This window comes from Danio aesculapii, chromosome 12, assembly GCF_903798145.1.
Source record: "Danio aesculapii chromosome 12, fDanAes4.1, whole genome shotgun sequence".
Classification (NCBI taxonomy): Eukaryota; Metazoa; Chordata; class Actinopteri; order Cypriniformes; family Danionidae; genus Danio; species Danio aesculapii.
Genome location: NC_079446.1, coordinates 29,143,634 through 29,431,991, shown reverse-complemented (window position 1 = coordinate 29,431,991; position 288,358 = coordinate 29,143,634). Strand labels below are relative to the sequence as shown.

Below are 288,358 nucleotides of genomic sequence, written 5' to 3'. Positions count from 1 at the left end.
ATAAACTTCAACCACTGACTCTTTACAGCCTCATCTTTGGGTAGGGAAAATAACACTAACTTTCCCTCACACTTCAGAGCACAGCGTCTTCACGACTTGATTCAATTGGATCTGCTACAGTGTTTGTCTTCCTTTTTCTTTCTACAGTGTTTGTGGGCAGGGGTTTCAATTTTCCTGGGTCTGCGCGTGCAACAAATGGGCAGGTTTTAGTTCCATGTTCATGTCATGCCAACATGGCTAAAGTTTTATTTACCGCGGAAATTTATTCAAACCACTATGAGTTGATTCTTTTATAGATGGATCAATCGTTTCAAACAAGGTGCACTTTCAGATTTAAGCCTCAGCTGGATATTTTACTTCACTTAAAGCTGGGTTACACACTGCATGGAAGGTCATTTAAAAAACCCATAATAAGGGCTCTTTAATAAACATTGTACAAAAACATTACCAATAACAACAGCACTGAAAAGAGTCATATACAAGCTTTTAGTTTGATTAATGATAAATATTCAAAAATTCCTCCAGAAGACACCTTTTTAAACAATTCCCCTAAGATATTTCCTAAATAAAAACGTTCTCTAATTTCATTTAAAGATACACATTCTATTGAAATCAAAATTGTCAAAATATTCCTACACCTGTCAGTTTTTCTTCTGCTTTCAATAAAAAAATTAGTGTGTAAGTCTTGAGTGACCGATTCTACATCTCGTATGTACAACCAGATCATGTGTATTTTTAAAATGGTATATTTATTTCGTTAACAAAAGGTTTGAAACTGATGTCTGTATGCATTTTGAAACTGAATTGCGTATAAACCTGATTGTTTGAGCAAGTGCTCATAAAATCAACTGGATCAAATATGGTGGTAAACATCACTCTGGGGTTCACACTTGAGACATCGAAATAAACTGAACAAATCCTAACATCTCCATCCGTGCTCGAATGTTTCCTTTTCCTTTAGCATCTACACCAGAAGTCTTATTCAACAGGAAAGAAACAGACTAAATAAACCTGAAATGTATCCTTTAATCCAAGGAATGGAATGGTGTATATGTGAAGCGCGGGCTATTCGTTGCCTTTGTTAAACATTAAACAGCAAAGTTCACATGTTAACAACACTATTAACTGTGGCTCTCAGATCTGCAATGACGAAAAAGTAATTCCAGCAAACAGATGGAATCGGAACCATCTGGTTGACATGGAGCTTAATTTCAGAGTCGCTCCTCTCACCACAAACAGTGATGGTAGGAGTGGGTGGTCCTTTGGAGTGAAGAGGGCCCGTGTCTGCTCGGGAGTCCTTTTACAGCATTTATATCACCCTGTTTGCATCTCTGTGAATCCAAGACCCTCGCTTTGCCCTAAACGATCATAAATAGCCCAGCCAATCTCCTGGAGTGTCATAACCCGTCATTTCCTGAATACATGTTAGCCATGTATTTATAAATAAAACTTGACAAGTAGTTGGCCTTTTTTTTTTCTTTTGCACCATCTTCTGGCTCCAATTGACTGCTGTGTGCACATGTAGGAGTACAAATAAACAACTGCATTTTGAAATGAATGACAATGTGTCGTGAGGTAATCTCCTATGTCAAACAATATCCCTTTAATCTGATCAATAATCATTTTCCTGGTATTTAACCCCTTCAAGGATTGAAGATTTTTGGAGGAAACAGTTTTTTAAGTTTTGTGAAGACTCAAGAACTTTCCGAAAATCTTAAGGGAGATGAATTCTTAGCAAAATGTAGCGAGTTTTCAGCACTTTAATATTCCCTGACTTTTTTTTTAGCTGTTTGAAGGCATGAATGCATCTAAAAACCTCTAATCCTCATTTCCTTTTCATCTCACTCAAGCACATTCACAGAGCGACCGTATTAAAAGCTCGTTTTAATGAATAGAAAATGCATGTAAACACAGTGTGACTGGCCATGGCAGCACCGTTGGGTTTGACAGTATGTTTACACTCTGGAGAACTTGGTCTCTTTTCATTTTTCGGGTTGTTAGGAGATCCAGTTTCTATGGTAATTGTAGCTCTTGCATCTCCTCCTGTTATTGAGGTGGTTTTGGTGGTTTTGTTGTAGTTATGCACGCATACTAAAAATGATTAAAAAAAACTTACTACGCAAAATAATAGATCAATAAAAAATAATTGAGATAATCTAATGATTTACTATAATATATTACACTAACAACTGATAAAACACACTGCAAGTAAAAGTAAAAAAAATGCTTAAAAACAGATTAACTCTTACTTTTGCTTTATATATCCGGTTCTGGTTTAGGCAACCCAGGTTCATTCTGATTACATACCACTATATACATTTCTGGGGAGAACAAAATATGTCCCAAGAGGTACTTTACTTTTTTATATTTATAAAAAAAAGTTGCAGTTTTTGTTTTGGCGAATACACTAGAGACCGATGTGTCCGCTTTTTGAGATTTCAAATTTCTCTTGCGATTGCCATTTGTGCCTGCTGTTCTCGCGTAAATCCACCAGAGGCTGCTGTTAACAGACTGACTGACTGACTGATCAATCGACTGGACCACCCTCCTCCTTCCCTAAATCTAAGCATCCGGCACCTCTGAAATCTGATCCGACACCTAATTTTATCGATCCCCCTCCTCACATGCACCACCCCCCGCCCGCTCTTCACATCTTTCTGCGACTCCCCAACCTTTTTCACTTTCATCTGTGACACCCCCCGCTCTTCACTTTCTTGCGCAACAACAAACACCAACGCCCCCTCATAGCAACCTGATTTTCTACCATGTTTTCAGATTTTACCACATTCTCACCCTGTTATTTACTTGTTTATTTTATTTTTTGGCATTTGTTTTTGTCTTTCTTGAACCTTTCTATACCGGACTCAAACCCCGTTATCATGGTCAACTGCTCTCTGCGTCTCAAGTCCACCAACGTACATGGCGAGCTACTGGACAAACTGGTAACAGTGGGAAAACTGTCCATATGGAGGTAAGCGGTCAGCTGGTGAGAAAGGAACGGCATTATACCTCCACACACCATTTTTTTAAAGACAAAATGGAGCCATCTGTTCCTCTGGATACATAATTCACATTCTCCAGAAATGTACATAGGGGTATGTTTTCAGAATGAGTCTATGTTGGGTTTAGGCTATCAACACAACAAAAAAAAAAGCATTTAAAACAATTATTATAAAACGGATAATTGTTAGATTGTAGTTATAAAAAATAAATCAGTTTCACACAAAAATACCTGATGTGACTTTGCATTGCTGCACAGGTAACTATATTGTAAAATTTAGAATTTTGGAAGTAAAAAGTATGATTTACAGGACCCTAATATTTATACTTTTAATCTAATTAACAACTTACATGAAAATGTGTTACCATTAAAACCTTATCTTGTTAAAGCCCCCAAGAGATTTTTTTTTTCTACTACTTTAGGTTTCTTGGCACAGTTGCACAAACTAATATTTCATTCCATAGTTAACTTTTTTATTTAAAATGTCATATTTTAAAACAACCTAATAAAAAGATGAACCAAAATCAAAATAGGCACATTCCGAAAACGAATCTAGACATTTCTGGAGATCACGAATTATCTGGCCAGAGCTACGTACAGTATCACTGCATTTAGTCTTCAAAACAAATGCTACTGGGGGATATGACACAATTTCTCGCTTACCTGACCGCTTACCTCCAATATGGACGGCTTTTCCACTGTTACCAGTTTGTCCGTTAGCTTAACATGTACGTTGGCGGACTTCAGAAGCCTAGTGAAGATTGCCGTGGGGTTCGAGTCTGGTGAAGAACAGTTCCAGAAAGCAGGTCAGACAAAAACAAAAGCTAAAAAATAAAATAAACAAGTAAATGTGAGAATGAGGTAAAATCTGAAAACGTGGTATAAATTCAGAGGGCTTTTCTTTTTCTGGATTACTTTTTAAACACTGTCGGTTAGGTTTAAGGAAGTGGGTTGGTGGGTAAGTTGGTGCTTTTTAAAACACTATTTGTTGTGTTTAGGGAAGGGGGAGGGTCGGGAGGGAAATCGGTCAGTTGGTCAGTCAGTAAATCAGTCAGTCGACAGCGATCTCTGGTGGATTTACGTGAGAACAGCAGGCACGAATGGCACTCACGAGAGAAACTTGAGATCTGAAGAAGTGTACACAGCGACCTCTGGTGGATTCGCAAAAACAAAAACTGCAAAGAAACGTACCTCCTGGAAAATATTTTGCTCTCTCCAGAAATGTATATAGGGTATGAAATCAGAATGAGCCTGGGTTGATCAAAATACTGGGCAAAAACCAAAACTGAAAATTCTGAATTAACTTAACACTGCAAACTATAATAATATTAATAATAATAATAATAAATAAATAAATAAATAAATAAATACATTCATTCATTCATTCATTCATTCGGCTTAGTCCCTTTATTAATTTGCAATAATTATTTATCATTTAAATAAAAGTTATTTTGAAATAATTTTCAGATTTAACCCAACTTAAACTATACTAATAAAAAACACACACATGCCAGTAAAATAACCCATTTAAAATATTTAATATTAAAATATTATTGACAGTGCATATTTTAGGAGAGGAGGTGATTGTAACAGCATTGCTATGATGGCACATGTTGCGCAGCACAGTCTAATTTTGGCTGCTTTTCTCTTTTGGCTGAAAAACAAATAAAATAATCTAAAGTCTCTAAAAATTCATTGAATCCTTACTAATAAATGTGCTTCACTAACTTTCATATGAATAACCAAAGGTGCTGAAATTGCTGCAAGCACAAAAGCAGCCAAAAAACAGCTGGAATGCACTTAGACCCTTTATACATTCATAGAACCTGACAATAACTCCGCTGACGGCCACCATAATCTAGCACTATCCTTAAAAGGGAACCACTGCGATCCAGGCTGCCAGAAAACCCTAAAGAGGCTAATGAGGAGAAAGCCACAGGAGATGGAGATGGAAGGAAAGAGAAAACAGACTGAAAGAAGACCAGCCAAGGCAATATGCACAAAACATGCAATCTGGCACAACAATCCTGCGAGATTCAGGGCACCAGCGTGGAGTGGGCGAGGGGCGAGAACTCAGCATACACTTCTTTCTGTGATTAGAACATGAAAAGACAAGATTCACCCAGGTGCGCTGAAAGAAGCAGCAACATGAATATAGAGAGATGAGATGAAGAGCCAGAAAGTCAGAAGACTTCACTTGACCAAAGTATAAGGCTTTACTTTTAGCATAGCTTCAAAGTTCAACAGTAAACAAACAATCAAAGAACTCTAATAGATTCAGTCCATGTGAATTTACCTGTTCAAAGCTAATTATGTCAGGTTTCCGGGTTCAAAAACAACTTGCATATAAAGTTAAACATGCTAGCTTTAGCCAACTACAGCATAAGGCTGTATAAATCAACCTTAAAGCATCAAGCGCACACGTATGCTACGGCGCAGCCTACGTGCACCTCTAAAAAAGTTTAACTACACGTCGCAACGACGCATAGCCCAAGCTCTGTGATTGGTCGGCTTGGTAGCGCTGACGAGTGTGGGCGGAGGTGAGAGCCACGCGAGACCGATGGAGCAAGTGTTTACAAGAGTGGAGTCCCATAAAGGAGCTCTAGATGGAAACTGTTGTTTTGTGTTTACCTTATGATTAAAGTTGCTGCACGTCCACCGATTCCCGCCTCAAAATGAGCGAGTTTGAGCCACTTGTACATTAAGGTAGCATTCAGAAAAAACAAAACCCTAGCGAAGAAACTCGACACAGAGGAACATAAACACCTTACTGCCAGCTAGCGCTTCTGAAGTGTTAATGCAGAGCAACACATAGCGCGCATAAGTATAAATACACGGCTACACGGATTGCATGCGCCGTGGGTCACGCCAATCACTCGACGCAGAAGTATAAATTAGGCTTTATCTAGCCCCCTGTAGCCCCAATTTGGTAAGATCCACACAGGGTAAAATAAGTATTGAACATGTCATGTTTTTTTCTTCTTTTTTTTCTGGAAAATATATTTTTAAAGCAGTTGTGACATGAAATCAACCCAGATTTTGATAAAACCCAAACAATATAAACATAAAAAGTCTAATAAAATGCCTGAGTGATTTCAGCTGCTGTCTGGGCTTTCCATGCCTTTTTACACCTTCCTCTCTTCATGCGTTCAGTGCTTTTTCTCTGTGCCATTTCATTTTACTACATGACTTAACTTCTAAACTAAAGAGATTTGCTTTCTTTGTATGTACATGCAAGTTTTCTGAGCAAAATGATGATTTATTCAATATTTTTTTACCTGCTGTACATTTAATTAGCTTATGGTGACCTTATCACGTTATTTGAAGAATTTACACATTTACTAAAGTTTTGCAAGCTAATAAGAGCTAAATGTAACTTTCCCAACACTGATATAAGAGCACAAAACGAAAACAATTAAGGAAGGAGAGTTACATCCTGTAGAAAGGGATTTAATCATTGGTGGTCTATCCAGACAGCACATGTACTTTTAAATTAAGTTAATTAGCAAGCAAAGCTAAAGCAATTGCTAAATCCCTATGATGAGCCGCTCAACCGTGTCTCCACTCTGCAGACACCCAGTCAGGTTTGCTCCATCATTTTGTGTTTCTGATGAATTTATGGGAGGGTGTTTAACAAAACACAACAACCAAACAAACACTATGGACAGTTGTGAATAACAACCAATTAACTGTGAGGTAGGGAATGCATATCTCATGCATGATTTGAATAAACAGGGCTGTGCTTGGTATTCATATCAATAACAAAGAAATCATTTATGACAGAATGAGAATAATGAATGCCCTGCTTATTTTACAGAAAATATTTTCTCCCCAGGAAGAAGTCTGCAGGCATTTTCTCCCCTGGAGGCCTTTGCTCACCTGAATGATCGCAAATTACAGCATTTCAGAACAGCATTTTCAAATAAAAATATTTTAAGTCATTACTGTTGCAATTTATTAATGTAACATGTCCTTGCTGAATAATAAAAAAAACAATTTCCACTGACCACAAATATTAAACAAAACATGACAAATAAATAACTAAATAAAGAAATAAAATAGTACAATATGACCACAGCAGCAGTTCTTAATACATTCAAAGAGGCAACTCACTTGCAATATGTGATACGCGCACATGAAGAGTTTGCACTTTCTATTGTCAAGAAAATGTTGGCAGCAGCTAAACTGAATGTGGACGTTTGCCACACGACACATATATTCTGTGAAGATGCTGAAAGCCCATGGGTTTGCAACACATTTTTATTTATATGATAGCCAGGGTGTGATCAATGCCAACCTTATTCAAGCATCTTGTATAAATGTCAAATGAAACCCCGTGGAAGGGCTGCACTGTTTCTATCAACATAATCATGAAACCACTGAAGATAAACACACATGTAGGCATGCACATAAACACATATGTTGTGCACAATCATGAATGCATGTGCAGTTGCACACACATGGACCAGGCTTCAAATACACAGATGTACGACTATAAACATAGTCGCCAGCATACAATTTACATAAATCAGATTTTCTGACATAGTGAGGTCTCAAGACGGTGTGTCCGGATATATGTTAATTCTTTTTCACAAGTGACACTATATATTTACCTTTGCCTTTATGGAAAACTGACTCTAAATACAGCGTAGCATCAAACATGTTGAGAATCAATAATCAAATCATAATTATTCCAAGGTTTTTCACGTCCATGTTTTCTGTTGCAATAGCACCGTTGGTCAGATATGGATTTCATTAGAGAAACAGACACAAGCGTGACAGGCTCTTTTCACTGTATGGTATCCATCTGTGATACAAAGCAGTGGATACCCTTCCTAAAGTTGCATATTTTTCACTCATGAAGCATTTGTACTGTTGTTTATATTTTATATTCTTTAAGACTGTATTATTAAAATTTATGAATCTAAATATATTTTAATATTATTTTATACAACAGTTTAGTCTGGTTCTTGAATCTGATTGGCTGCTAGCCGTGTAATATTCTGCAAATAACAGCACTCATACAGTCTCTTCACCCTTCACCCTTGTGTATTACTCCGCCCACATACAGCAACAAGCAGAGGACACTCTAGAGTTTGACAAATGTTGCTGCTGTTAGACAATATAATGTACTTCTGAGGCCTTTTTAGTCAAGAATGTAGTTGTTGAGATTGCAACTATGCAGTTTATTTATTAGGATAGTGCCTATTTAAATTTTTTTATCATTTCTCAGCATCGGCCGCCATCAGCCCAAGCAGACCAAAGAAAGTGATGGTTGACCTTGCGACACAAGATGGCAACAGTATCCACATAATAAGTCGTTGGGGAGAAAAATAGCATTTTCTCAGCGTAAGTTTCAAAATACGACTAAACAAATCGTTATAAATCAGTGACATTCTGAGTCCATCTCTCACTTTTGTATTTTGTAGTGCTGTATTTATACCACAGAAACTGTGTGGAAAAGTGTTTCCTTTTAGGTTTTTCGGAGTTAATTTCATGTCGTTCAGTCTTATAATCTTAAAATGTAAGCAAAAATCACCTGTTTGGCCATCACTTTAGACATTACGCTAGAGAATCATTCAAGTATTAGCTCTAAAGTGACGTTGGTGAAGTAGCAACCGTTTCTGCTGGTCTGACGTCAGCTGCCGATGTGAATGAATGGCAGAAGAAAGTAGTTCCTCGTACAAAAGGATTTTTGAGACTCTCCATGGTTGATTTACTTTTTTATACACACAGTTATGCCATTAAATTGTTGTATAAATGCAATATCACACTAGTAGCAGTGTGATATGTCTGTATATCATCACTGGTGGGACACTAAGGCACCACCAGTGCCTTCATACAGCCATATTGCACTGTTACCTGTGTGATATTGCTCATATATTTAGATTATGCAACTTTTTATATTGTTAAAAAAATGTGCATTTTATTTAATGCACAATAAAAATTATAATTCAGACAGTAACCAGAAGTGAAAAGGATAATTTGCAACTTTAGTTCATGTGAGCAAAACAATAAAATAGTTTCAGTAATAAGGGCAAACATTAAAATTAAGCATCATTTTATGGACTCCCTAGCATCCCCTTGTGGCTCTCTAAGGGTCCATGGACAAGTTTGAAAACCCCTGACAAATAACAAACTGTCAGGTTAAAAAGAAAAAGGAAAAATGCTGAGCTTCTGCTGACAGAACCAGCAATCAATTCCCATGCATTTGGTCCAGTCTTCTTATTAGGCCCTAGTATCTGACCTGTCTCAACCGGGATGTTGTTTTTTTATCCTCTTTAAGAATCCAGCAGCTTAATCCCTCTTTCACTTGCTCTTGGACCATTTCCAATAGAAGCAGGCAAACACCAGTCACAGACAAGAGGGAAAACACAACCCTTAGAAGACAGAAATATCGACTGCAGATATGCCATTCAATTTTAGAGCATCCAATACTCAACCACAGGACAAAAGTGACCCTTTTAACACCGACAAAAGACTTTGCCAATAATATACATTTTTATAAGCTTAAATAATGGCTATATGTCAGTCAATGTAGGTTTTGCCTAGTTTAGGAACTCAAAAAAAAGTCACAGTCAGGAACACTTATCTTCACAGTTTTCGGTCTTTGCCCCAACATTGCCCTTTTAAAGGCAGATAAAAGCATCCACCCCCTGGGAGCCGAGAATACAATATTGCTGCAAACTGCCCCGAGAGATCACACGTAACATAGCAAGCCTTTCTGTGGTCAATATTTACAGAAAGCCTCGAATTCCGGTCAACATCTTGAAGAACATCTGCTCACAACTGACAAGTGATATGAGAAATTATGTGATGCTATTAGCTTCTTTTGGAACAACCATGTTTGTCCCTATCTGAAAACATTTTACTACATACACATTGTGTGATCATTGAGATTTTAGTGGTGCGAGATAAACTGCAAATTCTAATTTGTGCTACAGACATGAAGGTAAGGCTAAAGTCAGGAAAGTAAGAAAAAATGCATTAGCAAAAAAGTACAGACCAGACTCAAATTCCAAACAGTCACCAAAATCATTAGCTACATGCTAAAAATACAAAAAACACACTAGCAACATGCTAATACCACTCATTAATAATATGCTAAACCATCCAGCAAATATGCTAAAACAATGCTAAAAACACTAACGTGTGTTAGAAACGTTTTAATTTGTCAATAGGGAATCCATCTGAATAAAACAAAAACAATTATCAGTCAAACACTAACAGCTAATGAACTCTTACTAGCAGTTTATTTTTTAAAAAAGATTTCACAAAAAATAAGCTGGTCTGTGCATTTCCTCTTTTCCAAAAACCATTATTTTACAGTTACAATATCATTATCACTATCTCCAGCCAATTTTAAAAGGTGTCACAACACATTTTAACAGCATGAAACATACAGAGCTAAACACTCTCACCAAGTAAGCAAATTAATTTTTAAAAATTAGTACGTGTTCTTGAAGGTGGCAATAAAGTTCTGAAACAATGTACATTGTAACATAGCACACTAAAGAAAATAAAGCAAGCGCAAAAGACTCAAGAATCCCTTTTCAAAGTGAAACCTCCCTCGCTAAGAAGACCATGAGCCTTCAAGGCATTTAAGATAACATATCTCCCAAGATGCCAATCCACATCCTCATTACAGACTTGAACATCACAGAACTTTCTCTGCACGTGGCCAAAACGCTAATCATCATCTCCGACATGCTCCATTATCTGTGATGACACTGCAAACCCACCCCACAGCAGCTTTTTTAGACTATTTTCAGACATTACATACAAAGACCCACTTTAAGATTTTGAACTTAGAGTAATGGTGACAGAATAAGTGGTTTCTTCTTTAATATTCTCTCATTTGTGTTTTCTTGTGGCTTTAATCTGATAATAGAAGCTCAAACCCAGGCTTATCTAACAGCCATCAGCTTGAGCAGACAGCAGGCATCACAACATGAAGATTTCAGACTTGTGTCCATCGGTCATTCTGGAAGAATTGTAGCTCCTTCAAATAATAGTTCTTTATATCATGAATATTTATATTTATATATATATATATATATATATATATATATATATATATATATATATATATATATATATATACATATAGAGCGATGTTTGGTTTTACAAAAAGTGCTGTAGACAAAAACTCTAGATGTATGAAAACCTGTTACATTATATGCAAGAGTTATAAATGTTGAACACACTCTGATTTAAAAGGGATCCATGACAGATCTGCAGTGCAAACATGTGCAGTATCTCAAAACACCTGTGTTTGCTCTATTTGTGAATAATTCATCATTATCATCATAAGAGGTTGCGATGACATGATTAAACAGAGCCTCAAACAGTATTGTCGAGCAAATCATAGGATAATTAGTCCTCACCATCCCAGCGTAACAGACCCCAGAGCTACTTAAGTTTTAAAGCAGTGACTGTAGACAGAGAGCCCCAGGCAAAGAATAACACAGTGCATAAACAATTTCAGATAATATGAGAGCACTAACGTATTTCAATAGAGGTGATCCCAGTATTTCTCATCAGTAACTGGAGAAATCCATCATCTCAGGGCTCCAGGGTAAATCTTGGCAAGGTAAACCAATGAATGTATAAACAGACTGAAGTTGAAATACAGGGAATGTATGTTTGAGATATGGCTGATCAATTCTCTTTAGCAAATGCACATTGTGTTAAACATTATACACTCACACGTCAAGGCAAACGGCAACAATGAACAATATATGTTCTAAAACCTGACATTGCTAGCATCTACATTGGCACCTGTATTTCAAAACAACACATTAAATGGATAGTTCACCAAAAACACTTGGGGAGGTACTGTGGCGCATGGACAGTAAAGTCTATTGAGGGTACATCTGTACACCTAGCCACTATGACAGCTGCTAAACACACCAAATATAATAAGTAATAATAAAAAAAATTATCGTTTATTTTATTTATTTGTTAAATAAAATATTAAATATTTATTTGTTAAATAAAATTAAACTGAGGTGCTGCATTTGAAGGAGCTTTCAGAGCCTTTACTAGTTTGCAATCATCTGTCAAAAAGAACCTTCAAAGTACGCAGCTTCTGAATTTGGAAGCAGCTCATAGATGCTCATTGACTACGTTTACATTGACATCAGTAATCAAATTATTTTCCTTAATCTAATTAAGACAATAATAAGATTAAGGCGTTTACATGAGTGGCTTTTTGAATGTTCCTTTCATGATCCTGTTTTACATGTTATAGCACATAAATCAATTAATGTCATCGCGTCACCACGCTATCCGTATTCCATTGTTTTATTTTTAATTTGTCGACTTTAACTGCAGTTTGGCACTTTCACTTTCATTCGGGAACATTTCATGTTTCAATGTAGGAAAAAAATCTCCGCATTTCACGATGCAGGTGTCTGTGACTCGGTAAATGCAGAGAGTGTCAAACAGCCGTGTGTGTGTGTGTGTGTGTGTGTGTGTGCGTGTGTGTGTGTGTGTGTGTGTGTGTGTGTGTGTGTGTGTGGACTATCCTGTCGCAAAAAAAGTCTTACTGACTGTAATAGTTCAATTAAGGTGTTTACATGTCTGTACTGCACTTCAATAATGCGACTAAAATCGGCATACTCCATATGTCTTAATTCATTTTTTTCTTTAGTTCAATTATGACCTTAATCTGATTAAATTAATCTAAAAATCCCTGTTTACATGGTAGACTCTTAATCATAGTATTGTTTTAATCGCATTAAAATCTAATTATTGGTGTCCATGTAAACATTCTCACTGATTCATTTATTACGCTCACCTGTGCCTCTTATGGTTACTTACTGTCTTCTGTTTATACTGTATGTGTTCAGTCTGTTGTTTAGCTGTACAAACTTTTCTATTCCTTGCACATTTGTAAAGCTTTTATGGTATCATGCTCCTACATTCCAACCTGAATATTTGAAAATATAATAAACAAATTTGTACGTTTTCTCAATAGTGGTTTATTTCTATATTTGCCATTAAATTGTTTAGCTGAAGGTTTTCTTATTTTCTCGTAAAGCCTGTACTCATAATATTCCCTTTCTTCTCTCCCTGAATTTAGTATAATACTCAGTGGCTTGGCACAAACCAGAAAGATGCTGTACTAAATGCACATTCAGCAACACAATGTTGCTATTGTGCATCTTTTCGTCATGGTGTTCCCAGAAAATCCGTTAACAAGACATCTAGTGGCATAGCATTGGTTGAAGAGTTTTGATTACAGAGCACTATCATTCTTACACAATATCTGGCACAAAGACACAGCAATTTTTAAAGCATTACAAATCAAAGCTTTTCACATATTGCACCTTTAAACAACTCAAAACTGAAGACATGAAACGAGGTATGCTAACAAAGAAGACATCTTATCTTATCTTACAGTAGATGTCAAATATGATCCTCTTGACTAAATAGAAAACTGTAATTAGCCAGAACGAGATGCTTATCTGAGTGTTGCTCATTAAAGGGCTTATCGCCACATCTTTGGCTGGCTTTGAGAGAGGCTGAATGTCTGATTAAAGCTCGGGATGCTTAAGACATTGCCTTGATTAATATTTCAAGCACGGTGCGGTTTTAAAAGAATGCAGACTCTAGAAAGATCCACTTTTCCTTAACTCGATGCTTGGTCCTTCCCGAGACCAGAGCGTCATTAACACAGCACACGCTGGCTTCATCTGGTTTGCGTTACTTTAAATCAACAGGGAAGTACAGGGGCGCTCTACGCTTATTGGCTGAAAGAAAACAGCACCTCCCTCTGAATGGGCTCCCAATAATAGACCCCCCTCAGGCAGTGAGAGTACATTCTGGAACAATGGAGCGACAGCCAAACTTTCAAAGTTCAGCTAATTGGAGGGACGTTTTCGCCTTGTTCCTTTCACAAACAAACTTCACTTTCCTCAACGTGAGATTCTCTGCAATTAACAGAGTTATTAATACCCCCAGGTCCAGGAAAAAAAGCATTCTGTTTGTGAACTCTCAGTTTTCCGCAGCCCAAGGAAGGGAGAGTGTGTTTAAGTATTTGAGGGGTTACCATGAGTCAGTCCCACACACACACATACACAAGCCACCTCGAACCGTCCCAGTATTCCAGCTGGAGCCCACGTGCAGACGGACTCCTGCTGTTCTGAGGTCAGGTGGAACCCGCCACAGTCTCTGAACTCAAAGGCTTGCTGGAATAGGGTAGTCCCATGTGTTTGCTCTATATACACTCAAAAAGTGGTTTCTCAAGCAAAACTTGAGTACAAACTGATCATCAGCAGCATTTTTGTATAGAAAATGAATAGCTCCAACTTTATGACTACTGAATTCTCGATTTCCCCCTATTTCAGAACCCCACATTACACAACATTATATGGCTGAAAATATGTTTTTCTCATTTACTCAGTTTTAGACAGTGACTGAAGCCAAATAAATATTCCAGACGTGCCGTCTAGACCACTACTAAACTATTTCACCACTTTCAGATGAATTGATAGCCTAATGCTAGTGAGAAGCTTGGCCTAGGCTTCAGGAGCTAAATGGGCCTGAGACAGAAATGGAGACAGTCTGGCTGGGCAGAACCAGCTGTTCATTGATATACCCATCTGCATTCAACCGCAATATAAGTCTATCAAATTACAAGGTCTGCAATCTCCCGCATTTGAAAACATCAAGTCATTATCTTAAGGGTTCAAAATGATACTATTCAAGGCTAAGAGATAAATGAGAGCTCCTTATATTATTGTTTACAAAATTGTATAAAGTGGATGTGCTCAAAGTCTATTCAACCATGACAAGTTTGTAGTTGGATGACAATTCAAAACCAGCTAGGCCAAATGAAAAATCCAACCACTTAACCCGCCTGGTCGTGTTCACCTCCTGCCCCTTATTTTTGACCGGTGGTTTTAACTGCTATTAAATTAGCACAAAAGCAATTTTCAAAACCAAAAATTTATTAAACATTTTAGCTGTGAACAATGTCTCAAAGTGGTGTATAACATGAATTTATAGAACTAGACATAAAATAACTGCAGTGAAAATACAAATAGTAAGTGAGTTGGAGTAGTGTACAGTAAATGGGCATGTTTTCTGTCTGTCGGGATACCCATTCATTTCCTATGGTGGTCACTTTTGACCGCGAACACCACAGGTGTAACAAAGTTGACTAAAACACTCAAATTTCATCGAAAGAGGTGGTCATCACTTTTATATGTTCAATTGCATAGTGTGGATGATATCATAAGGCCTTGAGGCAATCAGAAAACACAATGTTTAAGAGTGTTTGTATGTTGTGTAAATCGGTCAAATTTGACTGGAACACGAAGGGAAGGTTAATAGAAAATTTGAGTTGGAGAGGTCTGAAAATGTTTTACATGTGTTCTGTAGATTGTGTAGTTTTATTTATATATATATTTTTTACATTTGCATTTAGTCATTTAGCAGATGCTTTTTTCCAAAGTGACTTACAACTGAGGAGATTGTGGTCGTAAATATTTTAATTCAATATTTTAAATAATTAGCAGTTATTTTATGTTCAGTTTTCATTTGAAAGTTTTTGTAGTTACATCACTTTTTCAATATGTTTAGCTCTTTATTAAAGTAAGTTTAGTTTTAGTGATTTTAGTACCTCAATTTAAAATGATTAAGCACTAATCTCTTAAATAATTACTCAAAGATAGATTTTTTTCATCATTCTGCTTAAATTTAAGATTTGATTTTAATTGGTGACAAAAATGAATATTTTTGCCATTAAATCAACTAAGAAAAAAATATTTTTGTTGCTTTTTGCTGAACAAGAAAATTTAATTCTTATTTAGGAAATTAAATCAGTTTTGTAAGGACAAACAGCTTTGAATTTACCATGGTACAGTGCTCAGCATAATTGAGTACACCCCATTTTGAAAATTAATATTTGTTTCCATTTCTCAGTGAATATGGCAATGTATTTTGACGCATTTAAACAAAACTAATTTATTAAACATATATATTTATTCAAATTATATTCCAGTCACCAAACATATTTAGTAATTGAAAGATAAGACATTTAAAGTCAAGCTACAGTAAATATTGCAACCAAAAAAAAGTATTCAAGTTAATTTTTCATATTTTTTGATTCTCTCGATTTTTGCTATTTTTTTTTTTTATTGTATTTAATATTTTTAACATTTAAATATTATTTTTAACATATACATTTGGGCGTACTAGTTTTTGGACCATAAGAGCATAAGTTATCTTGTCAGATAAGCTCCAGATTTAGCTTCAGTACTGACTAATCTAATGTATATGCACAAATACAATATTGTATAGCTTCCTATTAAAAATATGAATTTAAAAGAGAGATTTGTGAGGGGTGTACTTATGCTGAGCACTGTATATGCAATTCCTTGCAAGACCCAAGAGCATAATAATATCCATTTAGTAGTACTGAGGTTCAAATATAAACACTGAAATACGTGTCAGCTCACCTAAGAATGAGCAGTGGGCCTGTATGCATGTGTGTGTGTGTTAGTTATGTCTTTGAAGTGTTAGCTGAGGAAGAGCATGGAACTGCCTGGTATTCTCTAATGAGGCTGAAGAAAACACAGACTGATGCAAACTAGGCTGACAGCAGTGTTTTGGTGGCGTTTGACTCACCATAAAGTTCAATAAGCCTCAGGCCCTCGTAATGAGGCTACAAAAGACTGACCCAGCTATGGCAAATATCAACACAGACTGCAAATATATATAACACCAAAACCAGATATTATCAAAATATTTTCAAAATAACACAAACTGGTAAACATTAAGCAAACATTTAATATTAAAAATGTATATATTTTAGATAGTTATATTTTATCATTAAATTCAGCTTGTGATTGTATTCACCACAGTATATAATATTTACCAATGCCTTAATATGGACATACTGTAGTTTAAGAAAACATACTGATAATACACAAGAAGCATACTCCACTTTAATGCAAAAAAATGTACACATATGTATAAAACACAAAGTGCATAAATGTATATTGCTATAGACAGTGGAAATGTGGCTAATCAGTCTCTTCAACCCATTTAACAGCTCTCTTCTCATTTACTCACTTTATCAAAAGGTATATAATCAAAGGTGTCTCTCATGAGCACTTTGTCAGTAAATCCAGTTCTGTCATTAGTTGTAAACTTTCTTTTCAATTATGTTTTCATAAATGTAACCTTTAATAGAAAGGAACACGATTCAGGGCGACACGGTGGCTCAGTCATTAGCACTGTCGCCTTACAGCAAGAAGGTTGCTGGTTTGAGTCCCTGCTGGACCAGTTGGTATTTCTGAGCGGAATTTGTATGTTCTCCTTGTGTTGACAAGGGTTTCCTCTGGGTGCTCTGGTTTCCCCCACAGTCCAAAGACATGTGCTATAGGTCAATTGAATAAACTAAATTGGTCATAGTGTAAGTGCATGGGAAATTGTATGGGTGTTTCCCAGTACTCGGTTGCAGCTGGAAGGGCATCCACTGTGTAAGACATATGCTGGATAATTTAGGGGTTTATTCTGCTGAGGCGATCCCTGATAAATAAAGGGACTAAGCCAAAGGAAAATAAAAGAAACATGATTCATGTGCTCACACAAATAGGTTTGATTGGTCAGTAGCAGCTTGCCTGCTCACTGTGCATATTATTTAACGGCGTATAACAGTATATGGTGTATTTATACCACCTAATGGGAAGCAGTGTGAAGCTCAGGTGGAAAGGACGAAATTAAAAACCACAACAGACTTTTAGTTTTCCCATCAGATCTGTTTCTCACCATCACACACACACACACACACGCATACATATATATATACATATATATATACATATATATATATATATATATATATATACATATATATATATATATACATATATATACATATATATATATATATACATATATATATATATATACATATATATACATATATATATATATATACATATATATATATATATATATATATATATATATATATATATATATATATATACATATATTAGTGGTGGGCCGTTATCGGCGTTAACGTACTGCGTTAACGCGAGACTCTTATCGTGCGATAAAAAATATATATAAAAAAATATATAAATAATAACGCTGTTAATCTCTTCCCTAAGTTGGGTTGGGAGCTGGGTCTATTCTACACAAGCTATGATGATCTTCACCTTGATATTTTAGCGCGAATGTATACCTGACTGGTGGGCCATCTGACAAACAAGTGCCCTTCTGAATCAAATCAGCAGGATGTCTGACTTTAATTGCAGCTCGGTAGTTTCACTTTAACTGCAGTTCGAGGTATTAGACGCAAATAAGGAGTAAGGACTGCTGAGAGTGTTACGGAATTTACTAACGCACGCAGATGGATAGAAAAAACTTCCACATTTCGCGATATGTGTGCGTGCGTGCGTGTGTGTGTGTGTACATGTGTGCGTGCGTGCGTGTGTGTGTGTGTGTGTGTGTTCCTTTACTGACAGCCATTTGTGTGGATCTTGTTGGAAAATATGGCAAAAAGTCCTACATGACGGCAATAGTTTGATTGCGGTGTTTACTTCAATAATGCCACTAATATCTGCATATTCCACACGTCTTAATTCCATTTCTGTTTAGTTCAGTTATGACTTTAGTCATATATATATATATATGTGTGTTTATTTCTGTTTTTACACAGATGCAGTGAGGGCACAAACACAACTTGAGTTCAACTCAATCGATTCATAGCTCTGATTTAACATTGAGATTCGCTGACAATTGCTGACTAAAATTTCTGATAATTTCTTCAGAAAATGTTGACCATCCGATTGCTGATCAGAAATGGTGAATTGCTGCACAGCACGACAAACAATGGATGACAATGTTAAAATTAAGCCCAATAAAAAAATATCTCAAAAGTCAGACTCAAATCACAGTGTATGTCTGGCTGATGAAGGCTCCATAGATGAAATGGCTCTATAGATAAAACAGCTGGTTCGTGGTGGTGGAAAAGTTGTATGAGAGACTACTGCAGTTAAATACTGTACTCCCTCTCCTTTCCTATCACCCAGTCACAGCAAGGCTCTAATGGGCTACATGCACAGCCATTAATAAGCTTCAGATGAAAGTTTAATGCAACTTATTTCATAAGGTTTCATTTACAGCATTGATAATGTAATTTAATCAAAATAGTATCAGTTAAGTAGACTTAAGCATTTATTTAGTTGTGTGTAAAAGGAAATGAATGGCCATCTAAATGCAAGTGCAGTCAGTACTTTTTAAAGAAACCTGATCTTAAAGTGCAAACGAAATCAAAACTAACTATATGATTTTGGTAGCTCACATTGCTAGTTTTGAGGTGAACAATTCATCTGTACATGTCATTAAGAAAAAAAAAGTTTGCCCTTGTTATCTAAAATGAAAATATGAAAATTCACTTCCTGTTTGTTTTCAGTTTTATTCTAAGAATTACATGATTTTGAGGTAATGGGCGTGGCTAACATACTTAACCACGCCCCTCCAACTGTCACTTTTGACAACAAACAGAAATTATTAGAAGGTGTCTGTTAGGTTGTAATAACTCTTCCCAAACCTATTTGCTGATTTTTCTGAATAAACCACTTTACTACAACCAATCAGGTCGCAGCAGAAAAAACAAGCCACGCCCACCATTTTTTCATTTAATTTTCTCATTTAATATTTAACATTATATTCTCTAGGAACTGCACCACAATATAAAACAAAAAGAAAAAAAAAAACGGTTGCAGCTTCCGCTTCATGTGGAATTTAAAATGTGGCAATTTTGTAATGGAATGACCATTACAAATGAGTTCACCGGAAGCAGTTGAGATAGCTAACTGAAAATGAAAAGTCTCTGTGCATATACCCTATTGACAGTGTCAGGTGGATACACTTTCTGCATGGAGAGAGAAACACATACAAAATAAGGAAACGCAAAGCATATTGCAGCCCGACAAAAAAATCTAAAGTAACAATGGCTAACTGACAGAAATAAGCAGCATAATGATGCATGATGGTATTTTTCATTAACTCTTGGGACTGACAGAGGTCACTGCATTAATCATCTCAGCAGCCGGTAAGAAGTTGCTGATGGGAGATTGTTTCTCTCCTCATGCAAGTCTCAACTCCATCAGACCGCAATTAGCATGGTGATTTACCAATCAGCAAGGCAGACTGCACAAAACACTCTCTGCCATCTATTTTTACTCTTAAACTTATGACCACACATTATTCAATTAATTATTGAATCGTTTAAATCTTCGTCCAGAATGGTTTTAATAAAATATTAATCCAGGATCATAGCCACAATAGATTTTGAACATGAGACTATTCTGTAGATGCAGTCCAACAGATTGACCAAAATTAAGATAAATGGACCTATTGGAGTCCTAATGGAGCTATTATGTTTTTCACATAGAAAAAAATATATATATTTATCACACAAAAATAAAATACAATACATTTTGGGAGTGATGAATATGTATGTAGAAAATGTAGCAATGTAAATGTAGAATATGCACAAAATGAATATTGCTATTACAATCATTAAAACTAACTATTGAAATATTTTTATCACTTGAAATAAAACCTGAAAAATGATATAGATGTCAATATTAGAAGTGATGAGGATCAAGTAAAAAAAAAAAAAAAAAAAAAAAAAAAAATGTTGTCCTAAGACAAGAACGTGTATACATTTTGCTTTTAGGATGTTTAGGAGGTTTTGACCCACTTTAAATGTTGCCTGTCACAAAAAAATCAATCGACTTATCACACTACACATGGAAATGACCAAAATCATTTTTGGTGATGCAATATATAATCACCCATACATAAAAAAAAAAAAAAACTATTCTAGCAACATTTTAGCTGATTGAGAGTCAGTATGGTTAAAAAAACACAATAGTATTTACCTGTGGTGTAAAGTAACAAATTACAAATACTCAAACTTCTGTAGTTTTCAAAATGTGTACTTTGACTTTTCCTTGAGTACATTTTTAGTGCTGTATTGGTTTCTCCACTACTTTCCTTCAACCTGCAGTCACTACTCAATTTTTTATTGTCTATGTGGATTTGAAAAATCAGTCCTGTGATTCCTCTCCTATCAAATCGCACATAGAAAGTAAATTGCATCATAATGAACTACCAAAAGACATGTAGGAAACTGTTTGGAAGCATTAAAAGTGTCCAAGAAGATGTCCAAAATCTTTACAAGCAATGAAAATGCACTACAGAATATTAAGTTTACACACACACATGCACAAATTACATGTAAACACATCAGCCGTTCACAGCGTAATACTCACTACTCACTAATCTTGAGTACTTTTAAAAGGACTACTTTTTACTCATACTTTGAGTAATATTTACTTAAATGCACTACATTTTTAGGCAAGTAATGGTACTTTTTTTTAGATTAGATTAGATTAGATTAGATTAAACTTTATTGTAATTTCACATGTACAAGTACAAGGCAACGAAACTGTCTGTACTTTTTCCACCACTGGTATTTACTATAAATTACTTTAGTATATTTTCATGTGGGTGCCTGACAACTGAACATAGATCTGGTAGCAGATATCGCAGCCTCCGTTACTTTTTACCTTGCACTTTTGTTAATATTTATTTGTTTAGGATATATAGATGTTTTTACATTCTGATTCCAATGCCTAATTATTAAAATGACTATAATTTAATGAGATATTCTTAAGAATAAAATATTATGTGTTCTTTGGAAGAGTTTACTTTAATTTAGATGCTATTATGTTGTCGTTCTGGCATTATATAATGAGTGGCATAAAATGGTCTTAAAATGACAATAATATCCTTCAATGCAATATGTTTGGTGGAATATCTCATACAACAATAAATAAATAGATATCATAACAGGCCATAGTTTAATAGTGTACAATTGTTAGATGAACATTTTCTAAATTAACTTAAGTTTAAATTGAAGTACTATAACTAGTAATAGTAAAATTAAATATAAAATATTGTTAAATCTAATAAGGGAAATTACAAAACAAAAACAACAATGAAGCCAATGCATCAATTTGAATGGTACAAGTTAAATTAGGCATCATAACATACATTGTTCTTAACATGCTAAATTAATGTCACTAATATAGTACATGTAATCATCTGAAATCATTTAGAAATGGTTTATTTGTATCCAGTATTAATACTGTCGAACTGGAATGCCTAAAATATAACACATCATCCATCCCTACTTTTTCAATTAAAACTTTTTACATGCAATCCTTGAATAATCCTTGAAACAACCATGTCAGAATGATCCGATCTAAAATTCAGAAGAAAAAAAGATGGAAAAGCAGAGAAGGATCACAGCCAATGCAATCAAAATTGTAAATGAGCATTTCCTTATTCTGTTGTGTGAAAGTGTGTGAAGAAGACTGTAGAAATAACACCATTGGCAGCTTGAGTGGCTCTTCTGGGAACACAAACACACATAGAGTTTCATTTCAGCTTGCGGAAGCCACCAGTAAATGTATCAAAATCCTTTATTTCTCATAAATCTAAAGGCCCTCAGATTTGCTCCCCCGGTAGGTTTCCAATGGTTACCAGAGTAATTGAGGGTTTGCGACTAGGCTTGTGAAATTACCAGATTGCCAACATTGAAGAATTGATTAAAATACATCCTGTTGCATATACAGTACACGCAAAAGCAGTTTTTTTTTTTTTTTGCTCCCAGACTTCCGTACGTAAATGTTTCCAGACCCACAGTCATTTACACAGCACATAACATAACTATAAACGCTCCATTCTGCCATACAAGACGTGAGAGACATCGGTCACTAGGGAAAAGGACAAGTATAAATACTATCTGGAGAAAATATACACAAGACGAGCATCTCAGACTACTTGAGAGAAGATTCAGCCAAATTTACATAGCATCAATGCCTTCGCTTAAAGAAAACACAGTGCTCGGGACATTTTCTGGCATTATACCTACTCAACAAAATGGTGCTGTATTTGTTTCCACAACAACAAAAGTCTGTGATGCTTTTATTTTGGGCCCACCAACAGATTTATATGAAATGAAAGGAATGGTTCACCCAAAAACAATAATAATACAAAAAAAATCTGACATTGTGTCATTCTAATGCTGCATGACTTGATTCCTTCTAACACAAGGTGCTTTTTTTTTGAAGAAACTGCTTTTGTTCATACAAAGTCAGTGTGGGACTGGTGGTAAAAAATAATCAATACTTTTTTAATGGCAATATAAAAAAAACCAAAGAAACACCTACTAACAAGCTATAAGGCTGTTAAACATTTCTGTTTTTCTTTTTATTGAAGCCCATTTGTATTAGTTATATTAACATATGTATTTTTAACCATCATGCAACACATATACAGTAAAAGAGTTCACTGGGAACCCATAAAGCACCACAAATGGTTTATTAAGTCAAAATACTTTAGATATTAGGGTATGGAGCCAGATCAGTCTCAAAAATAATACATTTGCATTCATAAAATTCATAAATGCACAGCACAATTCATAAATCCACAACTCCAAAGTTGTTTTGCAAATGTTTTGCTTTTGTGAATTGTAGTTGTTTAGTTATGAATTGCGTTTTGAATTTATGGAGTTGTGGATTTATGAATTGTGCTGTGCATTTATGAATTGGAGTTGTGGATTTATGAATTGTGCTGTGCATTTATGAATTGGAGTTGTGGATTTATGAATTGTGCTGTGCATTTATGAATTGGAGTTGTGGATTTATGAATTGTGCTGTGCATTTATGAATTGGAGTTGTGGATTTATGAATTGTGCTGTGCATTTATAATTTTTATGAATGCAAATGTATTAATTTTGAGACTGATCTGGCTCCATATTAGGGACATTCTACCAGAAACGTACATTTTCAAAAAATGTGACAGGACCTAACTTACGCTTGTAATCCTCAAAAAAAAATCATACAAAACAAGCATAAAATCATACAATTCAATGCTGGAATGCGTCCTTGATCACTGTCAGCTTCTCTGTCAAATGATGTCCCTTCTGAGTCATAGCCTTAAACGTCTAATGCATGCATTTTATGTTAAATTTAATGCAAATGTGACAGGACTGACAGAAACACGGGGAGAATTGTAAATTTATTTTTTATTATATATTTGTAGTATTTATTTGTAGAATTTATTTATACTTTTATTTTTTTATTTAATTGAAGTGGATGATAACAACTTAAATTAGCTATTTCTGAAGTATTTTTTTCTAAATAACTGTTTTTAGCATCACAAAACTAATAAAGCTGTAGGTTCAATTGGGCTGAGGACAAGGACGGGCTTTGTACATTTGTAAAGTGTTTTTAATAAAAAATAAAAATCTGAAAACCAAATAAATGACAAATTCCCTTAAAGAACAACTCAAAGAAGTCAACCATCAGTCCATTTGAAAGAGTTTTGGGATGAAATACTTTTTATTCACTGTATTTATGTTTGTTTTCAATTTTTTTATTTCAGGGACAGATAATGTACGTTTCAAAATCAGAATCAGAATCAGAATCGGTTTTATTGCCAGGTGTGCTTTTCACACACTAGGAATTTGTTTTGGCTACAGAAGCTTCCAGTGTACATAAAGTGGCAAGTGACAACACGAAAATAAATATGAGAAAAGATGACAAACAATAGACAGAGATGCAATTGGACAAAAGAGCTCTGGATGAAGAATTGTGTGTACAGATTTGTTATATATACACAAGTTATAAGGTGCTGTGTACAAATGCGTAATTTCTGGTAGAATGTTACACTATTTGTATATAATTAGCAATAAAACTAATCTTGGAAGAAAATGGACCACATAATTACTAGAAAATTATTTGCATGCAAGGTAGTAATCCCTCTAACTTCATGCATCTCAAGTGTCCAAAGCAGTGCGTCTACTAATACTGAAAGTTGAACTCCAATAAAGCCAAATTTGCTTAACACCTTTTCTTAAAAAAGCCAAATCTTTACACCTTGTACTGAGAAAATGCCACAAATATTTTCAGTTGTGAATCTGTTTTATTTATACAGTCATTGAGAAGTGCTGACATTTTCTTTTTTTTCCCTCAAATGATTGTGCATGAGCACGTGTTTGTCTTAGTATGTGTTTGGATTGATAAAAACATAATTAAGTGATACAAATAGTTCGATTTTTATTTATTGTGTAGTACATTTATTTCCTCCTGATCAGTGTTTTGGTTGACTTTGGATTGTTATTGTAGGTTTTAAGTACCTTTGAAATAACAAAAATTTGTTAAAGTGATATAACAGAACTCTAATGCAGACAAATCCTGCATCAACTTTACCTATGCACGTCCCTGATAATAACTGCATACCTTGGTACATTCATCAGCCAATCAGAATCAAGATTTCAACAGCTTCATAGTACAAAGAAAATCACCAATAAAATAAATTATACATTTATATTATACCTTTTTCACTTATTTTAATTATTATACCTTGTTATACCTAATTATTATTTGTTTGTCATTTATGATGCTTTATGTCCTAAAACCAGTATTGAACAACACCAGTTCTTGTCTTTGATAAACATTTTCGATCTACTTCAAAACGTTAAACAAAGTAAATGATCAGCCAATAATTTATGGATCATCTGTGCTGGCTGATCCACTTCAGATGCATGCTGCTGGCCATAAGTGTTTTGCTGTACACAGCAGACACACACTTTAGAAAAGTTTATTCTAGAGGGAAGACAAGATGTCGCCAGTGTGGGAGTATTTCATCATGAAAAGGAGAGGACGTAAATAGTTACGCTTAAAATAAAGATTAAGAAGCTTCCTGGCCTTTTGCTTGTTTTTATAGTCCGTCTCCAAAAAATAAAATAAAATAATAATAATAACACAAATAAAAAAAATGATTTGTTAGCCCACATATTGGTTAGGCAGAGATGACCAAACTAGGGCTAGGGCCTGCGGGCCAAAGTTGGCCTATGGTCACCTTGATTTGGCCCACCATGCCTTCTGCAAATAGTTTACAGATTGTCATTTCAAATGTAATGTAACATTATATTTGTTTGATTTATTGTTAAGCTACAAAAAGCTATTTGAAATTTAAAGTTTCAATGTAAATGATCTAAATTAACCAGATTTAGTTTAAAATGTACATACGACTGAGAGAGGACAATGCAGAGACTTTGGTGAGCCAATCAAGGCAAAAGCAGATTCTGCTTGACTAGTGTATTCAGTATTGAACTGAATTTTGAACAATATTGAACTGAATTATACTGCGTTAGTTAATACGATTCAAAGTAATGATCTGCATTTACTTTTTAATATTATGAAATGAATTAGGAAATTACCCATGACGATTTTAATGTAAAATAGTTTGGTAACTTTGGCACACGGCTATCAATGGTTTTTGGCCCTTTGTACAAAAAGGTTTGGGCACCTCTGGTTTAAGGGCTTCACAATATATAAATTCAGCATCAATATTGCAATATGCAAAGCTGCAGTAATCACATCAGGATGTGCTAAACTGAGATTATATTTGACCAAGAGCCACAATTTATAAATCATGAGATTTTGGTGCGACTGGAGTCACTAGAGTTGAACCATAATGCAGGAAAAGTTTACAATTTGCATGTGTTTTTAAGGCGGGTGTCTGTGTGAGCATTTGAAATGAGGTTAAACCATTTGCAACTTCAATTAAAAAATAATAATTTTATTGAATTTCTTACAAAATGAAGGCTATACAGTGTTATTTTACATTTAATTATTCAATTTTAGTATGTGAATACCAATTGATTTTTACTTTATTTAATCTGTGCTGTCTTGCTTATTGGACCCAAAAACCTCACACGTAAAAATCTAGAACACTGTCTAACCCTTGATGGATTCTTAGTTCAGTCCTCATCTTCAGTCAAAAATTTGGGCGTGATTTTTGATAGCAACCTGTCGTTTGAAGGCCATATTTCAAGCATCTGTAAAACTGCATTTTTTCATCTTAAAAATGTTGCCAAACTTCAACATAATCTACCAATGTCTGATGCGGAAAAGCTTATTCATGCTTTCATGACCTCTCGGTTAGACTATTGTAATGTGTTACGAGGCGGTTGCCCTGCTGGCCTAATTAACAAACTCCAGCTAGGTCAAAATGCAGCTGCTAGAGTGCTTTCTAGCAGTGATTTCATCATTGCATTGTCTCTCTATTAAATATTGTATACATTTTTTTATTTTTTTGACTACCTAAAAAGCCCTGAACAGCTTAGCTCCCCAGTATTTGAGGGAGCTCCTGGTGTATGATAGCCCCTCACATGCACTTCGCTCAATTAATTCTGGACAATTGATTATTCCCAGAATATGAAAATCAACTGTAGGTGGTAGATCTTTCTCATATCTGGCACCTAAACTCTGGAACAGCCTTCCTAGCACAAATCGGGAAGCAGACACACTCTGTCCGTTTAAAACTACATTAAAGACACATCTCTTTGCATTAGCATACACATAAAACACAAACGCTTTTGAAATCCAAATCCTCTAAAGGATTGTTATTCTGTATTATTTTGGGCAACTGGAGCCGGTAACAGTTCCCAAAAACCATTATAATTTGAACGGGATCTGCGCTTATGTTAGTCTGTTTTTATTATTCTCGACGTTTCCATAATCCTGGACCAGGCTGTATCCTGAGCAGCTGCTGTGGTGGTTATGGAGGAGTGGAGAGCATGAGACTGCTGAAGGTCGCAAATGACAGACGAATCTTCGCATTGATCCTGAAGGGCCAGCCTGTACACCAGCCAGTGACCTCTACTCCTGCAGCAGATGGTTGTCCAGCTTTCTCCAGCCTCCAGTACTTAGACTGCATCTCTGCACAAGAAGTCTTGCTATAGGAGAAATGGTCATGCCCAACTGAGCCTGATTTCTCTCTAGGTTTTTTTTTGACTTTCGTCAATTGGGGAAGTTTGTTCCTTGCTGCTGTCGCCACTGGCTTGCATGGTTCGGGACTTGTGGAGCTGTGCATCGACGGATTTGCTCTTCAGTGTTTGAATTTTCAGCAGTGAAAATGAAACCACACCGAACTGAACTAAACTGAACTTTGAAAACTGGACTGAGACTAGCCCCTTTCACACATACAGACCTTTCTGGAAAATTACCGGCAATTTTGCGGAAAGGTCTGTATGTGTGAACAGGCCCTTTTTAAAAATACTGGTAAATTTGTTCTGGCTATTTTCCGGAAAGAGAAGTTGTAACATTACCGGTAATTCGCCGGAAAGCTGCGCTGTGTAAACGCAGAAGGAAGATTGCGAAAGAACGGGTTCACATCTAGAATGTGCTGACGTGAGACGTCTACTATAGCCAATCAGAACACTCAGACACATCATTATGAGACTAAAAGCCTGTAAATATGTTTCCAGACACATTTAGCTGCTAGATGTTAGTCAGATAACATTTATATGTTCCATCTTAATGCCAACTGTGGAAAAAATATCTATAAAATGCTTATGATAAACCACTGTTTGTTTACCTTCAAGCTCTGACGCGTGTGCACGTAAAGCAGCCAGTGAGCGCTAGCACACACACATATTATGAACATCTCGACAAGCAATAGTGTTTCTCTATCTGTTTTCATCGAAGTTGTTCACAATACTGATCCACCCACAGAACTTGTAATGTAGTCAACTGTTTACAAATACAAGCGCATGCATTTAGAAGTCATTTCTGGTTAATGACATCAGAGTTTACCGGTATTTTGGAATGGATGTGAGAATGCTCTTTTCCGAAAAAATTACAGAACGTCTGTGCCTGTGTGAACAGCGTTTTTATGAATTTACCGGTAAAGTCGTTCCGGAAATTTTCTGGATATTTACTAGTAACCTTGTGTGAAATTCTTCTATGTTAAGCTGCTTTTTTTGTAAAAGCGCTATAGAAATAAAGATGAATTGAATTTGTATTGTATTTATTTATTGCATATTATCTATTTATTGAATTTATTCAATTCACCTTTATTTGTATAGCGCTTTTACAATGTAGATTGTGTCAAAGCAGCTTCACATAAAAGATCATAGTAAATTGAAACAGTGTAGTTCATTTTCCGAAGTTTAAGTTCAGTTTAGCTCAGTTCAGTATGGTTTAATAATCACTACTGAGAGTTCAAACACTGAAGGGCAATCCATCGATGCACAGCTCCACAGATCCCAAACCATGCAAGCTTGTGGCGACAGCGGCGAGGAAAAAAACTTCATCAATTGGCGAAGGTGAAGAAAAAAACCTCAAGAAAACCAGGCTCAGATGGGCACGACCATTTCACCACTGGCCAAACGTTTTGTGCAGAGATGTAGTCCAATTTATGTACTTGTACCTAGTTAATTACACACAAAAAAATATTTGTACTGCTTGTTCAAACTACTTATTTAAAATGAGCTGAAATAACACAATTCTACAGCATTTTGTGGACAATTTAATTGTTTTTTGTTCAAACCACTTAAATTTGTTAATTTCACTCAATCGATTTGTGTTGGGACAACATGAATAATTTGTTGAACCCAGCATTTTTTACAGTGTAGACTTCACTCGTGCTTCACTCCCTAGAATCATCCTCAGTCCATCTAAATTAATGAATATTTTCCAAAATAGAGCTATTGAAGCCATCTGGTGAAATCGTATTCAAATTGCAATATATTTAGTTGAAAAACAAAATATCGCAATGTCAGATTTGTCCAATATCTCACATCTTCTGAAAGAGAAAGAAACATGAAGGCGAGTAAATACTAGAATATTCATTTCCGGAACCATTCCATTCAACATCAAAATGCAGCTCCAGCTGGAAGATGTCTGCTGCCATTCTCATTTGCACAACTCCATCAAAAAACATCACAATATTCGTCACAATCTAAATGTGGTGTAGTCATGTGAGAGGTGCGGATTTGACTGAGAGGGCCACAGTGCTCATTTCTGCCTGGCTGGGGTCTGTCTACAGTAATAGCAGCAGCAGCAGATGTGTGGAGTGTTAAAATCCTTGCACTCCTCTAATAAGCACCTCTTCTCCCTCTATCATCATTTTGGGCTGCTCTGCCTCGCTCCTCTCTGCCCTACTTTCCGCCTCCGTTCCATTCTTCTTCTTCTTCACCACCGCCTCGTCTCCTCTTTCTTCTCCCAAGTTTTTCGACTTTTGTACAATATTTATGAGGCGAGGTCTAGGGACATGCGGCAGCCGCTTCAAACCGCAGTGTGCTTTTCTCTGAATGAAATAAGCTATTTGCAGCGGCTGTGAATGCATCTTGAGGTTGTTTCCTGACCTTTAAGCACTGACCACTTAAGATGAGTATGAGCCGAAAAGATCAAGTGAAGAGAAGAGAGAGTCCCTTTAATAGTTCATAATCCTAAAGGTGATACAAATGGCCCTGCAACTATTGACTTCTCAGTTTCGGACTCACAAAGCATTAGGCATCAATGTGCTTAAGTTAATACCAGTGTGCTTAAAACACATGCTAAAAAGCCAGCGATTATTTCTCAGAGGTACCAAAAGATTTATTTGACTACACTAATGAGAGCAGACAGGAACATACAGTACAAAAATCAAATGATAACAGCTTTGGTGAGATTGCAAATATGATTAATGCCACGTGTGTTGCAAATGAAATCAAAGGCAGTTTCAAGCATATTCTGTCAATCAGCAGATTAAAAGCAGACTAACTCATATTCTGCATTCTAAAATCATAATGTGAGTCATCCACTGTGGGCTTGGGGACTGTTTGTTCTTTTGGAATACTATTCACATTTAGCATCAATCATCTTGCAAACCACCTACAACTTCGATTGTTTGGCTGTTTATCCTCCCTATCACTATAGGTACCATTACTGGAATGGCAACATGTGGCAAGAAATACAGTAATATTTGATGGTGTTTTTGCTAAGATTCATTTATTTTTGTTACAATTTTGCAATTTTACCTAAAACTAAACAAGAATAGATGTATGTTATGAGTTCTTAGAAGTACTGTTTGTATTTTGGTTTTTGTGGTGTAATTTTTGTACATTTTTCGAAATATTTACATTGACTGGGATTAAATATTATGTTATTAATTAAAAAATTGGTGAGAGCGTGTTACACAGTGATTTTTTTTACTAAATTGCGCAACACTGTCCATTTTTTAACATTAAAATATCTAATATTATGAATTAAATTATGTAAATAGCAATTACAAAACATAACTTTCATTGTTTTGCTAGCCTGATCTAAGGAAAGTAACTATTGCACATTTTGTCAGTTTAGTAGCTAATTCATATGAATTTGTAAGAGTTCAGTCATATGAAAATGTTCGATTTTTGAAGGAGGTGTGGCACCAAACTCCACCCTTTAACCCACCCATCATTAGGGCATTAGCAAATTATACTAAATTGTACAAATGAGATTGTACAAATTCATACGAATTAGTGACTAAATCAAAAAGTTACGATTTGTTGTGAGATTTTGCTGCTTTTAATTTTCTAAATTAAATGAAATCTTTTTATTCAACAATTATATTACTTTAGAACATGAAATGACCATATTGATATTGTTTTTTCAACCCAGGCTCATTCTGAAAACATACCGCTATATACATTGCTGGAGAGTGCGAAATACATCCCAGGAGCTACGTTTTTTTTTTTTCAGTTTTTGTTTTCGCAAATCCACCAGAGAGTGCTATGTACGCTTTTTAAGATCTCAAATTTTGATCGCGAGTGCCATTCGTACCTGCTCTTCTTGCGTAAATCCACCAGAGGCCGCTGTCAACTGACTGACTGATCGACTGACTCCACCCTCCTTTCCTAAACCAAATCAAAAGTGTTTTCAAAAGCACTGATTGACCCAGCCACCCACTTTCCTAAACCCAAGTTTAAAAAAGCAATCCAGAAAAAGAAAAGCCCCAACTTGATTTTCACCACGTTTTCAGATTTTACTATATTCTCACCCTGTTATTTATGTGCTTATTTTATTTTTTGTCTTCTGTTTTTGTCTTACTTGCTTTCCGGAACCGCTCTTCGCCAGACTCAAATCATGTCATCCTGGTCAACTCCGCTCTGCGTCTCAAGTCCACCAACATACATGGCGAGCTACTGGACAAACTGGTAACAGCGGAAAAGCAGTCCACACAGAGGTAAGTGCTCATCTGGTAAGCACAAAAAGGAATGGCGTCGTACCATAGTTTGTTTAAAGACAAAATGCAGCCATATGTAGCTCTGGCTACTTAATTCTCGATGGATTCTCTACATAATTTTTGATAAATCATGTGACACTGGAAAAAAAATGGAGCAAAGGCAATTGAAGCAATTTAAATTTGTTTTCTGCATTAAGTTAACTGCATATTAGGAAACTCCCAATCACCAAACTTTTGAACATTAGTATATACTTATAAATCTGCCAAACAAAGGAACGAAGGGCAGAAATTCTGTTGGCCAAGCCCCATCCACCCACCGCCACACCCCAACAGTCTCCCAGTATTCAGAGATCCACTCCACCAGCACCTCAGCCAAAGATGTTTGATGGAAGAATGCAGAACAGCCTCAAAAGAGAAGGAAAGTACTGGAATGTTCGCCCAGAGCGTCCGCTTTACACTCTGATGTAAGAAAGGAATGGGATGTGAGCGATACGCGATAAACAACTCACAGCTCTATTTCTCATCTGCCCAAACCACTTAGCCTCTAAATCACACCAAAACAAATAGTGACATGTCACTGGTCTAAACACTACGAGAAACACTCTGACTTTGGCAAAGCTTTAGCTACATCTGTGCAACTTAGGTGGTTAGAGACGAGAGGTCGACGCCAGACTTATTACATCCCTCACATTAAAAACACCACTGGGGGCTTTTTATGCCAGACGTCTTAATATTAGCTCAATCACGTTCTGCTGAATGCTGGATCTCGGTAGAAGAGACTGTCATCTCGTCATCGCTGGTCAGTTCATTGGCAAAGGTTTGTTCATTTCTGCAGCAAACCCCATCAGCGGTTTCCACATGTTTTAAGCATGACTCGGAGGACGTTTAGGGTGAATCCTGCGAGAAAATGAGGTAACATCTCCAAGAATTCCTTTCTAGACTTTGTGGCTCCGAGTGAAATGATCCTGACAAACAAAGAGTGCTTTGGTGCAAGAAATAACATCCAGTGGCTTTGCTTTTCTGGCAGACAATCTCTTCAGCTTTTTAGCAACACTAATTCACTCAGCATGCCCGAATTAACCTTTTCATCCAACAGGATTCGCAAAAAAAGAAAGATAAAATTCCTATAGTTTCTGATTCCACTCTGCGATATGTAAGGTCGCTCTCTCTCCAACATCCTCTGATGCAGTGAAAGGTACTAATCAAGTTGTCCATGTGTGATTTTAAACACTTCCTCACCCACACATCCTCTACACTTCAGCTTCCTCCATCTACCTACCTAAAAGGAAGAGACTCTTCTGTCAAAGTCGTGAGATGCCGCCTTAAAATACCCCCAACCATCTAGCACTGTGGCAGCCTATTCATAAAATATACCATACGCATATATGATTTATCATTTGACCCTAAAATCAAGGAACCAGGCATGTAACCATTACTCAAATGCCAGATAAGCACATGATGACAGCTTTTCAGCTTTCTGCATGCATTTCGAATCAAACAGACAAGAAAGGTTATTGTAGCTGACAGTTGAAAATTATTGCGCTAGTATTGAACTAGTTGGCTGAATTTGTCAGAATTTGTTATTTTGCTGTGTGTGTGTGTGTGTGTGTGTGTGTGTGTTTGTTTTTTTTTTTCGCTGCAAGGATGGAGGCGGTATAAACGTACTGAGAAATCCAATATCAGTTTTTCAGTGGAACCTCGTTGCCTTCCAGCAAATTAGTACACATCTCACTTAGGGGAGCCTGTAATACACAGCACAGAAACTGCTCTGCTGTAAACTTGGTTATGTTCCATAAGAAACACACGAGGGGATTTGTTTAAACTCTGGATTACTTCTCTGATGCAGGGTGAGCAATTAAAAAGAAGAACCACATCATAAAGTGCTGGAAATAAAGTTTAAATTAAAAAAATAAAATAAAATAAAAATATAGGAAAGACTTAGCGGTCCATGTGGCATGGTGTGGGGGAACAAAATGCTTTTTAATTAAATTAAATTGAATATAGGATGAGTTAGTTTAAACACTCCAGATTTTTTATTTTTTTTCTTTAAGATGCAAGAAGAAAGGCGACAAAAGCAATTAGATAAGTTTTGCAGTGTCAAAATTATGAAGAAAAGCAGCTAATTTTAAAGGTGCTGTATGTAAGTTTTTGACTCTTCTAAAGCATAAAAATACCATAATATGTTTGCAGATATTTAAGAAACATGCTAAGTGAACATTTTGTTTATCTGGAAAACATTGCTGAACATTGCTGCTTTGAAAATGTGTTTTCCGCGCTGGAACACTGTCTTCGTTTTGGTCATTTTAAGCTGCCCAATGCCAGTTTAGCCAATTATATTTCAGCAGCACAGATTGCCTTGGTGAAAAAACGCATATTTCATTCACTCATTGACCGAAATGCGACCTCCGGTGAACAGTAGCAGCTTCCGAAATGAAACCCAGATTCAGTTCAACATTAAATAGCAGATGATATAAATATTACGAACGTAAATATTAAGTGAGCAGATTACATTGTAACCGTGTGTCCTAACAACACGCTTCGTGATGAGAAATGCAGTGATAAGAAATTTGGCTGTTTGCACCAGACACCAGAAACACGACAGAAATTTAAATAGAGGCATTCAGAAGCTCAGAATATGCACTCAGTCACAAAATGATAAGGTTTATAATCTATATAATGCATATTAACCCTCTTTAACATTATTAAAGGTACACGCTGAATCACTAATATGTGTTTCTAAAGGTTAATTTCAAATGGTTTATTTTATTTTCAAGATCTGAGGTAAACTATCTGCCGCTGCTTTCAGTTGTATGGCAACAAATAACAAAATGGCATTCAAACTCACATTGTTAGCATTAAACACTGAATAAAGCACATGAGGTTTACCTGAGGTGATCATTGTCGGTTTTTTTGTTGTTCACCTGTGAGAAATAGAAGCTGTTTCTAATATGTCAATTTGAGGTGTTGGTAAGGATAAAAACTCCTTTTATTATAGAAAATATTCCTTCTATCGGGTGCCGTTGCTTTTATTTAGATCACGGTTTAAATCACTCGCTCCTGTCCTCAAACTGGCAACCTGAGCTTGCATTTGTTTTGATCCAGGAGTGCAATACCTAGTTTAACCACTGGGTGTCAAACTTACATACATCACATTTAAATATATTTGTTTTTTTTAAAACACAACATTGTGCCATTCCCAACATATACTGTATGATTTTCATTCATTCAAAGAACAGACAAGGGGATATTAAGACTGATGTTAATGTTTTCCTCATACAATGAAAGTGAGCAACATATTAGAACATTAACCTTACCCCAGTGACCTTCTTGCTGTGAGGTGACAGTGCTAACCACTGTGCAACAGTGCTGCCCTTTATAATGTATATATTAAAAAATAATAATAAAATAAAGATAGAAATAAAACGTTTCCACTCAGTAAAAAAATTTACATTTTGTATGTCAAGTCATACCAGGTGAGCAACATGGTAGCGCTGCATGTGTGAATACAAGAGTAGGTTGTACTAGGTTGCGGCTGGAAGGGCATCCGCTGCATAAAACATATGCTGGATAAGTTGGTAGTTCATTCCGCTGTGGCGACCCATGATTAATGGACTTTAAGGGAATTAAGGAACTAAGCCGAAAAGAAAATGAATGAATGAAGGAATGAAAGTCATACCAAGTCATGTAATGTGTATAATGATTATGTGTCATGCCAGGTCTGATGTCAAAATGCCACTTGCCATTTGCTTAATTAATCAACTGTCACGTTTAAGATATTTTCTGTCATTGTTTATTCTTAAGAACCCCTAGTCACCATAAACTGTGAGGTAAAGAACAATCTAAACATTTAACAAAATCCCCTTTAATAATTTACTAAGTCATACAGGTGAGTAATTGCTAAGATGTTAACTATTAGTTATAAGTAGGTTCTCACACAGAATCTGCACGCGCAGAAATCTGCAGATTTCCACAGATTTTTAGTCCATTTATTTTATGTGCTTACTTGCGTAAATGTGTGTAAATTTATATTTATTCAGTTTTTAAATTAATTTCACTAATATTATTGTGATATAATAAACAGAATATTAAAACGTTCATATGATTAATTTACAATTCAGCTTGTAAAGTAATATTTTCTGTCTTTTAGTAGATATATTATATGAGAGACTTGCTTTGTTTACCAAATAAGTGGATCTAATTGGATTTGCATTGTAAACATTAAATAAAAGTTATTAAAGGTATTCTTTTTCATTTCATATTATATATATATATATATATATATATATATATATATATATATATATATATATGTACACACACACACACATACATATACATACATACACACGTTTTGAGCTACGATACTCCTAAAATCATTCTGCATAAATCCACAGATTTTTTATAATATTCTCTGCAGAAATAGCAAAAAATGTCCACAGATTTTGTCTGGGCCTAGTTATTAGTTAACTATCACTTAAAAAAAAAAAAAAAAACTTGCAGGAAATAATCAGAAAAACACAAATATTGTTGAATATGACACCAACAACACAGGTGCTCAGAGGACATCTGAGTCTAGGAAATACTTGCAAAATTACATTTTAACGGTCAAAAATGACTAAACCTGGCAAAAAAACTAAATAAATGAAAAAAAGGTAATTATTTTTTAAATAGTCTAACCCTGTATGGCGGTCTGCTATTCCCTCAACTTTCACTGAGATAGCATGTATTGGCAGAAACTCATTACCGCAGTGAAAGGGGAATCTATGAAGGTTGAAATAAAAAAAAACAACAACAACAACAACAAAAACTAATCAATGTACCTCAGGTAACCTTGGCCGAAGAACAAGATGAACAGAAATATGGTCACCGGTGCTTTATGGAAAACATCCACAAGCATGTACAAGCTACAGTCTTATAATGAGCTACCTGCACCTGGGTTTTCTCTGAAGAAGAGGAAACCACGGCAACCGTTTTACGAAATAAAAAAAATCTATAAAAATAGGACAACATGTAAACGAGGGCTGGGAGCAGCTCAAACCAGAGACCATTCAAAGACAAAGCACATATTATCAGTCTGTAATGAGACACGAGCAAAGCTACACTGAGCTACTCATTAGCTATTCAAAACACAGCCAAATTAGCCCACACTGATTTATATTTATTTTGATTTGTAAGCCTTCGACAAAAGAAAAAACAGCCACTATAAACTGATGGACTACCACCGGTTAAATTCAATACCAGATCTGTTTTCCAAGATATTCCCTCTGCAAAAAGCCAAGTTGCTCGGTATAGCAGCTTTTGGTGTGCGTGGACAAACTGTGGCAATTAAGCAGGTTCATGACTCATACAAATACACATACACACACAAACGCGCACACACACACACACACACACACACACATGTTAGCAAACAGACAGACTTCCTCCTGCCCCCTTTAAAATAATCATGATCATTGCAAATAGAACAAGCAGAATTTTAAAATGTCACTGTTGTCTTACTTAATCGCTTTGAAACAAATACATTTAGTGGTCAACAAACAATTTCTACAGTCATAAATGGAGCCTTAATCCAGCTTGTAATTGATATGTCGCTTAGCAAGAAAAAAATAATAAGTATGTGGTGTGGCCATGGCTCAATTATGATATTACATGATAATAATGAAATGGTACTTTGAAATGTAGCATGACAGCAAAAAATAAATAAACGGAGGTTGCAAAGGTAACCGTACTGTTAATAGACTGCATAATGAGATAGACACATAACGTCATATTTAATAGGAGTCAAAGGGTTACAATCCTTTCCATAACAGTTACCCAGGGCGATAAACCCTTGAAAAATAAAAGGTGAGCTGAAATATGAGCAAACCTCAAAGTAATATTAGTATTATTATTAATCGTATTCCACAGTTTTCACCTTTATATGGCACTAATCTATTTTAGCTGTCAGCGATAAGTGTATCAAAGCAAAAAAAAAAAAAAAAAAAAAAGTTGAACACCATAATTATCTGATGTTTTCATGCTAAATCCTTCATATGCTGTCACAATTTCATTACATAAATGAACTCAAACCACTACTTGCAAGTTCTCCATAACTTTTTTTTTCTTCTTTTGAACAATATGATGAGTAATATTCTGTGAAGGATTGCATAAAAATGGAAAACATTATATAGTTTCAAGTATTATCCAATTAACATCAGTGTTTTGAATCTGGAAAAAGTGTTATAACAAAGTTCCTTTAAGGCAAGTCATACACTCGGTGGCTATCTTTGAAATGCCTCTCAGGCTGTACGTTTGGGCATTCTGTCTGAATGTGGAAACATCAAATTCTCCAAAACTGTTTGACAAGCTTACGAATACCAATAAAATTAAACAACAACTGTCTCATAAGTTTAGTTTCTAAACGTTCAAATCAAACAAAATATGTTTTTTTGTTGTCCATGCTAATGTGCATGCGCACTCGAAAATAACAAGATCATGACAGCAACCTCATTTATTACAAAACCAAAAAACTTTTGATTTCAATTGCTCTTGGTTCAAAAGTACAGATGTCAAGCTTTATTTGGATTTATTTCTAATGTCTGTGAAGCAAGTATTCGCTGAGATTCCAGTGTGTTTGTTGACCACCAAACTGTCGTAAAAGCACACGTGTGGTTTGACCTTCTCCCCCAGAGAAACGCCAGTTTAAATCAAATCAATGATCGGCTCCAATACCAGTAGGCGGGGCTTTATTCTCCATATTGACTGGTAAAGATTTCCCCATTCAAAACTATATGAGTGACATGTCTTGTGTATTCTATAGTCAGATCCCCTAGTTTTTCGCGATTCCATGATTGCTGAATCCAATGCGAAAAAAAAAAACAGAGGGGGGAGGGGGGATTGTTTTGCAGCCTGTGCAGTAAGCAGATGCGGATAAAGTTTTACAAGTAAACTCAATGCAGAGATGCGATTACACATCCTGTGGCACAAACCGAGTGAATAAGATGGCACAAATTGGGCATTTTGTGTGTTTGAAGCATGTCAGACTGCAAAAGAAGGAATCTAACAAACGGAGCAATGGAACAGACAGAAAAAGATGACGGCCGCTAGACGTGACCGAATTCAAGGATGTTATTTTTGCTTTACACATATGGCTGGTATTATGATTTGCATCAAATCCATAAATGATTTCGCTTAACTCTTTCTCTGTCATTGACGAGAGAAAATGCTTCCCTGCCAAAAATCTGTTTTAGGTGTATTATGGTAATAATCATTATATATATATATATATATATATATATATATATATATATATATATATATATATATATATATATATATACATATATATACATATATATACATACATACATACATACATACACACATACATACATACATACACACACACAAATTTCTCGAAATAACCACCACAAAATCAGTCATTTTTAATCCCAGAAAAATCACAAAATAAATCATGAAAAACTAAGAGGTCTGTATAGTCTTTGTTTATACCAATGAATTTAAAGGCACAGTGTTAAAAATGTTACCACTAGAGGGCACGTATTCAAAGCAAACAAAGGCATAGTTTGATGAAACCATGAGTGGAGTGTGGAATCATGGGAGTTGTCATCTTTGTTACTTCCTATGGGACTGCTGTAGAAATTGTGTTCACTGATGAGTTTTCAGTTATGATAATTTTCAGTTATGATCATGCGAGGAAGAAGCTGTACTGTTTTATCACTGTTATAATTATGTTCTATGTAGTCTTATAAAACACACATCATTAATCCATTCTAGCTAACACTGTTCTAGTGGTTTATGGAAATTTTAAAGCATATTTTGCCCTTAATGCATTTCATAGTACATCTCTAAAAACACTACGGTAATACCACAGTATGGTTCTCTCCCCGTAACCCTTTTTTATAGATCAGTTCAGTCAGCAGATGGGTTTCCTTAGTTTTACAAGCAGACCTGGCCAACAGACAGACAGACAGACAGAGAAAAGATCAGACTTATAACTAGGCATAAGACCCTACAGCTCCACATTAATCAACATGTAGACAACTCATCCATTCATCATTCAAGTGATAAAACATCCACTGAACAAAATCAACCGAGACTGCGGTCAGAAGCACTGAGACACTAGAAGACAATGGTTCGTGCCAAAACAGGGACGGCTCAGGAAGCACCATCTTTGCACTATTAAGTTTTACTACTGCACTTCATATAGTCATAGAGACTGTGATGTAACTAGACACCCTATAAAATAAACTACCTTACAGAGATCCTGTCAGATTCTTCTCTCAGGACAACCTTGAATGTTTAGGAATTAAAATTAAAAACTGTAAAAAAAAATAAAAAATAAAAAAAAAAACACTCAAAATGATTATAGATCCTGAGATTTTCAAAGCAATTAAAAGTTATGGCCTAAGCTGTATAACTGGCTAAAAACTAAAAACTACAGACTATATAACTGCAGATTCGCAATAGTTAAGAATCTTTCTAGTGTACACTTTGCCATAAAGGCATTTTCATACCAAGAGTGGTAACTATGTAGATAACTACTACCGTTAACTATATTAGTATTCACACCCATGCATTATGAAATTCTAGGCCCAGCTTTATGGAAGCACTTACGCTGAGAAATCCCTTAGTTATAAGGTTAAAGAAACCCTCAGTAAAAGTTGCATTGCACCAAAAAAAAAAAAACTAAGGGTCAACTAAAAGTGCACCTATGATGAAAATCATCTTTTGAAAGCTGTTTGGACAGAACGACAATCCGTCTCTTATTTCCTGATGTTAAAATAGGACCCAAATCCCTCCCATTCTGAAGCCCACCGCAACGTGATGTAGGAGTGCCGTTTCCCCGCTCACCGACTTGATTGACAGCCACGTATTAACATGTCTCTGTAGTAAAGCGTATAATCATATCAACAAGACAGGACGTGTGCAAAGCAACTGGGATTAAAAGATCTGTTCAGCTCGCTGTGATCATTAATCAGCATCAAATGTGATCAAGAATGAGTTTTACAAGTTTAAAACAGTTTTAAAACAGTGCATGTGTGTAATGAATTAAAGCGATTTTACCATCTTTATCACCACAGCCGCGTATCAGTAAAATTATAAAAGAAGACACTTTAATCCCGGTTTGTGGACGTTAAATAAGGTTTATTTGTACATTAACATAATGGATATCCATACAGCAGTGGATATTAACATGTATCCTGTCATATTTGCAGAGAGGGATCTGGATGCAGACCTGGTGCAGTGCAATCTGAGCTGCATCCAATGCTTTTTAATGCGCTCACCTAACCCCACCCCTAACCCTACCCATCACAGTGACATCACTCACTCCATTGAGTGAATTGTGTCTGACATTGCGTCGCTGAGTGATGCAATTTCAGCTTGCATCATAAAGGTTGCATCCAGATACTATTGATATTTGCCGTACAAAAACAGTGCAAAGTTAAACGCACGTGCTGTCTGTGTGGGTGTGTCTGTGTGTGTCTCTGTGTGTGTGCATGAACTTTGTAATGGCATTGTGTGTGACTCATAATAGCAGAAAGGCATGAATTAACTCCACAACAAATACATCAAATAATTATTGGAAAATTTCTTAGTGTAGTATTTCTCACAACTTAAAGGTCAACTTAAACTCAGAATATATACAATTAAAATCATATATTATAAATCAATTATTAGTTATTCCAAGTGGGTGACACGGTGGCTCAGTGATTAGCACTGTCGCCTCCTAGCAAGAAGATTGCTGGTTCGAGTCCTGGCTGGGTCAATTGGCATTTCTGTATGGAGTTTGCATGTTGTCCCCGTGTTCATGTAGGTTTCCTCCGGCTGCTCCAGTTTACCCCACAGTCCAAAAACATGCAGAATAGGTGAGTTGAATAAACTAAATTGGCCATAGTGTATGTGTATGCAGTTCTGGGTTGCAGCTGGAAGGGCATCCACTGTGTAAAACATATGATGGATAAGTTGGCGGTTCATTCCACTGTGGTGACCTCTGTGATTGAAGGGTTATGGCAACTTGAGTATTTTCTTTTTTCAATTCAATTTGCATATTCATCTAAAATAATTGCCTTACATTCTACTGTATGTTCAACTTGTTTTATTTAATTTTTTTTGTTTTTCTGTGATGTTTGTAGCTGGACATAATAATACTGTGGTTTTAGCAAAGGTTTGCTTTGAGGTCCGTTATGTTCTGTTTACTGTGAGACACAGTAACCATAGCAACCGCAGTGCTCATTGCCATATGCTGTCAGAAACTACAGTGAAATGCTTAGTAAAGTCACTTGGGTAAGTGTGATGATAAGATGTTTGTTGCACAGCTCCCAACGAAATCCCTTGCCTCAGGGACAGTGTCCCCCTCAGGGATACCCCTAAGTCAAATTACTTAAGGACTTTCATGCAACTGCGCTCTGTTTGTTACATTTGCATGTGCAGTTTTTGTGGTCTGCTGCTTTAAATGCTTGTCCATTAAACGGAGAATGGCTTCTAATCAGCCTTCAATGTTTCATTGTTCAACAACATGTCATTATTGACTATTTGCTGAAACGGAGAATTTAAGCTTATAATGCTATAAATGTTCCGTTTCTTTCTTAGACATATAATTTACTTCATGATACCTCAATGCATCATGGGATTTAATTCTTGTTTTGCCTGTACATGTTTTTTACTTTCAAAGTGACTTGCATTTTAGGAACCACCAAGGACCCTAGTTTCACCTGAAAATCTTTTTTGATGCTCTACTGAAGAAGGATTTTTTTAACTATCCCTTTAATGGTCTACCACAGAGTGTGCACCAATTCAGACTTTGCAAAAGGGCACATGAATGGACAAATTCAAAAGAAAAAGAAAACTTAAAATGATAAATGGAACACCCTACAATTTCACAAATGTCACAGGCCACTGCAAAAGAACAGAACAGAACTAGAAGTCCACACCAAGTGCTCTATTTTAGAAATTGCATTTATGTGAGATTTCAAGTGAGCACTGCAGCGAATGATTCCTTATCACAGAACGTCAGTGGCTGGTCCTGTATCTGAGGAGGAGCAGCTTGTGTTCTCAGTAGCCCTTTTTTCACATCCTCCAACATTTGAGGAGAAAAGAAGCACTGACTCGAGGGAGGCAAACAGAGGAACGAGTGGAGAGAAAGAACAAGGCGAAATGAAAGTGAGAGAGCAGAGGGGAAGAGTGCCAGAACAGACTAACTTCTTTTGATCTGCAACTGGGAGATCTCAGAGCTCCGGCTCTAAATGCAGGGAGTCGGGCTTTAATTTCTCTGATTATTTCAGAGGTCCATTTTGGTTCTGATAAGATGGTGGCAGACAACATGATGTAAGTGCTGGAAAGATATAAAGAAATAATTAAATAACACCCGCTGATGATATAAATGTTAAATTAGTATTTGCTATGATGGTATCTTTTGCTAAATTATAAAAAAAAATAGTTTCTTAAAAGGTCTCAAAGCAACAGGAGGGCATCATTCCCTCCTTATGTTGTCACACACGGCTCACATTTTCACACTTAATACAACTTTTATAACCTGAACAGAATTAAAAAGCATGTAATAAAACAGCTTTTAAAGATTTGAATATTTAAATGTGAATTACAAATAAGGATCTCTAAGCAGATTTAACAGGAATCATTTCTAGACCATCGTTTAGAAATACTTTTTTAAATGATGAAAAACTTTATATTTTTATCATCACCACCACCACTTATTTTATAGATGGATAAGTATTGTGAACAACTTCGATGAAAACATATGGAGGAATACTTCCACATGTCAAGATGTACATAATATGTGTGTGCTGGCGCTTACCGGTTGCTTCATAAGCACATGCGTCAAGCAACTGAAGCAGAGCTTGAAGATAAACAAACAGCGGTTTATCATAAGCATTTTATCGATATTGTTTTTACACAGTTGGCATTAAGAAGGAACATAGAAACATTATCTGACTAACACCTAGCAGCTAAATATGTCTGGAAAAAGGCTTTTATTTTCATAAACAACCACAGATGTGAATGCGTCTGATTGGCTGGAGTAGACGTCTTACATCAGCGCATTCTAAGAAGTGTCCTTCTGCGCTCACACAGAACAGAATTCCGTCAAATTACCGGTAATGTTACAGCTTCTCTTTCCTAAAAATCAAATTGCAATGTGACACTATAGTCCCTTTTACACATACAGACCTTTCTGGAAAATTACTGGCAATTTTCCAGAAAGGTCTGTATGTGTGAAAGGGGCTACAGTGTCGCATTGCAATAAGATTTTATTTTACATGACTTTTCAGGGCTTAACAATAAGGATTCACCAAATCTTTCTGTAACCACACCAAGAAAATAATAAATTAAAAATAACAATAACAATATTATTTAGCCCAAAATAACTGTAAACAACAAAAGCAGGTGAAATACATACCATGTGCGATAATGAAAGGATGATCATGTGAAAGGTTAAAGCGAAAGCAACATCAAGCTTACAAAAAGACCTTTAAAAAAAATCTGGAGCTCTTGAAAGTAGCGGGACTGTGGATGCACGAGGGTCGCGCGTGATCATACTCTCATTCGTTATTCACCTGCTTTCTTTTGCTCACTCTAACACAGTTATTGTCATCTCTCACGCGGGCCCCTCATTGGGCAATCCTTATTGTTGACATTTCAAAAGGTCAATTTAAAAATCATCTACAACCAGACAGTGGTTAGTGGAAGTGACTGTATAACCCGGCACAGCTGAAATCTACCCACATTTGGGGGGTTTGCGGGTGTTAATGTCAAGCCTATGTATTTACAATTGCTGTTGTAAACTTGATGCAGCTACCAAAATGGGTTGTCTCATTTTAGACCCATTACTTTGACCCATTACCATTTTACCATTTAAACAATCTGTGACCAAGTATTTCACATATTATAAAACTATGACATCAGCTACCAATAACACAAAAGCTCTGTAAAAGCTAATGGCAATAACATTCATACAGAATAAAGGAGACTTTAGACTTTAGAATGTCTATAAATCTTAAGGAATTACATCATCTTAGCCACAAAATTGCTAATGCCGATGGTCCTGTGTACTGAAGGCCATTAGCATATCTGTGATCCAAATTCAGAAGAAGCAGACCACAGAATTACAAAAGAATCAGTTAAAACGTTCACAGTCAGACAGGTTTCCTTAAGATATCTCCTCTGAATGCTATTTAAAAACAACTCACTTTGATTAGATCAGAAAGTATTAACAACTACACAGCTTACAAAGTCTTTACACACTTTATGCGTGTCGCTGCCAATGAAAGAACTCAGGAAACATTTACGTCACTCCCTAAACTCGAAGTGTTTGATAAAGATCTGAGCGTTGCTGCAGTCATAGCATGTGAAGGCCAATACCATCATTATGACTGTAATATGTAGACAAGCTTAACCTAACTGAGGTTTAAATGTCACCTTAAATTGTAGATACCATTACATCACCGACTGCATATGTGGTAAATGTATATAATGTGTATCGTTCACAGAAACGTAAGTGCTCAGTCCATGCGTATAACTACAGCTTACAGAAACAGATGTCTCACTTGGAGATAACACTCCATCATATTGTCTACCTCACACAGGAGTTCCCTTCGATATTCAGGGTGTCCGGAGTGTTTACATTAATGCGGAGTTATTTATAATTAGTCTGTGTCCTCTGTCATATGCAGGAACAGCGTTCACATTGGATAATGTAGGACTGTAGGCTGTTATTTTCATATATTGTGGCAACTTCTGCCTACATTTTTGTGAAACCACAAAACAACGTACATCAACATAGACATTTTGCTGCAGTTTCTAGGTATAATTAATGTTACAGGGCAGTATGACTACAACAAGTTTTCTTCCTTTACACACTGATGATATTTACAAGGACAATAAAAGATTATTTTCATGCAGTTCTGTGAACAAAACCAAATAAATCCTAAAAAAAGAACTTGTCTATGATTTGTAATGGAATATGTTTGCCTCGCCTTTATACTGTATCTCCATATTGACAATTTGTTAGGGTGGTCAGTTTACTCTGTAACTCAGTTTATACGTTGTTGTACTTGCGACGCAGATTGCTTGTGTTGGAGTCCGGTGAAGCACAGTTCAACATAAAAAGATTTTTAAAAAAGTAAAATTAAGGTAAAACTATGTGGCCATGTTGCAATTTTATTTTACTTTTGAAAACACTTTTGGTTGGGTTTAGGGAAGGATTTAGGTCAGCAGTTTGCTGGTCTAGGATAGTCTGACAGCACCTTTATGGAGTCAGTCTAGGGCCATATATAATTGCAAAATAAAAAAATTTTGCAAACAAAAAATAAAGTATTGAGCAAAAATAATTCATTTTTGAGAAATAAAAAATTATTTTGCTAATAAAAAAACTGCAAAGGGAAAATTCATTTTTGAGAAATAAAAATAAAATTTGCAGACAAAAAAGAAATGAAAAAAAAAATCAAGTAGTTTGCAAAAAAAATAAATAAATAAAAATAAAATAAATATATAAATACATTTTTTGTTTTATCATTTACTGATAAATGTTCTGTGTATATTCTTAATGTAATTCTTACAAGAAAAAAGATTAAATCCATTATAATGTTCAGTTAAATAAATGAATCAACTAGATTTTTTTCAACATTGTAATTGTGTGTTAACATGTTTAACAACAGCAACTTTGACAGCCCAATAAAGTACTTCTGAAAAAGGGGACTTCAATGTCATGCATTATTGGAAGGGGCTCAGTGTACAGGGGGTTTAGTGGCGTCTCAGGTTTACTCCAGACACAAACATCAGGAGACCACCTGGAACTGAGACCACTAGCGTTCCACTTCATTAATTCATAATGATGGGGTCACCTTAACCCAATCAATGGATTCCCCATTCTATCGATATAGAGTGCTGGGCTTAGCAAGTTTCATGAAACTTAAAGAGGCTACCGTATACTGTAAGTAAAAATCCGTAACCCCTGTTATTGGTGACACCGGTGGATATTAAGTAAATCGAAGCCAGTAACCTGCTTATTCTTGGACTCATGCAAACAAAATTTAAAGATAATTAACATGATTCAATGCCTGAATAGACTTAATAAATAAAAAATAATACAAATAATTAACAAATAATAACATTATTAATATTATTAATAATAATAATAATAATAATAATAATAATAATAATAATAATAATAATAAAAATAATAAACTAATAATAACATAAGAATAATATAATAATAACATTATAATAATAAAGTAATAGTAATAATCAATAACAACATTAATAATAATAATAATAATAATAATATAAAAAATAAAGTTACAACAATAACAATAATAACAATAATAATAATAATAATAATAATAACAATAATAATAATAATAATAATAATAATAATAATAATAATAATAATAATAATAATAATAATAATAATGGAAAATGTATTATTATTATTATTATTATTATTAATATTATTATTATTATTATAAGTAAACAGTTACGAAAGCATGTGAACATATCAATATGGACATGATTACACAATCTCTGTAATTTACCAACATCATGAGATAACATACAGTAAATCACAAGTAGTTATATTTTAAAGCATATGTAAGAATATAGACATCATTTTGAAATCTCATTACAAGCGGTTTACATATTAGCAATTAAAATGTGCAGTGTTGCATACAGCTTCTTTTAAATGTTGGGCCAAGCTTTAACTTACAGTATAACAACTTGTTGTTGAGTATTATATCAAAATATTAAAGGACACACAAATTACATAAACTACAAGTGGTTTAAATGTAAATATGAAGAGTTTAGATGCAAAAACATCTAAATGCCATCTGATCATTTTTATCTGGCTCCTGTGTGTAGGTTCCGCAATTTTACTTTTATGACAAAGAATAAGCCCTTTACATGGTCTTCAAAGTGAAATAACTCAACATAGAAAATGAGCATTATTCTCAGCCTCCTTTGTTTATGGAAATTTCAGATGGCACTTAGAGGTTTTTGCATCTGAACTCTTCATATATTAATTCAAGTTATTCTAAAGGGAAAACAAGTTTCCTGTTGAAAATAACAGCTTAAATCATAAGTCTAATCCAAGGCTGTTGCTTAATGGTTTTTGTCGATTAGCTACTTGGTTTCCCGGCCTGACCAGCTTATAAGCACACAAACCCAACATAAATCCAAAACTGAGACCCTTCTCTACCAAACAAATATTTTCTTCCTCCTCATATTCTTCCTTCCATCTCCACTGTAGGTCTGCAAGAAATATTAAACTCCTCAGCTTCTATACTGTGCTATAAAGCCAAAACTTCAGACAGACTCCTAAACCAGAGCATATGTAGTGTGTTTGTGGTATGCTGTCAGACTGCTTCAAGCAATTAAAAGTCATCCCCTGTGGCACGCATTACCCAATCATCTCTCTTGGCTTTGATGCTGTCATATGATCTGACAAATCCCAAGGCCATATTCAATGCTGTAATCACATTCCAGCGGCCACAATATCACCCAGAAAGAATGCCTTGAAATTACCATATCATAACCATCTACAGTATACTGGCCTCAACCCTCCGTTCCCTTTCCTGTTGACTTCAATGTAATGCACATTTGCTGGCCTATTCGTTTCGTTTTTGATTTATGCTGTTGAACTGTAGTGGTGAGCATGAAATAAGTTATTCAAAGCCCATGGCTACTGTAGGCTGCTGTTTGGCCCTCCCCGGCAAACTCCTTAAGGCTTTCTTTGCATCTTGTTTACAACTTCCGCCTGGTAGTTATGCATCAAATCATCATTGCAGTCCAAATCTTGAAGTCAAGCAATTTTTTACAGAACATAATGACTAACATAATGACATAATGACACTTACATGGACATCAGTAATCAAATTATTTGCCTTAATCTGAATAAGATAATATTATGATTAAGGTGTTTAGATGAGTTGCTCATTGAATTTCCTTTCATGATCCCATATTACATAGATTAATTAACGTTTCGAATGTTTTATTTTTAATTTTTCAACTTGAACTGCAGTTTGGCAGGTTCACTTTCATTTCATGCATGCCCCTGAGACAAACTGAGATACTGGATGAGAGTATAAAGTTGGGAGCGGTGTTTTAATAGAATTTGATACCGCACGCCGAATGGAAAAAAAGAAAAGCCTCTGCATTTCGTGATGTGTGTGTCTGTGGTCCCTTACTGATTCCGTAGGTGCAGAGAATAGTGTCAAACAGTCATGTGTGTGTATGGATTATCCTGTCGCAAAACTCAACAAAAGTTCTACCTGTCGGTAATATTTTGATTGCAGTGTTTACTATGTCTGTACTGCACTTCAATGATGCGACTAAAATAGTTGTACTCCACATGTCTTAATTCAATTTCTGCTTAGTTCGATTATGACTTTAGTCGGATTAAGGTCATCAAAAAAATAAATAAATTCGCTGTTTACATCGTAGACTCTTAATCAGAGTACTGTCTTAATCGTATTAAAATCCGATTATTGCTATCCATGTGAATGTACTCAATGATATCACAATGTGCATATCTGCAATAGTCACATCGCAAGACATGCAATGTTGAGTCGCAACGGTATATACAGAGCTAGTGTTTCTCCCCATACCGATAAACCTCCGTGAGCGGTTAATGTAACTGTTTAACATTTTTACGATTCCTTTTACAGCATCGATGTTGTAATGTAATTAAAATACAATCAGTTACATAGACTTCAGCATTCATTTAGTTGTTCAAGCACAAAATAAAATAAAACGCCGTTTACATGCACGCACTGTCAGGATCAGCAGGCTAGCGCAGAAACACCATTGAACATATTGGTATTAAATAAATGCTCATATTTTAAAGACATGACGCAGGAAAAATTGAATTTATGCAGTGCTTCTTGTACAATCTGAAACCCACTTTATATTGAATATCAATCAGGCATTAGAGATCATTGATTTTTAAAGAAAACAGACTATAAACACGCTGATTTTTAAAAGTCCTTCTGCATATACCCTATCATGGCTGACTAGGAGTCACAGAACATGTGATTTGTAGAGTCACTGCTAAGTTTAACTACAATAGAGTGAAAGTTTTTCATTTGGATGTGATTTTAAGCCCCGTGACTGTAAGCATTTCAAGAGAAATTTGATGATGTTTGGAGGTGTAACAAAGAATATTTGTATTTAATTATTTATGCAAAAACAATGTTTTTCTTGCTTAAAGTTTTTGTTCAAAGCAAAAATTTGATTATTTTACTTCCTCAATGTCTGATAATTTTGCTTGTTTTAAGGAAAAACAAGGCGAAAAATTCTGAAGGTGAAAACAAATAAATATTTGTACTAGATCTATGAAATTTTATATTTATTTATTTTTATATATATGGACTAGAAACAAAACAATGTAAGAAAAGCATTTTTGGCATTGTGAATATTCCATTTCTGTACCTGAATACTGTTAGACTACCGAAGAAAACTATCAAATAAAGCTATTCAAACAAACTTGTGAAACTGCATTCATATTGCAATATTTATTGCAGAAAAATAAAATATCACAATATCAGATATTTACTATATTGTGCAGCCCTAATATTAACCAAAATAATTGGGAAAACAATTGGCAAGTCGCAAAAACAAAATGGAAACTGATATGTTCAGGGAACAACAAAAACAAAAAATTAATTATGCGCTATTTATGGCATTATGCACCAGGTCACTAGTAGGCTGAAGGATATATATGAAGGTCAGTGACATTCAGAACTTACAGTAGCAGATTTCAAACTACAGCTCAACTGAACATTATATTTCTCACACTGACAGACCTCAACCTGAGACCCTTTGAGCGCCAAGGTTACTGTGTGAGACCCTGTGCCTCTAAAAACATCAAGACGCAGACACCAACTGAACCATTTAGCCCAGGCCGCCTGTTGTCTGACAAACTGACATCCAGTGCCAACTAAGGGCTGAGGAAGCAGAAAGAGATTTGACATTAACCCTGCTTAGCTCTAACTCTTCACTCTGATACCCCTCTCACTACATAGTAATCCGGTGGTGGCTTGGAATGTGCTGATTATGCTAAAAAACAACATGCTGATGTCTCCCTCAATGCAGAGACCATTTTCAGACTGGAAAATGAGTTTTGATTAAGTGGTTTCACTTCATTCAGAAGCATTTAGTGACTGCAAAATACTGTAGGTTACAGACATAACACATAACACTGTCCAGAAAATATTGGGGGAAAAAAAATGGAAAACAAATATACTTACATCAAAATAATTTCAGACATCCACTTGAACTTTTTTTTCTTTTAACTGACTGTAAGCTTGGATTCCTATCATTCAATCCACAATGACAGTAAGAACTGATTACATAGAAACATCCAGAATCTGTCACTACACCTCTGTCCCTTTGAAATATCTTCATACATGGTTGACTTGGTGATTTTCAAAAGTGAAATAAATTGTATTAAGCTATTAGAACTACCATGTTTTTCCCATAACCCACAGAAGATAAAAATAGTAGTTACCAGTTACATAAAAAGCAACAACATGCAAATAAGAAGCCATCAGCTTTTAATTTTTTTCTTAAGATTGTGTATTTATGTTAGATTAACAACACAGCAATAGTGTCAGCTGCACAGATTGATTTTATATCATCAGGTTAAACTTTCTGACACCTTTATAGCAATCAAATACATTAAAAATAAATACGGGCCAGAACTAAACATTGAGAGTGATTTCTGATTAGCGGTCTCCAAATTGAAACCAAGAATAGACTTGTGCTAAAAACATTGTGACCACCAGTCTCATTAGGTAAGGCTAATATTAAATTAAACTAATTAATAAATGACTATAAATTATAATCTATGGTTGTTGGAGTGTTACACATTTTTTTGTGTTGTCAATACGCTCGTGTTTTATACTGTAGGTCTATTGTTGTGTGTGCAACATTTGTATATATTTATAACCACTTTCGAGGAATGTGGGGGTCACAAGTAACTGGCATTGTTATTTTGGGGGTCGCAGGCTGAAAAGTTTGGAAACCCTTGGTGTAGCAAAACATGAAGGCAGGTTTTAAGGAAGTTGCGGGAAAACTGATGTCACACATCCACTAAAATCAGCTGGTTTCAAATAGATGCAAACGACTGAGAAAAGTGATGCTAGTTTATGTATGCTAACCATACATAACCAAACCTTGCATGTATATAACTGATGTATATTCCTCCATCTAAAATATTTTTAGCATTTACAGGTCAGCGATTGTGTCATCATCTGAATTACAAAACATTTTTTGTGATAAACAGCTTTTACACTGTATTTCTCACAAATAACTGTTTTTAAATCAATGTATTAACCTCTTTTACATGCCATAGGGCTTTTATTTGAAAATTAACTTAGTATTTGCTTAAGGGGATGTTTGAGCTAATTTTTGAAGTTAACTATAGGCACACACACACACACACACTGATAACATTCATGACTCACCATAGCCATGCCAATGTAAACAAGCTGTAAACAAGCTATAAACAAGAAACACGGATGCCAAAAGTTAAACCCAACTGGCGTTAGCTGTTTTTGACCAAAGTAATATTACTATTTCAAGTATGCATATGGTTTATTTTGATCATTATAATCAAGTAGTACAAACACAGCTGTCATTCTTACAAATAACCAATCTGTTAATCAAAGAGAAGCAACGCAAATGTTCTAATGCAGACATTACTGACAATCACTGTGAAAATAAATCGAATGGTCTAAAGATAAACCTATGTGACAAACACAAATAATGAGGGAGGGAAGAGAGCAAATGAGAGGGCAAATTAGGCGGTGAAGGGCAGATGAGGATGAGGGTTTGATTGAGTGATTCTGGGACAGTGAACCATCTCTGCTGTTTGGGTGGTTGCTGAGGCCCTGACTTATATGGAAAAGTCTTGGATATACTGAGAATCCTCTTGAGAGCAGTTAAACAGCAACCTCCGACCTTACAAAGATGTTACATTACCAGACGAAAGGGTTTTAGCAGCGGTGACGTCAGCTTGAGTGTGTTTTTTCAGCTGAGCACTGTGGGCAAAATGATGCAGGCTCTCTCAAACACTCTTAAAGGGAAAGTTCAGTAATTGCTCTTTCAGTGTTCACTAATAGCTGAAAATTCTGTCATTTACTCACTATTGTGTTGTTCCTATTACTTATTTCTAGGGTGATAATGGTCTTTTATGGAAAAAGTTGCAATTAATGTGAATCGTGACCCTCTTTAGGCTGCTATGCACAAACCATCCTCCATGTTGAAAAAGTCAAAGCAAGTCTGTGAACACTTAAGTTGTAATATTTAAAAAGCATCATATTGTCACATGTAAAAGATTATCCCATTTCATTGGGAATTAAATTTGAGTTTTTATGGGATCTTTTAAGACTGTATCTTAAAAAAAATCCGATTTTTATTGCGACCAATGATACATTAGCTATTGGCAGACAATTTGGCATGTATGAAGTGCTCAAATGTGGTATCTACATGCAGGTATACAATCATTGGCATCTACATTTAGGTATACAATCATTTTTGGATGAATCTTCTTAAATTGAGAGCCAATTATGTTTAATGTACAAAAGTAAACTTTTTAAAATGTATACAAAACTAAATGGTTTTAAAAGTTAATACTATTACTAGCACACATATGTAAATTAATCTGGATAGCATATTGTAGCTCAGATAATCTGACACAAGAAGAATATAATGAGAATCTGTGTTTACTGGATCACTAAGTTTTAAGTAAAATAAAACACCTGAAAGGTAAAAACTCCAATAATAAAGAATACAATAATTCCACTGCTCTCCAGAAGAAACAACTAGCAAGCTCAGGCCAAAACTGTATTAAATAAAATAAAATGTAGTAACTTGCACTACCAATATTAAAAATCCTTACTATACTATGTATAAACTATACTAAATTCGATTGTTTGTAAATGACTGTTTCAGACATCACATTATTATGACATACAATACAAACTCCAGAATAAATCTGTCAAAAGTACTGACATCAGTTCCAATCTGAATTGAAATTAATTTTACTCAGGATATTCCTTGAGAACTGCTGAAGACGACATTTTAGCTGGTATTTAGTAGTGTTAACACTTTAAAACAAGGTTGTATTAGTTAATGTCAGTTAATCAATTTACTAACATGAACAAACAATTAACAATACATACATTACAGTATTTATTCATGTTAGTTAATGGAAATAAAGTTATTTATTGTTAGTGCATTGTTACGTTTGCAGATGTGTGTGTGTTTGTCTCTCTCTCCTTTCCTCTGCACACCCTGATTACGCAGACAACATGCCCTGGGATTACCTAGGATACCAGGGCATCTTTTAAAAAAAGGGAAACAGATGTGGAGCGGGAGAGCGAGTTGGTTGGCGTGTGGTTTAGCGTTTGGTGTTGTAGGAAAAATATATATAGTTGCGTTTTTTTGATTGTGTATTCCCGTTTTGGTGTGTGTAAAATTTGACTTTTGTTTGTTGTTTATCCATACGTGTTTGCTCCCATTATTTTGTTTTTGGTTTGTTCATTGTTATTGTAAATACTGTACTTTGTATATACTTGGTGAGAAGCAGATAGGTTGGATGCCACACTTTTCTTTTCTGTAAATATTTTCTCTTGTTTTTAGGGAGACAGGAGTAGCTTTTGTGTTATTATTTCTGTTATATTGTTAGGTGTATTTAATTTCATTTGGGTGGGTTTTTAGGTAAGGGATATGTTTTTGTTTATTATTTTTCAGTGGGTCCACTCCGAGGTATCTGGCTTCACACAAAAAAAGACAAAAAAAAGACTAATAAACGGACCCGATTCCAAGGGTTCATAAAAGGGATTTTATTTGTCGCATGATTTTTATGTTGCGTCATTGACCCAGGGTCGTAACAGCATGTTAACTCACGGTGCATTAACTAGTGTTAAAAAAACATGCATTTAGATATTAATAATGCATTAGTAAATGTTGAACTATGATTAATAAATGCTGTACAAGCATTGTTCATAACTAGTTCATGTTAGTAAATACATTAACTAATAAACCTTATTATAAAGTGTGACCATTTAAGAGATTCCTTTTACATACATTAACATGATCAATTTAACATCAATTTATACATAAAATAAAATAAAATAAAATAAAATAAAATAAAATAAAATAAAATAAAATAAAATAAAATAAAATAAAATAAAATAAAATAAAATAAAATAAAATAAAATAAAATAAAATTAAAATAAATTAAATTAAATTAAATTAAATTAAATTAAATTAAATTAAATTAAATTAAATTAAATTAAATTAAATTAAATTAAATCCAGGCAAATAATCAATACGTTATGATCTCTAAAGTCTCAAGTGGCAACTCTTGGCCTGTCACCATTTCTGCCACAGTTCCATCCCTCCTACATGGTTCAGATTTGCTTTTCAAAGAAAGAAGTGCATAAATAGATAAATAAAAGAAAAATGGTCACAGTCCCACAGTGGTGAAGAGATAGCAGTCAAGGCCGCATACCGGACAAGCCCCCTGGGGCTAAAGAGACCGGATCGTTATATAGCAGATCTCTAGAGAGCACAGCCTGGGACTGTTCTCATGGCTACCACCATACAACATCACAGACGTCAATAAGAAAAAAAAAAAGCATAAAAATAAGATTCCCCACTCATCCAGTGTGTACAAACCCAAGATCATATAAACAGTGCTTGAACAAAAAAATGGCCCATTTGGTTCTCTGATGGCTTAAATGAAGCTAAAAGAGGGCTGTGTCAGTCAATATAGCATAGATGATCTTATCCATCTGTCATTTTTCTACTCTGAGTCTACCCCACTGAGGGGAGGCATTACTATCTATACTGACATAGAAAAATAAACAATAATTCACAGGCTTCCCTGCTCTGTTCCCATGCCTCTTCTGTAGGACCGGGAGCGGAAAAGCCTGAGAGAGAGAGTGAAACAGCAAGTCATAGTATAAATGACTAATAAAACAAAACAAACTAGGAAACCCAACAGACCAAAAAAAAAAACACATACACACAGGAAAGACTGGGCTTACAGTGAAGCAAAAGGCAGCACATTGATCTATTCCAAAGTGTGAAAGTGGGACACATCAATAGGATAGAGCAAAGAGGCAGTGTGAGCGCCACAGTGCTGCTCGCTCGCGGTCCCTCATGACTGACTGCTACAGCAATCGATTGGTGGGAGAAAGCTGGGTGAAATTCCAGATTCACACATGGCACGCTGGGGGTTCACTTCACCCGCCTGCCAGAGGAAGCTTCATATTGAGCCTTATACTTAGACCTAAAACACTGAATCCACACAACCACTGACATTTACAGACAAGACATTCTGTGCCTGAATGACAAAAAAAATAAATAAAATAAATCAGCTTTAAACCACTAACTAGAGCTTTTAGCTTCAAGGTGGACACACACAAGCACTATAAAAGAATATTGTGCTTCATATGACTCACACCCTATACTTCAAGTCTATGAAGTTATACAATACCTTTGAGAACCAGACTGAAATTTAAAATTGTTATTGACTAAAAATCTAGACAGTCCACTTGGGAGACCCTGAGATATGTCTGATTTATGAATGAGTGTTTTATTTCTGCCTTTTTTTGCAGGAAAATGAAATTCAATGAATTACTTTACCAAATTAGCCTGTGGTGCATGTGTGGTAAATTAATACACTACTTAGAAATTAAGGCAATCAGTTTCCTGAAGGTCAGCTTATTACATTTTACAGTGTAGATTTACATTAGCATCTAAACTATGTAGAATGAAACAAAGATTGTACTGCATGTTAGATTTATTTAGTGCACTGTATAAAACAGGCCATAAGCTAAACTACTACTGCAGAATGAGTCACTGACTGCAAGTTTTACTCACTGCCTGAATGATTTGATCATTTCACTGAAAGATTATCAATAAAGAAGTCATACACTCTCAGAAATAAAGGTACAATTTTTGTCACTGGGCAATACCTTTACAAAAAGGTGCATTAAAGGTACATATTAATACTTAAAAAGTACAAATGTACCTTAGTACCTTAATGGTTCAAAAGTGTACCCCAAAGGTACTAATGTTCACCTGTACATTACAAAAATGCATATTTTGAAAAGGTACTGCCCTAGTGACAGATTGTGCACCTTTATTTCTGAGTGTGTATGATACATTTGCATGAGAAACAAACTTAGATTTAAGACTTGGAATATACCACATGATTCACATGAACTTCTTTAATGGCATTTATGCATCCTCTTTAATGGTTGTGAGCCACCATCTTAGCCACTGTGGAGGATATGTATGATCTTTTGTATACATTTAGATCAGATGGGCAAATGATAAAACATCTTTAGATTAACTAATAATATAATGTTGCATATTTACATAATGTTCATTTGAGATCAGCAGAATGTTTTGGCACCCACCCAACCAAAAAAATACTACAGATTTACAAGTCTGACCTCTACAGGGAAATGAAAATTCTGAACAAATAATTCATGAGCAAAGAGAGAATGTCCATTCAATAGTCAAAAGAGGATGTTGATGTTTACAAGAAAAGCTTGAACTCTAGCCCTGAAGAGAAGAGGATCTCCTCTTTAAACATCATCTGGGTCAACGACTAGCAAGCAGTGGGATTATATTGTCCATTAGTGAGACGAGAGCATTGATTCATAAAGATTACACACGTTTCAGGCTCAATACAAATTTCCTGCAGTGCACATAAATGCTAAATGATGGGCTTATTGGCACCTTCATCATATACGCCACGGAGATGAATATCCACTTCCTAACTGAATGGAAGTCGGGCAATTTCAAGCCTCATGCGAATTTTATTACACAGATTAGTTACCTGGCAATAAAAACACAACAGCAGAGACAGACTCTATCATTTTTTTCACAATCTCAAAGCAACTCACACTTCACATGAGCTTGATTAAAAGCTAAACGTTCGTACGGCTAATATTCAGAGGCTTTTTTTGAGCATTTGTTGCACATGTTGCAGTTTTCCAAGAACGTTTAACAAAGAAAATGGTGCCATTTTTCTTCGAGAATAGTGAGGCAGGCTATTGAAACGATACTAAAACGCAGTGATTAGATCCTGCTACTTTGCATACTCTGCACCCCCGGCCAAGGAAACACCAAAATGAACTGTTGTTCTTGTGCCTAGGCCAAAAGCTTGTTCAGTGTTACTTATTTAAACCTCCACTCAGCGTTCAATCAGATTGTCATGTATTTTTTAAGAGCAGTGCTTTTTATCAGGGGAACGTTCTGGTTGCCATTCTAGCAGAAGGTATTTCCTCATATCAAAACCTGATCTCAGAGCGTTTTGGCAGCTATGATAGGGAGCTGGGAGGAAAAACAAGGGCCCTAAAATACTCCAAAACATGATCTGTGGCTAATCTCATTAATCACATGTGTCTTTCGTCCAAAATAAATGAAAAAACCTGTATTGTCCAAATATCATCCTGGCCCTGGCCACAGTGGTGAACAATGTGTATTTGTTAAAACGAATACATAAATATGTTTGCTTCACTGTGATACTAACCTTTAATCTGTAAAGGATAACAGCAAGCATCTTAAGCACTAAAATGCATTGCTGCTTGACATGATTAGGTATTAGACAGCCATAACAGAAGCTTTTCATAGTATATGATATCATAAAACTGCATAAATACAGCTCTTCTGTTCCCTACTTGAAATGAAGCTCCAATTGTGTAGATTTGTGTATAAAAGACACAGGAAACTATCGAATCCTGCTGGGAAGGAATAAATGGAAGAGAAAGTGCAGTTAGAGAGGAGAAAGTAAATGTCTCTGGAGAGGTGCAGGCAAAAGATCAGCCTTGCCAGACATTCGCGACTCCCCTCGGAGTCCAAAATTTCACTTATTCTTTGTTTATTGTTCGGAGGCGGTATTAAGGCTACCAGTCATTGCTCTCTCATGCCAGAGATATTCTAGAAAGTACTCATTGGACATAAAGCCAATAGACTGGTTTTAACATTCAACTCCCCTGTCTTTGCACTGTAGTACAGATTATGGGAAAATAATTACAAATTTGATCCAAATGCTCGCCGATGCTTTTTAATTTTTAATTAATATCAATATGCAACACCAGAGTTCTCAAGACTTAGAGTAGGTTTTAAATAATTAAAACTCATTAAATGTACATGGACGTTTATTTACAGTGCATTTAAACTGAATAACTTTTAAAAATATCATTAACGGTTAAAGTTAAAAGTTTGTAGTTTTTGTTACCAGCATTAAAATCATTAAAACTAAATGGACACTATTTAGTAAAACATAACTTTCATCAATATATAATAACTTGCGCTTCATAAGCACTTCCTTTTTCGAAGTCATTACCTAGGCAGTTGCTAACTTGGTGTTGTTCTCCTGTCTGACCTCTTTTGATATTAAATGCAAATCAATTGCATGTAAAAGAAGACAGAGTTCTAGAACACTAACTGTGTAATCGCCACAGACCAATGGTAGCTCATACACTGTAAAAAAAATCCTGGTTGCTTTCAATTTTTAAACTGTATCAAAATAACCTCATGAGTCCATTGAACTTATATCATGTTAAACTGACTTAAATCTGCTTGCATAACTTATTAAACTAAGTTAATCATGTTCTAATTTAATTTGTACAAGTTACAATAAACTAAAATATATGCTGTCATGACTAATTGTTCATATCATTTTTTACAGTGTAGGTGGTTAGAAAAACACAACAAACTCCCCCAAAGATTTTGCTTTGCTGGGCTGCTTCAAACTGCTGAAACAAACTCAAACTATCTGGCTGGATTTTGTTTTAAATTACATCATATCAGTTCAATACTCAATTTCATTTGAAGTATACTAGGGCCTTAAAGCCTGGTTTATACTCTATGAGTTTGCTAGTTCAAGTGAGTACACGCAATGAATGTGACGTCATTGTGGTGTTGGTGAAAGTTGGCTTTGGGTGCGCGCTACATCATTTTGACTGGGGGAGCACACTACTTTTTTTGTAAGTTTGAGCATTTGAAGAATGAATCAACCACCTGATGTAAAGTCCTTGATGGTTCCTGTGAAGCTTTAAGGAAAAACAATGCATATATGTTGTGCAAAGATTGTCCAAGGGTAAGTAAATTATGTTTTTTTTATTGCATAAAATGTTTTCCAATAAGTACAGCGTTAGCGTGGATATATCTGTAGCCCAAATTGCCCACTTGCCCACCTGTAAAAATCCTTAAATATTATTCACAACCACTCTAGACGATGATTTAGGTTGTATTGGAAAGTGACCAATCCAACGTCCAACGTCGAGCCAACATCTTAAACCAATGTCATATTGACATCAAATACTGACATTTATTCATCAGGTATGGTAACCAAAATCAAATGTCTGATAGATGTCATAGTGGTAACGTCCACACAACGTCAAGCTGTCACATCATTAGACGTTGATATTTGGTTGATTTTAGGTTAGACATTGGGCCTTGCCATCTGCCTGACGTTGTGTTCTGACGTCAACAACATTTTCATTTTCAACCAAAATGCAACGTCCCCGGACATTGGGGTACAACGTCATTCTGACGTCAAGTTGACATCTTGTGCCTTGCAGGGATAGTACAATGCGGACCCAGGCGAAAGTATAAATCAGCCTTTAGAGTCTATCAAATACACACTTATCAGAACATTTAGGTAGTATAATATCTGGTCATCTGACTAGTTTCTCGCTGCCATAAGAATATATAGTTATTTTGTCACAAACTTTTTCCACATACTATTATGTATGCAAACTTGTGTGCATTAATTTCACCGTAATGCCATGTCTTCAATTTGACAGCACCCTGAGAGATTTGTTTTCTGACTAACAATTGTTCACAATGCAATCAAATTTCAATCAATAAAAGAAGCTTTGAGCCTATTTAATTTGACATTAATGTCACACAGCAGCTTACTTACAAACGTCTTGCAAGCACAAGCTCCTGTTGACTTCAGAACTGAAGACTCACAAAACTTGACATTATGTCCACCTCTAAAGGTCCTCCCTTTGAAAAACATTAGCGCCATTGGATAGAGTAAACAAACCCGGTGCTTAAAGAAACACTCTTTCTCTGCCCTCAGCAAACTAGCGCAGGGATCTGCCTCGTCCTACACAAGCAATCAAGTGGTGTAGTATAGAGATGCACCGAGGAAGAAGTATAAAGAGAGGAGGAGACACTGTCCCACTTTCATAAGCCTGTGATGAATAGTGTTGTCGCTTTACTTTTGCTGAATCCAGAAATTCCTGACATCTGCGGGTGGCTAAGAATCGTAGGTTAGCCAGGCTCAACGGCTTGTGCATACATCTTCCCTGATGGTGGTGTATGTCAGGGCTCATGAAAGCCAAGTGCGAAGATCCCCCAATCCCAGCGGCCTACTTAGTGAACCAAAGTGCTTCTGCATACATACTCCATTACATCAGACAGAAGTGGCTCAGCCTGGACAGCCAGCATATTTCTTCATTATTTAAAAAATAATTACAGGTGACCAAAGGACCTTAGACAATAATGCACCAGGGGAAAATAAGCACAATAATAAATGACGTTCAGATGCACAGCTTCCCTAAGTATACAGTAATTCTTTATTTATACAGATGATATATAGAAAGGGCACCACTTGTGTAGAAAAGCTCTTGTGTCAAGACAGATACAGTGCATTTGGTGTGATGGGAAGGCTTTAAAAACATTAAAAGAAATGGGCAGATGGTGTAAACACTCAGACCATTCGGAGCTTTCAGGGGACACAAGATGGAGATGTGGTATAAACTCTAAACATAAAAGTCAAACACAATGTGAGTGCTCCCTTTGTGTCGCTGTCACTTGCACACACTAACACACAGAGACGTTCCTCTGCTAGATAAGTGTGCTAGAGTTTTGGCCCCAGGCTAAGAAACACCAGCTTCTCCCCTTAGAATGAGAAAGCAAAGAACTGCTGAGATGGATTTCTGTAATTCTCCTTTTCTATCAAAAGAATAAAATAAGAATAAAACTCACAAAAAGGGTGGATGAAGCAGTCACTATTCTCCCTCACATTTTTAAAAAATATATTTAAGACTTTATTCTTCACATTTGTGATTAAAGGAACGAGTGTTTTTACACCCAGTTCATTTATTACTTTCAAATGCTTAGAGCAGCTTAGCCTGTATATGTTAGTTAACAAACTAATAAGACACCCTCTTAAGGGACCCAGAAACAAACCAAAAATGCTGTATGGTTTGCTTTTGGGTCTGTTTTGGTTCGATTTCTTTATTGATATGAGAAAACAATGAGATCCCGGTTTGCTTTGCATTTAATTTTGAAACATGTACCTGGATGTTTTCCGTACCTACAAAGACCACATGGTATTGGAACAACAAAAAGCTTTTCACCATGACAGCTTATAGAGTTGTGTGGTCTCAGGAGAGCTGTGTACTTATTGAAATTTGGAAAGAGATTACATCAAACACCAACAATCCTCAACAAATAAAATCATAAGGATGAAAATGTATTGTAAATGTGAGATGACAAACCATCAAAGTAGGAGTTTGCAAATTAATCTCTAACTGGCGTAGCCAGAAGTCATTCATTTTTAACGGGAGCCAGTGGCGATAAGAGCCGAGGAGCCATGCGACTCATCTTCACCACTGTTGGCGTCGCTATTACGTGGTTTCGCGTCAAGAAATCGGAATGTTGAAATCCACTGCTTGAGAGAATTCCAGAGAACACAGGGACATACATTAAAAAAAAAGTTACTGATGAGTTGATGTGCATTAATGTTATATATATATATATATATATATATATATATATATATATATATATATATATATATATATATATATATATATATATATATATATATATATATATAAATTTATAAATATATATATATATATATATATATATATATATATATATATATATATATATATATATATATATATATATATATATATATATATATATATATATATATATATATATATATATATATATATATTTATTTATATTTGGTTTGGCAGCAAGCAGTGGATTTTAAGATTCCGATTGCCATCAAACCAAATGTGTGTGTGTGTATATATATATCTACTAGACTTTACCACTTTTTTCATAAATGTTACCTGCTGCATCTCATTCAAATTGTTTGTTGTTTCATTTAAGTGTCCTTTTTTTGCATTTTTACAAATTACCTTTCATGCAGTGTGTAACACAGCTCAGCCAAAAGTGAAAAGCACCACGTCAAAAGCACCACATACAGGATAAACTCTCTTTTTTGTGAACTATCCCTTAATTTTGTGCATTTTCTCACTACGGGCATCAGCCTGTAGAATTCAGACAATGTTTTCTGTGCAAACAGAATAAAATGCCTTTACAATGCAGTTTTGAGGTCATGACATTTGTGTCTTTCAAACACATGCCATTCATATTTACCCTAATAAATATGTTAGCTACTCTGATAGTCGCTGGTTCAAACCCTAGCTGGGTCAGTTGGCATTTCTGTGTGGAGTTTGCATGTTCTCCTGGTGTTCGCATGGGTTTCCTCCGGTTGCTCCAGTTTCCCCCACAGCCCAAAGACATTTGTTGCAGGTGAATTGGGTAAGCTAAATTCTCTGTAGTAGAAGTGTGTCCTGGCCCTCTAGGTTGGGGGTTGAGAGTTGGGCTAACAACACACCTCATAAAAAATAAATAAATAAATGTTACAAAACACCAACATGGTGCAGCTAAATATCAACTTCGATAAAATGACCCTGGGAGTAAGTAAATAAACAAGCCAATTTCTATTTCATTGAAAATACTTTAACATTTCCCACTTTTACTATCTATAATGACATAATTTTGTAAATAAATAAATAAAAGCAGACAGCAAAATCCATCTGCTCATACTTGAATAGAATCATCTTTCGTAGAGATTTTGACAATATAAAATAGAGATATATTGACAATAGAAAGTGTTGAAACTGTTGACGATCCATGCACATCACTATAGCAAAACTGATGTGGATTTATTCATCCTTTCCAAGAGCATGTATCTCCTCCTGAGTGCTTTAATCTTTTCTTTCTCAGTCTGAAATTTATGCTGAGGCATCTGCTGCCACAACCTTTATTGTCACCGCTCCCATTCAATAAAATGGAGTGGGAAACATACGAACGCACAAAGCTTCTCATCTTCCGTTCCACTAGAGTTCTGGCACATTTAACTGTGTACACACATCGATGAGAGCTCTCCACTATGAACTCACAGAAACATTAAACATTGATTTAGCCTCTAAAACACATACGCTCTTTATGCGAGAAGGAAAACTCTAACTTCATGCAGACACATGCACCTGACTTGCTGTCAGACTGGATAATAGTGCTTTGAGGTGTATCTGTGAGGCATTGTCTTCACCTGTCATCATCTCACAGACTCATAGGTCACATTAGCACCTGTCCGTGCTCTCAGACTTCCTTCCAGTGTATCTGCCTAAATGCATCACAAATGGAAAGAAAGCGAAAGACAAGTGTGTCATTCAATGAAAAAAAAACATTCTGCATAGATCTAAAAATAAAAAAAAAGGATATACAGCATCAATTTCAGTCCTTGACTTTTCCCAAGGTTTAAAAACATGCACAAGAAGAGCTCATGAAAAGGAGTCAATCTTTTCTATTTAAGAGTATTATGCACAGCTTCTCTTGAGCGGTTCAAGTATTTCAAGATTGCAATATAGTTAAAGACTCTTTCTCATGAGTCATGTCAGAATTGCCCATTGCCTTTACCTCTGAACAAAATGTCATCTGCACATTTTAAACCTTGGCCTTTCTGAAATTTCAAAGCAAAAAAAAAAAGTTACTGCTTTAGATTGTTTGGTTGAATTTAATGAAATGTTCTAGTCATCTCAACTTACATTTGTCAAACTGACTAAAGATTTATTCAATCATTCATTCATTGTCCTTCATCTTATTTATCAGGGGTCGCCACAGAGGAATCAATCACCAACTATTCCAGCATTTGTTTTACACACTAGATGCTCTTCCAGCCACAACCCAGTACTGGGAAACACTGATACACTCTCACATTCACACACATACATTTTGGTCAATTTTGTTCATCCAATTTACCTTTACGGCATGTATTTAGACCAGGGGTGCCCAAACTTTTTCTTATAAAGGGCCAAAAACCAAACTTGATGTATGGCTGTGAGCGAAAGTTAAATATTCCAAACCGTATTACATTAAATTTGCCATGGGTAATTTCCTAATTTATTTGCTAATATTCAAAAATAACTAGAAAACTTTGCTTTAAAACACATCAGTTATTGATGCAGTATCATTTTTGCTGCCTTGATTTGCTCACAATGTCATTTCCTTCCACTATCTGTCAACTGACAGTATTTCTTTTTAAAAAGTCTGATTCATTTAATACATTTAACTGAAACACTATTTTTTTTGTAGCTCCTCAATTAAACAAAGAATCTAACGGTCACATTAAATTTGAAATGATGATCTCTGTCAAAGGCTACAAAACAACTCCCCATTATTCTCCTTTTCTTTTCAGATGGGATGGTGGGACAAACTAAAGGTTACCATGGGCCGTCTTTGGCCCATGGGCCCTACTTTGGGCACCTCTGCTTTAGACTGTGGGGGAAACCTGAGCACCTGGAGGAAACCCACATGAACACAGGGAGAACATGTAAACTCCACACAGAAATGCCTACTGGTCGAGCCGGGACTCGAACCAGCGACCTTCTTGCTGTGAAGCAACAGTGCTAACCACTGAACCACTATGCCACCCTAAACAACATATTAAGTTAAATTTATTAACATATTAAAATTAGTTAAAGTGACATAAAACATTATTATTTTTAACCGTGTGCAATTTGCAATATGTACACCATTGGTAATAATTATTAAAATATAGCTTTCCTCCTCGATTAAACGATAACACTTGTTTGATAAATATTCATTTTATTAACTGAAATATATAAGCAGAACTAATCTGAGCTGCTCATTTGGGCCTCATGGACCATTTATCCATTCACACAAACAGCTGTGCAAGTTTGTTTGTTTACATGCCAACTTGTCTCGAATTAACCAAAGCTCCAAAGCACTTAGCTTATTATGCGTACTGGACCTGTAGTGGTGCTGTGCAGACCAATCAGTGTATGACAATAAGCATGTTAAATTTGGAAGGACTCCCATGCCCTAATCGCTTCAAAGGCTTTACACAAAATAAATATGTGATCTACTATGGTTTACAACGTTTGGTGGAGCTACTAAGCAAACTGAAGCCCAAAAGTCAGACAGTTGTGTAGTCCATTTACATATATATTTGATATTGTTTCTCCCCTACCTGAAAAAAATTTATACTTATATTCAGCTAACTGAGCTCTTTACAATTTAACTGTATATTTTGCTCAAACTGTTGGCCTTTCTCTCAAAGAGAAGTTTCTCTCCTGTGTGAAGTTTACTTATAAACTAATTTCAAGAGGATCACGTGCTTATGATTGTCCACGGTTGGCCCCGTATAGCTAACTCATAATTCACCAATCAGATGATTCCTAACTCAATAACCAGATTTTCTTACCTCAGTATCGTCATCTTGAAGATTGCCCCTACTCCTCCCTCCTTTTTCTAGATAGGGCGACACATTGGCCAAGTGGTTGGCATTATTGCCTTACAGCAAGAATATCACTGGTTAAAAGTTCTTACAGAACCAGTCACATTTCTGTGTGGAGTTTGCATGTTCTCTCCATGCTTGCATGAGTTTCCCTCCGGGTTCTCCGGTTTTCTCCCACAGTCCAAAAACATGTGGTATAAGTAATTTGACCATACTAAATTGGCACTATAGACAAGCTCTTGTAAAGAAGTATATCTCTCTTTATAATCTGTCATTAGCAATTAACAAGTTATGGGAGTTCATCGAGATCTACCTGAGCTCAAACTCCCCTCTCGCCCTGCTAACGAGATGGAGCCCAGGGCTCGAGGATCTTTTAAACACAGGGCTCTCTCCTGGGACAGCATGACAAATAAGCTTTGTTTATCAATCATCAGCTAAGTGTGAACTCTAGAAAAAAAAATCTAGCCTTGCAATTTGCTACAAACTGTTGATTGATAGTACACAAACAAATCAATTGTGACCATTTCTTTTTACACATCTATACAACCTTGCAGAGAAGGAAAGAAATAAAGTACAAATCCCCCTGGCTCACCAAAAGTCAGGCAACTAAACATTTGAAACAAAGAACAAGCAGAATATTGTCTAATGTAGGCTTTAAGTGCAATAAAAGTCCTAAGAGTGAAACTGTCCAGAACTATACATGGCCGTTATTTGTAAGAACTGCTCAAGCCAAGATTCGTTCCTGGTGTTTTGTCAAACTGAGATCGTCAATGGAGGAGTCAGGCTGGCTAATGAAAACTAAAAGGCATGGGCGGGCTTACACACCTCAACTACACTCGCCGAGGGAAGCCATGGCAACCAACACAGGGAGGAAAGAAATCATGAAAGGTAGGGGGAAAAAAGAGAAGCGAGAAAGAGAGAGAAAATAAAATCAGAGGTAAGAAGCAGTTAAAAAAAATGGAAAATAAATCTCCATGACAACTCTGGCTGCGGAACATAAGAGCATACCGCAAGGTTTTAAAAACTCTGTAAAAACAGCAGAGAGGGAGGTGGAACTAGGGAAACTGCGCAAGAACTGAATGAGAATGGTGTTCAGTTAATAATGCATGTGCAATTATTATCCAAGTCGATATTCTAAACATCTTTCCCCAAATTTCAAACTACATAAAGTCAAAATTATTAACCCATCATTTTAAAATATTTCCCAAGTGCTGTTTCAAATAAAGATTTTTCTCAACACGTTTTTAAACATTAGTTTTAACAATTCATTTGTAATAACCAATTCCATTTGTCTCTGCAATGACAACAGTACATAATGTTTTTTCTAGATATTTTAAAAGATACTAGTTTTCGGCTTAAAGGGGCGTTGGATGGCGTAGGGGTGTCACGGACGAAAGTGAAGAGCAGGGGAATGGCGGGGGGTAATGTCACGGACGAAAATGAAGAGAGTTGGGGAGTTGCGGAAGAAAGTGAAAGTGAAGGGCGGTTGAGGAGGGGGATCAGTAAAATGAGGTGCGTGTTCCAGATGCATGTAGATGCAATGTAAATTCAATTCAACAAACAGACCATCAAAATAAAGTGTGACCAAAAAATATTTTAAATTTTTTGCCTAAATAACTAAAATAATAATAACTAAAGGGGAAGTAAAGCACTCAGTCAAGTTCATTATTTTGTAAATTGATTTCCACTTTAATGAAAATATATTAAACAAACTCGATTTATGTAACCATTTTGAAGAAAACGGCATATTTTACTATAGCTTTAAGACATAGGGCGCCACCATCTTGGAAAATTCGTCATGGGTTTGGTTCCCTTCCCTTAGCTGAACAGATACTGTGGAAGTAATGGACTGAACACGAAGCCTGTAAAGCTGCAAAGCCTAATTGTCTAATTTATAAAAATATATTTATTCTATTTTTATTTTTCCTTTTTATTACCGATTGTTTAATGCACTTTGGTCCACTCTCTGTATTATGCTGCCTGACTGCCTGTCTGGGTTTCAACCATGGTTTCAACAAGGTCCGGTGTCGACGTAATTGGGGCGGGTACTTTCACTTCCCGTGTTCAAACCAAACTAAGATCGGTGCAGTTTTCCCCATGGCAGGTTTTACATCCTTTATAGATGTTGAGAGATTGAGTTGATCAACTTGAAAAGAAAATATATGTCTTGATATAATCCACAAAGATGTGACTTAGCAAAGCCTGAAGTCCATTACTTCCATTGTATCCGTTCAGCTAAGGGGAACGGAACCAACCCCGTGACATTCCAAGATGACGGTGCCCTTGTGCTAAAAGCTATAGTAAAACATATCCTTCTCTTAAAAATGGTTACAATAATAGAGCTTGTAATATATATTTTCTTCAAAGTGGAAACTAATTCATAAAGTAATGTAAACTTCACTCACTGCTTTACTTCCACTTTAAGGGGACAGATAACGTTGACTACAATTGGTTAAAAACAATTTGCTTTTAGTTTGGTTTTCTAGCCAAACTGAAAATTTGCTTTGTTAAACAACATTTGTGAAATATTTTATAATGAATGCAAAATTCACAGGAGGGCTCATTAAATTTTGCTTTCAACTGTAAATCCTAATAAGCACAATTAACTGTGTATGTAACCCTAGAAGTAAAAAGCACCTTATACTGTATATTCAGATGTGCATAATTAAGCAGGTTTCCTTCTACAGTTCGCAACTCGCACCGACACTGGCGTTTAATTATTTTACACTGAATTAATAAACACCTACAAATAGGATGTAACACTAAGGAAACTGCTAAATTAAGGCGTAATCATTGGGCAGACGCTCACTGGGGCAACAGGATGGCAGAAACAAAATAATACTAAATGGAAAAAAAAAATCAACTTTAAAAGATTTTAAGTAATGCAAATATCTAAGTGCACACAATTTCATTTGTGCCTCTGTTAAAATACCCTTCCAGAAGTTAGCAAGAAATGTTCGACAGTTGATTTGAATGCCATCTCTTACCCTGAAAGGTGATTGGTGATGGTGGTGCATCAAAAAGTCTTTCAAATTGCCCTTTCTTAAAACGTTTATCTTTAGCTTGTGATTCGTATTAAGAGGAATCATGTTTCATTGTTCTTTACCAGAGAAAAGTCTGAAAACCTGACCGCAAGTAGGTTCCAGTTGTGGAAAAATGGAAGCACTGGAGTTCAAAGATTTATGATTGTGTAATTCTTGGTTTAACACCTAATTTTTATCTTATTTCTTAAAATCATTACTTATACCTTCTATTTCTTTCACAATGGTTAATTGAGCAGTTTCAGTAGTATTGCATCCTCTTTGTGGACATGCAATACATTTTTTAAATTCTTTTTGGTGCATTTCAGATCTTATTTTGGGGTCAGTTTAGCTGTAAAATTAAACATACACATCTAAATGTTTTTTCACTTCCATTCAGAGTTAAAGAATTATACATGGTTTGAAATTGCACACACTGTATACACGCAATGACTATATCTGTAAAACTTTTATTGTCACTGACCTACAAGCCAAATTATTTCGAAGTCCAACATCTGCCCAATGTATTTATGTAGACACAGTACACGGACCGCCTCCTGTGTTCTGAAACAAACTAAAAAGCACTTGTGAAAATTGCAATCTCCAATCAAACGCTCCCCCACTGCAGTGCTACTTCAAGGATTCTAAATGCAAAAGGTTTTAATCAAGATGTCAGGAAACAAAGCCATGGTTTAAAAGTTGGGTCCCCTGAGTTTTAAAAAGTGAGATTTGCAATTTGTCAAACACCAATGTTATAATATTTCTACTAGATGCCTTTACAAATCTGTAGCCAGAGCGGCTTAAACCATAAATAAAGATTGGGGATAATAAAGAAAAGAGATGGAGAGGGAAGGGTGAAATTTTTTAAGCAGCTGATGCATCGTAATTGGCTGCAGTTCAAGAGGACATCCTTCTGATACTGGAATCTTTTATAAGCACTTATTACATAAATGACTTCCCATCGGGTCAGATCAGCCAGTGGTGAAAGACTTATAATAAATAATTTGAAATTAATGAAAATGAAAAACATTAAGATTTAAAATGTAAAATTATATAAAAACATGAAGAAATTTAATAATATTAAAATCACTTTAATAAAACACGTAAAAACACACATTTAGAAGTGCAGTTAACCTCAAAGTATAACATAAATTATAAAAAAAACATTTCAAATCTAATTTAAATGCATTTATAATTAAATTGTGTATAAATAAATAGTCATATAGTGTACATAAATACAAAAAATATACAGAAATATAGGCATAATTAAAGCTGCAAGCAGCAATGAAAGGGACCTCACACCTGGGCTCACCACCTCCTAGTGGCTAAAGGATGACATAAAATAGTGGACAATAATACTTTAAGCTAATACAAGTAAAAAAAATAAAAAAAACTGAGAAAATTAGGGATTTATGCCAAACTTTCTTCTGTCAGCAGGTGGCGCTATGACTGTGACTCAATATTGGCATGTAGATGTCTTCAGGAGAGGAATCTCATCGAACCTGTGAAGATCGGATATTGTGCCAGAGGTGGCACTATGACCGTAATTAAATATTAGCATGTAAACGTGTTCAGGTCAGGTCTGTTATGAAACGTGTGGATTTTGAGGCAGATCTGACAATGCATGCCTGAGTTATAACAACTACCTGTTCTGTGGTGAAACATCAAAGTTTGTGAGGCCACGGACATGCCCTTTGACAAAAACTCTAGATCTTTGCAATTTAATATCACAGAGGGCTTTAGATGAAAATCCCCAATTTTGGTGTTGGTGAGATAAAATCCCTAAGAGGAGTTCGTTAAAATAAAACACCTGGAAATGGCAAAAAGCACACTTTTTTTGGCAGGGGAAGTTAAAAATATCTGACTTCCTTTTGGGTTTGAGATTTTTTGTAGGTATTGGCATGTTTGATGTGTGTGTAAATTTTCAAATGTGTGTGTGAAACGTAGCACAGGGGCCATTCTGTCAAAAGTCCATAGGAGGCGCTGTTGAGCCATTTTGCCACACCTACTTCCGAAACCTATACCTTTTCACCACTTCTAGGCGCGTGTGCAAAGTATTGGGAGTTTTCGAGCATGTTTAGACTCTCAAAATTGCTAAATATATAGATTTAAAAAATTAATCACTAAAGAGATTTCACGAAATAACAAAAAGGTTTACCATTAAATATAATCATGGAAAATACTAAAATAAAAAAAAATCTGATTAAAGAGCAAGTCTAAAACTCCTCCTCAAACCCCCTTCAAAAAAATAAAACAACAACAACATCAACACCATATGCCTAATGCAATGTCTAAAGATGCTGCCAAGTGCACAATCTATTGCCCTGCTCATTGTGTGTCCAGATCTCCTAAAGGGAACTGGCTGCTAGCTAAATAATTCACAGACATGCTTTGTACAAGCTCTAGATTTTTCATTGCACTTTTCAGCAAGTAATTAACTGTGGACTTTATCAAGCATCAAGTACAAAGGATGCGTCAATAGAGAAGACAGGTGATCTGATTACCATTTACCACGATTTTGCCCACGACTATTAAGGGCAGTCCTAATTATTCTGGAAAGCCCACGGCACCTCCTAACCACTAAAGCAAATGAGCATAGCAATTAAACGCTAGTAATGAACACTAAAGAGAATATGATTTATTTAGCGACGAGACACTTGAAAAGCTGCTCAGCCATCCATTTGTCTTCATGGGATTTATGTGGCTGGAGAGGGAATGAGTCACATGGGCTGCATCTGAATTGCAGATTTGATCTTTTTTTTATGGTTCAAGGCATGCTGGAATTTTCTTGGACTGTGAGGTATGTGATGTGAGGTTGCTACAGTTAATCAATACAATTGAAAATACTTATGAAAATAACAGTAGTCACACCCTTATTCACTTAGTCCACTTAATGAGAATGCAAATGTGTTGAATAACACACAAATTCAGACAGTATATAGGAAATGCTTCAGACAATAAGATGCAGAATTTTGTTCAGTGCAATTCACTAAGTGCATGAAAGAATTATCTAATGGCTAACAGTGTGCAATTGGTTATACACCCACCGTTGAGTTACTGAAAGTCTGTACTCAGTGTCCACTATGGTTTAAGTCACAGTACATTGTTATATCATAAATGAAGTAAACACTATTTAAATAGCATGTTTAATGACATAAAAAGCTTTTAAAACAAGTCTTGAAACTAGTAAACTAATAATTAAAACATAAATAAATTAAAAAAAAAGTGACCACCATGAGTAAAATCTTTACCTCATGGGCAGAACAGCATTCTACCATGCTTAAAATGTTTATTACTGATTATATTATTTTGCGCGTGAAGGTGGCACAGTGGGTAGCACGATTGCCTGATTAAAAAAAAGAGTGTATGGGTGTTTTCCAGTGTTGGGTTGCGGCTGGAAGTGCATATGCTGTGTAAAACATATGCTGGATAAGTTGGCTGTCCATTCCCCTGTGGCGAACCCTGATTAATAGGGACCAAGTCAAAAAGAAAATGAATGAATATTATTTTAGCATATTTATTAGTACATGTTTTTAGATTTGCAGTTTTTAATGTTAGTAATTATATGTTTTAACCACCAATATAAATTCCAAACTGATCAATCGATATATCAAACAAAGATACAGATATAATAGATATAAAATTAAATATAAATGACGTATTAAAATAATTACGATTTTCTAATTTACTGTAACATTGAATGTTTCATCCCTCTCTCGCTCCATATTTTCAGCTTGCGCTTCATACCACTCCATTTCGGCCATGTTGAAATGTAATTTGTTTAAAGGGCACCTAAGATGAAAATCAATTTTTGTAAGCTGTTTGGACAAAACCGTGTGTAGGTATAGTGTGTCCTCTGTCATACTCGAGTGATATAAACATAATAAATATATATTTTTACATTTCCTGATGCTTAAATAGGATCCAAATCCCAGTAATTTTGAGGGCAATCGCACCGTGACATTGGAGTGCAGTTTTCCCCGCTCATCAAATTTATTGAAAGGTGCTATGTTTCCATAAAACAAAGCATGGTTGTAATAAAAACAGTAAAATCGCCGTGTAATCCTTAACCGCTATAATCACCAAGGCCGCATGGTGTCGATAAATGTACACATATGTGTATGTACTTCAAACAGCATTTGTGTGTGACTCATCATTTCAGAAAGGCTTGATTAAACACCACAAATACATGAAATAAACTTACTTGGTATTTTTGACTAATGAGCTGTATTTCAGCATTTTCCAAGTCTGTCTTTATCACTGACTGCTGTTTATCTGCCGTAATGCAGGAGAAGCAGACACGCACATGGAAATGATGGGCGGGGAGAAGCAGTTCATTTTCATTTAAAGCCATAGGCTACTAAAACAGCTACAGTATACTCAGACACCAAAATGGGCAGATTCTGGAGGCTATAATAAATAATCTGATGAGAATTTTGAGCTGAAACTTTACAGACACTTTCTGGAGACACCAAAAACTTATCTGACATCTTGTAAAAGGGGTAAAATAGGTGCCCTTTAAAGACTTGTTTTGTGTATGATTTGTTTTTTTTGTTGGAAATAAATCAAATCAAATATTTTGGGCTTTCAGTAAATTTTTAGTCAAACTGCAAACTAATTTGCAGAAAAAGTAAGAGTATATCAGTATGCCTTTCCATTTGTTACAAATGATGTGTGGTTTATAGAAATACAACTCAAAAATACACAGACTTGGTATTGACCCTATTCTTCACGTGCAAGTGGGTACAGCCATTGGAATATTTTTAGTCTGAAAATTTCAGTCTCATTCACTTCCATTGATTTTTAAACAGCTAGTTACGCTACTTGTTGATGTTGCAAGCAGAAATGTTCTTATATTATTATATTGTTATGTACAGACATGAACAAATTTCGTTGTAGAGCAAGTAGTAGGACCATTTTCTGCCATTTATTATTCATACTCATTTCCCCCATAGACAACTGAAAGTTCCATCACAAAACGAACACTTCCACATGGCAGAATAAGTCACAATATAGCCACACAGAAGTACTAAGAGGACTACAGAAAAGTATGTGCACAGGAATGTTGTTTAAAAAGTACTGCCAACTACTGGCCTGGCATGAATCATATGGCACTTCAGTCATTTTTGTTGAGCCGTACAAGCAAACATTGTTCCCTACCAGAAACTATTTCAAAAATGCAAAGAAAACACCTAGTTTTAAGTATAGCATTTTTACATAACCAGAATACCCTTAGAATATCTAGTTACTTTTACCCATGAAGTGCTTTGAAATATGCATTTTTATTCGATGTTTGGCATAATCTAAATAACTGTAGCACGAAGAGAAGGTGGAACATAGTATAGCATTTTGTTTTATCGCCGCTCTGCCAGTAAGAGTGCTTGAGCTCAAGCACATCAAGTGAAAAGCAAATGAGAAGCGTCTTGAAAAGCGTCTTGAAGAGGGCGAGGCATTTCAGATATTAGAGAGCAATTGAATGGTTATGATTTGATGACAAAATGAAGTATAAGGTGACGTGAATAACACCGTTGATCCATTTTGGCGGAAGTGACAACATACACAACCTGACAAACGCCTATACAAGTTTTAGGAACAACAATTAATAACTTCTAATTGATCATTTGGTATCAGAAGGGGCTTATATGAAAGGCAAAGGCCTCTAGATTACATTTATTTTACCAAAATAAAATATGATCATGATTTGATTTTTTATTTTTTAATTAGGACAGTAAGGTCTGACTTTGCTTAGACAAAAGTCTTGTCACGTAACTGAAATAATGTACAGTATAGAATATAAAGTGGAAAAAGAATTTATATTGTGTGATTCCAATGAGCTTTGAGGACTGCATCCATACATTTCTGCAATGACTCAAATAACTTATTAATAAAGTCATCTGGAAATGGCAAAGAAAGTGTTCTTGCAGGACCCCCAGAATCCATCAACATGCTTTGGATTAATTTTCAATGCCTCCTTCTTCATCTTACCCCAGACATGCTGGATAAAGTTCATGTCTGGTGACTGGGCTGGCCAGTCCTCGAGCACCTTGACCTACAGTACTTTACTTACACTTTTGATGGGGAGGCTGAAGTATAAGAAGGAGCGCTATCCTGCTGAAGAATTTGCCTTCTCCTGTGGTTTGTAATGTAATGGGCAGCACAAATGTCTTGATACCTCAGGCTGTTGATGTTGCCATCTGCTCTGTGGATCTCTCGCACGCCCCCATACTGAATGCAACCCCAAACCATGACTTTTCTTTCACCAAACTTGAATGACTTTTGTGAGAATCTTGGGTCCTTGCAGGTTCCAAAGGTCTTCTGCAGTATTCGTGATGATTGAGATGCACTTCAACAGATGATTCATCTGAAAAATCTACCTTCTGCCACTTTTCTAAATGATCAACTAGAAGAATTGTTTGTTGCTCTTACAACTGGGATATATCAGTTTTATATCTTCTAAACATGATTTATAAATTTTTTTCACTTTTTTTGAGCACACTAGCTCATCGATATCTTTAAAACTAACATCTAAAAAACGTTATTTTATTTTATGGGACCTTTAAATAGACCCATTAGGGAAAAACGCCTTTTTCTAGCATCACAGCGCAGTTACAGCAGAGACCAGATGAATTACAAGATTTCCAGAGTTTGTCAGTTGACACCCCATATTGTGCTGCAAGTAATTTGATAATTTGACGTATTCCTCAGCGATCAGACGGCCACAGTGCCTCGGCTCTCTTCCAGGTCAGCATATCCACCAGCGAGGACCCCTGGGGTGTTCCCCGGACACAGACCGCCCGAGCCCTCCGATGATTACACTCCACACGACAAGATAAATGATGTGGTGTGAGCCAGTCTGAGGCCAAGGCGCTCATTTGCCTCCCATGAGACAGCGTGTGTGTACAACACTCCGAGACTGTGGCCTTTTTCATCTCCTCTGACAGGCTGTTTGCTTGTTTTAAAGTATCAAAGAACGCTCCCCGTGCATGCGTGATTTAACGCTGGAAATATTGAAGATGTCGCCGCGCATCTCAGTAGCTGTAACCTCTGAAGGCCTTGATGTTATGGATGATTCACAAGGACAAGGATGTAAGCGGACACATATCAAGTTAATGTCATTAGGGGAGGTTGGGTGGTTGTAAAATACGATACCCTCTACAGGCTCCGTTGTAGGAACTCATCTAACACACGACTCGTCACTTCAGCATCTGCCTGTTCCACGCTGTCCTCTTCATTATTCACGCTCACATCCGCTGGCCACTGCAACTCGAGGGCTTCTTCAACTCCTTCACTTTAAATACCAAGCCGCTTTCTCTGTTAGTCGACACGGTAAATCTCTGTGACCCACTTGAACTTGTTGCAAAAAATTAGCATGGGAGAAATCATTCACAATTGTATGATAATTCGAACTTGTGGGGATTTCAATAATAATGATTTGAATTCAGGCTTGAAAATGTACAAAACACTCTTTCAGATAGAATTTGTGTACACGTGGTTTATGTGCAGCTTTGCAGATAACACCAGGAATGCCATTTACTTTAACTGAATTATTATTATAAAAAAAAAATGTAACATTTAGCTGACCTTAAAATATTTTTATTAAAAATGTCATAAAAGTTCAACATGAACAATTTAAGTTTTAGACGAAAATATTGGCTTACACAACTTGCTTTGGTACCTATTCATTCTTTTTTTTTCCGGCTTAGTCCCTTTATTAATCTGAGGTTGCCACGGCGGAATGAACCACCAACTTATCCAGCACATGTTTTACGCAGCGGATGCCCATCTAGCTGCAACCCATCACTGGGAAACATCCATACACTCTTGCACACACTCACATACACTACAGCCAATTCAGCTTATTCAATTCACCAGTACCGCATGCATTTGGACTGTGGGGGAAACTGGAGCACACGGAGGAAACCCACACCAACACGAGGAGAACATGCAAAGTCCACATAGAAATGCCAACTGACCCAGCTGGGGCTCGAACCAGCGACCTTCTTGCTGTGAGGCAATTGTGCCTGGCTTGCTACCTAAATAAAATAAAAACTGAATAATAAAACAAAGTTTAAGCTAATGTACAAAAATCATCAAAACCAAAACCAAAAACTGTTCAAAATAATAAACACTATAACATAATACAAACAATGCTCATAATACATAATGTATATCAACACAGAAGGGCTGTAAAATGTCAATTTATAATATAAATTTTCCTTCAGCTCCTTTATTCATCAGGGGTCACCACAGCAGAATGAACCGCCAACTTATCCTGCATATGTTTTATACAGCTGACATCCTTCCAGCTGCAACCCAGTACTGGGATAGATCCCTTCACACTAATTCATACACATACACTACAGCCAACTTAGTTTATTCAATTCACCTATAGCGCATGTCAATTCACCTATAGCGCAGGGGAAACCGAAGCACCCAGAGGAAACCCACACGAACATGAGGAGAACATGCAGACTCCATACAGAAAAGCCGACTGACCCAGCTGGGACTCGAACCATCAACCTTCTTGCTGTGAGGCAGAAGTGCTAACCACTGAGCCACTGTGTCTTCTCAATATATGATACAATAAAGTAAATAATTAGTTGATAATGGTATTTATCTGAAAAAAAAAGTTGATGACTTAAAAATGATGTGAAATCCCCAACTCAACAAAACAATGTAATATAATATAATGCGATATAATATAATAAATAATATATAAATAACAAATAAAATGTCAACAAAATAATAAAATAAAGTTTAAGCTAATTTACATCAATCATCAAAACCAAAAAAATAAATAAACAGTTTATTTAAAATAATAAAAACTATAACATAATACTATGAATGCTCATAATACATATTTTATATAAACACAGAAGAGCTGTAAAATTCCAATATATATAATATAATAAAGTAACTAATTATCTGAGAGTTAGTTGAAAAAAATATATATCACCGACTTAAATATTGTGTGAAATACCTAACCCTAAACAATTTAATAAAACATAATGCAATATATAATAAAATATAAGCTAACGTACAACAATTTTCAAAAAAAAAAAAGTTTAATCAAAATAATAAAAACTATGACATAATACAAATAATGCTCATAATACATAATGTATATGAACACAAAAGGGGCTGTAAAATACCAATATATAATATATAAAAAAAAGAATATGATTAGTTGATAATGGCATTTTTCTGAGAAAATAATAATAATCTTAATGACTTAAAAAAAACTGAAATGCCTAACCCTAAACAATTTAATATAACAAAACAATATAATTTAAATATACTATATGTCTGTATGTATAACTAAAAAGTAAAATATTTTGATATTGTTTTAGAATTTAATATCTGCTTTCATGCTACAGGAGGACTTTAGGACCCTGCGTGCTGCTGCTTGCATTTAAATTAAAAGCAGATTTCCCCTTTTCTTTTTTCCTGTATTTTTTTGTCTTCTGAGAGAGGGAGGGAGCAAGTGGGAGATGTGGAGGGGGTCTGGAACTGTTTTTGTAGCCACATCTTGTAGGAAATCCTGAACAAAAAATGTTAACAAGAGACACGAAAACCACGAGGGCTGTGTCTCCCCCACTCCCCCTGACTCAGTGTGACAGCAACACGTACACACAAGACAGCTCTATCAGCAAAAACACACACACAGTCAACATATCCACTGTATCTCCAGCCTAATGTAAAGAACCCAATATAAGAACTCGCTCCCAGAGGTCCACAACAAGTCTGACCAACAAAATTGCAACCCCGCAATGAATCTGCAATAAAACACGGGGGGGCTAGAAGGGAGAAAAGGGGCGCTGAAAAACGAAACCGTATAAAAAGTCAAAAAATATGTGGGGGAAGCCTGACAGCGAAGCTTAATCTAGGCCAGATTACAGACAGCCTTATTCATTTTTCTGTGTGCGCAAGGCCTTGAGGGAAGATGACTGCTTAAAATATCCTTCAACAAAATGCAACAGATCAAAAACAAATATTAAAAAACAAAATTTGAACTATGTAATTTACAGATGGGACAATTTCATTTGTGTAAAAAATAAATAAATAAATAAATAAATAAACAATAATACATTCTTTTAACTCCTAAACCTTTTTTTATATATATATATATATACACACACACACACACACACACACACAAACACACACACACGCACACACGCACGCACGCACGCACACACACACACACACACACACACACACACACACACACACAAGTTAGAGATTTAGTCAATACATACATTTCTATGTGATGACGCAACAACCTTGATTAATACATTTAATCTTTGTACATTTAATTTTGCTGTGTCATATTTCTATAATATTTCGTTAAACCACTAGTTGGTAGATGATGCTAAAGTTAAGCCCGGGAGATGAAATTTGGTTTAGAGATAGATTCAGTGGTTGAAAAGAATGTTCACCTAACATAATACATTTCAATTAATGGCATCATTTAATTCAGTTTTAAACCTTACAGATTATACTTATAAAAACAAGCATGAGGACCCATTTGGGAACGTCAAGTTAACTGATGTAATAAATTCAGACAATTATCCATGACAACGCCAAAGTTTGTTCGTTCGCTCAATCGTTCTTACATTCGTTCATTCATTCATTCATTGCTATTGATCATGTATTTAATATACACTGCCTAATGTCAAATTTGACAGCCAACAATAGTCAGGATTCTCTTCACACTGTACAATTATTATCATTCTTGAGATTTTTTTATTCCTGTATATAAAGTTACAACAAAAATGCCTGTACATTTATCAATTTATATCCTGCTTGTTCAATACCTTGGTTTTTGTACGCATCTTTGCATTGATCCAGTGGGCCAGTATGATCAACCGAACTGAACTTAACTTAAACTCTGAAAACTGCACTGACAGTTGAAATTTACTATAATTTCTACGTTAAGCTGCTTTGACACAGTCTACATTGTAAAGGCTCTATAGAAATAAACACTGGTTGAAATTAATTGAATTAAATTGAAGTGAAGTATGCATTTGTCCCTCAAAAGGTTGTTTTAGCGATTACATTACATTTTGAGGCTGCACCGTGTTGAAAAAATATGACATTGCAATATATTGCAATATATTTTACTGCAATATACATTGCGATATTTTACTGCAATATACATTGCGATATGAACACATTTTTGGCAGATGACTTGAATAGCTCTATTTGGAATTAAATCGTTAATTTAGATTGATTGACAATCTTGTAGTGGAGCGAATTAAATAAATTGCAAGCATAAATAAATAAGATAGACCAAAAATAAAAGCGAAATAAGTAGTCAGATATTCAGGTACACTAATACGATATGATATTATCACGATATTTTTGCCCCAATAATGATAAGGACGACAACGATAGATCAGAAAACCATCCACAATATATCATCATATTTGTAAATGAAGGGGGAAAAATGCATCAAAGTTGTATTTCTTTTATTAGCAGCATGTATATTTTGTAAAATTGCAACATTGATGTGTTTTCGATTCGCCTTTACGGTACTTGGCTACTTCAATAATGTACTGCGGGGGCGTAATTGTCACGATAAATCTACATATTGATAACACTGTACATTCTTCATTGCTGATCAACTATAATCCCAATTCCACTTTGCAGATCCTGCGATGTGACTATTGCGAATGCACACATTGCAATATCGATGCTGAAACTATATATTGTACCGCATTTCAATTGATATTTTATTATTGTAAGAAAAAACAGTAACATAATCCTGAGATGATCATTTCGGTGCAAACGAACAGTTTTTAAATCCCGGCCAAAAGACATTGAACAGCAAGCAGCCTGGTTCTTTGTGACAGCCACACACAGACAAACAGGACACCACTGTTTGTGGCCGCTTTGTCTTGTCATAATCGGCAAATCTACAGGACTAACATCCTCCCGCTCGCAGCAGTAAAAGGTTAAAGTTTCTGCTTTTATTGCTTTCCCTCTGTCACTCGCATTACCGCTCGGGCCCGTTCAGGTGATGGCATGACATTCAAACGTAACGCAGAAGCTCCCGAATTCGTCCGGCTTATTTGTTGCCCGCAAGGACGGCATCACCCATGGCTATTAAGCTATAATGGTTTGGAAGCTGTAAATGTCACTGTGGCTTTTCATCAAGTACAGGAAGCAGCAGCAGCGGGACTGCGAGACACCGAGACTTCCCTCTGATAAGTTGTCTTATTGTTAGCGACGGCGAGGGCAAGATAGATCCCAATAAAAGCCAATGAAGCTTCACACTGTAATTACTGTACAGCGCTGGAATTCTGGGAAGGTTTTCCCCAGGCTTCCACCCCCTTCACTCACTTTTCAAGTGTTGGCAGCAATACGGTGAGAGAATATTGAGGTGTGCCGCCTGGAAGCCATTTTTAATTACATGTGCTGCAGGGGATTGCTTGGACAAGTTCAGGACAATAATTATTAGAGCACAACGGGATACCTTTTAACCAAGTCACATCGGTTTCGCTGGACTGCATTGTGTCAGAAAGGGCTTTTTTCGTGTTTCTTTACTTCTTTTCTTTAGGGTCGCGTGTGAATTAAACATAAGCAGATGTTTTCAACTTTTTCACAAGAAAGAAATTCAAAATGTGGCCATGTCTCTGATTTATGGTAATACAACATTTTTACACTGATTTTTACTTTTTATAGGGGTTCATTGTAATGGATAGTAAACCCAAAATATGCTACAAAACATAGCAATAGATATGTACAATTTAGGTACTGTAACACTTTAAAATAATGGTCCATTAGTTAATGTTAGTTAATGTATTTACACTGTAAACCCTGCTGTTGTCATTACTAAAGATATTAAGTTACTGTTTTTTACAGACGCTAGGACACATTTCTCTATACTTCGGTCACTTTTGCAAAACTCTTCACACAATTCTCCTAACCGACTGTCAGTTTGGTAAAGCAGTTCATTTCACATTCAAAATGCATTACAACTACCAAAACACTTTATTCAGGTCTCAAATAAACTCATTCTTCCAGAACATTAGCAAAGGTTAAAAGCTGACAAACACACTTTGTCAACCACAAAACAATGACCTAAAAACACGAACAACATGTCGCACCACACAGTGTTTTCTTGTGTAAAACAAGGACACATCTCTGTTTATAATTGCAATATATATTGTTTATAACTGCAATATATGTTACTGGAATGAACGAATCAGACATGATGCAGAATTCGTCAATATTTTATGTCGTTTATTTTATTTTTTTTTTTTTTTTGCACCAAATATTTCCAAAATACAAGAATTTGTATACACACCACCCACTGATACAGATACAATAGCAATGCTAATCTGGCTGGTTAAACCGCATATTTAAATTTGAAACATGAAGTTTCAATAAAATATTGCTGTTGAATTTTGCTGTCTTGTTCAGTTTCGCATTATGTTATTGTTTTGAACAGAAGCTTAACAGTTTTTTAAACAGTATGTAAGCACATGCAAAATGTCCTGTACATACAAATATTTTCAGCAGTTGTTGAGTCTGAGTGAGAAAAGAATTGATGAAATTTGAAAGATGTAGTCATTGAATGCATTTTGTGCCAAAACAATGAGAATTGATCCTCAGTTTAGCCCACATAGACTTCTGTTGTGCTCACTGTGTGAAGAGATTTGCAAAAGTGACCAAAGTATTGAGAAATGTGTCCTATCGTCTGTAAAAAAAAACTGTAATATAACTTGACGTGTGTTTAACTTAATTTTTGGGCAGCTAAAAAAACTTTTAATTAATATTTTAAGTTCTCTGAACTTAACATTGTAATTTCTTTAAACGATTTAGCATGTCTCTGTTTAAAATGATTGGTTGCGCTTGAAATTCTGCCTTGACAACTGCGCTGATAGGTCAATGTATGTAATATATCACAAAATTGGTAAATTTGCTTGTGATGCTGATTTTTGCTGAAGCGCAGAAGGACAAAGGCACTACCTGAACCCATCTGACGAAAGAGAAAAGTTAAATTTGCAAGTAGATATTTAAATGCTTATAAACATTTTTCTTAATTGATATACATTATACAGGGGTGACATGGTGGCACAGTGGGTAGCACTGTCGCCTCACAGCAAGAAGGTTGCTGGTTTGAGCCCTGGCATTTCTGTGTGGAGTTGACATCTTCGCGTTGGGTTCCTCCACGTGCACTGGTTTCCCCCACAAGTCCAAAGACATGCACTATAGCTGAATTGGGCAATCTAAATTGTCTGTAGTGTATGTGTGTATGTCCTAGTCCTCCAGGTTAAGGACCAAGCATTGGGCTAATGACCCACCTCGTAAAGTTAGATGTTATGAAACACCAACATGATGTTGCTAAATATCAACTTCGATATAAATGACCCTGGGAGTAAAGAATATAAAAGCTGAAAAATGTGGAAGTTTTGTCTATTTAGTCGATTACTTCTACCATTTTAAGCAATCTGTACTTAAACATTTAAGTTATTTGTAATTAAACATTTAAGTTAATTCAATAAAGAGGCCACATTTGGTTAACTCGATTAAGTTGTTGATTTCCTATCACTCAAAAGAACTGAGGGAATTACCTCAAACCATTTGAGTTTTCTCAACTTATTAGGGTTTACAGAGGACTAACATGAACAAACAATTAGTGACACTTTTATTACAGTATTTATTCAACTTCATTAATGTTGATGTTATTTAAGTTATATAACGTTAGTTGATGTTAACTCACAGTGCATTAACTAGTACCAACAACCACAATTATGAACTGTAATATTACATTAGTTAATGCAGAAAATGATTAATAAATGCTTTACAAGATTATTCATATTTAGTTCATGTTAGTAAATACACCATTATGGACCATTATTCTAAAGTGTTACCGAATTGTAAAGACTTTTTATTTAATTGTGCATTTTTTCTTCCCATTTTTAGCCTGTTCAGTTTATGAAGTAATAAAAGACTCCATAATGTATGTAAAATCCTTTTTACATTAAATACGAAGAGAATTTTGAACTTGACTTCAATGTTTAGACCTTTGTATTAAAAAGTGTATGCAAATTGGTGCATATTTAATAAAGAATTCCTTGTGCATATTTAAAAAAACCTTCTAGAAAACATTTAATAAAAAAAAGTTTGCAATTCTTATTCAATCAACTGAAGATGTTGATAACTATTGGTTAATTTGTATCTTGTTTTTTAAAGAGCTATTTATAACCCAAGAGGTTTTATCTCCAGTAAGAAATGTCTTTTTTCTTTGCCCAGACACTGACTGGGACTGTGATGACACCAGGCCTCTAAGTGTGCCGATGAGGAGAGGACCGCTGCTGATAAGCATGCGGGTCAGTCCTGGGGTCTATCAATGCCACCCATGGCACACCCCTCCAGCCAAGCATGTCCAAAAAAGGGGATTTGCACGGTCAGTCAGACAACCCAGACAGGACAACAAAAGCAATCAGGCATGCCTCACCTCCTGACAAGTCACATAGCAGATAGCACCCAGTCTAGTGTTTAGGTGTGTGGAGGTATTTGTGCTATTTTTTTCCAGTTATACTGAAAACATTCATCAAAACAAAGTCAGAATTGTTTACTTAACCATATTATTTTTACTGACTTCTACATGAACAGAATATGTCATAAAGAAAGAATTAATATGAAGGTGCATCACTGTCAGCTAATGTTTATTTACAACTTTAAATTAAATACATTATTAAATACATGCATTAAACATTTTAATTACTAATCAATAGAATGTTTAGGCCAAACCTTTATATATACACATTTTCAGATTTGCTAAAAATTCCAATGGCATTTAATTGATATGTTAACCAGAATCCAAAGTCATAATTTAGCCAAAATTTTAAACCTTTCTGTGAATTAAGTGGAATAAATATTTTGTTAGATTTACTGGCTTTAATACATCAGGCTGATGTAACATTAAAATAAGCATTTCTCAGATACAGATTTATTGAGCATCTGTAGGCTCTTAGATAAACTTTGGATTATTATTCATGTTTTTTTATTATTATTCAGAACATCTTTTTAGCATTATGGCAAAAAAAAAAACAATTAATCAATCAATCAATACTATCTATCTATCAATAGTATCTATCTATTTATCCATCCATCTATCTCCATTCGTCTATCTGTCTATCTATCTATCTATCTATCTATCTATCTATCTATCTATCTATCTATCTATCTGTCTATCTGTCTATCTATCTATCTATCTATCTATCTATCTCAATCTCTCTATCCATCTGTCCATCCATCCATCCATCCATGCATTCACCTACCTACCTACCTACCTATCCATTCATCCATCCATATAGCAGATATCTGTATGTATGTATGTCTGTCTGTCTGTCTCTTTCTATCTATACATCTATCTATTCATCTGTCTGTCCGTCCATCCATCTATCCATCCACCCATCCACATTATATTATGAATAATAACACTTTTTAGCCCTAAGCAACAATGTTTGCTGTGTGAATTTGCTTGAGCCTTTACAATATTTGTTTTTTTTTTTGTATTTTTTGCCTATTATTTTTTGTTTATTCTGTAAACAATTCAACATTGGTATATCTTAAAATTCACTGCTGCACCAAAAACAAATATAGGCATTACACATGAAAACATATCCACATCATGATCTATAATAATATTACTTATAATATGTGATTCAGGGGCTGCACAGTGGTGTAGTGGGTAGCACATTCACCTCACAGCAAGAAGGTCGCTGGTTCGTGTTTGAGTGGGTTTTACCCGGGTGCTCCGGTTTATCCCACAAGTACAAAGACATACGGTACAGGTGAATTGGGTAGGCTAAATTGTCCGTAGTGTATGTGTGTGAATGATGGGTTGCAGCTGGAAGGGCATACGCTGCGTAAAACATGTGCTGGATAAGTTGGCGGTTCATTCCACTGTGGCGACCCCAGATTAATAAAGGGACTAAGCCGAAAAGAAAATGAAGGAATGAATAAATATGCGATTCAGGACATACAAATTAAGATTACAGTAAGTCACAGCGTCAAATGTGCCTCTAGTGAACAAACATGGAGCCAAAGAAACAAATCTGTTCTCTGGACCAAAAATAATTTAGCCCAAGTTGCCTGATACCATCGGTGTAAATGCTGTTCAACCAAATCAATAAGGTACAATAAAAGCAATAAAGATGTGTGTGCTTTCTAATGACAAATGAAGCGACAGAAATATGTGCTAGGTTTTTATCATGCAGAGGAAGGGGGATGTGTGAGAAGGAAAGGAAAGGCTAGATTGTACTGGTAATAAGGCTAAAAGAAAGTAAACACAAGTGGTGGAGGTAATGAGCTTCAGAGGCCGCATGGGAATTCGGTTAGGTGGGCCAACATGCATCTCACCCCTACTTTCCCCAGTTTGCCTCTCTCTCTCTCTCTTTCTCCCTCCCCCACTTCTCCTGCCTCATGCCATTCCCCTCAACTTCTCCAGTCTCCTCCAATTCTCTAATGAGAAAAAGCTGGTAGGAAAATCCTGGACTGATTCCTATATAAACTTACAGACATCTCACGGAACAGCCCAGGGAGAAAGAGAGAGGTAGAGAGTGTTGAGAAGTTGAAGATTGGCAGGGGAGCGGCCAAGCAAGAACAGTGACAAAAGGTAATGCAGAAGAAAAATACATACACACTCGCAAAAAGTAGAACACAAAAGACCAAGTGCTTTCCAAGAGTCTGACATTTCGATAATAATGGGTGTTTGTCAAACAACCAATTCAGCTTGATTCATTCCTTCTTTCTGTTTTCTCCAGCGTAAACTTAGGTCAAACATACGGACAATTATGATTATTAAATATTCCAAATAAAGCGGATATATATTGACTGCAAAATAAAACAATCATCAAAAAAACCACCAAACATGCATATTCCTTTTAAAGATGTACTGTACACAAATACACTTAATAATTTCATAACATTACAATTTTAGAACAAATAATTTAGCAACATTTTTTTTCATTTTGACTGATTTATCAAAGCCACCAGAGTAGATACAGAACTTGCACAAACAAAGCATAATCTATAACTGGACGATAAATAGATGTGTCAGAACTTTTTCTACAATCAATTCTTGTGCATTCGGCATCCACATGCTCAAATGTATTTGGACTTCACTATGAACTTACTTCATACAAGACAAGCAGAGTAAAAACTAAGAAAAATCAATCCAAGAGAATTGCAATACATTCAGAATGCATGCAAAATCTTTTATTGATTCACAATGCAGTGAATTGTCACATTCATTTAATGAATAAATCTAAATACATTTAAATTGGCATAATTACTATTGATGTAACGGTACTGTCACGTCCTGAATCAATACACATCTCGATACTGAACTCGCAATATGATATTATCATGATACTGTATACTTAAATATTTAATATTATCAAGATTTTAAATAATAATATTACACTTAAAAATAATTCTAAAACTTGCTGCATGAAATGTTTATTTGAATTGAAATAATTTTTTCTAGTGTAAATTGTCATCAGTCACACTGACTAAAAATATTAAGTTAAAGTTAATATGAAAAAAATATAAATACCTGATTAAAACCTTATTAACTGATTCAAATTAGATAAAGCAGTGACTTCCGGTTATGGCGCAGTGTTGAGTGGACACAAATACTGATTTAAATCGACTGCTTTAACTCAACAAACGTTGACAGACTGATTCCAATTTAAACACTGAAACATCTTAACATTACAAGATGCCACCAAAACCAATTAAAGTGATACAGAAACAAGGCAAATCGAAAATTAGATAAAGTAACAAAAATAATTAAAATGGCTGTCATATATTTTTACATATAGGCCTATAATGCTGGTTAAATTGCTAAATTTTGTATAGACTTAGGGTGGTAGACTTGAACAGACTTTAACACAAAGAATTGGTCCTGATCCTCAAGGTACAAGACAGTGATGACATCAGAACTATTCCTAATCCTGAAGTTGCATTATTAATTATGTTAGACACACATGCTTGCACTCTGTCTGTCATACAATCTTGACTACATACAATATAAATAGACCCTTTTCACCGTTAAAATCAGACATTTGTCGTAATCACATTCAACTTCACATGGGCTATGGTGTATCTACACTCTGTATGTGGTTACTCTCATGCAGAAAACTCACACTGTGAATAGAAGGCATTTATTGGAGCCAATGAAAAGCAGAACACACAACTCTGTGTTTGCTATAATAGATTAAACCATATTAAACCCTTGTAGTAAGCATATCTCTAAAATGTGATTTAAAATACGCACATTTTCACTTTGTGGTGTGTAACTCCAGCCATTGCCACTCAAGTTACAAGGTGTCACCAGTTTTAGATTACAGAAAAACATATGCATGCGATTCATTATTTCATCACTTGCATGGCTCCTGAAATTAAAGCCCGGTTTATACTTCTGCGTCAAGTGATCAGCGTGACCCATGTTGCATGCAATGCACGTAGTCATGCATTTATACTTCTGCACGCTGTTTCTGTTGCTCTGCAATAACACTTCAGAAACGCTACTGGCAGTAGGTGTTTATGTTGCTCTGTGTCGAGTTTCTTTGCTGGTGTTTGTTTTTTCTAATTGCTACCTTAATGTACAAGTGGCTCAAAGTCGCTTATTCAGATGCGGAACCGGCGGACATGCAACAACTTTAATCATAAGGTAAACACAAAACAACAGTTTCCATCCGGAGCTCCTTCATGGGACTCCACACTTCGGCCCAATCCCGATTTTACCTCTTAGCCCTTACCCTTACCCCTACCCCTTGTTTTGTTTGCTCCCACCAGGGGGTAGGGGTGTCCCAATTCTTTTTAGCTTGAAGGCGTAGGGCTAAGGGCAAGGGGTAGATACCCTTTCGAAATCTTCAAAGATTCTTCAGGACCACACTCGAAACCAAGGGGTAAGAAAATCTTCCAGAATACACCAGCCACAATAGCAGTATAGCTGAACCCGGAAGTCAGAAGATCCTCAAATTAGTATTTTTTGTCATTATTATGAATTTTTACAACAAACAAGCACATGTTTTAATATATTCATAACCGCGTTCGTGTTTTGCTGTCATGCTTTAAAAAAATAAAATAAAAAAAAACGCTTAAATAAAAACTAGATTTTGCCATTTATAATCCCTAATAATAACTCCTGTATAGTAGTCCCACAATGTTCTGACACTCAATAACACTTGAATACCCTGTCAGAAAAGTCTAGTGGCTGGGAATGGGCTTTTTACAGTGTCCGCTATAATGTTAATGTTGTTTTCGTGTGTTTACATAGATAAATATGGCCACATGTAAATGCACAGTACAGTTACGATCTTATTGACACATTATGTAGTTATGATAACTTAATGTATGCCTTCAGTGATTTCTTGAAGATAAATACCAAAAAATAATGCAACTGGAATAATTACAGCAGTCGCCATCGTCTGATCTCATTTGAAGCATGAGATCGCAATGGCATATTGATGACGTGTGCAAGTGCTGTAGTGCTGTCCCAATTCTTAGGGGTAAATTTTGTACAAAATAGAATTGGGATTGGGCCTTGTAAACATGCTGCATCGGGCTCGCTCTCACCCCCGCCCACGGTCATCATCGCTACCAAGCAGACCAATCACAGAACTTGTGCTACGCATCATTATGCAATAATGTCAAATTGGGTCAATTACACCATAATGCAGTAATCTGACTCTGAAATAAAATAAGCTCAAAATTGTGAATCATATCGTTTACATTGTTATATCACAGTTTCTCAATATGTATCATTACAGCCCTAACTAGGCATGGGCCGGTATAAGATTCTGAAGATATGACAACCTTGGACAAAAATATCACGGTTTGACCGTGATTACTGATCGTGATCACTGCTCTAAAATATGTTCTTTTAAAATGTTTAGGTAAAAAGCAACAACTTTTTGCCTCTTTGAACACAATATATTTCAATTTGAGAAACATTCTAAGTATTTTGGAGCAGTAAACATGTCAGGCTAAATAATCCAAATGAATTATTGACTTCTGCTGTTTTCATTAGTCAAAAATACTGATTTCTTTATAATTTAAAACAGCATCTTTGGATTTCTTTTCTGCTGGAGATACTGTTGATCTAAAAAAAAATTAAAAATAAAAAATGAAATAAAAAATAATAAATAAATAAAAAAAATCTTACACATACCATACACTCTCAGAAATAAAGGTACAGGAGCTGTCACTGGGGCAGTACCTTTCCAAAAGATACATATGTATACCCAAAGAATCCACATTGGTACCTCAAAGGGGCATATTAGTAAGCAAATGTACCTAAATAGAACCTTTGAGGTATCGTTATGAAACCCTTCAGGTACAAATTTGTCTTTTTTGAAAAGGTACTGCCCCAGTGATGGCTCCTTTATTTCTGAAAGTGTAGGAACGATAAAGCAGAACAGTTTGGCGGTTTTAAAAGCTTGACTTTTCCAAACCGAGATGTACCTTAAAAACAGTTATCATCCCATGCCTAGCCCTATTAAGAACACAAACAAATCCATATGGACTAACTGCTCATTGAAAAAAAACGCACAATATATCAGTCTAGGGTGTGTAATATTAAATTTCTATACAGCAAAGGAGAACAAATGTGTGTTTTTTTTTAAAGGTTTTAACTTTTCATACAAGGACATTTAAGAGATGAAATGTCAAATTTCATCATTAAGTGGAAAGCCGTGGCAATAAATGCAAATGTTCAAACATTTTCCAGACAACAAACACCACCCTTAATGTGCAAACAAAAATATTGAGGCCATTAGATAAAGCACAGCGAACAGCAGCAGTGGCTCTGATAGTAAGACGTAATAGACGGCTAATTTAAAGGACAGACTAGTCTGGCTGTAATTATAAGTTCCCTTCTTGTTCAAATAGAGGGCTTATAGATGTCTGGATTTGACAGGGCCCTGTAATGAGCCACTGTACATTAATTCACAGACTTGGCATATAAGGGATTCAGTCTGAAATATATTACAGGGGGCCTTAAAAAAAGATGGAATTATGAAATATTGAACACAAAAGTAATGACCATTTTCTGCATGGCAAAAATGGCTTCATTCCTCCAGCTCTTTATGTTTATGCTCAATTTATGCTTGTCAAATGAAGGAATCAGGGGCTAAATTGTGATTAATTGACAATAGTTAGTGCAATGATTGCATCCAGAGTCAAAATCTGTCTTCATAAATCAACAGTATGCACATTTGGCAACAAAACCACCAATTATAGAAGGAGTAACAATGCATAAGAAACAGAAAGCTGCCAAGCCAAGCACATTGGCAATATTATAGAAGTACATAACAGACAGTAGCAAGACGTGCCAGTAACACAAACAGTTTTGGGAGAATAAAAAAAAAAAAAAAAAAAACTCAAGATGGAATCATTTTCTAATGAACTGCAATTTTGCATGTTGCCTTCCATATATATATATATATATATATATATATATATATATATATATATATATATATATATATATATATATATATATATATATATATATATATATATATATATATAGTGTAAATCACATACTTGTGACAATAAATTTGTGTCAATATACAGTTCTTTTGGTAGCTAATGAGCAGTCTGTTATTTGCTCCAGCAGGTGAAAAGGATACACACGGCATGTTTTTCACCCTTTGTTTCCAGGTCTGGGAGTTCTGGCTGTGCTCAGCGGTGGAGAAAAGTCGCGCGTGTGTGCCGTGGAGAGCAATATTACCATAGCGCTGATGACATCATTTATTTTCAAGATCAACAAAATCTCATATTTCAAAGCTTTGGTTATATTAGAAAAAGTCAATTTAATATATACATGCTGGTCTGTAAAGTATCCCTCCATTTTCTGCCTGCTCTGAATCTCTGGATGCCCAGTGCAGGATTTTCTGCTGATTAAGTAAGAGCTTGCCTCAAATCCTATGCTTTATCAAATATGCCAATAACTGTTGCTTATTTTGAAGAAAAATAAAGATGAAACTGTATTAGTTGAGTTGTGATTTATTACACATAATACGTAAATTCAGATATCAATCAATAAAAATTGCAATCCTTTTTGTTAAACTAAATGGATTTGATTAATTGTGGTAAGATGATAACAGTTTTCAAGGTATACCGCGGTTTGGAAAAGTCAAACTTTTCTGTAATACAATTCCTAAGGTATGTGTAAAATTTTTTATTTATTTTTTTTTTACTTTTTTTGGTCGTTTTTTAGCACAACAGTATCTCCAGCAGAAAAGATATCCAAAGATGCGGTTTTAAATTGTAAAGAAATCTTGTTTTTGAAACTAATGAAGACAGCAGAAGTCTATGATCATTTAAATTATTTACCCTGACATGTTTACTGCTCCAAAATGTTAAAAAAAATCTTTCAAAACATAAAATATATTGTGTTCAAAGGGGGAAAAAGTTGTACTTTTTTACCCAGACATTTAAAAAGAATATATTTTAGAGCAATGAGCATAATACCATGATACTATATTGTTATCCAAGGTTATCATACCGTCAGAATCTTATACCAGCCCATGCCTAATTGTTGCTTATGCAATTAAAACGTGAACGAAAATGACATGGATTAATAACAAGCATTTTTTCCACCACAACAAACTAAGTGGGGTCATAATGGGGATACCAAATCTGCAAATGAATAAATAAAAGAGCACTGAAGAAACATTCAATGCAAACTACCTAGCCATCATCAAATGAACATTTTAGTATTAGTTTTATTTTAATAAAAATGTATATTTATTTAATTTAAGGTATGGTATTCACAATTTTCATTAATTTTCCTTCGGCTTAGTCCCTTCATTTATCAGGGGTCACCACAGGGGAATAAACCGTCAACTTATCCAGCATATGTTTTACAAAGCGGATGCCCTTCCAAATGAAACCCAGCACTGGGAAACACCCATACACACTCACACACACACACACTACAGCCAATTTAGCTTATTCGATTGAATTTAGCGCATGTCTTTGGACTCTGGGGGAAACCGGAGCACAGGGAGAACATGCAAACTCACAGAAATGCCATCTGACTCAGCTGGGGCTCGAACCAGTGACCTTCTTGCTGTGAGGCAACAGTGCCCATTCACAATTTTATAAGACTTTAATATGTTTTATGTATTTGTTCAATTTCTGAGTTCATGTAACTGGTTGTTTACAATAGTACACATATATGCTATCGATCACTTGCCACTAAACCTAAAATCTATCTTAGGTACCTACAAATATTGTGTATGTCAAAGAGAGTCAGCAGATAAAGAAACATTGAGCCCTTCTAAAACAATTTCACATAATAAACATTAAAATAAAATGTTAGAATGACAGAACTTATAACTGCGTGTCATATCCAAAGTGTCATATCCAAACAAATTACAATCTGCCAATTAGAAGTCAATCAGAATTGTAATTGTATCACAGCATGTTTTGAGGTATTAGCAAATATTGCATCGCTAGAAGATAATCAGTGTCATATATCAGGATTTTTGAGACATTGTTCATTCATTCTTTTTCCTTCAGCTTAGTCCCTTATTTATCGCCAGAGCTGAACCACCAACTCATTCATTCATTCATTCATTTTTATTTCGGCTTAGTCCCTTTATTAATGTGGGTCACCACAGCGGAATGAACCGTCAACTTATCCAGCACATGTTTTACGCAGCAGATGCCCTTCCAGCTACAACCCACCTCTGGGAAACATCCATACACACTCATACACTACAGACAATTTAGCCAACCTATACCACATGTCTTTGGACTGTGGGGGAAACCAGAGCACCCGGAGGAAACCCATGCGAATACGGGGAGAACATGCAAACTCCACACAGAAATGCCAACTGACTCAGCCGAGGCTAGAACCAGCGAACTTCTTGCTGTGAGGCGACAGCACTACTCACAGCACCACCGCGTCGCCTGAACCGCCAACTATTCTAGCATATGTTTTATGCAGCAGATGCCCTCCCAGCCACAACCCCGTACTGGGAAACTCTAAGATAGTGTTTATTAATTATTGTACTTTACATTGTTTTCGAATAGAATCACACTAAAAGGAACACGTTAGACCGGAGATGCCCAAACTAGGGCCCGCGGGCCAAAGTTGGTCCTTTGTATGCTTTAATTTGGCCCACCAGAGGAAAAATGATTGGGAAATGTCTTTAACAGAAATTCTCATTTATATTTTAATGTAAGCTTTTACTTGTTTTTTTTTATTGCTGTTCTACAAAAAAAGCAAAAAGAAATTAAATGTTTCAATTAAATGTTGTAAATAAATCTGATTTTCTTTAAAAAAAATGTACATACAGTCACTTAACAAATAGAGGACAAAGCTGAAGACATCTGCGTGAAATCAAGGCAAAGGCAGGTTCAGCATGACTATTGTATTTTGTAGGGCTGGGCGATTTTGCCTATATTCAAAATCTTGATTAATTGAATATTTAACTCATTCATTCATTCATTTTCTTTTCGGCTTAGTCCCTTTATTAATCTGGGGTCGCCACAGTGGAATGAACCGCCAACTTATCCAGCACATGTTTTATGCAGCGGATGACCTTCCAGCTGCAACCCATCTCTGGGAAACATCCATACACACTCATTCACACACGTACACTACAGACAATTTAGCCTACCCAATTCACCTGTACCGCATGTCTTTGGACTGTGGGGGAAACCGGAGCAACCGAAGGAAACCCAAGTGAACGCAGGGAGAACATGCAAACGCCAACTGACCCGGCCGAGGCTCGAACCAGCGACCTTGGTGCTGTGAGGCAACAGAACTACCTACTGCGCCACTGCGTCACCCTAAAATTTAACTTGATTATGATTAATGAACGATTATTTTATTTATTTATTTTATTTTTTGCCCTCATAGTTTACTGACAAGTTATATTTGCCATCTCAAGGCATCTCTGGCGCAGCTTCCAAACATCGTCAATGTAGTGCAAAGTAAGCCTCAAAAATGAGTCCATCGTCCTACTTGACCAGAGACCAGATGTGTCTGCAAAGTGGCAGCAGAAGTAGAAATCAACCACAGCCTTTAACAGAGCAGGGTAACGTGACATGTAGGGAAAGTAATGGAAAAAAATCGTCCTGGAAAAATTTGATTGATTATAGGTTCTGAATGTTGATTACTTTTCAATTAATCGCCCAGCCCTAGTATTTGGCATTGAACTCCTTTGTTTTATAAATGGATTTTTTAATGGTTTTATTGTAATAAGTTCGTTAAAATAACATACATTTAAAAAAAAATTCATTAGTAAATACCATTGAAGTATTTTTTTTATTATTATTATTTTAAATATTATGAGGTAAATTAGTAAATTACCCATGGCAACTTTAATGTAATACAGTTTGCCGTTTACTTTCGGCCCACAGCTCTCAATCAAGCTTGGCTTTTGGCCTTTCATAAGAAAAAAGTTTGGGCACCCCTGCGTTAGACAGACATTTCATTAACAGTCAATTTTCCAAATAGTGATCTGCTTGACAGCTACAAAAACAAAAACCATGGGTCTTGAGAAGATATCTGCTGTCTCCTTAAGCTGATGGCTGTTAGAGAAGCTCTAATGCTCCAGCACTGGAGATTATACATTTATCATCAGATTTAATCTACAGGAAAACACAAGTGAGAGATGTGTGGTGCTCAAAAGCTAAATAAGAACCCCCAGAGGGCAAGTGTGTTTTACTGTGGTCTTTACTGGAATAAGCGTGTTCCTTGAGAAGTCCGAAATCTAGCACATGCATTATCATGCATTTATCTACTGACCTCGGATTTTTCTGAGACTGAAATAGCTAGTGTGGGGTTGGGTTGTATAGTGTCATCACAGATAGTGTAGCATGTCAGAGATGGTTATTAGTGTTTTAGCCATGTGCAAAGAAAGTTCTGTGATGTTTAAGTCCATAATGAGGGTGATATGTTATCTCGGATGGCTTGAGGGCACAGTCTTGGAGCTCCTGTTTCTCTGTTGGAATTATTTGCATCAATTCATGCTTCATGTATTCTTTAATGCCCCAATGTGTTATATACGTAATAAGTAAGAATTTTTTATACTATAAAATATATATTATAGATAAAATAATTAATATTTCATTTAAACAAAACAGGTGGTTTATTCTGCTGTGGTGATCCTTGATAAATCAGAGATCAAGCCAAAGGAAAATGAATAAATGCTCAGCTAGTATTGTTACTGTAATCCAAACAGCTTTTTTCAACAGGGGTGGATGGGGGTGCTGGTTATATGCAACAGCTTATTACTCTTTTGAACAAACTTCTTATAACTTCATCTCACTATGCAGATAACATCACCATACCACATCATTCTTTTCTTGCGAAACTTTCAAAATAGCTTTCCATGTTAAACAGATCCACTAAAAAGACACTATATGCTTTTCAAACATCAAAATAAAGTGTCACCAAGTAATGTAATAAACACTACGAGCACCTTGCTGAATTGTATATCAAAATCAAGGAATTTCTAATTATGAATCAGCTTAAGTTCAAGCACATGTCTGCGCATACATTTTTTTTTCTTCAAATCACGTTTGTGCCAACTGTAAAGAAGCTTGAGTTTACTTTTAAGCGGCTTTCACGCCAGTACATTTGCTCTGCACACAAGATTCAATTGATGTCAAAGTTCAGTTTCTTTGTATAACATGAGCTGTTTTTTTTATTGTTTTTAGTGATGGTTTGGATAAATTGAGCACTGTTTTTCCACGAGTGCACACAATATATGACCATCTAAAAATGCTGGTCTGGGTTATAGTAGACTTCTGAAGTGAACACTATCCATATTTCTCCTTATATAAACTGACAGACATTTTGAATGTGTGTGCGTTTGTGACAAATAGAATCTTGAGGTATTTTGTATGATTATTTAGAAAAAAAAATTCCAATATTCATAAAAAAATAAATACAATAAATAATCCTGAGAGCAAGCATCTACTCGTTAGACAGGATTCTGCATTGATGTTACCTAGCAAAATTGGTAAACAGCTGACACTATCAAACTCTAGTTCGGAGCAGGCAAATTAATCAAACACACAGAATAAAATGGTAAACAACATTAGAAAAAAAATATTTAAAAGCTCGTATTGTATTCGCATCGTTTACTTTAGAGTGGAATCAGATTTCGAATGTCTACTTTTACAGCAGTTTGCACACAATGAACAATGTACTACAAATGAAAAGGTGTTTCCTCTGCAGTTTTCAAATGGCATACAGATGACAAGTCAAAACGATCCTGGCCACACATACGCACAAAAACTACCAAAAACACTGCCACAGGTATGTTTGCCAGAGCATTAATGTCTCTTTGTAATGATTCTATGTGTGAACAAATGCATCCCATGCAAAAAAAAAAGATGGCAAATAACACAAACAACATAGAAAAAAAAGCAACAATTGCTTGTAGACAGAAGACAAAGTTATTTCTGTCATGTTCAAAAAGTCTCCTCACAAACTGGATGCTATTTGCCATGCAGCAGTCCATTTTGTTACTGGTGCACCATTTAAACTCACACGGTCAACTAGATTCTTTATTAAATTGGTCTTTTCTTCAATCACGTCGACAAAATTATTGGTTTCTGTTCATTTACAAAACTCTTATTGGGAAAACTCTACTACAGTCACTTCTTAACATTCTGAAAACATATCAAAATCTGTGCTCTAGAAGTTTTTCAACCTATGCATACCCAAAGTTGACACTTCATTTGGTCGCTACTCTTTTCAGTTTTCAGCTGCTGATGCTCGGAATCATCTGAAGCAGACCTTAAAGCTTAACACTTTAATTCCACTATCATCCTTTAAAATTTAAATTCAGTCCATAGTACAAGACCACCGTGCTTGTTTTTAGTTTTTCCTTGGTTTTATATATTATATGAATCTGTGAAATTGTTATTGTATTGGGTCCCTGCAGCTTCATATTTGCTTTTTACGTTGACTCTTAGCCAGGTCGTCATTGTAAATGAGAAATGGTTCTCAATTGACTTACCTGGTTAAAGAAACATTATTATTATTATTATTATTATTATTATTATTATTATTATTATTATTATTATTAAGATACCTATAGACTAAACACATTATAAGGACACAACTGCCATTAGTTCTCACAAAATGTTTTTGTTTGTAATGATAACTTAACTTGCACTAATAAAAACTTTGACATCCATTTCAAAAGTTCACATTGCCTCCGTCGCAGCAGCAACCCGCTGGCAAAAAATATACTCTCAGGCCCTGTTTACACTAATACGTCTTAGTTTTAAAATGGCATTTTAGAACAAAAACGATCCGCGTCCATACTGCCTATTTAGGCCAGAGTCCCGCAGAAAAAGCGATTGAGAGGTTGTAATTTGTGTGTAACTTATCTGTGTTTATTTATGATTTGGTTATGGCTAAAACAAAGACCTAGCGGGTCAAGTAGTTGAAACAGTAGGCTACAAATAATTAATTTGTTAGGAATTATTTAATTATTCATAAATAATGAATTCACCGCTGCCTATGACAACGATGTCATCGTCCATCGCGATGTTTCACATTAGCCATCAGACAATGCCAAATTGGTCGACATCGCCCAAGACTAATTTACAGGTCCCCAAAAAAACTTTGGTGTAAATGAAAAGAAACACTTTTCCATTTGCAGTTAGTATAGTATAGCGTCATGTAAAAGTACAACTTCTGTTTGTTTGCATCAAATTTCTATAACTTCTTCCACTGTCAAAGATACTTCATAAACAAAAGTGATTATTCAGTATTGCTAAAGTGTTTGGGAATAATGCACATACATTGATTCAGACACTGAAGCAAGCAAATGCAATATATAATCACATCATTAAATCAATTAAAATCTATACTTAATCATGTATATATAATTAAATCAGTTTGATCATTTAACGCCTTATCAATGTTTGATTGCATTGCATTTAAGTGTGCAGTCCAACATTTGCAAGACTACTTTCAAATGGAAGCCAAGTTCTGAGTCACACAAACACCCAAACTCACTCTCTCGCAGGCATTCTTAAACACACATACACAAACACTCCCAGAATGCCGAATGCTACAGATAACACGCTGGAGGTTCCAGAGAAAACCCCATGACGAAGGACAAGTCAAAGGTTCAATAAGCTAGAGTAACACTCAAGGGAAAGAAGATCTAATGAATGACAGGATACAAACACAGAATGATGAATCACAAGACCTCGGAATCATTTGCTAATGACAAACAGACGCAAAAAGAGACTAGAAAACTCCTTCATTACTGGCAAATCAATAGTACAAAGAGACTTTTTTCTTCAAGTGATTGAGCGATCAACTGATGCGCATGCCAAGTTGGAAATGAGACTGTCAGACGTTGCAAAACGAACAAATTAGAATTGAGTTTTACATCCCAAGAGTAGAAAAAGTACGAAAATGAGCTTGTCCAAAGAATCTCAAATAGGACAAACACTTTTGCGTGCTTCCAATGGGAAAACAGGAGGATCGATCTGAGATATTTTACAAACTATTAAAAAACAGTGACCTTTATCTAATGGCAATAGAGAGATGCATTAAAAGGTCATCTATGAACACTGCACATATATAAAAGCTTCCCACTAATAATGAGAGCCAGAGACTCTGAGCCTATTTCAAGTCACAACGATGATCTAAAAACTGAAATTACCATACGAGGAATCATTACATGAAATAGCACCATGAAAAATGGACTGTCTGGACACATAAATCTGTATGAGGATGCATGGAGGACACTCCGGTTTATGCAAATGTTACTGTGTGGTTCCTGTACTGTAAAGCAATGGTGTATTTGACTGTATTTCAGTTACTTTACGTGACTAAAGCTAGTCTGTTGATTGATCTTGACTGGACGGTGAACAGATTGTGTGTGCAGCTGTGCAGCAGGATAATTCAAGGAGAGGGAATTCCACATCTATTTCTTGACCACAGTTAATAGGATCCCTTTTGGCTCAGACCTTTCCTAAGCACATGAGTGCATTGGACCGACAGGAAGACAGTGGAAACAGTGGCATTTAAGAATATGGAAATGCGATGGCAAGAGTGGACTTTATTATCTCCGAGGAACACCAGACCATCAGGCCTGGAGAACCACAGGGACCACTCACACCCAATGGCACTTTGTTTCATAAGCTTGGCTTATTTTTTAGGGATGTGGGATCGCCTAATGGGGGAAGAGCGTGAGGAGGTTGAGAAACAAGAATGGGGGAAAGATGAGTGTGTTTGATTGGGCAGCTTTTCAGAGCCCACAAGGCTCATCATATTTCCTACTGAAGAAAAACAAAGCATTTGAACTCAGACATCACAATCACATCCAGCCAGCTCATTCGATCCAAAAGAGCATTCTTTCCTTCGGCGAGGCTGCTGCGAGTTCGTCGAAAACCAAACAGATCACCTACACCCAGAGTCACTCACACTGCAAGTGCACACCTCTGACTCACACACGCAAACCACATCTCCTCCTCACACGCTAACAATCAGATCCATTTTCTCCAAATCTACTAGCAGATAAACTAAGAAGCATTTTAAGATACAAAATTGAATCATCTTGCTGCTACAGAGATGAGTTTTTACAACATCCTAAAAAATTACAGTCATTAGGGACAGATAGATGTGACTAATCTGAACCACTTGTTAGATGCTCCTACTTAAAGACAAGCAGTGATTGATTGAATTTAACTTATGGTTTACTATAAAGACTACACTACAATACTGAAACTGAAGAATGTAAAACAAATGAGTTTCTTGCCATGAAAAAGGCCCACAATTCTGGTTGAATTTTAAAGCTTCCAGCACAATGTTGGTGGACAATTTCAAAGAATTTATAGAATCTTCTTACATACAACTGATGGTTGGGTTTAATGGTAGGGTTAAAGATGAACTTTTTCCAAAAACCAAATCTTTTATACGACACTGACATTGTAAAATCCTTACAAACTCGCAAAACACGCACTTGCCCAAGGTCTAGCACTGCCATTTGACGTGTCTTGTGATTTTGCTCTACAGAAAGGTGTTCAGAGGCAAATTTTTACAATATAAAAGGTACTTTGCATTCAGAAATTCAGCTTTAGGAATAAGACACCAGGCACAAGTGCTAATAAATGAGTTAATGTCATAAATTGCCTCAGAGTGAAGCCTTGTTGGCCAGTTAATGGAATAATGTATAATGAATAGCCTATCATTTGACATGCAAAGGCACAAAACCTCTTTAAGACATTTATGCACCATTTGAGGTACTGTTCATGCTTGCCAAATCTCATAAATGTTGATATTCTGCAGGATATATTGTGTTATCTTTCACAATACACTAGCGGAAATTATAGCTCTAGCAAATTGGGGACATTAAATTTTTTTAGGGACTGTTTGTATTTATTTATTTATTTGAAATTTAACTCCTATACAAAGACGGCAACATAATAAAGCCAGAACTGTATGCTTATATTTTGTGGAATGGGTTGTTTTCGAACCTTAGGTGGCGCCCGGCGGCGTTCGCCGTAGCGCGTCCTACCTGAACAGGTGTAGGCTATGTCATCCAGATGACTTGCATTTTAGTTTGAAAGGATATGGATTGCAAACCATTTTCAGACACCAACTCCTTGGACGGGTGGTCTGCTTCAGATAGAAAAACACAACCGGTGCCAAGGAAGGATAGGGCAAAGCTTCACCGTCGCTAGCGGACGTCTCCTCTGCCGCTCCTCCGGTTGCGCTCTCCCTCCTTTCACCTCCATCAGACTCGAGCTCACTACGCACACCGCCACCGGACAGGTCATTAAGTGGTATAAAAGTCCTTGGAAGCGAGGAGCTTCCCTCTGCTTCGTTCAGCTGATTGTCCTCGGAGATAATTCCTCCATCTTCAGCCATCATTCACCCCCTTGAGGAGAGACAATGCATGCATTACTGTACAACAGAACAGTAATTTTCATTTTACGCAAAAGATCTCATTTTACGCAAAAGATGCAAAAGATCAAGTTTATGTTATATTTCATACTTAATTTAAAATTAATTGATATCTAAAAACACCTTATGCACGCATTAGGTGTTTCACATGATGTATTATTTAAAAGTGGGCGACGGTGAATACATTTTTAACAATAGAAAAAATTATATATATATATATATATATATATATATATATATATATATATATATATATATATATATATATATATATATATATATATAGACAGGACTATTTATACGCTGGTATTTAGTAACAAGTTGAAGAAACTAATTGAAAAAAAAACAATATACTACCTAAATATTAGTATAGTCTATGTTACTTCACTATTCTGTCATAACTCTAAACATTTTAAATTAATACTAATTTCGACTTTAAAACTTGGCTAATATTATTACAGCCCACATTATGAACAGGCAAATGAGCGTCATTACGCTTGAACAATAAACCAGTCAAACATTATAAAATGTTAATTTCTTACCTGTAATTGCTTTTGACAATAAGCCCAGATCGAGCTCACTCATCGCATGATCATTTCTGGTGCGAAAGCAGTCCAAATGATGGTTTTGAATAGGATCTGATGGCGCTCGCAGGCTGAGTTTCCAGGTGGCACTTACAGCGCAAGCGGGTTTATGGGCATCTCAGTGACTTGGACATCATGTTAAAATTTCAACATAATATTTCAATGACCAACAACCTGATAAAACCAAGGCAAGTCCTGCAAAAACTGCTTCCCAATCCCCAATTGCGCGCTCCGCTCGTTTTCTCCGTGTGCGCGCACTAAAAAGTAATAAAGGAAAGAAATTTACGATTTTTTTCTTTTTCTGTGGATCCCCGCAATATCTAATTCTCACACGAATTAACAACGATCACACTCATAGATCCTTGATAATTAGTAAAATCCTTCAGAATCTTGTCTGGAGATGCAGGCAAGAGCTTTTCTGTATGCACAAGAAAAGACAAAAAAAAACATTAAGCTCGTTCTAAAACGATGCGTAAAAGAGAGCTCTCTGTGCTGAAGTCTTGTCCATTATGTTAAAAAGACTCAAGTCTCCAACGATTCTTCCAGTCGGCAAAACGGTCTATAGCACGAATCCGCTCATGCGAACCAATTCACAGCTGGATTCGGATTCAACTTCCAATACCCGCCTTCTAAAGGCACGTCGGCCAATCAGAGCCGAGAATAACTCAGACTCTCTTTTGATTGCGGTAAAGAAATGTCAATCACCACTGCACTAACATGCTTGGTGAAACAGCTGGAACCGTATTGTTTACACCAAACCAATAAAACTAGGAAGAGTTTGGGATTGGACCAAACACGCTATATGATTCAAGCATGTTTATTTTGTTAGGACGTTTTTTGTCGAGGAACAGAAAGAAAACGACATTTATATGGACTGAGAAGGACCAGTGCAGGGGATTTCAAACTTTGTGACGAGAAGAACTTCCTCCCCCAAGAAAAAAGGTAGCTGCAAGTCTTCATGTACAGTATGAAAGCCATTTATGCAGTGTGAGGGAGAAAGAGGTTTTTGTAATGATGCTATAAAAAGGAGCATTGTTTTCCCATACACAAATACTGGAACATTAGGCTAATTGTCCAAAGGGGCAAATCATCAAATTATTGTCTGTAAAATATTGATTTAGTTTATTCTACTCAATATTTGACCGTGGTCAACCACAACAGAAGTATTTTCAGTTGGACAATCTCACAATTTCTGACAGGTCTTTGGAAAGCACAATTTATAAAAACAGATTTTAAAATATTTTGTAAATATTTGATGAAAGTTTATGATTTAATGTTAACTTTTGATGACTATAATTTTTTTCATTTGTATTAAATTTTTAATTAATTGAGAATTAATATATTAAAATGAAATAACATTTCCCAGTGTTGGGTTGTGGGTGGACAGGCATTCGCTGCGTAAAATATGTTCTGGATAAGTTGGCGGTTCGTTCTGCTGTGGCAACCACTGATTAATAAAGGGACTAAGCTGAAAAGAAAATAAATGAATGAATAAATTAATAAAAAAAGATAACAATATTCATATAATTATTACAGGGTGATGCAGCGGCGCAGTAAGTAGTGCTGTCGCCGAACAACAAGAAGGTCGCTGGTTCGAGCCTCGGCTGGGTCAGTTGGCGTTTCTGTGTGGAGTTTGCATGTTCTCCCTGCGTTCAAGTGGGTTTCCTCCAAGTGCTCCGGTTTCCCCCACAGTCCAAAGACATGCGGTACAGGTGAATTGGGAATGCTAAATTGTCCGTAGTATATAAGTGTGTATGGATGTTTCCCAGAGATGGGTTGTGGCTGAAAGGGCATCTGCTGCGTAAAACATGTGCTGGATAAGTTGGTGGTTCATTCCGCTATGGCGACCCCGGATTAATAAAGTGACTAAGCCCAAAAGAAAATGAATGAATATAATTATTACAATAAAAAATAATAACAATAATAAAGAGAATAATCATTCTGCCAGGACATTATCTTTAGTTTTACAGACTTTCCTGTCAAAATAGTGCCGTCTAAATTTTAAAATACAGCATGTTTAAATTAAAAAATAATAATAATAAAAAAAAAAATCTTTCATTTTAACATAATGTGCTTTTTTCTCCTTTTTTTTTTTTGCAGATGATAGTTGGCCAGAGGTTATTTGAGGCTATTGGATTTAAAGCATACTGTCAAAGCACAAGTCAAAGTATAATTAAGCAAAATTGATATATTATATATTGTCTAATATTATATATTATATAATAGTAGTATAATATATTTTCTCAGTGTTAGGTTGCGAACAAAATAAGGCTATTTTTTAATGCTGTAAATTGTATGTTTTGCTATTCCAGCTTAGCTTGCTATCTTAGAAATATATATATATATAATTATAGTACTTAAAAACATTTATTATTAAGTCGTCTATATCTGCAGATTACAAAGATATATGAACATTTGGAAACACTATTCCAAAGATAATCAGCTTCTCGCTACTTCACAACTTGTGGCTGCACATTATGAAATACCTTGTAACACAGAGGTAGAATGTCTTTAATCATGTCTATAAAATATGATCAGCTATAAAAAAGACCCACTTTCTGCACAGTGCTGCTCTACTTTACATTGAAACTTTAAAGTGCAATAGCATGTAAGAGTGGGTAAAGCCCAAGTTTCCCTTCACTGCCACCTATGGTAAAAAATAAAAAAATAAAACATCAAGGCACACACACAGGAAAAAAACAGTTAATTGAGAAAATTCTATTAATGCAATACAGTTTTACCAGCTGAAATAAAATACGATGGGGTTTAAAACATGGTTTAAAAGGAAAAAGCAAACAATGTGTTCATAGAAAATTACTTTAACGACAACATTTACTTACAAAACATATTTAAGATCTGCTGTATTACCACACTTGCTTAAATAGTTTTTAACAACATGACTATTTATTATTTCATTTTATATTTAATTTAAAATTTTTGATTAGTATTTTAATCATGAAACCACTGCAAAAGGCTTCACAATTTGCACATTGCATTTAAAGCCAAACATGAGTTTACATATACAATTATACATACTTTGTTATGTTAAATATTGCAATGCTTACATTTAAAACAGTTTACTGAAAAGAAAGCTGACACTGACAATTCTCCTGGCTTCTCCAATAGAATAATAAATTAAATTACTAGATTAAACTTTTTTTCTTCGATTCCACCATAATGATCAGTCACCAGATTATGCTGAAGACATTTTATTACACTTCATCCTCCAAAGGTAATTATATTGATCTATGAATTACAGCGGTCAACGGTTAGAGTCCTGCATACATATTTGTAATGGAGTATGCAGTTAATATGATATAATGTTCATGTTTGGTGTAGAATTTATAGCTGATGAAAGCTTATGAGCACAGACAACGTCATTTCTAAACCACTTGTCAATATATGCATCTGTACTACAGGTAAACATGTGACAAATTAAAACGCATACAGAGATAAATTAATATAATTAATCGATTAATATAATTAATCGAATTTTTAATTAAAAACATCAATTATAGAATAAAAAATATGATACAATACAGAAAACAATAGAGACCTCAGTAGCAGACTTGATGCAATGTGTAATTATTAATGCTGCATCACCATGGAGACAGATTTCTCCATTGTGTATTTTTTTGGCAATTAGGATGCACTCGATATGAAGTTTTGATTTTATTTAGTTTTGTTTGTGGATACAAGTGAAAGAAGTGCTGAGAGCACTCAAAGCATTTTCTTTCATCTTTTGCTTTGAGTTTCCTCCAGACTTCATTAGTAGATGATCTTGGCAGTCTGTGATTCCCTCTGGAGGAACAGGAACTTTGCTAAAGTTCCACCCTGAGCCACTGGGGGTGAGAGAGATTTATCATAGGCTCTTAGATTAGAGGGCAGCATCTGACGTTCTTAATGGGAAGAACACTTTTAATAATCTGCAGAACTCTTTCCACTACAAAGAACTTTGTGTAACTGAAACTGTTTGAGGTGAAAGGTTCTTCATGAATTGCTAAATTAAATACTCCATAGATTATCAGTGTATGAAAAAAAAGCTTAACATTTGAAATTGAAATAAAAAAAATGTATTAGCTAATAAAATATTTCTTTTGCCTGAAAAGTTATGCTTCATTATGTCTCATTAGGGCTGACCAATATATCATTTGAGCATCAATATTGCAATGTGATCATTTGCAATAGTCACATTACAGGGTCTGCAAAGTTGTTGAGTCTTAAATATAGTTTATTATCTGCATGTACAGATGAAGTCAGAATTATTAGACCCCCTGTTTATTTTTTCCCTAATTTCTGTTTAACGGAGAGACCATTTTTTAACACATTTCTAATCATAATAGTTTTAATAACTCATTTCTAATAACTGATTTATTTTATCTTTGCCTTGATGACAGTAAATAATATTTTGCTAGATATTTTTCAAGACAATTCTATACAGCTTAGGGGGGTTAGGCTAATTAGGCAAGTTATTGTATAACAATGGTTTGTTGTGTAGACTATCAAAAATATTTATAGCTTAAAGGGGCTAATAATAATAATAGTCGAAATAAAACAAATAAGACTTGCCAGAAGAAAAAATATTATCAGGCATACTGTGAAAATTTCCTTGGTCTGTTAAACATCATTTGGGAAATATTTAAAAAAGATAAATAAATTCAAAGAGGGGCTAATAATTCTGACTTGTATATTTTTTAAATCACACTCTGAGAAATTAATCTGTAAAATAAAGCACAGTAATAAAAATAAATAAATAAAAAAAAAACCTTTAAAAAAAATAATAATAGGGATTTTACCTCAACCTCAAGATTAAAAGTTGCCAAAGCTGATATCATATCCCAAAATGCAATATGAAAGCTTAAAAAAATGGAAAACAAACATGAAACAAGCTATGGATACATAAATAAAACTGTCAATTAACTGATTTTTTTTTAAAGTGTAGTAAAAGTCAAATATACCCTGCATATACCATCAAATACAGTCAATGCACATCCAACTTACAGTATGGCCATTGCTGTACCCTATAGCTTGTCAATTGAATCATGTCTCCTTGTCAAAAATGTCAAATTCGTCTCATCAGTTTTCTCAATTTGAGATTTAGATGGGGAGTCTGGTAACCCTAATGAGAAACACAGAGTTCTTTGTGACAACGAGAGCTGAGGAAGGAGCAGAGGAGAACTGGGTTATCATAACCTTAGACCTCTACCTTCCCTTTCTCCTCACTGCTTCACTGGAACTGAGCTTGTCTTTGTATAAGGGCTCAGCTGGGCTTCATAAATAAGGGCACAGAGGTCAAAACCTGCCTCCATCTGACAGCCTTACACCTGTGTTGACAGGATGGGGTAAATTAGAGCTGGTTTTCATCAAAGAAGAAGAAGGCCATCCATTCTGATTGGTTAACTTGCATGCATAAATTTTTTGTATACAGTAGATTATCATTTATTTCACATGAAATCATTTGTTATTACAGTAAAGTATAGACACTGATCGGGTTGATCTATGCAGAAATGAAATATTGAGCTGTAATCATTCAACTTGTTGCCAATATTGAAGTTTCTACAAAATTACATTGCATTCACACATCACAAGAAAAATGCTCCAATATTACAGAAATAACAACATTTATTCACACTTATCTAAAGATATTTATAACTTTTACATAAATATGTATATATCAAGCTCTTTTCATTTTCATCACGCATTTAGGAATGATGTTATGCTTTTATGACCCATTGAATCTGCATTTGAAAATTGTCACATCCATGGAATGCTTTGAAATTGTGTGCAGTAAATTTGAGACATTTCTGGCAGGATAAGATTGATAAACTTTTTTTTAGATGATATTCTGATCAGCCAATCACAGTGAGCTTTAAATCCGCCAAGCAAAACTCTCCTTACTGCACTGACTCAAGTTGCTCCACTAAAGTAATTCTAGATTCAAATGGAAACAAAACTACTATCCTACCTCTGTTAATGCTGAGAATAATATACCTCCTCAAGAGAAATGGTAATTCAATTGATGACACCGACTTGGTAGAATTATACAACCCTTACAAAAATGTCAGTGACAATAACGTAACAACAGTTCCATTTTGTCAGGACCACTATTGTTAAAGATAACTCACTAGCATACATTTTGGGTTAGGGGCTACAATTCTGTTCTGGGCAAGCACTCCCTAAGCATTCATGCAGCCTAGCATGGACAGAAGCAGTGAAGGAATGAATTACCCTCAACTTTGGGGTACTGAAACTGAAAGAAACATAATTATTTTAGTAGTAGATAACAATATACTAATAACATAAACATATATAACTCAACAACCATACAGCACTTCAATCGTCTGATTCTTTGAGTAATATTCAATGCCAAGTCCTGACTGAACAAAACAGGTAGTCGGGGATGGAAGCAGCCAAGTAGCTTCTGAGTGAAGCAAAATTCTGCTGAATAATGAACTAGAAAGACTTTATAAAAAGAAGTCGTGATTGGCATTGTATTCCTATTGGTAGAAAGTTGTGAACCATCATACCAACAGATTTAAAGATGCCATTTCTGCCTGCTAAATTCCACAACTTGCCGATCACAATAAAGTAGCCCAGATAATAACCACATTTAACACATAAACAACCATCAAATACCTTTAATTCTGACAACTTGAAGATTGATCTTCCAATATTATTGCAATAAAATGTTATTTATACAATAATTTATACAACACACAGACACACACACACACACACACAAAGCTACATGGACACATGGCCCATGTATGACAAATGAAAATTTAATAAAGCATTGAAATGGTCTTAAGACAGAGGCAGGGAATCAATAAAAGTGCAATTTGGACAAAAGCATAGACTGGTGTGTGTTTGATTTTCTAGGAAATACATATGATTGATCTTAAATGCATTGTAAGTTAAATGATACTAAAAATGCCTTTGGAACAGATTTATATGGACAGTGTTTTTGCAGTTGAGCTTAACCTCAGTCACCATTGCGTGACTCCTTGAGGCCGATCGCAAGGCTGCCTTTATGTAAATCACTGTATGATTTATCAAAGTAGAGCGATAGAAATCACCAGGCAGGAATGTAAATTGGAAGCAGATAAGAGAGTCAGGGCAGACTGAGCAGATGTTATAGGTATAATATAATCTACATCACTCACACACACTCCTCAGTTCTTAGATACATATGTATGATTTGGTGTTATTGCACATAACACACAGACTAAAGCTTGAACCGGAACATCCCACCCAGTGGTTTTGAAGCATTGTATTGGCTTGCAGGGAAGGTTTGGGAATATTTATAGTGGCATAAAATGATTGAGCTTTTGAATAAACCTATAAAGCAAAGGCGATGCATGGCAGGCAAGTTTGTGTTACAATTATTTCCATTCCTTGCACACTTTAATGTGGCCAAAAGCATTGCACAAGATACTCAAAGTTCTAAACAAAAGCATATTATGCCAGTTCTTTCCTGTAGTTATTTGAGGTTGATGTTGAAACATCAGAGTATTTTTTAAAAGTAATTCAATTTGTTTTAGGTACTGTATATAGGATCAATGTGAATGCTGCATATATGAAAGCGTACAGAGGCCAAAAAAAGACAAAGGATTAATGTCATTTTGTAGTCAAGCCCATCATGTGGAGAAAAGACTCACCAGCTGGTGCATTCATGGGGGATCTCTATAGGAGAAGATGATTATTTCCGCAAAACAAGACATTTAAAAATAGAAAGATGTTCCAGATTTTAAAAATAGACAATACTGTTGCTTACTAAATTTAATGCAGGAGCTAAAATTACCTTGGTTGACAACTTGTATCAAGTAAAACAAACAATCTTTGTCATCTCAGAGATATACGGTATTATGGATGTAGTCTGTTGTGAGTTGAAGACAACTCTCAGAAAGATTCGACATGGTAATAAATATGTATCCAGCAATGTTATTGTTTGGTTTTCGCAGAATAGATCTGCGATGCTGCTGTTTTAGTGGTTGGTGCAGAGCAAAACTTTCAACTTTCTGTATATTCATAGTTACTGTATGCTGCCAGAGAATATAACACTGCTGCTGTAAATGCAACACATGAAAACTCCCATAAAATCAGGAGAATATAAAGTTAATTCAGAGATTACATATGGCTAAACAAGATGATTGAGAGACAGGAGGAATAAAATGGACTGTGTGTGCTTTGCTTACCTTGAAACGTTGTTGTAGCAAGTGATATGATATCATGTTGCAGGCTGATAGAAAAAAAATGTTACAGTAACAACACCAATTGTGTTAGTTGTCATCTACAATGCACACCTTTTACATTTGTGATAATTATTGATAACATTAAGCCTGGTTTATACTTCTGCGTCAAGTGATCGGCGTGATCCACATGCGTGTAGCGTGCATTTAGACATTTGTGCGCGGTTTCTGTTGCTCTGCAATAACACTTTGGAAACGCTAGCTGGCGGTGAGGTGTTTATGTTTCTCTGTGTCGAGTTTCTTCTACTTCGCTGGTGTTTTTTATTTATTTTTTTTTCTGAACACTACAAAACTCGCTCATTCAGAGACGGATCCGGCGGACGTCCTACAACTTTAGTAAAACACAAAACAACAGTTTACACCCGCAGCTCCTTCACAGGACTCTACATTTGCAAACACTCGTTGCGCGCTCGCGCGGCTCTCAACTCCGCCCACACTCGTCATCGCTACCACTCCGACCAATCACAGAGCTTGCGCTACGCGTCTTTGCGATGTGTAGTTACATTTTTGAGAGGTGCGCGTCAGCGTCGCCGACGGCCACGGCTAGGGCTATATGGCGAGTGGATAGTGCCACGGATAACCGAACGAAGGAGACAGTCGTGTACTTTTACGTCTGAGAGGGTTACGTCGCCTCAGCAGTCGTGTGATAAGCACGTCGCCTCATACACATCTGAGACTGACGTCGCCCCATCAAACGTGTGATAAGCACACCGCCTCAAACACGTCTGACACTGACGTCGCCTCAACAAACGTGTAATAAGCATTTCCCGACATACGTGTCATGTGACGCCAAATAATAAAGTAACCTTAAGTTGTTGTTTTACTACCAATTTATATTTATTATTTCATATAATTCACCATCACTATAAACGTGGTTTTAAGTTTAGCTCGAACAAGTTATCATTATATTGTTCTGAGATGTATAATTCCTTTATGTTATGTTTATGTTGATTTCTTGAGTCATTCTGACCGTGAAATGTGCGATAATACTTGGCCCTTAAAAGAAGTTCAATAGGGGGTATAGCCTTTTGCATATTTAAAAAATATATAGGCCAAACTGTATAATGTATTGTGTAAAAGCTGTTATATGGCACGTTACGTCCACAGACTAACTAAAAAAATAAACCCAAAACCATAAAATGCTCAAATTTGTTGCTGAGAAATGCTCTGATTATTTTTTGTAAATCAATTCACATTTCCACATGAAAAGATTCACGTTGGACACTAGATTATAAGGACGTATTTATCAGTAAAGCATATAATGCATCACATGAGTTAATTGTATAAGGGATACATGTCACATTGACATATCTCCTGTTCAAACAAAAAAATTAACAGCTATTCCTCCATGAGATACCCATCTAAAGGCCTGTAGAGATCGCGGAGTGCCACTTGATCCAAGTCGGGATAATGTCAACCCTACGAGGACCTGAGAGGTGATGCCTAAAAAACGGACTTTGTGGACAAGATGCACACACAGGCTATATATACACACACACATGGTTGTATCATACACAGACAGCATTTTTAGAAGCACTAGGCTATATGTTTATGTGACGTAAATTATTGTGAAAAGCACTATACATAAAAACTTTAAATGAATGAAAAATCTTAAATTATGGTAAATATAACTGTTTCTGAGCTGCAGCCCTAGTTCATAATATTATAATGCATAAATGATAAATAATACTGTATTTTACTTGTTAACTAATCAATGTGCGTTTTCAGCACAGGATGTGTTATATTTTGACTATGTTATTTTATATTTTGATTTAGTTTAGCCTTATAGAAGACAAAACATTACTTCTGACATATTTAGTCATCTGAATCGTTTTAGGCTACTTTTGTCTAGTTTTAGTCAAATTTCATATGATTTTAGACAACTGAATCTACTCTGGATTTAACGAATACACATTTTCTAAGAAATTGTTGTACTATCTATGCATTTTCTGTGGTCGTATAGCTATGCTTTGTAAAAAGTTTCATTTGGCCACATAAATCTGTCTGCGACTAGTGTCTACATCTTCCTGGCGACAGCCCGGGGAAGAAGACTACCGGTAAACAGTCTTTCTTAACGTGATGTCCGAAAGTAGGATGTGCTGTAAAATTACTGTTGTACATGAGGTTTTAATTTGATCTGCGATTCCGGTGTATCTGAATCCCTGTAGAGTCTGTCAGAACTGTAACCATATTAGTTAAATTCACCCAGACACTCATTCAAATGTTTACTGTACAAGTTGGGATTCTGAAGCAATACAAAAATATGTCACATATTCTTGGCTAATTCTGCCACATTTTACAGTAATGTTTATTAATGTACACTGACCCTGTAAACAAATTAACCAAACATAAGAGGTAAAATAACTCGAAAAAATCAAATGTATTCCTATAAAGCATTTAGATTACTTGCATTAAGTATATTGTATATGAAAGCAAGCTTAATCATGAACCTACCCAATTCACCTATACCACATGTCTTCATATGTGGGGGGAAACCATAGCACCCAGAGGAAAACCACGCAAATGCAGGGAGAGCATGCAAACTCCACACAGAAACACCAACTGACCCAGTTTTGTTTAAAAAAAAAATCTAAATTCAATTGTAATTTACAGCAAACCAATAAATAAACCAATATTCTGACAACACTCAAGATGTAAACTTGACAGAGTCTATGTCTCTTGTCTCTATAGCCAGGAGCCTTATTACACCTAATTTATTTTTTAGATCAGCAGGCCCATGGGCACTTAAATGAGAAGGGTCTGGATGCAGACCTGTTACAGTGCAATTAGAGATGCATCCAATGCTTTTTTATGGGCTCACTTAACCCCACCTCTAACCCTACCCCTCACATTGATGTCACTAGCTCCATTGAGTACATTGTGTCTGACATTGCATCACTGAGACGATGCAATCTCAGCTTGCATCATCAAGGCTGCATCCAGATACTATTGACTTAAATGCATTTGGTATACAGAGCCACACAAACTATGAAAATGATACTTGTGCCACGCTGAATATCATTAGATATTGTGATTTTTTTATTTGTGTGTTCATCAAATGTATTGTGTAAAAAAAAAGGAATGCAAAGGCTGTGGAGCAAGTAATGGAAACTACTGTTAAAAGAAAATTAGCCAATAAATGTAATATATTTATTCTGAAAAAAAAAAAGCTCAATTGTTTTTGTTGGTAAAAAACATTATATTCATGTGTTCCATAAATAAAAAAATTGTATAGATTATTTGTTAAACAAATCTGTATAACATTTATAGATTTGTTTGCACAGATCTGCGCAAACTTTCTTTTACGATATTAATCACATATTAAACTAAATTTGACAGCACTTTGTGTATTGATTAAAAAAAAACTGTAAATTTAGTCTCAAAATAAAAAACACAATGATCCAGTCAATGCAGTGTGTTTAGCAATGGTATTTGTGTCTCATGTTTTTAATCAGTGAGGTTCTAAGCCTTGTGAGTCAAAAAATGTACAGGTTCTAACCAGATTTACCAAGCCAGCCATGACTTACAAATCTTACAAGTCTATCGTTAAATTTATCCCTCCAGACAGCAATTTTCTTTGCAATCTCTTTCTCACATGTAAAGAAACCTTAAATGAAATAATGAACAGGATGTTGTAAAAAAATGTATTGGACTAAAATTACTGACACTATTAATTCTTTGGTATAGTATAAAAACAGGTATATAACAAATGAGTGTTTGAGCTGTATTTTTGTTTTAAAGAAATACAAACATTTTAAATGCCTTATGAAAACCATAAACATCTGAAATGTTTTTAGACACATACATTGTACTCCTGGAGGTCCTCCTCTTTTTCATTTAAATACACTAAGCTGGGAAGGACAACATCACTTGTCTAATACTTGACTTGATGCGAGTTTTGATAATACAAAAGTGTAGAAATTAGTCATACTGCATAATAATTACAACTGCATAATAATTACAACAAAAACAATAATTCACATAATAATACACATGATATTATCAAAATACCTGTCATTTTAAATATATTTTAAAATATTCTACAAATTGTATATTGCATTTTATATTTAAACCATAAATTATAAGACTAAACAATAGAATAACATATTAGTTGAAGCTGCCCGCATGAATGCAGTAATAAATTGTTGATTACTGTTTATATTGAAATTAGCCTACATCTTGATATACACCAATTAACAACAATGCATTGTAATATTACAACACCCAAAAAATTTATTTAGCCTTTTTACTTTGAATTCTCATGGTCAGAATGCAGATTTCTGTATCATTCTGAAAGTGATACATTCAAATGGAACACAATTTAATCTGTTTTTAATAATTTATACATTTTTGTCGTTTTTATGTTTTTTACTTGCTTCTTTTAGGCTACTCTTGTTTATGTAAAGCACTTTAAATGACTATTTTTAAAGTTGTATTATTAAAATAAACTTGTCTTGCCTTGAAAGCTGCATAACAAAGCCTTAAAGTAGACTAGAAAATGATCCTTTAATGAGTGTAGACACTCATTCGTTGACACATAATAAGCCATTTCAAGACATAATTTGCTTGTGTATAATTTATGTATACAGCGATCTCAGGTGGTTAAGAACATGAAATTGACCTTCACATATATCCAATGCAGCTAAACCATAAGCCTGGCTTAACTGGCCCTATTATGTTATGTTTCTTCATTATCATGTGTTATAAAATATTCCTGCAATTTAATAGGCTACTAATTTGGTAACACTTTATAATAATAACTACACACTAATTAGCTATTAAGCATCAGCAAATAGAGTTTATCATTTAAGCATTAACTTTACATGAATAGACATTATAAGCAGTTTAAACTACAAATACCGTATAACGTAAAAACACATGTATAATATGCTTAATAATTTCATACTTTGTTAATGATTTAATTTTTTAACACTAAATGATGTATTGCATTGTTTACAAACCAGCCATTAGAGAGAAGTTGGGTGTTTTTTATAATCAATCACAACTTTTTGGATTAATAAACTATGATATGAACATAGATATTGTTTTCAGGCATTAAGTAATGCTTTATTTGGTAAAGTAAAGCTTTATTTGGACACGCGATGGGAGGCGGCGTGCTTAGGAGACGTCGTGTGAGGCGGTGTACTTAGGAGGCGGCGTGTTTAGGAGACGTCGTGTGAGGCGGCGTACTTAGTTAAGACGTATCATACACGTCAATTTTTTTTGCAATCTTCTTATGTGCGTCGCCGCTACGTCGCCGCCTAAAATGTTTTTTATATGACGTCGCCGTGTCGTCGCCGCTACCTTGACGTCTGCCCTCCCATTCACTCCTATTCAAAATTCCACACGTTGAGGCGGCGACGTTAGGGTCGACTGCTCCTTCTCCTTCTCCATGTGAGGCTGAGAAGTGGCACTATCCACTCGCCATAGGGCTATGCGTCCATGCGTATGCTGCGCTGTAGCATACGCGTGCGTTTGACGCACAAGGATAAATCAGCCTACATGTTTAATTATGTGCAGACTGTCTGAAAGTTCCTGAGTGTATAAGGTGAAGCCATGCCGTTAATAAAATCGTCAAGATAAAATTATCACTGTTGGTTTATAAGTGTTTATATTAGCCTTTTTCAACCATTTATCATTCAACATTGTTTAAATGCCACTTCAACGCTGAAACAACTGCTGACATTTTTACAACCATATTTCATCATTGAAGTCTGGTCATGTGCAGAGCAGGCTAGTTTTTAACTCTTTAACAGCACTGTATCAATGTTATTTCAATGTTTAAGCTACAAGTGACATTATTTCAGCCATATTTCAACACTGAATCTTGATCATGTGCTGGCTAGGTTAAAGATCAAAATCCAAATAATGCTGCTGTCTCAATGACCAAAATAGGCACACATTTTAGATGTAACGTAACAACAAAATTCAATTCAATTCAATTCAATTGCTATATTTCTATAGCGCTTTTACAATTTAGATTTTGTCAAAGCAGCTTAACATGGAGGTTCTAGTAAATTGAAATTGTGTCAGTCCAGTTTTCAGTCCAGTCCAGAGTTGAAGTTCAGTTTAGTTCAGTTCAGTGTGGTTTATTTTTCACTACTGAAAGTCCAAACATTGAGAGTCAAATCTCCACAACTTTATTAGTACAATAACAAACTGGTTATGTTTAAGAAATGCTTATTTACAAGCTTATATTTAACAATTATGGGTTTATTTCCTGCCATTTTCCTCTCAATTCCTACTTTATTTCTTGTTCAGTTGAGATTTTCAACAATTCCGTTTTCAATTCTCACATTTATGTTTCATTTTTTTGACAATTGTTTAGTTTATATCTTGCAATCCATACCTGTTTTCTCCCAGAAATTATATATAGAACAAGTAAAATAAGTATTGAACACGTGACCATTTTTCTCAGAAAACATATTTCTAAAGGTGCTGCTGACTTGAAATGTCCCTGGATGTTGGTAACAACCAAAGAAATACATATACATAATACATATCCTGGCTAAAGTCCCTCAATCGGCCCTTACGATCAAGCTGCTAGAATGGCCCAGCCAATCCCCTACTTGAATCCAATAGAAAATACAAAATAAGGTCAGATGTGATAGACGATACCCACAGAACCATCAAGATTTCTATACTCTGTTAAAGTGAGTGGGATTTATATATTTATATATATATATATTTATATGAGAAGGAAATGTGTAAATACCTTTTATTTTTCATTCTATGGCGATAAATATAAACCTGTATCCAAATCAAACCCCGCATTTGTTTTACCACAGCTGTTATCTTGGAGTTTAACACATCCATCTTAAACATATGCAGACTACCATATCTACACACACAAAAAATACATTAAAACCCCCAACCCTGTTATCAACCCCTAAGCAAAAGATGGTAAATGAGTGTAAGGAAGGACATTTTAAGGCAACAGCTTGATCTATGACTCTCTCTCTCTCTCTCTGTCTTATCACTGAAGGTATATATTCTCCCATTGCATGTAAGCTGGCATGAAGGCAGTGGTCCGGTCAGAGGAGATACGGAGAGAGGAAGTGTTGCCCAAAGAAGTGATTTTCTCCTGGAGATCCAGCATTCGATTAGTCCAGTCATTTCAACCGTATCTTCAGATCTTCTCTCAAGGACAAGCCAACACTCCGGGGAGCCCAACTGTACTTGCATTTCTGTCTCACGTCGAAAAAGCCTGAGTGAGTCATAATATTTGCCAACGACGATAAGCGAGCCCAGATAAAATTCTTACAAATAATTTCCTCCATATTTGTACAAAGGGCATGGGCTGGTTTTAATTGCAGTGATATAATGTCCAAGCGAGCACATCAGGAAAGAATGCAGGCCACTTGTGCAGTGATTTCGGGAAGGTAGAATGAGTTCATCAAAATTGCTTCTAGAAGTCATTTGGAAGTAATTCTGTGTTTTGCAATGAGCAAAGTAGTCAATATTATGGAAGTCCATTTACAACACATATTGATGAATAAGTAAATACATAGTCCTACATTAATGCAATTCTCAGAATTGTGACTTTATTGCTCATCATAATTTAGGACTCTATAGTATTGGTGTGATATACTGCACTATTTAAAAGTTTGAGGATATTGTTATTATTAAAACAAACCAAAGTTAGCTTTACGTTGTCTCGATTGACATGCTTGTTTTGGTCTATTAAACTTTATAATCATCAAACAATCCTAATGCTATTTTTTCAAATGTTTTCACAAAATTATCAAGCACTACATTTGTTGTCAAAATTGATAATAAAGAGAAATTAGCACTTTAAAATGATTTCTGAAAGTTTAAATCAAACTAAAAACTTTAGTAACAACTTTTAAAGATAGAAAACAGTCATTTTGAATTACTGTTTGTGTGTGTGTGTGTGCGTGTGAGATGTATACAAATATGTGCACATTAAGAAACTTAAAACAATACTTTTTTCAGTAATATTGCAACTCAAAATTGACCATTTGAAAAAAATATATTATTATTATTGTAATTTTTATTGTAATTTTTACTTTTTTAATTTTAGTGTTTAAATTTAAAACACTAAAACATTAAACTTGTTTTGATTATATATATATATATTAATAATTACAAATATATACAGTTAAAGTCAAAATTATTTGCCCTATGATTTTTTTTTCAAATATTTCCCAAATGATATTTAACATAGCAAGGAATTTTTCACAATATTTCCTATTATATATTTTTTTTCTTCTGGAGAAACTCTTATTTGTTTTATTTTGGCTAGACTAAAATAAAATGTAATTTTTAAAAAACATTTTAAGGTCAATATTATTAGCCCCCTTAAGTAATTTTTTTTTTTCCAATTGGCTACAGAACAAACCATCATTATACAATGATTTGCTTAATTACCCTATTTAAGCCTAGGAAAGTAAATTGTATTTTAATCTGAATACTAGTTTCTTGGAAAATATCTAGTAAAATATTATATTCTGTCATCATGGCAAAGATAAAAGAAATCAGGTAAATCAATTACATTCAGAAATGTGTTGAAAAAATCAGAAGGGCTAATAACTCTGGCTTCAACGGTATAGTTATTATTCATATGTTTTACCTAATCTAACAAAAAAAAGGTTTTATCATTAAATAAAAGGGGTTGTAAACTTAAAGGTGCAGTATGTAAGTTTGACACCCAGTGGTTAAACTAGGTAATAATAATAATAATAACAATAATAATAATAATAATAATAATAATAATAATACATTTTATTTATAACATGCTTTTCTAAAACCCAAAGCGCTTACAAGACAGTAAAAAACAACAAATCACAGTAAAACAATAAAAAATACAGTAAAAAAAAAAAAAAAAACTGCACTCTTGGATCAAAACAAACCGGAAAACACATTTTCAAAGCAGAATATCTGACTTCAGCATTGTTTTTCAGATAAACAAGTCTGTTCACTTGGCATGTTTCTTAAATATCTGCAAACATATTGTGGTATTTTTATGCTTTAGAAGAGGCAGAAACTTACATACAGCACCTTTAACAATCAACGTATTTGCACATATATGCATTTATTATTCAATTTAATAATTAACAATTAAATATTTTAAAGTAATTCACTTTCAATTTAGTCACTGATAATTTATTTCCACCTAAAACTTGACAGATAGGCATTTATAAAAACCTGTTTAAAAATGTCATTCGTTGACACCAGCTGTGCAGAAAACGTCCACTTGTACCCTCATGTTGACGTGTGCAGTCACCCATCCTTGACCAGTCCAGCAGCTCCACCACATGCGCTGAACCTCTGTGACCGTGAGGGTACAGATGGCACTGCCCGTCAACAGTGGCGCATCAAAATTCTCTCCCAGTTTTGATTAACTCCTCAATCCCCCATCTACACCAGTTCAGAAATGTCAACAAATGTCAAGGAAATGTCAAGGGCTAGTTTTGCCAGGCCACACTTCTGGTCGAGTCTCTCTTCATTCCCAGTTTTTCAAAGTGTCCTGGGACATCTGAAAACCCTAAGGATGACAGTATCCGATTTAGCTTATCTCAAGTATCACAATGTGGATACAGGATGCAAATAGAACGCCAACCTACACTTTCAGAAATAAAAGTACTAAAGCTGTCAATGGAGCACTGTTTCTATATTTTTAAGTAGGCCTACTAAAATATATTACAAGTCTAAAGTTTTGGATCATGAAGATTGTTATGCTTTTGAATAAAGTCTTTTCTGCTTTATTTAGAAATATTCTTTATTCATTTATTTTCCGTCAGCTTAGTCCTTTATTTATCAGGGGTCACCACAGCGGAATGAACTGCCAACTATTATATGTTTTACGCGGAGGATGCTTTTCCAGCTGCAACCCATTACTGCAAACACCCATACATTCTCACATTCAAACACAATTGTACACTACGGTAAATGTTGTTTTACCAAATTCACCTATAGCGCATGTGGGGTAAACCCAGAGGAAACCCACATAAACATAGGGAGAACATGCAAACTACATACAGAAATTTCAACTGGCCCATCCAGGCCTCAAACCAGCGACCTTCTTGCTGTGAGGCGACAGTGCTAACCACTGAGGCACCGTGCCACCAGAAATATATATATATTTTTTACTGAAATTATATATATTTTTCTATTAATACATTTGAATTTAGTCGTGTGAATAGGCATGGGACAAATACCAGTTTCAAGGTATGGAAAAGTCAAGGTTTTAAAAGGCACCTATGGTATATATAAGTTTTTTTATGTGTTTTATTATGGGTTACATTTATGTTTACATTTTTTATGGGTAGTTTTTATGGGCAACAGCATACTGTGTTCAATAGGAAAAAAGTTGTTGTTTTTTAGAACAGTAATCACAATACCGTGATACTGTGAAACAGTGATATTTTTATCCAAGGTTGTCATACCGTCAGAATCTTATACCGGCCCATGCCTACACACGTGAAGCTAAATCTTTAGCATGAAACACTCCAGCTTCTATTGTGTCACCTCAAAATTATTTGCTACTTTGTTATGATCAATTATGAATGATGCCAAGTCATTTATAATTGATGTCCTTACTATCACTGACATTTACATAAACATCAGTAATTAAATTATTTGCCATAATCTGTCCTTTACTGACTCAGTAGGTGCAGAGACTAGTGGCAAACAGCAGTGTGTATGGACCATTCTGTCACAAAATGCCACAAAAATCCTGCACGACAGTAATAGTTTGCAGTGTTTACATGTCTACTGCACTTCAATAATGCCACTAAAATCGAGTCGACTAGAATTTCTTTTATTAGAATTTCTAGAGTTTCTTTTTAGTTTGATTATGACCTTAACCAGATTAAATTAATCAAAAATCGCTGTTTACATGGTGGACTCTTAATCAAAGTACTGTCCTAATTGCATTAAATTCAGATTATTGGCGTCCATGTAAACGTACTCACTGTTGAACGTATATATTTTGTCTGCTTCATAAGAAACTATTATACTTCCAGGATTATTTAATTAAGATACATGTATAAGAATATCATAATTTATTTAGAAAATATGTTAGTTATCACATTATAATGTCTTTACTGTCACTTTTATACAAGCCCTTGGTGGAATAAGAGTATTTAAAAATATATTGTTTTAAATGCTACTTTTGAAAGGTAATATATACACACACAAAAAAAAAAAAAAAAAATATATATATATATATATATATATATATATATATATATATATATAAAGGAACTGTTTTTGGACATCAAATCATGTCTTTTGGACATCGAATCATCATAATAGAGTTATTTTTATTTAAGTGTCATGTAAAGACTAGAGTATAATACTGAAAATTGGACATTTAATCTCAGGTTTAACATATATCATAAAATATATCAAAACAGTTGTTTTAAGCAAGGAACAATGGACACACATCTAGGCAGTTGATCTCATAGAATTAAATCCGACAGGATTATCAACAGCCCGACAGAAAGCAGAGGGCTGTTCTAAGACTGAAGGCTTAATTCTGAAAAAAGAAAACAAAAGATGTAAATATTGTATATGTAAACAACATTGCCCAAATAAAAGGATTTGGGCAATATTGTGATTTTACCTGATATAACGCTATAATTCAATATAAATAATGTGATTAAGCTCATAATCACAGTAAGTATAATCTTATTAACATACAGTTGAAGACTGTATTATTAGCCCTCCTGAATTATTAGCCCTCGTCCCAGTATATTTTTTCCTCCAACATCTGATTAATGGAAAAAAGTTTTCTTTCAACATATTTGTAATCATAATAGTTTTAATAACTAATTTTTAATAACTGATTTCTATTTACCATAATGACAGTACATAATATTGTACTAGATAATTTTCAAGGTGCTAGTATTCAGCTTAAAGTGCAATTTAACTAGGTTTATTAGGCAAATTAGGGTGATTAAGCAAATCGTTGTATAACGATGGTTTGTTCTGTAGAAAATCCAAAGAAATATTGCTTAAGGGGGATAATAATATTGACCTTAAAATGGCTCTACAAAACCCAGGGTGCTTTTATTCAAGCTGAAATAAAACAAATAAGACTTTTTTCCAGAGGAAAATATATTATAGGAAATACTGTGACAAATATTTTGCTCTGTTAAACACAATTTGGGAAATATTTAAAAAGCAAAGAAAAAAAAAATCACAGGAGGCTTAATAATTTTGAATTCAACTGTAGGTGGTGTATGATTATTTTAATTTAAGTATTTCAACATCTTATTTGCATTATTGTCGTTCTTCCAAAGTGCATGTCTGCTCCATTAATAAACAATGTGTAAAATGTGACACCTGTGACACAAGTAAAACACCTACCCTTGCTCTTCGCTGTGAAGGCAAGTGAAGTGAGGCATGTGAATAAAAATAAAAATAAACAATTTCAAATTGTGTACCTGCCCTACTGATATTTATTCCAAAGAATCTGAAAAGCTAGTTTAAAAATGGCAATTATCATAATTTACATACGAGTTTTTAACACAAGCTAAAACTTATATGACCTCATTTAAAATAAGCTGATGTAAGCGAAGAACAATCACCCAAAGTAAAAATGAGCCAGAGAGTTTGCTAAACATGACATGTATGTGAGTGGGAAAACAGGTCGAGCTCCACATGTGCCTGGTGGTCATTTGTATCATTAGGGCAGAATATGTAATATAAGCGCGGCAGTGACGTTGCATATGAAAGGCACGATTGATTTTCCTGCCATCTCTGTCTGCCGCAGGTAACTAGGCTAACATGATGAACTAGTCTCTCCATATTCCCCACTAGCTCCCATTGCTCTAGTTAGCATGAACCCCATGCTAGAACATTCTGGTCAAACCCTATAAATCTTACAAGTGCGAGAGGAAGAGAGATGCTGGCTGGATCTGCGGCTGCTTTAATGTGGAGGTTTAGTTAGAGAGGTTCATTCTCTGTAGGCTATATAAAGTTTAGTTACTTTTGCATGCTATTAGACAGTGCATACGGAAAGTATTCGCAACGCTTCACTTTTTCTAAATTTTTTTAATGTTACAGCTTTATTACAAAATGGATTAAATTAATTTATTTTTATAAAATCTTCACATAAAAAGAGTTTTTGATTAAAAAAATAGTTTTTGATTATTTATTAAAAATAAAAACCTGAAAAATCACATGAATATAAGTATTCACAGCCTTTTCTCTATTTTTGAGCAATTTTTGCCCATTTCTCTTTGCAGTACCTCTCAAGCTCTATCAGGTTGGATGGGAAGCAACAGTGTACAGCCATTTTCAGATCTCTCCAGAGATGTTCAATAGGATTTAGGTCTGGGCTCTGGCTGGGCCACTCAAGGATATTCACCAACTTGTTGTGAAGCCACTCCATTGATATTTTGGCTGAGTGCTTTGGGTCATTGTCCTGCTGAAAGATGAACCATTGCCCCAGTCTGAGGTCAAGAGCACTCTGAAGCAGGTTTTTATTCAGGATGTCTCTGTACATTGCTGCATTCATCTTTCCCTCTATTCTGACTAGTCTTCCAGTTCCTGCTGCTGAAAAACATCCCCACAGCATGATGCTGCTACCACCATGCTTCACTGTAGGGATAGTATTAGCCTGGTAATGAGCTGTGCCTGGTTTTCTCCAAAAGGAACGCCTGGCATTCACTCCAAAGAGTTCAATTTAAGTCTCATCAGACCAGAGAATTTAGTTTTTTTTTATGGTCTGAAAGTTCTTAAGATACCTTTTGGCAAATTGCAGGTGGGGAGTGGCTTCCGTCTGGCCACTCTACCATACAGGCCTGATTAGTGGATTGCTACACAGATGGTTGTCTTTCTGTAAGGTTACCCTCTATCCACAGAAGAATGCTGGAGCTCAGACAGAGTGACCACTGGGTTATTGATCATCTCCCTGACTAAGGCCCTTCTCCCTCGATCACAAATGGCCGGCCAGCTCTAGAAAGAGTCCTGGTTGTTCCAAACATCTTCCAATTACGGATGATGGAGGCCTTCCCCTTTCTGTAACCTTCCCCAGCCTTGTGCCTTGAGACAATCCTGTCTCGGAGGTCTGCAATTCCTTTGTCTTCATGCTTGGTTTGTGCTTTGACATGCACTGTCAACCCTAGGCCCTTATATAGACAGGTGTATGCATTTTTAAATAATGTCCAATCAACTGAATTTAGCACAGGTGAACTCCAATTAAGCTACTGAAATGTATTTCTGTGACATACATTGTGACATGAATACAGCTTAATTTAGAAAGAATTCTTCATTTTAGATTGATTTGGGGTGATTTTGTAGAGGAGAGAATATCGAGAATATTATATAACAACTAATTTACAAGCATAGATAAATACAATATAGCAAACATAAAGTGAATTCTGAAGAATTAATAATAACAGTATTCAGGTACAGATAATGAATAATCAACATTATATTGGATTACATTGTTTATTGTGTAATCTTTATTAATGTTACAAACAATATAATTTTAAATTACTGAATTACTAGTAGCCAGAAGTGTTCACACAGTCACAGGCTTTAAAAGGATAGTTCACCCAAAAATGAAAATTTACTCACTATTTACTTATCGATTGTTTGTTTCAAATGTTTATGAATTATTAAAATATCTCCTTTTTGTAAAAAGAAACTCATAAACATTTGAAACAAGTGAAGGGTGAAACGAAATTTTTTTTGTGAACTATCTCTTTAAAAACGCATGCAGATGATAAACTTGTACTCCATTATAATTAAACTGTGCACTGACAGTAATCAGCAATTATCCCAACTCAACATTGCATATCTTGGGATGTGATTATTGCGGATGCACACATTGCGATATCAATGCTGAAACGATATATTGTGCAGCCCTATTGCATTTATTCAATAATCAGCATATAGATGGATTCAAACTTTAACTGCAACAGAAACGGATAAACAAAGAGTCGATTACTAAATGATGTCAGTATGATGATGATGATGATGATGATTATTATGCACTTTTAACTTTTTCTGAAAATTATTATTTTTATGCTGCAACAAGTAGGCACACATACAATTCCATAAAAATCTATGCAAAGAATGTCATGTTGAGTTTAGTAATGGACCGTTTCCACTGACTGGTACAGTACAGTACGGGTACGGGTCACCTTTATCAGGCTTGCGTTTCCACTGCCTAAAGGGTACCAAGGGAACCCTTTTTGTGGGCGTGGTGTACAGGTCAGAAAGATTCGGTCGACGTCATTCTCATCAATCTCGCTCAAAGTAAAGCTGTAACGGTCATTCACATATCATACGAGAAGCACTTCTCACAAAACAGATGCTTTAAACACATATAAACATTGTGTATAAATGTTTATTACTAACCTTTATATGAACATGATTTGATTGTAACTGCAGATCAATGATAGTGTGAAATGGCCTACTGCAACATCTGCAATTATATAAAATAAATAAATAAATGCAACATATATGAACGCATACAGTCTCCGATACGTTACCAATTACAGACAAACTACACACAACATACATATAGGCATTATTTTGGTTCAAAAACAACACGCAACATAGTCCAGAGTCAGTGCAAACCTCTCATCTGTATCTTTAATCTTCACTAGCACATGTAACCTCTGTTAAAAAGTAATTCCGTCATTCCGAGTTCATAATAGTCCAAAAGACGATGATAAACATGGCAGTTTGTTATTGTTTTATGTTGCTGATAAAATAATTTGCTCCTTTGTTTTTTCCGGCTTCTTCTTTGTTTTTGTTTTTTTGTGCCTCACTCTTGCGCTTATCCATTTCTGAAAGGATGTCAGAAGCACTTCAATAATCACGAGCACGTTATTATCATCAGCTCAAGAAGTTTATTTCAAATATAGACATGCACGCGACTGATCGCGAGCTCCCTGGAGAAAGTGAAACCGCTCTCACTTTTAGACGGCCTTGTAAAACAACAACAAGACCTGGCAGATTTTGTTCTTCTTGGCTTTGTGGCTGTACATCAAGACAACGACAATGTTTGTTTGAGCTCGGGTTGTCTATGGCTCATTATTATATGCCTATAGTTTTACGATGTAATGTCTCGGCTGTGTATTTAAAAATGTCGGTTCCTTTGTTTTCATTCTACTGCTTGTGTATGCGCTAGTGACGTTTTTCTGTAAACCAATAGCTTTCAGCTGCATGCCTAGCTCTGCCTTTTGGTACCCTTTTGCCGTGCTGGGTAACCTTTGCAAAGGGTACTCAAAAAGTGGTAAGTAATGGTTTACTTTTAGGTACATTTGACATGGCCATAAAAGCGTACCGAAACAAACTCAGTGGAAATGGGCCATAAGACAAAATAATTTCAGATAAATGCTGTTATTTTATACACTATAAAAAAAATATGACAAAAGTCACAAGAACAAATGTTTTTTATGTTACTTTATCTTATTTTAATCAATAAGTTAATATTATAATTTTTAGTTAGTTTGACTAATTTGAGATGACTAGACATTTTTAATTGATTCAACTAAACAATTTAAAGCAGTAAGATTTTTTACAGTGTACTACAATTTATTTATTTATTTATCTTCTTATTTAATTTTTAATGCTCACATCAGTCTACACTCCATACGGCATAATGACAAAGCAAATCAGAATTGTCACAACAAAAAGAAGCAACTGAAATATCACATCGAGCACATTATGGATTCAAACCCTTAACTCAATATTTAGCTGAAACACTTTTGGCAGCAATTGCAGCCTTGAATCACTGGGTATGATGGGACAAGCTTTGCACACTCGGATTTTGGGATTTTCTGCCATTTTTTGTCTCTGAAGATCCTCTCAAGCTCTGTCAGGTTGGATGTGGACCAATGGTGGAGCACCATTTTCAGGTCTTTCTAGAGATTTTCTATTGGGTTCAAGTGTGAGCCCTGGCTGAGCCACTTAAGAGGGCTCTTCACACTGCGCTTAACCCCTGGATATTGTTGTTGGCAAAGTTGTGTTTAACCTTGGGTAATGGCTATCATAGCATTTTAACCAAGATTTCTTAAACCCTGTACTTGAACACAATTTTTGCACTGCTAACCCTCCACTGTGATGCCAAATGTGCCTTGTGTAAAGATGCAGGGTAAAAATGTTATGGCGAGATGTTTACCAAACGACAGCCAATTGTGTGCCTCATATTAACATGCTTTAGATCACAAAGTCACAAAACATTGAGCTTTGTATGCTATATAACATTTGTTTTAATGTTTTAAAGGAAAGATGTGAAAATATGGGAGAAAACATGTCAGTTGGAGTGAAGAGATTATTTCATTATTAACTTTACATCAGAAAAGTGCAATCGCTATATTTAGGCTATTTGTTTCTTGTGGTCATGTCTCTTTCCATGGCTCTTCACCACTGACAGCTCAGTTTGGCTGGACAGCCAGCTTTAGGAATGCCTGGTTGTCCAAAATCTTGTCGTAGTTTTAATTCAATGACCACCTCAAGATCTGTGGTTTAACTCAATCCTGTTTCTGATCTCCGCAGCAGTACAGTACTGTGCTCTGATATGCATTTTCAGCTGTTACACATAGACAATTTGAGGACTCTTTATTCTTTCCAAATTATAATTTAATTCACCAAAGATTTACTTTAAATAATGTTTAGAAATATTCTGATGATACAGAAATTATACAGGCTGCACCTGAGCTAGATTTTTTTTTTTAATCTTAGGCCAGTGCTATATTTTCTTTAAAAAAATGGTCATCTGTGATTTTGTATGTTGGGTTTCCATGTCGTATGGTTTATGGAGACCAATAAACCTGCAATTGAGCTGATTGTGTTTTTTATTTTGTAAAGAAAAACAATGATGGCCTAACCTAACCTCAACCTAATACTTTTAAACACAACTTTAATAGAGTTTTATACAGTATGGGGAAAAGATTATTCAACACGTCACTTGTTTCTAAGAAAAATATTTTAGTGGACCTGTTGACATGGAATTGAACCAGATTTTGGTAAAAACCCAAACAAAACAAAAAAAATCTGAAAAAATTGTTATGTGTAATAATAGTAGAATGACACAAAGAGAAAGTACTGAACTACTGAAATGTATTTAATACTTGCACTGTATTTCGTACACCAATACTTGGTGATCGCAACTTAAAGATGCCCCTCATTTGGAAAATGAAGTCACATACATTGCTCAGGTGTGATTTTATTCACTGGCTTTAACAGAGTGTGAAAATCTCGATGGGTCTGTGGATCTCGTCTATCAAAACTGATCTTAATTTTGTATTTTCTATTGGATTCAAGTCAGGTGAATGGCTGGGCCATTCTACAGCTTGGTTTTCTTTCTCTGAAACCATTTGAGTTTCCTTGGCTGTGTTTTGGATCATTGTCTTGCTGAAATGTCTACCCTGGTTTTATCTTCATCATCCTGGTAATGAAGATGTTGGACGGAAGCAGCTAATATTAGTTTACAATGATGAAGGGCAGAGGGTTGCTGAATAACTACTGAGGGATTTCAGCTGCGGTCTGAGCATTTACTACCTTTCAACACCTCCCTTTCTTCATGTGTTCAATACTTTTCCCTGTGTCGTTTCATTATATTACACATTTGTAAACTAATTAATATTGTTTTATTAGTATATATGGATTTCTTTGGTTGTTACCAACATCTGGTGAAAATTTTAAGTCAACAGCACCTTTAGAAATATGTTTTCTGTGAAAAATTGTAATATATATATAGATTAAACATTTTTAGGTATTACTACTGAGGGACATTTTGCACTAATTTATATACAGTATGGCACCAATGCAAGCAGGAAATACAGTGATGTAACACTTCAGCCTTTTATTTTTTATGTTCTGAACTGAATTCTGGGACGGCATCACCTTGTAGGATTGGATCTTCCTGACCAAGAATACAGAGATGTAACAACCGGAACCAATCCAAACCAGAGCCAAGATCAAGCAAGATAGAGCCTTGTCTGCATTTAATTTATATAATGGTTTTAAAGAATAGACAGAAAACAGCCTCAGACTCCAAACACTGGAGTGACAGTAGGCTTCTTTCGACATGAGCTCACTGACCTCACTTGACCACATCGGCTCCTTTGAGTCTTCTTGTATATCATTACCCAATTGCGACGCAACAAAAATGACAAAGCTCCTGTTCCCCGCCTGCCGCTCTCTGTGTGTGTACACTATGAAATGTCACGTCTAGTGCCGACCGCCGCGCCACACTGGACTGAATTTACTGCCTGAACACGGTCCCTTGTGTTTGTGTTCTTCTTCTCTTCCCTGACCTTCTTCACTGATGAATATGTATGGCGAGGCCCGTTCCTCAACAGCAGCTCGTGCGCCGGGCGGGCACTGGGGCAACAGAGAATACTAAAATCAGATCAATCACTGCCAGTGTCAGTGCTACGCCACCATCTAGGAAGAGGAGAAAGTGCATTACTAACTTAAGAATTAGACTGCCAACCAGCTGATGACACAGGGAGTCACATTGTTGCTGCCATGGTCAAAATTTTTCCAATTGGATGACATGCCGTTGATCAGGGAAAGTGTACTGTATGTGAGCATGTGGCAGACGGATGGCTAATTGTCTCCTCTGGGAAGAGCAAACCAGGGCTAAAATGCTCTACTGTGAAGCCGGGCCAGCTAGCTTTGATGTGCATGAAAGAAGAGTGTAGAAAATTGAAGGAGAACACAACAAATCAACAAGCAAAGGGGGTACAAATAGAGACAATGGTTTCAGAAAAGGCAAATGTACTAACTTAAATTAAAGTGAAAGTGAATTTTCTGCTAATTGGTATAACAAAAACTCATGAATAGTTTTCCCAAACAATGACACTAAGTTGATAAGATAATAATATCCTGCATAGTGTTAACTTAAGACTCGATATACATCAAGCGAACTTGAAAACTGACGTGATGCCTTTTGGAACCAAATCAAGTCAAAACAAAGGAGTTTAAAACAGCTTACCAAAACAATCATTCAGGAAAGTTAACTTTGACTGTTAATGATGATGATGTGGGAAGTGGGTGTGGCTCAGAACTCTGCCTTCTTTGACATTTCCAGCAGCCCAAATCTAAACACAGAAGAGCTGCTTTAGAGTAGGAACTGAAATCAATTTGTTTTTAAAGGAACACTGACGGTTTTTCATGTTTACTGCGGAGGCATGAGACTTCAAACTTGCCTTGATCGTTTGACATTTAAAAAGTCTTTGTAGCATTGAAAAAAATCCTGCAAGTATATTAGCATATAAAATTATTAATAGACATTGCTAAATTTACTGATAAGCTGCTCATGACTTTCATGAGTGGAAAAGTGGCCACTCGGTAGTTTTAGATTTGAAATACAGAACCAATGTTATGCAACATTAATGTTGAAAGTGTGAAATAATTTGTCCAGAGCTAAATCAGTATTGGTCTTGAGATCATTTCTTAGGCCAATCCCAATTCTTCCCCTTAGCCCCTTCCCCTTGTGTACGAAAATTACATAGAATACACCAGCCACAAAGACAGCATGGCTGCACACAGAAGTCAGGAGATGCACAAATTAGTTTTTTTTTTCATCATTATTACGAATTACAAACAAGCACATGTTTTAATACATTTATAACAGCGTTCATGTTTTAACATCATGCTTTTAAAAAAAAAATGTAGAAAACGCAAAATTTCGCCATCTATAATTAATAATAACTTTTGTATAGTAATTCCACAACATACTTTCACATCTGTCACTCGATTACACTGGAATCCCCTGTCAGAAAAGTCTAGTTGCTGGGAATTAGCTTTCTACAGTGTCTGCTATAATGTTAATATTGATTTCGTGTGTTTACATAGATGAACATGGCCACGGTGTAAATGCACAGTATTACAAGCTTATTGCCACATTATATCATTACCATAACATGATATTGTTGCCTTCAGTGATTTCCTGAAGATAAATACACTCAAAAAAATATTTTTTTACTTGTTCAAACTACTTAATTAAAATGAGCTGATTCAAAACAAATCTTGAGATTTCATTGGGAGAACTTAATTTTTTATGTTCAATCCACATAAATTTGTTAAAAGTGTTAAGTTAACTTAATCGATTTGTGTTGGGACAACATGAATGAATTGTGTGGATCCCTGCATTTTTTACAGTGTACCAAAAAATAATGGACTACACCTGGAATAGAACTGCAACTGAAATAACTAAAGCAGTCGCCATCGTCGATCTCATATGAAGTAGACAGCGATGACATACAGTATGATGACATGTACAGGTGTTGTTGTGCTGTCTCATTTCTTAGGGGTAAAATTTGAAGCCTTTCACACTCTGTTTCAAGGGCCAAGGTGAATGGGGTAGGGGTAAAACAAAGAATTGGGATTGGGCCTTAATTTGTCTTTTGCATTAATAATTTTTAACATTTACGATTTACTTTCTGTTTTAAGATTTACTTTCTGCCATTAAAACCTGCAAGTTTCATAGCTTGAACATCCTCATATACAAAGCAGAAAAAGTGGTTGGTTTGTATATACGATGTGGGCTGTGATGTCACAAGAGGACAAATATTTGCTTATAATCTGCCTCAGACGTCAACCAAGAGTTATACGTCATTGTGCCATAGGCTTCATGTAATTATAATGTGATTAATTAACAACATCCTTAATAACATATTATTAAGATGATGTACAAGATAAGTAATAACAATATAGTAAATACATTAACATTAACTCATTAATTCCTTTCCTTTTCGGCTTAGTCTCTTTATTAATCAGGGGTCACCACAGTCGAATGAACCACCAACTTATCCAGCATATATTTTTACGCAGCGGATGCCCTTACAGCTGCAACCCAACACTGGGAAACACCCATACACTCTCAATCACACACATACACTATGGCCCATTTCATCTATAGAGCATGTCTTTGGATTGTGGGTGAAACCAGAGCACCCGGAAGAAACCCACGCAAACAGGGGGAGAACATGCAAACTCCACACAGAAATGCCAACTGATCCAGCCGAGTCTCAAACCAGCGACCTTCTTGCTGTGAGGTGACAGCGCTACCCATTGCGCCACCCTAACATTAACTAATGGACTATTATTTTAAAGTGTTAACAAAACATAATTTGTTATAGAAAATAGTTAACAGACATTGAAAAATTCAGTGATAAACTACTAGTGTCATTCAAATGAGTAAAAGTGGTCATAAGGTAGTTTTAATGTTGAAACAGAATCAGATGTTAGACATAATCAAACGTTAAAGCTAAAAATGTGATAATCTTTGTCAAGGGCTAAATCACTATTGGTCTTGCAATCGTTTGTTAATGTGCCCACAATATGATGTTGAGGTCACGCATTGCAAGTTTTGGGCGACGGTTGTTTGTATGAATGTGTGGTTGTAATCAGCAACACCGAGGTCCATAATCAATCAGCTGTGAGCGGCTGGTTTCTCTCTCTGGGGCAGGAATCCTGCCAGCCATCAGCCAATAAGCCAAGGACCCACACAGAGAGGAATCAATACAAACACTCATACACTCAGCAGCTCAAGAGCGATTCTCCCCAGTCTGGTCTGATGAGAACTCACAACTGCTGGAAGCTGCTTTAAGAACCTGTGTTTAAAAGATGACATTGGTGGAAACAGATGGACAGGTTGATAAAGAGAGATCATTACAGTGAAGTTGCTTGTCAATAAAACCATTTGAGTTGATGAATTAGTTCTTCAAACAAACAGCATACTGTACAGCAAATTTCTCGAAAAATAATTTTCAGTAAGGGTTTATTTCAATTTAATGCAGCACTCAAGCTATGTTTTTTTAAATCTACAGTTTGAGTAGTGTTGTTTATAATGTAATTAAAACAAAATTAATATTTAAAAAACTAATTAATAACTGTTTTCAATAAGTATTCACTGATGAATCAAAATGTTGTCACCAGTTACAGGTGAAGGAGATCATCTCCAGTCAAGGCTACATATTAAGACCTGAGTAGATTAGATGGTAAACAAAGAGATGAAGAAATGGGCAAGAATAGAGATGTGAGTAAAGTTCTGAGATGTTCAGATGGTTATGGCAAAGGGGACTGAGTCACAGTATCTCTGAAATGTGTTGCTTGTAGTCAGACTCAGCAGTAGTAAGATTATTTACAGATAGTGGTCTGAAATTGGACAAACCACAAACCAGCAACTGAGTGTTGGTTGCTCAAGGCTCATCTGTGCACTAGGGCAATAAAAGCCAGATTTATGTTGTGGAATCTGCAAGACATTTTTAAAGATGCTCAAACAGCAGAGTTCCAAGTCTCAAAATAAGCTTCATTGAATTCAACAGAAGAAAATTCGACAGTCACCCATCATACCAACCACCATCTCTGATTCAGTCTGCTTGTACGTCATCCTTTATACCCTTTCCTTATCAATTCCATGTGACCAAAGCCCAACTCTCTAAGTTGGCCATATCTCATCTATGGCACAACTCACAAATTCGAATGATGCTTATACTGTTGGAGGAATGTGTCACAACACACAGTGCATCAAACTCTGTTGAGTAAGGGGCTGCAAAGTGCATATGATGACATTTGTCCATTATTGGAAGCACCTAAATGTGTATGTGACTGGCAGAATTAGACCTTGGAGCAGGAGAAGGTTTTTTATACCAATTTTCTTTTAAATAACGTGGATTGCCATGTGTGTGAGCATCATTTACCTGGAGATGTGACTACACCAATCCAGACTCATTCTGATTACGTACCCCTATAAACATTTCTGGAGAGAGCAAATTGTGTGGCAGGAGCTAAATGATTTGCCGCAGTGCACACTTTTTGAGATCTCAAATATCTCTTGCGAGTGCCATTCGTGCCTGCTCTTCTCACGTAAATCCACCAGAGGCCGCTGTTGACTAACTCACTGACTAACTGACTAACCAACCTACCAATGCCCCCACCCTCCCCTTCCCTAAACCTAACCAATAGTATTTTGAAAAGCACTTACTGACCTGCCCACCCCCTTCCCTAAACCCAACCGCAGTGTTCAGAAAAGAAAAAGGAAAAAAAAACTCTGATTCTTACCATATTTTCAGATTTTACCACATTCTCACCCTGTTATTTACTTATCTGCCTTCTGTTTTTGTCTTACCTGCTTTCTAGAACCGCTCTTCGCCGGACTCAAACTTCTCTGCATCTCAAGTCCGCCAACATACGAATTGAGCTACCAGTAACAGCAGAAAAGCCGTCCACATGCAGGTAGCTGGTTAGTGAGAAAGGGAACCGCGTCATACCATCCAGTAGCATTCATTTTTAAAGGTGAAATGCAGCCATACATAGCTCTGGCTCCATAATTCACGATCTACAGAAATGTATATAGGGCTACATTTTCAGAATGAGCCTGTGTTGGATGACACAGTATGCACCATGGGAAAACAACAAGCTAGAGGAGGGATTCCGGTGCTTTGGGCAATGTCCTACTGGGAGACATTGGGCGGAGCTGTTCTTGTGGACAAAAACTTGTCAAGTACTACCAACCTAAACATTGAAGCAGACTAGATACACCCACCTCTTCATGACAAGTGTACTTTTATCAGCAGGATAATGCACCCTTGATGCACCTGGAATGGATTGAAGAACTTGATGAAGAGTTTAAGGTGTTGCCCTGGCCTCCAAATCCAACTGATCAGAAACTGAAGATCTGTAGGTTTGGATATCCTGACAGACAAGTTTGATCCATGGTGACCATATCTTGAAACCTACTTGACTTGAAGGATCTTCTCCCAGTAGATTCCACAGGACACTTTCAATGGGCTTGCAACTTATAGGTGGTCAAACTGTTATCCCTTATGTGTGATTACAATATATTATATGTTTAAGTATTTCAATAAAACCAATAATACTGAATGTTCTATTTTCATACTCTGCACATCCTAATAGGTTCTGTCTAGCAGACTGTGGGCACGGTCAGCCTCCTGTGGCCTTATTACTCAGCTATCCTGCAAAGGTACGAAGGGTTCGGAGGCACTCACAAATCTTATGCAGTAATGATCTCCAAAGGGATTCTTCTCCTAGAGTCCAGGCCCTTGAGCTACACCGCAGATATTCTTTCAAAACGGACTTAAACTAGAAGGATCTGTACATGGAGGCCCCCTCTAATGTGACAGGAACTGAGGTTCTTGCAACAAGTTCCCTGTCACCGAATACCTGTAAACAAAGTACTGATTGCTGGAGGAACAAAAGCTGTCCTACCAAACTAAGGTTCCATAGGTCCCTGAACAGGCAGACATTGTGTTTCCAAAGAGCTCTTCGACACCCTGTGCTGGTTGAGGGAAGGAGGGAAAAATGATAAGACAGACGAAAGCATGGTTGTACAAACTCCTGACAAGTCACAAAGACAGGACTCGACATAACTGGAGCAGAGCCCCCTCTTCACCTTCCTCCTCCACACACACACACACACACACACACACACACAAAAATCTGCACTCGTCTGCACACAAACACAGGGAAACGTGGCTGCAGGCAAATCTTCAAGAGGCGAATTGGCAGCTGAAATCAGCATGCACTGACGGCAGATATGTCTCGATTAGCTCACTGTGTTACTTGGCATGGGTCTCTGAATTAGTATGGTGGGCACAACAGTGAAGTTTATTCCCTTTGTTGCTGATCTCCTGGTAATCACAGTGTCACTGCTATATGCCATCTCTGCAATTCAGCTCTCACCGCAAACATTCAGCGCACTGTAACCTGAGAATTTTTCACAATGGACTGGTGCTGTAGCTCTGCAGATGGGTTAATTTTGTCTTTCTGTGTCACCCACGGCTGGTAAAGTGGCGGGGGCGGAAGAGGAAGGAGCTGTCGCGCTGAAACAGACACATCCCTCAGCAGCTCTCAAGAAAATCTACCAAGTTAAACAGTGGTGTTCCCTCTCTGCAGATCTGAGCATCCTTATAATTAGACCCGTTCACTCAGCATGACTGCATTGCTACAATTTCTAAATCTCTCTTTGGGACTTCCGCAGTTTGGTTTGCATTAAATGTTTACACTGCACTGATCCCTGTAAAGCCAGCAGAATGTGCGATTTCAGCAATATTTACAAATCTTGCTGTGGGAAATTTACTGTCTCCAGTGCAATGGATCTGTGTGATGATGACACCTTCTGAATCGTAGACTAAGATGCAATTTAGAAGAATCAAATTTCATTAGGATGTGCTAGGGGTAAACAAATGGAAGAATCTTGCTTGTGGGCCTGGCCAAAAATGTGACCTCCGTGGGACACTAGCAGCCTCTGAACCCAGCAAGCATTTTATGTGTTTAAAAGAAGTCTAATGGACATCTAAGCAGTGACAGATTGGCTAAAACAGGGCTGATTTTGGGCTCGCGGTGAAAATCTAATAGACGTCTAAGAATAACTCATCAACACACGTGAAGTCTGTCTAATCTGTTTATCTGATGACTAGAGTTTAGTTTTGGCCAATTCTTATGCTGTGTTCACACCAGACTCGAAACATTTTGCATGTATTCGCATCATGGGTGGGGCTTCTGGTGACTCTAGCTTTGTTGCCAAAATGGCTAGCATTGACTTTATTGAGAAAATAGCTGTATTTGTGTGCGCTATGAAGGCTGAAAAACAGCGTCGGTTCGTTTGGAGCCGTGTCTGAGTCCAGTATATCCATTCAGAGGTGCACCCAGCCCTGTGAGTTCATAAACTCTTCCAGAAACTATACCTGGACGATGGAAGCTTTCAGCGGTGCTTCCGACTGAATCGAGCCCAGTTTGATAAACTGTTGTCCGGTGTCGGCACGAGGATTTTTCCTCAGTCACACCCCTACAAAAGAAAGCTCCTGATTGGTTAACGTGGCGCGAATGTCAGCTAAATTTCAGATTTTCCAACCCGAGCCATTCTTGCGTCAATCGCGCAAAGCGCACAACTTGCGCCGCTTCATTTGCACGAATCGCGTTATTCGCACCACCTCATTCGCGCGTATTGTACCACAGGATGTCTATTTGCATCTTTGCATTGGCTTAACATGTAAATCACTCGCGCTTGATGCTTCTTCCGCGTCTGGTGTGAACGAAGCATTAGACGATATTTTTCGGCCATCCCAAATTTAGGTTGGATTTAGCCAAACCTTCTTTGTTTAGTCAACTATTATACGTCTATTAAATGCAAAATGGTTTGGCGGAAAATGAGATGCAGATTCAGAGTTATAAAATCCATGTGAGGTGATTTTTAATTTGCAAATGATACAAATATTAAAAACGTTACCATTAGCTGAGCAGTTTAAAGTGTAATGCTGGGTTCACACCACTGCATCACTTCTAGTTTACTCACAGGATGTTTATCATCTCAGCGAATTTTCCGCTTGAGCTAAATTATTCGAATTTTCCAGTCGCACTAAATGCATTGTTTATCTCATTTCAATTTCACCTCTGTTCCTGCATCTGCATTGACTTTTCATGTAATCTATTCATGTGAATACTTAATTTCGCTTTTGGCTTGCTCCTGTGTCATCAATCTGGCAACCTACTGTACCTGTGCTTCAATCCTACATACGACGCTTAACAATTGCTTGTAATAACTGCATCTCTAGAAATGAATGCCAAAACTGCGCCCTATACTGACACTGAGAAGGACTGTCGAATAAAATTGTTATTTTTTGTTTTATGTGTGCACAAACGTATTCTCGTAGTGTCGTAATATTCCAATTGAACTGCAGAGACACATGGACTGTTTTGGTAATGTTTTTGCTACCCTTTTCCTCTTTGTGTTGGGACCATTACTGTCTATAGAGAATCAGAGAGCTCTCAAAATTCAGCTTAATATCTTAATCTGTGTTTGGAAAATGAAAGAATGAGATGACGTTGAGTAATTAGTGACAGAATTTTCATTCTTAGGTGAACTACTGTATCCCTTTAAAGCACTGCACAGATAAACCACATCACAACAGTTTACTCCATGAGCATTTATTACATTCCACTGAGTCTGAACTGTAGTGCACAGTACATACATTGTATGTCTCATTCCGCTAAATCTAGTAGATAGTTGCATTTCCAGGGCTCATCAGCTGCACTGCATAGATAGGTAGTAAAGAAGCATGCTTGATTGTCATCATAGATCAAGAGCCCATGAGACAAACCTATAAAAGCTTTAGTCTCAGCGTTCCTCCTCACATAAAGATGTCATTGTACTCTCCTCTCCCCAGACTACAATCTTGTGTTTTAAGTAGGACCGAGGCCCAGCATCACAACTAGAGCAACCACTAAAGGTTTGCCTTGCCACTGTATAACTTCTTACAGTGCATTTTTTATTCGGTGACCACTGCGGTTGGCTACTGGTGTAATAATGTGAGATATGTAGTGGTGGGATGTTTGTGTGGTGTGACAGCAGAGCTCACTCCATGAGTACTCTCCTCAGTTCCTGCGGGCAGGTGACTGGAAGGGCACAGACAAAGTTTTCGCACACATACGCGGTTGCTTTGCCATCCTGAGGAACCAGGGTGGAGAGAATGGGAAGCTTATCGTAAAGGAAACCCTCTGTGCTGCCATCTGCCAACATCAGGACCTGAAGAAAAACGAATAAAAAGAGGGGGAAGGGAAGAAAAGAGGGAGTGAGAGAGAGTCATAACTGTCACTCTGATGACAATTTAGCTGAAATGGTGGTAGCGGGAGTCATATAGTTTTAGTCTAATACAAAATTTATGACCCAAAGGACTCCATATGCTTTCTTGGCAAGTAATAACCCTCAATAAAGTACAGGGCAGCGCGATTATAGTGACAGTCCCATTCATGGTTCATTTCTATGGTTTTTGTTTATATCTGGGTGCTCTATTTTCATGACCCGAGGACAAAGGAGCTGCTGTGGGGTGAGACGACCCTGACCTTGGTCATATTCGCATCTTCAAATCCTAAGCATAAAAAAAACATTTTTATATCTCACTACTAACACAATCCTAAGCACACGTATGGTGCAGTTACGAATCATCTTGGAAATTTTAGCCATTCAAATGCCTTTTCAAGCTAAGTTCAAATCCAATTATTAAGAATTAATACATAATACTTTGAAATGCATTATATTAAAAAAAATGGCTAATTGCCTTAGGAATTTTGGGTCAAGTCAGAATTTGAAGTCATTTTATTTATTTATTGAATGATTGATTGATTGTAGATTTTAAGCTTTTTTTATTTAATGCTAATATATGAAACATTACATTTAACAAAAAATACAATAATAATAATAATAATAATAATAATAATAATAATAATAATAATAATAATCATCATCATTAGGATGTATCATTACAATACACCCACTGACCACTTTATTAGGTACACCTTACTAGTACTGGGTTGGACCCCCTTTTGCCTTCAGAACTGCCTTAATCCTTTGTGGCACAGATTCAACAAGACACTGGAAATATTCCTCAAAGATTTTGGTTCATATTGACAAGATAGCATCATGCAGGTGCTGCAGATTTGTTGACTGCACATCCATGATGCGAATCTTCCGTTCCACCACATCCCAAAGGTGCTCTATTAGATTGAGTTATGGTGACTGTGGAGGCCATTTGAGTACAGTGAACTCATTGTCGTGTTCAAGAAACCAGTCTGAGATGTTTCACGCTGTATGATATGGCGTGTTATCCTGCTGGAAGTAGCCATCAGAGGATGGGTACACTGTGGTCATAAAAGGATGGACATGGACAGCAACGATACTCAGGTAGGCTGTGGTGTTGACACGATGCTCAATTGGTACTAATGGGCCCAAAGTCTGCCAAGAAAATACCTCCACACCATTACACCACCAGCCCTGAAACGTTGATAGAAGGCAGGATTGATTCATGCCTTCATGTTGTTGATGCCAAATTCTGTCCCCACGATCCAAATGTCACCAGAAATCAAGACTCATCAAACCAGGCAACATTTTTCCAATCTCAATTGTCCAATTTTGATGAGCCTGTGTGAATTGTAGCCTCAGTTTCCTGTTCCTGCTGACAGGAGTGGCACCCGGTGTGGTCTTCTGCTGCCGTAGCCCATCCGCCTCAAGGTTCAATGTGTTGTGCATTCAGAGATGCTCTTCTGCATACCTCGGTTGTAACAAGTGGTTATTTGAGTTACTGTTGTCTTTCTATCAGCTCGAACCAGTCTGGCCATTCTCCTCAGACCTCTGGCATCAACAAGGCATTTGCACCCATAGAACTGCCACTCACTGTATATTTCCTCTTTGTCGGACCATTCTCCGTAAACCCTAGAAATGGTTGTGCATGAAAATCCCAGTAGATCAGCAGTTTCTTAAATACTCAGACCAGCCCGTCTGGCACCAACAACCATGTCACGTTCAAAGTCACTTAAATCACCCTTTTTTCCCAATTCTGATGCTCGGTTTGAACTGCAGCAGATGGTCTTGACCATGTCTACATGCCTAAATGCAGCCATGTGATTTGGCTGATTAGAAATTTGCGTTAACGAGCAGCTGGACAGGTGTACCTAATAAAGTGGCCAGTGAGTGTGAGTTTACATTTTACTCTACAATATGAATCTTTTTCTTTACACAAGTCAAACTAAACATTTATTTTGACAGATTTTGTAGGGACACTTGAATTGACACTTCACATAGAACTTCTCCCATATTATAGTGCAAACAGTGATGGAAAAAAATCATCCCATTAGTAACAGCACCTTCCTTAATAAACAAAACAGACATACTCAGTTTTGAGGAAATCACACGCTATCATCCATCACCATCAGTCCAATTATTAGTACTGCATTTCTTGCCTTTCCTTTTGTAATTTTAACAAAAAATCCATTATAGCGATGTGCAATAAAGCCTGTGTCTTAATAATTCAATGCTATTGATCCACACAGACGGTAGCATCACACCCCTCCCGCTCCTTCACCTCTCTCACAGGGGGCAAAGTCTGAAATAACTCAATCAGGCCAAGTCCAGTCGGGGGGGCTGAGAGAAAAAACCTTTAACTCAACAATACAACAGCGGGATGAGAGACAGCAGAGAGAGCCTGAGCTGCCCAGTGGCCAAGAGTTACCGAAGGGAGAAAGGATAAAAGACTAAATCTACTTTTCCTCAGCGAGAAGCCCAAAGCTCAGTGAAATCCAAGAGGAAAGGACTCGTGCATGTGACAGAGGTTAAACCGTAGGGCCGCTTTCAAGGTTTGGCTAAGACCTGGCTTTTGGAGGACATTCCAGGTATATAAGCGCCAGACTTTTTTCTCTGCTTTTTGGTCTTGACACGTTGAGTGTGATTTTTGACAGGCATGGTTAACAACTCAACTCAGCCAAACCTGTCCCTGGACTTCTAAGCGCAATATATTGTTACTGTCTGTTTGCGAGGAGCTTCCCTTTATTGCATCTCAGGGGCTGAGACAATTCCGCATCATTACTTTTCTGCTAGCATCCTGGCAAGGCTTTCTGTCATATTTGTCGTGACCTCACACGGGCTGTCTTCAGACTGACTCGAGGAACTCTGACAGTCCACTGAGGCAACATATAAAAAATGACAAGCAGACAAAACAGAGAGTGAAAAGATGCATGAGGCCCGGGGTTAGGAAAACACTGGACTTTCTCGCAGTTCATCTCGTGAAAGTTTGTGCTTATCACCCTCGCTTGTTTAAAACAACAATAAATCAGTTTTACCACAAGGTTAAAGGGATAGTTCTCCCCAAAATTAAATGATTAAACCTTAAAGAGTTTCGTTCTTCTGTTAAACACAAAAGAAGATATTTTGGAAAAAGTTGGACACCTGTAGCTATTGATTCCCATATGTAACTATAGATGTCAATGGTTTATAGCTTTCTTCTAAGGGTGCTTTCACACTTGGTTCCATTGCCTGGACCGAACCCAAGTTCGATTGCCCCCCCTTGTAACCTTCTCAGCTGGTTTGTGTTTACACCATCTTTTTTCCTTCTGAACCCCAGTACGCTTGCATCATCAAGCTCCTGTTTTGGCCTCGAAAGCAAAGCACCAAAATGGAGACATCCGCATATCACGGTCATTCTGCTTTTACTGAATCTTTTGGTTTTGTTACCAAAACCAAAATACAGAGAGCCACTTGCGTCAATCTCAATCTTCAGAAGTCATTTTTGGAGGAGACAAGCAGACATTATCACTGTTTGCACTGGGTCAGTCCCGCTTGTCACCAAGGTAAGTGATACACAGACATACACGCATGAATGAACATTATGAAAACTAAAGTATGTTGTACAGTTGGCGCTTCACTACTTTTAGTTGGTACAATTGCATTCATATCAGAAGTGAACCTTACCAGAGTTCGCACAAACCGTATCCCAGACCACCTCTTTCAGGCAGACTCGGGTATGGTTCACGCTTGCGCACACGAGTACAGAAGACACATTCACACTAGCTAAACCGTACTTTGACATCAAACGAACCCAGGTGCCAAAAGTGCTAGTGTGAAAGCACCCTAAATGTCATCTTTTGCATTCTGCAGATGAAAGAGACTCATCAAGGTTTGGAACCACTTGATTGGGAGTAAGTAGTGAGTAAAGTTTCATTTTGGGGTGAACTATATCTTTAAGACAAGGGACTACAGGGGAATTATGACAAGAAAAAAGACATTTGTGCATTAAAAAAATAAGTGGACATGGCAACCTGTGAAAAGCAACATTTCAAATGTAAAAAACATATCTCTTTTCAGTGGTTAGTTAAAATAAGTAGTTGAAATAAACAAGTATTTTAATGCTGTAACATTACTTTGTTCAATAAAACCTGAGAATATCACAAATATGAAAATGTCAGAACACTGCTATGGAATTCCAGGAGTCAGTTGTGTTTAATGCAAACACAAAACAATAATTTTATGGTATTCACAACATATTTACATGTACAGTGCTCAGCATAATTGAGTAGACCCCATTTTGAAAATGAATATTTTATCCATTTCTCTGTGAATAAAGGCAATGTATTTTGGTGCATTTAAACAAAACAGATTTATTAAACAGATATATTTATAAAATTATATTTTAGTCACCAAACATATTTACAAATTGAAAGATAATACAATTAAATTTAAGCAAAATATTGCAAAAATTTCGACTAAATTTGTAGAATTGTTTTGTTTCTCTTGATTTTAAACTTCCTCTTTTTTATATTTTGTATTTAATATTTTTCTATAACATAAATTTGGGTGTACTAGTTTTTGGACCATTATCGTACGTTATTTTGTTAGATAAGCTCCAGATTTGGCTTCAGTCCTGACTAATCTAATGTATATGCACAAATATAATATTGTATAACTTCCTATTAAAAATATGAGTTTAAAAGAGAGATTTGTCAGGTGTGTACTTATATATGTTGAGCACTGCATTTGTCTCAATGTTTTCAAATCTGCTCTAAATTCAAGTCAGGTACTGTAAGCAATACTTCCATCACTCTGTTTAAATCCACATTTGGAGGAATTGCATAAGAAACAAGTGACGTCAAATTTAGAAGAAAAAATAATCCACTTTTAGGCTTGATTGAGATGCTTGGTGACTGTCATTAAAAGGAGTCAATGTGAATAATGGTAGATGAAATCGCATTTGATAAACAAATTCTGACAGAATGGGATCAAACTTGACTGTTCATGTATTTCCAATGCAACTCAATTCATAACATCTGCTGCGTAAAACATATGCTGGATAAGGGACTAAGCCGAAAAGAAAATGAATGAATGAATGAACGAACTTTTTTTTTGTCTTATTATTTACCCAGAATATAAAAATACATATAAATATATTTAGATCATTTACTTTTATCATTACTATTGGAATGTGAAGATACTTTCAACCACCACAACAAAAATGTTTCTGAAGACAATCACCTACTACACCTTTAAATCACATGAATTTGTACAAATTAGCCACTTTTCTGACAATACGTATGTTTCCTTGTAAGATCGGATTGGTATTTCTGTCAATGGTGTCTATCTGACAACTCAAACAACTTGATGGAAGTGCACCTAGTTTGTATTTGGGGTTGTTTCTTTCCATTTTGGAGCACTTTGAAAAGATTCATTTCACATTAACATGATGATGATGATGAGTTTGTATTTAATGCCATGTCTGCAACAAAGACTATTTTCATGGCAAGAACATTTTCTTAATAAATATACAATTAAAAACAACAAGCAAATGAATACATAAATTAAATAAGATTTTTAGTGTTAATAAAAATTCTATATATATATATATTTTTTTTTACTGATGACAAGTTGCTAAAAATGTTCTTAAGAGAGTTAATTTCGTAAAAAAAAGCCTTCTGCAGTCATTAAAAGCAGGACAGTAGAATGTCTTTTACAGTAAGAGGAATTGTCCAGAATAGACGCTGAGTGAAGTCTTCACCTTTAAAGGTGCTGTGTGTAAGTTTTTAACTCATCTAAAGCATAAAAATACCACAACATGTTTAAGAAACATGCCAAGTGAAGATTATAGTTTACCTGGATTATCAATGCTTAAGTCAGATATTCTGCTTTGAAAATGTGTTTTCTGTTTGCTATAGTGTTTTCCATCTGCTGCTGCTTTAAGTGTATGGCAATAAATGTCATGTAAAATGGCATTCAAACTCACATTATTAGCATTCAACACTGAATAAAGCACATGAGGTGTACTTGAGGTGAGTTTATCCAGTTGTTCAGCTGCAAGAAATAGAAGCTGTTTCTAATATGTCAATTTGAGGTGTTGGTTAGAACAAAAACTATGTAATTAATATGGAAAATATTCCTTCTATCACGTGTCATTGCTTTTTAATTTAGAACATGATTTAAATCATCCTTTAGGCTCGGTCATCAGACTCGCTTCTCAATCTGGCAACCTGCACTTGCATTTGTGTTGATCCTGGAATGTAATACCTAGTTCAACCACTGGATGTTAAACTTACAAACTTACGCACCTTTAAGCAAAAAACATGAGTTATTCTTGTATGTCCAATACAATCTCCATGTTAAGATGGAAACCCGGATATGGTACATTCTAAGCTTTACTTGTTACACCTTTCCTCTGAAAAAGAAATAAAAAACTCTGCAAAAACTGTCAGAGAACATGTCTTTTTTTCCTAAAATAGTGGCACTACATTAGATTGCATTGTGAACACCAACTGAACAATTCTGAACACTGTGTTATTTATCTTATATATCTGCTATTTGCCGTCTCACATCCTTTGCATTAGTCCAGTATTTTGGTCGGTCTCTAGCTGCCAGCTCTACCGATGTTTGGAATACATCTCAGCGTTTGTGTTTTGTGCAAACCCTTCCGCGTGCAAACTCATCTCTTACCCCTCTCTTTTCTGATTCACCAATTCCCATGAGCTAAGCAATGATTCCTTTCCAGCTAGCATACAGCGATAGACTGTCAGCTCCTACCTGCTACTCTCACCTACATAAACACACAAAAATCAGACACACACACACAAACAGTTGATTAGTCTGGGGAATTTCATCAGCTGCTTCTCCTGGCAAGATGGAAGCTCTCTAGAGAGCTTGAGGCTGTCAGAGGAGCACACAGTCATTAGTCATTTAATTATCTGCTGTAAGTTTATTTCTTGGTAAGAGAGGAACGGAGCGTCGTGACCTCATTGATTCTGGTGTCTTCGTCTACATCCCTCAAAGGTAAAGGCCACTGTATGTGGACTGTAAAAGATTGTCAGTGTTTCTCCGACAGACTGAATGGAAAAAAAAAACAGCCAATGGGAATTTTTTGTGCTTTGATTAAACATATAAATCGTTGTGTAATCTTTTGTCCGTCTAATCTGTTGAAGAAAACTAAATGCATTGGATGTTGCTCATACATCTAAATGCTCTGAGTCAGAAAATTTAAATGGTAGCAGTTTACAATAAGATTCATTTATAGTTCATGTTACAAAGACTTAATAATAAATAACCTTTATTACAGTACTTATTCATCATTATGGTGTAGTTTAGATAGGATACAGCTGCGGATACACCATCAATATAGCATCATTGTTGTAACACTGTGTAACAATAATTAATATTTTTTCAGTACTGTGATGGTTGGGTTTAGGGTTGGGGTAGACGTTAATAAAATACAATAAATGGAAAATTTAATGAATAATCTAAATAACTCTCGTTAACTTCCAGCCGCAACTGTATCTGATCTAGCAACAACCCTGTTTTATGACCAAAACAAGACATATTTATTCACAAAGTGAATTATTCGGATGTCAGACCAATGTTAAAACAAAACACGTTACAAAAACAGAGCATTTCAAACCTAACATGTATGGCTGCATCTCCCTGGGTTCGAATCCATTATCCCTGCATGCTAGTCAGTAACTATCACCGCTCCACTAGAAGCTTCAACTCTACAATGTGGGGTTTAATACCTCTATTTGCTGAAATGTTTCTTTGCTGAAGCTGTTCCAGTGCAATACATAAAAAATGACCACTAGGTGTCACTGTAAAGTGGGGTTTCAAAACGTTTCGAAGCTTCGACACATTTGCTTTGACTGTTTCAGTGTTTCATAAAGCCTCGCTTTGCCCACCACTAAGGAAATCCAAGAGCGTAGTCAAAAGAGGGCAAATGATCTGGGGTCCGTCCTTCATACCTCTCTTAAATGATCTAAGATGGTTTTGCAGATCCTGGATCTTTTAATCTTAATAACTGATCTCTGGCTAATTTGGTTCTTCAAAGAAGTTCGCGAATCAGATTAAAATGTCTGGATGGACTGATCTGAGATCTCTGCACAAGTTGTGAAGGACAGATCAATCGATCCACGAAATCATGATCAGCAATGCAACAATTGGCTGACGGCACATCAGTGTAATGACATTATCTGATTAACATTCAATTATCCATGAATTACATAAAATTAATAGGAAACGGTTTGTTAAATATGATACGCAATAACTTTCCACATTTGTTGTGGGCTACAGGCTTTACAATTTATATCTGTCAACAGTATTTAGCAATTTATTTACTTTTACAGTTAGAGCGGATTTTCTTTATTATAGTAGCCGGTTTCTTAATGTAAAGAATAACTGGATGTTTAAATTAATTTTGCATCATAAAAGCATTTTGATGTTGGTAAAGGTGTCTGCAACTTTTGTGAAGCATCAAATCACCATCATATTAGCCATCCATGTCCATGACTGCATAAATTATTATTCCTTTAAAAAACGTTGAATATTGAGCATGTCTATTATCATACACAAATTGTACTAAAGCGTTTATATCTAAAAAGTCCATAAGAATACATTTTCTCTTTGAACCACCAGCAGGTGACAGTCTTTGTACTTTTTTTTCGGAGTGCAGATTGCATTAGTTTTATTAATATATATATTTTAAAGCTTCAGCTGTGTGTTTGCAATCAAGGGGAATAAGGGCCAGGTGTGTGAGTGCAAGGAATGATAGGATTTGTAGTTCATTTCAGTGACAGAATTGTAGTCCTAGGGCAAGTTTTCCAGTGATCTGCAAGGCTGTTCACTCTTAGTTCATGATCATAAATATATGAACTAAAATGAAGAGATCTTTATTGTAAAGTGTGACCAATTACAGTTTATGAAAAAAGCACATTTTATTCAAATAAATTTAAATAAAATGTAATTAAATTAAATTGTGGATTAAATAATCAAGGCTAACTTTTTTTAGCAGTGGAATTGACAAAATTAATAAATGACATTAATTAGAGACTAAATCCTCTTTTTTTAACAAAAAAGAATAAACTGATTGTTAATTAATCTTTATCCGGCAGCTAGCTCTTTTCAACTCTCACATGGTCACCCACTGAAGCTAAGCAGGGCTGCGCCCAGTCAGTACCTGGATGGGAGACCACATGGGAAAGCAAGGTTGCTGTCAGAAGTGGTGTTAGTGAGGCCAGCAGGGGTTGCCCAACCTGCGGACTGTGTGGGTCCTAATGCCCCAGTATAGTAACTGGGACTCTATTCTGCTCAGTGAGCGCCATCTTTCGTATGAGATGTTAAAACGAGGTCCTTTATAAATCCCAGAATGTCTTTCGTAAAAGAGTAGGGGTTTAACCCCAGCATCCTGGCCAAATCTGCCCACAGGCCTCTGTCCATCATGGCCTCCTAACCATCCCCTTATCATAATTGGCTTAATCACTCGGTCTCCTCTCCACCAATCAGCTGGTGTGTGGTGTGCGGTCTGGCGCAAAATGGCTGTCGTCGCGTCATCCAGGTGGATGCTGCACACTGGTGGTGGATGAGGAGATTCACCCCAACGTGTAAAGCACTTAGAGTGCCCAGAAAAGCGCTATATAAATGTAAGGAATTATTATTATTATTATTATTTTACTGGTAAACGCTGACAAATAAACAAAATTCTTACTCACACCAACACGGAAAGAACAAATGCATACTCATGACAGAAGTGCCAACTGACCCAGCCGGGATTTCTACCAGCGACCTTCTTACTGTGAGGTGACAGTGCTAACCACTGAGCCACAGTGTCACCCCATATATATATATATATATATATATATATATATATATATATATATATATATTTAAAAATTATAATAGATTTTTAAAAAAAGTATCAGTACTACTACTACTATTACTACACTACTACCTTATGCATTATTTTTACGAATCTTCTCAAAGACCTATTTATAAAATCATCACATGATATTTATGTCCATCAATAAGAAGAGGTGGAAACTGTATACACCATTTCAATGTGGCGATGTCACTGGTCCATAAAGATTTCCTGCTTGTTGTTATACCATTTCATAACTATAACAAAAGGTGATACAATCATGAGTTAACAATAAAACAGCTACCAAACAGTATTTATCAATATGTGGACCTTTTTAGATTCTTGTAGGCTATGGAAATTTAAAATGTGAAAAAGGAAATAAGTTAGGACCATTGTTATTGTTTACATCCCTCAAAATGGTCTATAAAATTACAGGATAGAGGGTGAAAGCTGTATAAAAATGTAATATTACTAATACTCACCATACAATCAAAATTTACGACTGTAATGTATATAAACAGTGTAAAAACTGTATTTTCAGAAAGAATCATAAATGTTTAGGCTGAAGACCTTCACAAACTCAGGGCCACATTCAACAAAGCAATGCAACAGAAATAAGCTTCTATTTCCAGCATTCCCACAACTCAAAGTGAGCAAGAAAAGTGTGAAAAGGCCAAGCACCTAAGCAGAGAACATTTTCTTCTTTACTATTTCATCTGATCAACCGCATGACCTCTGCAGACTCTGCTCTTCTGGTCTGAGGCTCCATAATCCAGCGGAGGATTTAATGATGTTAAGGGTTGACTACTCCTGCAATGTTGAGGTCTCCGCATACCATCAACATCAGCTCGCAAGATGTCCAAAGCATCTTTTACTCTGACTCTGACAAGATGTCCAAAAATCCCAACTGGGCAACACAAAAGGCAAGCATAAATCAGACTGCGGCATTTTTAAAAAAAGGCTAAGCTAGCCGAAAATACATGTCTGTCTGAAGCCCATTTCCTATTAAGTGCTCTGTTCTCTCTTGGGTTGCTCATTAAAGCTTGTCAGGGATTCATCCGGTGGCGAACAAACTCTAAAGTGACAATTTCCCATGAGGTGGAATACCTGTGGAAATACTCTTATAAGGAGGATGAAAGACTTGCAAGGTATTTTAATTGTCTGACTGTATTCTTAGGCTAAAAGTCTCACTCTCTGAGGTTTTTCCAGGGTGATTTCAGGTAATCGAATCATTAAGTTCTCAACTTAGTAGGGGAAAGTGAAAGGAAATGAAAGTACTGTTCATAACATTATGCAGTGCTCTTCAGAATGAACGCAAGAGGGTATTATTAAGCCTTTCACAAAGAACTACCAGTTAAAAGGATTGATTTGGGAAGTGCTATCCATACTAAACTAATAGGGTCAAATTACATTGATTTCAATTATTTCTAGATGCTTTTCGAAGACTTTTTACCCCTACTTCAGAGCATCTCAGAAGAGAAATGGCTTCTGAGGAAATGAGACAGACTAAAGGCTTTCTCCTCATGATGCTGATTAGCACAGACAAAGACCTTGTTTCATCTGAGTCCAGTTGATTTAAAGAAGATGGACAAAGAGACGTCGCATCCCTTCAGGCTTCATCGTTCTCTTGGTTGACCACATCTAAGGTTATTTAATATTTTGATGATGTCTAGTGTCTGTGAAATGCAGAGAGCTGGTGACACAGACACTATTAGCTCAAGTTGTAAGGGCCACACAAATAGACATAACGAGACTTTAAAATGAACATTTAATAAGTTTCTTTAAATCAGCACTAAATTTCAGACCTTAAAACAATGTGTCTAAAACTGTGTGTGGTAGAATTTAAAAACATTTTTGTCGCCTGAAATCACACATACGCAACTTCGTGTGAGTGACCCAGTACACACAGCATGCCTGTTAGTGGGACATGGACATTTGTGGAGATAAAAAAAAAAGTGTGATCTGCTTTGTTTGTACCAGGCAATTGCGCTTATTAACCACAATTAGGGTAGATAGAAAACGTTGCATATTGTCGGTTGCATATTAATTTAGAACAAAACAGCTCTTATATATTTCCCTGCATGCCTGAATAATATAGAATTCCAGAACCCCAAACATATGATTACATTCTTCCAAAACATATTGCGCATTTTTATGTTAAAAAAATTACATCAAAGAGGATCTTTTCAAGTGCTTTTTTTTTCTCACTTGCACTGTAAGTCACTTTGGATAAAAGTATCTGTTAAATGAGGAAATGCAAAATGTAACACTGGGCCCTATCATACACCCGGCGCAATAAGAAGCAAGACATGCATGTCGCAATTTGTTGCTATTTTCAGACCAGCACAGCTCTAATTTTCAAGGTTTTCACCACATTGTTTAAATAGCAAATCCATTTGTGCCACTTTGTGAACTCATGGGTGTGCTGGTCTTGAAATGAGGTGTGTTAAGGTGCATTGTTGACGCATTGTTATTTTGAAGAACTGAAATTGACCACACCATTGACTGAAAACTGGTCTAAAGTCCAGCGTAGATCGTGTTAGTTATGCACTTATGCAGGTCCAAATGCTTACACATTGTTTAAGACCCACAGGATGTACAGAAATACACAGATATCTTTAGAAGATTAATTATTAACAAAAAATCTTATTTTCTACATAAATATAAAAACCACTGCCTCCATACCTTCATGTCAGGGGGCTTTTTTCAGATTATTCATGACAATTTGCATTTGTGTAATGTTATTATTATTAGTAGTAGTATTTATTATATGCATATTTATATTTGTTTTAATAAAAACAGGTTTTGATTTGTACATCTGTTGGGTTTTTGAGACGTATGCATCACCATGTAGGGCAAAAGAATAGGACGTGTGTTTGGATATAACTCATATATTCATATATTCATTTGCTAGAAATTAGAACTGAATTTACAGTAGAAATATTTTTGGAACAAATCTTTGCGCTTAACAAACTAAATTAAATATGTTGGCTAACGGTTGTCTTCAGTGGAGTGCATACAACACAGTTTCCTTATCCACAAAAGTAAAGCAGTAAAATAAAGAGTAAAAGTAAAATGAAGAGAATGTAAAGAGGCCAAATGGAGGAGGCTCATTCTTTATTCTTGCTGCAGATGGTTTGTTTAACTGTTTTCTCGCTAGTGAAGCATTCAGTTCTTCCACTTATAAAGTCTGTCATGTAAATAGCAAATGCACGATAGCACGACGCAACTGACTCTTAAAGGGAATGGGAGATAAGACTGGTTGGTCTTGATTGGTTTATTGCATTTTATGCTCAAAACACACCCATAACTCATCAAGAGAATAAGCACAACCCTGTTAGACCATGCGCCGGGGCGCAAACTGTATTTTTCCATCCTTAAAATAGCAAAAGTGGATTCAGACATGCCCTTAATGCTTTTGCGCCCTTTGTTTTAGACTTTGCGCCTAGATTGTTAAAATCGAGCCCAATGTGTCCGAAAAAAAACAGTACAGTATTTAATCTCATGATCTCATTTCAATGAAAATATTATAGGTTATTTTTAGATGTTAATATAAATATGCTAGTTTTAAGGTAATCTAAGGTTAGTTTTAATCTAGTGTGCTTCCAAACAGTGACAAATCTCGCATTTAGAAAATATTTCAAAGTTTTAGGTTGGTCACTTCCAGGATTTCAATATTTTTTGATGACAGTTCTCATTAAATCTTCTTGCCAATGAAATGCTCGATAGTATTTGATGTCATGCCCCCTTTAAGACGTTAATGCTAATGCTGAAATCAGTCATTATTTACATTTCAAAGAGCATTTAAATTGAGGGTTTGCTTAAAAACTTGGAAAGACATAAAAATAATAAATGGTAGCCAAACGGTGTTGATATGAACTCCTTATTAGTCATTTTAAAACACGTGCAGCACCTCTTTACGGCAAGCCCTGAGGGGCAAAACACATCACACACAGAGTCAGCATACAGTCAGTTAAACATAGCGCCCATGTTTACATGGTTAATACCACTATATAGGGATACTTTTCTGTTAATGTCATGTGAACTACCACAGCATGCAGGTATAGTCTGCTTCAGCCCAGAACGGATCTTATATCCAAGTTGGCACAGACCACAGTACATTTGAATTACGCAAACAGCTGTATGAGTCAAACTCTTTATTACTAGTGTAGCATGTGGCTGTCACATGAGTATGTTATTGGCTGTTTTTGAAAAAGAGGAAGAGTCTCACCTTGTCTTGCTGTTTCAGTTTAGATTATGTCAAACATCGAATAAAAACGCACATTTCAAAGCACTTCACAGGACATTCAGTCAATAATTGAAATAGTTCAGATTTGTTTTGTGGTCTGTGCCGATGTGCTCATATGCTCTGAGCTATTGTGTTTCTGGACAGGAGCCAACAAAACTGGCAGACTGTAAGTTTGGAATGCTTATATTTTCTAAATGATATTTTTTTCTATGTGGAGCACACCAGCATACAAATAACATTAATAATCAGCCTTTGCTGTATATAAAAGTCATATTACAAGTTAAGCTTATCAGGTACTACTTTCAGGAACTGACAAACAGAACTGCAAGCATTGCTGAGCATGTGTGGGTGTGCTTTAGCATCTTCCCTGAAGAAGAAGATGCAGAGATTGTTCATTAGACATGAGTGATTATGATGATGTGTGACCTGACTTTGGGAATATGAGACAGGAGATAAGCAGGCATTAATTATGATTATAAAGAGAAATCACTGACTCTCAATCTCCTGCAGAAAACCAGAAATGTGAAATTCTCTCATCCTTGCAATGTGCTGGTATGTTGTGCAAGCGTCTCTGCAAAAAGAACAATTTTCTAAGATCTACCATAATCCACCATTGTGTTGTTTCGGAGTTTCTAAGGCTTTTTAAAACCTTTGCTTTGTACTCTTTCATTCTCGCTAGGTTGCCTCGGGACCTCTCTGGCTCTTGTCATGTCTCAAAGGCCTTGTTAGGGATTCAAGACATTTGTCTCAGTAATCAGACCAAGGCAAGAATTCTTTGCGGTCCAAAGGGCCATGCTCTGCTATACTGACTAAATCCCATCTCAGATAAACACTACAAATATTAGCACTTAAAAGGTTCCAGTCTTTATACTGGTTATTTCACACTCTCACCAACCCCCCCAAAAAAATTTTGTTAATTACTCACCCTCATGCTGTTCCCATCTCCTGAGACCTTCGTTCAACTTCAGAACATAAATCAAGATATTTTAGATGAAATCTGAGAGCTCCATCATACACAGCAGCAGTCTCAAGACACTCAAAGTCCAGAAAAGGAAACAAATGCATTGTCAAAACAGACTTTGGTTCACCTATGTCTTCTTTTCCAGCTTGTCAGTGTGTGTGTTTATTATGGGCAGTACAATGTATTGCCATTGGATTCAGCAGTCCAACATGCAAGTGCCATATTGCCCGTATAACCACATACTCTGATCTGGTTAGTTTTTGTCCTAACCATCATCGTCAGTGACCTGCAAAATTTCTATTTGGTTCCTATTTTTGTCACAGTTGAACAACAGCATAAACTACTAAGACAATGTTCACTTCAGATGCTGATTATGTGCATTACTCTGTGTTAAATGCTACTAGTGTAGCATTAATTGCCATACTGAAATCAGAAGCAGATAGTTTACCTCAGATCTTGAAAATAAAATAACCAGCAAACATAGTTTGAAAATGAATGTTAGAACTGTGATTCAACAATGCAATGCAACAAATATCAGTTACTCAGCATGTACTTTTAATAATGTTAAAGAGCATACCTGTCAACATTGGGATGTGAAAATAAGGTATACAGGTAATTTTCTAAATATGTTCATCTGGAGCTGTTTCATTGTAAATAAACAATTGAAATGGTCGGTAATATGTTTTTAAATTATTTACAAATGATAGAATGAAAAGCATCCATTAGAAAATTAGAAATTCATTAGAAATTAATTGCTATTATAAAGAAATTGAATCAAGTTATCAATTCTCATTAACATTCTCTTCACTGTATAATTGAACCATTCTGATTGTGGAGCAGCGAATTAATCTCTCATGTAGATTTTTCAATTGATTCCATTAAATAACAGGCGTCACTTTAAGAATGCACGTCTATAATGAAAGCATTTAATTGCTTTCCTAACTTTTTATGCTCATTTAAGACAAACTCTGTTTTGTTTAACAGAAAACCCACCAAGATCGACATGTTTAGATATTATTATTATTATGTGTATGTCTGTTCAAACACGCAACCAAAACCCAGAGTGTCCCCTTTCGCTCCACTTCAAATCGTGTGTACAGAAACGGAATCTGTTTGGGAAACAGTGTCTATTTATTTATATGGTAATTATAGGGTAATAAACATATATTAATATGGAGTATGTCTGACAGTGCACCACTACATGAACTCACTGTTTTGAGGATTGCATTGGGGCAATGACGCCTGTAATGCAAAGGAATGGAATCCTGCCGTTTTTATATTTATTTCAAGGCTGCATCCGAAACCACATACTTCCATACTATATAGTACGCTAAAATCAGTATGTGAGCCGGGTAGTACATCCGAATTCAGAATTCGAAAATCAGTAGGTGACAAGAACTCGCTATCCAATGGTGCCCCACGAGAGAATTCATGAATGGGAGTGAAGCAACATAACTCACGAGAGTAGGTTACGTGATCATGGCAAAATGGTGGATGTAGTACATCCAAATTCCATTCATACTGCTCACAGTCATACTGTATAGAAAGTACTTTTCTAATGGCCGAGTAGTACTTTCAAATGCAGTAAAGGTGTTTTTATGCCTAAATAAAATAAAATACAGGAGAATCCTGGGAAAAACGAGAGGGCTGACATGTTTAATATGTATTAAACAGATTACAAACCTTACCATATAGTTTGAAGTGCTATGCACCATGCTGCGCTTCTGAATGGTAATAGTCATTTCGCATCTGGTATGGACAAACAAATTGACTGTCACTGGATTATTGTCTCACCACGTGTTGTTAGAACACGGTATAAAATATAAGCAAAAAAGTCTTACAATTTTTTTGTTGAACAAAAATGTTCTTGGAGCTTTATATGATTGCAGTCACATGGATTGTTTTGACAATGTTTTTGGTTCCTTTGAATGTCTTGGAACTGGTTCTGTCAATGGAGGATGAAGGAGCTCTCAGATTTCATCCAAAACATCTTAAACAGTGTTCCAAAGTTTTGAACGACATGATGGTGAGTTATTAACAAAATTTTTATTTTTGGTTAAACTAACTAAAGAAATGACTATAAAAAATCATGGACCTGCGGCCTCATGTACAAAGACTTGCATTAAATTCATACTAAAACCTTGCATACGCACAAAGCTTTAAATGTGCGTACGCAGTAAAAAATTCAGATGTATGAAACACTGCGTGCGCGGAATCCCACGCATTCTCTTTGTGCATCCGAATTAACGTGAAACTGAGCGCACATGCGCGAGCGCAAACCCCCTTCCTGCCTCCTCCCCCAATAAATATTGTAATGAGTTTGGCAAAAACGAAAAAGCAATGGCAAAAGCAAGCTAAAAGAGAAACTTCAACGAATGTGAATTGGAGGTGATCCTATCGGAGGTAGACCAGAGAAAAACTGTGTTATTTGCAAGTTTGTCCTACGTAATTATTAACAAAAGAAAAAAATAAAGTGGGAGAGTTTATCTGATGTGGTTAACGCAGTGGGGTCTAAACATCGCATTGTGAGCGAATTAAAAAAGAAATGGTCTGATGTAAAGGTGTAAAATTTTGTACTGTCTATTTAGGCATTAAGTGCAAATAGCACACCTCATTGGAATGAGCTAGTTGAGTGATTCCTGCCCATCACCGTTTGATTGACAGAGACAACATAACTAAAGAGAGCAGCACACAGCAGTGTGAGTGGTGTAGCTAGTAAAGCGCATCGCAACATGTTTTGACATGATTGATCAACCCGGTTCAAATCCAGCGTCTGATGAACTCATTCTTTTTTTCCCCCACTACATATCAGATTTTGCCTACTTTTCATCACGAGGAAGACAAGTAGGAATCATTAAGTGTGTGTATTATGTTAAGCACATTTGAGCATATTATTTGCACATTTATTAAAAGAAAATGTTTCCGATTCACATATTCAACTTTGTCTTTAGATGGCGCCTTTATAGCAATGTGCGTGCAGGGAAAACCGGCGATCGCTGCAAATTGAGCTTTAATGTTTAGCTGGTCAACTGCATGGTATGGAAACCTTATATACCTGCTAGACATGCGGATGATCCCATCCCATACAGCTGCCATTGCACGGCTCAAAGATACTCTGTAGTGTGCAATTTAACACAACTGCCTCTAGGAGTCGCCAATGGAAATAAATCAAACACACACGCACAAGAAATGCACGTACACCAGACATGAAGTTGCCGTGGACCAACGCACATTCTCACGTTTATTTCATCGTTAGTAAATCCAAACGTGAGCATAAAATCTGGTGTACGCAATGTTTTTGTGCGTACGCAGCGTTGATACATGAGGCCCCTGGGGTGTAGGAATATTTAAATAACATTTTAAATGAACACATTTTTTTCTCTTTTTTGGGGGGCAACTGTACAGTAGGAGAATGATAAAATCTGCTTATGCTCTTGGACTAAGTTGATCTGAAAACAGACTTTCTCTGGGCACATTGAAATCATATGACTGTAGTGAGCAGCTGGTTGCTATCATCAGGGATATGAAGTGGCTGTTCTAATGCCTCATATTCTACTGTAACAAGCCCCAAGAGGATGTGCACCAGTACCGTACCACCTTTATAATCAACACGGGTTTTAGCCTAATTAAAGTATGGATAAATTTATTCCAATTTAATCACGCTACAGATCGCGACGGGAGGGGATAAATTGATTTCGAAGAGTGTGCTGAATTCAAGAGGGTCCTCTAGCAAATTTGAACGAAATAAGTAAGAACAGATGAGACTGCAAAAGTAGGAGATTCTTATACGGCACATTCCCCACAATTAAGCCTTGCTCCCTGAAATGAAGGAACAGATGATACAATAATTGGATTTAAATTAAAAAAGATTTTCTAGTCTGGTTGGCTAATGTTTCATGAAAAATGCATTTTCGCCATGGTCTTCCCAACACATTGGTCTGTGTTCATAAGCCTTTAATGTACTTTGCACCAAATGCTCAATGAGGCCGAACACGCCATTATCGCATTGAGGTCATGGCGAGTGTCGATCAGGGGATACCCAATAGTTAAAGCGGAAAGGGAATAATTCATTTTGTGGAACTCGGTGAAGCGTGCAGCAAGGTCTTGGGTCACAAACAGAGAATTAGATACGTCTCTCAGATCAATGCAGAGCCGCACATTCATAAGCCCATTCAATTTACAAAGACTAATATTCAATGTTTAAAATATCATGTTTTTATATTAGTTGCTGAATTTAATCTGGAGTAATACAGAATGATAGAAGAATGATGGAATTCCAGATGGATAGATGGATGGATGGAATGACTTGGTGGATGAATGGATGATGATAAATAAAATAAATTAATGGATGGATGGATGGATGGATAGAATGACTTGGTGGATGGATGGAAGATGACAGAATAAATTGATGGATGGATGGACGGATGGATGGAACAACTGAATTAAATCTGGAGTAATACATCGGGTATTTCAATTTGATGATCAACAGAATAATTGAAGAATGACGGAATTCCACATTGATGGATTGTTGGACGGATGGAATGACTGGGTGAACAGATGGATGATGATAGATAGAACAAACTTATGGATGGATGGATGGATGGATGGATGGAATGACTGGGGGGGACAGATGGATGATAATAGAACAAATTGATGGATGGATGGATGGATGGATGGATGGATGCATGGATGGAACAACTGGGTGGATGGATGGATGATGATAAAACAAATTGATGAATGGAGGGATGGAACAAATGGGTGGATGGATGGATGAATGGATGATGATAGATAGAACAAATTGATGGATGGATGGATGGATGGATGGAATGACTGGGTGGATGAATGGATGATGACAGATAGAACAAAGTGATGGATGGATAGAATGGATTGATGGATGGAAGGATGGATGGATGGATGGATGGATGGATAGAACAGATTGAAGGATGGATGGGTGGATGGATAGAACAGATTGATGGATAGAATAGATTGATGGATGGATAGATGGATGGGCGGATGGACAAATGGATGGATGGATGGATAGAACAAATGGATGGATGGATGGATGGATAGATGAATTGATGGAACAACATAATGGATGGATGAAATGACTGGGTGGATGGCTGGATGGATAAAATGACTGACTGAAAGGATGAATAATAAATGGATGATTGATTATGCATAGAACAAATTGATGGATGGATGCTAGAACGACTGGGTGGCTGAATGTATGATGATAGAACAAATTGATGGATGGATAGAATGGATTGATGGATGGATGGATTGAAGGATAGAACGGATTGATGGATGGATGGATGGATGGATGGATATAACAGATTGAAGGATGGATGGGTGGATGGATAGAACAGATTGATGGATAGAATAGATTCATGGATGATGGATGGATGGATGGATGGATATAACAAATTGATGGTTGAATTGATGGAACAACATTATGGATGGATGGATGGATGGATGGATGGATGGATGGATGGATGGATGGATGGATGGATGGATGGATGGATGGATGAAACGACTGGGTGGATGGCTGGATTGATAAAATGACTGGATGAATGGATGAATAAATTAATGGATTATTAATGATGGATAGAACAAATTGATAGATGGATGGATGGATGGATGGATGGATGGATAGATGGATGGATGGAACAAACTGATTGAAGAATGGATGAAAGGAGATAGAACAAATGGATGGATGGATGGATGGATGGATGGATGGATGGATGGATGGATGGATGGATGGATGGATGGATGGATGGATGGATGGATGGATGGATGGAACAAACTGATGGATGGGTGATGGAAAGAAAAAAAATTATGGATGGGTGGATAGAATGACTGGGTGGAAGTATGGATGGATGGATGGATGGAAGGATAGATAAGATGACTGGATGTATAGCTGGATGAAGGTCTGGATGGATGAATTGATGATGGATAGATTAAACAAATGGATTGATAGATGGATGATGGGTAAAATGACTGGATGAATGTATTGATGGATGGATGGATGGATGGAAGACTAATAGAAAAACAGAAAGAAAAATAGAACAATAAACAGAATAACATAGTATGATAGACAGAATGATGAATGGATGATAAGAATGTAGATAAAATAGATGGATTCATGAAAACTTTATACAATAATTGGTGTACAAATGGATGGACAGATGAAAGAAAATATAACAGAAAGATTGATAGAACAAGACAAAATAGTGAATGGAACAAAAGAGTGAATGGAAGGATGGATGGATGATATAGTAATCAATAGAACGAACAAACAAATGAATAAACAACAAACAACATAGATAGATGTAGATAAACAGATAAGTCAACAACAGAATCCTAAAATGACAGAAGCCTATTAGGAGCTAAGCTAAAGAAACATCTTGGATAATATGAGTGTTACTCACTATCAAATGGCAAGTCTCTGACTGCAGACTGGCACCCAGACAGTGCAACTTTAAATGATAATACTAAAACTGTTTTGATAACCCCTGCTAAGCTCAGGTTAAATCTATCACAGCTATATCTACACAAACACGCGAGGTGAGCCGGTGTCACGCAGACGCTCTTAGCTTAGAGAGAGAAGCGGAGCACAACGCCACTTTAAACGCTCTCGCAATGTACGAGCAGGAAATCTCATCAACTCCCAGTCTCCAGGCCTCACATTCAATTTCACATTTCTCACACAGGAAACCAAGACGTGCCTTTAATATTTTGAAGTAATATGTATGTGTGTATGTATGTGTGTGTGTGTGTTTGAGGAACATTGATGCCTGATCTTCCATCGGCAGGATTTATATAGGTAGAATGAGTAAAAGTAAGCTCTGTTTTTCATTGTTTATGAAGAAAACCCAATGCCATGGAGACAAAGTGCTGGTTCTGGCTGGTTCACTGACTTAAGATGATGATGATGGCTCTCATTACGTTTAATTCATGTCCTGACTCTGCAGGTGAGAACCATTTATCCCTCTGTAATTACGTGTCTCTCATGTTACAAACGAAAGACACAGATTAGGAAAAGAGAGAGAGACAATGTAGCTTAATCTCGCCATAAATCTGAAAGCAGACACTTCATCTTATAGCACCTCAAAGTGCCGACAAACATCCATCTCTGATTATACTGGTGCAAAAATCCTAACTAAATTTATAAAGTTTGATTTCAGCCACACTGAGGGAACAAATTGTGTATTAAAATTGGGGTCATATTTTACAATAAGGTTCACTAGTTATTGTTAATTAATGCATTTACTAACAAGAACAAACAATGACCAATAAATTTACTACAGTATTTGTTAGTGTTAGTTAACGTTAGTTAATGAAAATACAGTTGTTTATTGCTAGTTAATGTTAATTCATGGTCCATTAAATAATGTTAACAAGCATGGACTTGGATGTTAATAATGCATTAGTAAATGTTCAATTATGATTAATAAATGTTGTTCAAGTGTTGTTCATGATTAGTTCACGTTAGTAAATGCATTAACTAATGAACCTTATTGTAAAGTGTTACCAAAAATGTCATGCAAACTGTTTAGTGTCAATGAAATCATATTAGATTTTCACAAATCCAGGGTTCTGCAGGTTTCACAAATTTAAATGTAAGACTTTAAGACATTTTTGACTATTATGAATTAAATTTTAGACTTACACAGGGCTAAACACTGAGGATTTTTTTAAATATCCCATTTAGAAAAGATTTTCACTAGCTCTATTAAAAAATTATTAAAATTTAATACATTTAATAATACAACAATAATCAATAATAATGACCCTAACCCTTGCCAAGAATAGACAAAAATTGCTGTCAATTACTTCAGTTTACAATAATAATAATAATAATCGAATAATAATAAAAAAATAGGTCCGGTCAGTATCCTCAGCAGTAAATAAATGGAGAACTTTTAAGCAGTTTTCCCTGTAATGCTATTTAATTTTTATTGACATTGGGATTGTTGGTAATTGTATGGGTGTTAATGGCCAGATTGGGTATACATGAACCATAAGACCTGTTAAAAAAAGATTTAAGACCTACAACACAATATTTCAGTAAGTTCAAGATATTTTAAGGCCTAAAACTTAGCTTTTAAGATTTAAGACATTTTAACACCCTGCGAATACCCTGAAATTGGAATAGATCTAAAGTGTAATAAGTGTAATACTGGTGATAGTAATTATTTCTGAAGATCATATGGCACTCAAGACTGTAGTATAGCAATGTAGAGAAGACATTCAAACATATATATATATATATATATATATATATATATATATATATATATATATATATATTTATAGTACTATTTGCTCATCGCCCAATGACGGTTGGGTTTACGGGTGGGGTTAGGTGCCACACCTCCTTTTTAAAATGGTACATTTTCGTACGACTGAACTCATACGAATTCATACGAATTAGCCACTAAACTGACAAAACGTAAAATACTTACGTTTTCTCGTGAGATCAGGCTGGTCTCCCTTTGTCTTTAACTTTGATCTTGGAACTTTTAACAATTTCTGATATAGTAATAATCTAAAGTTTAGATAAATAGGAAGGTGTCAGACTATTTAAATTCTTAAATACAAAAAGTTAAATTATATACGCTATTCTAAAACATACCAACAACCAGTGGCGAGAGACTGGGGTAATGTGCTCAAATTTACGAGTGCCAGTAAGAAGTCTAGCAGCTGTGTTTTGTACCACTTGTAGGTGATTTATACAGGATTGACCAATACTTATATAAATTGAGTTGCTTTGTCTTGCCATGTTGTACAGCTGTTTCTTTGTGTGTCAATACTTTTTTCTTCTCCTATTTCTCTTTATTGAGTATAACTTTTTAATGGATTGTTATTTTACGATTTCTTTATCTGTGTAGATTTCATGAGTTATTACCAAGATCTGGTCCAATTTTCATGTGAATTGTTGCACTGGAAATGTGTTTAATAAAAAATTTGTTCAAGTGTTGAATATAGGATTGACCAATATCTACATAAACGGAGTTGCTCTAAAAAATAAATAAAATAAACAATAAAAATAAACCCTATTTTTTTTTTTATTAGAATATACAAAAGGTACACAATTTGAGATAATGCAAATACAAAGAAAATGAAACAATAACAAAAATACAAAAAACAACAACAATACAATCAAGTACCAGCAGGTGCGTGTGTTTGTGTGTGTGTGTTTGTGTGTGTGTGTGCATGTGTGTGCATGTAAAGGTAACTTGGTAAACAGGTCAGAGTACATACAAAAGGAACAATAACAGTCACTAAATGAAGCAAGTAACTTATATAAGGAGTGACAACAATGCTAGTGATATAATGATAGTAATAATGACAGTAAACAAGCAAGAAAGGACAACAGTAATAATCATTAACAACAAACACTACAATAATAAAAATAATAATAATAAAAATAAATCCCAAGTACTACACCAACTACTACTACTACTACAGAGAGTTTCTAATGCTACAACTATTACTACTGCTACTACAGCCACAACCACTACTACTCCAACAATGTGTACTACTACTGAACCTATTACAATGACTACTACCACTGATACTACTACTACTACATCTACTACTGATACTACTACAAAAATGACTGCTACTACAACATCTACATCAACAACGTCTACTGCTTCTGATACTACTACAACAAAAACCCTATTTTTCATTTATTTTACCTAAATTAAAGGAATTTTTTTTCTTTCTCTTTTGACAATAAACGATTTTGATTTGAAACTGAAAATCTTCATTAGTCAAAATGTTCAATTGTTTTATTATAAATCAGCACCAACAAGCATAAACCTTACACAACATGCTAGTTTATGCTAGTCTCTTTATATAATATAACATAGTTTTTTTCTCTTCCATTTATCTAAGAATAGTGATAGCTTGAGGGATTTAAAGCAGGGATGATGATTTGACTGCAGGTTCAACTCAATAACACAGACTCATCTATTTTTCAGTACACCAACAGCCTCACGCAGGCAGATCTTTCGATCATGTCCAAGTCAATTAAACAAACAATTCAGACCAGGGTTAATCTGAGGCATAGTCCCAGCCAGGCAATGAAAAATGTGTGCCAGAGCAGTTCCTTCATCAGTCCCTGACCAGACCAAATTATATGCTTTTTTTTTCTTTTTCTTTTTTTATCCGGCTTCACTAACAGTAACTCATTACTTGCAGCCTCTTCTGGTTGTCATCTTAGCTACAGGGTCAAGTTCTCCTCTCTTTGTATCAAATCCAAGGCATACGTGAGTTCTGTTTAACATGTGAATTGAACACATGAGCACATATGATTGAATTTAGATTGAAAATGAAAACGCGACTGGGCTGCCGTGTTTCTAGAGACTCTGCGGTTTATGGCCTTAGCAGATGCTCTCACTGGAAAATGACAAGCGAGACTGCATTCACCAACTGCATCTGAAAGTATAGTGAAAGACAGGGAGCTGACAGGGGCCTTCAGTGCTGTGTTTCTTTCCTAGTGTGTGTCATTATGATGGATTTGTTTGAGCTCAAATGTTTCTAGAAAAAACGAGCGAGTCTCCATTCACTCAGCTGGCCAAGGCGGATCACCTGTCTGGATGTTTACTTCAGTTCTGTGAGATTTTATGTTGCTGATTAATAGACAAGGACACACCCGATGCAACAGCTATAAAATAAGGAGAAAAAGCTATAATACCTTCAGTATTTACTCGCCATCATGTCATTCCAATTTCATTTGACCTACTTTTGTCTGTAAAACAAACTACACCGTAAAAAACATCTGTTAATTAACAGGTTCGTTATTTTGTGATTCACAAGTGTTTTATTTTTATTTACTGTTGTGAATTGCATTATGGGAGTTTTAATCTCTGCTCGGTTCACTTTTAAAAGTGCAGTATATAAGTGTGACACCCAGTGGCTGAACTAGGTATTGCACGCCTGGTTCAAAACACAAGTAAGAGCAGGTTGCCAGATATCAAGAAGCATTTTCTAGGCAAGCAAAACATATTGTCTTCTTTTCAGAAATAATATGCTAAAATTAAGTGAGTTTTTCCTTAAAATAAGCTAAATAATAATCTGCCAATGGGGTAAGCAAAATAATCGTGTTTTTCCTTTTGACATAAGATTACTTTGCTTACCCCATTGGCAGATTGTTTTGCTTGTTTAGGAAAAACTCACTTAAGTTTGGCATATTATTTTTTAAAACAAGACAATATGTTTTACTTGTCTAGAAAACACTTCATGATTTAAGAATTTTTAGGTATTTGGACTTGAAACAAGACAAAAAATCTAAGTAAGAAAATAACTTTTTGCAGTGTGACTATCGAGCCTAAAGGCTGATTTAAGCTGTGCTCTAAATTAAAGCAACAGCCTGCAGTAGAAGAAATATTTTAAAAATTTTTGTCCTAACCACCAACTGAAATTTATATTTTAGAAATGACTTCAATTTTTTGCAGTTGAACAACAGGACAAACTGACAACGATCACCTCAGCTACATCTCTTGGGCTTTATTTAGTGTTAAATGCTAATAATATGAGTTTGAATGCCATTTCACATGATATTTATTGGCATACTACTAAAAGCAGCAGCCGATAGTTCACCTCAGATCTTGAAAATAGAATGAACCGTTTGATATTTAACTTTAGAACTGTGACTCAGTGCAGGCCAACACATACAGTATCAGTCATTCAGCATGCACATTTAATAATTTTAAAGAGGTTTAATATGTATTAATTAGACTGTAAACTTGCAGTAAGTTTACTATTCTGTGCTTCTGAATGTATTTAAATTTCTGTAGTGTTTCGACTGGTGCAAATAGCCCATTTGCTTATCACTGCGTATCTCGTCATGTAGCAAAAAAAGCCAATTCTCCAAACTTTTCAATATCAAAAGCTTTAGAAGGAAAGATCAAAAATATCATATTGCATTAAAAGCATAAATCATAAATCAAAAGCATAAATAAGTGGAAAAAATATTAATCACAAAATAAAATTTACAGATATCTTTTACAGTTTATGGGGAATTTTGGAAGAAAACCCTGATCATTTTTGCAATATAAAGTAAGTGACTGCAGGCTCATTAAAAACATGCAAGAATGAATTCTTTTTGTGGCAATTTCAAAGTAACATGTCCAATGAGTGGTGCTAAAAAGCATGAAAAATGTGATTATGGCAAGATTTTACTTGATTGATCCATGAACATTTTTTGACAGCTGGGAAATCAAATGGCTGAGTGGCTGTAAAAGGTTAGTGCTTTCATTCCATTTGAAAATAACATGCCACCTACATTAAAGCCTAAACCTATAACCAGCAATGCAAGAAAGTGCCATCAAATTGCATTTGTGGAAATAACCATGTGGTTGTATCTGCCTTGCTTTGAGCTCTTTCCTGTATTACAAAATTGGTCCTCGAGCGATTCGCTTCACGAGTACATCTGAGCAAGTTTACGGTGTTGGAAAAGGTACACATGGAAAAAAATGTATGATGCAAATGTTAATATGTATAGTTTAAAGGCCACCTATGATGTAAATCATCTTTTGGAAGATGTTTGGACAGAACTGTGTGTAAGGTATAGTGTGTCCCCAGTCATATTGGGATGATATAAAGACAATAAGTCTCTTTTAAAATTTGCTGATGTTAAAATAGAGTCCAAATCTTTCCCATTTTGAGGCCCACTGCAACATGATGTAAGAGTGTGGTTCCCCACCCACCAAATTCTCCGTAGTAACATGTATAATCATATCAACAAGACTGGATGTGCGCAAAGCAACTGGGATTAAAAGATAGATTGAGCAATAATGAGTTTTACAAGTTTAAAACCTTTTTAAAACAGTGCATGTTAGTGCACCACCTTTACTTTATCACCACAGCCGCATGTCAGAATAATTATAAAAGAAGACGCTTCAATCCTGGTTTGTGGACGTTAAATCAGGTTTATTTTGTACATTAACATAACGGATATCCATACAGCAGTGGATATTAACGTGTATCCTGTCACATTTGCTGTGCAAAAACATTGTAAACTTAAACGCGCACTCTGTGTGTCCACTATGTGTGTGTGTCTGTGTGTGCATGAACTTTGTAATGACATCGTGTGACTCATCGTAGCAGAAAGGCTTGAATTAACTCAACAACAAATACATCAAGTAATCATTGGTAAAGTTCTTACTGTAGTATTTCTCACAAACTTTATGTGAGATCTGCTTCCTTTATGTCTGTCACTGTGCTGTTTATCTGACAGAGATGGAGACGGGGACATGCTGACAGGCACATGGGAACAGTGGGCGGGGAAACTAGCATTAAAGGCACAGGCAACAAAAACAGCTACATTGTGTTCAGAGCAAAACCCCAATATTCTGAAAGGTATAATAAATCATCTGATGGGTTTTTTGAGCTGAAACGTAGTAATAGGTGTCCTTTAAATATGCACTATAGTAAGTGAACTACCATCCTTTATTATGCAACTACCTTTTTGGCTATAAACATACTAGTAGGGCTGTACCTGACTAAAGATTTTCTTAGTTGATCAGTAGTCCTTCATTAAAGTCATTAATTGAGTATTTGCTTATTTATTAAATTAATGTAATAAGGCCTACTTGAGCAAATATGGGGCAAATGGTTTGAGTTTAAGAGCTGCAAACAAGGTTGTCTTTTAATATGGTAATCTAAAAATAATGTGCTTATTATATCGAAACACTTCTCCATTTAACCAATTTGTAACCAATTCTCACTTTAATCTCCTTACTTATTAGCCTGCAGTTTGTTTGTTTTTTGGTAGTTAATAATGCCTTGTCCTGCATGACCATCACTTAATCATATCCCATACTTTAACTTAACAGCTATAAAAGTTAATTTTACAAACTATAATTTTAGCAGTAGGAGTTTACTGAGGCAAAAGTCACAGTTATATGGTTTGTTCACACAAAAAAAAAAGAAAAAAAAAAAACTTTCAAAGAGACAATAGACAAGTATGATTGGATTATATGAATGGCCAAGAACAACAGATTCAGCAAAAAGTAAATAAATAAAATAAAATAACTTATTTAATGTTTTACTGCCAAAAAACAACCAGCAATGGGTGAATAAATGGTTGAACTACTTCTTTAATATTGAATACACGTTCTCCATAATATTCCAGAAGTAATTATTTGTCTGCTTTAAGTAAAGTAACAAAAGTTATTTGTAAGATATCCTAACTAACAACTGGCTGTTGCATTGAGATGTTTTCTAGCGAAACTGTGTGTATTTCTAATTGTTTAATTCATTTATGTGCAACTATTTGCTTATTTTACGTTCTTGTCCCCAAAATGAGCATACATTTAAATATACAGTATAAACAGTCCATGCATTATGCTTGTGTTGTAATGCATTATAGATACTTGTTTATTCTTATAACTTATGATTATTTATTAGATGATTCAACAGATTATAAGATGGTATAAAGCATTAGGACTACTCTTATGTAGAATTATACATAAAGGACTCATAAAAAGTGGTCACACTTTATTTTGATGGTCCGTTTGTTGAATTTAAGTTACATTGCATCTACATGCCAACTAATTCTTAATAGATTATAAGTAGACTGTTAGGTTGGATTTAGGGTTAGGGTTAGTGTTAGTTCACATGTACTTGCAAAGTTTCTTATAGTCAGTTAAATGTCTGTTGAACGAGCATATCAACAGATATTTAGACAGTCTACTAATACTCAAATGGAACATCAAAATAAAGTGTTACCTAGAAAGTTACTAAATGCTTTATATGACTTGCGCATTTTATTCCAAAACTTCTCAAGGCATTCAAATGTGGTTTGTGACAAAGGGGAGAAATTTCAGTCATTATTTACTCACAGATCAATAAATAATTTGGTTGAACCTAAGAAATGGATACACTGCTTTTCTGTCATTTTTTTTCTCATTTTGGAACTTGACAGCCCTGATCCTCTATTTACTATCACTATATTGAACAGAGCTGCAAGGATTTTCAGTGCACCAGAAAAGAAATCTTTCATGTGTGGTTAGTATGACTTGAAGGTGAGCAAATGTGTGTACTATTTGCATTCAAACTCCCATTAATAACCGTGATAAACTAACTGTGATGTTGATTCTTGCAGATTTGCACACACACATGCTTCTGTATCTCCAAAACACCAAAAAAGAGAACCATGCAATATTTGTAATGACATTTATAATGTTGTTAACTTCCAAAATGCCACATATTTGCAAGAGACGTCTGACAAGAAACAGCAAAACTAGATTTTATTGAGCTGTATTTGAATAAAATGGTTTATCACTAATATTGTTATATTCCTCTGCTTCTCAAACTTGATTTGTCTGCAGAATTTGTTTTAGGAGTGAAGAAAGTAATTAAATTCCAATAAAATATTATGAAAAAAACACAAAAACACGCAAAAAATAATGAATTTTGAAGCAAACAAATCTTTAAACGAAGTCCTCAAATAAAAAGCAAGCCAAACTCTCAAAAACTGACCTGTATAAGTTCATAAATGAATGCGACGTGACCTTATATTCCTCACAAATCATTATTACATAAGTGTATGTATAATGAGAAAGAAGATGAATGTGCCAAAGCCTTTACGCCATCAGGGAGGAACAATGTTTAATAGATGATACACCATAAGGAGATCAAACTCAGCCTTTGACACAAAATGTGACATACAGAGTTCTCTGATCTGTAAGGTCACATGTGTACATCATCTACTGTCCTCCGAACACCATCCTACAGAGCCACCTGCTGTAACAATCACCTCGAGCCTATTTTCAATTCAGAACCACTCAGAGACTACCAAAAGTTTAGACCATTGTATATATTCTGTCAAGTGCAACACATACCAGCTACTGCACTGGATAAATCATATATGGATATAGATATGTGAAGTTTTGTAATGTTAAAATTAGGGTTGGATGATATATAAAAAAAATAATTAATTTAAAAATAAATAAAAAACACGGTATCATGTTTTATATCATTCGGTATCGATAATTATTGAATATTTTTTAACAATACATTTATAAATATTAGGATTTTTTTCATTTAACCACGTTATTTGTATTTACTAACATTACTACGGCAAATAGTTTTAATAGTCAAAATCTAAAATATTTGAACAAATGATCTGATCTCTTTATAATCAAATAAACAGAAGACTCTTAAACTTGATAAATAAAATGTTACAATGTGTGTGCAATGGTAAAGTGAACATGCTAAGCATCAAAGCACACTTTAAGGTGTCAATAATAATAATGCTACAGTAAACCTCAAACTCTGTAAACAAAACTAATTATGATAATCAAATCCGAGCTTTCAAGTAAAGGAACTAACCATCATTATTCAAATACATATTGCAACATTCCAAACTGTAAAGTTGAATGACTACATTAACCCAATGCTAAAAACGCACAAGAAAAGAAACCAAAAAGCCAATCGGGCGCATCCTTACATCCTTTTTTATTTACAATATCCTCACTGCAGCTAGCCAGGGAACTCAATCATTGTTGTTAGTCTGACCTGAAGTGACAATGACGCAACCTAAAACTCACATGTGAAAAGCATGATCGCATGGTTTCCTTCACCATTTCCATCATTGCTCCTCTGTAACTAGGCGACAACCGTTTCCTCAGAGGATGATAAAACTGTATGGGGAGACTAAACAAATGGTAATAATAATTGTTTAAAAAGCGATGTATTACTTTCGAAAACCACGATCATAATATATATATATATCCATGCCAAATAGCCGATGGTCAGAAAGTGATCAATATTTTATAAAGTGTTAAAATACTGGTGTCTGATATGCAGCAAGTCCAGAGACTGTTGTGTACTCCATGATTTTATACATTTATACATATAAATTCACTTTAATGTGTGATACGACTAAAAAGTTGTCATAAGCAAATATTTTTTTAATTCAAATGAGTAGCGGCTTGGACCCGGAAACACTCATTCATACGTCACCGATACGTCATGACTTAACAAGCAGATAGCCTTCATACCAAACTTTTTTATCATTATTGACAATGTTGTATGGTCAACACATGCCGATACTGATTTTATCGGCCAGCCCTAGTTAAAATGCATACTTCACCCAATATGTGCTATGGTAAGTTAGCTATCTTTTTTGACTGACATTTGGACGCAAAAATGTGTAATAAAAGCACTCAGTAACACTTTCTACAAAGCCTGTATTCATAAAAAAATTATAATGGCAATCTTAATAATAAACAATGTACAATAAACAACAGTACAGAAAACTATTTAATCCACTTATAGAATTGTTTTCTTGATTTGGTTTCCTTAAACATTGTTTTTGTAAGATCTGAAAAGTATCATACACAGTAACAAATTTCTGTAAATTTACAGTATTACTGTTACATGTGGTTGCCAGTAATACTGTAAAATTTACAAGCACACTGTAAATTAAAATCAAAATTGTAATCATTAATTTACAGTTTTACTGACAATTTTTACAGAATTACAGGAAAAATTTACAAGCACACTGTAAATTAACAATTACAACGGTGTTGTAGTTTTCCAGGTTTCCATGCTGTAAATTTATAGTATTACTGGCAATTTTGGTTGCGAGTAATACTGTAAAATTTACAAGTACACTGTAAATAAATGATTACAATTGTTCTGTAAAACTACCGCACAACTGTGATTTTAATTTAGTGTGCTTGTAAATTTTTCAGGATTACTGGCAATTTTTGCAGTGTTACTGACAATTTTTACAGTATTACTGGCAAAATTTACAAGCACACTGTAAATTAACAATTACAACGATGCTGTACTTTTTATAGTCCACTTGTACATATTACAGTATTACTGGCAACCAAAATTGCTAGCAATATTGTACATTTTACAGCAATTTTTACAGTGTAGTAGATCTTCCAATATTTTACAGCTTTAAGTAACCAAAACAAAGTCTAAAACTAATCTAAAAAGCTTTATAACGTCTTCATAGTATGACAACACCTTTCATTCATTCTGTTTAAAAGCTAACTCATTTTTTCAGCCTCAATGAAACTGAGGGGTTGCCTCTCTAGGGGTTTTCACATACAATAAAGGATGTTAGACCACCGTAATAAATGGCAAAAGGGTAAACCTCTGTGTGTATTCTGTTGTGCTTGCTATTGGTATTTCACACTTAAAAACCTGTAAGGCCAGGTGCGGCGAGCTTGTGTGTGTTTGCTCTTTCTGTCGTGGCGCGAGAGAAGTGAACAGTTGGAAAAGCACTGGGGAAAAGGGCAGGAAGAGTGCAAATGCTATCCTGAGTTATGACCTTTAGCAAAAGTTAAAAAAAATCCACACAAAGCCATGCCCAGGGCTAACAGAAAACTCTTAGTATTTACTAATTATTCAGAAATTTAAAGCACAGTGTGGTGGATCGCCATTGTCCCAGTGCTTTGGCTCGCAGTGTGCGCGTCAGCATGCATAGGTTAAAAATCTGACAACTTGACCTTTCGCTGGAGATTACTTTAGTGAACTCATTAGCATGACTGTGCTCCAGCGCACACGACGCTCTGTGTAAACCGATGAATGTGTCATGTAGGAGAAAAAATGTCTACATACAGCGAAGGGCCACTAAAATCTGAAAAAAAAAAAGGTCAAATGTTCAATCAGCTAGTGGTGCTCCAAATTAATCTATTATATATGTGCCCATTACGCAAGATTAAAAAAAGCACTTGGTCACAAATTCAAAAATAGTCCAACATGTTATGCAATTACGGCTATAAAATACTATCAAAATAATCTCACATGTATGCTTTTGGAAGTAAATTATCATGTAATGTAACAGTACAAGGATGTTTGTTTTATATTGTATTAACAGTAATGACTATATTAGTTTTGTTAAAATAATGTTCCTAAATGTCTTTAGGCATTTTTTTATCTCATCTTAACCCAAGATATTTACTTAAAGTGTTTTTATCAGCACAAGCAGATTCAAGTAGACATCCTGCAGTTTTAAAAACATTGTTAAAGTGTTTTATGTTGAATTTTGCCAAAAAAAATGCCTTTTTATTGTAAATTTAATGGGATTTTTACAATGTGCTAAAACATACACTGAAAAAAATTATTCAAAGATGATTCATTGGAGTTACTTAATTTTTTTACATTAAGTGGTTGTAAACAATTAATTTGGGCTTAATTTAAACAAACAAATTAAGTTGAACATTGCTCAATTTAATTTGTTTGTTTAAATTCAACACAAATAAATTGTTTGCAACAGTTTTGCATGCAATACTTTTTTCAGTGTAGTAAGAGGTTAATTTCGTTAATTTCTATAAATGTTTCAAATGTAAAAATATTATTAGATTTTTTTAAAGTGAAATAAACAAAATAATTTCCAGATTTGCAAAATGCAAAAATGGCTTTAAATTGCATAAATGTTTGCAAAATTTTGTATACTTTACCAAGGACACATGATGTTTAAATCAAAAGATAAAGAAAATTAAAAATGCATTAGTCAAAAAAAAGTTTTAACTCATCTATAACTTAAACCTACAACTGAAATACGTTAAAAGATTTTAAATGCATGATGTGGAGGGAAAAAATCAGTTAAATATTGCACTGCAAAGAGCAAAACTAGTTTGTAACTTAGACGTCTGTAACTTAGACGTGCAACTAAAATATGTAAAAAGATTTTAAATGCATGATGTGGAGGGAAAGAACCACCTGATGCGCAGCGGATGGTAGTTGCCTTCGCAGAGTCCTTTTAAATCCTTTAACGCATGGCAAGCCGTTGATTATCCCTTACTTATACACCTGACCTATCAGTAAGCCCCTCCCCTCGAATGCAGATGAGCCAGCATTTCAGTTGTACGGGAACCAAAACTCTGACCTCTTTAAGCTTTAGTACTGTAAAGAAATGTTTATAGATTTTGGTTCAATTGTGATTACGCAACAAAAATATCCATGTATATGAGTCAGTGAGTCACGCAACAGTCTGTTTTGTGTTCTGATTGGCCTTTTGTCGACTAAACTTAAAGGGTTAAACTTTCATGTAATTTACATGAAAACAGGAAATAATGACATCAATGATAACAAAGCTAGTCCCGCATTAGCTAACACATGATTCACCAATCAGACGATTCCTAACTCACTATAAATAACCAGAGTTTCTTACCTCAGTATCTTCATTTTGAAGAATACCCCCTCCCACCCCTAGTCCCCCTTCTTTCTAGATTGGGCGACACAGTGGCCCAGTGATTAGCACTGTTGCCTCACAGCAAGAATGTCACTGGTTAAAGTCCTTACTGACATTTCTGTGCAGAGTTTCAGAGTTTCTCACCGTGCTCGCGTGGGCTTCCCTCAAGTTTCCTGGTTTCCTCCCACAGTCCAAAAACACACAAACTAATTAAATTGAACATTCTAAACTGACATCATAGTCAAGCACTTAGTAAGCTGTATATCTCTCTTTAGCCATCCCTAAATCTGTCATTAGCCATAAATAAGTCGGGGGAGTTCATCAAGACCTACCTAAGCTCAAACTCCCCTCTTGCCGTGCTAACGGGAGGGACTCAGGGCTCGAGTACCTTATAATCTCAGGGCTCTCTCCCACAACAGCATGCCAAACAAGCTTAATTATTAATCATCAGCTGAGCATGAACTCTTAAATCTATGCCATTTTGTAGTATAAACAGTGTAAGTTGTGCATTTACACTAAAAAAATTCTTTTTATTCTAAAAATAACTTTAATTTTACTTTAAGGGCGCACTCACATTAGGTACAGTTGCCTTGAACAGTGCCTAAGCGTGATTGTCCCCATCCCTTCTCCCCCTCGACCTGCACTCACATTGCATTTTTACCTACCGGACCTGAGCACGCTTACATCATTGATCATGCGACTGTTCAGTTTAACAGGAAGAGAAGTACTCTCGCTCAGCACAGTGGAAATTGCTTTAGTTATATCGTTTTATATTATATTTTTAGTCGTTTGGGATGTAGTGACACGCAGTCAAACACTTTGCCGAACAGATCCACCTCTTTTGACGCTCATAAATTATCATAAAAGTTCTCGTGCTGCAGGTATTAGGAGGTTTCCTGAAGGTGTAGCTAACGTGCACGAGGGGTTTGCGTCTTTAATAAACTATGACAGTTTGCGTTCATATAAAATTAAGAATGATTATTAAATCCATATGAAACAGTCCCCTAAAAAAGACGTCGCGTCTACAGTTTCGGGTTCAGGCGTGCTTTGCACTCACACTACAAGTGTACCGCGCCAAAGCCCAAGTAAACAGCGCTCTGGCATACCTCTTACAACCGGGTCAGGACCGGCCAACTGAACCGCGCCTCAGCCCGATTCAGAGCTCTCACACTTCTCAAATGAATCGGGAAACGCACCTGGGCACAGTTTGGATAGCATAGTGTGAGTGCGCCCCAAATTCCCAGATTATACACTTATTCAGCCATTAGAAATAAGTGTGGGATGTGCATTTCATGCACTTAACGGCCACAGCTTTGCTAATGTTGCGGAAGGAACAGAGCTATCAGGCACTGACATTGGATAACTTTATTAATTTTGTATTGTGCAAGCAAAATTCTCCTTGTTTAGTGATTATGCTGCCCTCTGGATGGTGAATGTGGTTGCACTCATTGCAGGTACTATTTCTTAGTTATTTCACTAATTTGGACACCGTCAAACATGGTCTAAGAAACGGTTTGAATTTCCCAACCCAGGCTCATTCTGAATACGTACTCTATATACATTTCTGGAGAGCGAAAAATTCGTCCCAGGAGCTATGTTTTTTGCAGTTTTTGTTTTTGCGAATCTTGCGAACTTGAGATCTCAAATTTTTTTCATGAGTGCCATTTGCACCTGCTGTTCTCATGTAAATGCACCAGAGGCCAGTGTCAACTGACTGACTGACTGACCGATTTGACTGACCCACCCTCCTCCTAAAAAGCACCAATTGACCAGCAACCACCCACTTCCATAAACCTGACAACTTTAGAAAGCAATCCAGAAAAAGAAAAGCCCTTGCCTAATTTTTACCATGTTTTACCACATTTTCACCCCATTGTTTACTTGTTTATTTAATTTTTTTTAATTCTGTTTTTGTCTTCTGGAAATATTTTTCACCAGACTCGAACCCCTTCATCATGGTCATCACCATAGTCAAGTCGACCAACGAACATGGCAAGCTAACTGAACAAACTGGTAACAGCGGAAAAGCCATCCATATCAAGGCAAGCGGTCAGCTGGTAAGCGCGAAAAGCAACAGTGTCATACTGCCCCGCAGCATTCATTTTTAAAATTAAATGCAGCCATACGTATTTCTGGCTACATAATTCAAGATCTCCAAAAACGTATATAGGGCTATGTTGAGCCTATGTTGGAATTTCCAGCCTGATCTCACGAGTAAACGTAAGTATTTTACGTTTTGTCAGTTTAGTGGCTTAATCGTAACAATTCGTATGAGTTCAGTTGTGCAAAACTGTATGATTTTAAAAAGGAGGCGTGGCACCTAACCCCACCCCTAAACCCAACCGTCATTGGGGGATGAGCAAATGGTACTAAATTGTACGAATTAGATGGTACGAATTCATACGAATTAGCCACTAAATCAAAAAGTTACGATTTGCCTTGAGATTGTGTTGGAATATATGGTAAAAAAAAAAAGGTTAAGTGTTCCATTTGGGATGATATTAAATCCATATATATGATGCTGTTGAGTGTCTAAGTGCATAAGCGCATAGTGTATAGTGTGCCATTTGGGATGCAGTGTAAAACAATTGAGGCTACAGTTGACATTATCAGTTTACAAATCTGCTATGTTTGTTGAAAAGTTTTTTTTTTTTTTAAAGTGCCATTTTTAAAAATAAAATAAAATACTGCTGTTATTTCCCCTCAAACAGAATTTCAAAGTTGACCAGACTCTTTATAACACCCAATTAAAGTGACCTTAAGTGTCCCAACAATGCTCTTCCTCAGAGAGAAAAACACACTTACTTTATGGGGCAGAAACAGCGAGTTGACACACGAAATCAAACTTGCTGTGTCCTCTGCATCAGGCAGGCCACAGATAACAATCTAGAATAAAAAAAGAAGAGCCTGTTACACGCAACACAACAAAAAACTTGAGCAAAAAAGGGTGCGCGAACCACGGATTGAAGAAACGAGAAGAGACTGAAAGCGAAGAAGAAAGGGTCAGTGGGTCTTGTATGGTGCTGTAATGAGGTGGGCAGGTGTGATGTGGAGCAGGTCTGCCCTGAGCTGGACCTCTGCCTTGTTATTCCTGCTGGTCTGATGACTTCTCCGCCGCTGCTTAGCTCTGATGGCCGTGACACATGTTCACGGCTCTTACAACTGTCCGGGAGCTGGAGGAAACTTTGGGAAAATGTGCTGACAGGGAAAACTTTTATCCAGAAGCTTCATTCTGGCTGATAGTGTATGTGACAGATGCGAGCGCTAACAGTGCTCATAAGGAGGACTGATGAACTGCCTATCGATCCTACAGTGTGTGCCTTAAAAAAACAGGAGCAGAAAGGGTCATACTGGTATTCCAAAAAAAGATGAGGGATCAGGAATCCGATATAGCTTTAAGACAAGGGATCGGATGTAGTACTCAAAAGTTTGGGGTTAGTATGACTTTTTTTGTTGAATGAAAAATGTTATAGTTATTTAACAAGGACGCATTTAATTATTTAAAGGTCGAAGTACACATATTTATCAGATGAAGCCAAAATTATTAGTCCTTCAGTGAAATTATACAAATATTTCCAAGTCCACTTTTATAAAGGGTTTACACACAGTTTTGTGGAAACAGTGTGTGTATATTGCAAGCCTCTAATGGTCGAAAACTACTTATTTCTATTTTTTTATGATGAAATAAAAACACTTTCAGCAGAAACACTTTGATTGATATTCTCTCTTTGTACATGTCATCAGAGGGGGAAAGTCCCACCCATTAATGACGATCTCTCTCTCTCATTAGCATAGGCAGCCCTGAGTGAGAAGCAGCCATCGGCCATTAGAGTTTTAGAGCCATACCTGCCAAAGATAATGTCAGTGACTAAGAGGCATTATAAATGTAATGTTTTCAGGATAAATGAACACCATATTTGTAATCTTCTCAGTTTTTCGTGGAGATAACATTAGTGCTGTTTTAAATCTGCTGCAATGCTGACGCACAGGCGTTTGTAGCTCCACATGGCTGGAAGCACATTCTCAGTTAATTTAAAACAACAGTCACCAAAACGGCACAATTTGAATCAAAGTCTAACATTATTTGTGTGGTATTTAGAGCTGAAACTTCACATACACACTCTAGGAACATCAGAGACTTATTTTACATCATGCAAAACGGGAATAATAGATCTCTTTTAATGAAGAGAAGACTTTTATTCACTTTATTTGTCCGTTGTCTTTGTCAATGGTTTCCAAATTGGAGGTCGGGACCCCCTGGTGGATTGCGGCACAATGCAGGGGGGTCTCTTGGTGTTTCCCAATAATCTAATTAATTTGATTAAACCATTATTAGACTTACTATATTTTATCCATAACCTACTGAAGATAAAAAAATAGTAGTTTATAGATACAGTCTTGCGATTTTTATTTTTTTTTTCTATTGGATTGCAACCCCTGGGGCGATTAGGTTATATTAAAGACACAGCAATAGCGTCAGATGCATTGATTTTATGGCAGTAGGTTCAACTTCCTGGCACATTTACAGCACTCACATACAATTAAAAAAAGAAAAAGAAAAAAACGAAGAATAGATTTGAGTCTATTGGTGTGTGTGCACCGTTACATGCAAGCCTTCAATATTTATATCCACCACAGAGGATACTGGGGGTTGCAAGTCACTGGCATTGTTATTTTGGGGGTCGTGGGCTGAAAAATTTGGGAATCCCTTGTCTATGTGATGATAACAGTATGCAATATTTTACTAGCTAATTAGTAAGATATTTAGCTTAAAATACTATTTTAAGGCTCACACTACACTACTTTTTAATCAAGTTAAATATTATTTAGGCAACTCATTAGAAAACAGTGATTGTTTGGTAGCCAATAGAAAATATATTTTTATTAAATAATGTTTATTCCAGCCAAATGTAAAGAAATAAAACTTTCTAAAATATAATAGAATTATAATATAAAAGAAAATACTGTGAATATTTCCTTGAAAATATTTGAAAAATGCTAATAATTTGGATCTTCACTGTATTATATTAAATAAAGCCTCATTTGGATACTCAAACATTAGTTAGAAAACTTATGATAAGTTTTAAAAAGTTCTGTGGTCAACAAGCTCCACTGGCTGCTCCCAGACACCTTCGTGATCAATAGGGCCCCTAAGAGAGTGCCTTCCAGAATTGCTTGGGCTGGAATAGTTGATGATGGCACCCCAGATGCTGAGATCATTAAACTTGCGTGCACAATTGAGAGCTTCCTGTCAGGCTGTATTACTGTCCGGTACAGTAGCAGCAAAACATTGGACCGCAAGGACATGCAGAGGGTGGTGTGGTCAGCTGCGTATAACACCGCGGGTGTATCGGGCAGCCTGCAGGACATCTACACCAGATGGAGCAGGAAAATCATTGAGAAACCTCTGATCAATGATCTATTCTGAGTTCAGTTCTGCCTTGAGTTACAATTCAGTTGCATTTTTTGGCAAAAATAAAATAATAAAAGATAATAAACAGAAAAAAATATATATATAATAAAAGATAATAAAAATGACTATATAATAATTTACAATATTAATATTAATAATAATTATTATTATTATTATTATTATTATTATATTACATAAAAAATCTAAATGTTATATTGAGTAACTGTAGAGAAAAATTAACCTAGCCCATAATAATAAATTTAATAATAATTATTAAATTACCAGCAATAAATAAATTATTTTTTAATTAATTAATTAATTACATAAAAAAGTATTAAATAAAACTGCCGATAATGGTAAAGTACAACAAACAAATAAATAGATGAGATAGATGAGATTCAATATATAACTTATACATTTTTATATATAATGTATTTTATTTTTATATTTGAATAATTAATAACTATATTATCAATTATTTACAACATTTTGTAATTAACATTGCTTATAATGAAAAATAAAAATTGTAAAATAAGGTTTAATGTTTTTAACCAATAGCTTAGTGGTACTGTGCGCCGACATATGGCACCGATGTGCTCACTGTGACCCGAGTTTGATTCCCGGCTCGAGGTCCTTTGCCGATCCTTCCCCTCTCTCTGTTCCCAATGCTTTCCTGTCTGAAATACCAACTGTCCGATCATAATAAAGGTGAAAAACCCCTTTTAAAAAATAATTATAAAAAAAGACTTAATTTAAAATTCAATTTAATTGTTCAAAGATTTAAAGGTGCATTAGGTGATCTGACAGAGTGCTTGCGTTAGCATAATAGCTTAGAAATCGACATCCCTGCGCGACCAAACAAGCGCTGAACAGATGATGATAGACAACCTTATATAACACTAGATGAATTCATTTACCAGTTAGAAGACTCAATGGAGACACGCACTTTGTCTAACGTAGCTGTTGACAGGCCAGCAGGTGCAGGAATTATATTTCCTCAAAACTGGCATTAGGGTAAAGTTGGTTTTATAATCGCACATTAGACCTCTTCCTTAATAACATAATTTCAGAAAAGTATTGTTTGCAAATTCTAAATATTGAAATCATATAATCAGCTAATGACTATAAAATTGTTCACAGTCAATGAAATAGTGCTAATGTTGTTTTGAAGTCATTCCTAATCGCTATTTCAGACCCAATATTCAAAGTAAAGTTAGACTGGGAGCGTGTCACAGGCTGTCACTGTTCAAAAATGAACGAATGTGCGAATATAAATCAAACTTCACCTCAGTAAAGCTGGTTAGGTGGTAGAGCACTATTTACTTACGTTTATTTATTCAGCTAAATAAAAATCAGATCAGAAAAAAAGGAGTGCTAAAAACAGAAATATCCTGTCATCGTTATACATTACACTTCCGTTACCAAGACAATGAGTGACTTTTCATTTTCAGTTGTGCTCGCTGATCCTTGAACATCGCTTGTTTTTATCTCCTTTTACACTTGAACAACTAATTGAATGCTTGTCTATTTAACTGACTATATTATCTATGCTGTAAAAGGTTCTACATGAACGTTTTCAGTGGCTAAAAAAACACCTCTGTGCATATAAACCCATTCATAAAAAAGAAAAAAAAAATCTACATAAGCCTTGCCTGACTAAAATAGTTTTAAAACATGCCTGTCTAAAAGTAATACTTCAGCCATGGTGTCATCCTTCTGATCATTGTTTTGAATTGCATAACGTCATTTCTCTCCAGTGAGCTATATGTTGCGTGTTGTTTTTGAATCCAAATAAGACTAAATGTATCCTGTGTGTACTTTTTCTGTAATTTGTGTCATATTGGAGACTGTAAGGGGTTGCATGTGTTCATATATGTTGCATTAATATATTTATATTATGTAATTGCAGACGTTACAGTAGGCTATATCATTGATATTCAATTATAATCAAATCCTGTTCACAGAAAGGTTAGTAATGAACATTTATACACAAGTATTTATGTGGATAAAGCATCTGTTTTGTGAGAAGTGCTTCTCATATGATATGTGAACGACGCGTACAGCTTTACTATAGACATTTTCTCGAGTGAGAATGAAGTTGACTGAAACTTTCTATTGTACACCACGCCCACCATTGTTACCCTTTTAGCAGTGGAAACGCAAGCCTGATAAAGGTGACCCATACCATACTGTACCACTCAGTGGAAATGGGCCATAAGCAGTTCCGATTTTGCTTTAGGATTTAGAAAAGTTCTGTTTCTGCATGTTTAGCAATATCAATATCTTTCTTTTCATGATACAAAACCACGTCGTTCTTCAGTTTCCTGATGTCTCTCTGTCAGCTGTAAGTGGCCATGCTTAACGTGTACCCGCAAATGACGTGTCTATCTGCATATAGCGGCTTCGCAGAAATGCACATTTGAACTTGTTGACAGACAGTAATTGAGTTGTTTGTCGGTCTGACATTTTTTAATTGGATGAACATTTGTTAGTCTTATGTCTTACACAGAATATAAAACTACATATAAATATATTTAGTTCATTTACTTTAATCATTACTATTGAAATGTGAAGACTTTTAACCTGACCTTTAAAAAAATGTTTCTGAAGACAATCACCTACTGCACCTTTAATATTTATAATAATATTATTAATAATAATAATAATAATAATAATGTCAAAATATTAGATATAAAATAAATAAAATATTATATAAACACATTTTAATTTATTATAAAACATTACACAATAAGGTTAAAATGGTAAAACAAATAGTGAATGAATGATTTAATAAATAAATAATATATTTGTTTTATTTTTTACTAAAATAACAATACATTCCTAATAATAATAATAATAATAATAATTATTATAAACATAATTCACTAATATTGAACAGTTCTTAGAAAGGGTTTATGAAAAATATTCTTGACCCAAACACTTGTGACCTGGCTTTTAGAGAGATCTGACTCTTAAGACAGGCTCTACCTTAGGGACTTGTGAACATGTCTGTCTCATTGTAGATGTCACAGCTGAAGAGAAGCATCATTTCATAGCCATTGCATCATCTGGTCATGATGTGACAAGCTGTGACAAACTGGACCTTTTAACTGCATATTCAGTAGCCTGTTCTCCAGTCTGCCCTTACCTGTTTAAGAGTGTAATGGTGGGCCATGACACCGCGGACCATGTCTGGCAGGGCGATTGGCACCTTAAGCAGTCGATCAGAAAAGGCGGTCAGTAACTGCTCTGAGCGCTGGATCCAGTCCTGCCGGCCTGTGAAGTGTGAAAGTCGGAGCAGATTCATGGCTGACACTGAGTTTGCACTGGGCTCAGCCCCGTCCTGATCTGAAAGAATGAATACATATAAGACACAAATGTTGTAGTAAAGATGTCAATATACACAGGATCACATGATCAATTATCATTTAAATTAACTCAATTATCAATTAATTGTGGCGGTTCATTCCTCTGTGGCGACCCTAGATTAATAAAGGGACTAAGCAGAAAAGAAAATAAATGAATGAATGGATGAATTAATTGTGCGAAATGTTATACGTGTCTACTACAGTCGCACATTTAAATATGATGGTCCAAATGACAATCAAAACACAAGCATTCTTCCTCAAGCAAAGGGAAATAAAAATTACTGACCTTTCAGATCTAACAAATATTTAAAGCCTTTGCCATAAATATTATGGGGTGTCAAATCAAAATATGACTTTCTGTTATGAATCAGGGCATTGATTTCATGCATGTCAACAGTAGTGAACACTAAAACTAAAGACATTTGTGTTACGCATTTTTTAAGACACAACAAGTGAATAGAGGAATAAATCATTTCATTATTTCCATCAAATTTAAGATTATAAGTTGAAAATCATGCCAAACTTTACTGCCACTATTGCATTTCTTTTTTAAAAATTTCCTGATCAAAAGGTCATGATTCACATTCATTAAATAATTGCTTTGTACAGTTTTTATTTTACATTCTTCAGGTGATAAGTGTGTGACACAAACCTCCACGACACTGAACCCTGTTGTCCCACAATCAATCACATTGCGTCATCAGTTAGACGGCCACTCGATGATTAAATAAACAATATCATTTTCATTTCAATATATCATAATTAACCACACAAGAAATATTTACCTTCACCTTCAAAAACGTTATTTCACAGGAAAATATCATCATTCACTTATTCATGTCTACATCAATACATTCCATTCCATCAATACATTCAATAAATTCCGAAACATTAAAAAATACATTTTCATCTTATTATTTGTATCATTAAATGTAAAAAATCCCTGATTCACAATATTATAGCTAAACAACAAACCGTTAAAGAAACACAGAAAGGTCCAATTCCTCATTCATTCCTCTTGGTGTAGGTGATATCAATTTATGAATGCAGAACGCTTCTCTTTGTAATAATCTTTTATTCCAATCACCTCCTCTATGTGACTCAAATACTTCTTCGATTTCTATCTATTCTAATTGTTTAACATCATGTCCAAAATCTATAAAATGTCTTGCTACTGCCGAAGTTTATCTTGTTGTCGTATACTTGATTTATGTTCACTAATTCGCAGCTTCAACTGACGTGATGACTTCCCTATATACATCTTTTGGCACGGACATTTTAACATGTAGACCACATTACGAGTAGAGCAGGTAATACATGTTTTATTCTTATATTTTTACCTGTTGCTTGATTAAAAAATTCTTTACACTTCTGACATGCGGTACAATTTCTGCACGGAAAACAACCTTGTATGAAAGTAGATTTCTCATTTCTTACAATATCCGAGTAAATCATCATATCTGCTTTGGGATCTTTTAAAGGTAAATAATGGATGACGTCGAAATGTATTATTTAAACATTTGTTGGAAGATAATATACACCAATATTTATGGATCGTTGATTTAATAAAATTGCTATGGTTGTTATATGTTAACGAACAATTTACTGAAAACTCTTTGAATTTCTTAGTAGGTTTTACTGTTTTTAAAATATCTTATCAATGTAATTTATTTACCTTACCTCGTGCATCATTCAACCAACTTTGCGGATATCCTCTCTAACTGAATATTTGAAATAATGTGTTTTTCTGTTTATCAAACTCTTCTACATTACTACAATTATATTTCAGTCTATGTAACTGGCAGACTGGCAAACTCTGTTTAATGTGGACTGGATGGTAACTGTCCATAGATAATACTGTGTTTATAAAATTTCCTATTGCCACAAGAATGCATTAATCTATACGTTATATCATTCGTAGCACAATCCTAAAACAAAGTTGTGAATAAAAAAAATCCTGAAAACTAAATAAAATGTTCAATTGCCTATCCATTGACATCTTTCATTTTTTTACTTTATTTTTAAACCAATTGAGTCCTGATGTCTACTACAGTTGGCACTGCATAACATATAGACCATTTCACCATGTGGTGATGACGTCATTGGCCCATGAAAAGTTCCTGCTTGTTGTCAAACTATTTCAGAACTACAACAAGGCACAATTCAAACATAACTTAATGTTATAACAGCTTTGATTACATTGTTTATCAATATTTGGAGCTTTTTGGATCCTCAGAAGCTATAAAAATTAAAAATGTAAAACAGAAAATACATTAGGACAGTTGTTATTGTTTACATCTTTCAAAATGGTCTATATTTTTTTTTCCAAAATTATTCATTTAATTTCTCTTCTTATGCGCTAAAAAAATCTAAAAAGGTATAGCAAGATCGTCATTTTTCAACAACAAAAAAATCTGTGTCTCAGGAGGTTATGTAGACCTCAGTAATCTGATTATTTACCTTATTCTAATCTGAGTAAGACAATAAACCCATAAGATGAGTTGCTTTAAGAATATTCCTTTCAAATTCAAAGCTCTGATGTTTGCTTACAAAGCGACCTCTGGCTTTGCTCCTTCGTATCTGCTCTCACTTCTGCAGATATATGTGCCCTACAGAAACTTGCGTTCTGTGAATGAACGTCGCCTCGTTGTTCCATCCCAAAGAGGGAAGAAATCACTTTCCCAAACTCTCACATTCAATCTACCCAGTTGGTGGAATGAACTCCCTAACTACATCAGAACAGCAGAGTCACTTGCTGTCTTCAAGAAACGACTAAAAACGCAACTGTTTAGTCTCCACTTTCCTTCCTAATCTGCAACTGCCTCTCTGGCTATACCACTAACTGTTTTCTCTCTCTCTCTCTCTCTCTCTCTCCAAAAAAAAAAAATTAATAAAAATATTTTTTACTAATGCTCAGCTTAGACTTTACACACCTGAAACTTGTCTATAGCACTTGTTCACTGCTGCTCTTATAGTTGTGTAAATTGCTTCCTTGTTCTCATTTGTAAGTCGCTTTGGATAAAAGCGTCTGCTAAATGACTAAATGTAAATGTAAATGTTCATGTTCCTGTTTTACTTGTTACATAGAACATGAACTGATTAACTGCCCACGTCATTATGGCACTAGCCAACATTCCCATCAGAATTTCATGCATCCACACTGAATTTCTTTTTTTTTATGGTCCCTTGCAATGTTTTGGGGTGTTTTTTTTTTATTTGTTTTTTTTTATTTTACAAAAGCTTCAAGTGCAGTTATTTGTCATTCTATACCTGCAAACAGATAACAGCTAAAAATATACACACCTCAAAGCACCTCTTTCGTTTACCATCAAACTACTGACCAATAAGTCCTAAATAGTGATAATAGTACACTTCGATAATGTGACTAAAGTAGAAATACTCCTCAATTTGATGTGGTATGACCTTAGCCTAATTAGCATAATCAAAAATCTCAGTTTACATGGTAGATTCTTAATCAAGAGTTCATTGATTCTTAATCGTCGTTTTAAATCACTTTAATATCAGAATATTAATTATACCTAATTAAACTATGCATGTTAATATCGTCCATGCTTAATTGACCATTATAAAGGTGTATTAGTTTTATAGGATTACTAACAACGAATCTTTTGTCATTAAATACTAGCATCCCTATGCAGCAGTCATGTTATCAAGCACACTGAAGTAAACACTCTGGCTCCTTGAAAAAACAAAACTACCATCATAACACTGATGGTTCCATTATATCAATTTAACTGGAGCTCATTTATCAGGCTGAGCAGAGCTAAAAGTGTCTGATATCATGAGTGAAGTGGCTCTAGAGCTGTGAGTTGATTTACTTTATCTGCTCTTTGTTTGTGTGTGTGTGTGTGTGTGTGTGTGTGTGTGTGTGTGTGTGTGTGTGTGTGTGTGTGTGTGCGTGTGTGTGTGTGTGTGTGCGTGTGTGTGAGTGTGAGTGTGTGTGTGTGTGTCTGTGTGGATGGGGTGTTGCGAGTAGTTTTTCTGTGGCTCGTGTCACAATGTAATGAGCTGATTGCATCTTGGAGTTGAGAGGGATGGAAGCGATGACTGATGAAATGCAGCAATGCCGTCCCAACCAAACACATGCAGATGATATCAGGTAACAAGACACATGCACCACACGTGGCCTTTCACTGCATGCTAGTCATGTTTAATGATCATATTTACAAGCAGAGCGCACGTGAACGGCATCATAAATTTGGATTTTCTTGGCAAGTAGGAATTTATCATCATAAATTGTAGTTCTGATTGCTGACAGCGTAATTGGTTTGCACGGCTTCTGTGTGCTGTTGATGAAGTTTAATGATAAAGCATGTCAGAAAAACAAAGCTCGTTTGTCTGGCTTAGGAGAAGACCATACCTTCATTCTTCTCTGTCCTTCTCTAGTAGAATATTCAGAGAGAAAGTTTCAAACGTACATGTAATATTGTTCTTGCTTTGTAGCTTCTAAGGAATAAACTACAATTTAAGAGTTTGGAGTTGCAAAAATAATTAGTGTAGGTAAAAACATGTGAATTTCCTACTGTAAATATATCAAACTATTTCTTCATTTGTAAAAATCTTATTGCATTGATAAGAACTTTAACATACTTAAAGGTGATTTCCAAGTATCAATTTTTTTTTCAAATGGAAGCTTATTTATTCAGCTTTCAGATTATGCATACATTTTAATTTCCAGTAATAGTTTATCCTTATGACTGATTTTGAAGTCAATATAAAAAATAGCAAAATACTAATACTACTCCTACTATAACAACAACAACTAATAATAATAATAATAATAATAATAATAATAATAAATAAATAAAAAAAAAATAAATAATAATAATAATAATAATAATAATAATAATAGTTATATTAATAATTATAGTTAATAATAATTATTATTGTTGTTATTATTATTGTTATTATTCATTGTTATTTTCTTTTCGGCTTAGTACCTTTATTAATCTGGGGTCACCACAGTGGAATGAACCGCCAACTTATCCAGTACATGTTTTACCCAGCGGATGCCCTTCCAACCGCAACCCATCACTGGGAGACATCCGTACACACTCATTCACATACATACACTATGGACAATTTAGCCTACCCAATTCACCTGTCTTTGGACTTGTGGAGGAAACCGGAGCACCCAGAGGAACATGCAAACTCCACACAGAAATGCCAACTGACTCAGCCGAGGCTCAAACCAGCGACCTTCTTGCTTCTAGACAAGCTTCTTGCCATTTTAATGGCTCTAATTCTTGCTCTATTAATATTAAATTAATGCTATTATTATCATCATTATTTTTAATAAATGTATTTAATCATTATAATGACATAATAAAATAGTGTATGTATAGTATTTAGAAATATATAGAAAGACATATAATTCAATAATACTATTTTTACTGACACAAAAAGTGACTGAAAGGGTTTTTGATGATTTTTTATGTTCTTGCTGGGTCCGATGTAACAATTTCCTTCTGCATTGAAATCTATTGTGATGTTTTAAATGACAATAAAGGAAACTGAACTGAAAAAGATATTATTAGTAGTGTTAGTAGAATCAGTTTTATGATTCCAACTATTAATATATAATACATAACAAATAGCATACAGAATTTCACAGAAACTAAAAAAAAAAACGCCTAAACTTAAAAAAGGACTCAAAAGAAACCTCACAGCTTTACTTAAAAAAATAAATAAATAAAAAAATCATGCCTACACTGCCTGGAGTTTCTACAAAATAGCAACGCTGACTTGTCTTGGTTTTGTCTAGTTTGGGCAAGGCATAAAATGTAGAGTGGCAGATGCTTTGGGAGGCAATCCGTCTTCCACCGACAGAGAGAGGTGAGGGGACTTGGTTCTGACACGTGACGGCACTGCACGGCTCCTAATGGAGCCAACTGTGCACGCTTGGCTCACTATATAATGACCCAGTCACTCCGAAAAGATGAAAAATCTGCCTTATGTCCATTTTAATTTATCAGAAGCAACAACAAAAACATAACAGTTAGCTTTCTCGGCCCTCATCCATATCTCATTGGTGTCAGTGCCATTTTCACAGTGCCATCAGTCACGGCCCAGGCACTATTCGCTCACATCAGCTCGTACTTCCAATTCCTGGGGAGAAAATATGGAGCCAAGCCATTCGGGACATTAAGCCCTGGCACTTATAGACTTCGAAAGTATGTGCGCCGATCTTTTTCTTTTTTCGTCTTGTCGTGGGAGACAAAAAGGAATGAAAAATCACCAGTTCCAAAGCAATGTCACACAGAAGGTGATGAATGGCGCACAGCGTGAAATAAAATGGATTGTTTTTCTTCAAGGAAATATCAATTGCTTTAACAAAGCAGGCCTTGATGTGCTGGATCAGTCTCCTATATTGGTCAAATTCTACCCAGTGACATGGATGATAAGAATTTGTTGGACTGGGAAAGTAACAGTGAGTAAAGGCAGAGTATTTGGGTGAGATAGAAAATATAGAAAGGAACATTACAGCATAATAAAAGACAGTGATGAGGTTACATAAGGGGCTCTGGCAGGCTAAAACAGAGTTACCGGTGAACGGAGTGTAGTGTTATCAGTGCTGGAGTGATGCAGAATGCAGACTGACAGCAACAGATCTTCATCATTCTTTCCGTGACTCATAACCACCCACACATTCGCAAAGACTTTCCACACCCTTAGTAAGAAGCAATATCAGCTCCTCACCCTGTTTGAGAGCCAGCAGGAGCGTCGGATCCGAGGGGTCGCTGCAGAAATATCCGCTGCCCTGGGAATCCCAGAAGAGCTGATCCTGCCTCAGCTGGAGTTCTTCGGCCCACTGAAGCCAGCGAAACTTCTGCGTGGCCTCAAACAGGTCCAGCAGCCCACACACCACAAAGGCATAGTCGTCCAGGAAGCCTGCGATGGGAGATGCACTGGAGAGAACATTATTGAGAACATTATTGAGAAGGTCAAGATATTCTGTTCTTACACAAATCCGAATTCAATTTCTTGTTATTGTGGGGTTGACCTGCTTAATAATGTTGGGTTAACCTACGCTGGGTTGATCGAATAACATAAGCTCTATTGACTGCAACTGTGGCATGCTGCCAATTTAGAGCAGAAATTATTTCAACTGCAAAGAATGGAAAATGCATTGATGAAAGTATCAATGGAAGTCTCGTAGAGAAGAGACTATGAGCCAGACTTTATAAAACAGTGCAAGATTAGTTTATTAAATCTGTGGGTGATCTACTGACAATGTGCAAATTAAAGAACAGATCTTTTCTGTAATGACCAACACAATCTTCCAAGAGAAGTGCAAAATATGTAACAGATCTTCAGTAATTAACTAACAACTTGAACATTTGTTTTGGTGCAAAAACAGTACAATGACTACCACAAACCTTAACTAATCACTGCCTGATTCATCTCTACCATCATACATTTTGCATCTGAAAGGATTCCCTCACAAATGCATTTTTAATAAGGTTTCATTACTAATTACTCACTACTTATACTAACCTTCAAGGACAACAAACACTTAAGGTTCAAGACACCCTGGAGTATTTTTATTTTTACAATTGACCATGTTAGACAACATTAGCACCTGTCAGCTTTAATTGTCGGGAAAACTGGATAAGTTGGAGGTTTTGTAAGCTAATTTCATCTTCTGGGTTTAAAAAAAAAATTGGGGTCAAAATTGGTGATGTAGTGCAAATCTGCTAGTGGAGTGATGATGCGTCGGTTTCTCATTATTATTCATAGCAGCGTTTTCTTATCCTATGAGAAGACCCTGCTTCCTAATTATTCATGAGCATGTGCTTTCCGAAGAACCTGCCAAGCTCCTGAGACCAGAGACCCAGTGACTGGGTGAGACCATGTCCACACACTGCAAGGGGTTGTGTGTGTTTGTTTCCATGATCCACAGGGTTTATTGCATGTTTTTCCCCACAATTCTATCAGGGTCGATACAGCAAAGCTGTTGGATTGCAGCAAGCATTTTTGTCGGGAGAACTGTACGAGAATTGGAGAATAGCGAACTTTGTCTTTAATCAGTTGAGTTTGTTACAATTCAGACACATCGCCTAAATCCGTACTGCGATGTGCGTACTTCGCACATGTTTCAAATCCTTCAGATTACCAGCAGGGTTAATGGTTGGAATAGACCTGCTGCACTGCTATCCACTGTGTCTGCATTCAGACCCGGGGATAAAGGAGGAAAGAAGTCCTCCTCATTTATAGTGTTTATATAAACATGATTATCTTTATGATGATATAACAAATTGTGGTTATGTGTATATGAGGTTGGGAATAAAAAAATGTAGCAGGACATTAAATTACTTACAGTTTATTTCTTTGCATTTTAACTTTGTAAACTCTAAAATCATGGGTCTCCTCATGATTTGTGTCTTATTCTGTAAGCCAACTGACAACAGTTGTTCGCTCCCCTCTTTTTCCCCCGCTCTGCCAGCCACGCCCACTTCTCCCTCCCCAGCGCTCCACGTCCATCTCGGAGCATTTTTTGAAAAATTTCTGAGGTAGACTTGAACTGAAAGACGGGGGTGTCATGGTCCTTTAATGCACAAACACACTTCGTTGAACATGTATTATTATTTCTTTTGGAAGGCCATTATATACTGTGTAACTGCAGGTTAACTACGTTTATATACTACCAACCCTATACACAACTGCTTAACTTTTCTGATTTTGACTGTAATTTAATGCAGTGAACCTCTTGTGATGCTGCTTTTGGAGCGATAATTATTGTAAACAGTGCTATACAAGTAAACTTGAATTGAACTGAATTGAACTGCATAATGGTGCAGTTAATGCTTCACAAATGATTAATAAATTATTTGTTAATGTTATTATAAAGTGTACAAAGTTAGGAATACATTTTTGTGATAAAATAGATTTATAAGAATTAAAGTAAAATAGATTAATAGAAAACAGTTAGGTTAGATTTGTTTTATTAATCTATTTCTAAGTCTAAGTGGATTGCATCTCAAAGTCTGTCAGAGAGAAGTCCAGCCCTTTCTACCAGAAAGATGATGTCACGATTACCAGTGATCCAGGCTTGTAGATCGCTGGTAAACATGCACTTTCACTCGGACTACAATCCTGTCATCATGTGAACTACAAATCCTGTCATGCACCTCACTCACACCTGTTTGGGTTCCATAGATAAATACACTACATATCGCATATGGACCCTGAGTATGCGTCAATAGCACCGCCACATTTGTACAGTGCTCCCAGGACAAATGTCATTCAACCGCACTAGTCAAGACTAAAGCCTATCTGAAGATGCTGGACTTTTAGCGCTGTGTACGGGTGTAGTAACAAGCAAATAAAGAAAACAAAGCATTAAGGCAGAACATTTCATAGGTAAGATTTCGTTCTTTATGTTTTTGTAGGTTATGAACTTTTGTGCTAAACAAGTAACAGTATTGTCTTTTACTGCACTGATCATAAGGCAAAGTAGCAGCAACTCGCTCTAATTATTAGGCTTATGCTAGTTTTGTTGAATAAAATAAGCAAACAATATAAAAGAAATATGACAACATATATGTGTATATATCTCTGGCTCTGAATGGACAGTCCTCTACTTCACCTTGCTCCCACATTCATTTCAAAGGAGCTCTACCCTGTACTAAAATGGCAGATCTATTGATGCATTCCTTCCAATAGACAACAATAGCGTAGGTGACATCTAATGTAAATATTTATGTTTGGGTTCACCTTTGATTACACACACAGCTGGGAGCTGCTCAAGGACTGATTACTCAAAGTATCTAGTCTTGTTGGTTTTTACCCTGTAACATCACAAAGTGTAATGCTGTCTAGTCTTTCTGTGTTTGATTCTTGCTTTGTTTTATCATCATTTAATCTTTTCCGCATGTACAGACAATTTGCCTGTTACCTGACTTCGTTTTTTTGATTACCTGTTTGTACCCATTGGCTCCTGTGTTTGACCATTGCCTGCCTGACTAATCTAATAATAAACTGCACTTGGATCCTCACCTCCCATTTGTCCAGTGTCCCTAAAGATAAGCTATGCGATTTGGAATGAAAATAATGACTTCAGTATTATAAACTAAATTTATATAAAAAAAAAATGTATATGTGTATAAATCAGTCAAAACTGCATCAATAAGATCGATTTATAGAACATGTAGGGTGAATTTATAGAGAAAAAAAAATTATAGTTCATTTAGATTATTTTCTTTTCACCTTAACTCATGTCATGTCTGTTGAGACATTAAAGTGGAGGCAAAAAAGTTTCTGTTTACTGAAAGTGAATCATTTTTCTCCCTGAAGTGCTGTGTGAATGCACAAGGGGTTAGATAGGAAAAATGCATCACATACACACACCGGGTAAAGTTACTACATGGACTGCATCCTATTTTAGTCTATTACTCTTGTGCATGTCCACATGGTTCTTCTGTTCTCATTTCTGAAAAGCTTCATGTTGATTTGCTGCCAGAATCGGCTGTTGCAATCCATGACATAAAATCGGAAGGAACTGTCAGAGGCAGTCATTTACTTGCTCCACTTCTATTATTAAGAGGAATGTTCACTTTAAAAATTACATTTCCTCATAACGGCAATGAAAGTTCCACTTATGTTGTGTGGAAAAAGAGTGGTAGACATTCTGCTCAAACAGGATTGGAATTACATTGTTAAAAAAAATAAAGGTCATTTACTGGCATCGTTGGTTCAATGAAGAACCATTAACATCCAGCATCCACTATTAATAAACTTCAGTTAGTGCAAAATGCAGCTGCCAGAGCTCTTTCCAGGTTTAGAAAATATGATTACATCACCCCAATTGTATCCTCCCTACACTGGCCACCTGTTACGTTCCATATTGATTATAAATGATTGCTTCTTACCTATAAAGCTTTAAATAATCTAGCAACTGTTTATCTAACCAACCTTCTGTCTCGCTACAATCCAACCCGCTCTATAAGATCTCAAAACTCAGGGCTTCTGGTAGTACACAGAATAGCAAAGTCCACTAAAAGAGGTTGAGACTTTACATTTATGGCCCTTAAACTCTAGAATAGCCTTCCTGATAATATCTGAGACTTAGACACACTCTCTCAGTTCAAAACTATATTAAAGACCTATCTTGTTAGTAAAGCATACACATAATGCATTACATAATGGTATGATGAATGTGTGTGTTTTATGCAAGTGAGTGGGCTTGACAACCACCTGTAGGATACTGTGATAACTCACTGGCATATTGCAGAATCAAAACCAGTCCGAATCTGAAATCTTGGTCAAGCACCACATTGTCTGGTCTCTGTCATTTAGAACTTAAAATTTCTAAATTTCCGTAAATTTCTTTAATTATTGTTTAATTAAAAAAACAATAATTGTAACTTATAGTTGGAACATGAATTAGAGTGTACACTAAGTATCTTTAATTCTTACTGAGAGCATGGCAGAAGAGGGCACAACTCAATGGGTAAACAGTCTGTTGGACATGCTCTACCATAATCAATTGGGTCGGCGAGCAGGACACTAAGCTAAGCTGTGTGCTTTGATTGAAATGCATACAAAGACATTTAGCAGAACCTTTGTGATATAAAAGCCAATTGAAATACCATTTGAGGTAGTGTAACCAAAAAGATTGCACAAGTCTTTGAAGTTTAAAATACATTTGATTCAGATCACATCAAGGCCCTTCAACCCTTGTCCTCAGACCCTTGAACAGAGGTGGCACTGTGGCCAGCTGAGTGTGAGGAAACAGATAGTGACAGGTCTGAAGATAGCACAGTGTCGGCAGAAAGACAGACAAGATGGGTCTAATGCTAGGAACTTAACCTCCATGGTTCTTAGTTCAAATAACTGACCTTCCAAGGGATGAAAAAAGTCATGGGGTGCCAGTGAAGAGAGCGCCCTCAACATCTGACCCTTTCCATGTCATTGCCTCAAGCTGTCAGATCTAATGCATTATTCAAATGTCATGTGCAGAAAGTGCCCGGTGAATTTGGATGAAAGTCTGGTGACTAGGTACTGAAGATATGTGCCTCAAGATCCCACTTGTTAAACCCGTATAAGTCTACAATAACTGGGGAAAGTTGGTTAGTGGTAATATATCTAACCTAAATAGAAAAAATACTAGGGAAAGAAGGGATAGTCTTGTGAACTTCTTATGTTGGAGCTAAGGGTAGGACAAAACATCTGAGTGACCTGGCAAAGGTTAAAATGTGATTAATTGGCCAATGAATTAAGAGAACAATGTTGTGGGGTGCTGCTGGTATGCACTGGTTAGTACTTAAAACTTAATGCTGGCCAATGATATAAAGGTGTCAGAACACACAGACCCTGGCACACTGCAAAAACTTCTTAGGAATGGTTAAGAAAAGTGTCAAAGAGTTCAAGGTATTGCTTTAGCCTGTAAATTACGAAGAAATATAAGGACTTCATAACTGATACCTGCCAACATTTGCCTTTGAAAATCCAGGAGCCAGGGGGTGGGTGCGGAGTGGTGGGGATGTCTAGGTGCTGTGCAGAGACGAGTGGCATGCTGGAAATTATGAAAAATGGGGGAAGGGGGGGGGGGGGGGGGAGCAACTCAAGATCGGGGGGCTTAGGGGTAGAGGTGGTTGGGATCTAGTCTGTACTATGCACCAGGTTTCAGGCAGCCGCTGCGATCGACATTACACCAGTGTTGGTGATGCGGGGGTGTTACAGACTGTACCAGGAGTTAAATTGTTAAATTCCAGGAGTTTTCTGGGAGACAGAACAAAACAGGAGATGGGTCTGAAACACGGGAGACTCCCGGGAAAAAAGTGTTGGCAGTTATGGTTAAAACACACTAGAAGAACGTGTTGATAAATCCTAGAACAACTGAGAGAAGCATGCACTTTTGCCATGTTCACACTACACCCTAAACATACCCAGTGTGACAGCCCCTTAATGGCTCTATTTGCAATTGATATTATTATTATTATTATTAATATTATTATTCAAGTCTCAAAAAATTTGCTTAAATCATGACCCACACACCCAAAGCGAACCTCCGCAAACACTGAGATGATGCCACATTCGCCGCTTGCACTCAAGCGAACTAGCAGACATGTGGAGTATAAACCAGGCTTAACAAACATTGTATAGTACTGAAACTTTAGTACATTTTTTGCATCCTAACAACATTTTCAAAACAGTCTAATTGCAAATTACTTTTTTTGCAAAATTAGTTTTTTGCCATATTTATTTTTAAATACAGAAAACTTCCCTACAAAATGCCAATAATTGGAAACTGATCAGAATTTCGGCTGAAAGCCTACTCGGGATTTCTGCTTTAGTGTGTTACAATTTTTTGCATCGGTAACAAGTAATATGGATCTTATTTTGTTGGGAAATACCGAAATACAGGTTGGTAGGGAAAGAAGAGTGATAGATAAAGTGAGAAAGATACTCATAGCGGGAGTGAGTGGTGGACAAAGAGTCATAATTTATGTATAATGTACATATAATTTACATTTAAAGTACAGTACAATGTTTGTCCAATTTTGAAGTGGATTACAATACATTGTGAAAAAATTGATTCGTTGTACAATCCAAAGCTTACCTTTCTAACTTGCAGTTTTACAAATGTTTTTAGCAAAAAAGTCTTTCTGTCTAGTACTATTTGCAACAATCTGCAGCATTTTTTTATTCTTATCACGCATTCTTCAGCACATTCAAGGTAAATGTAAAATTATATTCTGGTGTTCATGAAAATCCATTGAAAATGAAAAAATAATAGTAATTATTAATTTCTGTAATGCTGTCTGTTGTCAGTGTTTCAGGTTGTGTTTCGGATGAAATGTATGTTTTCTGAATGAGAATGGTCGTCAGTCGTTTGGTAAACCAAGCTTATTTTGAGCCGTAAACAGACTATTGTGTTGGTCTAAGTGAATTTAGATTCGTTTTAGTAAAGCACACTGTGTGAACAGTTTTGCAAGTTAAAATTTGACAAAACGAAAACATTTAGACCCTGTTTACACCAGTATTTGTGTGGCTTATTGAATGTGAACAAATCGGATCTGTACTGTACAGGTCTTAATCTGCTGTTAATGTGTCCCAGATAAGACACATCCAGATGTCTAAAGTATATACCGTTCAGTTCTTGTGGCATCTAGTATCTGGAGCTGACTGGACCATGATAACTAGCTCTTTATTGAATCATAAGGAAAGTTTCTTCTTGGATATTCTCAACCCACAGCAGAGTTTATGGGTTCAAAGAAAAATATGACTCCTCCATTTCAGATTTTTTTACCCTAGTGAGACAACAAAACAAATCAGCCTGCCAGTCAATTTTTAATGAACAGCTCTCTCTCTGGATTTTTCCATTCCCTCCTTGTTCATTTTCTGTTTTCTCACCAGGTGATAGAGTCTCTTCAAAGTGCAGCAAAGCCACGTCATAACTTCCACACAAACGCGTCAGGAGAACGAAACAATAAAAAAAGAGCCTAACCTCTATGTTTCTATCTATCTCAGGAGCCAAAAGGCTTCTAGTTACAAACTGATAGGCCTACTCACAATGCGTTTTATCTAGCTGAACAAGATTTGGACAATTTGCCACATTCTTTGGAATAACAGCACTGCCACTGGATGGTTCATGAATTATTCACCTGGCACTAAATCTTTACCTGGCCCTGATACTATAGCATATTTCTTCTATTACAATAAAAAAAAACTTAATTCCATTCGAGAACTACAACAGACAGGTAACCCGTCTTGTTCTTATCAAACATCGATGCCAGATTTCTCTCTAAATGTTTTCACCTCATGGCACGGGGCTCTTTAAGGGATTAGATCGCTCCCAAAATGAATATTCTGTCATCATTTACGGACCTTCATGTCGGTCCAAACCCACGACTTACTTTCTTCTGCAGAAGACAAAAAAAGGCTGTTTTCCATACTCTTTTCCAAGCAATTACAATGAACTAAAAGCTTTCAAGCTCCAAAAAGCACCATAAAAGTATAATAAATGCGGTCTATGTGACTCACTGCACACATTATGTTCCAAGTCATATGATAACTCTGAGTGCGAAACAGTCAAAGTTAAGCCATTATTCAATGAAAATCTCAAGTTCGGATGTCATGATAGAAGTAGTTTTGTCTGATTTGTGAATGAATCCTTCTTTTGAGTTAACAAAATAGGTCTGAATGAATGATTCAGAATCCTGCCGATTTGGTTTAACTCAATGATTCAACAGCTCACTGGAGGGTAAGATTATGAGTGAATAATGTAAATTTCAGTCAGTTTCTCACACAGATCTTTTGTCGGATTTCAAAAGGTTGGAATACAGCAAATGTTCGCATGGACAATTCTGCTTCTTTAATTGAGGCTTGAAAGTTTCAGTCTTCATTCTCTTTTAATTTTACAGTAAAATGCATCCAGTAAAGTTTTCAGAATTTCTGATGGGATTTTAAACAGCATAAAAGTCGTAATTGCATTTTTGGAAAAACTTTTATTTTGATGGTCCATTTGAGTATTAGTAGACGTCTGCTTAATATTTGTCGATATTGCTCCTTCAATAGACATTTAACTGACTATAAGAAACTTTGCAAGTACATCAACTTACACTAACCCTTATCCCAACCTAACAGTCTACTTATAATCTAATGAGAATTAGTTGGCATGTAGATGCAATGTAACTTAAATTCAAGAAACGGACCATCAAATTAAAGTGTGACTGCATTTTTTGGAGATTTGGAGAAAAATATCAAACTGTGATTGTGAACCAAACATAATCACAATACGCTACTCTATGCTGCTGTTTTTTTAAAACCATTTTTCTAATAAAGTTGTCAATGACAAATTAACAAATTACAGAAAAATTTACAAATTAAGAAAATATCTACAGTATTTTAAATTAAACCGCATAGATACAGTGCATTCGGAAAGTATTCATCTGGCTGGGCCACTCAAGGACATTCACCGAGTTGATGTGAAGTCACAACGAACGTAACGCCTGATATTCCCTACAAATAATTCAATTTGAGTCTCATCAGAGCAGAGAATTTTGTTAGTCCTTCAGATGACTTTTGGCAAACTCCAGGTGGGGAGTGGTTCTGTCTGCCCACTCTACCATAAAGGCCTGATTGGTGGATTGCTATACAGATGGTTGACCTTCTGTAAGGTTCTCCTCTCTCCACAGAAGAACGCTGGAGCTCAGACAGAGTGACCATTGGGTTATTGATCACCTCCCTGACTAAGGCCCTTCTCCGCCGATCACTCAGCTTAGATGGCCGGCCAGCTCTAGGAAGAGTCCTGGTGGTTCCAAACATCTTCAATTTACAGATGATGAAGGCCACTGTGCGCATTAGAAAGTTCAGAGCAGCAGAAATGTTTCTGTAACCTTCCCCAGACTCAAGATAATCCTGTCTCGAAGGTCTACACACAATTCCTTTGTCTTCATGCTTGGTGTACTTTGACACGCACTGTCAACCCGAGGTCCTTATATAGACAGGTGTATGCCTTTTTAAATCATGTCCAATCAACTGAATTTAACACAGGTGAACTCCAGTTAAGCTGCTGAAACATCTCATGAATGATTAGTGGAAACAGAATGTACCTGAGCTCAATTTCGAGCTTCATAGCAAAGGCTGTGAATACTTATGTACATGTGATTTTTCCAAGTTTTTTATTTTTAATAAATTTGCAATAATTTCAAAAAATCTTTTTTCGCATTGTCATTATGGGGTATTGTGTGTAGAATGTTGAGGAAATAAATTAATTTAATCCATTATGTAATAAGGCTGTAACATAAAAAAAGTGGAAAAAGTGAAGTGCTGTGAATACTTTCTGGATGCACTGTAGTTATATAAAACCTTTAAAACCTTTTTCATATTGATTTCATGACATTTACAGTGCACTGGCAATGCTTTCCATATACAATTTTAGATTTTACTTCACAACACAAGAATTCTTGTATTAAAATGTGTACTTTATAAATACATTTACATTTATGTATATTATTTGTAATACAATTTTGTCCTTTAATACAAGGAATCAGATAAATGAACTGTACCTTTAATTTGACCTGCTCAATGAAAACACTCTTTTTGAATGTATCAAACAAAACTCAAGTGCATGCACAGAACAACATGAGCATTTGTAGTGAATAAATATATGCAAATATTATCCTGTTTGCTTTTTGAGTGCTGTCGAGGAAGTTCTTAAAGGCCTGTGATTGGTCATTGTGTTCCTGCAGTCAGAAAGGGCTGCGATTGGCTCAAATGGTTAGCGTGGCTCTCGCGTTATTCACTGATGAGTGCCTCGGATACAGATAAACGGCCGCGACTACAGTGTATAATGTGTTGTTATCACAGCTGATCCATGATAGATGCGGTGGAGAAAATTCGCACTGCAGAGTAACACTTGTGTGTGTAGATCCACAAGAATCGCTGTAACAGCAGAGAGAGGAGAGGAAGCGCTTCCTCATGCAAGCAGGTCAAAGGTCCACACACACAAAAAAAAACACACACACAAAGAGAGAGAGGCTAAGTCAGAAATGCCTACTACTCAGTCGGTACTGCATTTGAATTTAAACGTACTACTCAACTGTTAAAAAAAGTATGAATGTGAGCAGTATGAATGGAACTCGGACGTACTACATCCGCAATTTTGTCACGATCACGGAACCTACCCGCGTCAGTTGCGTCACTTCACTCCTATACATGAATTCTCTCGCAGGGCATCGTGAGATAGTGTAGTGTCCATATGTTGCACACTTCAGAATCTCGCCGGAAGTAGTAGGTCATCCGGGTACTTCTCGCATACTGATTTTTGAATTCGGACATACTACTCTTCTCGCATATTGATTTTACAGTCCTATATAGTATGGACGTTTGAGATTTCGGACGCAGCCAGAGAAAGAGAAAGAAGCATAGCAGAGATGGAGTTTACAGCTTTCATGTTCTCCATAGCATTGAAATATGGGCTTGTGGGTTCTGCTGTAACAGTTGTCTGCTTTTTAAGTAACGTTAGTTGGATCGTTTAAATTACTTGCGCTTGCCTCCCTCACCATAGTAATAATCAAAATAATCGCAGCTTTTGTAATTTTAAAATAGCACCTTTCAAAACGTAATTTATGCAGATTTCAGACTGCATACCTGATTTTGACTAGCCGACAGGTTTTGAGAAAATGGCAACAAACGCCTGAAATCACAGGCAAATCGGTGCTCGATCACGCGAGTAACAATCACACAGTATGTCTATCAAAGATGCAATCTGAAATAATCGCAGGGGAGTTGCCGACACCCATGAGATATTCGGCATGTTAAATATCTGGAGCTTTCAGCGATTCAAACCATCCCGTGTGTAATGTGTTCTGATTGAGAATAACATTGACGGTCACCTACAGCCAATGAGAGAGCAGCATCTACTAGTATGGGTATCTGCGGGCCAGCGGGAGGTTAGGGGAGAAGTTAAAAGCGCTTCTTTTTGGTTTATTTGGACCCTAGATATGGAGGAAAAACTAGTGTAAATTTGGCAGAAGCACCCGTGTCTGTTTGACGTGTCATCTGAGCAATATCACAACCGAAAAGAAAAAGGTTAAAGAGAAATTGCTAATTCCCTTTAAAGCCAGGTGAGCAAAAATAAGTACATTTTCTAGCCCACTAAAGGGTTCTTTCACATTATGTATTTAAGAACAAAAGCTATACTATGTGACCTCGCTGTTTCCATGTCACTTCTTGCACATGTTTGGTTGTGAGACGTAGTTTGGACAAAGTTGTCAGTGATTCTTCCTATTTTAAAGTCATGCAGTGTGAAACCCCCTGTCGAAGCAACGAAACCCCAGATAGTCATGCAGTGTGAAAACATCTGTGACACGACTACTATCAAAATAATTAGGTCTAAAATGGATTAATCGTGCACTATGCCCTATGAGGAATATTTCAAGTGAGGAACAAAACAAAAGAACATTTGCTCTTAAAGAATGAAATTAATGCAGATTTTGTAACACTTGTACAGAACCGAGCAAAACATTTCATCCTACAACTTCAGAGTACATAGGTCAATCAAATGACTACAGAGGGAGTGTTCCTGATTGTGACATCACGATAAAGTTATTCCTTCATTATGCTATTTGCTGAAGACTCAAAGTTCATAGTAAAGGTGCGAAATACAGCCAGTTTAGATTAGTGATGAATGATGTGTGGGTTGAGAAGCGCACTCAGCATGGTGGGATGACCGATGTGCTGACACAGAGTTGTAATGGGAGGTACAAATGAGAGGTTAGCCCAAGAATGAGGCCAGCGAATTTGTGTGCGCATCTGTGGGAGATTTCATATGTGAAGCGCTTTAGTATTGTGCTGATTCTGGGTCATTTCTACATTTGCAGGATATGTGCCAAGGCAATTAAGACCTGGAAGCTAGACAGAACTTGTGCTAGTTTTACTGGCCCACTGTTAGTTTTATAAGGCACATATCCTCATAATTATCATAATCAGAGCTTATATGTTGCGTTTTCTTTCGGTTTAAGATTACCTTAATTTCAATAAGCAACATTTCTACTTTCCTTGTCATAAGACTTCATTTTTGTTATATTTATTTTTATTTGAGATGTAGAACGCATGTAAAGTGGCTGCATAGAGAGACACTGTAGCGCTGCTGAAGATTGTGGGTCTTTACAGGGGTTTGACGGATAAATATGAATTTGTAGCTAAATTATTAGTGGTGCCGAACAGCATTTCCTGTTGTTTACATCCTTGTTTATGTCCTTGCTACAACATACCATTAACACAAGAAACTATGCATGTAACAGATCAATTTAATAAATAAAAACACTTACAGATTGTGGCTCACAATCCACAGCTTCTGCTAGTATGGTTGGATCTGCTCCTTCTTAGAGGAGTTTTTAGCCAAATCCAGCACTGAACTGGGAGCAATTCTTGAAGCTTTCCTTTGTCAAACACTAGCTATATCTTTTTTTATAATTCTCTGGAACATAATTAAAATGAAACTGTAAGCACTTCTCTCTTTGTGTCGTGTCCTTTGGAAGCTTAAATACAGAAACAGAACAAGCTCTGTGGAAATAGCAGCGTTTGGACAGCATTTTAGCTTTCTCTGCTATAACATTACAGCACCTCTGACCATGCACCTTTAGTGTGCAGGGTGTATGCGCATGCACATAACCTGAAGAGTTTGTGATCTAAGTAACCCGGATGTATTTTAATAGTCCCCAAACTTCGTTCACTGTAGGCTTTACTAAGCTAACTCTGTAAAAGCCAATGTCTCCCATTGCATTGAACTTTAAGCGTTTTACATTCAGAGATGTTGTTTATGTTCACAAAGCTACATTATATATAAAATATTAAAATATGATATCATAGTGGACCACCCCTCTTAGGCCCAAGCCCAATTTTACCCCTTAGCCCTTCCCCTTCCCCTTACCCCTACCCCTCGTTTTGCGAGTTCACGTGAAGGGTTAGGAATGCCCCAATTCTCTTTAGCTTGAAGGCGTAGGGCTAAGGGGAAGGGCTAGATACCCCTTCGAATGGAGATTTTTCAGGACTACACTCGAAACCAAGGGGTAAGAAAATGTCCCAGAATAAACCATCTACAACAGCAGCATGGCTGTACACGGAAGTCAGGAGATGCACAAATTAGTACTTTTTGTCAATATTACAATTTTTACAACAAACAAGCACATGTTTAAATACATTCATAATGGTGTTCGTGGTTTACCATCATGCTTTAAAAAAAACGCTAAAATGAAAAAAATTTAAAATTCACTATCTATAGTCCCTAATAATAACTCTTGTATAGCAGTCCCACAACATTCTGTCACTTGATGACACTCGAAGCCCCTGTCAGAAAAGTCTAGTGGCTGAGAATGACCTTTTTACGGTGTCTGCTGTAATGTTTATGTTGTTTTTCGTGTGTTTACTTGAATGAATATAGCCACTGTGTAAATGCATAGTATAGTTATGAGCTTTTTGTCAAATAATATCGTTATAATAACCTGATATATGCCTTCAGTGATTTCCTGAAGATAAAAACCAAAAAATAACACAACTGGAATAACTACAGCAGGCGCGATCGTCGATCTCCTATGAAGAAATAGATAGCAATGACATATGATGATGTGTGCAGGCGTTGTAGTGGTGTCCCATTTCTTAGGGGTAAATTTTGAAGCCTTTCCCCTTCACACTCTGTTTCGAGGGGAAAGGGGTAGGGGTACAAAAATAGAATTGGGATTGGGCCTTACTATGTTTACATCCCTCCAAGGTCAAAAAAAAAAACTTTAATTTTCAGATATTATACAATGCAGCATCAACTCTTTTCTCACAATATCTAAAATTCCAGTCCTCAGCTAACACTAGTGTTTGCACACATGCCACAAGGCTGACATTATGCAGATTCGACCTACTTAGATGTAAGATAAGATCAATTATACAAAAGCACCATTGATTGTTCACTTGGATCTTAAAAACTTTGCACACCTATTACATTCATAGACAGCTATATTACACAATGAATTAAAAACAATATCTGTAAAAGCATAATAAGGGCACTTTGATAACAATTTATACCATATCCCTATTCTCAAATTCTTCCTTTCATCATTTTATGGAAGCCTGCAAACAAAACAACTCACAACTATTGTTTTTTTTTCGTCAGCCTCAGTGCTATTGCAGGCTGAATGCATCATATTTTTTAAGACAGCCAGAATTGTTTCTTACATTTGCTCCACCTCCATGTTATTTCCACGGTAACAGGAATGGAGAATCCTCTGTCCGTCTTCGTCCCACAGGTGATCTCGGAGAAAACAAGCTGCTCGCTCAGCTCTTTCCAGCAGAGCTTTGTCGCCCAAAACAGCTCCGACACGAGCAAACCCAGACAACATCAGGCCTGACCAACCAAAAGAAAAGATAATGGACACAGATTATATGCATTGAAAAACCTGACCGTGTTCAATTTAGAAAACAAGTTCCTGCCTGGGGTTTCGCCAGCACAAATATGCGAGCAAACAAACTCTCAGGATGTCTTCCATTTCTCGGAGAGTAAGCAAGAGCTAAAAACATGTTGTTTAAAGTGCAATAGGTGCCAAAAAAGGCAGAGGGGCTTTAAAAGAGGAGATTGAGAATATAAGATCTAAAGTACAATGTGTTCAGAAGGCCAGGGATAACTAACAATAGTCCTGTCAGAGCTCTGTGCGCCTGACATGTCTCACGGCTATGCAAGTGGGCCTATCAGGTTTGATTAATGTGAAGGGTTACTCTGCAGGTAGCAATATTCAGTCGGTAGGAATTAAGAATGTAATGGAGCGTAGCTCTGGAAGGAACGGTTTCATTAAACAATGTCTCAGGCTTTCTTTAATTAAGATATCAGCTCATTAGTCACTATTCTTTGAGCGCTTTTGTCAGCTAGTGCTCTAAAGGGGCCTTGGCACCCTGCGAAGGCTTTGATATCCTGTCATTAAAGACAACGAGGGCAAAGACCACAACCCAGAGGTCCCTTCGGTGGGCTTTTAAAGGGCTGGCAACACATCTAAGCACCCCATGAAAGAACTTTAACATTATAATGTTGCTATTAAAACAAACCCTGTTTCAAAAATAATAATAATAAAAATAAATTAAGAAGCTTATGTCGAACATGGGATTTTGTTGCAAACAAAATCAATAAAACAGTAAGGATTGGAAAGGAGTAGGTATAGCTTCAGGGGATGCAAGCGTTGCAAATTTTCATCAAGCCGTAGCCTTTTATTGATTAATTGATGTCTGTTTCCATTTCAAAACACTCTGCTAAACGCAATTAACTCTAATTAGAGTCTTTTCCTGGTTCAGCGCTCTGGGATTTCCAGGAGTATGTTAGGGAATGACACATATGCTCTCTTCCAATCAGAATGCAGGAAACTTACCGTTCCAGGAAGCTAGCATTTTGGTGTCTAGGTGAGGAGGTGGGCGAGCTCTCCGCACCTCGGCCAGCTTGGCTCTGGCTTCGGACAGCAGCTCGGACAGCCTGTTCACGCTGATGCCAAAGTGAGCAGCGGTGAGCTCCACTGAGTAACGCACAATCAGCACATTTTGACCCTGCAGTTCTCCGTGGGGGTCCTACAAAAACACCAATAACTTAAAAATCAAATATCTGTAATATATTGGACTTGCAAGATTGTAAAAAGTAAACACAGCTATTAAACACAAATATGCATCATAACATCTACTTTGTTCTTAAAATAGGTTTTGCAAACATGAAATGCTAACCACTGATACTTGAGATATTTTGAGTGGTAGTAATGATAACTGTTACTTTTATATACTTTTTTGCACAATTTTATCATCTAGTTTATTTTATTAATCAAACACTGTCCTCAATCTTCATTACCTGCCTTTACGTATAATTTTATGTGTCATAATTATTTGTGATATAAATCTGTTTGTGATATTAAGTACAGTAGATTGTAGCAAGTTTCCTACACAAAAAGATTGTTTTAAAAATGTTGTTAGTTTTATATTATATAACTGAATGGTAATGTCACTTTAAACTTATGAATACCAATTTGCATGAAATGAGTTGGTGTTGAATGATTAAGTTGACATAACTAGCATTGATAGGTTACATTAAGGTGACAACATGGCCAACAGTAAATCTGAATTACAATTATACTATCCACATTAATAATAAACGAAACATTTAAAACAGTCACAAAATAAGTTTCAGAACAAATGTAGAACAAATTTTAGACACTGTAACAAATTCTTCAACCCAATCACTGTACAAGCTCTGAATATGAATATACACTCACCGGCCACTTTATTAGGTACACATTACTAGTACTGGGTTGAACTCCCCTTTGCCCTCAGAACTGCCTTAATCCTTTATGGCATAGATTCAATAAGGTACTGGAAATATTCCTCAGAGATTTTGGTCCAGATTGACATGATAGTATCACGCTGTTGCTGCAGATTTGTCAGCTGCACATCCATGATGCGAATCTCCCGTTCCACCACATCCCAAAGGTGCTCTATTGGATTGGATCTGGTGACTGTGGAGGCCATTTGAGTACTGTGAACTCATTGTCATGTTCAAGAAAACAGTCTGAGATGATTAGCGCTTTATGATATGGCGTGTTATCCTGCTGGACGTAGCCATCAAAGGGATGGGCACACTGGGGTCATAAAAAGATGGACATGGACAGCAACAATACTCAGGTAGGCTGTGGCGTTGACACAATGCTCAATTGGTACTAATGGGCCCAAAGTGTGCCAAGAAAATATCCCCCACTCCATTACACCACCACCACCAGCCTGACCCTACCATTTGAATGTCGCAGCAGAAATCCAGCCTCATCAGACCAGGCAATGTTTTTCCAATCTCTATTGTCCAATTTTGATGAGCCTGTGTGAATTGTAACCTCAGTTTCCTGTTCTTAGCTGACAGGAGTGGCACCCGGTGTGGTTTTCTGCTGCTGTAGCCTATCCGCCTCAAGGTTTGATGTGTTGTGTGTTCAGAGATGCTCTTCTGCATACCTCAATTGTAATGAGTGATTATTTGAGTTGCTGTTGCCCTTCTATCTGCTCGAACCATTCTGGCCATTCTCCTCTGACCTCTGGCATCAACAAGGCATTTGCGCCCACAGAACTGCTGCTCACTGGATATTTTCTCTTTTTCAGACCATTCTCTGTAAATCCTAATTGATGGTTGTGCATGAAAATCCCAGTAGATGACTTGTTTTTGAAATACTCAGAACAGCCCGTCTGGCACCAACAACCATGCCACGTTCCAAGTCACTTAAATCACCTTTCTTCTGATCCACGGTTTGAACTGCAGCAGATTTTCTTGACCCTGCCTAAATGCATTGAGTTGCTGCCATGTGATTGGCTGATTAGAAATTTGCGTTAACGAGCAGTTGGGCAGGTGTACCTAATAAAGTGACCAGTGAGTGCATGTATAGTTAAAGGAGAAGATTGTAAACTTTGATGATTAATATTAAGTATATTATATTTAACTACTATAAGCATGTGTTGATCTTCCCAAAAATTATTTAAAATACCAAAAACGCAAAGCCTAATCAAAACTTTGAAAGCAGTCTGCTTAAATTTGTCAATCCCTTTCTAGGTCGACCAATAAGAAGATATTTCTGCATGACAACTAAAACAGGCAAGTTGAGCCAGTGAGTGTGGCTTAGATAGATTTGGATTATGACTGATGTGTTTCATGGGAGAATAAACTCTGATTTGCTACAAAAGAGCAAGTCAAAATTCTAGAACTTTCCAAATATCCAGACAAAAATGGTATAAACTTTATTTTATATGTACTTTATATACTTGAGCTTAAGTTAAGTTTTTGTTACATAAGTTATACATTTAAACAGTAAAATTCTTATGAAAGGGGCGTTTGTTTTAAATGTGCTTTAATTTTGACACTAGTAAGCATCTTGTTCAACTACCTTTAAAAACACAGTATATTTGATGCAGAAATTTGAAAGACTTTTCTTTTGTATATTGTATATTTCAATAATTTAATAACTAGTTAATTATTATAATTATTTGGTAAGTTTAATTTGTTTAACGAGAGACTTCCAATAAACATAACTTTATACCTGTAAACATGCTAAGCAAATGGATCTACAAAATTATTTCATACACAAACTTTCTCTTTCACTGTTGTAGCCAAGAATTAGTGAAAGTTGGATCAAAAGAATCTGGCTCTCATAAAAACTTCATCTCCCCAAACCTGAGCGGGATCCACGTTGCCTTGCTCTTTCACACCATAATGATGCATGAAGATATCCGCCTGTGTTGCACCTCCTGTGGCGCCTTCCACGATATCAGGAAGCAGCTCTCTGATCTCTCCTGCTGTCCACACACAAAACGCTCCCTCTCTCTTCTCTGTGGACTCCACTGTGGGAAAGGAATCTGCATCCTCAGCGCTATAGAAGCCGCCAGACTGCAGAGGGCAGCACAATGCTCAAAATCAAATCTGCCTTATTTACTTTTTGCCACTTGTAGGCTGTTTTCAAAGATATGTTGTGGTTTCTTCACGGGATCATTACTTCTGGGCAAAAAAAGTTCTCTAGTTACAACATTTCAAACATGTTCCTGTACATGAGCTCAGCAGAAAACAGACTTCTGGTTGATGTTTAAAATATAATAAGGTATGATTTATATAGTCCAAAGAAAATGCTACGTTTTAGCCACTTTACTACCAACATTTTTTTGGTGTAAGGTGGGGGTTTAAAGAGGGAACACAGACCTATAAAATATTACAGCAAAAACAAATGCAGAGAAATAAGGTCCTAGGTATGCTATGTTGACATATAAATCACTCCATAAATCATAATTCATAGATTCTTATGTTTATAGACGTGTTAATTGGGCCAATCTATTTATCATCACAAGATGGCTGGCGCTTGAGCTGGAAAGGAGGATGTTTGACCTCAAAATGGCTCTGACCTGGGAAATCTTTCAGCGCTTTTGTGGGCTGGTGCTGATTCAGCATGACTGATGCCAAGTATGGGATCTAATGAGGGAGAAGACGACTCACCTTATCGCTTAGGTCTCTGGAGACATAAAGCAACACGTCACGAGCCACATCTGCAAATAGTTGTTCCCCAGACACCTGCAGAGATCAACAGCAATAATAACACCACAGCCAGTCAATGACACATATACGACTAGAAAAAGGCAGTTGATTCATTATATGACTCTTAAATTAATTTTAACTTAAAAACAGATAATAAACGCTAAACTCGAATCAGACACTTTATTCAACTGCTTGTTAACCCGAATGCCAAGCCAGCAAATAACATTGCAGCAACTCATTGCATTTATATAGGCCAACATGGTCATTGTCATGGCTTCAAGTCTGTTGAAGATTAAACCAACCATCAGAATGGCAAAGTGGTTTAATTTTTGTGGCTTTAGACATGCCGTAGCTATTGGTGCCAGATGCAAGCAGGTATCACTGCAGCCTGGAGAACTCCAGTTACGCAGCAGTAGGTTGGGTGACTTTCGAATGGGAGGGACTTACATCACAATTAGGTTGGGTATGTTGGGTTTAGGGTTGTGGCAGGTGCATGTGTAAACTAGGCATAGGATGATAACTGTTTTCAAGGTATACCGCGGTTTGGAAATTCTATTCCTAAATACCATTCCTAAAGTATGTGTAATATTTTTTATTTACTTTTTTTGTTAGTTTTTTAGGACAACAGTAGAAAAGATATCCAAAGATGCTGTTTTAAATTGTAAAGATATCAGTGTTTTTGAAACTAATGAAGACAGCAGAAGTCTATGATTCATTTGAATTATTTAGCCTGACATGTTTACTGTCCCAAAATATTTAAAATCTTTTAAAAAATAAAATATATTGTGTTCAAAGGGGAAAAAAGTTTTTGCTTTTTACCCAGAAGTTTAAAAAGAATATATTTTAGAGCAATGAGCACAATACCGTGATACTGTGAAACCGTGATATTTTTATCCAAGGTTATCATACCATCAGAATGTTATACCGGCCCATGCCCGGACCGGCCCATAGTGGATACTTTAATGAAACACAACAGATACTGTGTTATACCAAAGTCAGCGATCCGGGAGTGTTATAGACTGTACCAAAAAGCTGAGGATTGGGGGGTGGGGGTGGGGTGGGATACGGGGGTTTTCCATGAGAAATATCAAAACAGGAGGATGGCGTAGGTGGGTCTGAAATACGGGAGTGTTGGCAGGTATGGGTTACTCTGAGGTTGGGTTTAGGGTTGTGGTAGGTGTACACGTTAATAAAAAAAAATACGAATTGGACACCCTGTCATGTACAAGACAATAATAAATCAATGAAAAGGTTTGTACAGCCCACTTGTAGCTCAAGTCCCGCCCACTTGGGGCTGACCTGCTAATTTGGACCTTATCAGAATCAGAAACTGCTGATTTACCAAGATTTTCATGCACACCCATAGGGGTCAGAGGAGAATGTTCAGACTGGTTTGAGCTCAATGAAAATTATAACTGAGGTCTGCAGAAGAGCATTTCTGAACATACAACAAAACAAGCCTTGAACAAGATGAACAGCAGAAAACCACACCAGGTGTCACTATTGTTTCCTATGATCAGGATAAAAAAAGGCTTATCAAAATTGGAAGATTCCAAACAGTGTTCAGATTTGACAAGTTTTGATTGCTTCTGTGACATGGTGAAAATTGGACATAAACAACATTCATTCATTCATTTATTTTCTTGTCGGCTTAGTCACTTTATTAATCTGGGGTCGCCACAGCGGAATGAACCACCAACTTATCCAGAACATGTTTTACGCAGCGGATGTCCTTCCAGCTGCAACCCATCTCTGGGAAACATCCACACACACTCATACACTACAGACAATTTAGCCTACCCAATTCACCTGTACCACATGTCTTTGGACTGTGGGAGAAACTGGAAAGCCGAGGCTCGAACCAGCAACCTTCTTGCTGTGAGGCGACAGCACTACCTACTGCGCCACTGCGTTGCCACATAAACAACATAAGTGCATAAATCTATTCTGCCTTCAACAGTTTAGGCCAATACTATCCAGCTGCATCCCTACATTCCAAAATGTTATAATTCATTATATTGATCAAAATGAGTATTGTTGCAGACCATATCCAGACCACTGTGTACTCATGTTGTGATGATGACTTTCAGCAGTATAAAGCAGTATAACATGTCATAAAGCTCAAATCATCTGAAACTGGCTTGTTGAATATGACAGTGAGTATACTACTATGCTCAATTGACCTTCACCGTCACAGACCACAATCCAGAAAGCACCTTTGGGATGTGGAAGAAAGAGGAGATTTGTATAATGGATGTGCAGCAAAAAAAACCTGCAGAACTGCATGATGATTTTATGTCAATATGGATTAAAATCTCTTGAGCAATGTTTACAGCAGCTTGATGACTCTATACCACAAAATAAAGCATTTCTGAAGACAAAAGTGTGTTAAAACGAGTATGAGATAGCTGTAGCTAGTTAAAGCTATAGTTCAAGCAAAAATAAACAGTTTTCTCACATTTTACTAGCTCTAAACTTTTATAAATGTCTTTCTTCTGTAAAACACAAAACACAATATTCTGCAACACATTTACAGCCATAGTAGGAACAAAAAAATACTATGGAAGTCAATCGCTGCTTCTTTCCAACATTCTTCAGTATTTCATTCTTTCTCTTCAACAAAAGAAGCTCAAACAGGTTTGAAACAAGTGGAGGATGAATAAATGATTGCAGAATTTTAATTTTAGGTGACCTATCCCTATAAGTTGTCAGTTTGTGTTTAACACAAGACCTAATCCTATCTACAAATGCCTTCTGGACAAAGTCGATCATCAGATAAGGTCAGATGCAAAGGATACGCATTACATATTTAAATGTGTTATCTGAAAACACACACATATTCTCACCTGGTAAGCAGTGATATATGCTACAGCAAGTTGGCCTTGATCATATAACATCTTTTCAAAGTGAGGAACATGCCAGGAGGAGTCTGTGGAGTATCTGTGAAAGCCCTGAAAGACAGAAAAACCATGGTGTGTTTGGTCATGTAACTCTATTTAACTCCATTTGATAGAGTCAAGCCAGGTTCTAAATACAAATCTCGCCACTCACCTGTGCCACATGGTCATGAATGCCCCCTAGTGCCATCATTCGGAGAGTGTGAAGAGCCATTTGCAGCGCTTCTGCTCCCTCAGAACTAGAACGGTTTACTGCCCAAAATGACATCAGGAACTTCAGGTTCACTGTAGAAAGAGCGAAACAAAGGCCATTTTACATTATTATTGTGGATGTGATAGGTAATTAACTCACAAGACAGGTGGTCAACAACAGGATATTGTGTTCAATCTCTTAGTGACTGTTTTAACTAATGGAAATATTTAATGAAGGTTTGTTCAAGCTCACACCCTGCATCCCAATATACTTGCTTGGGAATACTATACAAGCTTTAGTGATAAATCCTTTCAAATTCATTAAATTGTTTGTTTACCTGGTGAAGGGAATTTCGGAGCCTCTCGAAAACCCCCATATTCTTCCTCATAAGAGTGTGCCAGCTGTTGGTAACATCTGTTGGCAACATCTGGACCGGGTGGAAGAGTTTCTCCAGGGCTGGCAGATATTGCCGTCCCCTTCCTGAGGGCTTCTAGTACTCTCTCTCCACTGGACTCAAGGGTTTCCCGATTAGTCTGCCACTAAAACACACAGTATGAAGGTACTCAGAGATACCACAATACCAAAACGAGATACGATTACACTGTAGATATAAAAAGCAGCTGTGTATTTACAAGTATTGTGAAATCTGTGAAATAAAATATTGCCATATTAGTGTTCTAATTTAGGAGTTGTTAAGAATGTTTATTTGTTTGTTTTTATTTGTTTTTTAAAGTAGTCTCTTATTTTCACCAAGGCTGTATTTATTGGATCCAAAAGAATTATAAAATATCTGTTTTCTTTTAAAAATTCATGTTAGAATGTAATTTGTATATATAGTATATTTAGTGCCATATGTCTAATATTGGGTAATATGCTGATTAGGCACTCAAAACATATTTAATATTACTTTAAAGTATTATTATCAGGGGCGTCGTAAGTTGAGGGAAAAGGGTGACAGAGTGCATAGGGCCCTGGCAATTTCAGGGCCCTGGCACAGGTCAGGGAGCCCACCTTCACATATCATTGCATAGAGCCTAAAATTGTTAGCGATGCCCCTGATTGTTATGAAGGTTGTGCTTAATAGTGGAAACAGTGATCCATTTTTTTCCAAGATACCAGAATCCCAATATGAATATGAACTCATTAAAAACATTTATAAAAGTGAATATATTAAATACTTTCTGACAATTAACTCTTTTTTATTAATTTGATAATTTTAATTCTGGTGTTACCTTTGTAAGAATGTTTAAATAATAAAAAAAATAGAAACAATGTCCAATTTGGTAAGTAATATTTTTGTTATTTTTATAAGCAATACCTGCTATTAGTAACAACTAATACAAAGAAGTATTAATTATTGCACTTTTCCATAGAGCCATTAGCACCCTCTTGTGGCTCCTGCCCTAACTCATTTTCTTTTCGGCTTAGTCCCTTTATTAATCAGGGGTCGCCACAGTGGAATGAACCACCAACTTATCCAGCATGTGTTTTATGCAGCGGATGCCCTTCCAGCCTCAACCCAACACGGAAACACCCATACACTCTTGCATTCACACACATACATGACGGACAATTTAGTTTATTCAATTCACCTATAGCACATGTCATTGGACTGTGGGGGAAACCAGAGCACCTGGAGGAAATCTACGCAAACATAGGGAAAACATGCAAACTCCACACAGAAATGCCAACTGACCCAGCCGGGGTTCGAACCAACGACCTTCTTGCTGTAAGGCAATCATGCTTACTTGTTCTATTATCCGTAAAAGCACAGTTTTCAGTCCAGGTCTTCTTCCACTGTCTCTGGGTGGGAAGTATGTGCCACCTATGAATGGTTTGAGATCTGGTGTGAGCCAAACACTCATTGGCCAGCCTCCACCACCACTGGTTGCCTGGAAAGGAAGTATTCACTTCATTTAAATAATGCTTGCCACTTATTAAGTTACAGAATTGACCACAGTGTACTAGCCTGTACCTGCACAAATGTCATATAAACTTTGTCCACGTCAGGTCTCTCTTCTCTGTCCACCTTTATACATACAAAGTTGTCGCTGAGTATTTTTCCAATCTCTTCATCTTCAAACGATTCCCTCTCCATTACATGACACCAGTGACAGGTGGAATAACCCACTATAAGCAGTAATAAGAATGTGGGATAAAACAGTCACTATACAGTCGATACGTTTTCAAGTATAATGTTACATTACCTGAAAGAAAAATGGGTTTGTCTTCACATTTTGCTTTATCAAAGGCTTCTTGGCCCCATGGATACCTGTTGAAATAAAAATAAAAAAGGAAATTAGTAACAAATCATATAGTTTACAAATTATATATTCACAGATATTTTTTTTTTACAATGTGAGAACTTCTTATAATAAAACCTTAAAAATAGCATAATCTTCTCCAACATTCTGTCTGTGAACGCCTGTAGACCGATTTGTATGTCATTTTTATCTTGTAAGACAATAATACAATACATTTTTGCAGGAAAAATAAACAGGATACTGAAATCAGCACTGAAAAAAGGGCAAATATACACTTATTTGTTTATTTTTTGCAAGTTTTGCAATGAGGTAAGTAAATTTCAAGTACTGAACTAGGCTAATATTGCTTAAAGTCATTACATAATTACCAGTAATATGGTTAGGTGAGTAATTTTAACTTCATCTAAAGATTTCTTTGCGATAGTAAAGTGACATTTGAACCGAAGCATCAAGATTTGAGAATAAAAGGGCATGGTAGGTAAACCCTCTATTCGAGTCTTATGTCATTGATGTAAAAAATATGTAAAAGTAACGGGATTGAATTGAAATCGTATCATACAGCAATGCAACATTTCAGAGACCCTTACCAGTCCACAGGGTTGTGTGCATGTTGTAAAAGATAGGAGGATTTCTCTTGACTCAGGCGGTTGGTATACTTTGGGGTCTTTAGTCTGTCTGGACTGTCACTTCCTGATGCCATGCTAAAGAAAACCACTCCAGAAAACCTGAAAACGATCAGAGAATACGGTTTTGGTAAATCAAATCACTATAGATGAGGGCTGCAAGATATTGCAAAAATCTGATACTGCATTATTTTACGACATGATTGCAGTTTTTCAAGATAGTTTGAATAGCAGGATTTGATGGTTTTCTGGGAAATCTGACAGTATTCAGGTACAGAGATTGAATAACCACAATGCAAAAAAAAGCTTTTCACCCTTGTTTTGTCTCATTTCCAGACCAAATATCAAAAAAAAATATAGAACAAGTCAAAATATTGTTTAGTTTTTACCATCAGAAGAAATTAGGAAAAATTAAGAGTTTTTCTTTAAAATAAGGCAAGGCAAGTTTATTTACATAAACAGGAATAAAAGAGACAAGTATATATGAAATAGAACCAAATTATATAAAAACAGATGAAAACAGCGTAAAGACAGTTTATCCATATTTCAAAACACTGATGCATCATATTTTCTCATTTTACTCTGGGACTTCCCATTCTGGTGATCACCCCCCTCTGTGGACTTTTTTTGTACCTATTAATCTATTGGACGTTTTCACCTAAAATCGAAAAGCTCTAATTACATGCCCCCAAATTTCAACTTCCTTCTGAAAGTAAATCGCACGGCCCCTGATTTGTAACCCCCTCCCGGGAGTAAATCTCTTTAGCTAGCCAAACGTAATAAAAGCTCTTGATCTCTTGATCACCGATATCAATAATATCGATAATATCTAACACTGTTTATTTTGAAGCATACTTGGCTGAAACAAAACAAACTTAAACTACCTTTTCTGACCTTAACGGTGTTCAAGCCTGGTTTTATTTCGGTCTGGTAAACTTTTCAAATGTTTGCCCAGCTAAGACCTGCTCAAACTAGCCAGCAAAGCAGTTTAGGAAAAAGCATGGCAGGTTATATTTGTAAACAAACTTGGGAAACAGTTAAAAGCTCACAATAACATACGTTCGGGTTGTAAACAATGACTGTCTAAAATTTAGTAAGTTAATCACCATATTTAGCTTTTCACAGGTAGCCTATTCGACGTAAATGTGAACCATGGAAAGCATATGAGGACATCATCAGCTTATTAGGGTTTGAATCACTCAGTTTTGATCTGTTAGCTGCAGTGCTAACGAAGTCTGCAGTGCTTTATAATCGGCTGTGGAAACACGGGATCACACATTAAGCAACTGGACTACAGCACGACGATGTCAGAGGTCAGTGCCTACCTGAAGCTGTCCCAGGACAATCTGGTACTGACAGGTACTGACTTTTGGCCAAACCAGTAGTCGTGTGGTAGTCGAGTGCACGGGTTCTTGGTTAAAGTATGATGGTTGTCTTTTCGAAGGGATCTGGTGAAGAGCTTGGCCTGTGAGATGTGCTTGAGTGTGGTCGCTGATGTTGACCATGCGGAGCTCAGTCTCATCAGCATCATAGATCCGCACCGACCTGCGCGTGGTGCGGATTCACGCATGAGCTGTCAGTGGGTGACCTGAAGTTCACACTTACAACACTAGATGTCGCGCTAGATCTGTTTTAAATCCACCATCAAACCAGTAGATCAAACTACTGATTTTTGCCATAGATATATACATGTATATAACTATGGATTTTTGCAGTCACATTTGCCTTTCTTCGAAATAATATGAATAATATGAATTGCTATTATTTAGTTTGCAAATTTATATATATATATATATATATATAAATTTGTATATTAGTATATATAATTGTATATTAGTATATATTACATATTATAGTATAGTATAGTATTATAGTATATATATTATAGTATATATATTAGTATTAAATATAAACTAACCGCATCTGTTTAATGTTTATCATTTTTATTTTTATTATTATTTTTTTCTTTCATATTTATTTTGTGTTGTCACTTGTCACTTTATGTACACTGGAAGCTTCTGTAGCCATAACAAATTCCTTGTGTGTGTGAAGCACACTTGGCAATAAAACTGATTCTGATTCTGATATATAAGGGCGATATGTTTAACCCAAATCACATACTATTAGGCTACTTCTTGAAGAGAAAGTGGTGGCTAATTTGAAATAAACACATCATTTTCATTTTTTATATATTACATTTAGGGAAATTTTATTGAACAAAACTGAAATTTTATTAAAACCATCTAATTTAATTACCTCATGTCTATATCTATTGTGTATTGTATTCTTAGTAAAACTTTTTTTCCTGCAGCAAATTTCCTCCTAGACTGTACTTTAAAAATAATTGGCTACTTGTTGAGATTTTTTTTGGACAACTTAATAGTATTATGTTCAATCCACTTACATTTGTTGAAGCAATTAGGCTAACTTCGATTTATGTTGGGCAAACAAAAAGGATTTGTGTTGAACTCATTTTTTTCCTCAAAACATTTTTTTAGTTTATGTATTTGATAGTTCGCCCAAAACAAATATTTACTCACTATTTACTCTCAAGTTGTTAAAATCTGACTTTTATTTTTTTCTGTTGAACACAAAAGAAGATATTTATGTTCTCTCCATGTTGGCATGGGTTTCCTCTGGGTGCTCTGGTTTCCACCACAGTCCAAAGACATGCGAATAAATTATAAAATTCATTCATTCATTCATTCATTTTCTTTTCGGCTTATTCCCTTTATTAATTAATAAATTAGATTGTCTATTGTGTATGTATGTAGGGTGTACGGGTGTTTACCAGTACTGGGTTGCAGCTGGAAGGGCATCCACTGTGTAAAACATATGCTGGATACGTTGGTGGTTCATTCCGCAGTGATGACCGACCCTGATGAATAAAGGACTAAGCTGAAAAAGAAATGAAATTAGATCATACACAAAAAATTGCAATACTTCTTTTGACCGTTAGAGGGCAACTGTAATGTAACCCGGAATAAGAAGTTACCGGACGAGCGATCGTAGTGCCATTTTCTTCCGGTGAATGAAACAACAACATTGCTGAAGATGGCAGAGATCGGAGAAGACGAGCTCAAAAAGCTCGAATATTTGTCTCTGGTGTCTAAAGTTTGTACTGAACTTGACAACCATTTAGGAATAAACGATAAGGACCTTGGTAAGTTTATGAATCTACCGTTACCCTATCACTTTTTGTTAACTAGCTGGTTAACGTTAGCCTCATTTCACAAGTACAGTCAAGGATTGTACGTCGTTACACGTTGTTACCTTACAGTCTAATTCTGTATTATATTATAACTTAAAGCGTGTTATGGGCAGTGAGGTGGTCTTGTTTGTTATTTTCAGAGCTGCTTTGCAGATTGTTAATTATAAAATATAACAGTGTTGCTTTTGGAGTTCTTTAACGTCTTGAAGAGATAGTTCACCTCGAAATGAAAATTGTGTCATCATTTACTCACCCTTTACTTGTGTCAAATATTCGTGAGTTTCTTTCTTCTGGTGAACACACACACACACACACACACACACACACACACACAAGATATTTTGAAAAATATTGGAAAATCGTAACAATTGACTTCCACAGTATTTGTTTCTCCTAATACGGAAGGCAATGGCTACAGGTTTATAGCTTTCTTCAAATCATTATCTTTTGTGCTCAACAGAAGAAAAAAACTCATAAAGGTTTAGAACCACTTAAGGGTAAGTAAATTTGATTTGTTTGGGTAAACTATCTAGGGTAAACATTCACTCACTCACCCAATCCTTTGGCTTAGATTGAGGTAACTTAGAGTTGGCTTTATATTCACACATTCGTTCAACTTGTGACATGCTCCTTATATTGTTTACCATGGTGCTTTGAATATTCGGTCTGAAGTAACATGTAAGTATGATTTCAAAAAAACACTGTCACTGTAAACATTTTTGTACTCTGATATTCATTGGCTGCAAATATTATTTTACTGTTTAGAATTTGCAAAGAATACTTTTCTGAAATTATATTATTAAAGACAATGTTTGAATGAGTAAATATAAAACCAACTTGACCTCAATTCGGCTGATTTATCATGCATCACCACAGTGGATAGAATCAGCAATTAACATTTACATGAAAAATGTAACAAACCACTAAAGAAGTCTGTGTTAACAGCTGCTTTTTTTGTTTTTCAGCTGAGTTTGTAATCAGTCTTGCCGAGAAAAACACTGCCTTTGATGGATTTAAGTCAGCACTGGTTAAGAATGGAGCAGATTTCACGGTAAATAATGATATAAATTAATCATTAAATTACATCAGTGTCTTTGGTTTCACAATCTTTGTTGCAGTTGTGGGACTAATAAAGCCAATATGACCTGTCTTCTTTAGGATTCACTTATCGGCAATTTGCTTCGTCTCATTCAAACAATGCGTCCTCCTGCAAAAGCATCTACCAGTAAAGGTACGTGCATTTTGGGTGTGTTTACAGAATGACAGCTCATATTGATTTCACCTAAATATTTATGCCAGTCAAGCTTTTAACATTATTCTTGCCATATTGTAATAATTGTCGTGTTTCATGTGATGTTTATTGTACAGCCTCTTTTCCTGCGGTTAAGCCAAAAAATGAAAAAGACAAGCTGAAAGAGCTTTTCCCAGCTCTCTGCAGACCTGATAATCCTACTACCAGGGTAATTATATATAATTTACTTTAATGCATACATATTTGAATTATTTAGGTGAAAAATGTCTCATTTTGGTGTCTATTCCAAGTTGTAATGTAATATTCAAAGTAGTGCTGCACAATATATTGTTTCAACATTGATATTTTAATATGATCATTCACAATAGTCACATTGCGAGTATATGCAATGTTGAGTCAGGATTATAATTGATAATTTTGCAAGTGTTTTTGAGGTCTGTGACTGTATAAGGGGTATAAAAGCCTTCAGGTGTAAGAAATTGTTTAATATGTCACATTAAAAAATGAATAATTTATTGAATTGTTTATAAAATGAAGACTGTGCAGTATTTTACATTTGTCTATTCAATTTCTGTATACCTGAATACATTTCTACTCCTCCGATAACAATAATGGTGTTTATTTAATTGTTATCTTTTTCCTTATTGAATTTATCTACTCTTGTAGATTGTTTATCATATTTAATGCAATTACAGAATCATGCCAATCAATCTTGAATGATAAACTCTTTCTGAACATTCATTCAACTCATCTAGTGAAATTGTATTCATATCGCAATATACATTGAGAAAGAAAATGCAGTTTTACTCAGCTAAAAATGTACCAGTTTCTGCATACAGCTAGTAATGTCCAGCCCACCATCTCATATAAAATGCAATGATGAGTATGGGATATTGCATTTGTAATAAAAACGTAATGAAGCATGATATACAGAATCAAGTCTTGTTGGAATAGAAGATGCCGCATGTATAATTTATCACCATAATCAAGCACAGATACAAAAAAGTAGCTTCTATAAGTTTCTTTTTAGCGTTAAAAGTAAAATTTGATTTATTTCTAAAATACAAGCCAAGTTTCAGTTTTCTAATCAGATGTGTACATTAAATAAAAGCTTATCATCAATCCAGATACCTAAGTACTTGTAAGAAGTTACTCTTTCGATTAATTTTACATCAGATATAAAAATACTATAATTATCAAATACTTGTGCTTGAGCTTTTAAAAAAACATAAACTTTGTTTTCTGTGAATTTAAAACTAATTTTAAACTAACCAAAGCATCTTCCATTGACTAAAAGCAATCTGTTGTTCTTTCACCGCCTGTGTTCTAGATGGAGCAAGTGTGTAAATAACAGTATCATCAGCATAAAAGTGTTTTTTGGCTTGAATGTTCTTTCTCCAGTGATTTATATAAATAGAAAACAAAATAGGTGCCAAAATGGAACCTTGTGGGACCACTTTGTATATATCAAGAAAATCTGATTTGAGATTCTCCACATAAACACACTGAGTCTGAGCTACCAAATACTTTCTAAACCATTTCAATGTCCCTGGTTCAAAACTTGCACTGCTAAGTTTGTTCAGCAATAATTCATGATTCTCTGAATCAAATACCTTGGATAGATCCACAAGTAATGCTGAGCAGTGTTGTTTTTTTATCCATGGCTTCAATAATGTCATTTAACACTGTAGTAGCAGTAATACTACTATGGCCAGTTGAAAAGCCAGATACATGCTTAAAGCTTGTTAAGAAGCCCAACTGTATTTCAGTGAACACCTACAGCTCCTAAACTAAAGTATATCTGTTCTTCTCGTTAGAATATGCTGGATGAGGATGATGTGAAAATTGCTGCTGATGCTATGAAAGAGTTGGAGATGTTTATGCCAAGTGTTAGTGGAACAGAACCCAGCAGCAGTAAACACAGGTGAGGATATATGTGCTCTAACATAAAACACTTGAAACTGATGCTACAACATTATTCTGTTTTAAAATATAATTGTTTTTCATCTTAGATCTGAAACCAGCAGTAGGAAGAAGCGGAGGAGCAGAAGCCGGAGCAGAGATAGAGATAGAGATAGGGATCGGGACAGAGACCGAGATCGGGAGAGGGACAGAGATAGAGACAGAAGGAGACGCCATCGCTCTCGCTCCCGTTCTAGATCTCGGTCTAATGAGAGGGACAGAAAGAAGCGCAGGAGCCGCTGGCACTCTCGCAGCAGATCCAGGAGTCCAGCTCGCGCAGACAGAGACAAAGGCTCAGACCGCTGGAAGGACAAACATGTGGACCGGCCTCCACCAGAGGAGCCGTCTGTGGCTGATATCTACAATGGCAAAGTCACCAGTATCATGCAGTTTGGCTGCTTTGTCCAGTTGGAAGGTCTTAGGTATGTTTGAGATATGAGGCTGTTGATCTTGATAATGCCACAGTGTTATTCTTATTTAGTCTTATTTAATCTTACTTCTGTTTTCCATCTATGTAGGAAACGCTGGGAAGGTTTGGTTCATATTTCTGAGCTCAGGAGAGAGGGTCGTGTGGCAAATGTGGCAGATGTGGTCAGCAAAGGTCAAAGAGTCAAAGTCAAGGTGTTGTCCTTCACTGGCTCCAAAACAAGTCTCAGCATGAAGGTGAGTGAGCTCTATCTTTATGGAGTCTGTGAGAGAGGACTGCAATATAGGGTCCTGAAAACACACTTTTGAGACCTCTCTGGTCAAACTAAATAGCATTGAGACTGTCAGGGATGGGCAGTATTTATGATACAAGTATTTCAAATAAGTATTTTAAATGCAAAATAGTATTTTGTCATTTGTAATTGATAGAGTTTATGCCAGGGGTCACCAATCTCAGTCCTGGAGGGCGGGTGTCCCTGCAGAGTTTAGCCCCAACTTGCCTTAACACACCTGCCTGGATGTTTTAAGTATACCTAGTAACACCTTGATTAGCTTGTTCAGGTGTGTTTGATTAGGGTTGGAGCTAAAATCTGCAGGACACCAGCCCTCCAGGAACAAGTTTGGTGACCCCTGCTTAATGCAAATAGGTTCATGCTTTGTATCAAAATACATAGGTGTCTTGTATTTTTGTATTTCATAAAAATGCGGCCTCAGATTGATGCTTTTTCAGTTATTTGCCTAGGCTTGAGATCAGAACAGAAAATTGATTAACCATGTGGTCAATGCTGTTATATAATGGCAGTATAGTGTACAGTTCGGCATCAGCATCTTTGCTTAAGAAAGGGGATGGAATATAATATCAGCTCTTAAGAACAGGATGAGGAGCTTCAGAACATCCTCAGTGTCAGCTGCAGGTGGAAGTGCAGAGGGCATTTAGAAATATAAAACACCTAAAGATGGTGTACTGGTGTTCACTAAAGGGGGTAAACTGACACTCTTCCAGTTAAAGATGAACTGAAAACATCTGGGCAGAGTGAGTAAACTGCACAAATAATAGTAATTTTGGATAGATTGCTGATGTAGATGCCAAGAAAATAAGACGAACAACCGAAAAATCCTACAGTGGCAATTCATACAATACTTCATTGGCTATTTCAAATGCCAGTAGCTGATCTGCTGGTGCTCTTAATAGTTAATGAAGAGGAAAGATGTCTCATATACTGGCACAGGAAAGTATATGAGACAAATATTTAATAATACTCCAGTCTATACAGTCTGGACCCCCATTACACGGCAGCAGCAGGATGAATACAGAGATTTTTTGCAAAGACAGATAACTCCATTTTTTTAGATATCATGTTTTATGCTTTGCATTGAAGAGTACAATTGCAAAAAATATGATTTATGGAAACGACTAAAACTGGAGATTTTAGTAGTCATCAGAAATTATATTTTTACATCAAGTATATAAAAAACTAGATTTATATAAAAAATTATGTGAACAAAAAAATTTAATGAGGGAGGCACGTGGTGGTGGTTAGCACTGTGACTGGTTCGAGTCCTGGCTGTGCCAGTTGATGTTTCTATGTGGTCTGGTTTCCCCCAAAGTCCAAACACATGTGCTATAGGGGAATTGGATGAACTAAACTGGCTGTATTAGTGTGGGTGTGAATGCGAGAGTGTATGGGTGTTTCCCAGTACTGGGTTGTGGCTGGAAGTGCATCCGCTGCGTAAAAACAAATGTCGGAATAGTTCGTTCTGCTGTGGTGACCCCTGATAAAAAAGGGACTAAGCCAAAGGAAAATGAATGAATGAATAAATGAAAATTAAAATAACCTCATCATAAATAACCCCTTTAAAATTAAAAGACTGTTAAGAGATGGCAGCAATTTTACTGGCCGCACAATAGATTTAAACACAATGAAGAGATGTAGTAGTGTTCCAACTCATCATCTGAATAGAGATCATCTTCAACACAGGACTTTATATTTGAAAATTGTACAAAATTTATACTAAAATGAAAGAGAAACAAATGTTTATGAATACCTACTCATGTACAGTAGAGGTGAATAAGGTGGCAGAGAAGCTAACTCTAACTTGCTCTGAGAAAAGCTGTTGCTGTCAAACATTGTTTACTTCAGTAAGTCAGTTTAATGGTGAAGGGATTCATCATATAGGCCTGTCAATAGAAGGTTTGCGAAAAAATGTAATGCTCACATGTAAAAGTATTTTGTAGTATTTTCAAAATACTGTATTTTATTTCGATATATTGATGGCTGCTGTATTTTGTAGTTTATTTTGATACACATAAAAGGTGTGGCATTTGGTATTTTACTTTACTTTAAAATACATTTCAATGTATTTTTTCTCATCCCTGGAGACTGTGCTAAATCATGCATGAGCACCTGGCATCCAAAAGAAGATGAATGCCCAAAAAACAGCCTGGCATGCATATTGCAGCATTTTAGTAATCTTTGCTGTTTTCTGTGAATGGGGATATTTTTGAAAATGTTGTTGCCTGTATGAAAACTTTTCAGCAATACAAAGAAAATACCTCTCTGTTTTAGTCCTTTGTCAAAATGTAGCTTAATAACTCATGGTGTGTTTTCTTCATTTACAAGGACGTTGACCAGGACACTGGTGAAGATCTGAACCCCAACAGGAGAAGAAATGTGGGTGGAGAAGGTCAGGAAGAGTCTGCTATGAGGAATCCTGACAGACCCACCAATCTTAACCTTGGCCATGCTCCTGAAGTCGAGGACGACACACTGGAACGCAAAAGACTCACCAAGATCTCTGATCCAGAGAAATGGGAAATCAAACAGGTGCATGGCCATCTTTAATATGAACATTAATTCACCTCTTTTTATAACGCTTGTTTTTATTTTAACATGTATGTTGATCTGTTTAATCTTAGATGATTGCTGCTAATGTGCTGTCTAAAGAAGAATTCCCAGACTTTGATGAAGAGACAGGAATTCTGCCTAAAGTAGATGATGAGGAAGGTATGTCTCTTTTATTCTGAACTTATCAGAAATTATTTTTATAAAATGTCTCAAGCTGCATGAAGAGTTTCTCAAATTTTGTCTGCTTTGTCTGTCAGATGAGGACTTGGAGATTGAGCTGGTGGAAGAGGAACCTCCATTCCTAAGGGGACATACCAAACAGAGCATGGACATGAGCCCTGTCAAGATTGTCAAGGTATATCAAATTGACTGCACTCTCACTCTACAGCTGCATTATATGAAGCAAAGCTCTTCATTTCACTGACTTCACACATGGATATATACTTTTTTTTTCTGGCAGAACCCCGATGGATCTCTGTCCCAAGCAGCTATGATGCAAAGTGCCCTGGCCAAAGAGCGAAGAGAAGTAAAACAGGCCCAACGGGAGGCTGAAATGGACTCAATCCCCATGGGCCTTAATAAACACTGGGTGGACCCGCTACCTGACGGTTAGACATTCATACTAAGTTACTTTTCCTGTAGAGCTTTGGCAAATAAAATCATTTGAGAAATCTTTTCTGCAATGATTCTAAGATGGGCATGGGACGATTACCTGTTTCAATTTATACTTTTAATATAGTATAAAATATATAAATAGTATAAAATATACTTTTATTTTATTTAGTTTTTTTAAGGCAACAGTATCTTCAGCAGTTAAGGACTCTTCTCATCAAAAGCTACTGGTCAGCACACGATTCAACAAAAATCTGAAAATCAAACCTCTTATGCACCAACATCCAAGCACGCCATAAAGCAGAAGAGTGCAGTAGTTTATATCCAGAGAAAAGTATGATATTCAAAGATGCCTTTTCTAGTAATAAAGAAATCAGTGTTTTTGAAACGAATGAAGATAGCACAATTAATTATTTAAAATAACATGTTTACTCTTCCAAAACATTTTAAGTGTTTCAAAAAATTAAATATTTGGTTCAATGGGGAAAAAAGTTGTTGATTTTACAAAGACATTTAAAGAAAACATTTTAGAGCAGTAAACCCAACATCTCGATAACGTGAAACTAATATTTTTATCAAAGGTTACCATCAGAATCATACCTGTTCTGAGATTTTCAAAATGCATCGCTATTCTCTCTTGAATTGATTCTCAGCTTAGTTTTTAACAGCCAATTTCTTTCAAATTCATCCTAACATAATTATTAATAACATTATAGAGTGATAAAGGTTTAAGTGATTTAGAAGAGGGAGCTGTGTTTACATTAATCTCAGGCACTTTACCTTATGAGCATTTGAGTGTGTAGTTAAAAACTAGCCTACACTGTAGCAGCCATCTGCTGTTGAAATCTAAGCTCAGGATCAATTCAAGAGAGGTTACTGATGCATTTTGAAAATCGCAGAATTGATTTCTTGAACATTTTTTTTTTACCACAGCTCTATTAGCTACATTTACATATATGTCAAAGACGAGATGCCCTATTTGGTATAACACTTTATTATTAGTTTAAATCACATTGAATTTAATTAAAATTGTCTCTTTTAAATTTCATTTCTGACAATGACATTTAAAAAAATGTGTGAAATATTTGGCCATAATTCAGTGTAACATTGAATTATGTAAAATTATACATGTATTATATTATTATATTTTATATTAATTAAAAATTTGACATGATAATTATATTAATGTTATATTTTGAAACAAAAACATATTGTTTAAACACTGTTTAAAATTCTAAAACATGATTAGACAACTGTTTCTGAAACAATAAGACATATTTGCATTATTTTCCATAGAGTTAAAATGCATTTGAATCTGTCTCGAGTTCCAGGAAATTTTACATAAGTTCTAAAACCCATTTAGTGGTATATTAAAAAAATTAATTATATAAATAAAACTTTTGACATGTTTTGAAACACTAAGAATGGTTACAATTGCAATTAATTAGTATGTTGGGCTGCAACGTGATCCTTAAACGAGTTTTGTTTTAAATGTAGTTGAAAAGATTTCACTAGTAACATATGAAGACTAAATATATAAAAATGGTGAAGTAGGATTGTACGAGTAAACAGATGTTCTGAGCTTAAAAATCAATAAAATATTGTGCAATATGAAAACACTGATCACTCCAGATAAACCTCCTTCCGATTAGTCCATTCTGTGGTTTAGTGAGTTCGTAGATGGCCATCTGATTTCCTGAGGTCTGCTATCGAGGCAGATGGTGACTGGCTTGCACATAACAACTCTATCTCTGCTTCTCATATGCCCTCTGGCCTTATATGAGCTCAAGTCTATTATTGTCTTTGTTCGTCCATAACAAATGCTTTTCTTGTCTTCACACAGTTGACGGCAGGCAGATTGCTGCCAACATGAGGGGCATAGGTATGATGCCTAACGATATCCCTGAATGGAAGAAACACGCTTTTGGTGGCAACAAGGCCTCCTATGGAAAAAAGACGCAACTTTCTATTCTGGAGCAGAGAGAGAGTCTTCCCATCTACAAGCTGAAAGAGCAACTCATTCAGGTGGGACTCAATGCCGATAGGAATATTTGTGCCAGATTTCAGTTTAGTTTTGTCCATACATTCAACCAATGTGTTTTTACAGGCTGTCCATGACAATCAGATACTGATTGTTATTGGTGAGACAGGCTCAGGGAAGACCACTCAGATCACACAATACCTGGCGGAAGCAGGATACACCACGCGAGGGAAGATCGGGTGCACACAACCCAGAAGAGTGGCTGCAATGTCTGTGGCTAAAAGAGTGTCTGAAGAGTACGGTTGTTGTTTAGGTCAAGAGGTAGGTTATTACTAGAACTGTTAAAAAAATTACCATTTTTTAAAAAATGTGATCAATTTGATATTGATATACACTCACTGGCCACTTTATTAGGTACACCTGTCCAATTGCTCATTAACTCAAATTTTTAATCAGCCAATCACATGACCACAACTCAATGCATTTAGGCATGTAGACATGATCAAGACGATTTGCTGCAGTTCAAACCGAGCATCAGAATGGGGAGGAAAGCTGATTTAAGTGACTTTGAACGTGCCATGGTTGTTGGTGGGTTGGTCTGGTCTGAGTATTTCAGAAACTGCTGGTCTACTGGGATTATCATGCACAATCTCTAGGGTTTACAAAGAATGCTCTGAAAAAGAGAAAATCTCCAGTGAAACATTCAATGAGCAGCAGTTCTGTGGGTGCAAATGCCTTGTTTATGCCAGAGGTCAGAGGAGAATGGCCAGACTGGTTCCAGCTGATAGAAAGGCAACAGTAACTCAAATAACCACTGGTTACAACCGAGGTGTGCAGAAGAGCAACTTGGAAAGCACAACACAACACATCGAACCTTGAGGCGGATGGGCTACAGTAGCAGAAGACCACACTGCGTGCCACTCTTGTCAGCTAAGAACAGGAAACTGAGGCTACAATTCACACAGGCTCACCAAAATTGGGCAATCGAGATTGGAAAAACGTTGCCTTGTCTGATGAGGCTAGATTTCTGCTGAGACATTCGGATGGTGGCGTCAGAATTTGGCATCAACAACATGAAAGCATGGATTCATCCTGCCTTGTATCAATGGTTCAGGCTGGTGGTGGTGGTGTTATGGTGTGGTGGATATTTTCTTGGCACACTTTGGGCCCATTAGTACCAATTGCCTCCACAGTCACCAGAGCTTAATCTAATAGAGCACCTTTGGAATGTGGTGGAATGAAAGATTCACATCACGTATGTGCAGCTGACAAATCTGCAGCAACGGCTTGATGCTATCATGTCAATGTGAACCAAAATCTTTAAGGAATATTTCCAGTGTCTTGTTGAATCTGTGCCACAAAGGAGTAAATCAGTTATGAAGGCAAAAGGGGGTCCAACCCGGTACTAGAAAGGTGTACTTAATAAAGTGGCCAGTGAGTGTATATCTGTGAATTGACTTTTTTTCTCAAGGCTGTGCAATTAGTCAAAATTGAATCGGAATCTTGATATGAAACATTGTAATTAACAAATCGTAAAAGGCTAAGATATGCATGCTATAGAAATATAAATATGCACCCGAGAGCAAGTGCCAAACTGTCTTCTTTACTAGCCAAAGAAGATTGGCTTGCCAGCCAGTTGAATGAGGAAACTCGTTCTGGCCAATCAGCATTGCTCAAACTATACATGTACAGCAGTGGTCCTCAACCCTGTTCCTGGAGATCGATCTTACTTCAAAGTTCAGCTCCAGCCCTGATCAATCACACCTGAACCAATTAATTATTACCTGAACAGGATATAAGTTGCAACTGAAATCTGCAGGAAGGTCGATCTCCATAAACAGGGTGGTCACCCCTGATGTACAGCCTCTCATTAAAAAAACAGCATGGTGTAGTAATGATGGCAAATAGATTTTTATTTATATATATATATATATATATATATATATATATATATATATATATATATATATATATATATATATATATATATATATAGTATATTAATAATAATAATAATAATTATTATTATGTTAAGTTGTGTATTCCAAGGGTTTTCTTAGCATGGGGTGTGCCTCCTGATTAAGGGCTGGGCGATTATATAATAATCTTTTATATAGAAATTCATCTGTAGCTTGTTTTTTTTTATATAAACATGTATTTACTCATATGCCTAAAATAAAGTTTTAATTGATCAGTTTTAGGAATATCAATAACTTTTGTATCAAATCTGTTTTCACTGAATTGATTTGGAGTGTATAGATGTTTCCCAGTGATGGGTTGCGGCTGAAAGGGCGTCCGCTGTGTAAAACATATTCTGGAAAAGTTGGTGGTTCATTCCACTGTGGCGACCCCTGATGAATAAAGGGACTAAGGCTGAAAGAAAATGAATGAATGATTTGGGACAATTTGAGTCAATACACAAAGATTTCTATTTCACATTCTGAGCGTTAATCTCTTTCTGTCTCTGTGCAGGTCGGCTACACCATCCGTTTTGAGGACTGCACTAGTCCTGAGACGGTCATTAAATACATGACGGACGGTATGCTATTAAGAGAGTGTCTGATTGACCCTGATCTGGGCCAGTATGCCATCATTATGCTGGACGAGGCCCATGAGAGAACCATCCACACAGACGTGCTCTTCGGACTCCTCAAGAAGGTACAATTCACATTTTGAGACTCTACTACTGTTCAAAATTTAAAATGTTGGAGGATTGTGTAAAGTATTGTTTAAAATGCCAAATATTGTTAGTATTTTTTTTAGGAAATTACTTTCACTTTCTTTTACTTTACTCTGTATTGATGTTTTTTTTTTCCCTTTTTTTGATTATTTAGACCGTACAGAAACGAACTGACATGAAGCTTATTGTGACATCTGCCACACTGGATGCCGTGAAATTCTCACAGTACTTTTATGAAGCACCTATTTTTACCATCCCTGGTCGTACATACCCAGTAGAGGTTTTGTATACAAAAGAACCTGAAACTGACTATCTGGATGCCAGTCTGATCACAGTCATGCAGATTCACCTCACTGAGCCTCCAGGTAAACTTTCAAACACAGTCCTACAAAAAAAATCATTAAATCTGAAAAAGAGTTCCAAGTAATAAAAATAATTCATTGTGCAGGTGATATCTTGGTGTTCCTGACGGGTCAGGAGGAGATTGACACTGCTTGTGAGATCCTTTATGAAAGAATGAAATCTCTCGGTCCTGATGTCCCAGAGCTGATCATCCTCCCAGTCTACTCTGCCCTGCCCAGTGAAATGCAGACCAGGATTTTTGACCCAGCACCACCTGGAAGTAGAAAGGTACCATCTGTTGTTTCTCTCTTCTTTGATCACCTCAAATATTAATTAAGAATTCCCAGAAAATTAAAATCACATGTTTTTAATTCACATTAACAAAAACATTCTGCTGTTTCTGTGTTGTTTTTTAGGTGGTCATTGCTACCAACATTGCTGAGACCTCTTTGACAATTGATGGGATCTACTATGTGGTGGATCCAGGTTTTGTCAAGCAGAAGGTTTATAACTCTAAAACTGGCATTGATCAGCTAGTGGTGACCCCCATCTCACAGGTATCAGCCACTACAATAAACCCTGAATACATGCTGTTTTCATCATAAGGTACTTGACTCCTAAACCTCATGTTTGTGGTTCATAGGCTCAAGCTAAACAGCGAGCAGGTAGAGCTGGAAGAACAGGCCCTGGGAAGTGTTATAGACTCTACACAGAACGTGCCTACAGGGATGAGATGCTCACCACCAATGTACCTGAGATTCAGAGAACCAACTTGGCCAGCACTGTACTATCTCTCAAGGTATAGTTCCACACAAAAATATTACAACATGTTACACTATATTTTAATATGATTTTATTTAGACATTTGTACTATTTATAGTACTAGTATATGTAAGTACGTATGCAGGAAATGTAAGTTTATAACCAATAATGAGTGGTTGACAAGATTCTATGCTGTGTAAATGGATCACTAAAATCCACTTGAAGTAAATTTAGAGATTTCAGATTTGTTTGATGCTTCCTAAAGGGTATATTTAATGATGTTGTTTTTAATTGATCATTCAAAATTACATTAACCCCATTGACTTGATCAGCGGAAAAAACGTTTCTTTTTTACCTTGAAGTTTAATGAATTTTTTTTTAAATGACTACAACATCAAAAAATCCATTTTCATATTTTAAGTTCATTTTCATAATTTTTTTTACATTTTCATGAAGAATGTACACATTTAGGGTACAACGGTTGTCCTTCAGGTCAATTTGTACACCATTTTTACACCACAAAAACTACTGGCACACACATGCACACTCCAACACCAACAATCTGCTGCTTTTACCATTACTGTCTTGCTAAACTTTTCACACTCATGTAGGTACTTTTAGCCTTGGAAAGTATTGCCTTTACTTCAGTCAAAAAATGAGTGTTGCCCACTGAATAAACGTTGATGAAAAATTCCACACTGCTGAGAGCAAACCTTGATATTCACAGAGTTTGTGATGAAGATGAGGTTGTTTTGAAGTTAAGATTTGAAATTAGTTTTAGCTGCTTTATATTAGAGGTTTACTTAAGGTAAATTCAGGTCGTTTTGACCTGAAGGGTGAGCAGTGTATACAGAGTTCTAAGACAACATGAGGGTTAAAGATAAACTTTACTGCAACATAAAGTCTAATTGGGGAATTTACACACCTTTCTTATTTTAAAAATTTGTTTCATAAGCTTGTTCGCTGCCTTTTTAGTCTGGTTCATTTATTTTATTATTTAGGTTTTAATGCCATATCAGCAGCATTGGCTATATCAATGGCAAAACATATACTAAATATATATAATCATATCCGGTGTTTCCTCTAGGATTTTTTCCAGCTGTGGCGGCAGACTCTGTTGGGCCTTTTACACAGATCTACCAACTACCTATGGCGTTATTTCAATGATAAATGTCATTAGCGCAGTATTTACAAGTCGAGATCGCTATTCTTGTAGTACCAGCTTGTGAATCTCTGTGCTCGAGCGCCGATTTCCTCTGTACATGCACACAACTTCTTGCACGCCCTCAAATATACGCTGCTCAAGTGCAGATTTTCTTGTGCGCTCTCAAATAAATGCTGCTGAAGTGCGATTTAGTGCATTTAGGTAACGAGTGTCTCCAACATTTATTAGATTGGCTAGGAATATTAATCAATGTCTCCAATAGACCTTCAGAGCGGCATTAATGCATCTTAAAGTAAAGTGAAATGGCTAAAAACTCCAGCAAGATAAAGTCATTGTATACAGAGCCATAGACTTGTATCTATAAAGTATAATTATGGAAACTGTGTTCATCTTAACAGAAAGCTACGTCGTGTTTGCTAGTGCACGCGTCATGCACATTTATACAGTCATTGATCACGCACCTGTCAATCCGTCAGTATGTCACCTTAAAGGGTTAAACAAATAATGCACAGCACTACTACGGTTACAGAAAAGTTTGCGCTGTTATAAATTACTTACCTTTTAATACGTTTTGGATCAATTATAACCCGTCATTAAAAAAACGACTGAATGTTATGAATGAGAAGCTGTAATGTAGCTGTGGCGGGATGAATTTTGGTGTGGCGCCCCACCATGGAAGAATGAATGTAGCGGAAACCATGATATCAGTTTCTTAACAAACATACATTGTAAAAAAACAACAACAACAAAAACAAACAAACAAATAGCAACAGTACTAAAAAAAAATCAGATAAAGTCTTTTAGTTTGATTAAAGATAAATATTCTAAAATTGCTCCAGAAGGCACATTTTCAAGCATTTCACTTAAAATATATCCAGAATAAAAACGTTCTCTAATATCAATTAAAAATACACATTCTATTAAAATATGTTTTATTGTCAAAACATTCTTACACAAGTCACAAATAGGTTTTTCTTCCCCGTTCAATAAATATGCATGTGTGAGTCTTGAGTGTCTGATTCTACATCTCGTATCTACAACCTGAGCATGTCTACTTTCAAAATGGTAATTATTTCTTTCATTTACAAATGGATTCACTTAATACAATTTGGTATTTCTACATTTATATCATTCCATTTGCCATTTCTCCTTAATATACAGATTTAAAACCGATTACAGCACCTGGTATTACTAACCAGGCCCGAGCTTGCTTAACTTCCGAGATCAGATGAGATCGGGCATGCTCAGGGGGGTGTGGCCGTAAGCAGTCTGGTTCATTTAGGCATATATGAGTACAGAAACGGCTATACAAATCACATCAGTCTCTTTCTCATTCATCATCACTATTAATGCATTTTGTTTGCTTGTGATCTGAAACATGCTGTGAAAATTACATTCCTTAAAACACTTTTTTTTTTATATTCACATTTTTCTCTGTCCTCTAATCAGGCAATGGGCATCAATGACCTGTTGTCATTTGACTTTATGGATGCTCCGCCTATGGAGACACTCATCACGGCCATGGAGCAGCTGTACACTTTGGGCGCACTGGATGATGAAGGACTACTCACACGCCTCGGTCGTAGAGTAAGTGTGCACATTTCTCTTTGCTGAAACTTGGGATTGTTCTCTTATCATGGTTTTGGGTGTAGCTGCTCAATCTGCAGAATACAGTATTAAGTTTCTTATCACTGTTCCCATCAGATGGCTGAGTTTCCTCTGGAGCCCATGCTTTGTAAGATGTTGATCATGTCTGTCCATCTTGGCTGCAGCGAAGAGATGCTGACCATTGTGTCGATGCTTTCAGTACAGAATGTCTTCTACAGACCAAAGGTACTGTTTTACATCACACACATTTCTAGATGTAGTGCTCATGGCACTGTTATGCTGGCTTCATACTAAATGTGAATTTAAGTGTATGCATGACTAGATTACATACAATGTCAATGCAAAGGCGTGAACAGAGGTGTATTTCTGCTGAGCGGTGCAGATGAGACTCAATTTACAATGCATTTGCTGCAATCACGCATAAATTTGTCTTAATCGTGTCTTCTCATCCAGTTAAAAAAAAATAGTAAAATTTGTCAGGTGAAAAACATCCTGCACCTAACCTAAATAGGGACTTTAATCATACTCTTGTTAGTGCTTTTTGTAGTAGTAGTAGTGTTGTTGTTGTTTTTTTTTTTTTTTTTATGACGTCAAAGCTTATTGATACTTCGTTTTTTTTTTTTTATAATTTAGCAACGGTACCGATAAAGTACCGAGTTACGGTACCCATCTCTTAACCTAGAGTGAATGACACAATGGGCATGCTCTATTCAGGCTTGTTGTGAATTCGACATTGTATCATTACATAGAGTTTAAGGTATTCAAGCAGACTGATCCTAAAATGATTTCAATCTCAGGACAAACAAGCTCTGGCAGACCAGAAGAAGGCTAAGTTTCACCAGCCTGAGGGAGACCACCTGACTTTGTTGGCTGTTTATAATTCCTGGAAGAACAACAAGTTTTCCAACCCCTGGTGTTATGAGAACTTCATCCAGGCCCGATCTCTCCGCCGTGCACAGGATATCCGCAAACAGATGCTGGGCATCATGGACAGGTGAGGGGTTCAGAACTTTATACAGGCTTGGTTATGCCTTTTAAAAAAGTGGATTGTGATAAACTTTTATTTTGTCTGTTAATCGCTTAATCAGCTGGAAGAAAAAAAATCATGCGGCCATTTGCAAAAACACAGACTCTAACATGACAATGCAGATTAAACCACTCTACATTTTTACATATGATTAGTTTTTAATGAAAGAATGCTTTTCTGTCATTTAGAATATGCCAAGTTTTTTATCACTTTATAGTGTACTGTGACATTCTAAAGCCACTTGATTAATTAAATTAATGTAAATAAAACCAAACATGCTCAAAGAGTGCTTTCATTATGAAAAATTAAACCAATGAAAATTTAATTTGTGAAAATAATCAAGAGAAGTGGTATTAAACTTTACTGAAAAAACAATGCTGCAAAATACCAAACACTCAATCTAGAAAACAAATCCATTTAATGAACCTATCATTAAATAATGAAAAACAACAAGTTTACAAAAGCTACTCTTTATAAAACCAGACAATAGGACCGGTGTCTCCCGTATTGAGGAACTATTTATACACACACCCATTTATTTAACAACACTCACAGTTAACATTTTTTAATTTGCATATAATATAGCTATACATACAATATTGTATATAGTAATATACTGTACATACCTTTGTCAAAAATGTAAATCTTAATTTTTTATTGCTTTATTATCTTTGTCTTTGTCACTGTCTTTCTGTTGCACCGAGGAAACTTATGTCACAAACAAATTCCTCGGATGTGTAAACCAGTGGTGTAGTCCTAAAAAAAAAGTGGTGTACTATTACCCGCCCATGCTGTTTTATATTGTTACCTGAACGTTTCAGCGAGACATTATTCAGTTGACTTCGAAAAACTCACGAATGCACTAATTACAACAAATTAAGATGAGAGTTAAAACATTTGGTATACAATTAAAAGGGATGCGAATACGTGTAAATAAGGCAAGTCTAAACAGCAAAACAAGTGAGTATACCGAGGGTATACGCAATTATTGATCCTCAGAAGTTGTAATACCCAAACAGCTAGTGGAAAAAAGTAGGCATACTGAGTATACGTGAGTATAACCCCGACTACACCACTGGTGTAAACATACCTGGCAATAAGGATCTTTCTGACTCTGATTCATCACATATTTGAACAACATTGACAAAAACTTCACAAAACTGGTAATACGTGACCTCAAGAATCTTGGTCTGGAAGTCTGAAACCACGCAACTAGCTGAAAGTCACAAAAAAAGAGAGACATTTTAAAAGAAGTGGCTGCTGCGTATCCAATAACCACTGACAGGTGGCGCCACAAATGGTGAATTAGCAATGATCTGAGCCATCAAGGCACGAAATACAATTGGAGGAACATGGAAACAATTAACAACACAAGCATAATTTAACAGTTGTGTTGTGGAATCCTTTTCACAAAGAATGAATACAATTATTAAAACGTGTACTTATCATCCTTTGGAGCTCTTAGACTTCATTATTTTAATTCTGTTAATAATTACACAATATTAAATATTGTTTGCAGGCACAAGCTGGATGTGGTATCATGCGGTAAGGCTACAGTGCGTGTACAGAAAGCCATCTGCAGTGGTTTCTTCCGGAACGCAGCCAAAAAGGATCCTCAAGAAGGTTACAGGACCCTCATAGACCAGCAGGTCGTCTACATCCACCCCTCCAGCGCATTGTTTAACCGTCAACCAGAATGGTAAGTTTGCAAGATAAGATTGTCTCTGTATTAACAACACAGCTAGTATCAATATTGCATGTTTTTCACTATTAATTTCTACTTCTCAGGGTGGTGTACCATGAGCTTGTGCTGACCACTAAAGAGTACATGAGGGAAGTGACCACCATCGACCCAAGATGGCTTGTAGAATTTGCTCCAGCTTTCTTCAAAGTGTCTGATCCCACGCGCCTCAGCAAGCAGAAGAAACAGCAGCGATTGGAGCCTCTCTACAACCGATACGAGGAACCAAACGCCTGGAGAATCTCCAGAGCCTTCAGACGACGCTAGAGTCTTCTCAAGAGGTCTTTATAAACTGCACGTGTCTGATACTGATGCTGAACTAAGCATCAAATTTGTGTTGCTAGCAAAGTGGAGGATAACATGGACAGAAGCTAAAAATTTGCTTAAAAGACTTGAGAATGATACGCCCTATTCCTTTCCACCACATGCTTAAATTTAATGGAAATATTTCCCTCAGAAATTGAAACTGACCTTATTTTTTGCAAGTCATTTCATTTTTATATACATCTTGTTTTCTGTAGGTACCTGAGTAGGCATCAAGTCTAAGGGTACTTTTGTGTATGGTTATTGATATTTAGCCTTGTATTGAAGGCCAAACAGTCCTTTTTTCATAAGTTATCCCGAATATTAGTGCAACTTTTGTGCAGATTCTGTGGACGAGTCATGTGTGTCACAGAATCTGATGACGGCACATCCGTCTGGTCCGTGGATGTTGATTAAAGTGCTGAGAGGGAAAGGATTTTCAATAATTCAGTTAGATTCTCTGCAGAGGTCTGGTCGTGCACAAGTGAACGGGATGTTACGACCACTTTTTTATCACACACAGATCACATCCTTATTTGGGACCTTTCTTCTGTTTTAATGTTTGAATTAAACACCACACTGGATCAGTGTATTGGACCATTGTGAAAATGTTGTGTAATAGCTCTTTTATTACAGGAAGTGAAGGGGGTGGTAACGTCCTGCAGTTTTTTTTTTTATATTGTTTCTGCTTTTGTTATGTCGTGTCTTGTATCTTAAATTAAACTCTTTGTCTTTTAAAAAGGCCTTGAATTGTTTTTCATTCATAGTGAGCTTAAAATATTACGTGTGTACTTTACATTTAAATTATAATAATAGCAACAGGTTGTGATTAAAAAACATCTACATATCTGGATGAAAACAAAAACAGAAATTCAGCTCAAAATTAAATCTTGTTTTATTTGATTTGTTTATTTAGTTTATTTCATTCACTCTTTTTCCTCTATAATTTTCTTATAACATTAACATGATGTCACAACTTTTTGTTTAAAAGAAAGAAGTATACAATGTAAAAGTTATCAATTTCACTGTTGTAAAAAATATAATAAAGAGATTGTTTTAAAAAAAAAAATTTTATTTTGCTGAACAATTAATAAAAACTGCAAAAATTAAATCCCGACCTCTACTTAATATTCCGTTTCAGTTGGAAATGTCACCAACAGTGTTGGAGAAAGTTACATATGAAAGTAATTCATTACAATATCAAGTTACTCCACAAAAAAAGTAAGTAGTTGCATTACTAAGTTTTTTTTTAAAGGTAAGTAATGCTTTGTGTTACTTTTGCATTACTTTTTATTACCTGGCTGAGGTACTTTTTATTTCTTTAATAGAGGAGTTCTGCAATTGACAACGCACTGTATCACCTACACCTTCATTTACTTAAAGAAAAAACACATCAAAAATATTTTAAGATAATGTTGAGAAACTGAGAACTTCCTTACCTCAGAGCTACTGTATGCCATATAAAGGGACTGAGCCGAAAAGAAAATGAATAAATGAAAATCAATCCACTGAGACGAGCCTATTTTCCTTTTCTTTGATGGTTCAAAATAATGAACACTTTCTCATTGATTGCGTGATTCATTGTGACGACTTTAAATTATTCTGCAATTTATTTTTTTTAAAGCTAATTAGTTAAACTAAAGTAACTCCAATATTATTACTTTTTTAATGCGTTACTTTACTCGTTTCTAAAGTAATGTTATTACGTGACTCGCGTTACTTGTAATGCATTACAATGTCATCAAACTGAAGTAAAAATCTGCACTGATTTTGTTCTGATTATAAAGGTTTTATATTTGGCCATTACTGTATACGCTTCTTCTTAAAAGGCTATGAAAATATTATGAAATGTTATGTAAAAAATCCCGTCTCACTGAAAGAACTTGCTGAAACGTGTCTTTTTTGCAGGGTGAGAAAGAATGTTTACTCTTATTGCCAATCAATAGGCCTTTTTCACACTTTCTGGTTCCGGTAAGCGAAACGGCGTTTAACAACATCCGGTTGCAATGGAACAGAGTACGATAGAATGGCAGAGTCGTCTCGTCGCTGTTATTCCAGCGTTCCCGGCTGCTCCAGCTTAAAAAAAACGATATCCTTACCTCAATTTCCACGAAAAGACACAGGACAGAGGAAATCATGGGTGAAATTAATTAGACGGAATGAATGTCCTTCATTTCAAGTGATATCCCAGAGTACGCTCAAGTGCAGTATGCACTTCAAAGTGGAGATCAATATGTTTTATCAAATATTGGTGGTCTTAGTTTTATTTTGATGTGAAATTATAATATAGACAAAATTCCAGTTAAGTTATCTGCCTTCCACAAACAAGTGCTCCTATCAAGGTCATTAATATATAAGCATAAAACCACTAATACAAATGCTATTTTTTTACAATAAAATTAATTTGGTTAGTCAGTTTTATAATAAAGATGGTATACTTTTCTTACCATGAATTCCTTTCTCATCACAGTATTATTGTACTAGTTATTGGTTCAATTTTTTCAGAGACCCATATGTTATTTAGTGGTATTAATCAAGACCATCGTCTTTTGATTTTACTAAATCTCATGTTGGCAAAACTTGTTTTACAGTAAATACCAAGAGTAATAATAGAGCTTTTCAAACACTTTTCCAAAAAGAAATCACTACTGTTCCTTATATAAAGTTTTATTGGATGTCTTTATTAAAGGGTTACTTGATTTGCTGAAAAAAAAAAGTGTGGCTGTTACCACAGAAATATCAGGTTAGAAACAAAATTAAAGAAATACCCTATAAACTTCTCCACAGATTTTATCCAGAAAAACATTATTTATAAAAATTAAAAGTGGAATTGATGTAAATTGTATTTGTAATGAATACGAGGAGACGGTTTTACACTTTTGGCATAGTACATACTCAGTCAAAAGGCAGAGGTGCAAAAGATTATTAACAATTTTCAGTGTTCAAAACCTCTTTCATCATTGTGGGAAAATGTACTTTTTGGCTTTACTGTCTAATTTACTAATAAGCATTCAAATCTTAAGGTATTGATCACTGAACTATGCTTGTATATTAGCAGCATCAGAGACTCTTTAAACAAGGAAGCCTACCCACTTTAAAAAATTGTGACCTCTATAATGTATTTATTTAATTATTACATATGTACATTTTATATATTTGTATTTTATTTATAATTACCCCCTGGCATGTATTGTTTTTTGTGTTGTAAAATGTTATTTGCTGTTCTTTAAAATAATAATAAAAACATTCAAAGCAGATGAACAAAATGAACTGGAACATGAACTAACTTTAACCTGAAGACTCAGAAACACACTCTGTACGCTACAGACGGACTGTTTTAAAGATATTTGCTTTAAAATTTTGTAATTAGTGGAAAACTGAAGTGCTTTAATAGAATCGTATTCAAACACAACAACAAATATCTTTATTTTTTCCAGCGAGTTGGAGCTAAATTATGTTTCCCGATTTGAGTAAACCTTACGAGCATTAAGCAACCTGTTATTATGGGGCTCCTCGTTCTTTCGCATTGACCAATAGCAACTCGCCCGTATCTGACCCTGAATACAAAGAAAGGAGGGGGTTAGCACAGCTTACGGACAACTACTAACATAAAACTAATCCTGCTGGATGTTAAATAGTTATTTTTGCTAACGAATGGCTTGAGTTAGCAGATCTTATGCTGTTGGCTACGCACCTTACTGTAACCTAACGTTGCAAACGCTTCACGTAAGACACATTTTCTGCACAAATTCCTTTTAAATGCTGATTTATTTAGGCTACGCCAGTTCATTAACCAAGCGAACAACCTGTTCTTGTCCAAATTAAGGCAAAGTTGACAGTGAAAATGTCATCTAATGTCTTGAGGCTGTCATGTTTCTGCGACTGTTAGCGTTAACCGGAATAAGCTAAGCATTGCTTCGGAGGGCGCTTCCGGTATTCAATTCCGGCACTCACAGCGTACTGGCCATATATGGACAGACTGAAGTCTATCGCGCGAAAGTTGAACGTGAAGGGAAGTTTTTCACATTTCTCAACTGTCAGCAAATGGTTACACAGCGAGGGGAAAACAAGTAAACAGGCCAAAAAACTAAAAGACCAAAAAATGGACGTTATTTCGGAGTGTTTATTCGGATTTCAATGCTGGAGGGAGCTGAGAGCTTGTTTTGCTGTTTGACAGGTAGGCTAAACACCGCAGACGTGGCGTGCCGAGTGTAAATAACGTGTTTTAAGAAGAAAAAAACAGAAGCACGTGAGACGCAGTTAGATAAATTAAATTGGACAAAAAAATTTCAAGTTGTTTAGCTATTAATTCGGGTGTTGAGTTATTTTTTAGAAGGCTGCTACAAAAGACGCTATCAAAATCGCAGGTACACATACAAGGGTCCTTATAGCGCATGCGCAAATTAAACTTAATGTTTATTATTTTAGAAAAAGCTATTACTGCTCATTTGTTAATATGTTTGGTCTTATGGTATTATTTTAACGCTACCACATTAAGTGTGGTAAATATCCGTTATTCCTTACACTTTCAGTATGAAGAAATGTAAAACTGTCAGATTTATGCTTTTTGTTTACTTCCACTCTTTAGTATATTACATTCGTGAGTCACAAGTAAATGCATCAAACACGTAATAATCAGAGACTGTTGTCGTTTGATGGTAGTAATATTGGTTTTTATTAAGCAATCTCTTGAACCACAGTATTGTGTTTAGATTAGATAGGCCTCAGAAGTGAGAGGAATGCAGAGTCCCTAATGAGATTAATTTAATCAAAACAAAAACATAAAACATAGCCTTATATACAAGAGGATGGGGTGGGCATGTGCAATAGGTGCAGCGGGTGGTAAACTGGGATGGGGAACATGGGAGAATGTCGGTGGCATTAGTACATGTAGCCTTTGGAGTAGGGCTGAGGGCCCATGTTGGTGGCAGCTGGTTCGGGAGGGTAAGAAACTCCCTCATCGAGGTGGGACAGTGGCACTGTGTCCTCCTCGTTGACGTAGCGCTCAAATTCCGCTTTCAGACTTGGCCGCTGATTGTCGGGAAAAGCCAAGGATATCAGAGCTTCTGGCTCACACACAAATTTGTAAACATAACGCTCACCAGCCACCTAAAAAAATAATAGCATTAATTAAATAAAGATTTTAAATAGGAATTTCAGAATGGAATAAAGAATACAGTGAAGTAAATAATAAACATTTTACCCCATTAACAAACCCAACCCAAACTAATGCCTAACTACGACTTTAGGGTCCCAGCTTGGCTATCATTAAAATAAAGTTAAAGTCTCCAGCTTTAAATAATGAAGAGAAAATTAAAATAAAATAAATAAACAAACAAATAAATAAATAAATAAATAGGTAAGTTCAGTCAATAACGTATCACATTTACACTGTAACAATCAGTATATTTCTCACACATTTATTAATGTTCCATTTCCAAACAGGTTAAGTACCATTTTTTATACACTGTAAAACCCCAAAAGTTAAGATGACTCAAACCGTTTGAGGAAACTGATTGCAACAAACCATTTAAGTTCAAAAACTAATCCTAATGAGTACTGTGAACTTAATCTATTTGAGTAAACGAAGCAATATGAGCACAGTAAAACCCTATAAATGAAGAGAATTCAAACCAACTGAGTACTGTAAAACCCAATAAGTTAAGTCAACTCAAACCGTTTGAGGAAACAGATTGCTAAAACCTTTTGAGTTAAAAAAACCTAATCTATTTGAGTACTGTGAACTTACCTCATTTAAGTAGAAGTAATGAGGTATTTAATTAACGCATTACCTTCAACACTGAGTTCAAAACTCTTTTCAAATGAGTAGAATTATCTTTTAGTAAATTTTGAGTTAACTACACTGATTTCTTTTGAGAAAGTTAACTGTTGGGTTTTACAGTGTAGTGTAGGTTTAGCTTGTCCATTTGCTTATAAGACTTTTTTTTGGCCACTCCAAGTATTACTGCCCATTCTTGAAGGGGAGGGGCATTCTCTGATTTCCAGCTCCTAAGAATTATTTGTCTGCCAATCAGTAACCTGGTTTGGACCCAGGATTTTATGTTTTTATCTTTTATTTCGTTGTCTGTCCAACCACCTTGTATAAATAATCAAGGACAGAGTAACATATGAAAATCTAAAACCAAGCAAATATGTTCATGAGCTCCATTTGAACATTTCAAACAATGTCTAAACCCTCCTGACACAAAACATAAATGCACATGACAAGTTTTGGCATGTTTGTACTGCAATTACCCCTCTTTGATAAATTAAAATGATGAGAACTAACTTTTATTCTTTTTTTATTATTTAATTTAGATAATATTATTATATTAGAATTATATTGAGTATTTTTTTTAAATAATTAGTTTTTTTTTTTTTTTTACACGGATCATTTTAGACTTTATTTTGACCCCAAATATAGAGTACTGTAAATCTCAATCAGAGAATTGAAAAAAGTATAGAAGACCAAGAAAAGCAATACCTTTTGCATAATTCCCTTCTCATAATAGTAACGCAAAGAGCGACTCAGTTTATCGTAGTTCATGGCTGGACGGTTCTTCTGCATCCCCCAGAGTCTTGCCACCTGAAGTATGAAAAAAGACAGTACAAAGCATAAGAGCAGGCAAGGACCGTACTGCAGTGACATAATCTAAACACAAGAGGTCCCTGCTGACTGTACGTCATATGAACTATGAGAAGGAAGGGCGAGTCCCCACAAAAAATGTTTGTTCCTTTTTATATAACCAAATCACCACTAAACGCTGACCAAAAACCCTACACTATGTACAGAGCAATATGCTGGTTGTCATACCTAGAGGAAATACTTATTCTACAAAAACTTCAAGGTTTAACTTGAGGGCCCTTGAAAAAACAAAACAAAACTGTTGCTCCATCTCGGGTCAGTATAGTTGTGGGTCTCCTGACATTTGAGGAACAGACTGTTTGTTTTGTCTTCGACAGAGCTCTAATCGCAATAGTAAAACTTTGGTTGTAGTGAATGATTCATGCATACAGTTGTGCAGAACTGATGGATGCATCTCTGCATGATAGTTTGCTGAGTCACGCCATTTAGCCGTCTACTGACCACAGACAATAGGAGGTTAACGCTCTTGTCTCGACCACTGCGGTGTGCTTAGACTCCGGCAAAATGGAAGGTTGTAATATTTGGTAATGGAGCCATTCTCCATTTTATTTCACTATGCTGTTAAGTGGGGTAAATAATGCATGGCAGCTAATGGAAAACTGGCATTCTGTTGATGTGTTCTTGGACCCTAGGGACTGATGAGCTGATCACGAGCAAATCTCTAAAACCCATTGTTTATTCTCTCTGTAGTTTGTGAAAGCTGAATAAACGCCACATCGAGCTGATCTGATTTTCATAACATCCTCTTAGTCTTTCGAATGATCCATTGGCATTGATGTTTTTTGGTTAAAAACCAAATTCTACCTCCTGTGAACTGTTAAAAGTCTAATGTTTACCTCCTCTGGCTCAATGAGTTTGAATTCCATGCCACGGCCAGTCCATGCGATAAAGTGGGCATTGCCAGGGTCGTCGAGGAGGGCCACCAAGAACTGCCAGAGTTGCAGTGAGCCGCGACGCTGATAGGGGGCACCTTCACGAAACACACTGCCCCCTTCTTGTTTCACCTCACCTGAGCATAGCAAAAGAGGTCATACATCAGTTTACCTTTATTGCACGACTCTCTGAAATACTAGATGCTGATTGGTCAAATATAATGACATTCCAATGTATGTTATTCTCAAATAACTAGTAACTTGTTCAAGGCTCAACGATAAAGACTGTCCGATGGCCCGGGGCCAGCGTGAGAGACGCTCTGGAGAGTAGACAGGATCATTTCTGGCCTGATCGGGCCAGTGCTGCCCTGTCACTGAAGTTTGATTTCCCTGCGGCTATTTGGCAATTGCGTGCAAATGAAAAAAAAAATAATCAAGAAACATTTTGTGCTTTCAAACCTTTAAATGCTACCTTTTCTGTGATGTCATAAACATATTGCTTTTCGTTTCCTCTTATCTGATTGGATATTGTGAGCACGTTATTTTTTTACGTAACCTGGTGAAAACCAGTACAGCGAAGTGATGGCAACATGGCTGCAACATCAAATGATAAGTGTAAAAGAAAACATCTGTTTCTAACGTCTTGGGTACAACACATAGGTACAACACAACGAAAAACATGAAGTGATGTTTTTAACAGTTTGCCGTCAGTTTGGTAGTTCAGCCACCTTTTGTTTTGCAATAAAGTACCAGCACATTTTCTTTACTGCTATTTTTGTTTGCAAAAATTGTGAATTTTGCTCATTTCACATTTATTAACATTTTTTAAATATTTAAATTCTTGATTCAGAGACATTTTTTTGACACATTATTTAAAATATGTGGCTAAGAAATAGCTATTAACTCCTGTTTTTTTGGTGGGGCCAGTGAAAATATTGACAGGGCAAGTAAAAATCTAAACCACTGGCATGATCGGGCCAGTTGAAAAAAATCCTTAGCGTTGAACCCTGTAGTTGATACAATTAATAAGTCTTATCTGGGTACTTTGACAGTTATTGAATATACTCATGTAAATCTGCTGACTGTTTGTAACAAAATAATAATAATAATTCTCAGATTCACAATGGGCTGCTGATAAACCTGTCAGGCTTTATTCTGAGAGAACAACTGTAGATATACTTTATCCTTATACTATGAGTCTGAGGAGATTATGTTTGCTTCTGATTGGCCAAAATTTATGAGATTTGTGGAGTCATTGCAAAGTAAAAGCATAACAGAGTAAAACCTTATCATTTGTATGTGTTTTAAAGGCATTTTGATATTGTTTGAAGCGTTCGGGCACTAACATGTACAACATTTCTAACTTAAATGAAGAATAATTTTACTGAATTACTACAATGAAGACTATACATTGTGTGTTATTTTGACATTTCATTATTCAATTGCTGTACCTGATTAGTGTTTGACTTACGGGAAACCATTCCTTTGACTTTTTTCTTTGCTCTATTGTAATTATTCCTCCACACTCTTACAAAATCCAAAATCACCACACATATTTATATATATAGCAGAAAACAATGTCAATGTCAGATTTTTCCAATATTGTGCAGCCCTAATGCAGAGAAATGCAGTCTCGACCACAGTACACTTTAATATCACTTTGACAAATGTCAGTGATTTTAAATATTTCAAAAGCAAAAGAATGAAAACCCAAAAAGAAACTGCGAATTAAGACTTTAACTGTTCAACTTTTGATAAAACAGTGCTCATTCAATGGCACTTAGTGATAGATAAGTGGAGGAGAAATTAACATTAACTTACATTTTTAGGCATAGACAAATTAATTGTGAAATCAGTTACTAGTACATCCAGTTTTCCAGTTTATCCAGAATTATTATCATAGTCATGCACAGCTGAGGTGGCAATATGGCCATAATGTGAACCAAATATCTAATTTCACTATAGCTTAGATGTTCAGGTGTTCAGGAGTTGATCTCTAGTCGCAAATATTCATAATGAAGTTTAAATTTTGGAGACCACAATGAAAACCCTAGACCTACTGTATAAAGAATGTTTTAGGATATTGAAAATGCTCACAAAAGAAATCTCTCTGATCTAAGAAACATTTCAATATCTACACTCTTTCCAGGCCACTAATCGAATAAGCAAATTTGTGATGTTGATCATGTGAAGTTAGTCAGATGTTCTCACTTTTACTAAAGCACAAGATTCTCTTTGGATTGCTCTCAAATCATGCTGAAAAACATTATTGTCAGGTTTTACACCAAATTATGGAGTTAATACAGCTCAGGTGCTCGAGGACAAACCAAATGCTAAATAATAACCCAATTCAGGCTTACATACTTTTCACGCTAATGCAAAACAATTTGTAATGGAGGGAGAATGTATTAATTAAAATAATAATAATAATAATAATTAAGCAAATTTTTAGCATTGGTCAGTTTTAGATTAATTTACATCACATCATTTTAGATTTGCACTTAAAGGAAATACTTTTACCTATTATTAATACTAACAAACAAAATCTGGTCTAGTGAGACTTACCTTCAAATTTCTCTGGCACAACACGGGAATCATTTTCAAACATGTAGCCTAAAGACAAGACAAGGGAGTTATTAAAACACTCATTTAATGTGGATACAATAACAGCCCATGAGTTATATTGTGCTAATGTATTAACAGCAGTCATTAATAACAGCAAGCATTTTCCTGTTTGACTTTTCAAATTGAGATTTATGAATACAGAAACTGTTTTTCCCTTAATATTTATAAATTCTTATTATGGGAAACGTAGACTCTTGATGATTATTATTATTCAGTTATGTACACTTATGAAGCAAGGAACTCAATTTTCTGTATCTAATGGCTCATTACAGAGATCGGCTAACAACTGAAAATACCCAAAATGGTGCGGCAAATGCAGCGAGCGGAGAGAAGGATTATTTTTCTTCACTCCAGGAAAAATACTCGTCTTTTCCAGTAGTAATATTTACCCTGGAATTCTTTAGGCAAGGGAAAAACAAATGTCCATGCCAACAGAAACATAGACCCTCTGGCCTGGTTAGCCAGTGACCGCACAGTCCTGGCCAATCCTGACGTGCTGTGACTGTGTGAAATGTACAATCTAGAGCTGCACTACAGCTGCATGCTCTAGATGGACAAATGGTGCTCTTACCTTCACTGTTGTGCTGTGGGTTGGAGTAGCCTTCGTTGTGATGGTACATGGATGGGCAGCCAGGCACATCTGCTGGACAAACATAAAATCATGACTGTCTTTGATGAACGCATGCTAAATGTCTGGCAATCTATATTTATGTTTCTTATTGGGGGGGAAAAACTCTTCTTTTCCAAAAGCTATAGTGAACTTTCTACATCAGCAGCATGTTAAGGCCTGGTGAAATATCTATAGTCTTCTTAATTATGGTGCCTCCTAGGAAGTCAGCATTTAATATTTTCTTCATAGAGATTATAATTTCAGAATGCATTATAGAAAGTGAAAAAAAAATCCAATGTGGCAAATGAGGCCAGATGCTTTTACTTCAGAAATAATTGTATTTCGCTCAATCCAGGAAAAAAAATGGCATTTCAGAAATTTGACACAAGCTGAAAGCACTTTGATGTTAAAAAAGATAAAAAATAGCTTGGTGTAATTTATTATTTTACACTACTATAAAAGATTGAATGACTGTTGTAAATAACGTATACTGTAAATTAAAAAAATATAAATTTAATCCACTGTAAAAATGATTCATTGGATTTACTAAAACATTTTAAGTAGGGCTTGACGATATTGGAAAAATCTAACATTGCAATATATATTTTTTTATTTTGTGATATATATTGGGAAATAAAAAAAATTTCGCCAGATGACTTCACATGTCTGTTTGAAAAGAATGTATAATGTTAGATTTATTGGGATGATTTTGCAGTGAGAGTGCATCTCCATAAAATCTAATAAACAATCTATAAATATGATCAGGAAAAAAATACAGTTGAAGTAAAGTATTTTATCCTTTCCCGGGTCTATGAGTATTCAAGTACAGCAATTAAATTATAAAAATAAAAATAATTCAATAAAATTAATCATTGTTAAAAGCATAAATGGTACAATTTCTTATGCCTGAATGCTTTTAAAAATAATTGAATAATCACAGGCATCAAAAACACATGCAAATGATAAATTACAATACAAACTCAACATTGCATATCCTGCGATGCGATTTTGATGCTGAAACAATAAATTGTGCAGCCCTAATTTTAATGTAACTGGTTGCAAACAAATTATATGGGCTGAATTATGTTGAGCACATAATTATTTTGCAACCAGTAACCTTAAAAAATCCAAGGAATCATTTTTGTATATGCATCAGTATATACAATCAGTATATATGTATATAATCTTTATAGTCTTTATTTATTCCATGAATACAAATATTAAAGTCTTAATTTCTTCACTTTTAAACTTTTATGGCCCATTTGAACTATTAATATCAATGTCAAATTGCTCTAGCTGTGTGAGTTTCTGCCTATGTAGAACATTCCAAATCAGTCATTCATGAGGTTACGCTGTGGTTATGATATGTTACCGTAGAAGGCAGCTGCCAGTGTAACTAGTTGGCAGCAAGGCAGCTGACTAGGTTTGAGAACAGAGCTAATCATTGCTAGTCCTCTTTAGGCACTATTTCTGTAGGGTGTGAAGCTGGTGCATCTGCAGATTTGATAACCTTTACCACTGAGTGCTGCATGGACAAAAGGTCCATTTGTCATAAAAGTCATTTGTCATAATACTACCTGTCTACGGCTTTATTTTTAGGCAGGAAAAAGTGGTGGATCATAAACCGTCACACTGCAATGCAGGAAGCATTGATTACTATCGTACCACTTCTCTCTCTCTCTCTCTTTCTCTTTCTCACTCACTCTTTATATACATGTTCTTTATGAATAAGACATGGTTAGTTTCTGAGGTGGAGCTGTGATTCATGTCTGGAGAATGCGGTGGCTGTGATAAGAGGTCACAGGGGAGAAAGGGCTCTCAGGGACCCGAGCACTTTTCTCATACATGGAATTCAAATTAATGTCACAGTTGACAGAGCGTTTTTTCATCTAAAACACGGCTATTATAGGATTCCTTTTGAAATATATACTGCATAGTAGTGCTACTTGATTCGAGGAAAATTAATTTTTAAATAATAATTATTTTAGATTTAATTATTTTAATATTATTAAGATATTGAAGTTGAAGATAAGTAAAGCTAGACATTGTACTATTTTAATATTTTACTGTTAAAAAAATCCAAAATATAAGAAAACACTTTTTTGGTCTATAAAAGTTGCATGTGTTTTTACAGGTGTTACCATACAATCTCCCTTTCATTTCTTTAGTCGGCCTAGGCAGGGATGAATCTGCTGATAACATGCTGTACTCCACCGCAGATACTGCACTGTATCCTCACACAAACATCCTTTTGTTTCAAACCAACCTGTCCTAAGTTGTCCAAACAGTTCTGCACATATTAGTTCTTAGGATTGCTTCATTGTATTTGTATAAAACACTGTTTATGTTTTAGAATTTTATGTTTGTTTAGTTTTTTATTGTTTCTGTCATTTGTATTATTTTTTAAGCTGTTATTTTATTTTAGTTTTACATGTAATATATAATTATTTTCAGGGGGTTTTCACTTTTTATTAGGATAGGATAGTGAAGGACAGACAGGAAACCACTGGGAGCAGAGAGAAGGGAAGTATCGCCATAGGACCTCGAGTCGGGAATTGAACTCAGGTCACCTTAAGCACCATGGTGCTATATGTCGGTGCACTTAACCACTAGGCTATTGCCACCGACCATGGAGTATAAGTCTAATACTTCAGCTTATTTCTTATTTATGTAAATAAGCTGATATGTAAATGTTTTTGTATGTAGGCAAGATTTCTTTTTTTCCTTGAAGTATTTAACATTTATTCCGCTATTACTTGTATTCAATGTAATATTAATTTGCAATTATTATCTGTATACAAGTATTGAAAATAATTTATAATAGTTTTTTTATGTTAACACTGATGCAAACACAGAAACCAAAGAACAAGTAAAGCCTGCTGTTTTCTATTTAAAGAATCAACTGAACTGGTAACTTAGTTTTTTTTATTATTTATTTGTTATTTTTTTACTTAGTTTTTCGTTTATGTTCATTGTTTCTTAGTTGTTTCCCAGTTGTTTGTAGTGTTTCACAGAGCACTGATAAGTCAGACCTGCACAGTGTTGTGTTTCGACCCTGTGTCACTCGCTAAGTCGAATGAGCTCGCTTGTGTTGTGAGTGTATGACTCTGAGCCCCCCGGCTACAACACAACCCCTCCACCTCCCGCTCGCTCCACCAAACCAGCGCACGGGCTCGGGTTACTGAGGCTACGCTCATTTTTCCATTATGAGTTCATCTGCCTGCAGAAAAAGGAAGCCGCTGCTGCAACTCTACACCCGCGAGCGCTCCGCTGGGGATTCTAGCCTTTCCAGTGCCCTCCATTTTCTCAATGAAATTCCTATGCCTCCCTCCCTACCTCTGAAAGAACACAGACTGAAGGGGAGGGGTGACAGAGCAAGGAGAAGTACAGAAACCTTTGCAAAGTTTGAGTGGATGTGGATAAGAACAAACAAAGTCTCTTCGTAAAAGACTTTATGTTTGGTTTACATTATTAGCCTGATGTGGTTTGACTATTTAGGAACCGAGAATATTGAGACGCCACTTCAAAGCAAAGTCATTCAGTGTGTCTCATCAGATGACTCACATACCAGGTTCGTAAGTGTAGTCGGTGGGCTCCTGTTTGACCATCATATGGGCAGGAGGAAACCTCTGAGGCTGTGGTCCGTTGATGTGGGCCGCTCGGTCATACAGAGGGTCCATGTACTCCTGCTTAAAGGTCTGGTGGGGAGGATAAGGCAAGCAGGGGTCAGAGTGTTGCCGATGGTAACCGCCTCCTCCGCCTCCACTGGCATGGGCAGGATGCATGCGCTGCAGGGCCTGGCCTTGGGAAGCGAATGGTGGGCACATCTCTGCCGAGCCGGAAGGGAACCTGGAACTGGGAGGGAAAATCAGACATTGATTATCACATAGATTTAAAAAGGCTTTTATGATGCAAGGAGGCTTTCTTAAAAATACAGTATTTAGTAGTGAGAAATATAGTTTTCTTAAAGGGGTGGTGCAGAGTGTATTTTTAAGGCTTGGTTGCATTTATGGGGTGAAAAGCAATGTGTGCTCATGCTTCATTTGTAAAAAATCGTATTTATTTTAGTTATTTTTTAGTCTTAGTTATTTTTTTTATATATTCTACTTTGATTACGGCTACTCGACTAACATGAAAACGACTGTCATATTCCCCAAGAGGCTCTGATTGGTCAGCTAACATAATGTGCTGTGATTCGCAGATCAGCTCCACATCAGCAGGAGGCATCTCTGTTATAGCATTACACTCTGGCCACGCCCCTTTGCTCCACAGGGTGTATGTGCGTAACCTGAAGGGTTTATGACATCATTAACCCAGATGTATTTTTTGTAATCCCCAAACTTCGTTCACTATAGGCTTTGCTAAGCTAACTCTGTAAAAGCCAATGTCTCTCTGCATTGAACTTTGAGCATCTTGTTGTTTTTGTTCACACAGCTACATTACACATCAACTAAAGTTTAAAATTTGATATCGAACTGGACCACCCCTTTAAGCTGTAAATCACTTTTGGCCAGTATTGTATATTATATTTACACTTGTTAATTAGCTTTTGTCCAAAAATTCTTGTTCTGGCTGAGAGTAATGTCCTGTTTATACCATAGTTTTGGTCTGATTACAGGTATGCTTTCCAAGTCAAAACTATACACAACTACACATTCATGATTGTTATCGTTACCTGGGGTTCATGGGGTAACTGTGACTGTGGCAGGCGTGGGATTGGCTGGATGAGGGTGGATTCATATACCCTGATTCCTGCCGAGTGCCCACTGTTGGTTTGGGGGAATAATGCTGCATAGGGGACATGGGCGTCCCTGGACATGAGCTCTTAGATCCTCCTGCTGCTGCCACAGCTGCTCTCTTCTGCTCATAGGCACTGCAGGGCACACAAACACTTTTTAAAGTCAACGATGCCTTTTATTTTACAGTTGTAGAGCATGTTTTGATGCTTTTTGGACTGCAAACACTATATCTGGGATATATTTTTTTAACAGCACTTGAATTATTTGTATTTTTATCTGTTTATATGAAGGTTAGAACCCGAAAAGCATATGAATAGATTTCACTGTTGCTTCTACACTTGTCCCAGACTTGCTTTCTTAAAAATGGAACATGCATAATTAAAATTGACACAAAATCCAATGGGAAGTGAGCAGGACGCTTTTTATGAAATGCATGCTGAAATATGTCTAACATATCACCACAAAACACAAAATCTGTTTACAAATGAAAATTCTCCAACTAACATTTACATGAATCGTGAGGATTCATCTCTCTGGTCACAGAACTATAAATGATAAAATGACTTCCTTGTGGTCACCATTGCATGCACCCTTTACAGACGTCTTCTCAAAGGGATTTAGATGTTCATTTTTGTTTGGAACACACTTTCATTCAGAGTTAATTATGTGTTTATTTTCATTCATAGGCCCAAGAATGTTTTGAAGAAACACTTGCATCAAAAATGATGTGAGATGCGTCTATCTTCTGCATCCAGCTATTGACTGACCTGGCGTAAAGGCACTGCTCTCCATTGGGGTAGCTGAAGCTTTGCTTGTGGCTGCAGGACTGGCTGGGGTCTGATCCGGGACTCTGCGGCTCTGTCTTAATCTTCACAGGCGGGCTGTGGAATGCCACTGCTGCGATACACAGAGAAACAGGTTCGTTACACATTCCAGCTCCAGAAATGACGCAGGCTTTTTTTGTCTAAAAATACAACAAGACTATACAAACTAGAGTAAAGATAAATATTTTTGTATTCCAGTTACTGCAAAAATTTGTCCTTGGTTATAGTCTGGGTGATCATGTGACCTTTAAACGCCACATTAGTTGACTCAGTGAAACTTATTTTCAGCTTCAAAATAAAACATAAACAATCGCTTCCATTAATCAACACTGAAAGTGGACTTAACCATTTTTCTTTCATTTAGATTCCAGATTTTTTAACTTCTTCAACTTTTTCAAAGCACAAATCCACTAATAACATTCATTGGCTGTGGTTAAATGAGTTTGTCTTTTTTAAACACATCAGCAGCTGGTCATTTACATAAGAATTTTTTGTGTTCCTTCAGCCCAGCTTTTCGAGATTTTTGGCGTTTGGCTGAGGAGTAGCAGAGGAACCGCCCAGCATGCGTGGGGTCTGGGTCTGAACTGCAGTGCTGTTTATTATTGGAGGGGAGCAGCCGGGCTCAAAGACGGCACGGTACAGGATGTTTTTCTGGGCCGCTCAGGGTAAACAGCAGCAGCTGTGCTCTTCCAGCCGAGCAGCAGCTCTATGTTTATGGCTGTTTATGTGTTGATTGTCGTGGGCGCAGACCTGACAGAACAGGCACAGATGAAACCCAAGCCCAGGTAATTGCACATTTCATTCACAAAAACAAGAAAAAAAGGGGGGAATGGCCCTCCAGTACTGTAACACTGCAGCACATCACTGCAATACTCAAACCGAAAGAGAAAGACATGAAATCTGAATAGAACTGGTGATTCATCCTTCTGAGAATGAGTGATAGTGCACCCAAAAATGAAAATTTTGTCATCGCATATTATCCCTTTACTTGTTCCAAATAAGTTTCAGTTTCTTCACAAAAGAAGATATTTTGAGGAACGCTGAAAACCTGTAACCACTGACTTCCATAGTATTTGTTTTTCTTACCATGGATATCAATGGTTCCAGGTTCTCAGCTTTTTTCTGAATATTTTGTTTTGTGAGAAAAGAAAATCAAAAGGCTTAAAACCGTAAAATCTGAATAAATTAGGGGTGTAACGGATCATAACCCACAGTTCGGAATGCACATAACCCGCAGATTACTAACTAATTTGAATTTGTAGGTTAATCCAACATTTATAACAACTGCAGAGAGATTGCCTCTCTGGTCATTCAAATCATGTGTATGAAAGCATTTTGGCTTCCCCGTAAAATATAATGATGACAGAAAAAGTTGTTGTAGGATCTATCTAAACACTTTCTTCAGTTAATAATTAAAGATGTTTTCTGTCACTGTTGGTTTCGCCTGCTTTATTGCATTCAGTGTAAAGCTGCACAAATTACACATTAAAAGATCGTGATCTCAATTTAAACCCGCACAACATGAATGATAAATGCTTTGCATATGGTTATTAATTTTTCGTATTGAATATTTTCCTTTTTTTCAGCTGGTTCTTTTTTGATTTAGATTTTTAATAAAATTACAGGTTCTAAGTTCTGTTTGTTAAAATTAATAATTTTTGCAGTAATATTTTTGTATAAATGAAAAGCAAGTGACATTGTCTCCTCATTTTTTGTTGATCTGAAAAATGGTCAGATTGATGACTCAAATACCGTAGTGTGATTCAAACCGTGAGATTTGTGATCCATTTCACCACTAGAATAAATAGTAAGTAAATAAAAAATTTGGAGTGAACTATTACTTTAAACATTCACTTTGGTAATCAGTAATTTTGGTAATAAGATTTATAGATTAGAAAAAAATCTTAAATCAGTGCTATGCTTTAATAATGGACTGCTCATTTGATCAATAAAGCTGCAAGTTCTACAAAGTCATAAGCAACAGGGAATCACTATACACACTAAAGCCACTCTTCTAAAGTAATGAATCATTCCACTTTAAATACACTGAAATGGAATTTAGGATTTCAGGGCGACATTTTGGGAACGTGTAACATTATCAAGACACATCCGTCTGTCGTTAAATCTCCTGGAGTTTACAGACCGATGGCAGCCGAGTAAACAGAGATGTGACAATGAAGGAAGCTCTTGTTCTTTATTTAGTGTAATTTGCCCAAAGCTCTTAGTTTCTGCTTTCTCTCCTGGCGATTCATGCGAACATGACATCACTGTTCTCTAAAACCACTCATATTTCTTAGGTTTAGTTTCTTCGGAATAAAGGGGGGTTTGGGGGTTGTGAATCTATATGTGTAATGTAACATCTTTGTGAAGTGTTTAGATGTTCTTGGTTCTTGTCTTGTAAAGTATGTAAGTAGGGATGAAAAAAAGAGTCTTACAGCTTGCCTGAGGCCTCACCATTATAACGCCCAGTGGTGGGAAGTAACGAAGTACAAATACTTTGTATATAAGCAGATTTTTCTGGTATCAGTACTTGACTCCACTATTTATTTTTATGACAACTTTTTACTTTTACTCAATACATTTTTACACAAATATCTGCACTTTCTACTCCTTACATTACCTTACACTCGTTACTTTCTTTTTGAAGTTTTTTGTGACGCAATCGATAATATTTCTTGTCATTGCACAATTTGAACGCCTATTTGATTCTGTCAATCTGTTTGTCATTGCACGCTGCAGTGCACAGCTTTTTCAACCTCTGATGGTGCACCGTAAGCTTATTTATTTAAGCTTACCATGGGAACGGCTAACATGGATGAGACAGAGGGAGTTCGCGATGTTAAACCGGGTAATAAGATGTGTTTTGGTCAATCGGATCACAGGTGAAATAAGAGACTCATTCCTGTTCAAATATGGCATTTAAATGGGGTTAAAGTTTTTTGTCCACTTCCGACTATGGTGTACTGTACATCTTTCAATCTAATACTGCGAAACAATAACTAACAATCATGTGCTTTTTTTGTCAACGTTTGTACAGTTAGCACTAAAGCAATTAACTACCTATGAATACGTTATGCAATGAGGTTTTTTTTCCTTTTTTTCCAACTAGTTCATATTTCCTAGAAGATAATTTATACTATTTTAGTTTCAGCGTGTATATTTTGTATATACACTGTAGTCTTCAATTAAATTTGTTAGATAAATATTTTAGAACATAATGTATTTATACTGGGTGGTTTATAAATAAAAATATAATGCAAAGGAACAGGAATTTATCATGTGAAAAATGATGATGCAAAAATGTATTAACAGCATTAATGACTTCATCTGTTAAATAAAATATACACAATACTCTCAAAACCAAAAAACTGAGTGTGCCGTTTGAAAAAAAATGAAGCAGCTTTAGCATAATACAAATAAATAATTTAGTCAATTCAAATACATTCAGTTTTTTTTATTTTATCAAAGTAAAAAATACTTAAATTTGTTTTGGACAAAATGAAGTGTTACATTTAAGACATGTATTACTTATAAATACAGTATATAGGCAGAATAATTATGTTAAAATATACTGTACTACTACTAGAATATGGCTACTTGTTGCTGAAAATTGGCAACAAAATAAATATTTTTTTTATTTATTGCAACATATTACCTAATGATATTTTCTCCTTAGTATTTGAAAAGTGAACCTTCTCTTGCAAATTGCTCTATAAACATTTAGGGAGGAGGGATTTTAGTGTTTCTCATTGATCAAATTGAAACAACTTATAGGAGTTTTTATCAGTGTTGTTCTTATTTGTGTGTTTTTTTCACAATTAACGATAAAGTCATGATTCTGAATTATTTATTTATTTGTTTATTAATTAATTTATTTATTTATTTATTCATTCATTCATTCATTAAGTGTTGCGATGAATATAACCAATGCTGCTGACATGGCCTAAAATTAATGCATGAATAAATGAGTGAATGAATTAATGAATGAATAAATAAACAAATAAATAATCTCAAATTAAATAAAGAAAAGCGTTGGCCCACAGGGTCTTAAAAAGTATTCAAAGTTGATAAATCAATGTAGAGAAAATTAAGGCCCTTAAAAAGTATTTAAAAATTCTTAAATGCTATTTTTCAAGGTATTAAATCCTTTTTGATTATGCCATGTATGGTTGTATGCTTAAGTTTGCCTGAATTAATTTCGTGAATATCCTACTAGATTTGACATCATGCTGCTTTGTTTACTGCAGTTACTAAGGCAACACCATTATTTCTGCAGTTTTATAGGTGCCAATCTGCTGAATTAGTAGATTTAATAAATTTTTATTCAGTATATGAATACTGTTTTAGTTTTGGATTAATTTCTTACATTAACATTTAGTAAATATCTCACCAGTGTTTCCCGCCGAAAAGTGGATATAAGGTCTTAAAATGTATGGAAAGGTCCTAAAAGGTATTGAAATTTACTCTCTGATTACTGTATGTACTCTGTTATTGTATTTTATGAGCAGCCATGGAGTTACATTACATCTGTATAATTTAATAATTTCCACATATTATTGCTATTGATTGATATGAAATGTAAAAAGATGTAAATTACACATTACTGTGCATTATTTTCGATTAATCCAATGGCCAATTTTTAACGCTCTCCAAAACTAGAGAATCAGGAATCCAGTAAGAGAACATTGTGCTTTTTACTTTCCTTTTATGACTTGGGACAGAAAGTTTAAAATTTCAGACAGCAAAATGTAAACCCTGATTGAGTAGCATTGTTCAACATTGCATCCAGTTATGTTTAAAAAAGCTTCTTTTGTGGCTATTTAAACATCTACAACATGAAAGCAATCTGATCAATTGTGCTTCTGGCTACCTCTAGAAGTGGTTGAAACATTTTACGCTCCATTTACACCAGTATTTAGCGTTGTCCAAAAATGCATTTTAATACTAGGTGTTTACAGTGCCATAGATTTAAATAATGCTCTCCTCACACACAACTGTATTTAACATTCACACCTCCCTTCAAGCTACATCCAAGTGTGAAAAACCAGTAGCATTGTACCTAAACGACAAGAGTCTCCTTTCAGGATGAGCCTTTAGAGACAGCCAGGGCTAGAGGTGGGAGCTGGACTTTACATATGTAAATAGTGCGATTCAGTGAAGAGGATAAGAGGTGAAAGGTGATGGTCATGGTTGAGTGCTTTAGGAAGTAGGGGATCATTATGGAGGGCCATTCAGTCAACTCCCACCACAAACAAATCTCAGGACTCGATACCCCCCTGCCCCAAACAACAACAGAAAAGATCCACCAGCTGTGACAGATGGAGATACCGGTGGCCTTAGCTGGGAGTTCTGTGGGAGAGTGTGTTAAATGTACAATCACGAGTAAATTAACGGGATATAGTTCACCCAAAAATAGTATTTGGCCACTCACCCTTCAGTGGTTTAAACTTTTAAAACTCAAAATATATATATATTAAATATCTTCTTTTGTATTTGACAGGAGGAAGAAATAAAGCAAGTTTGAAACATGTGAAGAGTGAATTTACTTTTTTTTGGGTGAACTAACCCTCGTTTAAAGAACAATTTTGGATTAAGAAAATGAGATTTCAGTCACTGTTAAGGCAGGACAGCTTAATGATCATCTGGACAATATTGTATATTCACGTCAGGCTCACATCCTGGAAATTTTCATCTCATGACAGCTGCAGTTGAGGCCAGCCGTATCAACTCAACAGATACGAGGAACCGAAGTTTGAGTAATAATATCTCAAGACTATAAATCGATCGTATTTTACCAGTCAGAGGAACGCGACTGTTATGGCCTGTTGTCAGATAAAACACAAATCCCGAGCAGAACGAGGCTTTATGCAAAGACTGTTTGATAAAAAACACTGAACAATGAATTATCGTGTTGTGTTAGTCTGGTGCGAGGTGAGCAAATCCTTCACGGGCGTTTGATATTTGAGCTGATGTTGTGATAAAATCTGATTTCAGATTACGATAACAGTCTGCTTGACGGTCAGTGAAGAGATGCCACCTGGCTTCCCACTGGCCATTTGAGACCAACAGTGACAAATCAATAAGAACAACAAGGATGCCAATTATGTCTGAATGGCTTAAAGGTTGAAATGGTGGTATTGATTTTGGGCAGCCCACTTAACACGGCTCTCAAAGCTAGCCTGTTTCTTTTTAAGTACAGCCTGTCATGGGAAGTACATCAGGTGTTTAATTGAAATAGAAGTGACATGATCGCAAAACAGTGTCACTCCAATTCACTTCAAAATAATAATCCAATTATGGAGGTCAAAACAGTTGTGCTGAGTAGATAAATGGAAAGCTTGAAAGAAAAGCACTTATAGAAAAATACTTTACTGAAACTCTTGATTAGTTTAATATGCTCTTACTGAATAAATAAACCAACAAAAATATCCAAAAAAGTTGATAGTATGTACAATGGCTTGGCAAACCGTAAAAATATGTTTAAATTTGTAAAAATAAGTTGTTTTCAAACTGCTTCTTTAATAGCTTTTGTGGTTTAAGTAGAAATGAAGATATACAGTTTTCCTCTCATTTGAGTATTGAAATGATTGGCCTTTCAGCCAGAGGTTTTGCAGAAACAATGCTGTCATCTCGACACAGTACAGCAACACATGGCCGACATGTGGCGTCCATGTCAACTCGAGCGGAATGAAAAAGAGAGCAAACGAAAAAAGGAAGTTCTGGGGTTTTCCATAAAAATTGTTGTCTGCTCACTTGGGCTTGACTGTCGCTTCTGAGTGTCAGCGACTTCCCCTTTGAGTTTCAGACAGTAGTTCAAAAACTGTTGACAAACTTGAATGACAAGATAAGTGGAAACGTCCAGACAGTCTCGTGCGAAGCTACATTTCTGAGCTCTCTGCAGTGCGTTGTTTGAAAACACAGCTTTTTAATGCTTAACGCATTTAAGTGTTTTTGTGAGGTTAAATTCACATTGTGATTGGGTGTGGATGAGATATGAATGGCATCTGACATGTTTCTGTGAATCACACGGTATCGCTTCCCTCTGAAACTGGATTTTTTTTCTAATGAAACCCCATGACATGCTTTGCCAATGTAAAAAACGCATAATCCATCTTTCAAAGATGAATCATTCATTCTTTCATTTTCTTTTCGGCTTAGTCCCTTTATTAATCAGGGGTCGCCACAGTGGAGTGAACCACCAACTTATCCAGCATATGTTTTACGCAGCGGATGCCCTTCCAGCCGCAACCCAACACTGGGAACACCCATTCACTCTTGCATTCACACTCATACACTATTTGGCCAATTTAGCTTATTCAATTCACCTATACCGCATGTCTTTTGGACTGTGGGGGAAAAAAACGGAGCACCCAGAGGAAACCCACACAAACTCGGGGAGAACATCCAAACTCCACACAGAAATCCCAACTGTCCCAGCTGGGGTTCGAACCAGAAACCTTCTTGCTGTGAGGCGACAGTGCTACCCACTGCACCACCACACCACCCCCAAAGATGAATCATCAAACTATATTTTATCATTACCAACAAAAGATAAACATAGGCGAAAGTGAAAATGCGAAAGGTGGATAACCACAATCTGTAAACCTAATAGAATGATGTCATCCATGGCAACATGATAGTGTTTTATGCGCTGGTTCATGTGGAAAGAGTAATCAAACTCTCAACCTCACATTCATCAGCTCTCAATAGATCACAGTCCACTCTTAATGTTTAATGCACATATTGATTTTCTGCTCATTGCAGAAATTATATAATGAACTCTACTGTAGAGAATGGAGGCGTGTAGAGAGAGACGTTTTTATCTCTGAAGGGAGATAACACCTGCTCATTGAATTTCTGTCAAGCCGGTGAGAAATACATTTCTACAGAGACTTGTCTCACCGAGTCCCATCTGGGCTGATATCTTAATTATACAGGGAGAGATAGGGAAAACACTCAAGCTTTTTTCCTTGAGGTGCCTGATCTACTCTTGAGATCACCCTGGATCAATGGATCCATCATTGCTTTTTCGATACGAGACGCGGCCTGTTGTGTTTCAGCAGAACTGGGCTGAGATTATGCTGAAACGATAGACTGAGCTAAGTGATTTAGACCAGCGATGACTTGCACTATTTATCTGGAGAAGACTCTGTGTCTCCAAATGCTGTCTAGAAGTCTCTGATGTGTGTGTGTTATGTTACATGTGTTCTATGTTATCCTCTGTTACTTTTCTATCAGCAGGAGAAGGGAGAAAAAGAGACCCTCTTAGAGAGGAGGAAGAAAAGACAATTTCCTGGCTTGGTTTAGTGTGTTTGCCCTGCTGCTTCTGTCCTCACAGATGCAGTAAAATACACACTGCCATCCATTCAGAGTCTCGGCTGCTACCCCAGCCTGTGAAGTGGATGTTCTAACTTGTTCCTACAGCAGAACGGACAACAGGCTTCCAAATTCATGTTTTACATAAGCGTCTGAGCTGCTGTTTACTGGCACGTATACAGTCTGGCATTTATCCACCTACAAAAACATCCTAAAACATCATTTTAGGAACGTCGCAACCGGCCGCTGTTGAAAAACATTCCTCTTATGAAGGTTTAAGACTTCTAACTTGTAGAACAAAGAATGGTAAAACTAAATGCAATAATATTGTTTATGTTACATTATAATTTATATGAAATGTTAAATTCTATTATAATATTGTCATAATCTTGGTTAAAAATACATCACTATAGTAACATTTTGAATAAAATGTAATATTTAAATTACTTTTTTAAATGTAATTCATACATGGGTTGGTAAATAGTTGTTATTTAAAATTTTAAAGTGAAGTCAAATTAACATTACAAATTATTAAAACTTAAGATACATCAAACAGGCTTAAAACATCAAACTGAATCTGTTATATACAGTGCTCAGCATAATTGAGTAGACCCCATTTTGAAAATGAATATTTTTATCTATTTCTCAGTGAATATAGGCAATGTAGTTTGGTGCATTTAAACAAAACAGATTTATTAAACAGATATATTTCTTAAAATAATATTTTAGTCAAGATGTTACAATTAAATTCAAGCTAATTATTGCAACAAAAAAATTACAACCTACAAAATTTCAACAAAATTTAATTTTTTTTTTTACTTTTGATTTTTCCTCTTTTTTTAAATTTGTATTTGATATTTTTCGATAACATATAAATTTGGGTGTACTAGTTTTTGGACTGTTATCGTAAGTTATTTTGTTAGATAAGCTCTAGATTTGGCTTCAGTACTGACTAATCTAATGTATATGCACAAATATAACATTGTATAGCTTCCTATTAAAAATATGAATTTAAAGAAGAGATTTGTGAGGGGTGTACTTATATATGCTGAGCACTGTTTTAAATTAAGTTGAAATGGTATATGTCAATAAGTTAAAGTAGCAATAACAATGACTTTTTTGATGAATTGATATGAATAACATGCATTGAATAATGGTAACATACACAGGTTGTAAATTGTTAGAAAGCATAAGCAAGGGAGAGCAAATAACTGAAAGAAAACAGAGAGAGAAAAAAGAAAAAGAGCAGAAAACTTAAAGAAAAGCAGTGTTAGTGAAAGAAAGAAAAAGAAAGAAAGAAAGAAAGAAAAAAAGAGAAAGAAAGAAAGAAAGAAAAAAGAGAGAAAGAAAAAGAAAGAAAGAAAGAAAGAAAGAAAGAAAGAAAGAAAGAAAGAAAGAAAAAAGAGAGAAAGAAAAAAGAGAGAAAGAGAGAAAGAAAGAAAGAAAGAAAGAAAAAAGAAAGAAAGAAAGAAAGAAAGAAAGAAAGAAAGAAAGAAAAAGAGAGAAAGAAAGAAGGAAAAAAGAGAGAAAGAAAGAAAGAAAGAAAGAAAGAAAGAAGGAAAAAAGAGAGAAAGAAAGAAAGAAAGAAAGAAAGAAAGAAAGAAAGAAAGAAATAAAGATAAATGAGGTAGAAAACAGCATCTCTATAAAGGCTGCGTTGAGCACAGCTCTCAGTCAGTCCAAATCATGAATGGAGATTCCGTTTTCTGTTAATGTGCTGCCTCAGCCAGTCCCTCACAACCAGCCCATTCATAAAAAATGTGGGGCTTAAATGTGCGCGTGTGTCGGTGTGTGTGTACGCGTGTGGCTCATTTCTCTGCAAAAACTTAGTGAAAGAGGAAAGCCTGGCCCCTTCATTGGGGTAGAATGACTGGTCTCTGTACATTTTGGCACCCTTGAGGATGTTTTTACAGACTTTGTTGCATAGCAGCTGTATTTTGGAAAGTATATTTTGTTTGAGAAGGGATTGGGGGGGTCATCAGGACAGTACGATTCAGTATATATCAGAGACGTTGAGAGATCTAGCAGAAGGTCAACAACATACAAACAATCTTGAAATTGTAAATCCCATTGCACATCTCTTGACTTTTTCTGTTTTCCCCTTCTGTAAACTTCTGTTTTCTGGAATTGGATTTATAGCCACAACTTCCTATATAATTACTACAAGGCACAAAAACAATGGCTCTCACAACACCGCATTTGCAGGATTAACTCACATCTTGGAACACTCAGTGTTGAGACAGAGAGAACGGGAGAGAAAAGCCTGCCTAAATTATCACATTTCAGTACAGTTGGAGGGGAAACAGGATGGGGGTGGGGTTAAAACCTCCATTCAGAAAAAGGAACCATGAGGGTGGAGTCACTTCTGCTCTTGGGCATTTTCATGAATGGGAGAAAGAATCCTGTTCTTTGAGGGCCATTACTAACAGGACAAAATTCTTCTTGTACTAATCAATAGTAGAAAGATATTTAACATATTTTGTGGATCCGATATATTGTATTTGAATAAAAATTGTGTTCTTATAAAAAATAATAATTAAGATGACAAATTCTAATGTTATGTATATATGTTTATCATTAGACTTGGATTTGTTCCCTTACAGAAAACAGGTCAAAATCTTGTGTTATTGAGATCAACAGAAATCTAAATATAATTAAATAAAAAGACAAAACTGAAATCTACTTTTTTTTATAGTTTATAGGAAGTGTTGAGTTTGCTTTGTGATCTTTTGTTCTGATTCATTACCTTTGGCCATTTATTTTTAACAGCATTGTGTACTTTCAAGTCTAGAGGGGTCATTTTAAAGCATTTAACATGTCAATGATTCCCTAACAAGTCAAACTAGCCATGTTCCCAGCATAGATATCAGTGACAGTTTATGCACTGTGAAGAACAGTCCGAACAAATTGCAGAGTTCCATCTCTAATAATGACAAGCGGAGGGTCACAGCTACACCAAATGGAGACTCTCAATGTGGAAAAACAAGAGGAATGGGGATAGATTTGCCAGATGTGCAGGTGTTGCACAACAGCATGTCCAGCACCTCCCCCCACTTTAATCTGGCATTCCGCTCTGTCCCGGAGTCTCAAACTCACGCTCGTGCCCAGACGGGAAACAACTTGACTGGCAAAAGAACCAAAACACTTATGTGTTTGGTTGTATCTTGTTTTCCCTGCTGTGTTTATAGAGAAAAGGCCAATAGACAGTTATGAAACGTAACATGCTGGCACGAATTAGCAAAACATCTGACTCACCTGAATGTCACGATAATCTTGGTGAGTTTAAATGTAGCACAGCAATAAAGAGGAGGCGCTGTTTGGATCTTAGCTGGTGGCATAAACTGACCCACACCATAGAGACCACAAATGTGGGGGAATATGTTTATGTTTATAGCTGCCTTGTCAACTCAAGTCTTTTTTTCAATGAGCGACCTCAAATGGCAACCAATTCTTGAGTTATTACTCCATTACATCTAAATGAAAGGGCGGGTGTTGCTGTCAGTCAAAGCTTTGCTCCACTTAACTAATGTGACAGGCCTGTCAGCCTGAACTCCCATATCCTCTGTGAGTATGAGGAAAGCCTGTCAATGGCAAAGAGCACTGGTGATTGGTTATGTCCTGATGGGGTTAAGTAGACATGACCCCTTCCTGCCCCAGAGTTCATCTCCACTTCCTCCCCCTTATTGTTGCACAACAGACAAGAACAATATGTTATGGGGAGCATCTGTCATTAGAGGTCAGATGTAGAATGGGGTACTGGCACTGTTTGCACACACGAGTTCTGGGATTGTGTCTACCCGGAGTCTTTAAGCGAGCCACGACCCAGTTCATGTTACTGAAAAAAACAAGATCTATGACTCATAACGTGAACTTTGTAACCCTCGAAAAAATTGTCACCATAACAAACTCGCCAACGTGGTAAAGGCCCAACCCAATGTGTTGTGAATGGCTTTAACAAAAGGGTTAAGAGGAAGTGTTTACACAAAGGCTTTGACAGGAGACACAACAAAATGAGGCAAGCAGTTGAAAAGGCGGCCTTTGCATTGTGCGGTACAGGAATTTGCTTTCCCATTTACACCTCTGACGGACACAAAAAGGGAATCTTTGTGCTTGACTCCTGAATGATCTTTTACCGGCTTCCTTCGCCGCTCAATTGAGTCTTTCAGGCACATGCAAATGGAAGGTGCTCTTTAGTATGAACATCCAAATACGTCAGAATAAGTGTGTTAGGTCGTGTACCTCATTTTTCTGTTACGCAGAGCCTGAGAAAAGGACCGTATGTCTGAAAAAAACTCCACGCCTCAGCCTCCAGCAGTTTGTCAATCACTCAATTTTTGGACAAATAATTGGAGGACAAACCTACTTCCCTTTCTTTATCTCTTTTTGTTTTTGTCAGCTCTCTCAGCCTCTCAGGTTTCAAGATGATTAATGTAATCTATCAGACGTAAATCAAAAAGATGCAGTACTTACAGTTCTCTGAGTGAAAGTCAGGAACAAACTGCTCATCGCTGTCAGGAACTTGAGCTGCGAAGAACACCAACATGTTAAAATAAGCATTGTAAAAATGTGTCTTTTTACATTAATTCGATATGTTTTTGCATATATGTCTTTATATCCTTTTATGAAAAACTTCTAACCCAATCTAAACCCTGTAGTTAGATATTATTGACTTTATTATCACAGAGTATGATATAATAATATAATACTTGACTAGTATCAATTCTAGAATCACTGTTTCTTGTTAATAAATATATAACTATGATTTAGTACAATTATTATTTAGCTATTATTTAGCTCAACCTGATTCTTAAATGCTTTTTTATATAAAAAATAAATAAATAAACTATTGGGGTCTCTTGTTGACCCCAAATACACCAGGCAAATTACTGTGAGAGAGCAGTCCCATAAATTGCAGATGGGTTGGAAAGTATTGCAATGGATCTATTGAGTAAACAGCAAGTAAATTAGAGTACACATATGCAGCAGCTAATTTCATAATGTCTAATGCAGTGAATAATTCAACAAAAATTAGGCTACAAACAGCAGAACTAATGATAATCAGGTAGGGGTAATCTACTTCGCAAAATATTAAGACATTTTTGAGTGTAAATAAAAGTGCAAATGCAAGTAAAATGACCCTTGTGAACTTTATTAATTCATTTTGCATGCTTGATTTAATTTCATTTAATAAATAGTTTCATCTGAAAGGGAAATGTCTGTAAATGCATTTGAAAAATAACACTATCCCTTTTCATATAAATCATGATAGTTGTTTTCAATGCCAAAACAACATTTGCGTTGATGCAAGCTGTTATCTGGCCCAACGAGGGAATCTATCTAGTGTTCTGGATTTTTGAATTCCTGTATTTTATCATTTTTGCTCCTGTTGACTTAGTGATAAGACTTTAAATATGACTGCAAACCAAGTCATTTTTCTTGAGCACACATAGCCTAAATGGACATTGTGATTTGATGAAGGGATGGGCTGTCCATTAGCCTAGCCTGTGTCTCCCTTTATCATCTGTGTGAAACCTGAGTTACTGCCTCTGGACAGCCCGTGACCTTCACCTCCACTTTTCCATGTGCTAGCACTTTTCTACAGGCAGCAGATCAATATCATCATCGAGTGTGTGTGTGCAGATATCTTGATTACTGCTGAATTCCATCAGATGAACAGTAGATGGGCTATTATTACTCTTGTATCAAAATTTGCTCTCAGCTTATTTTTTTTATGTTCGTATTTTTGATGGGATATCATTGCTGATTTTGGCTTACGCTATGGCACCATGTAAAAAGTAGAACTAAATATTCAACTTAGCTATATTTACATATCATTTGACATTATATTTACATTTAATCTTTATGAAACCATTAATCTTCATCTGTAGAACACAAATGTCTGTAAATAAAATCTGAGATATTTTAATCTAGTCTATTCAGCTATGATATGAGTTTCAGTAGTCATGTCAAAGCAGTAACTAAATCAGCATACAATCATCTCAAAAACATTGCAAGAATTAGATTCTTTGTTTCCAGTGAGGACTTGTTCATGCTTTTATCACCAGCAGGGTGGATTACTGTAACAGCCTCCACACTCGCCTTCCCAAAGCACATCACACCTGTCCTCAGGTCTTTACACGGGCTCCCAGTTACATTTAGAATAGATTTTAAAGTATTATTACTTGTCTATAAATCACTAAATGTCCTAGGACCTAGGATATGCTCACTGACTACAAACCTAACAGATCATTCAGATCAGTAGCATCAAATTAATCAGAAATTCCATGAGTTCAGTCAAAGCAAGGTGAAACCGCCTTAAGCCACCTCACCCCCCGCTGCTGGAATCAGCTTTCAGAAATTATCAGATGTGTTCCAACATTAGGCATGTTCAAATCAAGACTTAAAACACATCTGTTTAGCTGTGCCTTTACTGACTGAGCACTGTGCTACATTCGACAGATCGCACTATTGTGTCTTTCTTTTATTTTTCATTCCCTTAAAACTAGTTTTTAACACATATTAATCTGTTTTTAATCATTTTTATTCTGTTGTTTTAATTTTCTTATACTTGTCACTTTTATTTATGTTTCTGTAAAGCACTTTGAATAACCAATATGTATGAAATCTGCTATATAAACAAACTTGCCTTGCCTAAAACACTTGACACCTCAAAAGTTTTGTTAAAAGATTTAACAAATAGCTCTATATAAACTGAATGGTTTAATCCATGTCTTCTGAAAAAGCACTATCACTTTATAAGATGAACAGATTTAAGTTTTGTTTACAGCATTCAGATTCGGTTACAGAGAATCAAACATGCTTGCTTAGTGGCGTGAGAACCAACGAGGCCAACAGCCACTCAAGACAGTTCTGGGACATAATACCGAACCACTTTGATGTCAGACTAGCTAATGCATTTTAGAATGACCTAAACAACATTCAGATGTTTTACAATGTGGTCGGTTGTCACTGGTTTGTCTATTAATGCCGTCCCATAGTGCTCATGTTTGTTATCACATACATTTTTTTGATGCGCATGCTGGAACTAATTCAATCAGTGTTTTTCCACCGTAGTTTACACACATTTTATCTTATCCGATAAAATGTTTATCCTACTCAATGTATGTGCATCCTAGTGTTTCCATTAAGCATTTGATTATGCGATATTCAAAAATTGTGAATAAAAATAGATGTATGGGAACATGGCTTGTGTCACACGAAATGTTTAAACTTCATTAAGGCCCAATGAGGTTTGTTTTCAGGTGTCAAACAAGTCTGGTTGAGCTTCTGTTTTTGTTTGCTGATGAATACCAAATTTCCCAGCTTTCATTAAAAATATCTCCATTTGTATTCTGAGGAAGAAAGCCTTGTGAAACAAGAAGAGAGGGTGAGATTTAATTTTGTGGTGAGCTAATACTTTAAAAGATACATTTTATTTACTTTATTTTTCAAAGTTAACAAAACCAACTAATATAGACCCTTTTCACATTTTCGAGTTTCTCAGTGGCGGAAAGCATCATAGCTGGGTAAACTTGGAGTGCAGTAAATCTAGGGTACAACAAGTATTTTGTAATCCTATTTGCTGAAACTATAAAAAAAAAAAATAGAAAAACTGCTTGATGGTGTTATCAAGACTTTCAGAAAAAGTGAGACTGATGTGAGACTGAAGACAGCAGTCAGAGGTGAGAATAACATCAAATTTACTCTTAGCCCATAGACACTGCATTAGAAACACCTTGTAATTCATTTTTTTGTAATTTGACGCAAAAGTGATATAATAAATTCACAAATGCATATAAATGTTCAGATATTTTTTAAAAATCTATATATTAAAAACTTTCAAGGATTTAAGATTATGATGACTGTTAAACGTGTCATAACAGTCCTGTGAAAAGGATCCATTAGTAGCCGATGAGCTGTGGAAAAAATCTAACAAAATTTTAAGCAAAGGTTATTTGAAATTACCAAATTTAGATGGCTGATTTCTACCTAACGTGTTACATTGAAAATTTCTATGATTTAAAATCTAAAAGAGGCAGACCATATTTTAACATAATAAGGGGTGATCAATGTCAAACCACAAGATATGATGTCCTCCCCCCTACCAATCAACCAACACTCTAGCTCAATCCTGCTGATGGATTTACAGGCTTTCGAGCTGATGTAGCCCATTACCTCGCCTATACATTGTAAGCATATTTCAACCGAAAAGGAAAAGATTCATTTCAGACTAAATGTAGCAGCGTACTGTTAATACTAAATGTCTTTCTCTGCACACACTGGAGAAAAAAAAACTGAAGGACATTCTCAGACAATGTTGATGAGCTCTGCTTGGTGAAGTGTTCTGGAATTCATCACCTGCTTTGAAGTCTTTGAACGCTGGCTTTTAAGGTCATGCAATAAGTGTTTGAAGAGAGAAAGAGAGCAAGCGAAAGAATAGAGAAGATAAGTGCGTAAGGGAAAGTAGAAGAAGAGTCCAGTTTCTAACATTTAATGAGCTTTAGACAAGAAAAGTTTTATGCGTCAGTCATTTCATAGATGTTTGTTGACAAATTAAATAGGAATAGATTCTGTAAAACTTAAAAATGTTCTTTAAAAGGTTGCTGAATTCAATTTACAGACACAAGCAATGGATATGTGTTCTATACCGATTGCGTAATAATGTACAGTAACAATCAATAATGTCCCATAAAAGGCATTTATAATGACATGTAATTTTGCTGAGTCCAGTTTTTGTGGATTTGTAGATTCGCAGACTGGTTCAATAATGCAATAGAATTCCAAGCACTGCCACTCAATACAGCCAGACAAATCTCTGTTATTATGTTAGAATAAAATATTAAACAGAAACTGCCACATTGAGTTGTCCTTGAATAAAGCAGCTCAAATGTAACAGTACTGATCCAAGTGATAACAGCTTGTGTTTCCATTTCTTTTCCAAATATATTTATTTTCTGAACTTAATTGCACAATTAAATTACACTTATTTTAAAAACAACTTCTCTGCATCACAAAGTATTACCCTTTAAGCCTGAATTTGATGCAAATGTAAAGTGCAGACCATTATTTAAAAATACTAACAACAACAACATTAATAATTTGTACAGTACATTTACAGTTAAACAATTATCATAGTTTTAAATGGAAAAAACCTACAAACTTTCAATGTGTTTTGCACAAGCAAAACTTCTATTCTTCCTCTTTGCCCACTGTTCTGTTTTATTCCTGACGTGCAACAGCTCTTAGTCATGTGTGCTTGTGTATGACAGTAACGCTTCTAACTTCTTTTTTTTTTTACTTGGATGTATTCCCGCTCTCTTTTCAGCCAGCCGACCATAAACACAGAAACCAGAACGTTAGGAGATTTAAATCCATCTCTTTAACATTAATCTGGCACTTCCTGTGTGACGGAAACAGTACTGATGCCCTTTTGAGCATGCTCAAAGAAATTACATTAATTTCAAAGATGCTGCTCTTATCCTGTTGCTATACTGTAATTATATTAGAGCCATTTAAGTTTTCTTCTTTTCTGCCTCGAGGAGGATTAGTAAGGCTGTTTTTTATGAGTCCAATGTTTGGCCCTCCAGATCAAGCAATAAATCATTCAGACATGTTTCAACTTTTTTTGAAAAGGAGCACATGCAATTTTTTGACAGATAAAAAAAAATTGGCTTAATGTGAGTGACTCAAGCTCTTTAGAGTTTCAGGGCTGATTGAAACCAACCTGATGTCTATCAGTCTAATTTGTGTGTGGGGGTTTGTGTGTGTGGGTGTGAACGCATACATGGTCGCATCAGAACGTGTGTGTCTGTGTACATCTGTGGGAGTGTCTGTCTGTGTGTGCGTTTTGTTTCAAGTCAGTGAATTTCCAGGAACATCTTGTCAAGGGCTTTGAAATGCAAGTCAGCACAAGACCAGAGTTTGTCTGTGCAAGCATGGAGACATGTTTCCTTTTTTCTTTGAGGTGAACCTGAATGACTTTTTTTTAGTTTGGCAGATCCTGGGAGGAGCCAGGAGGTCTGTCTTCAAATGTAAAGAATACTCGCATGACTGGACAAGCTTTTCTATTAACAACTATTGCAGATGCTTTATCTTACCCTTTAAAGTGTCAAATCCCTGCAGCGGTGTCTGTTTTAACAATATGGTGAATTACTCATCATAATCACCTGATTATAAGCCACTCCCCCCCACCAAACAGAACAGAAGAAAGAAAAGTTCATGACCAGCAAAAATGTGTCTGCCTTTAAAAAGCAACTGTAATAAAGCTGCTCTAAAAATGCTAAAATATCTTTGTCCAAACTGCAGCAGCTAAAGTGCCAACATTACTCCATTTTGCTCCACCTGGTAAATTTCTGTGTACTTGTTGTACGACGGGTCTCTTTTGTTTTTGGTCATTGCCTCTTCTGTTTCCTAACTAATGTGTGAATTTCACAGTTTGACGCTGCATAATAATAGTAGATGAGCATGACAGTTTATACACAACTGTTATTCTGGTTGCACTTTAAAAAGTCAATAAAGAGCATATACCTTATGACTGGTATCCCAGATAAGAGTAGCTGCCCCAATATTTAAAGTAAAAATTGTTAAACTGTTGTTTTTATATAGTCAACATTTGAAAGGGATCAAAAAAAGTGTATAATTTTTTTTTATTAATAATAATAGCAGATGAGTATGACACAGTTTATAGACAGCTCTTATTCTGCTTGCACTTTAAAAAGCCTATAAAGAGCATGTATCTTATTACTGGGACCTCAGACAAGAGTGACTGCCCTGATATTTAAATTTAAAAACTGGTTAAACTGTTATTTTTATATAGTCAACATTTGAAAGGGATAAAAAAAATCCAAAGTGCATCAAAAAAGTTGTCCTGAGACAAGAATGGGTGCTGTGCAATAGTTTGAGGACAACTTTAATTAAAGTAGTCTACTTGATCAGAAAGAACAACAAGTCAATGCAATTGATTTTCATATATACATTAAAAATGAAACATGCATAATGCAAATATATTTATAGTATTATTTAGGAATGCTCTGATCGATCGCCCAGAGATCGGTATCGGTCGATAATCACATTTTATGACTCGATTGGTACTCTTATATCTGGCCGATCACATGAACCGATCGCAAGTGTTAGTTAATGGGTTAAGTTGAAGAAGATGCATTTGAACTTATGCATCAAAAATGTGCCCCATACTTTTTCTTCATTGAGGCATGTTGAATTATTCTTCCATCATTTACAATGTTTTCGAATTGCATTGTTATTAATTTTTCTTACCAAATTTTTTTATCTGTTTATTCTATTATTTTCTGTAAAGCTGCTTCTGGCCATTACATGTCCACACTAAATGGTTATAAGAGACGTGTTTAAGGGATTATATGCAACAACCTTTATTTATTCTTTTAGGAAAGGAGAAAGCTCCACTTAAGTATCGTACTAAGAGGGAAAATGTGCTTTATGCAATGTTAAAGTTTTATAAACTTTGAAGCATCAGAATTGGTACTCTGTTTCGGCTGATCACCATAACGAGGAATCAGTAGTCGGTATCGGCTCCAAAAATCCTGATCAGAGCATACCTAGTATTATTGCATTATCTCCTTAATTAATTCATTCCTAAATGTAGGACTGTTAGCTACTATTTCAAGATTTAGCATCTTCCATTTGCCATATGTCATATTCAATGAATGCAATTACAGCAAGACAGTTTTAATTTATAATAAAGCTTAAAATAAAATCATAAAAGAGTTTCACTAATATACAGTAAACATAACATAATATTGTGTATTTTATATATATTTTTTATTTTTATTTTTTAAACTGCATTAATTTCACCTCGTAATTGTTATAGTAAAATCTGCGTAGGGGTTTTGAATGGGACAGATGTATAATTCATTCAGAACAGCGGGGATCCAGCCACCCGGTCTTATTGAGAGCAGCCTTTGTGTTCTCCACACTCTGACATGTACACAGTAAATTGTTTCTGGCAGGGTTCATTTCAACTATTTGCCTCCTGACTGTCCAGCTTTGATGCTGTTTGTTTGCTTTGCCTGGGTGTACTGGCTTTAAGAGCCATTGTCAGGACTTTCTGAATAAAACGTAACCAGCAGCATTGTGCAATCAAGGCATTTTTTTTCTGTGCACTTTACAAAAGCAGCACATTTGCAACAATAAGTTTACACGACGATTGTGCTGAAGTACAGCTAAAAATAATCTGGACTATCATAGATATTTTATATTCCCTCTAAACATTTAAACTGAAAACATGAATTATTTGTAACAGCTGTTTGACTTACTCTGCAAATAAGCCACCACAGTCTGAATGTCTTCAGTTGTTTATGATTTGTTTTGTTTTGTAATTCTCACCAAGTATATGCACTTGCTATATAGCATGTTTCCTGGGATATTTCCTTTCCCACTGCCACTAGAGGGACATATTTATTGCAATATAGACACACAATACATGCTTAGAATAGACGCATACCTTCGGTGAGCCAGGTCTCCTGAAGTTGGCTTAAATCCTGAAAGAGGTCTGGAAAGCAATATAAATAATTAGGATGCTGACATATTCTTTTATATAAGAGATATATATAAATATATTTTATTTATATTTGCATTTGTTTATAAAAATGTGCATATTGCCAGATTTTTGATAAATCATGTCTTTATACCTGGACAGTCCATGTAAAAAGGCAAGTTTACCTAAAACTGACAATATTCAGCTATAAACTTACTATTGAGCAAGTGTAAATGAAAATTAAAGATATCATATTTTCTAAACTTGCTTATTTTACCTTCAGATTCCTGAGGGGGTAATTCTGCGTCCATGTATTTCCTTTTTGTCGCCATCAACAGTCTATTTAGGGGCCCATTTCCTTGCGACCTCTACAAAACAGAAACTACATTATGTAAGTGTAAATACATACACAATAAGAAGACTTTAGAATCATTAGAATTGATTTTTATTTTAAAACTCACTCTAAATAACCCAACAATGTAAAATAAACATTAAAAGTGCAACTGTTACAATCCACTGTGACAAGGTCCAGAAAAATACAGTATATTGCGAAGAATAAATAATTTTCCCTTATATGTAAGTTTAAGTTGATGCCCATTCAACATCAAAACAGTTTTCAGAGCATTGCCTCTTACATCAGCAAATACTGACAATCCAAGCATCCCGAAAAGGGAAGTTTTGATTTCCTTTCAAGCTCAATTTTCAGAACAGCGTTTAAAGATAGTATTAAAGTTTACCTTGTGAGCACAGCGTACATCGTAAACAGCAACAGAGTATTTCCTAGGCAAGTTTAACTTTGTCTCAGCCCCAAACTGAAAACAGTTTTGATCGCAACGGCGCTTTTGCTTAAAACGAATCACATGCAACGACGACAGAGAAACAACACAACATCCCCGCGTGAAGCGCAACAAAGCTTTGAAGTGAATAAAGCCATACTCACATTAGCTAAAGTATAAGGCACTTGCTGGTCCAGATATCCATCCATCTTATAATCCATGCCTTAACCGTTTGTGGTCATTTAGGCTGTGTTTTAATGAGCTCCACGCAGACTGAGAGGGGAAGGAAGACGGACAGAGGCAGCAGCAGCAGCGGTAGTTTGTGAATGGAGCGCGAGAAGGCTGCATACGTAATGAGCTCCATTCACAAAAAAACCACCAGCGTGCGTATAAACACACACTCTGGGCTCTGCTAAATCACTGTTTGGACAGCTCGAGACCTCTTCTTTGCTTCATTTGAGCCAAGAAGCTATTGTCTTGGGAGTTTACACAGGATTTTGCGGAGAATGACAACTAACTGATGTATATGCCACGTTCGCTATAAGATTATGCTGGTTTAGTGAAAGGCTCGCTGTTCTTTTAGCCAATAAAACGCGATATTGCTGTTATGTATTATATTAAAGGTTTTCCAGAAATGTTATACACAGTATGATAACTTACATTTATCTTTTTGTATTAATTTAGTCATGGTCAATTCAATTATGTCTGCTTTAACATTTCAGTTTTAGTTTAAGTTTAAGAAATCTTTACCATTTCAATCATGTTGTTATTTTAGTTGGGATTTGTGTGTAGGCCTGTGCGTGCACACTGTGTGTTGGTTAATGAAATAATAATAAGCACTTTTCTTAAACCATACTGCTGACTTTAGCTTGCTCTTCTTGCTGTCGGATGTTCGCTTAGTGCGGAGGACTTTGATTGGTGCATTTTCTCTTTCAAGAGCTCAAATTTCTTCCCTTTGTCCTTCCTTATGAATGAAACCTCTCTGCTCTTCGCAGCCAATCACAATCGAGGTTTAGCAACCGAGGGCGGAGCTCGCGTTCTTTTAGCCAATCGCCGCTTGAGAATCCCAAGGGTTTTCCCTAGTACGTTTCCAGTTGTTTTTCATTCACAAAAAAGGGGGGAAAGTCGAGGAAGGAAAAATGCCATTCATAAAAACTTGCCCCAGCAGGAATGTTTTATGGTTGTTTTGAGCGTTTGCTCTATTAACAACAGATACAGCTTGCGAAAACATCACGTGGTGACCGCTGGGTTCTGAACGGGAGTGGATGGTTGCAATCTCTGAAGTAAATAAAGAGCGTACACTGCGCAAACAGCAACATACTTTCCATTATGAATCGGAAGAACCTGTGCAAAACAATGACGTCCTGTAATACACAGTAAACTGCGTGTACAAACAGCGTAATGGAACTTGAGTTACTTACAGTAGTCTATTAAATTTGGCCATTTCATGCGCTGTGTGCGGACATTTTGGAGCAGCTGCGCAGGGAATGGGAACTATAATCACTGTTGTTAGTGCTACTAAAATAACACGGTATTCGCCATCACTTTGATCAAACAGGAAATAAATTAAGCTTAAAATGGTGCTACAAAGATGTGTTAAATTATTTGTTGATGCTTTACTAAAATAATGGTTTTACAAATAAAAATGTTACTGTTAAAAACACACTATTTGTGCTTTTTAACAACAGCCTTATATATATTTAGTAAAACTATGGCGCACATAAACAATCAGTCTTTTGGTTGCTACACTTTTACTTGCATGATTAACTTATGAATGCATTGTGTGCTTTTAAAAAGACCCTGCTAATAGGGCTGCACGATATTTTATCTTCCTGCGGTAAATATTGAGATATGAATAGAGTTTTACAAGATAAAATGGCTTTAAATGGCTCTATTTGACGATTTTATGGGGAGCCCAACAGTATTCTGGTACAGAAATTGTATTATCACTATGCAAAATATGCTTTTCTTACTTTGTTTTATCTCATTTCTTGTCCAAATATCCAAAAATGTCTGGGAATTTTTTAGATGAAGTAAAAACATAGTTTTGTTTTCAACTTCAGAACAAATGAGGCAAAATTAAGAGTTTTTCCTAACTCTTTAAAACAAAATTATCTATCAGTGGGGTAAGCAAAATAATTTTGTTTTCACTTTGAAATGTAGATATTTGGACTAGAAACAACACATTTTTTTGCAAAAATCAAATAAATACAGTAATTAAATACAACTCTGTAGCTCCTGGTCAACTATGATTCAGACTGAACATTACATATCTTGCGATGTGACTATAGTGGATGTGCACATTGCGATATCGATGCTGAAAGGATATATTGTGCAGCCCTACCTACTAATGATAAAATAATACTAAACACAAAATGTGAAAATATCTATTAATTTTATGATCTTTGGGTCATCAAAGATGTAATGTGATTTTTTTTTTTTCCTTCGGAAGAGCTTTTAAAAAATTGAAGACAAAAGAATATAATTTAAAGACTATGCTTTGTCGCTATATAGATGTCAATTGCTGCTGGTTTCCAACATTCTTCAGCTTATCTTGTTTTGTGTTCAACAGAAGAAATACATAAAAACGTAGAATCACTTGAGTGTGAATTAGGGCTGGATGATATTGCAATATAATTTCACCAGATGACTTAAATAACTCTTTTTGCAAAGACTTTAGATTGATTGGGATGATTTAATAGGGGAGTGAAATATATATATATATATGTTATGTAATTTATTATATAATAAACAAACTACAGTCACAAATAAACACAATTGAGCAAATATTAAAGTGAAATAAACAGTGATTTATGGGTTTCTGGAGAGCGTTTAACAGTATTTGGTTACAGATATTGAATAATCAAATGTAAATTAACAATTGTTTAATAAAATTAATCTTTATTAAGCTTCCTTATGCTTTATTACATGCCTTGAACTCTCTTGAAATGCGTACATAGTCACAGGCCTTAAAACACATCCAGAGTCTCCACAAATCCCACATGTTTTGAACTGTGGTTCTTGCTCATCTATAATCCCAACACAATATTGCATATCTTGCAATGTGACTATTGCGGACACACACATTGCAGTATCGATGCTCAATGATATATTGTGGAGCTCTAGAGTGAGTAAATGGTGAAGAAGATTTGATTGTAGGATGAACTGTCCTTTTAAACATTGGAAGTATTTCCTGATCATCAGCAAACAGATGTAATCTTACTTTTTAAAATAAGTTACAGCCTCCAGATACAACACAGGTACCATTTTGATCAACAATGCAACTCATGCGTCCCTGCTCCATTTTAAACATGCATCGTTAGCTCATGTTTGAGTTTGTGTCTGTGCATACATAATTATGTGTCAGGAAGCTCATGACTGGAAGACATGTTGTGAATCCAGACAGTTGGGCAGTGGATTATAGGTTATGTAATGTTATATAAATAATGTTCAGGGGGTACATTTTTTGCTTTATAAGACTTCTAATTTATTAGTAGCCACGGGTGTTAATTATGCTTTCCCTGTATGTTTTTGACTCTCAAAGAAAGCCTAATGAAAAAAATCACTCATATCTTTTATGATCATTATGTGAGTAAATTAATAGCAAATGTATATTTTAGGTTAACTCATTGTTTATATGTTTAATTTCAGATCAAATTTGACAGGCATATTTATAAATGCAAAATAACAATATAGGATATCTAATTTCCCACATTAAATGCACTGTCAAAAATGTGGTCGGATATATCACTTACAGCTGCTTTGTCTTTGTCTTGCTGTGTGTAAAGCAGCCCTCTGAACCTGAACTGCTGGTCACAGAACCTAGCCTGTGTGTGTTTTCAGTTAGTGCCAGTCATCCATGTGATGTGAGAGATGAATGAGAAATATAAGGAGCCAAGGACGGTTGTTCCCCCAGCACACACACAAACACTCCACCCAATCGAAGAACAAACCCTCCATTCTTTCTATACTCCTCGTCAGGACAATGTTTACTCAAATATGTATTGCGCTGATTAAAAAGGGATTTCCCTAAGGTAACTTGTAACTCAAGTCTTATAGTCAAAACACAGCTTTGTGAGGATATATTTCCAAACTAAACATGTAGCATGCAGATAAAAAAAAGATGGCTGTGGTTTTTATTACTGTACACCATTGGCACTGTTAATTAAAAAGCAACACGTGTTCTGAAAAATATAAAACCCATTGACAGATTGATTGATTTTATTTTTATTGATTTATTTATCACAGGCCAGGTGAAAGGTTACAAGATCACCTTATGTTTAGTTCATTGAGTGAAAGGTGTTTTTAACTTAATTATTTATATATGGTAATCATATGTAATGTCATTTGTTTACATGATGATGATGGCATATTCTTTTGTTTATTACTTTTCATTGGTTTATTTACAAAATTAAAAAAAAGAATATTAAATATAGAAAATAGCATTGAAACATTAAAATAACATTAAATAACATGAGTCATTGTGTACTTTCACCCCCTGTTGGGATTTCCATTATCTTCCTTGCCAAGACTGAGCCATGTGTTCAAGCTATGAAACGTATGTTCACATTTTTCCTGCCAAATATTTATCCTATCTCTTGAACACCGTCTTACATGTACCAAATCAACTTACAGTTTCCCCAATTTCTGTTTAACAGAGAGAATATTTTTTCCAACACATTTCTAAACATAACAGTTTTAATAACTCATTTCTAATAACTGATTTATTTTATCTTTGCCATGATGACAGTAAATAATATTTGACTAGATATTTTTCAAGACACTTCGATACAGCTTAAAGTGACATTTAAAGGCTTAACTATGTTAAATAGGTTAACTAGGCAGGTTAAAGTAATTAGGAAGTTATTGTATAATGATGGTTTGTTCTGTAGACTATCGAAAAAATATATATATATAGGGGCTAGTAGTTTTGACCTTAAAATGGTTTTGAAAAAAATAAAAACTGCTTTTATTCTAGCCAAAATAACACAAATAAGACTTTCTCCAGAAGAAAAAAATATTATCAGACATACTGTGAAAATTTCCTTGCTCTGTTAAACATCATTTTCGGAAATATAAAAAAGGTCAATGGGGGTTAATAATTCCGAGTTCTACTGTATGTGAAAATGAAGCTTCCACTGGAATAAATAACAACTGATATATTAAAAATGACTATAGTGTTTTAAAACTGTAACATTGGTTCACATTATTTATTAATTGTATACGTTTACATTATTAATTGTATACGTTTAAATAATATTAATAAAAATAATAATTCTTTATGTTTATATACCTCTTTTCTGGAGACTCAAATCGTTTTACAGATTTTTAGGAGAAATCTCCTCATCCACCACCAGTGTGCAGCATCCACCTGAATGACATGAGGGCAGCCAGACCGCACTCCACACACCAGGTAATTTGTGGAGAGGAGACAGGGTGATGAAGCCAGTTATGATATGGGGATGGTTAGGAGGCCATGATGGAGTGAGGCCAGGGGGCAAATTTGGCCAGGATGACGGAATTACACCCCTACTGTTTTTCGAAGGATATCCAGGGGATATTTAACACCCACACAGAGTCAGGACTTCGGTTTAACGTCTCATCTGTAAGATGGCACTCTCTGAGCAGTATAGAGACCCCTTCAATATACTGGGGCGTTAGGACCCACATAGATCACAGTTTGAGTGCCCCCTGCTGGTCTCACTAACACCACCTCCGGCATTATTAAATACGTTGTGCCTTACATACAGTGGAAGTCATAATTATTAGCCCTTCTGAGATTTATTTATTTATTAATTTTATATTTCCCAATTGATGCTTAACAGAACTAGCAATTTTTCACAGTATTTCCTATATTTTTTCATCTGGATAAAATCGTATTTGTTTTATTTCAGCTAGAATGAAAGTACTTTTTAATATTTTAATATCAATATTATCAGCCCCATTTCAGCACATTTTTTTCGATCTGTCTACAGAACAAACCATCGTTATGCAATGCCTAATTACCATAACTTGCCTGATACAATGTCTAAAATATTATATACTAAAATATTCTATACTAAAATGACTGAACTATTAGTCCATCACGGCAAAAAAAAAAAAAAAAAAAATCAGTTATTAGAAATTAGTTATTAAAATTATTATGTTTAGAAATGTGTTAAAAAAATCTTCTCTCCGTTAAACAAAAATATGCAGGGGCTAATATTCAGGACGGCTAATAATTCTGACTTCAACCATATATGTACATGACAGACACTATATGAGACAAAGATCACACTCATAGACCGTACCATGGCTATTGATGTCCGGTGGAGCTTGTAGCATTTAGAGTAAACAGGAAGTAAGTGTGTGTGTATAGGCAGGCGCTTGGTAAGGTGCTGACCCGGGGATGTTTACAGTGCACAGAGGGTGTGAGGAAGGGCAGCTCTCCGGCCTGGGCCATGTCAACTGGAAGGAGATTCCCAGTGAAAACAGGACCGTGTGAAACTCGGGAACAGGCTGTGCAGGCAAGGGCGGAGGACAAACTTTTTCTTCGATCCTCTACTAAATACTATGACTAAAAATAAGCCTAACAGACGTGCTGGCCGCGGACTTATCTGACATCCTTTTTATGCCACGTTGCCAAATTTGGAGCCAGGCTGCCTTGTATCCTGTGCAGCAGAAAGGCGCCTGTGCTCACGTCCTCTGATTTCCTTCAGACACTTTTAGCTGATTTTAAACCCTGAAAGTCGATATTTTGCTTTGCGCAAATGTGGGATTGCACTGATTGAAAGAAGAATAGTGGCTGTAAAAGTTGTTCACTTTTGGGTTTGTTCTGTAGCCATTGCGGTTGCTTTTAACGTCCTTTTATTGTGGCTTTATGCACAATTTTGACGCATTTCATTCACAAAAATAAGCAGATATAATTGCTACCATAGAGGTGAAAAGGAGCAGATCAGCCTGTCTGTCGCGCTGCGGTCGGTTGTAAATCATAATGTGGTGTGATGGCAGACGCACTCTGGCACCAGGTCATTGTGTCACACTGTCTTTGCCTGCTGCTCTGCACCAGCTCACATTAAATGATTTCTTCATAACCCCAGTGGAGTACTCGACACTGTGGGATAGTATAAAGTGAGCTTATGAAAAATATGTGCTTGCGGCTTTTTTTTTTGTTCGTTGTTGCAAAAAAGATATTGCATTGCTTCTGGCATGTTTAGCAACAGTTTCAAAGTCAAACATCAGTGGGGCAAGCATGTTCAGTTTTCTCAGAAACAGATAAATGTTACTGTAGTTAAATATTTCATTACTGTTGTTTTTGCAGTTTGTAAATCTAATGGCTGATTAGTGTTATTACCTTCACTTTACTTTTTCTAAATACATGTATTGAAGACCATTCATTAAAAGAGCTTAAATATAGCTTAATAATAATATGGACTTGTTTAAACTGTTTCAAAGGATTTGCATCTGTAACTCTGTACCAGGCAAGCAACTGAGCAACTTTGTCAGAAATCCACTACTAATGATATTGCAACACCTCTAATGGAAACTTTCAACTGTATTAGATATTTTTCTGAATTAATAGCTTTTCTGTCATTATTAGCTACACTTCCTGCCGCTGGGGTGCCGGGTAAAAAGTAAAATACCGGCTGTTACAGAAATTTACTGTAAAATAACAGATGTTAAATTATAGAAATTTCCTTAAATTGAAACTTCTGGTAAATTTCTGTAACTTGACATCTGTTTTTTTTTAAGATAACTTTCTGTAATTTAACGACCGTTATTTTACTTTTTTTGCACTCCAGCTTTTTTACAGTGTAGGCGGTTTACTTTGTTGCAGTGGAAGTCTTCTTAACCTTCATCCCATACTCAGTGGATTAAAGTAACCTTATTTTTTGTTAAATTTCAAAAACATAAATATAGTCCGGTGATGCACGGTGGCGCAGTGGGTAGCATGTTCGCCTCACAGCAAGATGGTCGCTGAATCGAGCCTCGGCTGGATCAGTTGCCGTTTCTGTGTGGAGTTTGCATGTTCTCCCTGTGTTCGCGTGGGTTTCCTCTGGGTGCTCCAGTTTCTCCCACAGTCCAAAGACATGCGGTACAGGTGAACTGGGTAGGCTAAATTGTCCATAGTGTATGTGTGTGAATGAGTGTGTATGGATGTTTCCCAGTGATGTGTTGCAGCTGGAAGGGCATCTGCTGCGTAAAACATATGCTGAATAAGTTGGCGGTTCATTCCGCTGTGGTGACCCCGGATTGATGGTGGACTGAGCCGAAAAGAAAATGAACGAATGAATAAATATTGTCCTCAAGGTTCAGTGATCAAATTTTCTAACATTTGGTTGCCATTCTTGGAGCATGTTAAATCTCTAAAACTTAAAGCAGTTACTGTAGAACGAATGGTTACCCATCTTGCACTTTTTGTCTGTACCTTTCAGATGAGTACTGATGAGTACTGATATAGCACAAGCATACAACTCTTTATTGACATAAAAACACAAGTTTGAAGAACACACCACCCCCAGCCAATTCAGTTTAAAATGTTTTCTCTCTCTTTAAAGGTTTCTTTTCTTTTTTCTTTTATTATCATTGTTTATTTGATTTAATACGGGCATCACGGTGGCATAGTGGGTTGCACGATCGCCTCACAGCAAGAAGGTCTCTGGTTCAAGCCCCGGCTGGGCCAGTTGCCATTTCTGTGTGGAGTTTGCATGTTCTTCACGTGGGTTTCCTCTGGGTGCTCCGGTTTTCCCCACAAGACATGCGCTATATGAATTTGGTAAGCGTAATGTGTGTGTATGGGTGTTTCCCAGTGATGGTTTGCAGCTGGAAGGGCATCTGCTGCGTGAAACATGCTGGATAGGTTGACAGTTCATTCCGCTATGGCAACCCCTTATTAATAAAGGGACTAAGCTGAAAAGAAAGTGAATGAATAAATGATTTGACTTAATACATTATGCTGCCAACCTCAACTTTCGGTACCGACCTGTTTATATGCTTAATTTGTAAAATGAATGCACATCATATATTGTTTATGCACATCATATACTGTGCGTTGCACAAAATGAGGGTTATAGTGTGGTTTCTTTTTATTATTTAATACATTTTAATATTTTTTTTCTATTTGTACTGTTATTTTCTCTTTAACTTTTGTTTAAGTGTCACACAAATCTAATAAATAAATCTTTAAAAAATTAATTAGTTTACAAATTGTCAATGTCTATTGAAATGAAATTGAAGAATGAAGAATGATGCATAAGTGAGTCTTCGTTAATTCCCAGTATACCCCATAATCATGTAAAAAGTGCTGTTTATTGCCTATAGTGTCTAAAAACTGCAGAAAATTAAATGTGTTGGTATGTTTTTGTTAGTAGATGATAGTAGAATCCCACATTTTTGCAGTTGTTTGTCTTTGCATTTCAATGCTTGGGCGCTTTTCTAAACTTAGTTTTTAAAAAGAAACCTTTTTCCACTATATAGAACCTTTTGTGTTATTTGGAAGTTTTGCGGTTGTTAAATATTCTACAAGGAACCATCAGTGCCAATAAAGCACCTTTATAAGAGCGTAAAACAGAATCACTGTGTGTATATTTTTAAGTGTGCCTCTGTCTATTTTGTCGTAGTCTGATGGGCATTTATTTGGGCTTTGATACCGGACCTTGCCTTTTATTCATTCCTGCTCTGTGTTTGGCCGTTGCCAGGATGCCTGACTATGTCAGACTAGGCAGGAAATGCCTCTGCTGGCATCTGAGCAGGCATACACGGCTCGATCCAAGCATGGCCCAAGCACCTGCAGCCTCAATCTCCTGCCTCGCATAGAGGGCTGCTTGTTTGTCAACAGGCCCTGTCCCTGTTAAAGTCAGGGTCTCTCCTTAAGCTCTGTGCCATAGAGGATCAATCAGACTGGCACAATAGGCCTGTCCTCCAGCGAGATCTTTCTGATGCCCACACAGCTGCACCAGCCCAGCTGAATGTATACATCAGACACAATGACCTTTCCCTCTTATTCCCTCTGACAGCTTTTCTCTGGCTGCCAGAAGCACATCAGGAGTCTGTGGAGAAGACCGTTTTTTTGTGTGTGTGTGTTCGAAATCTGGTGGGATCAGGGCAGCGTGAAGACACAGAGGAGTGTTGTTAGCATCTCTGACAATGTGGCTTTTGTCTACATGCTCAATTGTTGGTTCAGCCAACTAGCTGACATTTCCATTTATATCCCATTTTCCAGGCCATTTCCATGCTAATTTAAGGACAAAACAAAATCACATGTACATCAGCTATAGTAATCCACTTGTGTCTGGGCCACAGGAGGAGTCGTGGGGGGCTAGGAGTGATGTCGAGACTTGAAAACTGCAGTGCTGAAGCATAGTTTAGTCATAGTTTCTGTGTTACAAATCAAAATGTCTATAGGCTGTATTATTTTGAAAGATGTGATTATTTACACCAAGGGCCTGATTTCACCTGAAAAGACACAAAGGGAGGCACATTCCTGTTTATGGCGCTTTCTTCTTCTTTTATGAAACTCATAAAGGTGTTCATCCACATGACGGTGTGTAATGAGTAAATTTGACTCTTTGTGTGAACTATCCCTTTAACTGATTCCTTTACATGTTTTTTTTTTTTGGTTGGTTGTGTTCTAGATGTATATATAGCTATAGATACATATAGATTTAATGTTTATATTCCATTTTTATCAAATAATGTTTTCAATTTACATTTGAACACAAACAAACAATTGAAAAAAATTATAGGGAGAGCATCAGTTTTTATTTCTTTAATTGCAACAAAAATATGCTGATTGCTGTGGCTTTATGTTAGAATCAAGACTAGGAAAACATTGTTGTTTTACATTTGAGAACATTGTTATCTTCAAACTCATTTGACGACATCAATGTTTACACTACGAAAGCTATTATTAGTTTACACTATCTTTGAGCTATTATTAGTCACACTACTGCCACTCACAATTGTTTTATCGGAATGATTGAAATCTTTAAAATGTCTGTTGAATCAAAAATGATTAGCATTAGGGCTGAACAATATATCCTTTGAGCATGAATGTGTGTATCTACAACAATCACATTGCTAGATTATTTATTAAAGATTATTTGTACAATGCTAAGCATGTTCTTTTCTTTGATTGTTAAATGTTCAAATAACATCTGTCGTATTTTATCTATAATTGTAATTGATTATATTTTATGTATATCACCCCAGTCACACTAAATTATTGAAATCTTAGCTAATCATATGGTGAAATTATATTCATATTGAAGCAAATGTGAGAGTTTTCAAATATCGTTAAGCCCTAATTAGTGTTCGCATTTTTAAAACCAAACCTGAATGACTATTGTGAATAAAATTTCGCATTTGTGCTCAGGGGTGGATTTATTGATTTGGGGGCCCCAAGCAGCCAAGGGGCCAAACAGTCTTAAATGCACCCTTTGTACTTTACATTTTTTTCCTATTTATTTATTTTGGTGTGTTTTTCTCTCTCCTTTTCTATGTTTTATCTTATTGCAATCTCTACATTTTAAATGATTTGTTTCCTTAAAATTAATTCACAACTAAAAATAATACAAGCTCATTTGTCCCATTTTTGACAGTATGCCATCATAAATTGTCAAAATAACTGATAGAAGGCAGCTTTAAGACAAATGTAATTTTTAATTATTCAAATGGACAAATTGTGACTGAGGAAATGAGCTGGCCAGTTTGCGATTTGCCTGTAGGCCACAGTTTTTAATTTAAAACAAGATATAACAGATTCCTAATTATTTATTTTTTTTATTTTTTAGTGATGGATGATAATAAAATCGTATTTTAAAAACAATTTTCGTTTTTGTTTTGTTCAACATTTTTTGTAATAAAAAATTCTAAGCTCATAACATTATTTATAAAACTCGAATAACCTACAGTTTAAATGCAAATTTGTAAATAAACACTTTGTGGTAAAATAGTATGGTAAGCA

At 36.0% G+C, this 288,358-nt stretch overlaps 3 protein-coding genes across 5 annotated transcripts; 1 reads left to right on the top strand and 2 right to left on the bottom strand.

Moving 5' to 3' along the window:
• Positions 1-139,388: 139,388 nt before the first annotated feature.
• Positions 139,389-218,165, bottom strand: spata20 (spermatogenesis associated 20). The gene is made up of 16 exons (XM_056469858.1): positions 217,903-218,165; positions 216,542-216,679; positions 215,898-215,962; positions 215,666-215,820; positions 215,439-215,582; positions 214,028-214,229; positions 213,652-213,782; positions 213,447-213,551; positions 210,562-210,636; positions 209,752-209,964; positions 206,936-207,128; positions 205,758-205,926; positions 190,782-190,990; positions 183,842-184,041; positions 178,086-178,166; positions 139,389-140,002 (listed from the first exon to the last, which is right to left on the bottom strand). The coding sequence occupies exons 1-16, from the start codon at positions 218,145-218,147 to the stop codon at positions 139,832-139,834; spliced, it is 2,496 nt and encodes an 831-aa protein (XP_056325833.1). The 5' UTR covers positions 218,148-218,165; the 3' UTR covers positions 139,389-139,831.
• Positions 218,166-219,600: 1,435 nt separating this feature from the next.
• Positions 219,601-239,237, top strand: dhx8 (DEAH (Asp-Glu-Ala-His) box polypeptide 8). Its single transcript, XM_056469181.1, has 23 exons — positions 219,601-219,740; positions 220,754-220,839; positions 220,947-221,019; positions 221,157-221,248; positions 222,858-222,964; positions 223,053-223,424; positions 223,521-223,665; positions 226,050-226,253; positions 226,346-226,433; positions 226,532-226,629; positions 226,735-226,882; positions 228,730-228,911; positions 228,994-229,188; positions 231,340-231,525; positions 231,702-231,912; positions 231,996-232,177; positions 232,306-232,446; positions 232,533-232,688; positions 235,266-235,403; positions 235,521-235,649; positions 236,222-236,418; positions 237,971-238,150; positions 238,240-239,237. The coding sequence occupies exons 1-23, from the start codon at positions 219,632-219,634 to the stop codon at positions 238,457-238,459; spliced, it is 3,639 nt and encodes a 1,212-aa protein (XP_056325156.1). The 5' UTR covers positions 219,601-219,631; the 3' UTR covers positions 238,460-239,237.
• A 3,909-nt stretch (positions 239,238-243,146) lies between these two features.
• etv4 (ETS variant transcription factor 4) lies at positions 243,147-276,942 on the bottom strand. Of its 3 annotated transcripts, none has more exons than XM_056470017.1 (12): positions 276,579-276,942; positions 275,916-276,006; positions 275,606-275,653; positions 267,598-267,651; positions 254,755-254,884; positions 253,924-254,121; positions 252,817-253,103; positions 249,210-249,281; positions 248,579-248,626; positions 245,978-246,150; positions 244,980-245,081; positions 243,147-243,604 (listed from the first exon to the last, which is right to left on the bottom strand). In XM_056470017.1, the coding sequence occupies exons 1-12, from the start codon at positions 276,633-276,635 to the stop codon at positions 243,377-243,379; spliced, it is 1,488 nt and encodes a 495-aa protein (XP_056325992.1). In that variant the 5' UTR covers positions 276,636-276,942; the 3' UTR covers positions 243,147-243,376. The 3 variants fall into 3 exon arrangements, with proteins under 3 accessions (XP_056325992.1, XP_056325993.1, XP_056325994.1); XM_056470018.1 differs by having other exon boundaries at positions 249,210-249,278; positions 276,579-276,937; XM_056470019.1 differs by lacking the exon at positions 276,579-276,942 and adding an exon at positions 276,376-276,511.
• Positions 276,943-288,358: the final 11,416 nt, after the last annotated feature.

What these genes read in the sequence shown, in the direction of transcription:
- spata20 (XM_056469858.1), bottom strand. Translation starts at nt 218,147, where the DNA reads ATGCGTGAATCCGCACCACGCGCAGGTCGGTGCGGATCTATGATGCTG. An exon ending in AATGCTAGCTTCCTGGAACG is followed by an intron (nt 205,927 to 206,935) that starts GTAAGTTTCCTG and finishes TTGGTTGGTCAG; the next exon opens with GCCTGATGTTGTCTGGGTTT. An exon ending in AACATGGAGGTGGAGCAAAT is followed by an intron (nt 190,991 to 205,757) that starts GTAAGAAACAAT and finishes TGTTCTCTCCAG; the next exon opens with TGCATCTCCCATCGCAGGCT.
- dhx8 (XM_056469181.1), top strand. Translation starts at nt 219,632, where the DNA reads ATGGCAGAGATCGGAGAAGACGAGCTCAAAAAGCTCGAATATTTGTCT. An exon ending in CACCACCTGGAAGTAGAAAG is followed by an intron (nt 232,178 to 232,305) that starts GTACCATCTGTT and finishes GTTGTTTTTTAG; the next exon opens with GTGGTCATTGCTACCAACAT. An exon ending in TGGTGACCCCCATCTCACAG is followed by an intron (nt 232,447 to 232,532) that starts GTATCAGCCACT and finishes TGTGGTTCATAG; the next exon opens with GCTCAAGCTAAACAGCGAGC.
- etv4 (XM_056470017.1), bottom strand. Translation starts at nt 276,635, where the DNA reads ATGGATTATAAGATGGATGGATATCTGGACCAGCAAGTGCCTTATACT. An exon ending in GGAGACCTGGCTCACCGAAG is followed by an intron (nt 267,652 to 275,605) that starts GTATGCGTCTAT and finishes TGTTCTTCGCAG; the next exon opens with CTCAAGTTCCTGACAGCGAT. An exon ending in AGAAGGGAATTATGCAAAAG is followed by an intron (nt 243,605 to 244,979) that starts GTATTGCTTTTC and finishes TTATTTTTTTAG; the next exon opens with GTGGCTGGTGAGCGTTATGT.